Below are 273,490 nucleotides of genomic sequence, written 5' to 3'. Positions count from 1 at the left end.
AAGTGCTAAATTCTTACACAATGGGAGGGCGTTGTAGAAAATTACGAGTCCTTTGGTGCAGCAGGAAGCCGTGTTAAGGTAGTGTATAGAATATATGCCTTGTTCTATGCATTATTGCTTTTGTTTGTGGCTTATATAACGGTCTAAATATTGCTGTAATTGGTACTTCTGTTATTGAGTATTACCATAAATAATATTTAGAAATCATTGTTCCACATCACTGAGACCTGTGGGTGCATACAGCACCAGCAGATTAGAGGTGGATTTTTTAGGCTTTTTCATTTTCTGTGTTGTGACACACCAAACAGTTGGAATCATGCTGTCCTTCTCCACCGGGAAGATTAATATCCGCCCAAATGACTCGCACGGGTGCTAGAAAGTATAATACAAATGAGAATGTATTATCCTATTAACTACCAAGGGCCTACATGTTAATTATCTTGGCCTGTGGTAGTCCAGAAACTGGGTTAAGTGAGACCTTATTACGAATGAAACACAGGCTGCATGAGCAGCGTGCTCAAAGGAATATGAGAAAAGATTATGATGAATAATCTTCACACCCAACAAAACAACGCACATTTCTATCAGTGCACAATCTGTAGTTGAAATCCATCCAACGAATGGAGATACTGATGTTGTGACGTACTTGTGGCATTATTTTTGGGTTGACCCAATAACCTGAGACATATACCCAAATTCAGGACTTAACAAGTCAGTCAGTTGTTTTCCGGTTGCAAAGGTATTCTATTTACATCAAACAACCCGAGATGCCCACCCTGAATCGCTGCCTCCCCTTGACTGCAGGATTTGAAGGATTCTCATCTACGACGACAGATGAGTGATAAGAATAATAACACGGAGGGCAGACCTTCATTGTTATTATGCAAATCTCTAGAGAGTGGCTCATGAAATGAAATAAATGATTAGGCTGGTGGAATCAAACCACTCTCAGAGTGTGGCTTCTGCTGAGCACAGTGAAATGCTATCAGTACATCTCTCCCATTAGAATCACAGAAATTAGACACTAAAGCAAAACCAAATCACCCTCTTTGTCCAGGCTGCACCTCGGCCCATCTAAAAGTACCATCTGTGTTCTGAAGTGAAGAAAATCATGGCACGCTGCTCCCTCTAGTGGATCGTGTCAGGAATTAGACACAACCTATTACATGTCCAGGTCTCTTACTTTAATGTGTGAGTGCACGGTCCTTCATGAACTCGTTCAAATGAACCCAAAAGACTGTAAAACTTTTATACAATAATATTTCATGTTGATGCAAATAAGACAGAGATTCAACATGAAAAAAGGACGCTTTTTGACGTGCGCTTTAATTCCCAGGTTACTGCATTAAAGAGGACTCACAATAAACAGCCTTAAAGGTGAGCTGCAGACATGTTCATTTCCATATGATTGGAATATGTGAGGAGGAATTAAAGGTTCTTACAAGTTTCCACTTTCTGCTACCTTTTATCAAATGAATATTGTGATTTTCACTTCACTACAGTTATTTATTAGGGGGTGTTACAGTACAGCACAGTTACTAATGACTCAAACCCTTTCATTCTGAGCCCTTTCACGTTTCAAGGTTATATTATCGGCAAATCTTAATTCCTATCACGTGGCTCTGTTTAATTTAAATCAATACCTGAGAGGTCAGTCAAAAAGTTACAGATAAGAGAAATCTTTAAAAGTGCAAGAAAATAAGTGAAACCAGCTACAATAACAGTGCATCAATGTCAACCTAATAACATCATACAGTCTATGTTATTACATACCACACATGTGACCTTTGAACTATTGCATTTTTTTGTTAAATACATTTATAGTTTTATTCTGTAGAATATCAGTAAAGGATGCAAGTAGTACATTTATTTTGAAAATGATCTGCAACAGTCAAAAAAATTGGAAACGTATGGGGACAGAGCCAATCTTTCATTTGATTTCTGCGAGGAGTTAAAGTGTCCACATTCGTGAAAAGCGTCTCATCACTCTGCTCATTACTGTAACTTACTAACTCAGTAAGCACAGAGCTGCCTCATGCTCTGTGAGTTTGTGTAGGAAATAAAAGTGGGTTCAGTTGAGCCACTAGAGGGAGCGTGACGCCATGTTTTACCTCAAAAGTGCTCTGAAGTGACAATAAATATACTTTTTTGCCCAGTTAAACTGCACTGTGTGGTTTTTCAGGAAGCCTGATGATGATCATTTGGGAGTGCTCACACTTTCCACAAACACTACGAGTAAACTCTGAAAGGGGCAAAGCGAGCTTGTTCGACTGTTGTCTAGCACTGCTCGTTTATGGGAAAAAAGATAAACCAACAACAACAGAAAATCCACAACCTGGCATCAGCTGCTCCATCAATCATGCACACATTTAGAAGCGCAGAGATACAGCATATTTACACTGACCATCAATCTGTTGCTGACTGGCTCCTCGTTGGTACATGGATGGTCTGTGGGGGTTCTTATTGTTGTTTTTTTATGAGGAGATGCATTTTGTAGCCTGTTGTGGCAAACAGAGAGGAATGGGGAGAGCATGAGAGCAGAGACCAACGGGGAGGTAATGACGGCAAAGTCAATTTCACACTTGACTGCATTTAGGAGAGGTGAGTGGCGCCGGGCATCTTGATCTGTCCATCAGCCCGCGTGATTCTCGTTGCAGTGGCAGCATCATAACTCCTGTTAGACTAACCGAGGGCCAACAACCATGACTACATGGATGATATGGCTGTTAGAGCAAGAAACTAGGCACCTACTACATCACGACCCCCCCCCCCCCCCCCCCCCCCACACGCACACACTCACACACACCCTGTACATATGACATCTTTATCTGCAGGAGTGACGCTGAGCTCATCCGCCAACTGTTTAACCTCCAGTTTCTCCAACAAGAAGAAAAATAGGCCAAAAAGAACCATACATATATCTATCACGTGAGATTTTTCTGCTTCTTTTATGGAAATATAAAATGAGATCTTGTACATTATAATTATAGACTCTTCAAGATGAGTCAGTTCTGTTCCTTCCTATTATGACGCTAACCTACACATTATTTATTTGCAAAAAGAATCTGCTAAAGCGCTTAATTATGGACGATAACTGTAATTTTCTGATATTTTCTAGACTTCTTCTGTGCACTTTTTAGCAACGTCATCGCCGAATGTCAGTTTTGTCCAGACGAGGCGTTCAATGACAAAACATCCCCTGCTTCACCTCTATCAGCCAGTTAGGGAACAGCAACAGCCGACAGCAGGGAGGACAATCTTCTGCTGTGGTGCTGTGTGTTATCAAGATAATGGTGTCCTTTGTCTATTCAAGGATTCAATTACCGGCAGATTCATCACCTCTAAAGGTCAGCAGAGGCTGAAACTGCACCAAGGTCCTGATCACACTGGAAGCACACTGGATTTCCTCTGTTCCTTTAACATGTTTGAAAGTTGCTTTCATGCATTAGAATGAAAATTCACTATGTGGGGAAAAAGTGTCAGACTGTTAGTGACTGAAATCAGACACTTCTATGCCAAACATGAATGTCCTCCCAGAGGGGCCACTTGATTTTGGTTAAAACAGCTGTGCAGTGGTGTATAGTGAATTTTCTCGAAGCTCAACCATTTGAAGACTGAGAAGATTTAAAGTTAAGAGAACAGCGTTTTTCATAGACTATGCAGGTGTAAGCCTGCAGCCAGTTAGTGACTGTTAGGCTTCATCTTTGATAATCCAAGTCACTAAACTGCACATCGACACTTTTTGATGGAATTTTATGACACATAATATAACTTGCTGTGTGGTCCAGACCATCCAGTAAGTTTCAGGTTTATTTTGTAATTTTTTTTTATATTATCATTTATATTATCTGTTTCTTGGGACTATCCATACTTTCTGCCACGTATCTGGATCTGCGGCTCCCTGCCCACTCCCCCAGTCGTGCTGTGCAACACTGCAAGTTTTGGTACTGATCCAATTACAAGTAATTAAAAAAAATATTTATTTAACACAAATCAGTGGACTGAACTTAGAGGATAGAAACAAATTATCGATCCTATTGAACTAGTATCAGTTCAATACCAGCAATAGTATCGATACTATTGATATTTGGATTGATAGTCCACCTCTATCCCTCTTCTCTTCTGAGGGTCACCAAGACTTTCCAAATCCAGCCGAGAGATGTAATCTCTTAAGCTTGTTGTGAATCTGCTCCATGGTCTTACGCTGCTGTGACAAAACCTCACCTAGGAGCTGCACAGTAGGCATCCTGGTCAGATGTTGAAGCACCTCAGCTGGCTCCTTTAGATTAGGAGCTCTACTCTGACCTCTTTCCAAATGACCAAGCTTCTCTTTATCAGCATGCTTGGATTAATGGTAGCTGACAACTTAGACCTCAATTCCTCCAAATATGATTATTACTTGTACAAAAACAGTACAAAAATGTGTCAGCACTAATACTAATATTGAGGGTTCAAAATGTCTAAAAAGAAAAAATTAGCACATATATATCATGTGTAGAAGCTAATAGCTGAGTTTAAACATTTCTGACTTGTGGAAATAAAGTTTTTTCATCACTTACCAAAGAGTTGAAAGTGATTATAGACACATAAAGTGTAAATATGAAGACGCTGCCAGCAGTTGATTAGCCTAGCACAATAACCAGACAGAGCTGGAAGCAGCTAGCCTGGCTAACGGACCTCCTAGCTTCTGTTTAGAGTAATTTAAAGAGTAGGTGCGAGGAAGTAGCAGCGTTTGGTTACCTTTTGGGGCCTTTCTACACATACTGTTGGGATTTATGTTTATATGTACGGCTAATATCTCATAAGTAGCGTCACTTATTTGTGTGTTGTCTTTGACGGCCCACAGTGTAACATAGTAAGACCCCCTTCACAAGAACAAGGTCATAAATCTGCTCTTATGGAACGCACCCTAGCTCCGTCTTTATGCAGGTCTGACCGGAGGATAAGAGGTGGTTGTCATGGTAACGGTAGTGTTGCTAGCAGAAGGCTGAAGTGCACAGAAAGCTGCAGAAGAAGAAACGTAAGTACTGGATCTCAGTCACACAAGGAGAACTTTTGACCTTTCACCTTAGTGTCCTGTTTATCACACATAATAAAAAGCATTCACTGTCTGGGTGTGGGGCTCTTTGTTCGTTTGGGTCTCCTGAGCGAGCAGAGAGACACTGCAGCCATTTTTTTTTTAAACTTGAACCCTTAATTGCTAAATAAATTTAAGAAAATGCACTTTGAGCATATTTGTCTTCTCTCTCTCTCAAAATGAACCCAACACAGTTGTTTTGATAACTAGCCTTTTCTGTCCATTTTGGCCTTTTGTCCACATTTTATGTCACTGAAAACCGAGTTTTCTGAAACTTGGTGTTTGCCTTTTATTAACTCTTACATCAGACTGTGTGCTGTGTTGCTTGCATGACAAAATATTATTGCTTTATCTTTTTATGCACGTTTAGATGCTAACACATGCAAAGGACTCACGCTCCTGTGTTTTTAGAAAGACAGAGATTTCTACATTCCACATTCAGTTAAAACATTTCTGTTATGCCCATCTTTGTTCACCTAATAAAGTTGTTCCATTAAAGATTCTGATTGGCCAGTATTTGTTATTGTTTTCAGCATTTTCATGTAGATGGACAATATTTTCAAATCAATGCTTGTATGCACAGATTTTTTTAAATGAAAGCAGAAAATCTCTATTTTAAAAAACAATACTTAAGCAAGTGTTGAAGTAGCCAGCGTGTAGATTAAGATGGGCTCAAGTTCTGAGTTAAGGCCATTACGCCTCGAGCGCGTTGCAAAGAAGCAAGTTTGGATCAGAAAACAGAATTTTTCTGATCCAAACTTGTCGTGTTACACAGATACACACCAAAAGCATTTTTGCAGAAAATGAATTTTTTTAAAAACTTGAAGATGACATCATCAAGCCGTTGCATGTTTTAAACTACGAGCACGCTTGTTGTTTATTTGGATCTGAAAAATTTAGCTCGGTTTAAAAAAAAAAGCCCCAAATTTGTCATGCAAAATCGGTCAGTGCGAATGGCTGCATTAAAAATAGATGAGCCCGAAAAATATTTTCAAGGCACGAAATATTAGCTTGAATTTTACATGTCCGGTGTGTAAAGGGCTTCACTCCTCGCTATTATGACCACTGTTTTCAAAGTGTTTATTTGTCAGCACATCTAATTCTGAATTTATAAATGAATCCCAACAGCCTCTGCTGACTTGAAGCATCTTTGACTTTTTGATACTGCAGTGTTTTTACAGGATCACTTCAAAACATCTGGTTTCAGGATATGAGATGAAGCGACTAAAATAAATTTCAGCCTGAGTACATGGGGGCTCTACACGAAGATGCCAGCATCTCAAAGCATTTAAGACCTGAACTGAAATAAAAACCGAGTAGAGGCCAATATTACTCATGAAAATAATCTTAAGTAAGATTCTTTACACATTTTCCCATTAATTCAGAACGACAGGAGAATGTATTAAGACCCTCCCCATACAATGTGAAAACTGCTCTAAAACCCACTCTTCTCTATGGCTCGCACACACCACAGCACAAGCGCACCTATGTGAAAAGGCCTTTACACTTCCAAAGATATGCACTCTGATTTTCAGTACAATCGTTTTCTGGTTGGTAATAAACTGCAGCTGAAGTAAATTAGGTGCAAACTGATTACCCCCTATGGAAAATGACTCGTCATTATCTTTAAACATTAACTGATCTGACACAACAGATAAATATCAACCACATCCATAACTTAATGTGGTTGTAGCAATTGTAGCAATTATCAGTGCAAACACTAATAAATTCCATAACCTACTAATAGCTGTCAACTTAGTGACCAACAGCCCTGCGTCAGCTGACACTGGGGTTACCAAACAGGAGAGAAAAAGTTATTTCAACCTTCAAAATGTGCTCAACGTGTTGTGTATCTGCTGTAGTTTTGATAGCAAGTGAGTGTGCTCCATAGACACACACGAGAGATCTTTCCCATGAAGAGTAATTAAATAATGTTTTATGCCCAAAATCAAAGTGCACGGAAACACATTTAAGAATGTGGATGACAGCAGTTAGATGTTGTGTTTCTCCCCTGGAGCTGCTGTTGAGTCACATTCTTTTGTTGAGCACGCCGAAATGTCTCGAAACAAACATCCAGCTCATTATTTTATTGCCACAGTGGTCTACGAGCAAATGGCTTTGTGTTCTGCTCCCTGTGTTTGTTCATGCTATGGCTCTTTTTTAATCACTTACACAATCTTTGTCTGCTATTCGCAATCTGTTACGGCTGGAAAGAAGCTTAAAGCCTACTGTTACATGAATTCATAACTTGTCTTTACTATTTTCTGCCCGACTTATCCACAAATTTCATATTCGCTATTTCAGATTAGTTAATCCTTCTTGTATGTGAAAGATGCTTTGCAGTAGGTCATGGTTGATCAGGTCCTGGCCAAAGCTCCACTCAGCCTGGTTTGAGGACTTTCATTCTGGCCAAATCCATTTTACTTTCAAACCCTTTTGGCCAACATTCAACAATTTTCCATTCTGAAATCCCTCGTTTTAATTTTGCAACCTCTAACCTGCTGGCACCAAAAGCAACACGTCTTAATTATTCAAAAGGAAGTAAACTGTATTCATTAAATATAAATCTGTTTATCCTAATAAATTTATATATTTACAGTGTTGGTGCAGTTGAGTTCAGAACAATGGCACACACGTCCACGCATCTTGCCAGGTGCAGGGTACAAAAATAGGAAAATGAATAAAATCCATGCTTTATCTTGACTGCAGGCCAGAAGAGATCAGTTGAAGCTGATGAGGACCTTTTCAGTCAAATGAAGCATGATGTAATAGAAAGAGGACAGTAGCATACTCCAGTGTGCAGGTGTTCCTTCTTATGTTGAGTCAGGTTTTTCTAATTTTGCTCGCTTGTTCCCATGCTTGCAGTTTCAGGACTCAGGAAGAAAAAAATAAATATATTCTTAAGTGCTTTATGGGCACATTTTGTTCATCTGTTTGGCAAAAACAACACGTTCTACATAATGTTCACAAACTCCAGTAATCCCATGTGTTAAAAGACACGTCTAGCCACCTTTAGCCACCATCATGTCCTTTGATAAGTAAACCACCCAGTAGACCATGTTAAATGCGCCAAACGACACGGGGAAGAGGATCCGTGCATACTTGTCAATTTTACTGGTTCCGCCCATACCAGCAGTGGTGGGCTGGGAGCACGGCGTCTGCTTCGGCTCCAGTTTGTTCCCCATCATCTGGATGCGCTCCAGCTTCGGGCCCAGCAGATGCTGCAGAGAGGAAGTGCTGGCGTTCTGCTTGCACGGTGTCCCCGCCATTACGTCTGGCGTAGAAGCTGCACCCTGAGGCGTACTCTTCACCAGCTGCGCTGAGGAAGACGCAACGCTGAGCAGGCTCTCAGACTTTGGGCTGGAGCGGGAGAGGGTGGAGGAGCTGCCATTGGTTCCACCGGCTAAAGGTCGCAGCGGCCTTCCTCGCCCTACTCCTGCAATGTTGGTGGTGGACTGGGCTCTCTGTTGACTGCTCGACTCTTGGTGGGAGATATAATTCATGCGCTTCCTCAGATTACCGTTCGTATCAGGATTTTGCTGCGAGAGAGGAGAATAACCATATTTGAGTCAGGCTGATAAGAAAGTGAAACTGACACTGACATTTAAATTTGTTCCTCGTGTTTTAGTTCAGTTTAACAGCTTGAAATACATTTCATTGTGACATTACCAATAAGTTTGATGTGTCACATGGCCCTCTTCCTATTGAAAAAACAAAAGTTGTATCCAGGATGGCCGACTTCTAAATGGCCACCATGGTCACCACCCATCTTGCCCACTCACATATACTAATGTGCCACAAACAGGACTTTAATATCACCAACCATTCCCATTTTATTACGGTGTATCCATATAAATGGCCCACTCAGTATACAAATCTATCGCCAACTGCTGCACCTGTAAGAAAAAACGAACATACAACACCTGGAACACAAAAATTTGAAAATGCGCAGGCACATAAATCAACAATCTTCTTGTGGGGGGGTGGTGAGAGAGAGAGAAAGAACCGTGCCATCCGCAGCCCTCAAGAGTTCTGAAGACCTAAGTCCACACATCTCTGCAATATCTGCACGCTCATTCCAGCAGGAGAATGAGGAAGGCCCAAATGGGGTCCGCATGGCCAAGGGGTGGGAGTCCCAAAGGACCAGTGGCGACGGGCAGCCGACCCCACTGGAGCTGCCCACCCTAGTGTGAGTCGAGATCAAGGCTCCAGGTGCCCAAGAACCGCTTGGTACCTTTGCCTGGGAAGTTCTTGGCACCACGGAAGAAGTCCAAGCGACAGAAGGAGTTCCAAGACCACCGAGTGAGTGGGTCAGTGACGACACCGGAACATCCAGCCACAGTCCCCGGAACCAACAAAAACCTGCATCCCAGCGGGGAGTGATGGGGATGGTGAACTCCTCCCTCCGTGCCCATGTCCAACAGAGGCCAAGGCTTATTTGTTGTGTATTATTGTAAATAATGTTCCCAGTCCTTTCTAGAATAAATTGTTTTTTTCTGTATTTAGCTTGAAGTGGTTAGCAAGGAATTTTCCAGATTTATCACCATGTTCAAAGTTTTCCAAATGCAGCCCCCAAAGCCCTCTGCACAACAGGCCAGATTTAATAATACAATGATGCACTACTTTATTCTATGCACTTTAAGCATTTTATCCACCTCTACCTTTATATTTAGAATTACCATTTATCCTACGATATGTCTTTACTGAGGAAACCCAACCAGTTTGAACCAAAAGCCATCTGACAGACAATAGTTTTAACCCCTGTAACACCATGCCACCACTTATTGATAACACTGGACAAATCCAACTGGAATTCTTGATTGAGTTTGTTATTGAAACCAGCTCTCAGTTTGGATTCGGGAGATTATTTCTCTGTATTACTGTAGAAGCTTAATCTTAAAATATAAACCATTGAATTGATGTTAGCAAAAAAAAGGAGTGTTAAAAAAAATAAACATATTTTGTGCAAAGAATTTTTTCGTCTCTCCTTTCTTCTTCCTGTTTGAAGGAGTTTGCAGGATAGGTGAAGTTTACTTCCTCCCCACAAACTTTGTCATATTGATCTGATCACAGTCCCCCGACACAGATGGCCTTGATTTGTGAAGGCAGACGCCAGACTGTGCGTAATACAGGTGTCACTTACCATGGCTTTCACTCACTTCACACAAGCTTAAGACAGAAAGTAGGTAGCACCGCATCGGGGTAATGCACTGTAGCGTCAAAGGAGCTTATCCTTTGAAAGTTGATGTTTTCAAGCAGAGTGTGATGCTGGTACTAAGGCATTCGCAGGAATAATCCACCAACACCACCCCCACCCCTTGAATTAGAAAGGATCCAATGTTATTGTGTCCCGTGTGCAGCAGAGGAGGAGTGTGTGCGTGTGCGTGGAGTTTGTGTCTCAACATGGAGGAGGTAAAATGCTGAGGAGTTGGAACCATCAACACACTGTGACCCATGCGCCAAGCCCTCTGGTAACAGGACCTGCTCCTGAGGAAGAGAGTATTAATTTCCCCCCCTGTTGCCAGAGCTATCCTGAAACCTATACAGATGTATTCGGACTGCGTTGCCATGGCAACCCCCTAATCCACTGAAGCGCTGTTGTCACTATACTGCATTCAGGCATGATTACGCCACACTGGGATTTAGGCAGAAGGGAACAACTTAAAGTAGTTACTGTAAAACGGGCATATCCGCTGGTGGGTTACGTCAACTTCAATGATCGGTTAACAGATGACCTATGATTTCCACTCTTCAGAAGATTATGCAGGCTGAGACAAATACATCGCACGTGTTTATCTGGCGCCATGAACACATTCCTACAGTTACATAAACAGCACTGCAACACATTCATCATATCTGACTTACAGCTTTAAAATAGCTTCATGGTATATTCATGAATCCTCGTTGAATCCATGTAACTTGCCATGGTGTCGATGCAATTTGCTTAAACTTCGTCACACAGAAATAGACGCTTATGTCAGTTCATGCACGTATAATTTCAAAAGAAAGGTTGCACACCTCGTGACTACTCCCAAACATCTGTGCTGTGAAGCTGTTTTCAGACCCGTCTTATTTTCTCTCTCACACACATTTTTTTCTGTCTTTTAACAAGCAGTTGTTTTTAATTTGACAAGCAAGATTTCATTTGTAAAGTTCTGGGACCAGGTTTCGCTAGCTTTCCTTAACACCCTGTAAGCAGGAGCTCAGCTGACTACTCTCACATGCAGGAACCACTTCTGATGATTCAAACGTGTAGGCTAAAGGCAGTAAGCACATAATAAGGGACATGCTCTGTGAGTGCTCCTTGAAATAAAGTGTGATCAGATTATTGAGCCACTTTGAGAGAAACAGAAGTCACCTGCAGCACTTCCTCTGCGTCCTTGACCTTGACAGGCGTGGATTGGGGCACCGGGGGACATTTGGCCGGCTTCTTTTTGGCGCGCTCAATCTGTGCATTGGTGAAGTAGTTGACAGCGGCAAACTCAATGAGGGCGGAGAAGACAAAGGCGAAGCAGACGGCGATGAACCAGTCCATCGCAGTAGCGTACGAGACCTTGGGGAGGGAATGGCGAGCACTGATACTGAGCGTTGTCATGGTCAGGACGGTGGTGATGCCTTGGTTTGTGGGAAAATAAAAACAAAAGAACACATGAGCCTGTGTCAAAGAGGGAGTTGACATAAATTCTTTCATATTTGATCAAAGCACATAATTAGTCTGAATTTGACTCAATTTGAATGTAAGTAGAGTTGCAAAAATATCCATCTCACTGGGAAAACTGAGGCTTCACCACAGACCGGTATGAATTTTAACACTGCAGATCGGAATAGAAAACCAGATGTGTTCAATAACCCATATATTATGTTCTTCTCATCAGGAGATTTCATTAACTGAAGGCAGAAGGATAATGAACCATATACAGTATACAGTATAGCTTTGCAATAGAAACATGTACAATAGAACCACAAAAAGCATTTGTCCACTTGAGCTACTCTGAGAGTTTCACTCGACTCTGTACTCTGAGGACTGATGTTGCCTGTCTGCACCAGCACAGTGGATTTTCAATCAAACAATCAAGGTGTGATTGAATGCAGACTTTCAGCTTTAAACAAACAAACATTACAAACATTTTTATACATAGAAACAAATTTTCAGAGGCTCAGCAGTAATTGGACAAGCCAGCATAACTTTAACATAAGGTTTGTGGTTAATACTTAGGTGAATATCCTTTGTAATCAATGACTGTCTGAAGTCTACCATTCATGAATATCACCGACTACTGTTTCCTCCCTCGAGCTGCTCTGCTACGCCTTTATTGCAGCTGCTTTCAGTTGCTCCACTCTCGAGTTTGTCTTCAGTATCTGTAAAGCTGCTCTATTTTGTTGAGATCTGGTAACTAATCTGAACATTTCTTTGCCTTGAAAAACTCTTGGGCTTCTTTTGTACTTTCTTTGGGTCATTTGGACTGTGGAGCGCTGTATGATCAGTTTCTTGATTGTAACCAGTGGTTGTTGCTGTAAACCTTCTTTGTTGTCACTCACTCTACCTCCTCAACGATGTTTTTGACTCGGCTAGATGTTGTGAAATTTTTTTCGTAACCTAGGAAAGAACAGTTTTTATCCATTGTCTTCTGTGGAGTTTCTTCTTTGATGTCGCTGATGTACCTTTATTTTGATTTTTCAGCCTCCTCTTCTTGCATCTGGGCATCTCTGTGGACCTCAGATTAAGAGCTCCAGCTAAAAGCTGCCAAATACAAGTTCAATACTTGGAATCAACTCTAGATCTTTTAACTTCTTAATCAGTCTGTCTGGAAAAACAAAGGAACAGGCCTCATCTGATCGTGAAACTGCTTGTCAGTCAATTGTCCAATTACTTTTGAGGCCCTGAAAAACACTGCTGCCTTCTGGCAAAAGGTACTAGAGCATTCGGGCCGTCACTGCCAGACTGTGAAACAGCTTCTTCCCCCAAGCCGTCAGACTCCTGAACACTCAGTGACTCGACTCATTCACCCGCTTAAAGACCCATTTTTACTCTTTGGCTTTTAGTTCTGTATGAGTCTGTCATTATTTTATTCTTATTATTTTCTTACCTTTTATTTTACTTTCCTTTTAAATTTTATCTGATTATTTTATTGTACAGTAATATGGTCAAAAAAATTTGTTTTTAAAAGTGCTATATAAATAAAATTGATTGATTGATTGATTGATTGATTGACAAAGTTACTTTACAGTGCTCAACGCACTGAGCTGAACCGGTGCCCATACGGCTCAGTCTTCTGCACATTTCTATTGCACTGCTGTGTCTGTATCGTTCTTTCTGTCTGGTGTTGTTGTCTTTGTCTTCAGGGGGGGTTGCAATTTTTGCAAATTGCACTTTATGTAGTCCTGTGTTGATTGTCTGTTATATGCCATATGCAGCACCACGGTCTTGGAGGAACATTGTCTTGTTTCACTATGTATGTACCACTGCACATGGTTGGAATGACAATAAAGCCACTTAACTTAACTTGAATTGACTTGACTTGAAAATGGGGGACTGTGTATAAAAGTATGTGTAATGGCCAACCACTTGCGGTACGATCGTGGCTCAAGAGTTGGCAGTTCATCTCGTAATTGGAAGGTTGCTGGTTCGAGCCCCGGCTCGGACAGTCTCAGTCGTTGTGTCCTTGGGCAAGACACTTTACCTACCGTCTACTGGTGTTGGCCAGAAGGGCCGATGGCAGCCTCGCTTCTGTCAGTCTGCCCCAGGGCAGCTGTGGCTACAACTGTAGCTTGCCTCCACCAGTGTGTGAATGTGAGAGTGACTGAATAGTGGAATTGTAAAGTGCTATATAAATGCAATTCATTATTATTATTATTGCTTGCACAATTAAAAAGTAAGTAAAAGTAAAAATTGTACTAAGTGACAAATTAAACCTAAAACGTCACATCTTGACCGTCTGATTTAGAATCCATAAGATGATGTAAAGACTAAATTAAGTCTAAATTATAAACATTTTGTCACTGTCTATAAACTTGTCGACCTAACTGTATATGCCCCTTCCTGTGAATTGTCTGTCAGCACTACAGGGAGTGCAGAATTATTAGGCAAGTTGTATTTTTGAGGAATAATTTTATTATTGAACAACAACCATGTTCTCAATGAACCCAAAAAACTCATTAATATCAAAGCTGAATGTTTTTGGAAGTAGTTTTTAGTTTGTTTTTAGTTTTAGCTATTTTAGGGGGATATCTGTGTGTGCAGGTGACTATTACTGTGCAGAATTATTAGGCAACTTAACAAAAAACAAATATATACCCATTTCAATTATTTATTTTTACCAGTGAAACCAATATAACATCTCCACATTCACAAATATACATTTCTGACATTCAAAAACAAAACAAAAACAAATCAGCGACCAATATAGCCACCTTTCTTTGCAAGGACACTCAAAAGCCTGCCATCCATGGATTCTGTCAGTGTTTTGATCTGTTCACCATCAACATTGCGTGCAGCAGCAACCACAGCCTCCCAGACACTGTTCAGAGAGGTGTACTGTTTTCCCTCCTTGTAAATCTCACATTTGATGATGGACCACAGGTTCTCAATGGGGTTCAGATCAGGTGAACAAGGAGGCCATGTCATTAGTTTTTCTTCTTTTATACCCTTTCTTGCCAGCCACGCTGTGGAGTACTTGGACGCGTGTGATGGAGCATTGTCCTGCATGAAAATCATGTTTTTCTTGAAGGATGCAGACTTCTTCCTGTACCACTGCTTGAAGAAGGTGTCTTCCAGAAACTGGAAGTAGGACTGTGAGTTGAGCTTGACTCCATCCTCAACCCGAAAAGGCCCCACAAGCTCATCTTTGATGATACCAGCCCAAACCAGTACTCCACCTCCACCTTACTGGCGTCTGAGTCGGACTGGAGCTCTCTGCCCTTTACCAATCCAGCCACGGGCCCATCCATCTGGCCCATCAAGACTCACTCTCATTTCATCAGTCCATAAAACCTTAGAAAAACCAGTCTTGAGATATTTCTTGGCCCAGTCTTGACGTTTCAGCTTGTGTGTCTTGTTCAGTGGTGGTCGTCTTTCAGCCTTTCTTACCTTGGCCATGTCTCTGAGTATTGCACACCTTGTGCTTTTGGGCACTCCAGTGACGTTGCAGCTCTGAAATATGGCCAAACTGGTGGCAAGTGGCACCTTGGCAGCTGCACGCTTGACTTTTCTCAGTTCATGGGCAGGTATTTTGCGCCTTGGTTTTTCCACACGCTTCTTGCGACCCTGTTGACTATTTTGAATGAAACGCTTGATTGTTCGATGATCACGCTTCAGAAGCTTTGCAATTTTGAGACTGCTGCATCCCTCTGCAAGATATCTCACTATTTTTGACTTTTCTGAGCCTGTCAAGTCCTTCTTTTGACCCATTTTGCCAAAGGAAAGGACGTTGCCTAATAATTATGCACACCTGATATAGGGTGTTGATGTCATTAGACCACACCCCTTCTCATTACAGAGATGCACATCACCTAATATGCTTAATTGGTAGTAGGCTTTCGAGCCTATACAGCTTGGAGTAAGACAACATGCATGAAGAGGATGATGTGGACAAAATACTCATTTGCCTAATAATTCTGCACTCCCTGTATTCTCCAGTCTCATTGGCAATCACTTCCATCAATAATTTGGTACCAACCCACTTAATTTCTTATATCATAGTCCTGCTAAAGATAGTCAAGGTCTTTATACAGCAGATGAATTAAGACATCTAAGCAATGGTCAGCATGCTCTACCTCCAAATACTGTTTATATAACTAAGCATTAACTTATATTATGCCACTGTGAGCTTGCAGTTTCCTAACTACAGGGTGGGCCATTTATATGGATACATTGTAATAAAATGGAATTGTATCCATATAAATGGCCCACCCTGTATATCACATTAACACTGGTAACTCTCAAATTGTGGAAATAATTCAAATAAAGAAAGGTTATACATCACAGAGCTAGAGGACACATTGACTGAGGTTCATGCAGACACCGGGACTGAATGTCATGTGTTCTCATTTATTTGTCGCTGCACTACCCAGCGAGGGACCATAAAAATAAAACAAGACACCTGTCTGACCAGCACCCAAGGTTATGCGGGGCTTCTACAATAACAGAAGGTCACCGTATAAGCCTGACGCTCGTCACTCGCCCTTGGTACTATTAACCAATAGCAATAATGTGATTTGGAGAAAATCCCCTTTATGCCAAAGATCTGGAACAATCTGTGCGTCACAGCCCTTACCCAACATAAACGCATGTCTCCTTTGCCCGGACGTGACCGCCATATAATTACCTGTCAGTCAAAAGCAGCTGGATGACATTGATAGGTGAACTGCAGCTCAAGGCCACAGACTGAGGACGTTACCCTCTAATAGAGAGCTTTTCTTAACATAGCCAAAAGAATGAAACAGTGGGTGTTTTCTATTAAAATTAAAATTAAAGCTTTCGTGGAAACATTTCACTGACTCTGGAACTGATTATGTATATAATGCAAAGTATGGTGTGGGTCGCTGAAATCAGAGAAATTATCCGGAAGCCATTCTTTCACCATAATTATGCTTGGTTTGGATACTTGATTGTTCCAAGCGCTGCATAGAGAGATGTTTTTTTCATGTTGGTACTTCAGGAACATAAAGCTTTGAGGTTATTAGCTTATAGCAGGAAGCAGAAAGAGTGAAAGCAGCTGTGCAACAACAAGTGCAGCATATATCTGAATATACTGTATAGACTGTTACTTATGTAGCTAAATAAGAAGATACAGTAAATTGCATGAATTAGTATGCTTCATAGGATAGTCGGGCAAGGTGTTGTGATTGCTAATGTTTGCTTTTCCCTCATTTTGGACATGTGACCATGTAGGGTCGAATTAATAAGCCTTCAGTTACATAGTCCTACTATTTGACAACCATTGCTCACTGGGAAAAAATGCGACAGGGCTTTTACTTTGAAGGTGAATGGTCTGCATTTCCAGATTATGTTGAACTTGTTGTTACTGCTGCTTGACTACTATTTGGTGAGAGTTTGCAGAGAAGTTGGTATGTTCTATGCAAAATACAAAAGACCGCAGCAATCTGTGTTTGGGTTCTTTTCTAGTCTGTCATGTGCTTTAGGTCTGTTAAGCTTGTGTTGTCATGTCTAGTCTCCATGTTTCCTGTTTTACTTTTACCTTGTGTTTCTTGTTACTACATGTTTAGTCTTACTCGCCCTTTGTCATTATGTCTCATTCTAGTCAGCTGTGTCCTCATGTGTCTCCTCATCACCTCATGTGTGTAGTTAAGTCCTCCGTCTTCCTGTGTTCAGCGTCGCGTTGTTTGTGTTACCTTCCCTACCCCTTCTCACAGTTTCCCAGTCAAGTCATAGTCATAGTTTCCCAGTTTATGTTCAGGTTTTCCCGCAGTTTAGCCTTGCTGTATTTTCGTGAGTTTCAGCCCTAAATAAAGGCTCGCTTTTCGTTAAGTCCACTTTTGTCTCCTCGCCTCTGTCTGCACTTGGGTCTTCTACTCTTGCAATCAACACAATCACAGGGTAGTTTTTGGTGTAGCACCTTCTTTGCAATTAGTTTCTCCCAGAAGCAGCCACCAACCTCATGGCACGACTCCCCAACTCGTCGAGGAACGCATAGTTTTCTCTCGTGACCAGTTATTGTGTCTAAGGAAACATGCGCCTGATGTCACAAGAGTAACCTCTTAATCGAAACTCATGGTCCTTTGTCTTCACTTTCACAGAGAAGATGTACTGTAGGATCATAAATGTGTGCCTCTTCATAGACCAAAGGACAATTACACTTTGGGACTTCTAGAACGATTACTGGCCATAAACTCTGATTTGAGACAATCACTGGAGTTGTTAAATGTCAAAAGTCTAGAAAGTTATAATTTGAGGCTTTAAGAAACACTCGTTTTACTTTAAGTGTACTTTTTATCTTGACTCTATTTGAAACCATGAAGCTTGAGCTCTAATCCTCACTCCACTCCTGTTTGTCTTCTTGACAAACCGCTTCTTTTAGGCTTAAAACAGGTCACTGCAGTGGAGTCATAGAGGCAGGAAGTCAAAACAGAGGGTGTAGGGAAGAAGAGGAGAAATCCAAACACAGACCACCTTCCAACCCAAACAGTCACACACGCGCCGGCTGAAAAGCAGCGGATAACAGCAGAACTCCACTGTCTCAAAGGCTCGACTCATGCGTCAATAGTCGGGCTGCTGTGATGCCTCTGTCATGCCGGACAGTTTGGGGCGGGGGAGGCAGGGGTAGAGCAGCAGGACTGTCAGATACATTGTCCGCTGAAGAAGAGCAGCAGTGATTCGCTCGTGCTATATTACACTGAGCGACACTCAGAGAGAGAGAGCCACACAGCATCATTTTTCACTAAGCAACTCAACAGCTGACGGCAAAAGCATTCACTATACCAAATGAATGCTTAGAGGTGATGTTGCAGTGTGCGTGACACCTTTATTAAAACCAAATGGTGGGGTGGGTTGTTGGTTGTGTTGGTGTCTGAGTATGTTATGATGATTTGACAGAGTGCTAGCTAACAAAATGCCAGTCAATAGAGGAGATGTGTGGATTTCATACATGGGGTCAGTACTACTGTATAAACCCACGTGTGGTTTTATGCAGACGTCTGTGCAGCATCATGAACGGTCAGCATATTAAATCAGAATCATTAATCACCACTGACACTTGTTTGTTTTTCTCTTAGTTAGCTTGTCATTAGTCATGGTGATGAGTTAATGCTAATTCTCTTGAAAGCAATGCAGGAATACTTTCAAACAGCGGCAAGCATCAGTGCCACTATCATTCAATAGACAACATGTCTATTGTCACACACTAATTAGTCTATTCTAGGGCAAACCCAAACAGTGTAGCAAGGGAGTATGGATAGCACGCAACTGGGTTACAGGCTAAAAACTGAAAGCAGGTTTTGCAGCACATCTATGAGCAGCCAGCATGCAGGGAGGCTATTGTTTGTAATGTTCATCTCGCCCACTTCGCTTTTAGGAAGACAGATGGATTTTGTGCTAATTTCATCCAACTTTCCCTTCCATTGGGTCTGGCTTTTGATCAATGCACCTTCATTTTAGCAAGAACTGTAGCAGTTCTGTGAAGTCTGACGAACATCTGCTCATTTTTACTGTTACAGCAAGATATTAGTATGGGTAGCAAACTAATTATTTATAATTTACTCAAACATATACTATATACACTATATATTTGGGTGTAATCTCAATTCATATTCATAAATCAAATATAGTGATCAATAAAGTAACTGGTTTGCTTGATGGCTGACCTGTGACTACCTTACTGTAACCAACAAAAACCTCTATGATCACATTGATTCTGTTTGTTTTAACCAGTGCAGTTTTGCATATTACAGGGGAGGGGGAGGGGGGGGCGGAGTAACAGATACAAAAGATGCACTCACTGACTGAAAATATAACTTGTTAAAGACTTTTTTCTTCAACACTTTAGAGCAGGGGTGCCCAATCCCAGCCCTCGAGAGCTACCGTCCTGCAGCTTTTAGATGCATCCTTGTTCCAACAAACCTGAATCAAATGAATGGCTTGTTATCAGGCCTTTGCCAAACTTGATGGCATGCTGAAGAGGTAATCAAACCATTTGATTCAGCTGTGTTGGAGTAGGGATGCATCTAAAAGCTGCAGGACGGTAGCTCTCGAGGGCTGGGATTGGGCACCCCTGCTTTAGAGCACTTTAATGATAGAGTAGCTCTGGTGTGAAAATGCAATATTTTAATGACTGTACTACAGGCAGAACGTGATCTGGGATTGTCCATCCATTTTCTTCTGCTTATCTGAGTTCAGGTCGCGGGGGCAGCAGTCAAAGCAGACTCGCCATGGCCACCTCTTCCAACTCATCTGGGGGACACAGAGTCGTTCTCAACCCATCCAAGTTTTAGTGAGGGAGAAACGTATTTAATCCCCTTTTGACCAGCAAGAATTTGGATCAAGTATATTATCGAACGAAAGTTTCATTGGCAAGTATTTAAGGATTAGGACTGCACAATTAATCAGAGTTTAATCTCAATCACGATTTTGGCTTCCCACAGTTACTGAGCGATACTGAAAATGGAAAGCAAAAGTAAATCGAGTGCTCCCTACATCAGCGCCTCACCTCAAGTCTGCATGTGCCAATCACAGCTGTTCCCTGCACTGCACTGCTTGTTTTCTGTCTGGAGGAGTACCACTGTATTCAAAGACAGATTATGCAACAAAATTCAAATGTCTGCCACAAAAGAAGGCAAAGAGCTGGACCCTAGAAGGCTTCAGAAAAATGGTCAACATACTGGAAAAAGATGTTATTCCCTCCCCAACTAAGTGACAAAACATGTGCAGTACACAAAGCAGGGGTAGATAGGTCAGGTACTTTACTTTGAGTTTTATTTACATCAACAATGAATTTAGTATGGCCTTTATTTTATTTGTTTGCTTTTAGATGTACTTAGGCCAATTGAAGAAATGCAGTGTCGCCTGCAAAGACGTTTTAATTAACAGAAATGCAGCACACTGCAAAACTGAAAGCACTCCCCTGTCAATTTCATTTTGTGTTACGTTTTGGTACAATTCTTTTTATTTATGTTTCTTATTTTCCTTCTAAGGGATGCACTGAATTTAGGAGACTGAGGAGAAGTAATTTTATTTTTGTCAGGGGGATTTTGGGTTATGTTTGAATTGTTGATTTCTTATGTTAATATCATGTGCTATTGTCAAGTTAAGGGTTGTATTATTTAGGAGATAACACTAAGTCCTAGTATTATTATTAGTTTGTATTAGTTAGTTATCCATGTCCCCTGGTTTATGTGTCATGTTCACTGTTGGGAAGGTTACTTTTCAAATGTATTCCACTACAGATTACAGATTACATGCCCCAAAATGTATTTTGTAACGTATACAGGTAAGTTACTCAATGAGAGTAACATATTCTGAATACTTTGGATTACTTAATATATTATCATGCTTTTTACAACTACATGAATGTCCTATTGCTGTGTGATTTATTACCATTATTGAAGGTTACTCTTCATACCAATACCGACTAGATTTTTAAATCTTAATATAAAATGAGTAACAGTCGGATGGACATTAGGTAAGGCTGCACTTTATTTTATTTTTATTTTTTTTAATCAAATTTAAATAATAGACTGTTCACTTCTTTACAAACCGTTTAAATTATGAATTCAGGAGTTTCTTATTTTGCTGACTGTAAGCAAATAAAATTAGCTATAAATTAAGTTACAGAACAAATGAAAAGATAACAGAAGTTTGTTGATCATGTCGAGTTTGACAGTGGAGGTTTTTAACGTGACCGCTAACAGGGCCGGTAGTCTTAGCGCTGACTGTGAAATTCATCAACAAGCCATATGACCTTAGACAACACAGAACAAATACAAACAAACAAACAAATGGCCGACCCATGACTCACAATAGGAAATCAGATTAAAGCTCACAGCACTGAAAAAGAGAGCTTAAGACAAGAAAAGCTCATTGGAAATCCCACAGAGTGTAAAGGACTTAGTCACACTAGAGACAAAACTGGACGGCATCTAGGAAAAATTCATGGTTACCCGGTGACTGCATGGCATTTTTTGCAAGTAGTACACTCAATCTGTGGAAGACCACTTTTGGTCACAATGTGATTGCACGGGTAGTTGTTGGAAGGCAACCTGTCTCCACAAAATTAAAGTCCCCCTTGGACTCAAACATTTGCAAATAATTTCTGTCCAACACATAAACGCAGATTGACAACTTTTTCAGTCAGTCTGAGTCGGTCTGTGTCCATCAGTCCATCAACTCAGCTGGTTGTATTTTGGTTATGTTCCTATATAAAAGCAAGGTTGCTGTGTGTAATTCTGCAGTTAAATCTGCATTTTGCCGAGAACGCGAGTACGTACTCGCGTACTTGAGAATTGAGAAAGGGCCTCAGATTAGCCCCAGCTGTGCTTTCTTCCTGTTTTCCATTCCCTCGTTACTCCCTGGTGTGTTTTCCTCTGTGTTTTCAGCCATTTCCTAGTTACTGGTCCTGGTTTGTTTCCAGTTTAGTTTTGTATTTGAAGTAAGTTATTTATGGCCAAAATGAAGCTTGTCATTAGCAACTACAATAAGGAGGACATCTTTCCCCATCTGATTAAAAATGTTTATTTCAACCACACGTGCAGTATTACTGCTTGTAAATGCTTTTTGAGCCAAACATATTTTAGAGAATTACTGTAAGAGGTGAAAATAAAATAGAATGGGAAACTTTTTGTTTCCCGTAATCACCGCGTGCTGAAGCATCGCCTTGTTGTGTTGACTGAATAGATACTCCAGCTCTGATTGCTCCATTGGCATGCAGGCACCAAATAAACAGAGAGAGAGAGGAGCAGAAAGGCAGTGCAGCATGAATGCTGTGTGAAGTCTACATACCGAAAACTGTGCGCGCTGGGACTGATTCTTTATTTATCCAGAAGGACACTTGGGAGAGGATTACTGTCATTATGCAGGGGATATACGTCTGAATCATGAAGTAGCCCATTTTACGTTTCAAGTGGAAGTAGACCGTCATGACCACATATTCACCTGGGGGATCAACAGAAATGAATTAGTTTCATTAACAAAGAATTTGAAGTTGCAGGCTGACAGATTTCATTAATGCAGCTCCAGACAGATGTCACATTTGATCTGGTTTTCTCCCCTCACTTCTACATTGTGTCCATTTGCACTCTGCTGTAGTTTTCTGCTGCTAAAATCTTTTTTTTTTGGTGTGGTGTGTGGGGCTTTCAGTATTTTTGCGAGCCAACTGGCTCTGAAATGTCTCAACGCATGATGTTTGAGGGTTTCATTTCACAAGACTGTGTGCTAGCCATGGTCCAGTAGACCCACTGTCATGTCTGTGCAAGTGTCAAAACTCTATATCCCCCCAATATGCGACGCCCAAATCTGTCTTGTGGAAACACAGTGTAGACTTGGCAAATCTTCCAAGTATGATTCAATATAATGCGCTCAGACAGATGTGGATCTTTTCTTTTCATAAAAAAGCAGACTCTTTTGTAAAAGTGATAAATGAACAGCAGTGTCCCATTATTCCTCGAGCGTTCACTGTAACTCGGTTGATAAAGCAGGACGGTGAAAGGATGAGCAAATCTCACCTGTGATGGATTTAATCGTTTCACTGGAGACCGTCTGGCCAATGAGATCATACTGAACGAGGCTGGAGGACTCTGGAGGGACCTCCACTGAATGCTCAGGCCCTTTGGTCCAAGTATAGATCATCTCCGTTTTAGGATAGGCATCTGTGGGCAGACAGCAAAGCCACACCGACATGAGTCACTGACTGTAAGCTGTGAGCAGTGCAGCAGAAAAACAAGATGCTCAGAAGAAAGCAGCTCTTTGTATACTGTAAACTGTCCATATGTGTGCAGGATTTTACTTTGATATAATTGAAACATTATCATCACTGTAGATTTCTTCTTGTCACCAACCAGCTGTTAATAGCACCTTTTTCCCTTTACCACTTTTCTCCTGTTTTCCTTTGGATTGCCATTCTTCACACTGTTTGTATATGTGATAAATGCTACATCCTCTAGCACTTCTGCTTTTGCTTCTCAGATAATGGGGTTGCTATTCCTGGAACAAATTCTGCATATTGTTATGTAAAAGTGCATTAAACCAGAAACCATTAGGAACGAGCTACACATTAGTTATTTTGTCTGTTGTCAACTGTTGTGGAAATTGCTGCTAAACTTCTGCATTTATTGGGCCGGTGCAACAACACAAGTTTTCATTTACTAGCCAGCTTTTACCCGGACTTCATTTTCCTGGTGACGTGGCTGCTTACGGTTAGGTTCATACGTTTTTGGAGGGATTATGTATAAAAATGCCATCATTCCAAAGTAATGAATCCAGTTATTTTGTTTGAACTTGAACTCAAAAATCCAAGATGAATTTGTTGCAGACTTTCAGCTTTTAATTCCACTGTGTTGATGTACAGAGGCAAAATTATTATTGTGTCATTATCCACAAACCTGTGGATCTAACTGTATGTAGCACTTTTTTACTCAGAGCGTTTTTATTCCAAGCCTTTTATTCTGAAAGATGCTTGGGCAGGTTGGGAGTTTGTTATCTTGCTCAAAAGCACATCAGTATGCTTACTGGAAGAACTGGGAAGTGAACCAACCTTCCCATTAAAAGACAAGCTCTACTTCCTTGGTGGGTTGGTGTAGTGAAACTAAGTTGAATTAATATATTTTATATGCAGCATGTATTATATTGCCTTTATTTTATTGCCTAAATTTAAAGAAAAGACAACTAACTCAAATTGATAATAACCTTTATCTCTACAGTTGTTGCTTTGTCTGTTGATAAAGGTTCAACGGTAACTTTATTGTCCCCAATGGGAAATTGATTTGCATGTCCACCCATGAAGCAACACAAAAAGCAAACAAACACACACACAAAAAAAGATCAACGTTAATGTTAATGCTTAAATATATTATAATAAACTAATAATTGATTAATATAATAATTTTTTTTTTGCTTTAAGTAGGATATGTTATAGATAATTCAATTAATTAAGTTGTGTCCAATATTCCTACATTTGAGGTCTTTAAAGGTTCCTGTTAATAAAGTTGATATTCTTATTATTAGATTCTACTAGAGTAGCTTTGCATGACTCATAATTAAAATCAATCCCTATTTGTCTTACACTGGGCCTTAGTGCTGCCCCTCAGTTCATCCTGTGTCTGAAATGAAAATTTGGAGGAACTGATTGGCTGATTGGTTGCCCCTCTCAAAACAGAAAAGAGCAGTTGGGTGGGGCCTCAAATGTCCCTGTTACACTCAAAATATGTTTCTTCACCCTTAATAAACATGAGACAATCATTTTGAGTAAAATGCAACTAAAATATGCAGCGTATTAGATCACCATCCTGTGTGAGGTTTATGCCTCATCTGCGCTACAGTAACAGTAGTAAATTGGTAATTACCAAAGTAAATTTTTATGTTTTGTATGTACTGTTTTACAAAAAAGCAGAAAAATGAATTTTTGCAATTATTTGCTTGTATTTCTGAACAGAAAAACATTTTAGTGGCTGAATGTTATGCTCGATTTATTTAGTCTCAGAGAAGTTCAGTGTGCCAGCTCAAATTTACATATGAAAATGTAAAGTTTGTCAAAAACATATCTTTTTGTTTCAAACAGGTTTTATAGGTGTAAAAATGTAGACAGTCCCCTCTAAGTGAATCACAACAAAAACAGACAAGAAGTCTCCACCAAAAACTTTTCATGAATAATTTTTTATTGGTTCTACCAGATTGACTCATCATCTCACCTCCACTCAAGCATGAATAATTCACTAATCTGCATAAAGAAAATGATTCCAGTGCAGGTTTTACAATCTATTTTGGTAATTGTGGACCACACCATGACATCAGAACAAATGAAAGTAAAAATATATGATAACAGTAAAACTGTCCAATTAGTAAAGACTCAAGCTGCCACTTTGTGTCTAATTAAAGTTGTAACAGTCACACATTATATTACAAGTTTGTTTATTCCCCGTTGTTGCTTCCTCTCTGTTTTATTTTGTTTTTTGTGCGTTTTTTTTTCTGTATTCTGTATTCTCACTGGCGAGGTTGACCAGAGTGCGAATGCAAAACAAAATGCCAGTTGTCTTGGCCTGCCACTCCCTATGGGACTCCGTATCGGCAGGATACCAACTGTGCTGCCAAAATGAAATGACTCTGGTGTGTCATGGAGTGGAACGCAGTGCCTGTGCACACAAGTCCAGATGGAGAAACAGAAAAAGGAGACGGTGAGAGGAGAGAGAGGGGGAGAGATGGAGGAAAAATGAAGGCAGGGCAGACAGCGAGAAAATTAGCACGCAGGCACACATCGACACATGCACCGGCTATGGAAAATAGCTGCATAGGTCTGCGCTATCCTGAGGCAGAGGAAGGGATTCTGACCTTTCCCTCGCTTCAGGCCACATCAGATCCATGGTTGCTTCCTCCTGACTGGAGGCTAGCAGCAGCAGCACAGGATGGTGAAAGGACGGGAGGAGGGGGGATGACAATAACCGAGGAATGTGAATTTGTCCTCCGCAATGTCACCAGATTGGGTAATTGACAGCGGGTGTAGAGGCAAACTCGTTGTCTTTTTTCCTCTCCTTTCTCTTGCAGATGTAATCTTCAAATCGCTGCTGCTCTCTGATAAGACGCAGCTGCTCGTTTTTTGAGAAGCTCCTTTATTTGAAATAAGTCATTTCTGCTGACCAGTGGGCCCACTGTGAACACTGGTGCTGAGTTGGGCGTTTATTGTTCACGATGAAGAATGAAACGTTTCATTATTAACTATAGCATTTAGTCGCTTTCTGCTCAGCTCTTTAGCGCTCCTTTTCAGCACAGCATCCATTTCAGTACCAAGAGGAGGAAAGTGGCTTCATGAACTGAGCTAGGACAATATTTTCTTTGTCTTAGCCTTCCACTGGTGTTTTCTCTTTTTTTACCCACTCTGCTTAGTTTAGATTCAGATTCAGTCTAAACGCTCTTATTTGGTTGTTTATAAAGTGGTCACGCTATCCTAACCGACTGCTACACAGCAGCTGTCCGGCCGAGGAAGCATGGCGTCCTGAAATAGAATCACACTATTCATCTTAGAATCCAGCTTTTTTTGTCCTTTCAATAAAGTCACTTCAATTGTGTAAGAGTGGAATACAACTGATTTACAAAATAATCATCCAGGTAACTCACATCAGATCTTTGCGTATTACACGCTCATTACACTGCCACCTGTTTTAATGTGCAAGTTTATCTGAGTTACAAGAAGTAAAGAACCAGAAGTGGGTTATTTGCTTACACTTCTACTGTACTCTTGTATGTTTAGCTCAAAAATTAATTTAACTGAATTGACTTACTCCAGTATTTTACATTGCTGTGACATTTTCTTCCTTTTTGAGGTGATGAAACTGATTATTTTTTAATTAACTGGAAGTATTTTGATGGTTCACTTTCCATTTAGAAATGATCATTTCAGAGTGCTTTTTCTTTTGTGTACATCTGCCATAGTGTGCAGCTGTTCTTTGGTATTGCAAAGTCCTAAGTGGGAGTGCTGGTGAAATTCCAGGATTTCAGCTTTAGATTAAAAATCTTAACTGAGATTTTCTACACTCTCTGTCACACTGAGTTACTCTGTGTCGAGTTGCTCAGGCAGCGTTTTGTTTATTTTTATGTTAGACTCTCAAACATGCAACAGAGTGAGAATACACAATGACTGGATATTGATTGTGTTTACAAATCACTAATTGTTGTATTTAATTTTAAAAATTATACTTACATTACTCGCGTCTTCCCAAACTAACAGACTTACAATGCTACAATGCTGTTACGTTATGTTATTACTCAGGTACAAATTTTCACTGTGATAATGACTTATTAATAAAATCATTTGACAAAACATTGAGGACGAACAGAATTCACATTCTGATAAAATGATAGATTTTTTAAAACTTTGAGTCCTTTTCCTCATTCAAAGGCACTGCAGGAATATTAGAGGTTAACAGTAATCTTACATGCATGTTTGGATCACTTTGTCCTGTCAGACCTAATCAGCAGCCTCTTCCTGTTTTCTCTCTTGTAGCACAGCCAGAACATTGAAAGGAGGCTCACTAAAATGGTACCGTTTATTTCCTGTCATGATGTAGCTATATAAAAAGAAAATAAATCATCATGTCTTTCTCCTCATCTCAGCTTCTGTCCATTTAGTTTATATTTAAATAATACCATTAATATTAATAATAAATCCTATTGGATGGATGGATAAAATACTGACTTTGTACATATACCGAATTTCCCGGAGGAACCCACCCGAGGGATTAATAAAGTTTCATCTAATCTATCTACATTAGTACTCTACACTAAACTCCTGGTGTTGTAAGTGTTGTTCATCTGTTTGCATATTTTTGCATGTTTTCAATAAGTTTATGTTTGAAAAATGCTTTTTTTATATGTCATATTGTTACTATTACTTCCACTTAATTTCCCCCTTTTATAAACTATATATGTTGCAGTTGTAACAAAGCAACTGTGCAAACTGTGTGTCAATAAAGTTTTCTGATGCTGACGTCACCAACTCACACATAAAGAACTTACAGCTGCCAAACTTGAGGGGGCATGCATGTGCATCCATGGGGAAGTCCACGAGCTTCATGGGACACTCGGCGCTAATCGTCAGCCTGTTGCAGAACAGAGGAGAAGCGTTTGACTTAGAACCAATAACAAGGCAATAAGGGCTTTCTTTTAAAGGTACACCAAAAACTACTGCCTACATGGTTCTATTTGTTCAGGTATTTTAAAACAAACAAAGGTGGTTTTTCAATTGTTGCTATGCAATCATTGATTCTGCTGATCTTTATATAAAAAAGGCCAATTACTATCAAACAATCAACTGCTCTCCTGAATGAATGTGAAAGTTTGGCATGTGCACTGCCTCCACACAGCTCTCTACTGTGTACACAGCGAGAGCGGGTTTTTGATTTCACAGGAAATCTCTTTCATTGCTTTATAACAAACAAAGTCTGTCATCCCTCCTATCCCATTTTAATGAGCAAAAAACACTAAAAAGAGAAAACAAATACATGAAGTGTAACTAACACAAGCAGGCTTTTTAGATGGATGCAAAATTAGAGCTGGCTGCAATCTGTAGATTGGCATATTATTCGAGTTAATATATAAGTACCTCATGGTGTAGAGGATGGTGCCGTTCTTCATGATGCGGAACAGCCTGTTGGGCGCCGTCATGTTGTGAGCGACGGACCTCTTGCCGTTCCTGAAGAAGGTGTCCGGTGTCCACACCTTTGTTACCATCAGGTTGTTCAGCCTGAGAATCTCTATCGGGCCCTCGTACATCAACCTCCGGTCTACCCACATCTGGCGAAAAAATACGTCCATTGTGTATTCCTACGTTGGGAAAAAAGGACCAAAAATAAGACCAGCTGGAAGAAATTGCTTCGGTTTTTCATCCAAACATAAAGCAGGCTTGGTTGAGTGGCTCTTGGTTGAGCAAGATAGTCATTATCTTCAAGTATTGATCTCTGTGTCTTCTGTAGTTTGACACTCAATTTAGAATAAACAAAAAGAAAGTCATAAACAAACATGAGATAGGATAGGTACCATTTCAACGTCTGAGACAGGCCCAAAACTTGTCACATAAATGTCAGTCTTGACCTCAGTCACAGGACCTGTTGAGATAATGAAACAGACAAGTGTCACGTTTAATGACCGTTTACTGGTGTAAATCCTTCAGTGTCGCGGTCATAAAAAGACAGGAGTCCTATTCATACTTGTTTAGCCAATCTAAAAGCCTTGCAGTAACTTATCTCTTCCAGAGCTGTAGCACCTTTGTTGCTGTTTCCATTCTGTTCACTTTAAAGCGAAGCTGGTACGCCTGCATGTCTGAACATCTCTGCTGACAGGCTGCTTTACAACCAGCAGTGAGGCATCTCTTTGAGAAATATGGCCGTAGAAACCCAGAACTGTACTTTTAGAACTTGAACTGTGCATTAGGACGTTTGTGTGCTGACATACACACAATTATGTAACCACACTCACTCAAACGTGCCAGCTCAGAGGCCCATCTTCAGTGGGCACAACTACCAGGCTTGTGCACAACTCAGCAGCGCTCGTGTTGTGATACACTAAACCACAAAGCAGTATGTTGCGTATGCAAATCACATAAAACATTGTAGAGAAAAAGGTCATTAAAATGTTGCCATAATGTTCCCATGAAAACATGTCATGCATGTCGTTGGCTTTCTACTTCCCCCATGCTGTTAAAGAGTTTCACTAAGGCGTTCATGCTCATTTCACAGTCTTAACCCTGCAATGCCAAGTGCATCATATTTGACAGATGAGTTTTAGAAACCTGTCATTTTTCCCCCCAAAAAAACCTAAAACAGCTGCATAGAAATGGCAGTCTGATGCAAATCTGATGCAAATTACTGGGCTGAGCTGTCTACTAAGGTTGGTGGGTCAACCCCTGGCTTCTTCACTCTTGGGCAGTTTCTTCATGGGCAAGAAACTGAACCTCAAGTTGCTCTCTGAGTGTTAACTGGTAAATGGTTACTGGACTAGTTCTTGTATAGCACTTTTCTACTCTACCTGAGCACTTAGAGCACTTTATACAACTTGCCTCACCCATTCATACCCAAGCACATGCGAGCACTGTTTTTTCTTTGGTTAAGTGCTTTTTGTCTAACATTCATAGACAGACTCTATTGGATCCATCAAAGAGCAACTTGGGGTTAGCATCTTTCCCATGAAGACCGGAGCAGCCAGGGATCAAACCACCAACCTTCCTATTATTAGATTACCTCATTAGAGTGTGAATGTGTATGGATGTTAAAAAGAAAACACTTTGCCATAGAAAAAGAAAGGTGTTGGCATGAATGGGTATGAATGGATTAATAAGGCATGTTGTGTAAAGTGCTCTGAGTGCTCAAGTAGCCGTCCATTTAACATAAAATTTCTCAGCTTCAATAAAAACCAGTTTCAAAAACTTGGAATTTTCTGGCAATTATTTCATGGTTCAGGCTGTAGACTGTTAGGCTGTGCAAATAAAAGTGCACTTTTTTTTAAATTATGGCATATTTGATGGTCATTTTATGTTTTTTTCTTAGAAACGTGTTCTTCCTCCCCACCATCACCAAGTGCTTGTTCACAGATCAATGACATTCTCTCTCCACCCCTGCAGGAGCTTTACTTTACAGTATCAAGTGCCTTGAGATGACTGCAGCTGTGAGCTATATAAATAGAATACACCAAAATTGAAATCTTTAGCCTCCCTCAGCAAGTGGATTGTTCCCTCTGCTCATTTAGAGCGCTTCAGGGGTGTAGTATGATTACTATGGGTGGAACTGACTTGATTTAAACCACACTAATGGGGTGTTTTGTTGCTCAGCAGTGAGTTTGCAGCTATCTTTAGAGTACATTTTACGTTCTCTTACATTAAAAAGTCCAATAACAAGCGAAGCTCCCTTTTTAGTGGTTTAAAGATGTCACCGGATGCTTTTATTACTCGATAATGTGGTTAGAGCTACGAGGTATGGCTTTTAAAAATAAATTTTTAAAAAGTAGCATAAATTACAGAAGAAATAAAATTTCACCTGGTGGTTTGAAGATTCTGGATATTTCCGAGTGGTTACATAGCTGATATGACTACTTTTATTGCAGAACACTCTCAATAGTGCGCAAAAATAGTGCGCATTTTTCTAAAATACCTCCGAATCCAGGTCGCAGCCTGTTGTCATAGCCGTCCAGAAGTCGGTCCAAAATGCGAGTGAAATTCTCCGGATAGATCCTTTCATCCTTTTTTGTCTGCGCAGAGATTTTCTTCATACTATGAAGAAGAAGAAGAAGAAAATCGGGATACTTGTAAGTTGAGGGCTGAAAACACAGCTCGGCGGCAGGTTTCAGCACCGCGGACAGAGACTCACCAAGTCAGCAAACAGAAAAAGTAGAAGAGGGTCCGAGTAAACGCGGGGCGCATCGCTGTCACCATCTCCTTCTTCTTGGCAGAAACCATCCTTGCATGCCATACTTCAAGCCTCTTCACATCTCACCACCACCAGCACCAGCAGCAGCAGCACCACTACCAGCGGCAGCAGCTGCCTGTGTCCCGGAGTAAAAAAAAAGGGAAAGAGGAGCAGTAGGCAGGGAGCGACACAGGGCAGAGCGGCGCAGAGAGGAAGAGGGAAGTTGAGAGCCCTTTTCCTCCCGATCCTGCAGTCTCTCTGCCAGGCGCGCAACACAAACTCACACGTGCACACGCGCGCACACACACAAACACGCACACACACATACGCGCACACACCTTCACCCCGAGCCCTGGTCACCTCTGGTCCGCATCTAAGCTGCTCTGCTGCTGCTCAGCACCCAGGCACACAAACAGTCCTTCCCCTCTCTCCCTCTCTTCTTCACTCTGTTTGCTTCAGTGTCTCACTTCTTTCTCTCCCTCCTCTCCCGCTTTCTCTCTCTCTCTCTCTCTCTCTCTCTCTCTCTCTCTCTCTCTCTCAGACACACACGCGCGCACCTCCTTTGGTCAGGACACAGATTAGACGTGCGCTGCTTTGAAATAGCTTAAGCTCACAAGAGTCACATCTCTGACTTCACCCTGCTGTCAAAACTGGAGAAGCAGGAAGCAGAGGCTTTCTCCATCTCCTCAAAGCCCATCTCAGCCCCTCCGCCTCCACCCATCAACATCTTTTTGCATTCAGTTTCCAGCTCTAAGAAAAAAGTGTACTTTTTTTAGTCACCAAATCTCCAACAAATGAAGATCTTCTCACTCTGACCTCAGCATCGCTGCTCTGTGACAGCGTCGCACGCAGCCTATAGCCTACATGTTGAACTAGTTTCAGGAATGCAATGGTGAGCGCCTGTATTAAGATTCAAATGGGTCAGTCTTGTCGCAATACGCAATCACACACACACACACACAAAGGCACACAGGTACTGTAGAGGAACTGGGACAAGCCACATGCTGCTTCACAGATTTCTCTGCACCTGGGACAAGCACAAGACCTTCACTTGTGTGTGTGTGGTGTGTAAACTGAGAGCGTGTGTGTGTGTGTGTGTGTGTGTGTGTGTGTGTGTGTGTGTGTGTGTGTGTGTGTGTGTGTGTGGAGCTGAAGGTGAAGTGCGGGTAAATCTCAGGATAAACAAGATGTCTGGGTTCCACCACACTGGCTTTCCTGATTAGTTTTGAAGTGAACACACACACACGCACACATGCACATTTTACTTTTTTTAATTTTAGCTGAAACAGAAGCCACTTAGTGCAATGCAAAGCTGAAAAAACATCATGTAGATATATTACATGCAGGCTGAAGTCATGCAGTCTTATACCGCAGCTCCCAATCCCCCTCACAGCCGCCCACCCCAGCCCTCCCACAATACACTAAAGCAAGGCGGCTCTGTGGGGGATGAGTAATACGTGTGTTCTTTGTGGGGCCCGGCTTTCGTCCAGCGTGTGTGTGTGTTTTTTCCTTCTTTCTTTTTAGACATTTTATTGCAGTTTGCTCTTTTAATGGAAGCACTTTGGACATAGGGTAAAAAAAGAGGGTGTAACAATATTCATTCAGCAAATGCCTCGAAATATCAGATGTAGAGTTGTAGGAAAAGTAACGTTTGCCTTATTATGCAATGATGACCTTTTCCTGTGAGTATGGCCAGTGTTTAAATTACTGTGCCTGGTGCATCATTGTGTTAACATTTGTGCCCTTAACGTACACACACACACACACACACCCTAAGAAAATTGCAAGAGGTCTCTAATTTAGTTTTGGTTATTGGACTCTCCTGTGGGTTGTGTTTTGTGCACGTGTGTTTGCCTCGGAAACTGTTTGCCCTGTGATTCCTTGAAACTGTTTCTTCTGCTTTGTAAGCTATATGCCCTGCAGCAGCAAAAAACTGCGACGATAACCCAGTTTTTTAACAGTGTGAGCGCATGTGTGTGTGTGTGTGTGTGTGTGTGTGTGTGTGTGTGTGTGTGTGTGTGTGTGAGAAGGAGGAGGGTAGAGGAGGAGCAATGAGGCTCTGATTGTTGGTCAGTGTGTGTGTGTTGAAAGCGGGTTGAGGGGCATGCCAACAGAGGGTCATTACATTACCTCCTGTAGGAGCCGTGCAGGGCCTGCTGGCAGCCATCAGAGAGTCCCAGCCCGATGACACGCGCGCGCACACACACACACATGCACACACACACCTACAGCTGCTGCGGCAGGGCTTGTTAACTCAAGCTCAGCACATGTGAAAGACTGCTGTCTTCACTGTGTTTCACTTAATCTGCCAGAGTGGTGAGATCATACAGTAATTCTGTGCTCTTTTCTTACAGTGGAAAGTGACATTTACTTACTTAGCACGTCACTGTTACATGGTATCAACATGTAAAGCACCACAAAAAAATCACTTTCACTCCATAAGAACTTATATGACCATTATTACTCATATCATGTTCTCTGCATTACAGAGAACATGATCGGTTAGACAGTTATTACCTCGTTTCTTCTCCTTGATTTGCTTTCCTTTCTCCTCTTTACTGTCTCAATTTCACTTCCTGTTTTATTTTGAAGGCTCCTCACATGGCTTTTACTTTCCTGTTTTGTTCTTTTCCCACCCTCCCTAGCGTCTGAGTCTACCTGTCCCTTATTGGCCTTCACTCTCTGGTGTGTATCGAGTATTTTGTCGTTTCTCTGCCTTGTACCTCCTTGGCTCCTCTGTCCCCCCATCCTCATGCCTGTGCTCCAGACAGCAATTTCTCTGCACCATGCTGAAGCATGTTTCAATTCATAAAATGGATCTGGAGGACAGTCGATTGAGAATAGAGGAGCTGTATTTGAGTTGTATTCTCCGTGGAAGTGCTTTTATACGTCATAGATAAAAGAGGCATTGTACACAATGTTTCCGTGTATTCATAATTTATTTCAGTTATTTAAAATGATTCTGCTTTTTGCTGTGCGTGTGTGTGTGTGTGTGTGTGTGTGTGTGTGTGTGTGTGTGTGTGTGTGTGTGTGTGTGTGTGAGAGAGAGAGAGAGAGAGAGAGAGAGAACGAGAGACTGAGTTTCATTGTGAATTTAATTAAAGTACTTCTAAAAATAAAAGTTGTCATGAGGACTGTTATGCTCTTCTGGCATCTGAAATCATAACATACAGCAGTCGGCTGTAACAAAACAACTGACAGATGATGCAGCTGTGCCAAACGTCATATTTAATTGACTTTGCTTTAAAATGAACGCTGCGAGGCAAGGATGTCTAATTTTTGTGTGTCTCTTCCTCACCTCCTCAGCTCGCTCTCATCTCTGGTTGGATTTCAGCTGACTTCATGTGTGGAAATCAAGCGGGAGCATCAGCCACTGAAAAATGAAGCCTGACCACATGAGCTGAAAACTGCAGTTTCACAAATGGCTACTTGAGGCCAGAGCCACAAGCGAGGTAGTCCCCACAGACTCCTTGGTTAAAAGGAACAAATTAACAGCAGAAATATCCATGTTTGCAGCCTGTTACTAAGACACTTGTCTCTATAACTAATTTCCCCTTTGGTGAAAACCGCATGATTGATAGACATTTTTACAGTTTCTTTTTGATGTAGCAGCTTTCCAGTTTCAGTGGGAAGGGCTAATAGTTGAGACCGAGAGGCGGGGCTTCACAGGTACTACCTACTAGCGGCCATCTTAACTCAGCAACTCAACAACAATGTTTCAAGTTCAGATCCAACTAAACAGCGTCGTAAACTCCTAAACAGCATGTAAAGATTTTTCGTCCTTTCCTCTTGTCACTTGCTTCACTCTTAACTAGCTAGAGAGGAAATGTTAGCTAGGTTGCATTAGCTAGCTGACGTCCTTGCGATGCACTCCCCCTATGAGCCAGAAGCTGGGGGTAGCCTAGTGTTTTCATTGGTGCAGTAAAATTATTCTAATGGAAAAGGCCTGGGGCAATGACAGGAAGTCCCGCTGTCCTTTCATCTGAAGCTTCTAGAGAAAAATGCGTAAGTGTAAAAAAGACCTTTTTAAATTGAAAAGCAGTGGCATCGAAAAGAAACTGAAGAACCCCCCCCACACACACACACACACACACACACACACACTGTAAACAAAAAAGGTCAGTCAGTGTAAACAAATCTCTTTATTAAGGTTGTTAAACGCTTTTTTTAATGTTGGTATTTTAGCTTTCAGTGGAGCTTTTTATGTCTTTTTATATAATCATAAAAGCGACATAAGCTTTCATGCCACTGTTTCCATTTTTGGGTTTCAGATTTCAAAGATTGGCATCTATTCTGGTGGCATGAAATGTAATTTGATATCTTAATAAAAAATGAATAAATAATGTGATTTTCTTTTTCAGCTTTTTTCTTAACAATGATTTTGATTATTATCAACACTGTTAATTTATCACATCTGTGACAAAACCCTAACACTGGGACATGGTCTGATTCATTTGTTGAGCACTGTACATCACTCTATCTCTGACTGTATTTATATTAAAAACTCCTTTCTGAGTTATTTATATCCCTTTATGCATTTACGTCCTAGAAAAGCCGCACAGCTTCCTGGTTGTGTTACTGAGCAAAGAGAACCATAAAGGCCAGGTAGAGAGAAAGCAGCTCTTTTGCGCTGGGGGTTACGATTGATGAGGCTCATTGTGGCAGTGCAGGAAGCTAATGAGTCAGAACCACGAGTCAAGCTGTTGGGAAATCACGCCGCCACCAACCCTCCCTGTAAAAACCCAACGTGAGATCTTCAACTCCAAACAAATGCTACTGGAGAGACACAGGCTGACTGAAAATGAGACACCGGAGAACGAGCGCTTATGTCACTGCTTTACTTCAACAGTAATTCATTTCTACAACAGTTATTTCAGCTTAACGATCCACAAATTACCAATAATCTGAAAGCGAATCACCACTTACAGTACAGTACTATACACACACACATACAGAATACACACCTTTAAAAATAAAAGCAAAGAAATTAAATAGTGCCTCATAATTTAACATGTCTTCTTGACTCTGATCAGTACTGAATAATATAAACATGTGTGGCTACTTTACTTTTAAGTTTATCTATTGACATAACCCTGATTCCTTTGTTTGTAGTGTTATTCAGAGTCTCTGAGCTGTGGGTGTTAAGTGGGCTACAGTTTCTCTTCAAATCATCTTCTTTAATCAACACCAACACAGCAGGAGAGAATACTCTCAACTTTACTTTCTACTCGTCAGCCACACATGTTAAACAGAGACTGTCACTCACATCTGTCCCACCGAACAATGGAAGATCAAATTGTTATGTTGAACATCTTTCTATTTAGACATCCAGCATCCACGGGCACTTTAAATCCTAATTTATATTCACATGTTTCTTGGTTAGTCTGCTGTTTGGTGCTGTGCACCTACCAGGAAAAAAAATGAAGAGTGGCTAAGATTGCTGATTATATTGTTACATTTAGCATAATTAGCAGCTGTCAACAGGGAATATTGATTAATACAGCTTTGAAAATGTGAATATTCGTTACAGAAAGGAACTGTAGAAAGAGTGGTGAATACTTTCTTTTTAAACTCGAGGTTTTGGTGCCAAATCTAGCCGTTAATTTGTGATTTATTGGATTACATACATCTATTTTCACACTAGAGGGCTAGAATATATTGCGCCTTTATATAGTACATAATCCAAAATCTTTTAATTTTACTTTTATTGAAATTTCCCACAATTATTGAGTTGAGTCATGTTCAAAAAATACAGATTGATTATCTTGAGTTTACATAAGAATGTGTTTTGTTACCTTTGCACTAACTGTTGTGCGCATAAGAAAAGAAAGCTCATGTCAGAACTGTGTAAAACTAGAGACACCCTTCCCATGTCCATGGAATTAAGAGCATATGTGCTAATCAAATGCACTTGACTCACTGATCATCAGTAAGTGTGAGCACCTATATAAAGACAGGGCTTTTGTCAGTGCTCTGGTCTGAAGCATTCAGGGGGTTGTTAATACAATGCCACAACCTGCCATGTGGAGTCCTGTGAAGACTTTCTTTTTCACATGAATGTAGTGAATGAGTGTAGCACCAAATGGTACAGCTGTTTACATACATGGGTAACGAATGTCATGGTAATTTGGGGCTTTGAGTAGCTAATATCCGCCGAAGGGATGTTCGGATAATGCCACTCTCCAGTGACATGCGGCGACCGCTACGCTGTGGGCTCTTGCTGAAAGAAGCTAGGACAGCCCCTGATGTTTCTTCATTTGTGACAGTTTTCTTGCATCCACATTTTGGCAAATCCAACACTGAACCAGTTTCACGAAACTTAGCAAACAGTTTGCTTTTTTTTTTTTTTTTTGCCTGTCCCGTTTGGCTCTTTTGCCATCAGAATTATTGTCTAAAGGCGAAGAAAGATGCCCAACGGATTTACTTTACCAAATTGACCATCCCAGCCTTGCCGTAATGGTCTATTTGATTCATCTTTTATTGTTTATTTTTTTTATTTATTTATTTTATTTTCACTTGCTAGATACGGGACAGACTTGAATGAGGAAAAGAAAAGGGAGAAAGGAAGAGGTGGAGAAGAGTGATGGGGATAAAGGGAAAAAAAACCCCAAAAACCAACTAAATAAGCAGACAAAAAAAAAATGCATATATCAATCACCTGGATCACCTGTTGAGAAAGAAAAAAGAAAACAAGCAGAAGAAAATGAGAGCAATACAATAAACAACATCACGATGATATATGGGAATATGACAGTAAATACTAAATATTAAACATTATTGTGCAGCACATAAGATCAACAGAACACAGTGTGCTTTGAGGTAGGAGCCAAAAAGGGTGTAGTTTGTGGGTGTGATCACCCGTGTGTACACCTGTGAGCATGGACGCGCTTGTTTTTAAAAGGTTCCTTCATGTAATGATCTGCTAGAGGGTGTGGGGGAGCCACTGCCCCGTCCACCAGGGCATGAAGCAGGTATGGAGGAGATCAAGACTCCAGACATCCAGAGGCCCCCAGAACACAAGAGACCAAGGAAGACCAACAGAGGGGCAGCCACGCCACTGTCCCAGAAAGAGCTGAGGAGATTCCCAGATGAGGGGTCACTCAGCAGCCGCGGAGCAGAAGCCAGGGGGGGTTGCAGTGACGCGCCCGTGAGCTCCGCCGGCAGCCAGCTGCGCCAGAGTGACCGAGCCCCAGGCCGAGAGGCCGAGGGCACCCCACCCCCGAGGTGGCCTGAGTGAGCAGCAAGCTCCAGGCCCCGATAAGCAGCCACCAAGGAGTGAGCCGGTGTGTACCCGGGCGCCCACCCCCGGACACAAAGAACCACCAACGCACCGATGTCTGAGGGCGTCTGCCACCGGCAGGGGAAGTGGTGGTGGGGGGAGATAAGCCTCCAAACCTTGGAGGGCCTGAGATGTCCCCAGAGAGGTGGAGCCTGATACCCAACCTGACATATAGACACAGACATACAGGCACACACAGATACAAACATCCATTCCCACCCTCATGCTCTCATATGCACTTACTCCACACTCAACCAACGTGGAGACAGACACAGAGAGACACTGTACACACAATCACACTCCCCAAGCGTACTCTAAGAACCGGGTCTAGATACCCTTGCCCCTGGAGGGGGAAACTGCACCCAGACCCAGGTGGTGTTACCCTTTTCCCTGCGGTGGGGAGAAGCAGACCGCCCCGACTCCGCAGCAGCAGGGAGGCCCCACACTCCAGACCCCAGTTTGCTAACTGTAGCATGGGAGATGGGTGGTCTCGTAGGGTGTCTTGCATTGAAATATGCTGCAATGACCCGATTACTGCGTTCACCAGATATCAACACAATTTCGATCCACCCATCTTGAGGAGTTTGCCCCCTCACAAATACTAATGTGCCACAAACAGGACTTTAATATCACCAACCATTCCCATTTTATTACGGTGTATCCATATAAATGGCCCACCCTGTATACATACAGATATATACACTTACTTAAATCTATTAATAAAAGTTGTGCTGGAGGTTCTACAATGTATTTAAAGATGAAAAGTCCAAGGCCTTTTTACTTCTCATTAGTAATGGTAGTTTCTCTTTGCCAACATAGAAAGGATTTATTTGACAGCACTCATTGAATTGACCATTACTCAGAAGAATGGGGAAGTCCAAAGGAGGTCTCTTGGAGCAGTTTCTGAACAATCGTCAATTCCAAGATCATGAGTTCAAGCATGTATGCAAGTTATTCAGATCTCGTAACGGAGGTCTGGCGAGGGAGGAGCAGCTAGCAGGTCTAGCAGGTGTGCAGCTGGCAATTTAACCGGACAACTCGTTAGTCAGGTAGGTAGAACAATAGGCATTTATTTGGCAATAATAAGCCAGGTCTCCTTGGCTCTACACTATCTGGTCATACAAGTCCTGGGAACGAGAAGTTGACTGCGTCAGCCTGTTACAAGCGTAAGGTTTTCATCACAAGGAGGAGAGAATACAGCAGCACATTCTTGGGATGGAAAGACTCCGCCTACTGAAGCTATGCCATAATAACGATTGTTGCAATGCGTCAAAAATTACATACACTCGTCATACCCATGTTGAGTGTATGTAAATGTCTGAGCGCAACTGTATATCAGCTACACAAGTTCCATTTTTGTCTATTTTCTTGACCCTTTTATGTTGACAAAATTATATGTACTGAGGTCACATGGGACATTCAACAATGCTATCAAAGCTGTTAAACTTTTGGGGGGTTAATTTAAGGCTGTAAATAAACTACTTGCAGCCCTGATGTGAACCTAAATTCCCAGTGTGGCCATTAGTAAAATTAAGTTTGACATCCTTGTTTTAATTATTCCATTACTTTTGGACAGCTTGTTGTCCATGATTGGGATGCAAGTTGCCTGCCAAGTGATGGAATAATTAAAGCTCTAGTTTGTGCACAGGACAAAAAGTAAAACCAATCTCACAGCGCACTTGTATCAAAAATGGAAACTTTGACATGCATGTAACAATATTCAAACTGTGGGGTGTGGGGCTTATTGTATTTAGTGGGGGCTCTGCCACCTAAGTTCCATCTACTGAAGACCGATTCTCCAGATTATTAGGCTACATCTTGTTCCATGATCCAGCTGTGGCACAATAAAAGTCAGTAACTCGGCTCAGAAATCCACATACAATGAGGCTGTGCTGCTGTCTAAGTCTAATTTACACTGCAGATTGAGAAAAGGGGGTGGAATAAATCTGAAGTTGTTTTGGAAAATGGCCCACTGCTCACTCCAGTTTTACTTAACGTAGGGATGTGAACACTAATTGTATTCCATGGAGCACATACAGCACAATTTAATTCAAAATGGGATGGACTGGTGGAAAACATTGCATTAAAAACTACGTAAAAAAAAAAAAAGGTAATTCTTTGAGTGTAAAGAAGTACAACTACAGTCTGAAAATGATCACATTTAATGAACCAACACTTTACAAAACAATTAATTATAAGGTACAGTTTTTCTAAACTGCTTTGGTTTTAAGGCTTAACCACCTTACTTAGTGCCTGTGATATAAAGTCCTGAATTATTTTTTTCTTGATAAACTGATACAGATTCAGACCCTAGTTTGGATAAAGTGTGGACAAGCCCCTCCCACCGTGTGATCTGTCCGTCACGTCTCCTGACACAGAGCTTCCTGGTGCAAAAGTCATGAAGTTAGGCTCCAGTGCAGCTCTCCTTCTAAGATACATTTATGCAACTTAATGTCCAAACTGCTTCGCACTCCATTTGTCTCATGTTAAACTCTCACAGCTCACACTGATCACGGGTGAATTTATCCACTCAGACTGTAGCTTGAAGCTCCGCACACTGCTTGGAAACCCCAGTTTGATTTTGTATGCGCTCAAGCAAACATCAGTGAAGATGCTCGCTCTTCATCTGGAGGATGCGGATGCCGTTACGGTAGCCGTCAATGATCTCTGACCTCCCTGCAGAGGCGGAGGTGGAGCCAAAAAGAGAGTCTGCCCTCAGGGTTCAAACAGCATGGTATGACATCTTCACTGACATGCAAGCCTGTAAAAATAAACTGCATTTTCCACTCATCCATTTTTAAGAAAGAATATTGACATAAATTCTTACTTTCAAGGTTCAAGTTCCCACCTCACAGCTCATATTGCTCTTGGGCAGTTCCTATCTTTATTAACACTTTGTAGAAATGAACAGTAAAGCTGCATAAAGAAAAAAAAAGATCCTGAGGCACTAAATCGTCCGGCAAGAACAAGATATATTCAGAGAAGCACTCAGAATACAGCGGCCCAATGTTTCATGTCTTATGAAGTGCTCTTTCTTCTGTCATTGCTGTCCACAATCATGACAAATGAAGTCGTCCCATCCAAATGCAAAGGAGGCATCATCCTGAGCCATTATCCACTTGTGACTCTGAGTGATTGGGAGTCATTTTTTGCTCTGCACTGCCCCGGCGTCCTCTTATCTACTTCAGTAAGCCTGCCCACACATTACATACAAGTACTTGACAACACTTGAGTGCCCTGTGATATACAGATGGCAAATTTCCCTCTTTTTCAACACTTCGCTGCTCTGACACACTTACGTGAAGTTTATGTCTGCGCTATTCAAGCAAGTGAAAGTCAGACAGAGAGGCGAGCAGTAAGGCTATCTTTATTTTCAAGTCAAAAGTGTTTCATGAAACATCTCTTTTTATTTTGTTGGTTTTGTTTCTGTCTATCATCAAATAATCAATAAGTGTTGCCCAGATGATTATAACCTGATGTCGCACACTGTCGCACACTTGCATGCCTATTTCTGCTATAAAGTTTGGAATTTAACATGGGACTGTTTGAGGTTTGCCTCACGTTTGGAGGCAGCCTTGTGGGCTTCAAGGATCCCCAGTATTTAGCAGTTTTGAGTTGGCTTCATTTTTCTGCCCTGTAGGTTGCTGCTTGATTCACACTACTTTCACACCAATGACTACAAAACACTAACATTTTTATAGTTTTTGGTCCACAGGTATTTTTCAAACTATAGTGCGATGGTGAGGGATGGTTTTGATTCAGCTGCAGTGAAGGGGTGGAGCAGAGGTTTCAGGGGGCAGTGCCAGGAGAGGCTGGCTGGCACAGCTGTCAGGCATTGTCTAATTATGTCTCTCCTCTTTATGCAGTAGTGCGCTGGGACCAGGAGAATGATGCGATGAACTGAGTGAGCTGACATTGTCTGGAAAAACACCTTTAACAAAACAAAATGAGTAATAAAGAAAGTAAGCACAGTAAAGGTGGTGTACTGACTGTATGTGTGTTGGGGCCACAGTGGCAGAGACACAGAAGTTTTCAACCTTTTTTTAAGGCCACATCAAAATACAAAAAATATTAAGTCAAGGGCTGTTGAAAAGCTAGCCAATCAGAAACCATGCAAATATTCTGCACAGTCTAATAATAAAGAAGGAGCTAAAGAAGCAGGTCTTTAACGCTGCAAAACAAAATCTTTGCTATTTCTTCCCCATGTAAAAGCAGTCTCTGAAATTGTTAACCCTGGAAAGAGTTTTTAAAAAGCTCAGTTTTCAGTCTTAAATTATCTCTCACTAAAATGCCTTATGTCATCTCTGTCATAACATTTTTTGGCACTATCCCAACAAGTGCTGAAGAATCTGTAGTATTTCGTGTTTGTTTTTCTTTGCTGTGAATTTCTTATCTCGGGCCAACAGTTGCTCCTTTTCCTCTGCTTGAGCCACAGTGGGTGTCTCAGGGCAAATGATATTCAGCAACCAATTATTTTTACCCAAGTGTCACTTTTTGTTTATTTTATTCATATAATTATGTGATTGGCTATCACATCTGTGGAATTGCTATGGAGAGCTGCCTCTTTTCTGGCTTCATCCTTGGACATTATTACTTAAGTTTCTCTAGTTGGACTTTCTTGTTCTCTTTTGCCTTAGTGGTGCAGGCCTCTCTCTTACAACATTATCACTTATCTCCCTACTTTACCTCCAGGTATGCATGTTGCCTTGTATAGCGAATTGGAGGTGTAGCTGTATTGCGACAGCATGCAGACTGCAGGCAAAGAGAGGAGCCTGTTGATTTTGAATGAGCATTAAAAACAGCATTAAAAACAAAACTGGATGTTTGGCTGGCCTAGGTCCATATTAAATGCCTTTGCCTAAATACAATCTGGAAACCATATGTAGTGGATGAATGAATAATGGGATAAAGACAGTGACACTGTAATGTGGAGATGAAGCTAGCTGTGGAGGTGTGCAGATGGATAGGGAATGAGCAACAGCTTCTAACTTTCCACAAGAACTCATTTATTTAAAATATCAAAAATTTAAGTGTTACCTCTACCACACATTACTTGAGAGCACACTAGTCCTTGTACACATGGAAGAACCCATTACAGAGATGGTGCGAAGAAGAACAAAAAGGGGGTAGTACACCAGTCATGAGACAGGAGGCGCCACCATGCGGCGGTACACTGCATTACAACAGCAACTGTTACAACACGTTTCCAGAACTGCCAAAAATCCATAAAAACTCGCAGGTAACAAACGTACAATGCTCTAGGTGTATTTAGGCTCAATTTTTTGTTAGACTTGAACTGAACAAACATTAAAATCCTACTGAAATGTACCTCTCTTCACATCTGATGATAAAGATATGGCCCTCCCTTCTCCCAACAACAAATTGGCTAAACAACAACAGCTTCTGGTTATAAGCTAACAATATAGTTGCTAATGTTAGCCATGAGTGTCCTGAAAGTCACACTTTTACTCTGATTAACAGTTTGATTACATTCAAGGTTTCACTAACAGCAGCTAACAGAGGCTAACAGCAACAAAAACAGTACCACTTACCAACAGAAAAGATCAGGATATCTTCAACAACTCACCTCATTATCGCTTTTGTCAGACAGGAGTGAACTTTCCTCAGTCAACAACCTTTACTGGACTCCTTTCACAAAGTTTTACAGCTTCCTCTGGAATAAAGAGATTTGAAGACAGCTGAGGTAAACAGTAGACTGATGGCCTACATTCACTACAGATAAATGGCAGCCAGAGCTTTTGAGTTGACTCAAAGGTAAAAACATAAAATGCTGCAAAATATTTATTTAACACATATCTGTTTTTTGTGATTTATTGCCAGGTGCTGATATTTAGATATGTTAAAATATAGTTTTATACACAAACAGACAAAGAAACAAGCTCAACTTTGGTCATTATGGAGGATACTCTGTTTTTGATCTGTCATCTGATTAAAAGCTGATCTGTCCTACAGCAGCTACCAAAAAAACATTTTGCACTTGGAAGGGGTAAGAAAGCAGAATTCAGTTGCAATCTACTGACATTGCCACTAAAATTTGACCTGGCTTAACTCAAAGGGGACAGACCTGTCATTAAATTGCAAACCAGAAAGGAGGATATATATGAATCATTCCAGGTTAAAACTTGAAGCTTAGCAGAAGCATCCTTTAAAGAGGCAGGTTTGATTTCTGCTTTGCTTTACCCGACACAGGTGCATGTAAAAAATGCAAATGTCAAGTGACGTTAGTTGTTATTAGCCAGGTTTTATGATAACTGCCATCTGTACACTCTATCCAAACAAGCAGTCTTATAGTCTGAATGCGTCTGAAGCAGACTACTTCCTGTTGTGTATGACAATTAAAGCAAAGCACAAATGTGGAAAATATCACCACCTGATTCTCTTAAAAATGTTCAAAATCCATTCTGCTAAATAGAACTGAAGATAGCACAGTTACATAAACTTCTCTTTTTTCAATTTTTAACACACTTTATCCCTTTTTTTAAATTGAAATATTTTTTTAAATATTTAATATATAAACAGACACATAAACATACTGTATCTAGCAAGCAAAGGAGAAACGCTGTTGTGGGTGGAGGAATTTTTATTTTTTTATAAACAGATGGAAATGAGGCGATCACACATTTATAGAAAATTCCTGGTGATGACTGGATCTGTCTGCAGGGGGATGTGGCCGGGGGGAGATACAAAAAGAGCATAAATGTTGGTGGGAGAATGTTTGCCCTACAGCGAGTGATGTTTGAGTGCGTGTGTGAGCGCATGTTTCTGTGCATGTATGCAAGTGTGGTTTTCCTGAATAAATTACTGGTGCTGCACGCAAAAAAAGCAAGTAAACAGTTAAGATGTGAACATTTCATCGAAAATCACATCGGAATCGCAAATTTCATACACTTGTATTGGGCTGACTCTCTTTAATGACAATTTATTCTTTGAAAAATGAACAGTGCCTAGTTGTCTGGATGGGGCTCACAGCACATCCTCGTGGAGGAAATAATGGAAAACACGGTCCCAGTCTGCTCATGCTTCGCTTCCTCAGTCGTCTCCGCAGCAGCCAAAGCCCCCTACCACCAGCAGCAGATGTAGCCACAACACTTTACTGAGCCATTTTGCTGAGCTATGATAACTGCGACAGAAACAGGGTGACAACACATAACCTTGCTATCATTGAAACAACACGCATGCACACACACACAAGGACAAACTTAGCATGTCACTATGGTAACCGTGTCATCATTTTAATCTCGGCAGGCAGCGTGTCATGGGAGCAGTTTGGTGCCAGTTTGGGGGGGTGTTTCATTAGCTTGATACCAACATTATGGGCCTTTCCAAAAGTCTAAAAATACAGCCAATGAATGATACTATGTGCAAGTCCTACCAATAGCTTTGCTGGATTTCTTGTAATTTGTCTTTTCCTTGTAGAAAGACATTCACACCTAAACTAAGCCGAGTTTGTTTGAAAACTTACCAAACAGACCGCTTCAGCACCCTCCAGGAATTTTAGCCGGAGTAGCCTGAAGCAGCCTGTTAGAGACTTCAGCTGCAGGGAAAAAAGACTGCTCCTGAGCCAGGACATCGATGACTTCAGTTTCTGTAAAAGGATCCTTCTTCTAATGTGCAAGTGTCATCTCTAAGCCAGAAACTCTTTCTATTAAGTTTTCCTCAGAAAGTAGATAGCAGCTAATTTTGACTGGATGCCTGTATAAAATAATTCTCAGGTAATTCTCAAGTCTCAGGTTCGAACCTGAGACTTTTTTCAGTTTTTCTGATTTAAATTTAAAAAGTACCGTGTGATATGATATTTGTAATAAAGCAGATAACTGTATTGCCCGCTCTCTCTTCCTCTCCTCCATCTCTGAGTATTACAGTGCTACTACTAATTTTTTTTCAACTGCAAATCAACTTTTTCAACTTTATTGTTGTGTCCCAGTATTTTTTTCCATATTTATGGGCATTTACGGTGCTCAATGATATAAAAACATTTTATAAAATGAAGAAAATATGGTTGGGATCATTTAGAAAAGCTCTTATTACTTAGTTTGTTGTTGAAACGGAAGTAGTGTACTGTTTAGTTTAGAACTGTCTCCAGCACATGCATCACCTGGTTCTGTAAAATAGACCCTAATGAGTTACAGTGTTTGGAATTTACGCTTAAGGGCGCTTAAGATATAGTCCTCTGGTGACCAAGGCAGAAAGTGCTCTTTTTACCATGTTCACCTGAGTCTGTGCACATCAGTGTGTCCCTGCTATTCTCTTGCTAGTGCTCTGTTTATCCTGACATCCTGACTACATGCTAATTGTCACTTGTGCAGGCGTTTACAGACAACACTGCTTGGCATTTAGTTTAGATTTTTCTATGGTTAGATAAATAAGAGAAGGGATGCTGCATTGATTAGGTGACTCTGGGAACTGTTGCAATGCTGCTGAGTTTAAAAAGCTGTTTTCCCACCAAGCCTTCACTTTCCTGGCCTGATTGCTAGGAAGATTTTTCTTCATTTTGCCTCTCTTTTGAGACAGGCACTGTAAAAATAGGCACACTGGAAATAGACCTTCACTCTCAGAGGAGCCTCTCAGGAGGGGGGGCCTGGACCAGCGACCAGATTTCCAACACTGAGATATAGGCCAGAACACGACAGACATCTGGATCGTAATGATGTTTTGTGGAATCCCTGTTAAAAAGTAGCTGTGAGCAGAAGTTTCAAATCTTTTAACATCATGGGGGGGGGGGGGGGGGGGGGGGGGGGGGGGGTGTTCAAATATGAAACTTTGCAACCAGTTTTAATGCACTAAAGTTGTTTCAAAAATATTTCCTCCTGCAGCCAAAACATTTATTCATTTACTACCCATTTGCTCTTCTATGCCTCATTTGCTGTGTGCCATGACATCCATTGCTGTTATCTTCAACAGTCTACACAGGTCTGTTTATTTGTTCATCACGAACCCTGTTCTGAGTAATGTTGTTGCAATTATGTTGTGCACGAACAGACATGTTTTTCCCCTGAAGACATCAATGCTATTTACAAGGCTTTAATGAATGATGATCTCACAGAATCTAATTATATCTGTCATACTGTATATCTGATGACTGTGCAGTTCCTTGTTATAACATTTTCAAAATGCAGGTTTCTTGATGTTTTTTGATGGTTTTAACAAACTGCCTGCAAAATGTTGCACAGTGAATGGTAAATAACTAAACAGCTGCCAATGCTAACCCTCATCTTTCTCCAGTTAGCATGTGCATAAGATTTTCAGAAACTTAACCTCAAAGTCATCGAGATTCAAACTCGTCCAAGATTTTTAGTAGATACTTACGATATCATTTGAAAATCCTACGCCACCTCATTCTCCAGTTATTTGTGCAGCAGGGTGACTATACAGTACCCTAAAAACATTTTACAACTGAGGGGGGAAAACTCTATCAGCAATAACTTCTTTGTTTGCTAGCATCTCAGGTTGTACCTGGACATGTTCTCATGATTTCCCCTAAACAATATATCCTATACAGTAGATTTGAAAATACTTCATGTGCCATGCCTCTTTCATATGATGTATTTTTGGAGTTATTAGCTAATGCTAATAACTAGCTAATGCTAATAACTAGTAATTAATAGCATCAACCAATCCTTCCTAACAAAGCCATTATGCCTTGTCAGGAAGGATTACCAGAGAGACTTTACGACTTCATACCAAGCATGGTGGTGGAGGTGTGATGATATAGGCTTGTTTTACACCCACAGCACCTCGTTACCTTGCAGTCATCAAGTCGACCATGTTCGCCATCTGTCCGAGAAATAAAGCTTGGGGCAAACTGGGTCATGCAACAGCACAATGATCCTAGGAACTACAGTTTATACGGTTCTATGTTTTGTTTTGCGAATGTAAATAATGAATTTTTCGTTTTCAATTTGTTTTTCTTTTTTTTAAACTCCTGACAGATTATCCTTCTAATGACATCACTTTTCCTCATCTCCAAACCAGTTTCATCAGATGGTAAATGGACTGATTCTTAAATAGCGCTTTTCTAGTCTCCCAGAGCACTCACTTTATACAACATGCTGCATTCACACATTCACACAAGCATGCTTTTTAAGTGCTTCCTATCATTCACACACATTCATACTCCAATGGATGCATCGGACAGCAACTTGGGGTTAGTATCTCACCCAGGGATATTTGGCATGCAGACTGGGGCAGCCAGGGATTGAACCACCAACCAGTAGATGACCTGCTCTACCTCCAGAGCTGCAGCCACTCCTGGCTGCTCCTCACTGGATCTGGTTCTGCTGGAAGTTTCTTCCTGTCAAAGAGGAGTTCTTCCCTCACCATCACTAAGCGCTGCTAACAAAGGATCTTTTGATCAATGGGTTTCTCACTGTAATGCTGTAGAGTAAATAAATAAAACTAAATAAAATACAGTGAATTCATTGGAGAGGTTTTCCTGATAAAGCAATGCTTATAAGAGCAGTGACAGCAGACAATAAATCAAAAGTTGCAGGTTGGAAGTCCAACTCAGCAGCGATGAGAGGCACTTGCTGGCAAAATTTTAATTTCCAGAAGAATTCTTGTAATTCTCAAGATGTTCAAATTTCCCATGCTCTACTTTGTTGAATGAAGAATGTTTATAGTTATAAGCAGCCATGTGTGCAGCATTTCAAAATAATGGTCCAGTTTGGAGGGAAAAAAAGATCTTTCAACTGAAGGCCGCAGAGTAACCATGACAGTACTGACCACATTTCCACAGTGCTTCATCATGTCAAACTGATTTATACTGCTCCACTAATACAGCCCCCACACAAATGTGCATCTTTAACAGTAATGATATTCTACAGGTACAGGCCCACTGGGCTTTTCATGTGTGCCTCAACTTTCAGTAATACAACCTCGAAACCTTTGGAACACTGATTTTACACCACACTGAGTCGTACATTTGTTTTTAACAATGAATGGGGTCATTTTAAGCAGTGAATGGAGTTGCTGTAGTTTTGTGTGTGGCAGAAAGAGAAAAAGACAGGGAAAAAAACGGGAAAATCTCAGAGGAGTGAAATGCCCGCCATAAGGAATCTAACCCAAATCTCCTTCATTTTCAGTCCCTTGAGTGGCAAAGCACTTCAAGGGAAAATGATTTGCATGCAGTTGTCTTCTGATTAAATCCTAATCTATTTTTACACTTCAGTGATGAGAAATTCTTTGCCATAAGTCGACTTTTAAACTGTGCACTTAGAGCACCAGTCCGTATAGCTGGAGGATGATGGACATTAGCAAGCGGCCTCATGCTGCAAACCATGCAGCTATTAGAGGCGGAAAAACCTTTCTTGACATTTAAATTCTAAGTGTTAAAGTGCCTGGCTTTGAACTGCATCACTGGTGGTTTAATGCAAAAGCAGCTCCACGTGTTGAGCTTTTCTCGAAGCACTGAACTCCCCAAATATGGACCGTTATCCGTCTTCACACTGTCCTGTGGTGTCCAAACAAAACTCTGGACACCAAACGATCAAAGTCAATCACATTATCTCTTTAATCCCCCCCAGATGAATAACAAGTATCAAAGACTATTATTATCCTCACAGAGCAAACGATTCCAGATTTGGAACGATTACTGGTTTTAAATGAAGGAAATTTGTGGGCCAAGGTGAAAGAGCTCATTATCCTTCGTCATTAGAGGTTTGGTCCAAGAGGTGGATCCAGTAATTCTCTGCAATCTCTGTGGCAATTATCTTTCCTGAGGTACAAGCGACTACACATTTACAACTATTAAAGTCTTTTCATAGTATATTAAACTAAAGTTGTGAATAGTCCGCTGTTCATCAGGCAGAGACGCACAAGGCAACGCTGTACAGGGATAGGTTACATCTGCCACAAGAGTGGTCCCCACAAAGCTGCCAGAAGGAATAAAAAAAACATCCATGTCTTTTTCATTTCAGCTAACCAGTTAATCGTTTCCTTTTAAGATGTCCTTTTGCTGCCAAACTGACACCGCGACTATCGAAATACAAATAGCCTTTCCTCCAGACAAGACCAGACGTCTGTCTGCTAACGAGTTTTTAATTACGTGAGGATTAATTCTGCTGGGATCAAAGCTGACAGGCATGGACGAATCCCCCGAATATTTAGTTGTACATTCCCGCTGACAGAGGTACATTTCATTTACAAGTTTTAAAATTTGCAAATGCAAAAAAATATATATATAAATAAAAACATGTCAATTCATTAGAACTTCTGGGACTAATGTAACATATATGGACAGGCTGAAATTGGGGTAAAGGTGCAATGTCTGTGCAATGTCGGGGGCGATCGTGGCTCAAGAGTTGGCAGTTCGTCTCGTAATTGGAAGGTTGCCGGTTCGAGCCCCAGCTTGGACAGTCTCGGTCGTTGTGTCCTTGGGCAAGACACTTCACCCACCCCCTACTGGTGATGGCCAGAGGGGCCGATGGCGCGATATGGCAGCCTCGCTTCTGTCAGTCTGCTCCAGGCAGCTGTGGCTACAACTGTAGCTGCCTCCACCAGTGTGTGAATGCGAGAGTGAATGAATAGTGGAATTGTACAGTGCTTTGAGGTTCTCGAAAAGCACTATATAAATGCAATCCATTATTAATAATCTTTAAAATCTTTTCAATCAGAGTAGTATTTTCTTGCACCAATCAGGTGTTTTGCTTTTTTGTCCTCTAATTAATTTTTGTTATCCACAAAAGGGCAGAAAGGCTGCAAACAAGGTGACAGGGACAAAGGATTAACATACTGTATCTATTCCTTGTACAGTCATTCATCACATATATCCATCCATAAAGTTACGCTGAAAAATGTACTCAGTTTGTCATCCATCCATTTGTATTCATGTATAAGAAACATCCACCTGGGGGATGTAACACCCAACCTATCCCAGAATTCGTAGCGCGGCCCAGCCAATTACAGTTTTCAACAATGGCGGCAGCTACTAAGTTTGAATATTACTCTTATTACTCTTTCTGGATCACAAAATAAATTTCTAACATATTTTCAGGTGAGAATGTAGCTGTGTAAACTTCAAATATCTGCTCGGTTTACCCAGACACCACATATTTACAAAACTACTCCGACGTTTTCGGAGACGTCTGTTACCCACCAGCTCGAAGCTGACAGGGAGGTTGAGGCTCACAAGAGCCGGGGAGAATAGCGAATTCCCGTCACATCGTTTTCAGACCTCCCGCAGTCTTTCGCTACTCAGGTTAAACACAATATTTAAGTCACTTAGATAACTTAAAAAATGTTGTGTTTGGCTTTTTTCAGTGTTTTATTTGTTCATGAGTAAATCAGTTTGGCTGAGATTAAAGTTATAGTTTTCACTCAACTGAATAAACGTCAAACAGAAAACAGATTAAACAGAAGCGTGAGATGGTCGAGAATTTACTTCAATGTCCTTTATATTTTAGTGAGCGAGGAGCAGATGGCTGAGTTTATTCAACTCCACCGAGACAGCTGGTGACGCAAATCTGAAGGCCTCGTACCTCCGGTGCTCTCGGTCTTCGAAGGACCTGCCCTAAAAGTCGCTAGAAGTCGTCATCGCCTAATTGGCATAGTTGGTCATGCCTATGTAATTGTAATAGACGGTGTAGGAGAGAGAAATAACATTGTGGAAGAAACATAACGTGAGTAAAAAAACACCCTAAAAGCATTCAGAATATATTTAGAACTACAAATTAAATTTCTTTTAGCAATTATTGTTTTTTTAATCTCACAATTCCAACCATCCTCCTTTGTCTGGATAAAATAGGCACTCTGGCAGTACGTGCTTTCAGGTCAAAAAGTCGTCTCCAGTAACACCAGAAAAAGTCACCAGATTTGTCACTAGTCAATTTTAGAAAAAAGTCGCTAAGGGGATCCAAAAACTCACTAAATATAGCGACAAAGTAGCTAAGTTGGCAACACTGGGACCCGGCCCACGTAGACCGCGAGGGCCGGGTCCTCCAAAGGATGGTGCCTATGAATTCGGACATACCTAATGAGACAGGGAGGAAGCAAAACTGAACACACTAACATATGATGTGAGACAGTCAAAGTAAAACAGGAAATACACGAACATAGAGACAATGGAGACCAGAAGGAACACATGGAACACAGGGGAGGCACTGAGACACAAAGCAAGAGACTAGAAACTATAAATAACAATGAAATCAAGGAATATTAACACTTAGACCCCCGGAGAGCAGTCATTTTGGTTTTCTACCTTAGACCCCTGCGGAGTCATCATTTTGCGTTTCTACCTTTAAAAGCCGGAGAGCAGTCAGTCAAATGCTGGAGTCGTTCATATGTATATTAGGTCATTACCTAGGAATTCTGGAGGGAGGGGAGTGGGGGTGAGTGATTGAGGGGGTGGGGGAGTGGAGTGTTGCATGATGTCTTGGAAGCGGTTTCGTGCCATAGTTCCAATTATCTGTGGGTTTCCCAGGTTTGCTGACCAGCAGTCATTTACCGATGGAACCCTGTAAACCCCCCGCAAGATGACAATTGCAATAAATGCCATTAGTTCAGGGAGGTCCATGAACCAATGAACATGCTCCATGCACCACTCAGCAGGCCATTTGTAAATATGTGTACAAATGGTTGGTTTTTTGTACTGTTTTCATCAATAAATGTCAGCAACAAAGGACATACACCCATGTGTGTTGATTTCTCCCTAAGATGGCAAACTGAAACACTCCAAGTTGGTGACTTTTGGAGATTTGTTTCCCTGGATGATTGAGAATGCATCAAGATGAAACACAAAAGGAAGCTCACCGCTTTTGTTGCTGCCATAAATGCCATTAGTTCAGGGAGGTCCATGAACCAATGAACATGCTCCATGCACCACTCAGCAGGCCATTTGTAAATATGTGTACAAATGGTTGGTTTTTTGTACTGTTTTTATCAATAAATGTCAGCAACAAAGGACATACACCCATGTGTGTTGATTTCTCCCTAAGATGGCAAACTGAAACACTGAAACACTCCACTCCCCCCCTCAATCACTCAGTGAGTGATTGAGGGGGTGGGGGAGCTGCTAAAAGCGGTGAGCTTCCTTTTGTGTTTCATCTTGATGCATTCTCAATCATCCAGGGAAACAAATCTCCAAAAGTCACCAACTTGGAGTGTTTCAGTTTGCCATCTTAGGGAGAAATCAACACACATGGGTGTATGTCCTTTGTTGCTGACATTTATTGATAAAAACAGTACAAAAAACCAACCATTTGTACACATATTTACAAATGGCCTGCTGAGTGGTGCATGGAGCAAGTTTTGGGTGGCTTGCGACCTAAAATCCAAGTACACAGATGCAAAAAAAATCAGGCCACTGTGCGATGTGTTCACTGCTACAGGTACACATGTGGTAAATGCAGACGACAGATACCGTGGCAGTGCCAGGATTGTGAGTGATTGCTGAAAATGTTGAAATGTACTCACTCACTTTTTATCATTATTTGTAAATATGTGTACAAATGGTTGGTTTTTTGTACTGTTTTCATCAATAAATGTCAGCAACAAAGGACATACAAAGGACATGTGTTGATTTCTCCCTAAGATGGCAAACTGAAACACTCCACTCCCCCACCCCCTCAATCACTCACCCCCACTCCCCTCCCTCCAGAATTCCTAGGTAACGACCTAATATACATATGAACGACTCCAGCATTTGACTGACTGCTCTCCGGCTTTTAAAGGTAGAAACGCAAAATGATGACTCCGCGGTCAATTTAGCCAATTTAGCTTCCACTTCCACCATTTGACTGCTCTCGGGTTTTATAGGTAGAAAGGTAGAAGCCTGGGGATGCTAGTGTTAATAATTCAAAAACACAAAACACTGGATCACAGACTCATGACCATGACAGAGCCAGAGGGGGCATGGATCTCAGAAACAAAGGTAACTAAAAGAGAAATGTGGAACACAGGGAATTCACAGAGACAGAGCGCTAAGGCCATCAAACTATAAGTATAACATAAGCAGAAAACAATAAACCAAAACTATGAATAACAATAAATCAAAGAATATTAACTTTAACTAGGATTTACACATACTGGGTCACCGTGACAATTCAGATCCACACCGAGGCATTCCCAAGCCAGCCAAGCAATATAATCTCCCTATTATAAGCTCAATCAGTCTCCTCCCGGTATACTATGCCGGTGTAACCAGAAAGCGCTTCAACAGCCTCAACAAACCAGTTTATAATCTGTGATAAAGTATTTGCCCAGTGAAGTATATTCAGGCTAATGTAGATACATGTAAGTAAACAAATAAATTGTCAAAAATACAGGCCGGTTACAGTACTGAGGTGAGCATCTCCAATGTATCTATTAACTTCCTAATTGTTACCTCATATCTGCATACGCACACGGCTGTGAATGCTGACAGCATGGAAAGCATGAACCACATTGCATGGCTCATGCTTGTGGTTGTGCAGGCCTGGCTCTGCTAAGCTTTTGATGGGATACTTGTCACTCAAAGCAACTGGACTCGTAATTCACAACTAAAGTTGTTGTAAACACTTTTTAGTGACAGGCTGTAAGATTTTTTCTTTTTTACCCTTCAAAGTTTACAATTTGAGTTTACAATGAACTCTACAGGGACTCTACACTCTCCAAGCTTCAAGTGGCCATCCAGTTTTTAGCACTTCTGCCTTGACGTCTCACGTTGAGGTTGGAGGTCACTGATATCTGAACACATCTGTGATTTTTAATAGATACACCTACAGTATCAATTTCAAAATAATACGTCGCTTCATTCACAAGTTATCATACACAAACTTAGGCATCCATGCTGGCCTATCAGCCCTTTATGGGCAATGAACTTCTCCATCTTCTACATGGGCTGTGACGGATGACAACCAGGAGGAAGGAATCCAGGAACAGATTCAGATCCAACATAAGTTTCCGATCATCACACAAACACACATAACACACACACACGGGAAAGAGAGAGAGAACAAAAAGAAAATGTGGGGTCATGACAATCTAAGCAGCTTCACAATAAAATACTTACGTTTGAGCAACCATCTCCAAGAAATTAAAAGACGTTCAGTTCCTTTCTTTCCAAGATGCTTAGACTACATTGACCTAAGTTGTTACACAATCTCAGAAGAGGAGAGCCATTTAGGCACCACCTTCCACCACCTGACACCCCCTCCATGACCACCACTTATGATGGAAATTGCCTACAGATGAAGTATGGACTGTGCCTGAGCGGACATACAAAACTCACAGGTTCCCCACTCTCAGGGCTTTCCAAAAGGTGGGGTCTGGCAGGGGGTGCTGGGGGGACAGGGGCGGTGCCTCACAGCCCTCCCCCTCTTGGAGTGACAGTTTCTATGAAGGAGGTGAGAGGTGGCAACGACTTCATCGATGAGTTCTGCATGTCTTGATGAGCCTCCACCTGTTTGACAGGTGGGTGCAGCCTGGTCTATCTCAAGAAAGTCCAGACCAGCGGTCCCCAACCCCTGGGCCACGGACCGGTACTTGCGAGTGTGCAAGCAAGAAGAGGAGTGTGTCAAGTGTGTAGATACCCTTCCTGTCCCTGAAGCCCTTGACCCTCTGCCCCACACCTTGTATATATATTGCACTGTGGATTTTGTAAATAAACTTCTGAACTCTTTTTTTCCAAAAGCCTGAGTGTGCATGATGATGGATAGTTTACTGCTCTGTGAATTGTATAATGATGATGCTGTTATATTTTGTCTCTCTGTGCAGGCCACGGCCTACTATATCCCCCTGACTAAAGACAGAGTTGGGTTGCTGAGGTCGGAGTGATTACTGTCCTTCTACTTACAGGTGGTGGGTCTTGGAGGACAACTGCTTACCCTCTTGAGGATACTTGAGGGTGCATGGGAGTTTGCCCAACCAGTCTACATGTGTTTTGTAGACTTGGAGAAGGCATTTGACCGTGTCCCTCGAGGTGTCCTGTGGGAGTATAGGGTGTCTGGCCCATTGCTATGGGCATATGGGCCATCCTTATACAACCGTTGCAAGAGTTTGGTCCGCATAGCTGGCAATAAATCTGAATCATTTCCGGTGGGTGATGGGCTCACCCAGTGCTGCCCTTTGTCACCGGTTCTGGTGGGAACAAGAATCAGCACCTCCAAATCTGAGGCCATGGTCCTCAGCTGGAAAAGGGTGGAGTGTCCTCTCTGGTTCAGGGATGAGTTCCTGCCTCAAGGGGAGGAGTTTATGTATCTGGGGGTCTTGTTCATGAGTGATGGGAGAAGGGAGCGGCAGATCGACAGACGGATTGGTGCTGCAGCTGCAGTGATGCGGATGCTGTCGTGATGAAGAGAGAGCTGATAAGTCTGTTGTGGCCAGTCCCAGCCTCTATGCTGTTGCATGCTGGGGCATCAGGTTGAGGATCGCAGATGCCAACAAACTTAATAAACTGATCCACAAGGCCAATAATGTTGTGGGGATGGAGCTGGATTCCCTTAAGGTGGTGTCAGAGAGGCAGATGTTGTCCAAGATACGGTCAATGCTGGACAACACCTCCCACCCACTCCATGATGTGCTGGCCAGTAACAGGAGCACTTTCAGTGAGAGGCTGAGATTACACAAATGCACCACTGAACGACACAGGAAATCATTCCTGCCTGTACAACTCCTCTAATGCAAAATGCACAATACACAGTGCAATAGTTATAGCCTTTGCATATCCTCTGCAGTGAAAATAACAAATAACCAAGTTTTACAGATTAGAGTAAATCATATATATTTAATCTCAGTAATATTCTGGATTTTTATAATTGAGTTATTTGTATATATTTGAGCTATGTCTTATATTTATAACTATGTAATATATTGTATTATTTAATTTAGTCCAGTCAGTTACTGTCCTTACTGTCTTGGAGCATTCATTGATCTTTTTTTTTTTCACAAATAGAGGAAAATTAAAATGTTAATGCTGTTACCATCTTTGCATGAAAGACAAGTGTATAAACACAGCGAGGTCTGGTGATAGATATATGGAGAATTTGAATAATGTCTCAATTTCTTTCTGTGCTTTATGTCAAGTTGAAGCTTTGCTCATTTCCCACTTAATTATTACTCTGTGTAAACTAGCATTAGACATGCTTTGGAGTGTCCTATATTTAGAAAGTGCCTTTCTGAATTCCCAGTTCACACAGCAATAATTAATTCAATTAACCAGATTGTTTTTAGATACAGACAATCAATGCCAAATAAGTGACTTATGTATGTATGTATATATATGTATATATTGTACTATTCTTAGTTAGCGTATTGTCTGTCTTGTCTTAATGTTGGTTTAAAATGGAGCACTGTAACAAAAAATAATTTCCCCCAGGGATCAATAAAGTATTCTGATTCTGATTCTGATTCTGATTCTGATATAATCAATTGAGCATTTTCATTTGAGGCTCTGCCAATCTCAGCCTTGATTTATTTAATATTTAAATGACATGAGTATTATTTGAAATGCTTCTACAGTGTGTAAGAGTGAAAAAGTGAGACTTCTCATTGGACTTTATAGTCCTACAGCTTTTTCCCAATGACACAACACAACACACTACACACACTGCAGACAAATGCATGCAGAAAATGATTTTGAAGCAAAGGGTGATATCTTGGTAACAGTGCATTTAGTGTTTTAAGGTTATGACTGAAAGCTCTGACACTTGTCTAATCCAAAATCATGCAAATGAACATTAATGTTAATTTGATTTTTTTTAAGCATCGAAATCCACAAAGAAGACAAGGAGAGGCTTTTGTACCCTAGAACACTTTTTCATGTGTTTTCTTTAAACCACAATTACTGCTATCAAGAATGCATTAAAAAACAAGAAGCACTGTCAAAGCACAAACCTCCCATCAAGGCAGCTCTCTGGAGTATTTACTTTGAAGGGAATAGTGTTGTATTTTTTATAGATTTGTTTTGTTTTGTTTGCTCTTTTTAAATGGACTTTAAGAAGTTTGTAGTGCAGTAAAAAATTAGATGAGGGTAGCATGGGAGATGTCTATTTTGACTACACCAACATTAGGATAATATGTATTGATTTGTAAATAACTGAATATGAATGACTGCAATAAGTGCAATTTTGGCAAGACTCCCAACAACACTGTCTGAAAAGCAGCCCTCGATTGTCTGCACCCACTCCCCTCTCTCCTGAACTCCTCCATTAATGATGATAACGTGAACCAAAGGTTCGCTCCTTGTTTCCCTTCCTTAAGAATGGTTTCTTGACAGCCACCACTGAGAACATTTCTGATGAGGCCTCGGGGAACAGTAGATGGATCAGCTTAACGGTCAGATTGACTGTCAGCTCCTGTGTCAGGTCTTTGTTGGGCTTTTGGTTCTTCGTTAAGAATGTGACTATCAGACACTCTTCATCTGCCGTAGATCGTTTTTAAGGTCTGCCTCTTCTTTTATGCTCCTTCAGATGTCCTGGAGAAACACTAATCAAATACAGGAAAGTCGAGCTCTTTGGAAGCAAAATATAAAGAAATGGAATGACGCTCAAGATTTGTACTGTGCTGTACATCTGTATGAAAATATGTCACTTTCACGGGTCATTAGCAGACCTCCTTACTGATACTTACAGCAGTATGCACAGATATCACTAAACCATTTAACTGTTAATATGAATGATGATGAAATGCTATAGGAAAGCATTTATATATGTGTGAATAATTTGATCAGAAGTGGATTTATAATATATTATAATGCTTAGGCACGCTTACAAACCAGCCACACACTATAAAATGTTGGCTGCGTTTGAAACCCCGCTGTTCAGTCGTATGGACATAAGCACAGTCTGCATCTCTGAACAGCTGCTCGACAGTGTGGCAGCTCCAACTCTGCTGTAACGTTTGCTTCATGACAGGAGTCCAGTTTTTTGTTTTGTTTTTTACTCAACCAACTCAGTTAAACTGTAAGAGATGGGGGTGGGACTCAGTTCTTACAGTATTCAAATCATTATATGTTCTGTGTGTAATCATTTCTCAGGTTAGATAGTTTGGGTTAATTGAAGGTGGCTGCATGGACTCTGATTGAAGGAAAGCTGTTGGTCTTGCCTTGCACAGAAGGCTGAATGTTCACCTCTTATATAATAGCAAATATCCACTGTCTTTGGGCTGCATAAGCGGGGGAGTTAGAAGTAATCTGTACTGTTCCATAAGATACTCTAATGCACTTATAGCATTATATGGTAGTCTTATGTACAGTACAAATCATGTTTCTGTGCAGCTGTACACTTCAGAAAGTTTTTCCCCCTCTCTACTGGAGAGTTGAGGAATTCTGGAAGGGAAACATTGGGAATTTGGAGAAAAGCCTTGAGCCTCTGCTTCTTTCTGATTTCCAATCTATCCCTGCTCTTGAAGCCATTCCTTCAAATGTGAATAAGACGCCATTTCTGTTTTCTTACACAACATGCCCCCTTCTGTTGTGTGAGCCAACACTCCCCCATGTGTTTGCATTACTTTAACCTGACAATCTGACACTGGGATTTCCTACAAGCAAGCATAGTGTGTGGGCTGCTTTGTTGAGCGGAGATGTGCAGGGTCATGTGTGGATGCGTGGGAAGAAAATATACAGTATCTGATTCTAAGTATATTCACTGATTCACATGATGAAGTGAAAGATAAAGTGGTGGGGAGTTAAATAAGGACGAAACAGGTTCTAGCTACAAACATTTATTTCTTTTCTTTAATCTTGGAACCTGGGTCCCTCATAAGAAGGCAATCCAGTGCAGAGAGGCCTGAGATGGATTTTGTGATATGTTCATGCCATCTAGTGGAGAACAAACATGGTCCACAGAACTGAAGAGCCAGCTTGAAAACCATTTCCTGTAATATGCTTATAGTGTTTCAGAATAACAAGTAACTGTTCTCTTAAATTAGTTTGTTTTTCATCACATTTACTAAACTAGCAATACAAATATAGACATCCTCCCTATTTATTTATACAAAAGACTAAATAATAAGGGAGAAATAACAAGGAGGCCCTGAAGGCAACATTCACCATGACAACGGTATACAGAGCCAGCGGGGCGGCTAGCTGCGATCTATACTGTTTACCTACAGCATTATAAGACGGTGAGTTAGCTTTATTATGAATACCAATAAAAATATGTCCTTAAATCTGTCTTTTGCAGCAGCTTGACCTTTTTTATTTATCACTAACTTCGTTTATTTATCTGTAGTTTGGCAGGGTTTGCTTGCGTTTGCTTGCTGCTGGTGTAATCACAGGAGGACGGTCACATTTCAACAGCAAAGACGAGCCCTTACTTAGGGGTAAAGTTATTAAAAAAAAGTGTATTTTTTAAATTAATTTATTAATTATTTACACTGTTTCTGTAGGATTTGACTCACTTACTCACTGTCTTTATGACACATTGAACATACTTTACTTTTGAAAAGCGTCTTTAACACATTACCAGAAACTCCTAAAAAAAAAAGGTCAGAAACAGAAATGTTTTATAGCAAAACATTATTAGTGTGCCAAGTACTATAATACTATAATTACTTCTCTAATCTCTGGCGTCAACAAGACACTTTTTTGCCCAGAACCTGCGGTGAGAAGAAAAGCACATCAGCCCATTTGGCACTAACACATACCAACTGACACCTTCAACGTCACTTAAACATATATACAGAATACATGTTTAAGAATACTTATTTAACATATAAAAAATATAGAGAAAACAAGAATAACATCCTTTAAGTAATCATCTAATCATCTAAGCCCCTCACCCACACACAGATGTTTGATTGGGCCTCTTCCCCTGACCTTTATATTTGTATCATTACACAGAGCCTGATGACATTATAGAGATCACGCCACGTTTCCAACCAAAATAGATCCAATTAGTATGAAAACACACACAATGCCTTTAATGATAGTAAATGTATTTTGAAAATAAAACTGTCGGTTATAAGAGGCGTTTTAAGATTTAGGAAAGAATGTAAAACAAATAAATACGATTAAGGAATCTTGTAGGTGGAAATTGCCAGGACGCCTTCACCAGAGGACATCCGTCTGGCTTTTACGGTGTGAAACGTTCAGAAATGTAACTTCCTGTTCTGCCAAGAATAACTTTTTCTTTTCCCAGCCTGCAGCCACATTAAATGCTAAGCTAGTTCAACCCCTGATGTCAGAAGCACCTCAGATATGTCATCGCCGCAGCTTAGTAAGCTTCTTTTATAAAGTCGTGCTTTACACATTACAGTGTGTGTACTGTCAGCGCATCATGATTGGTTTGTGCTGCTTTTCAAATATGTTTTCATCAGAGAGAAGAGAGATTTGTAAAATAAAACTGAGTTGTAGAATAAAAAGAAATAACAGAAAGTGTTGCAACTTTTGTTGTTTTTATCTTTTATTCCCAACGTGTGTAGGGACAAGGAGGAAGAGAGGTACTCAGCTGAGCCCGTTCAAAGTGCCAGACGGCAACAGCATTTTTCTGCTGCGTGTAAACGAAAGAGAGGACCGTAAAGAGGTTTGTGAGCGTGCTTTTGCACATTTATGTATGTCCAAATGACAGATTTTCTCTCCACGCATTATACTGGCATGGCAGCATTTTCTAAAAGTGAAAAATGGATCTTTGTTGTGTTAAAGTCATGCTGCTGTTCGCCCTTTGTGCTCAGGAGATGCGTAAATTCCTCGCTCTGCCAATTGATGAGAAGACAACCCACGCTGCAAGAGTGACGGCCAAGCTGAAGAATGAGCTGGTGGGAGAAGTGGAGGACGAGGCGGAGGAGGAGAAGAAGGGGGGAAATGAGAAGATGACGAATCTAAAACCAATCAAGAGTAGGACAGTTCCCCCTAAGCAAACATCTGGTGGACGAATGAAACAAGGTAAGTGGAAGAGGAGTAGAAAATTCAAAATATATGTGAACAGATACGATCAATTTAACATGTTGTTTGTCCTCTGTCCCCAGAAAAAGTAACAAAAGACAACAAGCATGCCTTAATCTCCCTGGAACGACAGAAAGCTGTGTTGGAGGTAAATGATTTCAACAGTTGCTAATATGCTGTCATGTTTTTTGAATCAGCGCTCTGTCTAGTATTAATGGAGGATAACTATCATCCAAACTCAGCTACTGAACTAAAACAGGTTGTTCTAGTTAAATAAAAACTTTTCCTCTGATGTAGCCTTATAGATCCAGCCGAATGAGACAAAGTCAAGTTAATGCAGAAAAGGTTAATAAATCCTCTTTAGGTCTTCATTTTGGGTCAGGCCTACTGTTCTAACCTCACCTGGTGAATGTTCACGTCATTTAAACTCAGCGCCACCAGCTTTTAATGTTTTCAACATGAGTTATGAAAATTATGACAATAGAATTGAACACACATGTGTATCTTCTTCTGTGTATGTGCTTTTGAATGTTCCCCATGAGTTAGATCAAGCAGATGACTGCTTGAATGAATGATCCACTTCTGTTCTCTTACTAAAGTCATCTCAGATAGACAGACAGATAGGGAAATTATTATTAATTACTATTACAATAATATGCATCATGTAAGATTATAGAAGTCTGGCTTCATCTTCTTCTCGTCCTCCTTTCCTCAGTTATCCGTGATGACAAAGAGGTCTGAGATTTTGAGGATGGACGAGGCCATAGCAAAGGAAGAGAAGTTGCTGAAACACCTGGAGCGGAGCATTAAGAGAGACAATGTCAGATTTGAAGAGTTTCTCAGGGAGAATGAGAAGAAGTCTGTGGAGGCCAGAACACTGTAAGGATTAAACAGTGGCTATCCTGTTAGCGTCTCTGTTCAATTTAAAATCACATTTTCATAAAATAGTGTTTTAGGGATGCACCACTGTGATGTACATAAATCATGCTGACTGATGTCGATGTTTATACCAGCAGTACTCATAGATTTTAAAATAAGTATTTTTTTTATAATAAGAATGTTTGGTTGTTGTTTCTCAGCTCATAAAAGGAGAATAAAGAACAATGTGCAAGAGTATGCAAAAAAATATGCAAAGAATCCTGAACACGCTTATTTCTGCCATACCTGTACTGATGATTAAAAGGTTCCTTTGCAAATAGTTGTGTTTGTCTCTGCTGCCAGGTATGAACAGGAGGCCAGGTCAACACAGGAGAAGAACAATGAAATCAGGAGGCTAACTGCTGAAATACTCACCATAAAAAGGTAGCATTCAGATCATCTTGAAAAAAATCAAATGTATGTGGGCATCACCCCTGTCTCAGTCCGTCAGCATGTTTATCCAGAAGGTGAACACAGAGGCGCTAAAGGTGGTTTCCCTCGAAGATACAGTTTTTATGTTGTGTAGATTTTAATGTAGTCTTTCTTCTGCACAGTGAACTTGCCAGCTTTGAAGAAATCCTGGTAGACTACAAGAGTTATAAGGACCTTCTATTCAAGCTGTCTCCTCCAGAGTGGCAGGAGGCCCAGAGGTCAAAGGTTATGTCTTGTAAAGGCACCAAGGAGGACCAGAACAGGGAGCTTAAAGACACTGCTATTAGGAATGGCAAGTAATGCCCAGTAAATCACCATAAAATAGGCAACAGAGACCAGCATGGCGGTACTCTGCTTAATGTCCTGCAATTGACTTAAATGATTCTTTCATTTATTAACATGCACGCAGGTTTGGAGACTCCAGGCAGACAGCTGACGTCCATCCAGGAGACCAGGCTGTCCCCAGCCCACAGTGACAGTCTGTAAGGGAGCACCAGCACTCTCGTTTCACTCATGGCTTTGTTTAATATTTCTGCACATCCACTGTTTGTGTCATAGTTTTGATGTAGTGCTGAATGTGGTAGTTAAGCACTTAGGAGCACCCTCAATTCACCCTCTGTCTGAAACAAGCCACCCTCGTTGTAAGCCTTCACAACCTGTACAGGAAAAACGTGAAAATGAAAGACCAGCAGTGACTGGCAACAATATATGAGCTACATGAGCACAGTCGCAACAATTCTGCCAGAAAGAGGTTTTGTATTTCAAACAACAACCGCAAAATAAAGAAAAACTAGAAGATCACATTTAAAATCCTCTCCAGTGTTGCTGTAACTTCTCTCACAGGTGTAAAACTCTTACATTGCAGAGTCACAGATCCTAAATTGGACAGTGACAGCTCAGATTATGAGGTCAGTTTTTCCCGATCCTATCTTACGTTAACTAAAGGAGCAGCTTGAATATTTCTTCCCAGTACTGACAGTGGTATGTCTTACCCACCTCTCTGTAGGATGAGCCAGAGCTGTATTTCACTGATCCCCAGCAGCTGCTGGATCTGATGACAGAGCTGACGGAGCAGAACCTGTCCCTGATTCAGAACTCTACGAGGGTGGAGGAGACTCTGGAGCAGCTCCAACAGTCCTTGAAAACAACCAAGAAGAATCAGTAAGCATGTCACATGGCTCTGTTACATTACGCAGTGGCTAAATCTCTTTTTGCTTGCAGCTTCAGAGCTCTTATAACACTCAGGGTTTTACTGTTTTCTGGTTATTCCAGCTGCCCTCTTTTCTCATTGCTGCTTTCTTTCTGTCAAGTGAAAAGGATGAAAAACAAATTACAATGCAGATAAATGAAATGAAGGAGAGAATCGAGAAGGAGAAGGCGAGAGGAGCCAGGCTTGAGCGGAAGGTCCTTCTCCACGTGTCCCTGAATACACAGGACCAGGTAACACAGAATACACCGCTGCACCAAGCTGCACTTGGTGACTTTTACAGGCCTCGTAATCACTTCGCTTACCCACAGGATGTGTTACTGGATGCTCTGAGCGAGAAGGTGGCAGAGGTGCACCGCAGCTGCATGGATGACAGGATGACCAAACTAAACACTTTGGAGAAGCTGACCAACATTGAGAAGCGGCTGTCTTTACTACTGCAGAGCCTTGAGAGCATCCCTGAAGAAAAACTGGAGTTAATGAAGAAGATCAAGGACAGCGAGAGGAGGACCAGGTACTGTGTGCCTCAGTGGCTCAATGTTCCACCCTCAGCCCACTTGGCTATTGAATTTTTCACCTGTAAAAAAAAAACTTGAAATATTTTCAGTAACAGCTGCAGAACTGTGAGGCTCTATGGTAAAAACAGAATTCCTTGATTAGAAACTAGCTTTTGTTTTTTTTTCTTCTTGAATGTATTATTTCCAGTCTTAGCATAAATTACAGTGCAGTGTTATATAAACACCCTCCCACTCTCTCTACAACATGTTGCAGGGAGCGTGAAGACAAGCTGAGAGAGCAGAGAGAAAAACAGAAAGAAAGGATGAGGAGGTACTCGGCGAGATCGCTGGCTGACTCCAAGAAAATCGTGGGTCTTTTTCCATTAACACTATTCTCCAGTTTAGTTTTTCTGACTTACAACTTTTAAAGAAACTGATTCAGTTGCACACTTTCGGGATTTTCTTTCAGAGTGGGAAAAAGCTCATGCCCAGATATATGCCTGTTACCCAGAGAGTCAAAGTCAGCAACATGGACAGCATCCCAGCTCAAGATGAGATTCACGAACACCTCTTTGGCCCTGAGAACACGGACTGATAAAAAAAAAATACAAAGAAAATAACTGAAAGTGCTATCATGCCTCAGACGCACAGGCTGATGAGTGATCATGTATTATCACACAGATGCCACAATCATGACATGTCAGTAAGTCAATATGAGCTGAGATACTACAAATTTAGCGTTGGAGTGCAGAATAAAGCCATCTAACTGTGGTAAACGTTTTGGTTTTGTTGCCTTTTATTCTTAAACTCGCTGATATTTTGCTAATCTTATGCAATTAAGATCATTTAGAAAGCTGAGCTTTGAATATTTCAAACATGTTTAAGCATTTTTTAAGCTTTTTCTAGTTTCTTTATACAATTGTTTAAAGGTGCTTTATGTGAAGACCATGTGATATTAGAGTTTGAAGCTAATGTCACATGGACAATCCCATATGAGCAGCACTTCAGTGGTGGGAAGGAAGAGCTCCCTTTTAACAGGATGAGACCCCCAGCAAGGGCCTCCCATATTGCTGGAAGGGGGAAAAAGCAGAACTGCATACAGTAAATGCTATTAAAAATATGGGAGAAAATAGTAGTTATTCACTCTAGCCAATAAACACAAAGTTAACCTTCAAAAAAAAAACAATTTGTCAAGTGAATACCCCTACCACACTGGTAGGTTTTCTCAGGTGTGTGACATTTAATTGCTTCGCTCATGTATGAAAACACATGTGTAAATTTCTCATGTTAGTTTTTAATCTCCATTATACCACTGTATATTTTCAGATGAAAAAAAATGTCTGTTCACACATAGCAAACAAATTAATGAATCATGAATGAATCAAATATATTCCCAAAAGCTATATATATGTTGATGATACTGGTACCCTCAGCAGTCTATATAAAGTAGGTTTGATTCAGACTGATTGATGCATCTTGGAGGAGTGGGAGAACATAAAATACATACCCTATGATCATTATAGTAAGATATTATTTGCATTATTTTCTAGCACATTTATTTTCTCACTGAGTCATTTCTTTATTTTTTTATTTGGATTTTATTTTGGCCCTTCACAAAACTTCACGTAGAGGACAGCAGGTGGTGATGTTTCACTTTCATCTGAGCTCTGTCACCAGCCGGAGAGGAAGAAAGGAGGATGAGGAAGTGGCTGGAGCGAGAGGAGTACGTTTGGAGATGTAGCTGCCAACGCTAATGCTCCAGCAGCTGTCAGGCGATAGGCAGCCGGATCATAGGAACATTTGACAATGCGATGGGTAACTGCTGGGCATACTGTGTGGGGCTCTTCAGGAGAGAAACCAACAGGATCCAGCGAGGAGGGGGGTGAGTCAACTGTGAGCTTTAGCTGCCTGAGCTAGCTAGCATGCAAGCATCACCCGAAGCGGCGTTATCTGCTTGCTGATAAGGTTGGCCGGTAGTTTGACACGGCAGTCTGCCTGTGAGCACTTGGGCAGCTGTGTAGGGATGCTGTTATTACAGACGGTGATGTTGTAAATCAGAGATACGGGCCAGCTAGTTTAGCCTCTAGCTGTACGGTACCTGCAGTCAGCCAGTGCCAGTGGGAATCAAGACCCCACCCCTAGTGTCAGGAGCCTGTAGTTTAGCTGTAGACTTGTAGTTTAGCTAAGGTCTGATAATGACAGCACAGCTGACAGAGCTTCTGGAGAGCTCACACACAATCATGTAAACTAATATATGGACAGTTTGGCTGCTTGGCTAGCTGCTGGGATTAATTGCCTGTTTTTTGCCTTAGCTTCAGGCTGTTGTGTCACCCAGTTGAATGTAAATAATTGATGCTTTTTAGTCTGACTTTACCTTGTGCTTTGTTAAGGTGAGAGAAGGCTTTCACTCTACCAGCAACGAGCCTTTTCACACTTTCATCCATAGATTTATATAATGGAGCTGACAGTAGCTAACACTTCGTACCACAGTAGTAGTTGTAACTTAGCCCAAAGTGGCATTACAACAAAGGTGTCCTCTTCAGTGAGGTATCTGAAAATCCCCCAATATGTAAATGCAGTCAACAAAACATTTATTGTATCATTATCTGTTCTAAGATAATTTTTAGGTATAAACTAAAATGGTTGAGCGTGGTGATTTTTGAAGTAGAAAAACTTTGCTCACACTCTGCAGTGCTCACTGGACAAACGATAGCAATCCTGCAAAGGCGAAAAATATTTTAGGAACATAGAAGTTGGGGCGAGGCTCTACAGCAGGGGGGCAGTTGCCCCCCTTCCGCTTGCCCCCCTGTAGATCTGCCCCTGGTTTTAAGTTTTTAAGTCACACTCTCACTGACAGTCATTAAAATGAAGGGAAAAAAACAGCTTTTTTTTCTCTCTTAGGTTTGACTGTTGTAGATCCTAAAGGTCACAGCTCAAATCAATAATGTTAATTGGCAGTATTTGATGCAGGGCAGGTGAGGCTGTCAGGGCTCCTGGTACAGATGTCATTTAGCACGCTGCTTTAGTGGAAGTTACATCTGTGTAATATAGCTTTCTCATGTACAGTTTGTTCCACATAAAGCATTCAACTAGCCTCAAGTCCTTATGTGGAAGGCCATCCAGCTCTGCCAAATCAAACACGTGGAGCTGCTTGCTGTGGTGACTCAGCTTGCTGTGGTGACTCAGCAGCACCCAAAAGTCACACAAAATAATGGATTCAGACTACATTTGAACACAAACTGAACAGCCAACAGTGACGCATCAATAATTATGTGGGAAATTTCACAATACAAAGTTCATAGAGTTTGCTTATGCTAATATCTGTTTACCTACATACAGCTGAGACTTCTTTCATGAAACTGGTGGAACAGCCTGTAGAGCTTTGAGATTTGGCTATAGGTTCATGCTTCTTTTTTTTTTTTAGTTCATTTCCTTTATGAAGCCACTGCTCCTGGTTTATGATGCAATAACTCTGGCATTGTGAATTCAAACATCAAATTAATACCACACAAATGAGTCCCTAGCATTATTTTAAGACCTTCACAAGGCTTTGTGTCAGACTAAGGAGGTTTCAAGAAATGAGTATTTAGTTTACACTGGGCCTTTTATTTTGAAGATTTTAATTGTATTTTGAAAATTAAGCATCAGGAATAGACCTGGTGTATATTTTTAACAATATGAAGAAGAGACAGGAAAGTGAAAAGTGCTGATGCTAATTTATATTTGTCTCATTCATTATACTCTAGATCAGGGATGTCAAAGTAATTTTACATCGTGGGCCAAACCAGTGAAACAGCCCTTTCTGTCAGTGTAAAGGTGTTTAACTACTAAATTAATCCCATTTAATATAAGAAGAAAGTTGCAGTTTTAGTAGTACGTCTAGCATGTCTCTGTTTTTCTACATGATAACGAAATGCTGCTGTAGTAAATGACAGAAATGTTTAATTTTGATTAAATCTATAAAATTAAAGAAAATAAAGTTATTGTAGTAATTGCAACTAAAACAGAACAATTCACAGTAATTCACAAAAATGTTTTGGTTTTTTTTGAGTTTGTCAGAAATAAAAATTTAAAGTACATAGTGGAAAAAAAACTGGAACTTGGAAGTGGGCCGATTCTGGTCCGCAGGCCTTATGTTTGGTACCCCTGCTGTTTGAAATTAATTTTTTTTCTCTTCATTTTTCCTGCAGGTCAAAATACTTCCGCAGCAGCACCACAGGGGAGCACTACACAATCGAGGTGTGTACATTATTTATTTATTTGAACCTTTCTTAAGAATGACTATTTAAGCTAATGCAATGAGTCTAACTGTGCTTTTTATTTATTTCTTTTTTCAGTTTGAGAATCTGGTAGAAAGTGATGAGGTAAGTTTAGATTTTATGAGCTAAATAAGTCTGTGAAAAAATGCTGTTTTCTGATTAAAAGCTGGATTATGCTCCTTGGATCAGACCGTCCATTATTGCCGTGCTCGGCTCATGATGGATAGAAAACGATGTGATGTGGCCATCCCTGCGATATGGGAGTCATCCATTTTTCCTCCCAGAGAGTAACTCGATTACTCTCCGCTCAGTCCCAGAGTAGCACTTCTTGAGTCAGTGCAGCAGGGTAGATGCATTTCTTAGTGGATTTCAGAGCTATTTGCTAAAAAGTATGTTGTGTATGTTGCATTGCAGGCTGAGAGCCCCCAGCCCTGCCCGAGGTAAGAGATCCTGCTCAGATGTAAAGAAAAAGCTAATAATCTCTGGCATGAAAAAAGAAAACAAAAAGAGTAATATGTGTTCTTGTTTTTCCACCAGGCCCATCAGTGATGATGAGATCAAGAACCTCAAAGAGCACCGCTACGCTGCCATCTCAGACAAACAGATCGTCATAGACCAAAAGCTGCGAGCCGAGGTGAGGCCACCTGTCCACGTCAAGATTAAACAGCCCTCATTGTTTCATTTTGTGTTTAACTTATGTTGGCTTACCTTTAATTTGCTGCATTGTTTTTTCTGTTTTTGTAATTTTCTGTTCTGTTTTTTTATTTATTTATTTTTTCCTTGTTTGTTTCATTTCATTATTTCTGCTCAGTTAGAGGCACAAGAGGAGAAGTTGAGGCTAGAAGAGGAGGCTAGAAATGCCGCCCAGCGTGAGGCCGCCAGGCTGGCACGTGAACGAAAATTGAAGGAGGTGAGGCGGTACTGAGCGCTGCCTTCTTTACCTTACTGCTCGGCTAAAGCTCCTCCTCCTCCTCTAAGCTGCTGGCCCCTCTGTGCAGAGACCTCCCAGGATTTCAATTTTCTGTTTTGTTTTTTTAATGTATTTTTAAAGGGGACTATGATAATCATTTCCAGCTCCATTTTTCTTCTTGACCAGAAATATAATAAGTTTATATAAGTCACAATATTTGTCTTTCACTGGGCCTTAGTGAAATAAGCCCTTCTGGCTCTCTTTCCCCTAAATTCAATACTTCTTATTGTGGACTGGTGGGTGGGGTTTGTGTCCTTGATATAACCACAGTAGGAATGCAGATGGCATCGTAATCTATGAAGAGAGTCTGGAGAGGTGGAGGTATGAAGCGAGACAGAATACATGTTTATGAATGAGAGGGAGGCAGATACAAAGCTGAAGATGCAAGAAGCAGAGGAAGTGAAGGTGGATGAGTTCTAATACCTGGGGTCAACCATTCAAAGCACACGAGAGGTGAAGAAGGGTGGAGCAGGTAGAGACGAGTGTCAGAGGTGATTTGTGACAGACGTATAGCAGCAAGAGTGAAAGGGAATCTTTACAAGGTGGTGAGACCTGCTGTGATGTACGGTTTGGAAACGTGGCACTGACAAAGTGACAAGAGGCCGAGCTGGAGGTGTTGAGGTTTCTGCCAGGATCAGGATGGACAAAATTAGAAATGAGTACATCAGAGGGACAGCTCAGGTGCAGGTGCAAGGCTGAGATGGTTTGGAAATGTGCAGAGGAGGGACAGTGGATGTTTTGGACAAAAGATGTTGAAGATGGAGCAGCCAGGCAGGAGGAAAAGAAGAAGTAGCCAATCTTAATTTCAGCTCACAGTGATTATTTTTGCACAAGTCCACCTTTCTCTGTTCAGCCTTCATCACTGTTGTCTGCTCATGGAAGTATACTGTTTGTCTTTGCTTGAGATTGTTGATTTCCCGTGGATCAATGAAGTCCTTGAAGAATCTGACATTAAAACCAAGGAAACCTAGGTCTTATGTTTCCCTAACTTTGCTGCAGGTCGGCTGTTAAATTTGGAGAAGGCTTGTTCAAGACTCGTACGAAAAAAAGAAAAGCCTGTAAGTTTAGTTGCCACTTGTTGTTATCCTTTTGCTTTTGCATGGATTTACAGGGCGTGAAACACTAGGGGGCACTAAGGTCACAGCATAATGTGGCCATTTCTCCGTGTCAAGTCAAGTGGCTTTATAGTCATGTCAACTAAGTGCAGTGGTACAGTGAAGTGAGACAACGTTCCTCCAAGACCGTGGCGCTACATATGACATATAACAGACAATCAACACAGGACTACATAAAGAGCCCAAGAAAAGTGTGCAAAATGGCAAAAAACAAAACAAAACATAGACACTGCAACACCAGACAGAACAGAGCGATACAGACTGTGCAATAGAAAAGTGCAACAATGACAATGGGTTGTGCCAAAAAGTAGCTTGAGGTAGTGGTGTGTGTGTGTGTGTGTGTGTGTGTGTGTGTGTGTGTGTGTGTGTGTGTCAGTCCAGTTACTGAGTGTTGAAGAGTCTGACGGCTCCGGGGGAGAAATTAGCACAACCAGATACATTAGAGTAGAAAAAGTTGAAAAAATGCCAAATATATATTTATTGCATAGTAGATCTCAACTACATATAATGTAGCAGCAAGAAGACTAAACCTAAAATTACTAACTGCAGTAAATAAATGAGCTTGCTTTGGTTGCTGGGTGGGTGGGGGTCATTTAATAATGGTGGGACCGTGGGGGCTTGCTGTCAGCTGTTGTCAGGCAGAAACCCTGTACAGGAAATGTACATGTGTGAATCAGGTTGTTTTCTCTGACACACTTCAGGCTGCTGGAAGCAGATGTACTTCTGTACTTTTACTTCAGTGTTTTGTACCTGTAAATAAAGGTTCATTTTATTTTCATGTGCAGCAATGAAAAGCTTTTAATTCTTGAGGTAGTGACGTGCTGAATAGTATGGCAACTAGTAGTTATTGCATGTATAACAAAGTCAAAGCGTATCTTTTCAGCATTGTTTGCTCTTATTTGTCATTAGTTGAGGCTGGGTTTTGAAATGGTGCAGGAACCTTGTTGGCAAAGCAAGCAAAACAAACTAGGAGGAGTTTATTTGCGTTACAGTAGAAAGGCAAAGGTGCCAGTGGATATAAATCTGGATATGGGCTTTATTTCTAAGGTCAAGCAGGGAAATAAGAAAAAAGGTCCATAAAAGGGCTGATATTTACAGTCCCTGCATGCACGTTTTTACAAAGACAAACTAGACTGTTGGCATGTAGCAATAATCAAGCAGGAATTTTCATCACTATGGTGGTTTCATATGTACTCTTCTGCTCATGTGATCTAAAGCAGCGGTCCCCAACCCCCGGACCACGGACCAGTACCGGTCCGTGAGTCGTTTGGTACCGGGCCTTAAGAGGCTCGGGTGGGAAATTTATGGTTTTTATCGCTAACTCGGTTTCCCGGGGTCTTTTCCCGTGTGGTATGAATAAATCTTCTTTTTTTGGTACCATTACTGGTTTTATTTTGTTGTATTTATCTGCGACACCTTAAAGGCCGGTCCATAAAAATATTGCCGGACATAAACCGGTCCGTGGTGCAAAAAAGGCTGGGGACCAATGATCTAAAGAAAAAAAGGACAACTAGCAGGACTGCCATTTGTCTGTGGTCACATTCCACTGCTCCTTTGGTGTTGCTTATTTTTCTTTTTCTTCTTCATCTGTTCAAAAATGTCTGATCACATTTTTCCTTGATAATGCCAAAATTGTTAAAGGCTTTCAAATGAATCCAGTGTGTATTTCAATCCTGTGAAATTTCTAATGAGATTATCTTTTTACTTGATCTGTGGTGTTTTTGTCAGCAGCTGTCTGCCCAGAGGACACGGGGGAAAGCAGATGGCTCCGGCGGTGAAACCCAGCAAAGAAAGTGAGTCAGTTAAGTTCATTAGACAACGGCGTAGTTGTTGAGCTGAGGACAAACTCGGGTCATGGGACTCTGCAGGAGGATTTAAGTAACGATGTGTTTGTTGAAGAAAGACTGGAAAACCAGAACTTGCAGCTTCTAGCTAATCGACTGTTTAGTCATTAACATTTATGGCTGAATTTGCCTGGAAAAGTCTTATACCATGTCTGTTTTGTTTTTTTGTGGAGGTTCAAAACACACATCTGTGTGATGAAGTGCACATTATATTTGCGGCTGCAGCCAGACAGTGTGTAGACTGCAGAGCAGATTTTAGTGCTCCAAGCTGTCCAGTCCGTCTTCATTTGTTTTCACTGCACATGAAAGCAGCAGAAATAATGAAAGTACGCTGGACTGGAGGGATTCCTGTGCTTTACTGCTGCTAAACACGTCTTATTCTCTTTGGTTTCAGACAAACCTCTGGGGAAGATTTTGATGCCTACCTCCAAAATGTTAAAGCCCAGTCTGAAGCTTTCAGGAGCAACAGTGAGTGAACCATCTATATGAAATTTAAGGCTTTTGTCAACCTCTTCCCAGGTGCTTTTTTTTTTTTTTTTTAAACAGGGCAGAGAAACATAGCGTATCTAAACATACTAGTTTTCTTTAGAAAGCATTAGTTATTTCTGTTTGCACACAATGTACGAAATATTTCAGAGAAACAAAAGTGACCGGGGTTGTGACCTTGTTATTCTGCCTTAATTGCGACTTTAATGCTCAAAGCTTGTACAATTAAGTTAAAACTGAGCGCTAGCTTCGATTTATACACAGTATGAAAACCTGATGGAGGGTTCAAGCTGTTACTTGAGAAAGCATCATACAAAAAAAAGCCTACAAAACAAATCAGCTTAGAGAGAATTGGCAGAAGAAGAAAGAAAGAAAACAGAAGAACGATATACAAAGTTGTCACAGTGTTTCCAAGTGTCAAGAACTGGAGTGGGGAGTATCATCAAGAAATGTAAAGACAGACACACCTGGCAGCAGTGGGAAGCAAAAGACTCTAGAAAGAAAAATGGTGAGAGAACAACTGCCAAGACACCCGTGAATGACTTAGTCAAGTTTGAAATTGTAGTCTGAAGGAGACAATCACTATAGACCTGCACAGGAATGAGCTGCGAGGTTAGAGACCAGGAAAAACTTCTGCAGAAGAAACGCCTTCAAGCCAGACTGAGGTGTGCTAAGAACGACCTGGAGACAAATAATCCAGACTAGAAGAGCGTCCTTCGGTCAGAGGAGATAAAACTACAGCTCTTTAGCTGCAGACACTTTGCTGATGTTTGGAGAAAAAAGTGAGAGTTCTACAACTCAGAGGACAGCGTCCCCACAGGGGAACACAGTGGTGGGAGGCTTATGAAGAAAGGAGGATACGTGAAGATTTTAAAAGAAAACCTCGAGCAGTCAGAAACAAACCTGGGTCTGGGTCGTCTCTTTATCTTCAAACACAACAACGACCCAAAACGTGTGTCGCTCCTGGTGAAGACCTACCTCCAGTGAGCCAGTCAGTAAGTGAACGTTACTGACTGGGCTGCACAAAAGCATTGCCTTAAAAATCTGTCAGGTGAACTGAACACCAGGGTCCACGCTAGAAGACCATCAAATCTGGAGGATCTTGAGAGATTTTCCAAAGAAGAATGAGCTGCGGTTGCTCTGAGGACCTCTGCAACTTGTTGAAAACTGCAAAAACCGACTGCCGGCTGTATCGGCATCGAGAAGATAATCGTTTTGTTGTACATTGCGAGTATATATTCATGAGAGGTCAGGTTTACATGCTTTCTGTTTGTTCCCAGGACTCCCGTCTGACACAAATGTGGTGACTCCAAACACAGAGTGCAGCTGGGATTTCACCACCAAGACCCGCTCCACCAACGATGACGGTACCTCACTAGATCTGGAGTGGGAGGATGAGGAAGGTAAGAACATTCTGACTGAAGTTGAAAAGTTTGATTAGGATAGTGATGATGTGATGAGCCCTCTTTTTCATAGAATTCCAAGAGTATTTTAATTTATTTGAAAACATATTTTGCTCTTTTGTTTTCATTTCTCTGCTGCTACATCTGTCATTTATTTTCAGTCTTTTCCTGTGTACGTTTCAAGGCAGCACACTTATGTAATACATGCGGTTTGTGACTTCCACCGTGGACCTTCTGCTGTTTGACATCAGTTACTGCTCTTCTGTCAGAATCAAACCTCATGTCTCTGCATTGTAGGAATCAATCGCGCGCTTCCAGTGTGGGAGAGGTCTCGAACAGAGGAGGACATCTTGCGCGCAGCCCTGAGGCCAGGCGGCAAGCAAATGAACAGCGGGCCGACCTCAGCCTCCGAGGACTCCACCGCACTGGAGTGGGAGAATGATTTTGTGAGCACCCACCCAGAGGACACTGCAGAATTCGAAGGGTTTGTCAATCCTGTCCTAGACACTCCCTCTGAGGATTCCTCGGACTGCGGCCTCAGGTCAGACAACCAAGACAGATAGTGTCCAGCACCAAAGGAGACATTGGCGGCCCGCCTCCTCACGTCAAGGCTCACCAGCTTTTTTGCCTCATGAAGTGGAAATGTCGTTCCTTACATGCTCTTCATACTGTCATGAAACTGTGATGCTGCAGGAACATGTATGTACCTCTGCACTACAGAACAGTGTGGTGACGTTTATCAGACTCATTTTTTCAGTGCCTTCATTTGCTAAACGACCATTTAATGAATTGTAACTGATCAGTTGTATCCACGACCGTCTTACACATTGTACAACAAGTGCTTTTTATCTAACGCACCCAGGTGATCGTATACAAACCAATTTATCACCAACCAACTGGGTGTGAAATGTTATTATATTAGCAGATTGACCCTCCAGTATACTGACTGGTGTAACTGGACACATTTCAGTGCTTGTGAGTGAAGTAATTGTGCAGGAAAATCTACACATTGGAGTGAAAAATGACCAATGTGTAGATTTTTCACAGTTTGTGGGTAAAGTAGTCATTCTGGATCATTTAGGTACTTTTAAAATCCCAGCGGGCTAATTTGTTCTTTGCATTTGACCTATGCTAACTATTTAGCAGCAGCGAACAGTCAAACAGTACCTGGGGACCAAGTGCAGTGCTGAGGCCAACACCTCACTCAGCACCTCTGTGGGGAAAAGGCTGGTTTATTCTTGGATCTCTTTACATGTAGAGAGAAAAAATCCACAGAAGCACAAAAGCAGTTTAAATTAGGGAAAAAAGAAAATCCGTCTGTTCTTTACTTTGATGCGTGATCGGGAGGTGAATTCCACTGGAAGGTTGCTGAAGGAAAAATGAAACCATCTCTCAGTGAATCAGTGGAGCAAGCTATACGAGACAGCACAGGTGAACACTGCATGTCAGCCATGAGCGCTCACAAAAAAAAGGCACGCACAAATATGAAGTCAGTGCATGCACTCTGACAAAAAGCTGAGCTCATGGCGGTGACCCTCAGCTGAAGTCATAAGCCTCCTTTCTTGTAATTGAGAGCCCTCATATGAAACTGTGTCATGATGCTGATCAAATACAGAAAAAAACTTCTCAAACTGTAACTTTGTAACAACATTCAGGCTTTTTCAAGTATCGTGTGAATATTTGCTCAGAAGCACAGTGAAATCATTACAGAGTATAACAGGAGGCATCATTCACCTAAACCTACTGGAGGAGACAAATCAGTTCCGAGTGTTTAACTAACTTTTTAGTGATATCTGAGAAGAAATCATTAAAAGCAATATTTTGAAATTGAACTAAAAAGATCAAACCTGTGGTGTTAGCGTCGGTGATCCAGTGCTGCTTTGATTAAGGAAGGGGCTTTTAATTCTTCTTCGTTACTTTTTCTTCTTATCTTAACCTGTCACATGTTGTTGAACTGGAGTCGGGAAAATAGCTTTTCACATTAATCAATTTTAATTAGTTTAAATCTGCCTACTGCGTGCACCTGCAATGTGTTGATTTTTGTCGATTCAGATCTTAGAAGATTTTACCAAAATGAACCCGATCCACTGACTTGCACTGCTGTCAAAGTGTGTACACGAGACACTGGTAATTTTCCTTCCTAATATTTGAGTGTGGTATAATATATTGTTTCCTTTTGTTTCCCCAGTGTTATGTTTTGTTGTGAGTATAGCATATTTGACTCATCACTGTAATTTTCTGTTTAAAAAGAACAAAACTTCATTCTTTGTCACTCTGAGTATAAAGGGACAAAATAAAATCATGGAGGGGGAAGAAAGTCCCGAGCTTCAGGTACATTAACTACAGACCAACTGAGTGTGTAATCTGTAATTTTTAAAGTAATCTTGACACTTGACTCTGGCAGAATGTTTAAATGTTTCTGGCAAAAAAAAATCAAAAGTACAAACCAAAGTAGTAAGTGAGAGGCTACACAGAAGTAGTTTGCAAAATTTAAAGGGGACCTTTTATGCTCTAAATTTTTACTTTTGCCTCTCCCTTTATGGCCGCTGTCTCATTAAGCACACTATCTTCTGACTGGCTGACTCTCATAAATGGAAGATTTGAACAGTGTGTCGGCCAGACCTGTTTAAATGACCTAACCATATTAGGGCGATCCACTTCTGACATTATACATAATTAAGAGAACAGGGTGTATCAAAAGAGTCATCTGATTTCCAAAAGCTATATTTTTAAAAGTAAAGGACATGAAGAAAATTAAATCTTTAAAGTGCATGGCTGAATGTAAAATTGATCACACAATGCTCACAACTGCTCAATGCATCCCTACACCTGACACATACTTTATATCCATAAGAAAGTCAAACTTGAGCCCTACTTTTGTGGGTATGTCTGCAGTCTCTGCAGCCACTGTTGTTGTTATGCTACCAACCAGGAACCAAGTGAAACTCACGAATGCCCTCTTTCTAAATGGTACATGTTTAGATTGTTTCCTGTGAACATTGAATGAAAGCACTTTAAAATGGGATTATTCTTTTTGATACATCCTGTACAATAGCATTGTGCATTTGTAACATTTAGAGCACTGACGTTTTTGGCTCATAGTGATTACCTGCACAGATGGCCTCGTTATTTGCAACACACGCATATAAAAGCATAAAAGATCCCCTTTAACATAGACCGTACGTGGAGGCTGAATGGATGTACCATAAGACCTGGATTGGGGCTTTGTCTCTCTTTAATGCTGCACTGTTTAGCCACCACTGTCAGTGGCTTGATTGATACCTAAACTCACCCACAAAACAGCAAATCATTTTTATAAAAGTTGGTATCCATTTAAGGACGAACAACGAATAAACCTACTCATTTTATGGTGAATGTATTTGTATCTCTTTGTTGCACAACTGAGTTTTACTTTCTTCAAAAAAATAAATAAAGTAGATTTAAAAAGAGCAATTTGAAGTAGCTGGCTGAAACATAACCTAGCATTTTTACTATGTGCATGGAGAAATTGATGATAGTGATGGCTTCACAGTATTTTTTTTTTTTTCCTTGAATGGTTGCTCCCAGCAATCCGCAGGCGGCATTCTTTCTAGCTCTCTAATATTGCAGCAACCGACTCTTCAGATCTCAATCGTCTTGCGTGTGACTAAATTCAGGACGGGTTAATTTCTCCAACCAATCAAAAATCGCCTTGGTGTCTTGAGGCCGACCACCAAGTTTACTGCTGTGTGTTTTCAAACACAGCTGTGATTCAGCTTCCCGCCAGTTCATGAATATGTTACTCACTTGCTGTTCTAAACACGATGTGCCTGACGTTGGCTTGGTTTTTAAAACAAAAAACAAAAAACCTTTGAACAGGAAGTGATGCATTGTGCAGTTTTATTTTTGAAGAAGGTGGAAGAGGATTTGTGTAGCTGACTGTGACGGGCAGAATAGGCAGACAGTCAAAGAGAACAGTGTGACACATAAGGGTTCAGCTCAAAACTATGTCAACACTACATGCTTGTTCAGTTCAAAAGACTGGCTCATCACCTACAGATATTGAACAAATGCATACTACCTGAACAGTGTATACTTAACCTGTTTGATCACCTGTCAATCAAACTGCTTGCACTGGCAGCTGACCTGTGAGTGAACCACACGGATGATGGCTTAGCAAAACCTACAAAAGTTTTTATAACCACAAAAGGAGTGGAAAGCCAGTTAACTGAACAGTGAGACTTCCTATTGATAAGAAAAATACAACTTGTATATCTGTAATCTCCTGTCTGTCCATGAAGCTGATCTATTGTGCTCCATTTATTTATTTATTTTTATCTATTGATTGGAGACTACTAGAATGACTTTGCATGATTCCCAGTTTCAAAAAAATCATCATTATTTCAGTTGGTGCAGCCCATCAGTTTAGCTGCTATCACAAGCCCGCTTTCTTATGATTGGCTGCCCCTCACAAAAAGGTTTAAACAGCACTCGCACCAACTGCAAAGCAAAGTTTAGGTTTAATTGCTCCTGTGAAGTCTGCTTTGTTGGAAACCTGAAAATATTTGCCCCTGACAGCCACCAGGACAAAAAGGGAGTACAACTGGTAACTGTCTAGTTACCTTGACATTTTGGCTGTTGGTGGCGTCAGAAGAGAATCTGCAGCCCATAGGAAAATCCCAGCTGATGGTTTTTCGTAACACAGGCCAGAGAGAATTTTTCACCAGAGCTAAATGTGTTTTAACTTGTGCTATCCTAGAGTTACCTGTATGGCCAACAGCTGTGCAAATTTATTTCAGTTTGCCTCGTTGTATAGACTTTTTCATATAGTCACGCCAAGCTAAAACTGCTTGGCGTGACCGCACCATTAGGAACATCTCTCTATTACATCACAAAGGGCTGAGAAACTGTCTGAAGCCTGAACCTTTGCCCTGAAGGGAATACTTCAATTTAATCTGACCTAATTGTTTCAAGCTTTGACCATGTCTAATAGACCATCATAGTCAAACATGGTCAAGAGAACCTTCTGAAGTTCAAATGGAACATCAGAACAGGGAAGAAAAAAGTGTCTTTGAGCATGCCATTATTGTTGGTGCCACATGGGCTGCTCTGAGTATTTCAGAAACTGCTGGGAAAATCCAGTGAGCAGCAGTTCTCTGGGTGAAAATGTCTTGTTGACATCAGAGGAGAATGGCCGGCAACTCAAATTACCACCAAGGTATACAGAAGAGCATCTCTGAACACACAACATGTCCAGCTTTGAAGCAGATGGGCTACAGCAGCAGAAGACCACAACTGGTGCTACTCCTGTCACCTAGGAACAAGGAACTGAGGTTATAATTCACACAGTCTCGCTAAAATTGGACAATAGATGTTGCCTGGTCTGATGAGTCACAATTTCTGCTGTAATATTTGGATGGCAAGTTCAGACGCCAACTACATGAAACTACATGAAATCACGGCTCCATCCTGCCTCGTATCAACGCTTCAGACTGGTGGGTCTAATGGTGTGGAGGAAACTTTCTTGACACACTTTTTGCCGTGAGGTGGTACAACGTACCTGAGTATAGTTCCCGACCATATTCATTCCTTTATGACCACAGTGTACCCATCTTCTGATGGCTCCTTCCAGTAGGACAGTGCATCATGTCACAAAACTCCAATCTGGTTTCACATGACAATGAGTTCACTGTGCTCAAATGGCCTCCACAGTCAACAACAACAACAACAACCTTTATTTATAGAGCACATTAAAAGCCTTAGGCATACCAAAGTGCTTTACAAAAAAACAATAAAATAATACAGTTAAGAGCATTAATATCAAATATAATAAGAACAGCAGACAATGTTCACAGTAGAAAGCCACTAATAAAATGGACTGCAGCACATAGATTATAGCAGACCCAGTGCCGCATGATAGAGAACACCAAGAATGAAGGAATAGTAAAAAGTTAATGCAATAGGTCGCAGTTAACAGTCAGCATTTAACGGGTAGAGAAGGCAAGTTCAAAAAGATAAGTTTTAAGGCGTGCTTTAAAAGAAAAAATAGAATCAGACTCCCGAATGCCAATCGGGAGGCTGTTCCATAACTCAGGTGCAGCAAAGGCAAACGATCGATCGCCTCTAGATTTCAACCGAGATCTGGGCTGAACTAACAATAACTGCGAGGATGACCTTAAAGCCCTGGCAGGGACATAAGGGTTTAAAAGTTCCTTAAGATAGGTTGGTGCAGTATTATTGATAATTTTAAACGTAAGCAGCAAAATTTTAAATTGAATATGGTATTTGATAGGCAGCCAATGCAGCTCAGCAAGAACCGGAGTAATATGGTCAAACTTCTTGGTTTTAGTTAGAATACGTGCCGCAGCATTCTGAACTGTCTGTAATCTATGTAGAAGGGTAACATGGAGACCAGAATAGAGTGAGTTACAGTAATCTAGTCTTGACGTTACAAAAGCATGAATGAGCTTTTCTAAGTCATTATACGGGATATAGTGTCTGGCCCTGGAGATGAGACGAAGCTGATAAAAACTAGATCTGACAACAGCAGACACCTGTTTATCAAGTTTAAAGGATTCCTGACAGTATCAGAGAAAGAACTAGTAAGAAAGCCAAAGGCATCTTGAAGTTTGGCGCGAAGGGCATTACTGCCAAAAATCACCAGAACTCTTTCCAGTAGAGCACCTTTGGGATGTAACAGAACGGGAGCTTCTAGTTATAAACGTGCAGGCAATCAAGCTCCACTAACTTTGATGTCAATATGCCAGTATGGACCAAAATCTCTGAAAAGTGTATATTTATAAGAAAATAGAAAAAAACTGAATATATCCCCTTTGATAGAAAAAAGAAAGCTTTGTACACCTGAATGACATGAACTGTAATAGTGTCAGTAGTAGTTTTCCTCCTGCAAAGCATCAATAGCATTACACAATGATGATTTGCAGGTGGAATTTGAAGAAGTTGCCTTGAAAGCATTAAGGGAATACATACATAATAATGCATTTGATTCTTGAATATCTTGCATTTTGATACACAAGCTTAAGTGTAAGTGTGATTTCCAGACTGAGCTCACGTCACCATCCGCTGTGAATATTTAATTAGACCAATGTAAACTCCAAGCTGCATTGCGGCAACCGTTCGACAGTGGGGTTACCATTTGTTATAAAAACAAATATGATAGTTCCACTGGTCACGTTTGAACGCATAACTTACAGCCAGAAGGGACACGTTCACAGAGCCCGGAGAAGGAAGGAGTGTGTCATTTTTCCTCATGCAAAGGATTACAGAGTCAATGCATGACGGATTCTTAGGGGCAGCCTGTAATCTTGTCTGGATGGTATGTAGCATGTTGTGTTTTGTCTGAGAGCAGTGATGTCAGCAACAAAATAAAGTGGTCCCCAAACCCACTGCTATAGTGTTTCCTGTAACACTTTGATACAACTCATAGACAGGTGACTTCAGACTTGGCTGCCCACGCTGGCCCACTGAAGGTCACTGATGCTCACTGTTGAGTCTTATAAAAAAAAAAATCTCAGAAACTACTGTGGTTGATTTCCCATTAAAGCTCAGCCTGACAATCAGCAAACGATCAAGTTATTTTAGTTTGTGAAGAAAAGTATTAATCCACCTTTAAAAAATACATATATCTTACGTTTTTATTTACAAAGGCTGTAGGTCTGGTTAACTCACTTGAACACTTCTTTGTTGAAGTGACTATCCCAATGGGATGGGAGGAAGGAATCGGGAGAATCCCACTTTATAAAGCAAACCAGTAGGCTGTGATATTCCTCGTGAGGTTGTCGGGTGCTCGCTAGTGGCAGAGCACGCGCACTGCATTTCATTCGGAGTCCGCAGACTGAATGAAGAATCCGCAGCTTCGACACTGTCCTGTGAGAAAGTAGCGGTTCGTCTACGGGAATCGTCGTGGAATATTTAGTTCTGTTTTGATTCCTCAGGTTCAAAGGGTTAACATCGCGAGGGCTGGCGAAGTGTCGAACAAGTGACTATAAAGGACAACAATACACAACAAACCGCAGCCCTCCAGACTGAGTGGAGCCAGCAACTTGTGAGACGTTCCAGAGCCGCAGCACGACCACCGTAAGACGTCCAGCTTCAATCACTTAAACATCAAAAGCAGAAAAGAATAAATGGAAACGTTTCACTTTCATTTCTTATACGTTTTTAGCTGCCGGCGTATCATTTAACGTTATATTTTCGATATTCGGGTCGCAAATGTCAAGATGGAGAAAAGTTAGCTCACTTGGAACAATCTGACCTATACTCAAGAAAAGTGACCTGATTTTTTTTTTTTTTTTTAGAAAAGTAAGCGATTGTGGGTCATGCTTAGTGGTACATTAAAAGCTGTTTAAAACTAGTGTTAATGTTTAGTGTCTTCGCAGTAAGAAACTAAATCCTCACGGACATTAACGCCAAAGCGAGCACTAGTTTGTTGGGACAGCGGAGCGATATTTACTCCGCCTTCCCAGACTATTTCACTCCAGAATCTGGAGGACATGGCACGGAGAGACGGAACGAAGGGGCTCTGAAAACGAAAGAAATGTATACAAAAGTTGGGATTACGGGCTAAATGTTTGCAAGAAAGATCACTGGCATGATTCGTACGCATTGTTGAAAGGTATGTGGTTATTTAACGGTTGAAATAAGAGAGTAGACTTGAACTCCAGGGAGCTACATCAGCAGGACACAGAGAGGCTCGGCGCTCCGTTCCCCTCGGAGAGCTTGGCTAACAGCTAACATAGCTTAGCTTCAGTTGTGAGAAGTTCAAAAAGTTTCTGGAATGGAGGAAGAGGAGGAAGGCTGAAGTAAACGTTGTCAAACTACTAAGAGGCTGAATACGATGACTCCCCAAGTTATACTTGATGATAAAACGATTATGGTAGACTCTTATGTAGATGGTTGTTATGAGGTGTTTAATTAAAAACTTCACGCTAAACAAGATGTGTTCTGTGAAAGCAAGCTAAGCTAGTTAGCAAAATCTCGATGCTACTTACATCAAGTTGCTACATACCAGAGTTAGCTAATGCCAGTGGGATATTATATTATATTGTGACCGTGTGTATTTTCGTGGAGCACTTGGAGCAGTACTAAAAGCTATTTTTATTGCTGTTTCTGGGGTCTGTGTATAATTAGATGCGTCTTTCTGAATGCCTTTTCTCTCTTTCTCTGGTTGGGGGGGGTACTGAATCGTCCTTCCATATTGTCTGTTCCGTGTTACTTCATGTTTGACAAGCGTTAAAGACGGATTACACGCTGTTAAACAAAGTAGTGTTGTCAGGTTTTCCAGTTTTTTGGAAGTTTTTTTTTTGTCTTTTTGTTTTGCTTGCTGTGTGCGTTTTATGTAGACATCTTTTAAACGGGATTAAAGGAATTTCTCAGGCGTGTAATCCAGAGCAGCCCAAACTGATGAATATCTATCAACGATTTGAGAAGCTTCTGGGGTGCACTTCCTATTATTAAAGTACATCTCATTGTTTCCCGCCATGCTTGGAGATGGTATTTTTTAAAATGTTGTATCCATGTACATATGTGTATATGCATTTTCTTAATGCATCTATGACCTATATATTTTCTGTGATTCATAAAGAGTTTTCCCTGGGTCATAGTGGGATTTTGACGATTTTACTACCGGTTTAAACACGACTGATCCACAAGTCTTAACCTTTGGTTGTTATATTAGGCTATTTAAAAAAGGTATTTTATGCTTGGGGAAATGAAACTCGACTTGGGAACAACTAGTTAAGAAATCCCAGTGGTGTGGTGTTGTAGTGTTTTGTTTTGTGTTTTTGCCCTTTAATAGTTTTTATATATCTGGCAAGCAATCCCTGTCATACTAAATTGGTTCCACAAAGAGTAAACTCATGGTCATTTTTGTAAGAATGTAAGCCACCTTTACTGAGGGTTAACAAATAAGTACTTGTCAAAATGCGATGTTGTAAAATACATAGCACCCTAACTGATAGTGGGTAGTATTTTTAGGGTGTTTAAAAAAAAGGGGGGGGGGGGGATCTTGGCGTAGATGTATTTGTTGCTATTCTTCTCACGCACGCACATGGAACTAGTTGTAATAAAAATGGAAACCGATGGTGTTGTTATTAACATGCCAGTACTGTAAACTACAGATAAATCTGTGATAGGCCAATATCAGCCCACTAATATCTGTCTGGATCTGGTTAAACATACTTTAGTCGAGACTGATTTGACACAGAGAATAAGCTATCGTCGTGAACTGTTTGTCTTTTGAAAAGCTCAGCTTTATCTGAAGGATTGGCATGAGAAATCTTATTTAATGTAGTCTTTGTAGCTACAGTGTGTTTATCCACAAGTTTGGATGTGTAAATTGATTACTTGTCTTTACCAACTGAACCATGAACTTGTGTGTCACTTGGAATCTGAAAAAGGCCTATCCACATGTAGGAAGAACTGCTTTAATGTGGCCTGGTGACTTCCAGAAAAGCTCCCAACATTTACATGTTGATATGGGGTTTTTTTCGGTGTGTGTGTGTCCTGCTTTAGGATGTTTCTCTCTGCTTTCATGTGTGTGGAGAACAATGAGTAATGGGAGTGAGTGCAGTGCTGTTGGACAGCTGTTAGCTGGAAGGGAGGGATTGGGCAGAGATGGGATGAGGGAGGAAGCAGCTCTTTGTGGTTACATCCTTTTTGACTAAGGCCAGTTTCACAGCCCAAACAGCTGCTGCTGCAGGCTGCATGTGTTGACCCTCTGTCTGCTCTGTCTGTATGAAGGGGATTGAAGTGTTATATGTCATAATTGCCCGAACTCCCCAACATCTCTAGAGCAGTCTGAGACAAAGGTATCTTGGTGCAGTGCATCAGTAGTGAGGGGTAATCAGCAACTCTTAGTTTTACTTTTTTTTTTTTTTTTCCTTTCCCAGTGCAAATACTGAAGAGAGAGGTCAGTATTTTGTCTCAACTGTCATGTTATTTATTTGAAAAGTAGTTCAAAAATTGGCTGAGACTTCACTAGGCAAAAAACAGATTTTCTTTTATTTATTTTTTTAAAGTAGATTCTCCACATGCTGCCTTAAGAGTTTTTCCCTTATGTGGCATAACTTGTACCAGTCAGTTCAGCAATCATTGTTAGTCCGACTGTAGCATCTATTCTGCTCTTTCCTCTGCCAGTGTGATCACAGCTGTGTGTCTGCCTCTAAGCATGAGTCCACCAAAAGCAGAATGTCCTGAAACTTGAAGAGGTGGCACTTTAAAAAGAGCTCATTAAATTTTGGTCCCGATCCAAACTGCTTTCCTTATTTTGTTTAAATGGGGAGTTGGCCTTGAGCACTCTGTAGCTGCCTTTCTGCAGAATTGCTTGTTGTGTGACAAATGATCATGTTAGATGCATTTTAGGCCATATGGCTGTTAAGTGTTTTCCATGTGCATGATTGATCTCGAGTTTGAGATGGAACGCGTTTCACATAACTGAGTCATCTAAGTAGTGATGGTGGCGTTTCTGTGGAAATGTGTCAGATCAAAAATAGCACAAAGGGTTTTCTTGAATTCCCAAACCCCCACCCCATGGATCGAGAATAGTGCTTCTCTAAGTGGGTTGCCATAAAGACTGTTTCATGTCATTAAACAAAAAACTGTAACAGTTGCTATAAAAATGTTTAGAAAGGCTTGCTTGTTCATCTAGATAACAGTAATTTCAAACTTTACATGTGTTCTTGATCTTTCTCTGATCTTTTGTGTTTTGCAGAAGGCTGACAGAGGAAACCCTGACTGTGGGCGATTTGAATGAAGTTAGCCAAAAGAGCATTGGTAGTTCTCAAGAAATGAGCACGTCCTTATAAGACGTGTGTCAGACTTGCACCAGTGAGGCCTGCTGCAGTGTATCAGTTCAACATAAGTCCTGATTTGAGCTCCTACAGACTACACCCCCCCTCTCCATCAGTGGTAGTGACCCAACTCCGGACAGCTTGCTGGAGGGCCCTTCCTGAGCAGCAGCAGCTGCGTCCTGCTTGCTCACTCCTGGCCCTCCCCTGCTTCCTGTCCTTGGTCAGACAAGGCTAAAATCTCCTCTCCCCTCACCCCACCCCTCATCGGTGTTGGCTTTTCATACTTGCACACTTATATTACCCTCTCAAGCAACTTCTTTTGTTGATCACACGCTCACAGACTGTGTTGGGTTAATAACGTTCTTTGGAGATTACCTGCTGACTGATTTTTGGCCCCCTTGCATAGGCCCAGTGTCATCGCGAAGGAAAGTTCCTCTCTTTTACCTGCACTACAACTTGCAGAATGACTTCCATGTCTAGTTTGTTCTCCTTCACAAGTCCGACAGTCAGGCGCCTGCTCGGCTGGAAACAGGGAGACGAGGAAGAGAAATGGGCAGAAAAGGCAGTTGATGCACTTGTGAAAAAGTTGAAGAAGAAGAAGGGTGCCATGGAAGACCTGGAGAAAGCGCTGAGCTGCCCTGGACAGCCCAGCAAGTGTGTTACCATTCCAAGATCACTGGACGGCCGGCTGCAGGTTTCCCACAGGAAGGGTCTTCCTCATGTTATCTACTGCAGAGTGTGGCGCTGGCCGGATCTACAGTCCCACCATGAGCTCAAGCCTCTGGACATTTGCGAGTATCCGTTTGGCTCCAAACAGAAGGAGGTGTGCATAAACCCATATCACTACAAGAGAGTGGAGAGCCCTGGTATGTAATTTTTCTCACCTTAAACAGGTTCTGTTTAATCAACCTTAGCTTTTATATTTAAACAGACATGTAATGTTAATGGTTGTTGTATATACGATTAAACCTGTGTTCTGTGAGGCATAGTCATCACATAATTGGTTTATTTGCAGTGTTTCTAACATTTCTAGCCTATTGTTTCGTTTTGCTTTTTGCCTTTTAACTTTCAAATACAAGATGGATTAAAGCAATTTAGAACTGTGCACATCTCTCAGTAAACTGTAGAGCTGGTAAACAAATCTACAAAGGTCAGGAGGCTGTCATCACACAGGCCTTTTCTGCCCGCCCCCTCCATTTCACAGAAAATCAATATCACTAGCTCTGGGAGTCTTATTAGATTATATGCCTCAGGCATTCCAGATTGGGTGTGGCATCAGAAAGCAGTGTACTAAACGCATAAACCACTCAGACTAAACTCCCAGCACTTTCACATCACTTAACCCCCCCTTCCCCCTTTTCTCCCACACCCCATCATATACACTTACACACCCATGGATGACCCTAAAGATACAGGCTTTCTGATACTACACTGGTTCAGGATTGCAAGGTCTGTATTGACCGGTTCAAAGATGCAGATCACTTGTCGGTGAGAAGACTATATTTCAGCCTTGGAGCCTGGACTCTTAAAGTCAGAGTAATATCTTGCAAAGGGAAACCTTCAATCCTTTTTAAGGGTAAAATTAGATGTGAAGAACATCTTGTTCTTATGTATCAAGAGCTAAAAATAACATTTCAAGACTCACTGTTGTTGTTCAGTCATCTCTATTTCAACATACAGGTTGGAATTCCTTCAGTTATTTTTGATAGTAGCATTATTAAAATCATATTAAAATACTGTAATAACGATCTCAGCATATACAGTGTTCTACACATTAGGTATTTTCAGCCTCTACAAGATTAATCTATGCTGCTTTCTGGTTTTAATTATTTTCATGTAAATTTTAATTGTTTTGGGCTTGCCCTACTCCTTAAAAACTTAGTTTTCATGAATTGTGAATTCCACATGGTGATACATCATGTGTGCAGTTTCTCACTTGTTTAATTCATTTTTCTTCTTCCATCCAGTGCTTCCTCCTGTCCTGGTACCACGGCACAGCGAGTTCAACCCACAGCACAGCTTGCTGGTACAGTTCCGTAACCTCACCCACAACGAGCCACACATGCCCCTGAATGCCACCTATCCAGAGTCCTTCCAACAGCCGCACAATGGGGGTGGCAGCAGTGGAGGAGGTGGAGGTGGCGGCAGCTCTTTTTCCATTTCTCCCAACTCTCCATATCCTCCTTCTCCAGCCAGCTCTGGTACTTATCCAAACTCTCCTGCCAGTTCGGGGCCCTCAAGTCCATTCCAACTCCCAGGTACACCAAATACACTCCTCCACCTAACCCTGGGAAAGTTGCCAAACCATTGTTTTTTCTGAATTGTCACTGTCATGTAGCCAACAAATGTCTGACTTTTGATAAACACTGGTCTCTCAGGATTTCTGTTTTTCAAGTTGCATAATGCAAGGGGGGGGGGGGGAGTCTGTTTACAGTTGTATGGTGAAAAAACAAATGATGTAGCCAGGCGAATCCAGTTCCATCCACCAGCACTGATGCTCTTAGTCTAGACCAGTGGTTCTTAACCTGGGTTCGATCGAACCCTAGGGGTTCGGTGAGTCGGTCTCAGGGGTTCGGCAGACCCTCCACCGTGACATGCACCGCTCATTTTGTGCACCAATAAAAAACATATCTATGTCTTGAATTTGAAAAAAATCATATTTTATTTTTCACTAAAGAGGGGTTCAGTGAATGCGCATATGAAACTGGTGGGGTTCGGTACCTCCAACAAGGTTAAGAACCACTGGTCTAGACTCTGCTTCACTCCAGATCTGCTGACACATCCAGTGATTTAAGGCAGTCTGGCAAAAAGGGGTGGTTTTTGTTTTGTTTTTAAATTGTTTGTTTTTTGTTTTTAACAGCAATTTAGGATTTAAGTTATTTATCCTGCAAAGCTTTGGTTGGCTTTTTGAATGCTGACAAGCATCATGATCCACTGAAATGTCCTTGTTGCAGTTTTAAGTAGATGTTTTGTTTCCTGTATGCCTCACTAAGGGCTTGAAAAGCTCATGTTGCATCTGTCGGGAATGGGTTAGCATGTGGCTTAGCAAATGAGGGATGTGTGTAATCTGACACCATTTCCGGGGTACAGATCTTGTCATGATTGTTCTAAGGAGTGTCTAAGGGGATTTTGTGTGCGTAAGAGAGAGAGAGTACATTTGTCAGCAGCAGCAACTGGTCCCACTAACGTCTCTCTTAATGTCTCAGCTGACACCCCACCACCAGCCTACATGCCCCCTGATGAGCCGATCGGCCAGGAGCCCCAGTCCATGGAAACGAACAGCAGCCTGGTACCGCAGAGCATTGCCAGAGGTGGTGAGATGTGCTCACAGTTATACTGACAGTAGCAAAAATATACCAAACCTGTTGGTATATCTCAGCTTCATGTATAAGTTTCCTTTCCTCTTTAACTAGCTGTTAAATTATGAACAGAGTTTAATTTACAAAGGTCTTGTTTCTTCCTCATTTTTTTTTTTTCTCTTCAAATCCAAGTAGTGCTGTCTCCGTTTTAGTTTATGGGACACTTTTTACACAATCTTCCATTAAACCTGGTTTATATCTTTCAGTTGTAGTGGTTAAGTTAACCCATTTGTCAAATGTGTGAAAGTTCTCGTGTTTGAGACCCAGATAAGTCTCTAGGAGGGTTATGTGAGGTTGGGCAGCTGCGGTACGACTCTACTAAATCAAACGTTTTGTCCAATGTGCTGTCATGACCCCCTATTTATAAGCTATTATGCTTAAACCTAAACATAACAGTTTCAAGTCCTTTGACTCATTTAACAGAACACTCTTACTGGATAAGTGCGAAGCAGCTCTCTGTTACATTCATGGTTATATTTAGGAAAAGATGTTTTAATATCACTTGGACTATTGACTCTGTCAGTGTTTTGCTGTGCCCACATTTAAAAGGTGTTTTGACAACCTTTTTAAGCTGATATGCAGGGCTTTGACATTTTTCAGGCCCTTGCCAAAAACAGTTCACACATTACTGAGATTTACCTGGTGCTTGTAAATCTCTGTATAACAACATTTTACTGAAGCACAAGTATCGCTACACTTCATGTCTACCAGCAGTATTTGGTTTATGAGAGCTGAAGTCGGGAGTGAGTCTATGTAGGTTGACTAAATTAGAGCCTCTATGGAGCATCACATCATTGTACTACAGAAATAAGAAAGATGTGACAGCTTTGGATTTATTTAAACTTGCATGATCTCTGACCAGACTGTTGGTGTAGACCATATGTTAGGACTGGTCTTTTAGAGCTAGTTGAGGTAACCTCATTGAATGTAGTTTTACATGAGTTGGGTTAACAGAGCTTTGCTCCTGGTTACACTTTTCCTCTTTAACCGTAATAATTAATAAATCTCGTTTATTTAACCACGCAGTCGTGTACTGTCTGGATTGTCTGAATTCATTTCAAATCCATGTTCAACATCTGTTGATCTTACCTATTGTTTGCAGATGTGCAGCCAGTGGAGTATGAGGAGCCCAGTCACTGGTGCTCTATTGTCTACTATGAACTTAACAATCGTGTCGGAGAGGCTTACCACGCTTCATCCACCAGTGTGCTCGTGGATGGCTTCACTGACCCCTCAAACAACAAAAACCGCTTCTGCCTCGGACTGCTGTCCAACGTCAACCGCAACTCCACAATCGAGAACACCCGCAGACACATTGGCAAAGGTATGACTAATAACCCCAGTAAGAGTAGGAAATAAGGAAATGATGGTGATTAAATGTTCTTACACTTTTGTTTGTTGTCCAGGAGTGCACCTGTACTATGTGGGAGGGGAGGTGTATGCAGAGTGCCTCAGCGACACCAGCATTTTTGTTCAGAGTCGTAACTGTAATTACCACCACGGCTTCCACCCTACCACTGTGTGCAAGATCCCCAGTGGATGTAGCCTGAAGATTTTCAACAACCAAGAGTTTGCTCAACTTCTGGCTCAGTCGGTTAACCATGGCTTTGAGGCCGTCTATGAGCTTACCAAGATGTGTACAATTAGGATGAGCTTTGTCAAGGTAAGGGTTTCATGCTGTACACAAGTCGAATGAAGACGTTCTCGGTAATTTCTTGATTCCTCACTAATTGTGAGTCAGACCACAAGCACTTCAAAACCTGACTTTCTTTTTGCTATAAGAAAGTCAGAAAAACAGCCTACCAAAGTACTCCAAGAAGTACACCTATTTGGTAGTTTCTGTTACAGTAGATTTCTCTAGTCATGATGAGACACACACACACACACGGTGAAAACAATACCAGCCACACTTTTGCTTGATTTAATAAGTGCAAACATCATCAGTCACTGTCATTGTGTAATATGGCGTACCTTTAGTTTTTTTTTTTGTGTTTTCCCTCCACAGGGCTGGGGAGCAGAGTATCATCGACAGGATGTCACCAGCACCCCCTGCTGGATCGAAGTGCACCTGCACGGGCCGCTTCAGTGGCTAGACAAAGTGCTAACACAAATGGGTTCTCCTCTCAACCCAATCTCTTCTGTGTCCTAATACTGGACTTGTGAGAGCCTGGGAGACCCGTTATGAAAATCACCCCCCTCGCCCCCAAAACCCCTCAATGATTTCTAATTTAAAACAGTCTTAATGGCTGAACTGTTTACACTTACTTTGGGAAGGGATTGGCTAATAATTCAACAGCACCTGCAGCCAGCATCCAGTTGTTGAAATGGCATCAATGTTGCAAGAAAATACCTGGAGAAAGATGAGAATATGCCCAAGTAGCAGTGACGACATGGACACACTACTGCTTGACAATGCTACAATACCTACAAGAACTGAGGGCTCTATTGTCAAGCTTGAATCTGTCAAATGTTAATTTTTTTTTGCATCAAGTTTTATTGTTTGACGAATAACTTTTTGTTTCTCCATATGTGTAGTTTTTAATGAAGCGGAACTGTTTCACTACTCTGCCTTGTGTCTGACAATTTGAAATTTTACAAAACACTTTTCTTACATTGTTGTCTCAATGTCAAATATTTACAATAAAGATATAGACATGACTATGTTTACCATTAGACTCAGATATAACATGCTTTCTTTTTATAGTCTCTACTGCTAGAATTGAACACTGAGCTACTGCCTTTTAAGAAAGTTATGTATGCCAACCTGATAGTTTTTGATATGGGAGATCAATCACTGAACAAGTTTAACATGCCATAAGCTAACAACATTGTGAATGTTACATCTATCGTAATAGAAGTAGTCATATATGATATAATCAGAAAGTGGACGCCATCATTATTGATTCTTGTTTGTACTCTCGTGTTCAAGTAAGAGTGGCTGTATTTTCCATACTCACTGTATTAACAATATTGTGCACTCATGAATTTTATGGAGGCATGTTGGATGGGTTTGGCGTGGGTACCAAGGCATTATGTTGATAAATAATTTGACCTCCTTTGCTCAATGAAATAAAGGGGTTGTCTGGTAACGGAATAATTTTAGTTTTGTACTTTTAAGTGTTTTTGTTTTTAAATTTTTGACTTTTGGCTCAGTCGCATAGAGACGATAACCTCAGTGTGCAACAATCTCCTGCTTGTGTTGGACAAAGGCATTTCCTGTGAATTTTTATTTTATTTTCCTCTTGTTTTTCTTTTTGTTTTAAGTAAAAATACTGTTTCTATTTCTTTCTTTTTTTCTAAAGTCAAGTTTTTATTTTTACTTCAGGTAACAAAAATGTCTTTAAGTTACCAGTTGATAACAGCGATAGCTTATTGTTCTGTGCTTACGTCTGGTCTTGGCAAATTGGCGACAATCAGTCAAAACATACGTGAGCAGATGGATTCACCGTACACAGTGGTTTGTTCTGATAATGAAAACTGATGACACACCATCCAGCTTTCTCCATGGAATCATTCTATCTATGGCTGATTGCTTTGAATAGCCTTTATTAGATGTAAAGGGTTGTGAAAATACACTGTCACCGTGGTAAACTCATAAAGGACAGTGAATTGTAATGACTGAAAGATTAAGTACACAAAGTCCACAGCTTATTTCTGTTTACAGTACGGCTTAGTGTCAATAAATCTGTTATACAAGAATAGCATTCTTTTTGCTTTCCATGAGGTTAAAGCACTTGTTGGCTGAAATGGAGAACTTAAAAAATGTTGAAATGTTTGTTGATATTTCTGTATTTCATGCAGCATGTCTCAATAAGGACAGCATGCAGGATTCCTTCATATTCATGAGGTAGGTACACGCAGAACCTTTAGAAACAATTCAAGTTAAAGGAAATTTTTCAATAAATCTTTCAGGAAGCTTTATTCAAATCTATAATCAGCTCTGAATAACAACATAGCACAAATATTTTTCACCTATGTGTGTGTGTGTGTATACGTGTCTACCTGAGCTTATAAATAAACAAAAATAGGCACAACGAGTACAGGAGGTTACAGAATAGCAAGTTGCCCTTTTTACAGTTTTTCACCGCCAGACCTGAAGCGTTAACCAATGACGCATCAGCCAGTCAACTTCCTATTGGTCCACGTTTCTATTTACCGTAAATATCCTAAAAGGTGCGTCGCTTAACAATACAGTAGAGTGAAACAAACCGCACCTACAAACACTGTTACGCGATATAGGGGTCAAACACTAATATTAAGTCGTGACTAAATACTGTAAATTAAGCGTCCCTCTATCTGCTTTTTATAGCGATTACCGGACATAAGAACACAAGCATGTCGTGAGACACACAAATTGGTCTTGCGTCAAAATAATTTTACCAACCGGATGTGAGGTGGCTTCTAGTGAGCAAGCCAAAGATAAACACGTATACAGGCAGAAAGGGGTGAGGATAATAAATATTACAGGGAGGGTGTTGTGAAAGAGCTGAAATGGAGTAGTTGCTCATAATATACAGTTCAAGTAGGCAGGGATACATCCGACAAAGGTACTAAGGAGAAAGTCTACCACAGACATCGAGTAGGTGAGTCCCGCAGAATAGTGACAGCTGCAACGGTAGCAGCTAGCAGGCTAACGCTAGCTAAAACTGGCTAACTAACACAGTTAACTGTTTGACAGTCTGTGGAGCAGATAACATTATTAACCCAGACAATCGTATCTTCGGGTATTTGGATAATGTGTAGCTTCTTTATATTTGTGGTTTTAGCATTTAATATTTCTTGAAAACCTAGCAGGTCAGTCGGCTTTCAGACTTCATTGGCCCATTAGCTTTAAAAACAGTAAGCTACTTAGCATCTGTATACGTGGTTTTGTTTGATTTTTCTGAAGAGGGAGTGTAGCTGTTGTTTAACTAGCTTTACTATAAGTTATTCCTGATAATTGTAGTGGTCAGCTTCAAAACTTCAAAAGGAAGCATCATTGATGTTTAAATATAAAACGTTTCTGTATTTTTTTGGTTTAACAGCACAACTATATTTCACTATGAGTGCCAAAACCTTTTGACCATATACCCTCATAAAGTCTACCTAATACATTTTATTTTAAAAGTCGTTATCTAAGTAAAACGAACATGGCATAAAGACGCCCCTCCCCCCCCAAGCATATCACTTTTATTTGCGTTCTGCTTTAGTGTATTTGTCAACTTTCACAAGCATTAACCTGTTCTTCCATTCCTTCTCCATCTGTTTTCCCTCCACAGCATCCAAGGCCAAAATGGTGCGAGCAGCCTTAGTGACTATCACCAGTCTGGCGTTGACTGGGGCCGTTGTGGCACATGCTTATTTACTCAAACACCAGTTTTACCCGACTGTAGTTTACCTCACCAAGAGCAGTCCCAGCATGGCGGTAAGATTGGAAATGAAGTCAAATGTTCCATGTTTTGTTTTGTTTTTTCTGTAAATTCTTTAAATTTTCCTTTCTCTCCTGGTATCAGGTGTTGTACATCCAGGCATTTGTGCTTGTGTTTCTGCTGGGAAAGTTTATGAGGAAGGTCTTTTTTGGTCAGTTGAGAGCTGCAGAAATGGAGGTAGAGATATCTTTTACGTTCAGTTGATTCATCGTGACGTATTTAATTTAGAATTTATTGCACGGTCTTTATAATACTGCTGAGACTCTTTTGTTCATATGCATTTGAACATTCTTTTCTGGCTACCCCCAGCATCTCATCGAACGCTCGTGGTACGCTGTGACCGAGACGTGCCTGGCTTTCACTGTGTTCAGGGATGATTTCTCTCCTCGCTTCGTCGCCCTCTTTACCCTCCTCCTGTTCCTTAAGTGCTTTCACTGGCTGGCTGAGGATCGAGTGGACTTTGTGAGTGATGAATGAGAAAGCGCTTCCTTGTCTCACACAATGCACATAAAACACACTCCAGTGCATCTGTGTACAGGACATTGCTCAAAGGTAGAAAGGAAGTGTGGGACACCGGGTGGAACAGATGGTGTGTGGTTAAGGGTGTGGAGTATTGATGTCATTGTTATTGGAGATTTTATAACTGATGATTTTATTAGAAATTAAACATAAAGAGCCTTTAGCATGTTGTAAATTAGATGACTTGTAATTATATTAAAACTGCCATTTCAAAAAGACCTGTAAGTTGCAGAATGTAAAGCATACAGATTTATACGATACTCTGAATCTTATGTAGCATTTGAGTGTATTTAGCTTTGCATGTGCTAACGGGTCTTTTCAATCCTTTTTCTGTCAGATGGAGCGGAGTCCCAACATATCATGGGTTTTTCACATGAGGGTTTTATGTAAGTAGACATCAGCACAGTGGAATATCATTCATACCTCACTTCTGTGCCGGCTTTCTTTTTGTCTTTCATTTCTCCTTTTGGGCAACTCTGTCTCTTCCACCAATTGAAGTCATAAATCTTTAGCTAAGTGAAACTATATGCAAATGTTTGTACTTGCACTACAGGCCACCTGCACTGGTTTATTTGTAAGGCCAGAACATTACAGTGGATAACAGTAACAAGCCACAGCAGTTTCCTGAACACTGCAAGGGAAGCTGGTCTGTTACAAAAAACCTGCTGTGTTCGTTTCCACCTCTATGTATTTAGTCTCAGATTATATTAAAGTATAACATAAAGAAAATTGATCATATACTGACCTTCATGATGTTTTAGTGCTCAAACGAACTGTTTAGCTTCTTTCCCCTCATCCCTAATTCAGCTTTCTTATTGGCTGGTTAGAGTTGCTGTGTGTCACAGCCACAGTTAACCAGAGTTTTGTGCCTCAGATGACTGTAGGGATTTCTGCTCTCTGTGACATCATGCAGAGTCAAGAGCAGGGGAAAAACTGTCTAATTTAATTAATTAATTTTCATCAGCCTCTAGTATCTGAGCTTTTGCCTCAAAAAAAACTTTTATTTACTCTGACCACCTCTTTAAGCCATGCAGTCTGCCTTAGTCTTGGTGTTGTAATAGGATGCCTTGATATTAATAAGTGGATTTAACTGCAGGTGGCATCATTGCAAAGTGAAATTCTTTAGGAATAAGGGAATATGTATAAGCTAATGACTTATTTGTATTTACAAACTGTTGTAAGTGAACAGCGGACAGTTTGTGGCTCTGTCAGCGTGATAGGTTTCCTTAATCAAATCCAACACATTCAAATTTTGCAACATCATTTTTGTTTAGACTTCCAACCGTCTGCATGCAAACTTCGAGCTGAGAAACTGGTTAGAAAAATACTGATATGTGCTCCTTTACTTTCTGCAGCTCTCATGGGACTGCTGGGCGTCATGGACTTCCTGTTCGTCAACCATGCCTGTCACAGCATCATTACCCGAGGCGCTTCGGTCCAGCTTGTGTTTGGATTTGAGGTTTGTCGTGAGCTGAAGCTGAATTGAAACTGTTGTGCATGCAAACAATAAGCTAGCTTGACTGACACGTCTTTGGCTGTTTGAATGTCATATATAGATAGATATATATAGATAGATAGATAGATAGATAGATAGAGATATATATAGATGGATCTCACAATCACAGCAGCCATTTTTGATATGAAATAGTAGGTAAACACATGTATTATACTGACATTTAAAACATTCTGTTCAATTAAGGATCAGAGCTTTAATAAATGGGATTAGTGTTTTTTCTCTGTGTCATAATGGTTGCTGTGAAATGCGTCTGCTCTTTAGATTTGAACCAGTTGCTGTGAACCTCTCACTCTTTCCTTCTGCTGGCTCATGTGGGGAAATGATGGATACTCATCGGTTGATACGTGCACATAACAACCAAAACGAATGTTTGCATTTGTTCTTCTCAGTATGCCATCCTGCTGACCATGGTCCTGACAACCTTTATCAAGTATCTTCTGCATACTATTGACCTGCAGAGTGAGAACCCCTGGGATAACAAGGCTGTCTATATGCTTTACACTGACCTCTTCACAGGTGCTGTATTCAGTTGGGGTTCAAAGTATGAAATGCTGAAATTGTTCTGGGATTGTGGTGGCAGGTGTTCTTAAATGTTATCTGACATCTTTATTCCAGGTGTGGTCAAAGTGTTCCTGTACATTGCTTTCATGACCATCATGATAAAGGTGCACACCTTCCCTCTGTTTGCCATTCGGCCCATGTATTTGGCTATGAGGTGAGCGATTCCTTTACTACTTATGATCAAAATCTTCATGATGTTTTTACCATTGGTCTGTGGTGTTGGGCTTTATACACAGTTCAGTTTAAGGATTTTCATTTAGTTATTTAAAACACATGAGACACAGTTATTGAATTACATAAAATATACTTTTATGTTAGACCAAATTTGTTTTAAACATGCCCAAAATTTCAAATAAGGACGACTGTGTCAACAAGTGTCCCTGAGCAAGAAGCTTAGGCTTCAAAGCTCCCATTATGTTTAAATTCATTGGAAAACATTAAAGTTTTTGTGCTACCGGAGAAAAGAGCAGCACCAGAGAGGCAGTGGAAATGTGGAGAAAGAGAAACTAGAAAGAAAAAATTATCACGAGTGACCAGAATTCCTGCTTGTGCTTCATTAGTCCTGTTATCTTTGTAAAAATGGGACTGCGAGGACTGTCGTCACCGTTAATTTCAGCCTTTTGAATGAATGAAATAAAGCCAGATGTATATCTGTTCGGCACATTTGCCTACAGTGCTAATAATTATTAGAGTGGAGACAAAGTGTAATTTCTCCTTCGTGTTCAACAAAGATGATTCCTGAGAAAAGAAAAATGCTTATTTAAAAGGACCCATGATGCTTTTATTTTATGTTGTATTTGTATAACATTCTAATTTGTTAAATATGGTTTTGATTCTCGAGTCATTTAGAGCAAAAAAAGAGGCTTTTTTTCCTTCCCTTGTGTCGTTGTCATTTAGTGTCCAGATCAGGGTAGAGGGTGTGTTCACAGCAGCCCCACCCACCTGCTGTTCTAAAGTCCTGTCTGTGAGGGGCAGTTGAGAAGAAAGCTGCTGTGAAAGGATGGGAGCTTTATTCATTTCAGTTCAATAACGCATCAAATCACAACAGCAGTCGCCTCAAGATGCTTTATATTGCAAAGTAAAGACCCTATAGTAATATAGGGAAAACCCCAACAATCAAATGACCCCCTTTGAGCAAGCACTCAGTGACAGTGGGAATGAAAAACTCCCTTTTAACAGGAAGAAACCTCAGGAAAAACCAGAGTCGGGGAGAAGCATCTGCCTCCACCGTTTGGAAATGAGGGGCAGCACCAAAGCCCAGTATAAGATATATCTTTATCGAAACCAGTTAGATAACTACAGTGGGGCAAAAAAGTATTTAGTCAGCCACCGATTGTGCAAGTTCCCCCACTTAAAATGATGACAGAGGTCAGTAATTTGCACCAGAGGTACACTTCAACTGTGAGAGACAGAATGTGAAAAAACAATCCATGAATCCACATGGTAGGATTTGTAAAGAATTTATTCGTAAATCAGGGTGGAAAATAAGTATTTGGTCACCTCAAACAAGGAAAATCTCTGGCTCTCACAGACCTGTAAGGTCTTCTGTAAGACGCTTTTCTGTCCCCCACTCATTACCTGTATGAATGGCACCTGTTTGAACTCATCATCTGTATAAAAGACACCTGTCCACAGCCTCAAACAGTCAGACTCCAAACTCCGCCATGGCCAAGACCAAAGAGCTTTCGAAGGACACCAGGAAAAGTATTGTAGACCTGCACCAGACTGGGAAGAGTGAATCTACAATAGGCAAGCAGCTTGGTGTGAAAAAATCAACTGTGGGAGCAATCATCAGAAAATGGAAGACATACAAGACCACTGATAATCTCCCTCGATCTGGGGCTCCACGCAAGATCTCATCCCGTGGGGTCAAAATGATCATGAGAACGGTGAGCAAAGATCCCAGAACCACACGGGGGGACCTGGTGAATGACCTGCAGAGAGCTGGGACCAAAGTAACAAAGGTCACCATCAGTAACACACTACAACGGCAGGGAATCAAATCCCGCAGTGCCAGACGTGTTCCGCTGCTGAAGCCAGTGCATGTCCAGGCCCGTCTGAAGTTTGCCAGAGAGCACATGGATGATACAGCAGAGGATTGGGAGAATGTCATGTGGTCAGATGAAACCAAAGTAGAACTTTTTGGTATAAACTCAACTCGTCGTGTTTGGAGGAAGGAGAATACTGAGTTGCATCCCAAGAACACCATACCTACTGTGAAGCATGGGGGTGGAAACATCATGCTATGGGGCTGTTTTTCTGCCAAGGGGACAGGACGACTGATCCGTGTTAAGGACAGAATGAATGGGGCCATGTATCGTGAGATTTTGAGCCAAAACCACCTTCCATCAGTGAGAACTTTGAAGATGAAACGAGGCTGGGTCTTCCAACATGACAATGATCCAAAACACACCGCCCGGGCAACAAAGGAGTGGCTCCGTAAGAAGCATTTGAAAGTCCTGGAGTGGTCTAGCCAGTCTCCAGACCTCAACCCCATAGAAAATCTGTGGCGGGAGTTGAAAGTCCGTGTTGCTCGGCGACAGCCCCAAAACATCACTGCTCTCGAGAAGATCTGCATGGAGGAATGGGCCAAAATACCAGCTACTGTGTGTGCAAACCTGGTAAAGACCTATAGTAAACGTTTGACCTCTGTTATTGCCAACAAAGGTTATGTTACAAAGTATTGAGTTGTATTTTTGTTATTGACCAAATACTTATTTTCCACCCTGATTTACGAATAAATTCTTTACAAATCCTACCATGTGGATTCATGGATTTTTTTTTTTCACATTCTGTCTCTCACAGTTGAAGTGTACCTCTGGTGCAAATTACTGACCTCTGTCATCATTTTAGGTGGGGGAACTTGCACAATCGGTGGCTGACTAAATACTTTTTTGCCCCACTGTAGTAACTAACTAGATAAGTAAGTTAACTAATAGAGGAGACTTGAGTGCTTTGTCCTTAATTAAAATGACATTTTTCATAATGAGACTCTTTTGTATACTACTGAATATGTTGTGATTATTGCTTCTCTTTTCTTGTATCTTGCAGGCAGTTCAAAAAAGCTGTAACAGATGCTGTGATGTCCCGGAGAGCCATCCGCAACATGAATACGCTGTATGTACACGTCTGGTTTGTAGATGTGAAATCAAGGCCCAGAATAATGGAGTGACTAATGTGTCCTCTGGCCAGAAACATTGTTCACTTCCGCCTCTCTCTTCTGTCTGTGATCAGATACCCCGACGCTACTCCTGAAGATCTGCAGGCCTCAGACAACGTCTGCATCATCTGTCGAGAAGAAATGGTGACTGGAGCCAAGAAATTGCCTTGTAATCACATTTTTCACTCCAGGTAAGTTCTGTGGTAAAAGGTCTGAATCAGCAAGGAAAGATTGTAGCCTGCAAAGAAAAACAAACAGTTCCATGTCAGAGGTGGTCAGCATTAAACACAGGACCTGCGTTTAAACAGAAAAGGAGTGAGTGTGGCAGACTGAACATGACTTTGTGTTTGAAAGGTTTGTGTTTTTGTCCTGTCCTCCTTCCAGCTGCCTGCGCTCTTGGTTCCAGAGACAGCAGACCTGTCCCACCTGCCGCATGGACGTACTCCGTGCTACGAATAACAACCAGACTCCGGCTCCAGCCCAAGCTCCGCCTCCAGCCCCGGCAGCCCCTGCCAACGCCCCTGCAAACGCCCCCGCAGGCCAACCACCAAATGGTGAGAGTAAAAACAAGACCAGGTGATCGCAACCCCCGTGTTTGTGTTGCTTTCAGTGGTACATGAAGGTCATCCACATTATATTGCAGAGCATCAGTAATGTGGGTTCTCCCAGCTTGAAAGCAGCCATTGGATAAAAGTAAACTGAAGTGGGAACGTGGTTTTAAAGCAGCTTATGCAATAGGAATATTCCACTATGTGAGAATTTAACTGTTCTTTTGTCCTTGTATTTTCTCCAGTGGCTCTAGGCATGTTACCAGGGTTTCCTCCCGGCATCTTCCCCTTCTGGGGTCCCTTCCCTGCAGTGCCTCCTCCTGCTGGAGCAGCTGTACCTCCAGCTCCAGGTGCTACTGATGCTCCACAAAGCAGCACAGAGTCCACTCAGACAGCTAGTAAGGATGCCTCCTGTAGCTCCTGAATGTAAAATGAAAGAGACACCTCTGAGTGATTGGGCTTTTGTTGCTTTTGTTTTTCCCTTCAGGCACCACCCAGCCCACAACATCTACTGCAGATTCTGCTGCTACGGCAGCAGGTCCAGGATCAGCAGTGCCAGGCTTCCCATTCTCTTTCCCCCCTCCTCCCTTCCCTGCTGCACCATGGCTCCCCATGCCACCACCTCCTCCCTTTGGTAAGGGTTAGCAGTTTTCCAAATATTGTGGTCTATCCTTAAATTCACATTTAGAGTTTTTGCCTGAGCAGGCTGCTGTTCAAGGATACTGGCGATGATAATATCTGTATGAGTGACTTTTTTTCTGCACAAACGCATCTTTTCTGTTCCTTATGATCTAAACTTTGGGTAGGTTGGTTCATTTGTCACACCAAGGTGCCTCGGTCCTGTCAGACCTCTCATAGCCTGACTGTTTTGTCTTTTCAAACATGTATTTGGATTCTGGCAGTTTTGTGTAAAGCATCAGTTTTCATGAGCATTCTTAACTTCTGGGGCGCCTCTGTCAGTGCGCCCCAGGGTGGCTGTGGCTACAATGTAGCTTTCCATCACCAGTGTGTGAATGGGTGGGTGACTGGTTGTGTAAAGCGCTTTGGGGGCCTTAGGGACTAGTAAAAGCGATATACAAGTACAGGCCATTTACCATTTTATTCAAGCTACAGGGTAAATAAATGATGCAAACTGGATACATCGCCATACTTACAGTTCTGAGAATGACACAAATATTAGTTTTCACAAAGTTTGCTGCTTCAGTTTTTATGATGGCAATTTGCATATACTCCAGAATGTTATGAAGAGTAATCAGATGAAGGGCAAAGTCCTTTGCCTTGAAAATGAACTTAATCCCAACAAAAACAGTTTCCACTGCATTTCATCACTGCCATAAAAGGACCTGCTGAGATCATTTCAATAATCTTCTTGTTAACTCAGGTTAGAATGTTGGTGAACACAAGGCTGGAGATCTTTGTGTCATGATGACTGAGTCAGAATAGCAGACTGGATGTGTTAAAGCAGCATGATGCGTGAAATCTTTGTTCTTCCTATTAACCGTGGTTACCTGCAAGGAAACTCATGCAGCCATCATTGTGTTGCATAAAAAGGGCTTCACAGGCAAGGATGCTGTTGCTAGTATGATCGCACCTAAATCAACCATGAATACTTCAGGGTGCCCAAGAAAGTCCAGCAAGTGCCAGGACGTCTCCTAAAGATGATCCAGCTGCAGGATCGGTGGTGCCACCAGTGCTGAGCTTGCTCAGGAATGGCAGCAGACAGGTGTGAGTGCATCTGCACACACAGTGAGGCGAAGACTTGGAGGATGGCAGCAAAGAAGCCACTTTTCTCCAAAATAACCATCAGGGACAAACTGATATTCTGCAAAAAGTACAGCGAGTGGACTGCTGAGGACTGGGGTAAAGTCATTTTCTCTGATGAAGCCCCTTTCTGATTGTTTGGGGCATCTGGAAAAAGGATTGTCCGCTTTACTGTCTCATGCCAACAGTAAAGCATCCTGAGACAATTCATCTGTGGGGCTGCTTCTCACCCAAGGAAGTGGGCTCAATGCGTCATAAGGCCAAAGTAATAACTAAGTGGCTCCCAGGCCTTAATCCAATTGAGAACTTGTCGTCAGTCCTCAAGAGGTGGGTGGACAAACACAACAAAAATTGTGATAAACTCCAAGCACTGGTTATGAAAGAATGGGTTGAGAGCATGCCAGGGTGAATTGTAGAGGTCTTGTGAAAACCAATATTTGTGTCATTCTCAAATGTTTTGGCCACGACGGCTGTAGGAACATCTTGAATTTAACTGAGTGTCTGCAAATGTGTCCCAAAGCTCTGGCAGCTCTTGGTTAAGCGTGTTTGTTAGCGTGTCAGTGCTGTTACAGTTCAGTTTATTTTGTCTTCTCTCCTACAGTGTCCTCGATGCCTCCTCCCCCTCCCTCCTTGTCCCGGCTGTCAGAAGAGGAGCTGAGGGAGCTGGAGGCAGAGGGTCGGCGGGGCCTTGAGGCCCGACTCCAGTGTCTTCAAAACATCCACACCTTGCTAGACGCTGCCATGCTCAACATCCACCACTACCTCAGCACCGTCGCAACACTCACGTAATGGATAGATTCTCTTACTTTTGATTAGATATGAGGAATCTGTAACTATTTAACTCAGTTCAGTGCTTCAAGAGATACAGTGATGTGCCAGGTTTGGTCCTCTATGCTGTTTCCTACATAGAATTTTGAGCTTATTGCTTGTTTGACCGTTTGTGCCTCTGCTGATTTCTCCAGTCCTCCTCGGGCTGGCAGCACTGGAGAAGCCAGCGGGACGAATCGCACTGCCTCATCTTCCACAGCTGGCAGTAACACAGAGAGTCCCAGCACGGACAGGGACTCGTCCCTCTGTAAGGAACTGGTTATCGCCTTTCAAGTCTTGTTTTTCATAGGATTTAACAGTGGAGAGAAGTAAAGTAACCGTGACGATTCTGTTTCCAGCCGATCAGGTGAACGGGGCAACGCTTTCCTCTCAGTCCGCTGACTCCACTGAAAGAAAAGAGAAGATGGACGAAGGAGTGGAGGACGGAGAGGATGGAGAGCCAAATGCTGCTGAGCTGAGACGCCGCCGCCTTCGTAAGCTAGAGACAACACCATCGTCGTCGTCATCGCCTCCCTCTCCTCCTCCAGACAACTGATCCACTTGTCCCGACTCAGACATATCACTCTGGACCAACAGGAACTCTGAGCTGGTGTTCAGTTGCTTTGGTTCTCCATTAGCTTTCTTCCACAGGTTCAGGTTTCTAACTGTGTCGAGCTGGACTGTCAGAAAATCCTTGTGGACTGTTTCTGCGTCAGAAAGCAATAGCACCTGCTTTTTGTTTGTTTTGATTTGCATCATCAGGGACTGCTGCAGTAGTTGTACTGCAGGCATTTGTCAGCTTACTGAGACAGAAGAAGAAATGTCCTTTCAAACCAAGCTGTGGTTGATCAGTGTGGGAGAGGCCATGCTGGGTTTGTGTTTGGTAGTTTTACTGTCAGTGACGTCTTTGCTTGAACTTCCTATTTTAATTCGTCTGACATTAGGTCCCGCGCTCCTCATCGATGTGTTACAGAGGACATGGATCATCAACCAATCCAGTGAATTCAAATCAAATGAAACCAATCAGCTTCCTCTGCTGTCTTTTCATTTAACATGCATCATTCTTCTGTTTCCTGCATTCTCAACATGTTACCACTGCAGACACTGTAACATACTGATTTATTTGAATGTGTACATACTGTATAAAGTTTTAATAGGATGATCTGTACATAATGCAGAATAAACTGACTGAAATTGCAGCGGTACAGAAGTTGTTTGCAAACTGTTGTCATAGAGGTGGGATTGTTACAGTGAAGCTCAGTGAGTGTGAGCACCTCTCATCAGGGTTTCTGTTTAAGTGCGTCATTGTTGCCTCTGAGCTAGAGATTGGGGTGTTTAATTAAAACTTAATGCTGATCTAAATGACATCACGTCTTTATGAGTGAGCACCTTTAGCATTTGATTCCAGCGTCTCTCATTTGCTACACTTAAGTAATAAAGATTGACAGAACTAGGGCTGGGTATCGTTTAGGTTTTATCCAATACCGGTGCCAAACCGGTACTTTTGAAACGGTGCTGGTGCTTAAACGGTGCTCGAACCGGTGCTTAAAGAATGGAGAACACAAAATTGGTCCTAAAACCTCTCATGTTCAGGTGTTGTTGTTTTTTTTGCTTTTGTTTTTTTTATGTAAAAAGATAACAATGTTAGCCTTTTCTGCAGCTTTTGGGACATATATGGCATCACTCTTGGCTGGAAGCAGTGCTTAAACAATGGGGGGAAAAAATCAAACTTTGTCCAAAAACCTCTCATGTTTAACTGTTTTCTACTTTTTCTTTGGTCATTTTAGCCTTTTTGGCCAGGGTGAAGGGAGTATCTGCCATCAAACAAGAAGACAGCCGCATGTAGCTATGATGATGTTTGCTAGTTCACCTTACATGCATTAATGTAATAACGTGGTTAGCCTACTCAACGTAAATTACACACGAACAACATTAAGCTACTCACGCAGAGAAGAACGGCTGCTGCTGCCATCATCATCCGTCATCATTTCTGTTACACTGGCAGGGCTAGGGGCCAGTGTTGCCAACTCCTCAATCGCTATTGGCTGTCCTAAAAGTCGCTAGAAGTCGCTAAATGACGTCATCGCCTAATTTGCATAATTGGTCATGCTAATCTAATTGTAACCTATGTTGTTGGAGAGAGAAATAACATCGTGGAAGAGACATAAAGTGAGTAAAAAAACGTCCTAAATGCATTTAGACTTTATTTAGAACTACAAATTAAATTTCTTTTAGCAATTATTGTTTTTTCTTAATGTCACAATTCCAACCCTGCTCCTTTATCCGGGCTTGGACCAACAAGTGACCCGAAATAGGCACTCTGGTGGAGTTACTTTGTGTGTGTGTGTTTATAAGTAGTTTTAAACCTTGTGATCCACAAAACAGCATAAGAGTAAAAGAAGAACTGACTGTGTTACAGCACCCGCTGCTTGTTGAGAGTAAAAGAGATAAGCGCTTTCACTCTTTTTTTTTTTAGCGACTTTTTTTTTTTTTTTTTTAGCAAAAAAGTCGCTTTAGCAAAAAAGCGACTGTTTTTTTTTTTTGTTTTTTTTTTTAGCAAAAAAGCGACTGTTTTTTTGTTTGTTTTTTTAGCGAAAAAGTCGCTAAGGGGTCTGAAAACTCGCTAAGTCGCTAAGTTGGCAACGCTGCTAGGGGCCAGGGCCCGTATCCCTAAAGATTCTGAGAATCCTCTCAGAGAGCTCCTAACTTAACCTAAAAATTCCTTGCCAGGAGTTTTAGCTTAGAAGTGATTCCAGAACATTTTCAGTGAACTCTGAGCAAGGAATGGATGGAAAATCCTATCTTAGTGAGGAGGTGTGGTTGACCCCGTTGCTAGGTATGAGTCATCATTTCAAAAGCCGTGATTGGTTGATCCTACAAGTTTGATGGAAATGAGCTTTTGGTGATAATGAGCAAAGGATGTACCCTCAAATCAATAAACATATTATATACTCTAATCTTATGCTGACTGTAATTGTAAATAATATTTCACATTCAAGAAAATATCTGGAAAATGAATAGTAAGCTGTAGGGGTTATAGCCATTAGAATCTAAAATATGTGAAAACTTAAACTCATTACACCCTGTTCAAATAATGATTCGTGTCTTATTTGCTCATATTAATATCCTAGCTGGCATATTTTGTACTTTCACTCCCATATGGACCCCGTTGAAAACAAGATGGCCTATCTCAAGGGGCTGTCCTTAATGAAGTAGAAATCACAACGTTACAAGTCCAGTGTGGTCTTAACGAGGGTAACACGGCTCAGCTTTTAGCAATGTCTGTGATTGCAGACCCAAGTCATCACTGCTGCATTGTTGCATTTTCCCGGTTGCCAAATACCTCGGGGTTGTGATTACTTTCGTCTCCGGTGTAATAGCGTTGTGGCGTCGAGTTGGTGAAGTAATTGCATCTCTAAGGAGATCCACCACAAACATGATTCCTGCACGATCCAATCTGTAGCATCTCAATAATTCCCTGTCATCCAGTGTTTGCAGGACATCTCTCCTGCCTCTTCTGTTGGCCATTTTGTGCAGCTGCTTAGGGGAACTCCTAAGCCACTAAAAGTCCTCTTCCCTGCTCTTAGCAGATCTCGCCTTAGGAGCCCTTTTAAGCGCTAGGAATCTTGAGGAATAGCTTTTATATTAACTGGGATTGTCGTGTCACTTTTAGGGGAAATTCTAAGAAAACGTCACGACTCTGAGAATTTTCTTAGAATTTGGCCGCTAGGAGCCACTTTTTGCACAAAGATTCTTTAGGGATACGGGCCCAGGACTCTACTCTTCGGGTTTTTGGGGGATGTTGCTAACTCCGGGTCGATAACAGGCACCACACCCACAGTAGATGTGCTTGGTGTGAGGTCTTGCAGCAAGCATTTCTCGGCTTTTAAAAAAACGTTATGCGTCGCCACGTGTTTCATCGGATTTGAGGTGTTACCTCCTTTGACAATATCACAGTATCAGCTTAAAGCACTTGTTACAGGCTGCTGAGTTTGCATCTTTTGCTGTGAAGTACAGCCAGACTTTTGACCGCTTTGCCTTGGGCATTTTTAATCTGTAGCTCTGCTCTAAAAGAACGTACGTACCTGGACCCGCCTACTATCCTCGGAAACGTAAAATGATTGGCTAGAATCTAAAGTGTATCACAGCTCAGGAAAAAAAAAGCACCGAAATGTGCGCTGCTTTTCGGTCTGGTTACTGCCGTTTATGTCAGAACCGGTGCCATCATGGCACCGGATACCGGTACCCATCCCTAGACAGAACTACTGCACAACATTTCTTTTAACGCTGAGTTCAATCAGGCTAAAATGTTTTCGTGTTTCTGGTATCTGAAAGTCGGGCATTAGCCAGAATCATTGAGGAAAAACTCGGATGTCAGCACTGCATCTTAAGGTTCACTTGTCCTTTATGTGCAGTTGGTGTGTTGTACAACTGCAAACTCTTGTCAGGCATTTATTCTTTTCCCACCATGTACGATATAACAGTGACTGAAGGTTTAACAACACTGGTATTGTGTCCAGTCATTATCTATAGATGTTAGGCACAGACTGTATACGAAAGATGGCTGCTGTACTATCACACATCAGCTTGTAAAGTGCTGCTTGAAGCGTTTGGTTTCACGTCTTGGTGGTTTGAAACCAGAGGCCTGCACTACAAAGCAGAATTTTGGCTTATCCAGATAAATTTGGGGTTAACCCTGGTTTTACTTTGTACTGGGAAACATCTGCATCATTGCAAACCCAGTCTGCTCCAGTGCAGGTCAAATGGTTCCATTTATTAAGGGAATAAGATTATAACATTTTTTAAAACAGCAACCCATCATGCCATGATGACACATGTCAGTGACATTACTCGAGGTTCTGGGACTCTAGAAATAAAGTATTGATCCTATTGTGCTAGTATCAATCCAATAACCATATCAGCACTGGTATTAATAGTATAGATATTTGGATTGATCCATCCAGCTCTACTACTAGGACCAATAATTTACTAAATTAATTTCATGTTTTAGTCTATTAGCTGAAACTAGTCACTGAGCCCAAAAATGATCAGAGGGCCATTTTCCAAGACTTCAGAACATCTTTTTGACAGCCATTGTCATCGCCCCCTGCTGGCCATTAAAAAGAATGCAGGTTTTAAAACACTTTAATGCTGACTCCACTTTCCAAACTCATCTGCAGCTTTGTTTTCTTTTTCATACAGTCCATGGTCAATATTCATCCAGATAATTAATGGAAGAATTATTTAACATGCATCTTTAGTTAGGTGTTGGTCATGTTTTCAGACTTAGTGCACTTGATATTTGTGATGAAAACCCCAAAGCAGTTGCGGACCCTTACACTGAAGCACTAAGTAATGCATGTGGCACAGTGAGTCTTTTTAGATTATTATTTTTTATCAGTCAACAATTACATAAAAGACAAAAGGAGTCCTGAATTTCAAAGAGCGAGTCACATACCCTTCACAGTAACAGGGCTAAAATGCATAACAGCACCACTGTAGATACAGAATTTCTACCACATAGATTTTCTGCTCAGCAACATGCCCAGCAGGTTTATTCTGATGTTGTTATTGGTCCGTAGCATGGACAGTACATACCTGTCACGTGGATAAGTCCAAACCACAGGTGAGTGACAGACTATGAGGAAGTTATTTTTTTTGCATAAAAGTCGCAAAGGGTGAGTCGCGTTTGATTTCCAACTCTAATTACAGGTAGACCCACAGTTATAAAATAAGTTAAACTTAGAGATCCAATAAGGACTTCAGTCAACTTAGAAATATTTAAACGATGCAACTTTTTACAGACATGGGAGCAAACACTGGCCTTTAAAAAAGATGAAAGAAAACTATACCAGCAGCAGTGTACAGGCCAAGGACATCCCTGGTCTTAAAACAGTACTTAGCTGCAAACACCAAAAAGAAACAGTCTGTCTACAAGACAAACGATCACATGTGAGCCTGTAAAAAAAAAAAAGTCGCTGTTTAACTTCACTGAACTTAGCATCGACATCACACCGACAGGAATGCAAATGAGGCCGCGTGTGCCATCCTCTTCTTTGGAAATGGCAAGGGTCTCTCCAAAATTGAACAATGGCATGTGTGTGAAGTCAACCTGTGGCTGTAGCTCAGTATGATCTTCATGAGAGAGCAGTACTGGCCAGTTTAAGTCAGTTTGGTCTGTTTCTACATAGCTTGTTCCCTTTAAATGAGGAAGAACTTTTTAAATACAGTCTCTTTAGAAAAATAGAAGGTGCATATTCACTGTTTGGTGATGATTTCCTGAGACTTTTCAGTGCAAATTTGCTCACACAGTGAGGGACTACTGGCTGTGAGTGTGTCTAGGAGAGAGAGCGGCTTGTCTTTGAGATAAATGTCATCAAGGAAACAAGAACTCGGGGAGGGGAGGGGGGGTCAGTTTTGAGGAGTGGAATACAGAGTGTGGTGCTGGTGGTTCTGGTCTGGAGGATTGTTGGCAAATAGGAGCGGCGCGGTCTCTGATCCGTACCAGCTGTGGGGAAAAAGCAAGAAAAGAAGAAGATGAGAGCTCTTCTCACACTTCTGAAACCCTGTGATCAGCTTTAAGGTAATGACCTGCGTGTATCAGATTTTGTGGTGCTTGTACCTTATGTTTGAATTTGAACCATTGGCCCATGGAGCGGGTATGTCCTCATCGCTGCCTTGAGGGTCGTCAAAGAAGTACGGCCGAGGCAGGACCCTGTTGTTTATAGCCATGATGCTGTTCTGTGAGAATGAGATGAAATAATGTTTCGAATTAAAAATCCTTTTCCCTACACACAAGGTCTTGAATAATCGGGCCCTATGTTATCTTAAAAACCTCAGTGTACCATATCACCCCATTAGAGCACTTCGCTCTCAGTCTGCGGGCTTACTTTTAGGTTCTGTGGTTACTTAAAAGTAGAATGGGAGGAAGAGCATTAGTTATAATTAATCTCTGGATCTCTTCCACAGCGTGTCTTCTGTTCTGTCTCCCACTTTTGAACCCAACCGGTCACAGCAGATGGCTGCCACTCTGAGCCCGGTCTACCAGAGGGTTCTTCCTGTTAAAAGGGAGTTTTTCCTTCCCACTGTTGCCAAGTTCTTGCTCACAGGGGGTCATATGATTGTTGGCGGTTTCTCTATATTACTGTAGGGTCTTTACCTTCCAATATAAAGCACCTTGAGGCGACTGCTGTTGTGATTTTGCACTATTTTTTTGAGTAATAAAGCAGTAAATAATTGTATTTAATACAGTCTCAGGTGTCATTAGTAGATTTTTAGTTCGGGACATTACTTTCACATCCACTAGATTTACCTCTTGAGCAGGCCGGCGAACTCTGAAGATAAGGATGAGGAGACCAGTTGGAAGCAGCTCCCACATGAAGAGAATGGCACCGAAGACCAGGTAGTCCCTGTCGCCGAGTTCACTCTCCAAGTCCGCCTTAAAACAAGTAAGTGCAGAAAGTGCTCTTTAGGGGCACCTTAATTGTCCAAAGTTGTTAAGCAGACATGAAGGCTTTGGTACTGGATCCTTACCTGGTCAGAGACATTATACCAATCATAGTTAAAGGACTCCACCCGATACTTCTGGGACAGAAACAGGACGGTCAGGTTGTAGCAGGCTCTGCTGGCAAACAGGAAGATCACTGCTCCTCCCAGTGCTGCTGTACGCCACACTGTGGTCCCCTGGTCAGGTTAAAAAATAAAAACAAAGTTAGCCTGGAGTACTGTCAAAATACAGACATCCCCATCGCTCTTTATGGTAGTATCCTGGCTTTTCTGTGTCCAGCATCACATTTTTTTTCTGGCTATGCTCAACATTGCTTTCATCCATTATATCACTCAAGTAATGTTGGATCCTACAGTTCCCATAATGCATCTCAGTGCTTATTACACAGATCTGTTACAGACATTGGTGCAGGTTGTCTGTGATCCAGGTTCTGGTAGTTTTAAGCACTTGAGCTGAAGGTAACTGGACTTCTTTGTAGGCTCTCGTGAAGACGTCTCACCTCTCACCTGAGGAAATGTCTTTTGTGTAGCTAAAAAGGAGCCTCGCTGCCTTTAACGCAACACCTAAAACGATCTGTTGGAGATATGTAGTGTAGCAGCTCAAGCTGAGATAACCCCGATGATGTCAAAGTGATGTCAGTCCCGTGATCTTCTCAGACTGGAGACATGACACGCATTGTTTTTCCAAGCAGCTCAGGACTAAACATGAGTTTAATCATGCGTGTGCTGCTGTTAAACTTGGCTCGGTTCATCAGGGCTGGCTCAGTACCACTTCTTCATGTTTGATGCTGATACTGACATACTTTGAGTAGATACCACGAGATTTCCTTTCTTAAACAGCTAGCTTGTCTAGACACATCTGAGCTGCAGATGCATCGTTCGTTGAGTATAAACTTCAGTGCAGTGAAGTCAATAGTGAGTGCAAGATTAGCATATCCCTATTTTTCTCTCTGGGGAACAACGTTGAACACACCCTGCTGATCAGGTGGATGCTGGCGGACCGCGAGTGTCGGGTCAGGAGCAACAGCGTGGAGGCCAGCAGCACTGCTTCCAGGATGAAGAGCAAGTCGTTGACCACAACTCGAACCAGGACTAGATTCCAGGTGCGCTCTCCCCTCTCGCCATCGCTGGTTCGTTCCCCGAGTGCAGCGCACACCACGTTGACGCAGAAGAAGATGGCGTTCAGCGCACCGTACAAACACCTTGCTGCCCACCTGAGGAACATACATACAGGGGGTCCAATCGGGACGATTAGGGCTCATAACAATAACGTAACGAGGCGCTTTTCTAGATTTAACAACAGGAAAATGATGTAAAACTTACAGCCCTCTGTCCACTTCTCTCACTTTCACTAATACCTGCACAAAGACACAAAGACACCCACATAAACATAAAGACACAAAGAATGCATCCTGCTCAAAACACAACAGGCTTGATTAAGATCTGATGGGGGCAGAACTGCAGGTAACACAGCCGAGTAGTCAGTCCTGTTATACTTCTTTGAAGTCTGTGGCACGAGCATAATAGTCACAAGAGCTGTTAGCCTTTTTTTTAATACGATCAATTAGAAGGAAGTTGCGTGAAAGGGAAAGGAGCTACAACATCATGTTTCACAGTAGATTACTTGAACGGCTGCACCAGGCTCCAGTTTAAAATGAACAGTGGTTATTTTGAATTGTGAATCATGTAAAGACCAAGAATAAAAATGTGGCGCTGAGATAGAGCAGCTTCGAACATTTTGAGATTAAATCAGTCTTTTTATGAACAAGGAGAGAAACCTGGAAAAATATTGGCATGGCAAATTAAACAATTGGAAGTGCAGAAAAATATAACGTCGATTATAAACAACAAAGGGGAAATGATAATGGATCCGACTGAAATAAACAAGGAGTTTAGAAACTATTATGAAAAACTTTATGAATCCCAGGATAGATCAGATCAAAACTCCAGAAATGCGTTTCTGGATAAAATAAATATTCCTACTATCGCTGACGATGTAAAACAACAATTAGATGCAGAAATCATCGAAGAGGAAATAAGCAGGGCAATTAACAATATGAGATCAGGTAAAAAAGCTGGACCAGATGGATTCCCAATTGATTTTTATAAAAAATTTAAAAGTAAATTAATGAAACCGCTATTGGAAATGTATCAGGAATCATTAAGCAAAGGAAGTCTCCCTAAATCAGTAACAGGATCACTAATCATTTTGTTACCTAAACCAGGAAAACCGAGTAATGAATGTGAAAATTTGAGGCCGATAAGCTTACTTAATTCTGATTTTAAGGTGTTAGGTAAAATATTAGCAACACGTCTGCAAGATATTCTCCCCTCAGTAATTCAAAGAGATCAAAACGGTTTCATATTGGGGCGCCAAGGTCTACATAATGTAAGAAAAGTCTTTAACATTATAAACGGACTAAACAATTCTTCAGAGAGGGCCTTACTCTCACTGGATGCTGAAAAAGCATTCAGTAGGGTCGAGTGGCCTTATCTTTTTGATGTTCTGACTAGATTTGGTTATGGAGATGTGTTTCGAAGATGGATACAATTATTACACTCAAATCCAACTGCTGAAATCTTGACAAACAAAAATATCTCTAAACTAATAAGGGTGAAACGGGGATGTCCACAAGGCTCACCGATAAGCCCACTGTTGTTTATATTAGCTATAGCCGTACGTTCGAGTTTATCATTGACAGGAATTATGGTAAATGAAGTAGAACATAGGATTTCGTTGTACGCAGACGATGTAATAGTATATCTCTCTAAAATAACAGAATCTATACCTGCTCTGCTTAGATTGATAGGGGAGTTTGGTCAAATATCAGGTATGTCATTAACAAATCTAAATCATCCGTTTTATTACTAAATGAAGAAGAAAGGAAAAACCCACCCATAGTAACATCTCATTTTAAGACAGTAAAGGACTTTATGTACTTAGGAATAATGATTTCGCCCAAATTAAGTGAGATCGTGGAAAATGACTATGAAAGACTTTCTAAAGAAATAACAGAGATAGTGGACAGATGTATCCACCTTTACCTTTATATTTTTTCTCAGACACAGCAATAAACTTGATTAAAAAGGCAAAAAATCCAATGGTAAAGAACATGGTCCAAGTGTTGTATGGTGTAAAAAGATATATGAAGGAACCTGTTGTATTGTCACAGTTTACACCGATGTGGGGAAACCAGGATTTCAGACCAGGAAGAGAGGATAAAGTTTTTAGACAATGGTCAATTAAAGGACTACAAAAAATCCAAGATTTGTATGCAACAGATTCTCAAGATATTTCCTTTGATATGCTTAGACATAAATATAATATAGATAGAAAGCAATTTTTCAAATATCTCCAAATTAGAAGTTACATTCGAGCAAATCAAAATAATACCTGCACCAAACCACCAAAATCAGAATTGGAAGACATAATTAGCAAAAGCAGTTCAAAAAAAGGGGCAATATCAGAAATATATAAATTGATTAGGTCCAAAACATCTGACAATTCGTTGGGAAGGTTGAACGCCTGGAAAAATGATTTAAAGAAGGACATATCCACGGAACAATGGGCATTGGTTTGCGCAAAAGCTCATAAACAAACTATTAATTCTAGACTAAGGTTGTTGCAATACAAATGGTTAATGCGAATATATGTTACTCCGGAAAAATTAAATAAGTACAACTCTAATATTCCAGACACTTATAATAAATGTAATGAAGATAAAGGTAACTTTTGGCATTGTATTTGGGATTGCAGGAAGATAGGATCCTTTTGGGCTGCAGTAACACAAACTATCAAACAAATATTATCCAAAGAGGTTGTTTTGGATCCTGGCTTCCTTATTCTGGGATTGTACCCAGAAAACATGAGGTACACAAAAAGTGACAGAATGTTTATTGATATGGGTTTGTTACAAGCAAAAAGATTAATCACACTAAAATGGAAAAAAACAAGGGAACCGAGTATCACACAGTGGATAAAACAAATGATGGTGGCTTTGCCATTGGAGCGGATAACATGTATACTGAAAAGGAAATTGGATGTTTTTGAGAAGGTGTGGAGACCATTTGTAAATTTTGTAGAAGGATTTGTATTATCTGAGGAGGACGAGGACTGAGGGCAATGACATTTGATTTGGGATAATGACAAATTTAGGCCTTTAACGGAGTGACAAATCTGACGACTTTGTTGCTTTCTTTTTGCTGTCTGAGAGGAGTGTATGTTCATGTAGTATTTAGAATGTTGGACTGTTTGCAAGTCATTAAAATGTAAAAAATAATAAAGATATTGTTGGAAAAAAATGTGGCGCTGTAGCTGAGGACACATGATCCACTGTAAGGGGCTCTTGTGTTTTCCTCTGACTAGTTTTATTTGTGCTTTTATCACCACGGCTGTACCAGAGCAACTCTTTTTACATTCTGAGCAACATTTTCTAAATGACACAAGATTTTTAAGAACGTTTCCCCATCCACATCCCTTCAACCTTACCTGAGTGAAGTACAGGTTAATGAGGCTGAGAGTGAAAAACTGCAGGCAAACGGGGAAGCAGTAGAGGAGCCAGAACACTGCAACGGGGAGGTGGTTGGCTTGCAGGGCATCATGGAAGTAAAAAGAGAACAAGGTGGTGCGAAGGGCAGCCCACAGCAGACAGAGGTACAGGAAGCCGCTCTGGTAGCTCCATCGCTTGTGTCCATAGATGTAGAGGAGCCACAGCTGCACGTACACCACCACAAAGAGCCCGGCGTACAAAGTGGTGTAGAGGACGGTAAAGCTAAGCTGGACCGAGGGGGCGACAGCAGGACGCAGGGGGGCCGGGGATGGCGAATTGGAGGAGTTGGCAGGAGGGGTGGCTGTAACTGGGGCTTCCATTGGACTACTGATGTGATTAAATAGCTGGCATTGTCATCATCATCATCATTAGAGAACCAAAGCTTATCTTCTCTGTCAGAGGGGATTACATGAGACCTGAATGAAAAAACAAGAAGTTAGAAGATGGGGAAAAAAACAATCTTGATAACACAAATGTGATCAGAGAACCTATCCTCAGTGTCACCCCTGTGTACCTTGATCATATCCCTTCACACAGTAGGACAGTGGCCTAAAATACACCTCCATCCTTTTGTGTGGGCTGTTTGATCAAGAAGAATGATGAGAACACTGCATGTTATCACACGCAGCGTTCTCGTGTGATAACAGGCCCTCTCCAAATCACTTGCCTCAGGTGACATGCAGGCACGTTTACAACTACTGTGCTTGTAACAGAAATCATTACGAGGAAAAAGAAATAAATATATCCTCCTGAGAACTAGCTTATTCATTTATGTCCTCTGTAATAGACATTTGTTTTTGGTCTACATCTTTTGATTATTTGAGCTACCCTACTAAGTCCTGATGTACTTAATAGAGGACATCCTGGGCTTTCCATTAATATCTCATGTGTTTTCCTGCCTACAGGGCAGGGATAGCTCAGTAGGTAGAGTGGTGGCCCCATGATCGGAAGGTCGGGGGTTCGATTCCCCTGAACAACTACCCTGAGGTACCCCTGAGCAAGGTACCGTCCCTACACACTGCTCCCCGGGCGCCCAGTGGCTGCCCACTGCTTCACTGAGTGAATGGGTTAAATGCAGAGAGGGATTTTCCCCACGGGGACCAATAAAGTACACTTTCTTTCTATTTTAGCTTCAAAGAGGCAGAAAAACACAAAAAAGTTCAATGGGAAGATGATTTTTTCCTCGGTTTTCAGAACAACATACTGCAAAGTAGATCAGTCGACCAAGTAGTGGCCTGTGTGGTCAGTAGTGTCCAAGCCTTTGATTCATATTGTAGTACTGTGATATAAAATATCTAACCTCGAACGAAAAATCGAATCCGATTTCCACAAAACTATATCTTTTCAATCAGTCATGCAGTTGTTATTAATGATAACAGCAGAACATTAAAGCAGCATAACACAGTAACAGCAACAATCGGCCACATTCTGTCACACTTCCGTTATGTAATTGATTTGCTTTTATGCTCTTGAGGTTCCTTTGAGCTTTACAAAAGCATAAACAACCGGCTGTTCCGCTCAGGGTCTTCAGCCACAGCCAGGCTAACTGAAAGTAACTGTGAGCCAGCGCTAATGTGAAGTGTTGCTACTGCCAGCGGTCAGAGGCCGTCTGCTTCCTCATTAGAACCATAAAACACGCAAGACACCCGCAATAATTTATTAACAACAAAGACAGCGCTTACCTTTCGCGAGCAAGGACTCCTGGGATGTGCAGCCGACGACGGTAATCCCTTTTTGGTTTCCGCATTGTGTGACGTGAGTCAAGACTTGTGGGAGGAGCCACAGTTTTGATTTCAACCGCCAATCAGCGAAGACAGGAAATCGCGGTTTTTTCAATTTGTTGTTTACGTATGGCGTGAAGGTAGGTGCATTCAAATCAATTTAAAGATTGTTTACACGACCCAATCGATTTGTTTTTAATAAATGTGAGTATATCCCAAAAAATCAACTGAAGCGTAGCTTTAGCGGGTGTGTCGCTGAGCTCTCCTCGGCACCGCAGACAAACGAGCCCGCTGTTAACGCTCCGCAGCGTCCGTTAAGCCTCGAGTCACGAAGGTGCTGCATTATTAAAAAAAAAAAAGTGCTCCAGGATGCCCATGGTACTGCGAACCAGAAAGTCCCTCCGCCCCGGCGAGGTACAGTTGCCGACGTCGACACCGACAGCCAGGAGAAGCTCCAGGAGCAGGCAGGAGAGAGCTACGTACGAGGTGGGATTTCTATTACTCAGCCTTTCCTTTCCGCCTCCTCTTCCTCCGCTGCTGCAAACTTCATCGTGGGCCACGTAGCTCACTGGCTAACGTCAACGGCGAAGACGTTAGTTGGCTAATACGTGTAGAATACTTAAGCGAGGATTATAAAGAGGCCGTACTGCTCTTAAGTCATCCAACTTTACTGCTTTAGTTTTTTTTTTTTTTTACCGCAATAAATATTTGCTTAAGCGGCTAGCATTGTTTTAGCTAACTCCGCGTGCGAGCCAAAACTTAGTTAAAGGTCTCTAATCATGGTAAGTTTTTTTAACTAGCTTAGGATGTTTATATGTGGTTAATAACAAAAAAATACCTTTCATATTATTTCCTTCCCCTTTTCTGTTACTTTAATGGTTAACACACTTAATGCAGAGTGCACGCAGCAACTAGTGCTTTATTCCATCGCTTGTTAACGTTAACGGTGTTACCGATATCTCCTGTCAGGAGTCAGACGAGTCAGACTCTGAGCTTGTCCTGCTCCAGGAGGAGATGGAGAGACGTGAGGCTGAGCTGGAGGAGGAAGCTGCTGAGGAGGCAGATCTGACGGTAGGCTATAATTCACCTACAAACACCCCCCTTTCTCTCACTTTCAGATATTGTTCTGTGCACGCATGATGTGGGGGGAGGGAGCAAAGCAGAGCCACCTGTGAGGCCTCCTGGGTGTGGCAGAGCTCCTATTTGCACAGCCCTGCAGTATAAATATCCTGCTTTGTGTCATTGCAGCTGCATAAAACCGCTTCCGGGAAATACTGGCAGGCCAGTGCGGAAATGTCTCAACCTCCTTTGCCCTGCTGGCAGAGAAGAGAGCTGTTGCTTATTTAGTAATAAACAGAAGATTGAATAGTCACAATCAATACTGGCTTATATCTATTTTCATCTCTCTCTTAAATATCTCATATCACCCCAAAAGAGCACTTTGTTCTCAGACAGCTGGCATTCTTGTGGTTCCTTAAAACTCTATAAAACATTCCCTCTGATAAAGCTAATAGTTATGCCTGGATCAGGTGACCCCCGAACCCTCCCTTAGTTACACTGCAATGGGCGTCCGCTGCTGGGGGCCACGGTGCACCAAGTGTTTTTTCTTCACTCAACCTGTGTTTATAAACCATTCTGCATTTAATCTTTAGTTATTATTAGTCTCTGGCTCTCTTCAGCAGCATGCCTATTGTCTCGTCTTTTTCCCCTTACCACCAACCAGAGAAGCTGCCCCTCCCTGAGCCTGGGTCTGCTGGAATTTTCATCCTGTTAAAAGGGAGTTTTTCCTTCCCACTGTTGCCAAGTGCTTGCTCATAGGGGGTCGACTAATTGTTGGGGTTCTCCCTGTATTATTGTAGAGAGAAGACCCCAGTATAATGCACCTTGAGGTGACTGTTGCTGTGATGATTATATGAATACAGTTGAATTTAAAGTAAATGAATATTGCAGAATAGTAGAGTATTTCTGTAATTAAAATAAAGGCAACTGTAAAACATGAAACTTGCTGGGTTCAAATATATCTGCAAAAGCTGAAGCCTGGGGTCTCTCTGGATACTCGGACATGCATGTTGGGTTAATTGGCCGTAGTTGCAAATATGAGTGCAAATCTGTTCTGTCTCTGTGTGTGAGCCTTGCCACATAGACTGGCAACCAGTCCAGGGTGTACCCTGTCTCTCACCCTTTCACAGTTGGGATTGGCTCCTACCCAACTGTGACCCTAAACTGGATTAGCAGAACAAAACTCATCTGTTCAAATCTGCATATTCACTGTGAATCCACTGTTTGTTCATTTTATCTTGTGCTTTATTTTATTGTTCTTATTCTGCCATTGTTTTACTAAGTGTTTTATCCTATTGTAAAGTGTCCTTGGGTGACTTGAAAGGCGCTCATAAATAAAATTTATTATTATTATTATCATTAAAATGCATGATGATGCTGATGCCAGCAGCACATTTTAAAAACGTGTCTTTACCACTTGTGCATCGTCAGCTCTTTTGATAAAAGGGAGGAGACAAATTGCTGTTTGTTTAAGACAGAAACGTTCTTCCAGGCGTGATTGTTTTACAGTTTCTGTTCTCAACAGTTTGGGGAGGTTGTTTTGTTTCATAATGTGCCAGTTTTCATGAAATGGGTGACACTGATTAACTACAGCTGGGTCACTTTAGCACCAGGTCTCACTTACTATACGGGAATGCATATATGGTTTGACATTGTCTTCATTGTCTTTAATAAGTGAGGATCTTTCTGGAAGTGTAGATCTGGGGAGCCTGGCGGCTGTTCCTGAACATGTTTTGCAAATGTGCTTGGCTTTCAACAGTGTATCAAAGTATCGTTTACATTAATGCAATGACCCAGTGCAATGAAGTGACCCATTAAAATCAGTGCAGGGGTTTCAATGTTGTGGCTGACGGGTGTAATATGAAGTATGTTTGGAAACGCAGGTACGTATCTAAGTGTTTGTTTGTTTGTAGGGGGCACTGCTATATATTTTACTGGCAAGTTAATGTAGCATCCATAAAATGTGACCTGTAGAGTGGCCACGCCCACTTTTGGACCACTGGGCTGTCAGTGTATTTATGAAAATGAGCAGGCAGAGGTGGAGCAGAGCAAGGCTAATGTTGAGCACTGACTGCCATGAGAATATCAGGTCAAACAATGCTGTAGCCACGGTAAGGCTCGTGTCATGCAGGTAAACAAATATTAACAAGTCAACAGCAGCCACGCACCAGTCAGGAGAGCTGCTTTAAATGGGTGTAGCTAGTCAGTGTGGGAGCTTTGATGTTGACGGGAGCCAGCGGGAGCAGGAAGACTAAGACTGGAAAAGTCTCTCAGTGATTCACTGCTAGCTTTTTAGATAGCCGTAGGTGTTACGTTTCCTTTGGTGTGTGCCATGAAGCTATTCAGAATCCCTGCTTCATGTGTGTGTGTGTGTGTGTGTGTGTGTGTGTGTGCTACATGATTACACAGATTTATAACAGATATTTCATCTTCCTCAGGATCTGAAGGATTGCAGTGTTGTGCTGGACCGTCTCCAAGCTGACGAAAAGAGTTTGAAAAAAGACCTCGAGGAGAAAGAAGACATGAACCGCAAAGGTGGGAAACCAGTCTCCAGAATCCCAACTTTCCAGAAGCGACCCGCTGGAGCCAGTCAGAGCACGGAGCTGCCGGTTCCCAGAAAGGACACTCCAGTCCATGCTCAGCCTCCTGAGAAACTTGGAAGTCTGGAAACTTCAAAGTCCAAGCCGCCTGATCCCAGAGAAACAGCGCTCCCCGCGCCATTGTTCCACACCCCCAAAATTGGCTTCGAGGCTCCTTCTACATTCAGCAGGACAGAAGTGGCTCTTGCGACAGCTCACGGCCCTCTGATTGCTGCTCAACCTGTTCACTCCCCTCTTCTGACTGCAAGCCCCCGGCCTGCTCTCAGATCAGAGCAAGTCAAGAGCAAAACCTCAGAAACCACCCCAGATGGGCCTACAACACATCTGCCACGCGAGAGCTTCCCCAGCAAGATACCCTGGGAGGAGCCAGCGGAGACGTACGACCCCGCAGTTAAAGACAGGATTCTCCTCACTCCATCTGGAGACTCTGAAAAGTCTGCAGAGATCTTTCAAGCACCTGAGGACAGCCAAGTGGAAGCTATAATGGACGAAGAACCTCCATGGGAGACAGAGCCACTGAACACAGCTGGTTTGAGGGACAGTATATCTTCATCAGAAGCTGAATGTGAGGATGAGTTGGCTGGTGAGAGATCAGAGGAAGTGAAGGAGGATCGTAAACCACTCATAAGCCAGTCAAAGTTCCCAAAGCTCGAAGAGAAAAAAGCAGATCCTGACTCAGACGCTGCTGCAGCACCAAAGACGCCCGCTAAAGTGAAAGCAACCAAGTCAGCCAAGGTGAGTTATGTCACTGTTTGAGACTGAGAGCTTCCACTGGCGTCTGTTTCCTTGATCGTCTCAGCTGAGGCATATTTAGGAATTCTTCAGAATTCTACCACTCCCTGCAGTAGCAGCTTTGGTATGCATCACAGTATGCTATGCTATGCTTAAGCTGTGAGTGTGATGTAGCCTGTTGGAGTGTATAAATTCTCCCCTTATCATCCTTCAGAGGTCAGGATGTCCCAGTTTTACCCTCTTCTGCTTCCTGAGCACCACCTTGCTGCTTCTCGGAGGGTTCTCTCACCACGTGTGGCACTACGGGCTTCCCATGTCCGTGTCCCAGCTCACGGCTCAGCTGGAGCTGCACTGGCTGGAGGGCTTTGGATTGTTACCAGAGCCCTGTAGCACTGACTGTCGGTAAATGATATCAGCAACTGGATATTTTTGAGTTATTTATGTCAGAAATATTATATTCACCTGTCAGGATTAACTAATGTACTGCTGAATGTGGTCCTTGTTGTTCAGAGTGCACCTGGTGGAAAGCATTCCTGTCGGTCTCTACCAGTCTTCCCCCTCGTCCAGAAAGAGCATCGCAGACAGCTGGCTGCACCTGCTGGACAGAGCCAACAGCTCAGTCCACATCGCCGCTTTTTATTTCACACTGCGGGACAGCGATCTGGGCTCGCACGAATCCTCAGACTCTCAGGTGAGCACAACCACCTGCACACTCAGGTCTCACAATGCGGCACATCAGATGGTTGTACCTGAAGCTTTAAGCCTCTGAGCTAATGGCCTCGCATGATTCTCAGGGAAGAAAGGTCTTTGAGCAGCTGATGAAACTTGAATCCAAAGGTGTAAAGCTCCAGATCGCTGTCAACGCCCCCCAACAGTCAAATCACGACACAGCCGACCTGGCTGGGACAGGTAAGAGTGCCAGGTTTGTGTTTCAGAATAGGACGTTTAAGGAATTTCAGCATTAATTTCCCATGCTATTTTGTTTTTCCGTTGCAGGTGCAGAGGTCAGAGAGGTGGACCTCAAAGCCGTTACTGGAGGCATCGTCCACACCAAGCTGTGGGTGGTTGACCAAAAGCACTTCTATGTGGGCAGTGCTAACATGGACTGGCGCTCTCTAAGCCAGGTATGGTGCAAACTCCTAAACTATTATATATAGGTTGTATAAGAGATGGATATCCTCACTAATCCCCCTGTTTTTAGTCGGGTAATGTCAAGTAAGAAGTCTCCACACAACATTTTTAAGTGGGGCAGGGAGACAGATCCGTCCCAGCTTAAGTACATTAGTGTCAACAGAGTGCAGGACTGATGTCTCATGGTTTTTGTTTCCTCTGTGCTGTCATAGAGAAGAAATATTTCTAATATGGTCAGCTCTGTCAATGGGCACAGAAGCCCCGCTCAGCTGCTGATTTAAACCCTCTGTTGGTGAGGGGGGCAGCCAGTTAGACGTAAACTGGGAGAGGCCCTAAAAGAGCAGCTACACCAAAGCCCAGCATGAACTGTGCAAAGCTGCTTTACTGGAGTCCATGAATAAAAATACAGAGTCCAGCTTTAAAACCTGAAAATGATACATTTCCCTTTAGAAGAAGTAATTACATCCCTGTATCAGCCCACACATCGTGCATACTAGCACAGTGGCTGTGCTGTGTCAGAGCTAATGCAGACTGTGGACTCTCTTGAACAAAGGTGAAGGAGGTGGGTCTGTCAGTGGAGGACTGCAGCTGCCTGGCTCAGGATGCCTTTCGGATCTTTGGGGTGTATTGGAGCATCGGCGGTGTGATAAACGGTTCCCTGCCTCCGTACTGGCCCGCTCGCCTCTCTGCCCTGTCGAGTTCCCAGAAGCCCCTGCATCTGAAGTTCAACGGGGTCCCTGCTCAGGTCTACCTCTCTGTGAGTATCCTTTCAGGAGGAATCCTTTTGAGTTCTGCTGTCATTTTACAGGAACTGTGTTGCATCGATTGCTATTTGTTTTATAGACACAGGCAGATGAGTCTATGTTACGTCATCATACTAAATGCTCAATGACAAACAGATTTATTCCCAACACTGAACGAATGGGAATATCCTAACATTTGATCAGGAATAAACAAAAAAGACAGACAGCTGCTGTCTGTGGTTTGTTTGGAGTCTTTTAGTCAGTGAGAGAAACATTAAAACCAACATCTTTGTTCATTATTATTTTAATTTGCTGTTCTTTTCTAAATCTGTACAGATGGTGCGTCTTTAACTGCCTTCTTTTACATCATGAATACACATTAGTGGCCCAGTGCCACGGGAAGCCATCCCTGTTCATGCCATCATACTTCAGATCATAAACCATTCCAAGCCTTCTCTGTGGTTTTATCTTCTCTTCCAGTTTCTTTTCTTTTGTCCTTCGGTTGCAGGCTGATCTGAGCTTCCCTCGTCCAGAGAATGCTGGACCAGGATTTCTGGGGCTCGTTCAGATTTTTGTAGATGTTTGTGTCTAATCTCCCCTTTCTGTCTTTGTTACGATAGCTGGTTTGCATGGTGTACTGAACTCTCTGCAAGATTCCTCTTATGTTCGACTTGGATAATGATATGCTTACTTCTGTGCTTACCCCTCTAAGACTGATGTGCTTTCGGGTTTTCTTTACCATGAAAAAGGAGTCTGCAATCACCAGGGCACTATTTTTTTTGTAAGAATGTAAAAAAAAGTGTAGGTTTCATAGAGCTCTTGTATCCAGAGCTCCTTTAGCTGCATGTTGTGGGTTCACAGAAACACCAATTGCACTCTGGGACTTTTACTTTGGTTTAGCCCCCTGAAATAAAATCATCTTCATAATGTAACTATGCCCTGAATATGTTTTGGTGTAAAGCTAAAAAACAACATTTGTATGTTTGTCTGAAACTGCTTTTGCACCATTCCAATCTCAAGATAAGGACATCACTCAGCTGTCACAGGCTTTTCTTCCTCCTGTGTTGGCTCTGTTGATCATCATTGCTTCTGCTGTGTCTGTTTTCTGCAGAGCGCCCCTCCACAAATCTCAGCCCGTGGCCGCTCTGACGATCTGTCCACTATTCTGTCTGTCATCAACGATGCTCAGGGATTCGTTTACATCTCTGTCATGGACTTCCTTCCACTGTCTCAGTTCACGGAGCCACTCAGGTACACTCCACTCACACAGCTGCACTGTTCATGTCATTTAATAGCGATTCTTAAGTCAGTCAACCTTAATGCAAGACACAATCAGAAATTACTGTTATGCTGTTAAAAAATGTTATGTCGACTTACTAAAAAGGTAAAAGATTGGCTTACAAAGCAGCCTCTCATTAAGATCAAGTACACACGCTCAGAGAGCATTTCAGGAGGAAGAAATTTGCTCATTCTGCTTCTACCTGCCTGCATCAAACAGTAAAAGTGCTGATGTGTCTTGTGGAAGCTGTAGAGCTTTAAAGTATGTCCTGGTCTCTCATTTTCAGGTTCTGGCCCGCCATCGACACGGCCCTGCGTGCTGCGGCGTGCACCAGAGGCGTGCGAGTCCAACTGCTGGTCAGCTGCTGGGAGCATTCTTCTCCTGACATGTTCATCTTCCTGCAGTCCCTGCAGGTGCTCAGGAGGCATCCACTGACGTGCGACATTGACGTGGTACGTTTGAAGATTTGATTTTTCTTTTCATGAAACGTTTTAAGTCACCGATGACATGGCGGATTCTAAAGCAACGTTTTTTGTATGATCTGTAGAAAATCTTTACAGTGCCTTCAACAGCAGAGCAGAAGAAGATTCCCTTTGCACGAGTCAACCATGCCAAGTACATGGTTACAGACAGAGTGGTCTATATAGGTATGCTGCCAGCACTGGCTACATTTTAACACTTTTTAGCTCCTTTGAACTGTGAAAGGCAAAATTTAACAGCATAAGGTGTCCAGCTTTTAACATTTAGTAGGTAATGTCTGTAAAGTGGAACGATTATACTCAATTTCAGCTCTGTTTCTGTTCTTGAACTTTCCAAAAGTAGCTTTGCATTCATCACCAGTGTTGGGACTAACGCGTTATTAAGTAACGCGTTACAGTAACTACGTTATTATTGTGGTAACGAGCACGGTAACTAGTTATTATGCCAAAACCAGGAACGCGTTACTGGGATTTAGATAGGGTCGTTACTCGTTACTTCGTGTGGTGGCTATCGCGGAGTTTCCACAGATTCAATAACATTAGCAAGTGGTGGAGGGCAGCAGGTGGATGAAGGAAAGGGGAGGCAAGAGGAGAGACCCGAAGCGGCCGCTGGTCCGAGAGTGTCAGGTGAACTGAACTTCAGGTAAGAAGTTATGACCTGCAGTCATTCTGGGTCAGATATGAACCAAGTTTAGTTGGAGTTTATTTTCGTTGTGCTGACTTTTTCGTACTGCGTGCTAGCTAGCATGACGGAGTTTCTATACAGCTGGGTGGTGCTATGTTACTGATGTTGAACTTTATTTTGTTCATAAGGTTAATTATTAGAGTTGCCAACCGTCCTGTAAAAAACGGAATCGTCTCGTATTCAGAGAAAATATTACGCGTTTCGTATTTAGGTGAAAAGAAACACAGTTTGTCCCGGACTTCAGCTACAATGAAAAAGACACAAAGCTGGATTTATTCTGTCTTTGCTGCACAGCTGCCTCTTCTTCTCTCATTCTCTCACCCTCCCTCTCCTGTTTCTACTTCAATCATGAAATTGATCAATGATCAGCTGATCGGCTTTTGTCTCTTGTTTATTTATCGCCCACTTTGCGCCAGAAAGAGGAAACCATGTCGCGCTAAACAACAGCAGCACGTTTAAGCTTGATCAGCTGTTGTTAGAATTTATTTAATATTAATTTCTAGTATCAGCTGATGTTTGCTGGAGCCACAGCTGTAAATCTGCTGGTCATGATATGGTTTGGTTATGTGGTGAGAGGGAAACATGAAGATGAAACCAGGAGATGTCCTTACTGAATCACATCAGAGCTGTGATGGAGAAACAGGTTTACCTTTTAGGTGACATGAATGAGTTGAAGGGAAGTTATGAACTGTTTCTGAGAGACAAATAACACCAGGATCCTTTTCTAAGTAGCTGACAGCTGGTAACTGTGCAGGGGCGGGTCTAGCAAAGTGTTGCCTGGGGTCCATGTAGGGCATTAAAAGGGAGAGGGGAAATACTTTTTTTTCTTATTCTCATTTAAAATGTCTAGCTTTTAAAAAAAATAATTATCTGAGTCTTACAACAAACGATTGATAGATTGATACATATATACCATCAGAACAGTGTACATCACTGTCACAACAGTGTTTATTTTCATTCAAAGGCTTTATGATTTTTCCTATAATGGTCAAATTCCCCGGGACGATTTTTTTTTGTCCCAGTCCAGCTCTGTAAGCAGCTCATCTGCAGTCTGTTGTTACCTACATCTTCCTATTCAGAAGGCAGAATTTCCGAGTTCTGAGTACAATCGAAAGCACCACGACTGCAGTTTTTGTGTTGGATGTAAAAAGCGAGGATAGAATGGCTAGGATAGAATCAGGCGTGGGATTTCTCTCGTGGAAGTGTGCACATTATTTTTTTCCTTTCTATTGGTAGGTGGCACAGTGCACTTGTGGCAAGTAAGCAAGCTAGAAGACTGGCAGTCTGGCTGGGTATCCAGTTACGGAAGCAACACATTAACAAGAGAATTCTGAGTTAAACCAAAGTTACTTTCCCTAGTAACTAGTTACTCTGAAAGTAACTTGAAGTAACTGAGTTACTTTTGATAGAAGTAACTAGTAATGTAACTAAGTTACTAATTTAAAGTTACTTACTCAACACTGTTCATCACATATTGAGTCTTAGTGCAGCGCTTCATCCTCTAATTGTTTTAGCTGCTCTCCTTGTAAAGCCATCCTCCACGGTTTAAACACCAGGTGGGCGGGGCTTCTAAAATGACCATATTAGGTATTTCCAATCTCTGTCACAACATACAGATCTAAGAGTAAAAAACTGTCTGATCACATTGTTTTAAACTTGTGTACGTGTGACAGAAAGTATAGAAAAGCATTCGATAAATGGAGACTGTAGCTCTCACCCAGAGTCTCCTGTGGTCCAGCTTGTTAAACTGCTTCTCTTCACAGGGACGTCCAACTGGTCAGAAAACTACTTTGCGTTCACGGCTGGCGTGGGCTTGGTGGTGAACCAGACGGGCTCTGCTGTTAAACCGGGCCAGCAGACTCTGCAGAGCCAAGCAGAGGAGCTGTTCCTCAGAGACTGGGGGTCTGAGTACGCCTCCACGCTCCCCGTTGAAGACGTGGACGTGTGCCCGCGCCATTGAGGGAATCAAAAGCGCATCGCATTTAGAAGAGCTGTATGCTTTCTTGCTGCTACTACTTGAACTTTATTGCATCTATGCAGAATCCGCTGGCTGTTTGTTTTATTGCAGTTTACCAACTGGCTGCCTTTTTTCTGTATATAGTTGCGTTTTCAGAGCACATTATTTTGTTTTTTTTAATTTCTCTGTGGTGTTTTTAATATTCTGTCAGCAGCTGAAATATGCTGACAGATGTGACAAGTGTGTTACATTATAAATAAAACAACATTCTGGAGACCTTTAAGACGTCTTTTCTCTGGATTTTCTTACAAAATCTGAACTTTTACAACAGAAAAAGTCTGAATACTACATAACCAACACGTGTTATTTTATAAACTGAGAGCTGTCAGCACAGCAGTAATATTCCAACTCGTTGCACACTTTTAAGCCATCAACATAGAATCATTTTATTATAATGATGATTGTGTGAAATCAGCTACAAAATCATAATGGTGTTCCACAAAGTTAAAGGTGACCTATTGCAGTTTCAAAACAATTAGCTTGGTATTACGTACAAGCTTTCACCTGCAGCCATTTCAAACAAAGAGCTTCAGGCTGCTTTAAACACTTTCAAGCAGGCTTTTCTACTCTTGGCTCTGTATGATGTCAGAGAGGGGACACACCTAATATGGTAATCTTTCTGGATTCCTCAAGAGCCCTTTCTCTTTCTTATGACATCACACCTCTGGCTGTGAGCGCCAAAGCGCCATCCTCATGCTGTTTTTAGTTTATGAGGGGCAGCCAATCGGATGAAAGCTAGCAGAGAGAGTTTATTTCAGTGGATGAACTGAGGAGCTGTACCAACAGCCTGTTTCAGACAAACGACTCATTTGACCCGAGAATCGTGTTACTTTTTTTTTTTTTTTTAACAGGACTTTCCACAGTGAATCTGTGCTGTCTTAAGCTCAATGCTAGAAGGAAAAATCTTTATATACGTGAACTGAAGCAGCTATTTCAAAACAAAACCCACAGAGATCCAGATGATGCATTTACAAATAATCTAACTACTAACTTCAGGTTTATGTGCCTTCATCTTCACATTTAAGAATCTTTTCTCTGCACACATCTGGGAAAAAAGAAGAAATGGGATGAACCATGTACAGCCTGTGTCAGTGTCGAACGCTGCAGTTCCAGCTTTAGCTCGTCACACCTGCTTAGTGTCACTGTTGTGTGAGACAGCACACCTGCTAGCTGCCAGCTGTACAAAAGCATCCACAGCTTTGTTTTGTAGCTGTGGAGCAGCTCCACGTGCACAAATGAAACGTCAGACGGTGAATGAAGCAGCAAGGATGGGTGCAGATTCTTTTTACACAAACTCTGCAACCATCCCAGTCCTTTCATATCCACGGGCAGGAGAAGCTTGAAGACGGGCTCTCACTCCATGGAGAGCTGCACACTGTCTGACTGGCCCTGCTGATGTTGTTGCTGCTGCTGCTGCTCAAACTTCCTGGCTAGAAGGCGAGACATGAGACAGACGGAGAGTTACTACAATAAGCAGAAGATCTACAGGTCGTCCAGCAGGCTTTCCACACTCTTGTGAATGTTTTATGCACCATTTTGAAATGTTGAATTAATGTCTTTATTAATGTGAAGGAAAACATTACACAAAAGAGCCACCAGATAACTCAGTTTAAAAAAAAAAAATCCCCACTTTTCCCCATCTAACGCAGCCCACACTGAGCCAGCACACACAGGCTCGACTACGTTAGTATCTGGTTTCACACTACAGTGATTTCAGGTTACTTTTTTGCTCTTTGTTTGGTAAATACGACTTAAGGGGAACAGATTTCTTTAAAAAACAACAACAAAAAAAAAAAACATAAGGACAAAGATAAAGCAGAGTGTTTCTGTTAGAGGAGTTAACTGGTGGAACAGGTGCAGTTTATTTTCGTTGTTTAAAAATAGAGTATTAGAAAAATTATAAATCAAGAATGAAAAGAGCAAAATAATAACACTGAAACTCTTGGTTGTTTTGCTTTGATTATATTAATGACATTTAATTTAATATAGTTACTTATCTAAGGTGGAAAGTTTTTGTTTTGTACATGAGCTGCATGCTGAAAGATCTTTTGTTAAAAGGGTTGGCGTAATAAGCATATTCAGCCAATACCTTTTGATTAGCCTTGTCTCGTGCTTTCTTGCTTTGTGGTAGATCTTTATTCTGTATTCAGTGAGATATTTGAATGCTAATCAATAAATCAATAAAATGAGTCTGCTCAGCTCAATAGAATCTAAACTCTGGGGTGTGTTTTAGAATTACGCACGTGCTACAGAGGCTCACTGTAGACAAGTAGGGGAGGCATGATCGCAGAGGTTTTACCTGGAAAACAAAACCTCTAAGGCTGAAAAACAGTCACACACACACACACACACACACACAAAAAAAAAACCAAAAAAAAACAACAACTCAATATCAAACCTCCGTCTGGCTTCGTCCAGCCATAGCCTCACCAGCAAGCACAACCCAGTGTAATGTTGTGTAGTGTACACACACACTGGACTTTCTGGACTTTGGTTTTGCACAACACTGGTCACTATATTCTTCATTTCCGGTTAATACTTGTACAGCTGCTGTTATTGTGTATATATTTATTTATATTTAGATTTCTTCATACATTCTTATATAGTTCTATATTGTGTATTGTGTATTTTGTTGTACAGTTATTTTATTTTCAACTTTAATTTATATATTTATCTTTATCTTATTCTTCCCAGTTAAATTTACCCTTCATTCTAATTTGTGTTGTACAGTTATTTCATTTTTAACCTTAATTTATATTTTATTCCTTCCTAGTTAAATTTACCCTTTTTAATTTTTCATATTTATTTCCTTTCTTATTCATAGCCTTTTCCTTTTTTGTTTTCTTTAGGTCACGAGCAGTTGTCCAAGCATTTCACTACATATCGTACTGTGTATGACTGTGTACGTGACAAATAAAAATTTGAATTTGAATTTAATGTTAAAGGCTTTGCCACACAATATTCACTGACTTGCTGTGCAACCTTATTTTAGTTCAATAAAGGCAGCATCTACAGTACTGTGCAAAAGTCTTGAGCCACCTACCGTTTTGCTTCAATGGAGACAATTTCTTGTAATTTCTTAAAGTTGTTTTGACCAATTAAAACACTATTCCTTGGACATCACTTGCATTGGTCCAGTCTTTGTACCATATCGTGTATTTATTTATTCATTTTTTTGTTAAGCGACTTAACACTGACCTACGAATGATCCAAGCATATAAAAAGGCATCTTACTCATGGATGACTCCACTTGGCAAAGAACCAAATTTTAATTGTATCTGTTTTAGGAGCATCCTTGTTTTCATTTCTTTAGCTGAATCTAAGGGGGAAAAAAGGTTACAAATAACAGTGTGGTCGGCATAAAATAGTATTTTTGCAACAACAAGGCGATTCCCACAGAGAGGTTAGCTGAAAACATGGCGTATCTCGGCGTGGTGTGGAGTGGGTCCTTGAATCTTGACAAGTAGAAGAGGGAGAGAAAAGTATGAAGAGTATGTAAAAGAAAAGGGGAAAACCCAGACCCGACCCTTATTTCCCATCTTCCTGGTAAAGTAAGAGGAAATTAGAAGCGGGTCAAGACTTTTGCACAGTACTGTAGCGTCAAATCGAGTTTCACTGCAATCCACATCAGCCCACATGCATCCTCACCCAGAGAGTACATCTCCAGCTGCTGTCGCAGGCGGACCTTCTGCAGGCTGTCGTAGAAGTTGGGCTCCGGGCTGCTGCCCGCGGTGGGAGGCAGAGTGAAGATGCGCATGATCTTCCTCTTGTTTCTAAAGCGTACGTAAACAAACAGCGTCAGTCTGTGCTCGTTATCCGCAAACAACTAGGGGAACATCATCAACGAGCACACGGTTTGACCTGTAACATGTTAACCTGCCAAACCAGTTATTTACAGTCGTTATGAGGTAAGGTTAAGAAACGCGTCCTTACTTTCTGGCGTACATGAGCAGGCCGAAGCTGACCAGGATCACCAGCAGGTAGACATTCGTGGCCTCGTTCCACGCTTCGTGCACAGAGTAGTCTATGGAGTCGGGCTCGTTTCCCAAAACTCCGTGAGCGCCCATGGAAAATGCGGAAACTGCCACCAAACTACACGGAGAAACATCCAATTTTGAAGCAAAACCCTCTAAATTAGCCCCGTTAGCCTACACGTCCTCGCGAATCCACTGTGTAGCGTAAACACTACGTCACATCAGTTCTCTTTTCTTCGTTGCTCCTCTTCCGGTTTAGACGCACTGCTGCCCCCTACAGTCCCAAATCTTATCAACCCAGTAAAAAAAAAATCAATTCTGAAATTAATTCATTGATGCAGGTTTGATTGGAGAATTAAATTAATTATTACAGCACAAAATGTTTTATTTTATTCTGTGTTGTTTTTTGGGTCCTTTCCTGTTATTTGTCCTTCCTGAAGGGAACTTTACAAGCGTGTATTTGTTTTTACTTGTAAGATAAGATAAGACTTTATTGATCCCACAACGGGGAAATTTTTGCGTCACCTCAGCTCAGGTACAGATATGAAGGAAATACAAAAATACAATTAAGTACAATCAATGAAAAATAGTAAGATAATACTATATACAATGGTAGCATACACAGTATGTGATTATGGATATAGTTGGAAATATGGAAGACAAACTATATAGCTTGGAAGGTCATGGAAGGTCCATTATGCATGATTGTTCTATATATTCAGATTCATTTTGGTGAAAATCAGGTCAGCATCACCCCAAATGTGCAAATCAGTAAAAGCTATATCTTACCCACATATGTTATTTTACTCATGAGCACAACTGCAACAGGAGGAAGCAAATAATGAATGAGAACTACTAAAGGTAAAAGCACACCGATTTCCAACCTCCAATCTGTTCATCCATTTATGTGATGTCACAGGTTGGGTTTTTTATTTTTTCAGCCCTGCCTTCTCTCTTTTCTGAATCTTGAGACCAAATAAGTATGTCAGTTTGCCATCTTACAGAATGCCGTTTCATAAAATATATCTGGAGGACAGAAGAGACACACAGGTGTATGTTTCTGTAGTGGTTGTTACCTTTGCTGTATAGAGGGAAACAAAAAGCAAAAAGATCAGGATGGTGATCCAACTTTCTGGTCTTCACCGTTTGAAAGTGTGGCAAAAATCCAAAGGATATCGTTCCATTTTACAGAATGGTAAACTTTTCAAAAGGAACAATGAGAGATACCAGGTGCCGCACTTCTTTTAACTGACACGCGTTGAAATGAGGCTCCAAAGTAAACATCTCTCATCACTACAGTGATGCTGACTGACCTCCTTCCTCACCTCCTCTGCTCCTATCTTTGGTGGGAGAGACTCAGACTGGCCGGAGGGGAGGCAAGGAAAAGAACTGAGGATATACAGACTGACAAATAACAATGGCAACAATGTTAGCAGACCTGTTCAGCCTCTGGAAAAAGCTGCTCAGCAGCATTAAGTGAGTTAAACAAATGCAAAGTAAACTGGGATGATTAATATGTCTCACATGTATAAAATCTAACTGAATCATGTAAAATCAGTTATCCATTTGTAATTAAACCAATCTGCTGCACGGCACCAACTCAGTAAAATTTAATTTTAGCATCATAAACATGGCTCAATCAGCATAAAAGCACTTTAGGGCATACGGATCTGTAGATGACAGTGTGACAAAGTGGAGGAGCAGTTGCAATGCTCTCCATTTGTCCCATATGTGTTTACCTTTTTTTTTTTTTTTTGCACATTGTACACATTGTACACATTATTCCGTTTCTATGTATTTACTATGTTTTGCCATTTGTCAAGTAACATTGCTTCACTCACTATCCCGGGTTTGTTTGTGTAAGCGTTTTGTTGCCGGCAAATCAAACATTCTGCAAATTAAGCTAAATACTCAGTTACATGTTTCTTTATATTTTATTATGTTACAGATTAAGTCATTTGTTCATATTTACTTTGCTTGTCTTTTCAGTCTTCATGAGGGTCAGGTGTGAGGAAACGCCTGCCTGGCATTTCCTCATTTTAAAGTCCTGATGATGTCACATATGACATCAGCAGGTCAAACCAAGTGGAGGGGTTTCTTTTTCCATAGAGATGCTTCCTTTTGTTTGTGTTATGGTTTAAAGGGATTTGTTGAATGTTTTTCCTTTCGTTAATACTGCCATTTAGTTGTGTAAATGTGCATGTTAGAAGTGTGTAGAGGTTTTGTGTTTTTAGATCATCTGTGTAGTTTTAGATGCCTCAGTTGAGTGAGTGGTACTGGCTGGGCAATTGGAGGGAAATTGATGGCCCTATTTAAAGCCAGTCTCTACCAGATGCAGGAGAGGTGAGCTGTGTTACCAGAGCCATGTTAATTTGCAGTTTGTTAATAGAGTTTATTTGGGGAGGAAGTTTTGTTAAGTTACATTAAATTAAGTTCACTGTAAATAAATTGCTCACCTTGGAAACCTGAAATGTCTGCTTCCCTACCACCTTCCTTGACGTTCGAGTCTGACTACTTCACAGACAGAATGTATGTGACGTCGCATTGGCATCTTCAGAAAACCTGACCTCTGACCTTGACCTGACATCACTGACATTTGAAGTCATTGGAGTTTTTTTTTTATTTTTTTTAGTAGATACATGTATGGTATTAATTTCAAACGCCTCATTTGCAATTTATCACAAACTTAAGTGTCCACGCCTCCCACACACCCACCTCACCGGCGGAGTGACAACATGAGCCTTTCATGGCTGAGGGGTAAAAAATTTGTTGCTTGTATGAAATCCAGTCTGAGTGTACAATATTTGAAAGACACTAGTTTTCATTTTTAACTTTTCATAGGTTGACTTTGTACCATGATCAGAATAATGAAATTTTGTTTATTTGGAATAACCTAATTAAAAGGTATTTATTACAAATATGCACTAAAATTTAATGCAGAGGTTTTCCTCCAGTGAGCTCTGGGGCCGGGCAAAACAGGGAAGTCCATTGATCCCTCTTCTTGATGGGATTCCCTCCAAAAGATCTCAATCTCCACCCTGAACTTACTACACAAAAGAGCAGCTGATGAGCTGTGAAAAGCCAAAGTGTTCTTTCCTTTGTTAATTATTGTGGAAAATAAAATTCACAGTGATTTAGCGCTCAATAAAAAGTGCTTGGAATTTGCAAACTGATGAATAACTTGATGAGTCATGCTCTCCTCTACAGAAGTTGCAAGTCAAAATAAGCACACGTGTAGAAAAGATGCAACACTGAATGTTTATTTGTCGAGTTCACAATAAACAGGAAGCGTCGAGTGAACTGCTCAGTCTCCCTTCAACCCTGTTATTCAAACACAACACTGTTCCAGAATCATTTGTTAATCAGGAGTTAACGCATGTAAATCCACTCTTTGCTTTAGTAGCCAATGAAAACATTTTCACTTGCGTAATATAATATAACACCTCCACAGTGGGCTTCCCTTTCAAAACATCCTGTGTAGGTTTGTAAGTTTAATATCATTCATTTTCAGCAGTTAATGGCATTTTATCTGCTGAAGTTACTCTGTTGCATCACTTATTTTTATTTCAAAATTATGTCATTTTTCAAAATAGAGTTTTACTAATTCATTGCTACAGAATACACAAAGCTGTTTTTCCTCCGACTGCTGTAATTATTTTATACACAAGACAGAAACAAGAGCCACGGCTCAGTCCACATCAAGTATCAGAAACGGCAGCTTTTAGGCCGACAGTTGTAGTGGTTCATCAGGTTACAGCAGAGAAGCTGTGGAAAAAAAATCTTTTCTACAAGTTAACAAGAAAAAACTGAGCAAAACGAAAACATCCCGGTAGTTCCACAGAACGCTGTCCTGCTTCATCAGCACTTTGTCTGGGATTTGAATCTTCAGAGCAAAGTGAGCACATCTCTGGAAACGACGTTGACGGCTCAAATAAGAAGCTGAAGAATAGCTCCAAAACCATACCAGCCACTGAGCAAAGTGTGGTCTTTAAAATCCTATAAAACGTCCACAATTCCCAAAATCACTCAAACAAACAATGAGGGTCAAACATTCAAGTAGGAGTTCAAGAAAACAAAAAAAAAAAGACCAAATAAAAGTGATGAAAACAACAAAACACATCAAAATATGACTGAAAATATCTGAAGGGATCGGCAGCAACCTAGCAACGCATTCAAGCCCCAATGACCAGTTAGTTTGCCATGTCCATCATTTACATACACTCCCAAAAGGAAAGAAACGTTATCACAGAGGAAACCTTGAAAACAAGCACTAAATATGATGGTACCGATCGCTTATTTACAACACAGGTAAGCTATTTCAACAGGTGTTTGCGAACGATGATGCAAGTTGTTAGTTTCTGGTCCACACGGGGATTCGCTGTGGGTAACGATTGAAACATGCAGTGTTTCAGTGCTCCCTCTAAGCCTTAAAAGTGAAATGGGACCACAAAGCTCAGCAGAGAGAAAGACAGACCAGCTCGCTGCATTTTCCACACCTAAACCATCGTAGTTTGGATTCATGTTTTCCCCTAAAGGCAACAATGGGTGCATCGATGTGCAGTTCATTCAGCATCAAGAATGTGTCGACACAGTGTGAGAGGTATTATATTTACAGTAAGTTTACAGACATGTTAAACTGCCCATAATATGCTTAAAGGATCTCTGCGTCTTTTAGCCTGTTATCTGCCTTCTTTTATTCAAACCTATAAAAGATCAAAGTCCAGGAAAAATGCTGCTCAGCTGCCTTAAAGGATTAGTTTATAGTCCAATCTTCACTCCAGTTACACAACGATATAATGCTCCACCAAGCAGCATTAAATACAACCAAAAAAAAAATCCATCGAGCACATTAAAGTCTAATGTGAACCAGCCGAATCGTTCAGCTGAGCACTGCTGAAAATCCTGATGTTCCAGTAGCAAACATATCTGACTTATTTCACACAAGACTGCAGCTGTTCCAGGATTTGGGCCATATTTCTATTTAAGAGGAACTTAAAAGTGAAAGAATGTGTCGCATACATGGCTAACTTTAACATTAGCTTCAAAGGAGGCTGTTAAGGAGAAAAGTATGAGCACTTTAAATCTGACGAGACCAATTCATCCTGCTGATTATGAACATATTTGTATGCAGATCAAATTACATCATCCTCCAAAGCTTGGATCCAGCTCCCTGTGGGGAATAAAGCCTTTGCCATCACTCCCACTGAAGCAAATGTAGCCAAAGTCCACCTCTCTCGTCTGATCTGTCCTTCTGCCAGGTAGTAGTGAATATATCCTCTTACAGCATCTATAAGCAAACCTCTTATTACCTGCATTAAGATGCCATAATCATCATTAGTAGTGTGAATTCAATTGCAATCTTCTAAGGAGCTGCAGCGCTAACCTCTGGCTGTAAGCAGGAGAGACTGTGGCTATTAAAGCATTAGCAGTGCTTTATCACTGCTACATTAACTAGAGCAGTAGTGACTGCAGCACTTAGCAATTTACACACCAGCAGGTAACACTAGTATTAGCAAACAATATGTCGAGCTAAGTTATATGCTGCAAGAAGCTATTACTGGCCATCACATTGTTCTTACAAAAAGCATTCTAAGCATGTTAGCATATGCGGAGCTAACGCATGCAGCGATGTGGATTAGCACGTTCTATAAGCTCTATGCTAGTGACTAGGTGGAGTGAAAGCAGGCGTAGAGGGAGCACTGATTGATTCACTGGTGTCACATCAGTATGTCCAGGTCGTCTCCGTGATCGTCCTCCTCTGTCACCCGTAGCGACAGGACCTCCTCGTTCAGAAACAGCCCGCTCAGTCGCTCCTTTCGGGCCTGCCGCTGCTCTTTGAGCTGTCGCTTGCGGAGGGCTTTCTGCTGAAGCTTTCGCTGCTTTGAACGTTTCTGGAAGAGACGGTGTGTGGAGAGAGGAGTTAATAATAACAATAAATAAATCGTGGGTCTAAATGCTCTGATATGAGCAGACGTCAGCAGTGTGACAGCATTTTGTAGAAACGGATACAAGTCAACTTCAACCCTTTCAGTAATTTGCATTTCACAGCTCAACAATCCATCAGAGCATTTCATCTAAAACTGTGTAAGCACATTCTCACAGCTGTTGTTGTGAACATCCAGCCACTGCTTCACCAGCTCCACCATCTGTCAGCTACAACCTGCTCTCTCATATGTCCCCAAAAAAGGCTGATTTCTGTTTTATGATTGCAGTTTACTTTTTTTTTTAATTTATATATTTTTTATTAAGGTTTCAAAAGCAGGCATTCACAGTATGTACATCATGTAAGCATACTTCTTGCTTAGGTTATCTGCCTTAGATACCGAAATAGTATTTTAATTTACATCCGAATCATAAAGAAAGAATATTTACAACTATAGAAACAATTGAAACAATCACATAATCCGAAATAAGAAAAACAAACAAAACCAACAAACCTACAAACAAAACAAAAACAAACAAACAAACAAAATGGATGTGTTGGTAGGGGGTGATCCTATAAATATATACTCTCATACATCACAGTTATTGGTTTGTGAAAATAAAATCTGGCCTATGAGGCGTGATATATTTGACCCAGTTTTCCCAGTATGATGTAAATTTCTCCAGCTTGTGGTTGGCAGAAGCTGTTATCTTTTCCATGTTATAGATTTCCATTGTGATTTCCATCCATGTACTTATGTTTGGGCTCTCCGGGGATAACCATTTTCTGGTGATACTCTTTTTACAGGCCATCAGTAGAATAATGATTGCAGTTTACAAATAGTTTTCTTGTTAGCTGAACCTTATTCTACAATTTGTTAATCCTGAAAAGGCTCACGTGTACTCCACAAACAATGAAAGAGATATTTAAGCTAGAGACAAAGCACATACCAATGATCTGAACTGAGACTTTCTTTGGTTGAGAACAACTGTGGGAATCATAGTATGGCAACAGAACTGGCACTGGAAAATATTATCAGTTACACAACGCAAGACAAAACACACAATTCACCTCAGGATCAAAGCTTAGAGACAAGGCTGCAAAGACATTCTTGTTGGTCTTGTGATGCTTTCCTACATCTTGTGACTTAACAGATCCTAACGAGCCAACTTACAGCTGATCCAGGCTAAAATCTAACCATTGAGAATCTATTCTCTCTTTACTGTGTGATCTCCATCATGCTGCCCCCTGATTACACTCAGACTGCACTCTGAGACTTCCTGTGTTTGTGTCTGAAGAAAAAACAATCAAAGATCACTCAAGCGATGAGCTCTATTCTAACACAGCACAGCAAAGTTCACCAAACTGATTAAATCACTGAATCAATTATTTTTCCTCAGCAGTTCACATTAGATCATAATTATTTTAGATCACAGTGGATGTCAATATTTAAAGTCGCAATTAACAGCAGTTTAAAGAAATGTAAACTCTGCTGTCTGACAAAGTTCATGAAAAGGAAAAAAAAAAAGTCTAGTTCTGAAATGCTGAGTAGGGCTGGGCCATATTATACCGTTCACGGTAATACCGGTATAATGTTAGGCAATGATAGGAAAATGAAATTTCGCGATAGAATGGGAGTAAAACGCGCATGCGCAGTGCCTTTGTTTTCATACGCACATGGCCGATTGTTGAGTGAAACAGATGAACCAGAATTGGTTTGTAAAAATGGTGCAACTTCAGTGATGTGGAACTGGTTTGGTGTTTGTCCGTCAGATACACAACAAAGCACATTTTTTTGCAGAACATGCAAGCGGCCGTTGTTATTGTCGTATTTGTCGGACTAAGATGCTCTTAAATCTGGGAGTAATCTGGGTCCTAAACTCCGTATGCTTCTGGTCAAACAACACTGCAGCATCACTTAGAGTTAAAAACTGTCTAAATTCTTTCATCTTTAATAAAACGATCAGCATTGCTGCTTTACGAGGTGTAACTATGAAGTTTAACTTCCAGGCATCCATGAAAACAAAAGTTATTACATTTAACGGAGTTAGAAGTTAGCAGGAAGCTAGCGGAAGTTAGCTCGCTAGTTTCGCTAGTTACCTAAGCATGATATAGCATGTTCTGACTGAGAGATTTCTGAAAAAAAAAATCAAACGTACAGCTCTGCTATCACTTCCAACATAAATGAAGACAGGAAACTAAACAGCAGTGACGTTTGTAGGGTTACTGAAGTTGGGCTAGCTGGTATACAATGATGTGCTACGTGATCGCTAGCGACACAGCTATGTTAGCATAACATAAACAGTGAAGCTGGAGGATGAACGCTAACTTTTTTCCACTTATAAAAGTTAACGTGAAGGTTCTTCATGGTTAGAGACAAATGCAATCGCATGGCAGGATGCTGTAAACGGACCAAACTTCAGTCAGGAGAACAACTGAGATAATCCATCCACAATACGAGGTTAGTCATTAATATACTGCAACAACATGGGAATAGCTCAGCTGCCAGAGAATTCAACATTAATGAATCAATGGTACAGAAGTGGAGGAAGCAAGAAGAATGAGTTTAATAAAGTTTGATTTATCTGACTGCTTTGTTTCGCTTAATGTGCCTTATAATCCCGTGCACCTTATGGTCCGAAAAATGCGTACTGCACACTGCAGTTTAATGTTGCAAAGCACCTCTTTTTAACTTCAGTGGATATTATACATGGTTATGCTCAGGATATGTCAGCCCATTTCTACTGGAAATGCCTTTTGGTTAAACTTTCAGCAAGGAATTTGCATTTGCACTGTTGCATTTTTATAAAGCTTTAATGTACATAAAAACCAGCTTCTTGTTTAAGTGAATATAAATGGAAGGTTGTCTTTTTGCGCTAGTAATGTTGTGGAGTTGTATTTTGTCTCGCATCCATTATATCGTCAGTTATATCGTTATCGCAAATTTTCAAATATATATCGTGATAAATATTTTTGGCCATATCGCCCTGCTCTAATGCTGAGTGGTTTCTCGTAATCACACCAACCACAGTCCTCACTTCCTTAGATTCAGTGAGAGTCTCCACACTCATACGCCTGTAGTGATCCTCCACAAGAGTCCCAGTTTCTCACGTGGGCCCTTGGGTAAATTAATTGCCCACCTCTGCGCTCAGGTATTACAGTCACACAGTCTCCTCTGCTGCTACACCACAGTGTGAGGGTGAGGGGAGGAGCGGTGCTGATAACAACTTGGTCATCTGTTATAAGTCCAAGAAAGGCTTCCAAGCAAGCGTTCGTCAATAGAAAACTCTCACTCAAGTTTCAAGGGCAGAAAATGTGTAACAATTATTAACACAACGCCAAATGTCCTTCTGTATAGAACAATCAAGATCTGCAACTGTTCTTCCAGTGTTTCAGAGATATATATTATAACCACTGGCCCGGACTCTGCAGAGCAAAATATTTACCAAGAAAACAAAAACTGTTTTTCATTTTTCAACATTCATCTTTCTTACTTTAGAGTCTCGTATGCGTTCTGCAGCACTGGAAAGATTTCCATCACTGTGAGCTCTGCTAATATTAGCAACACTGCTCCCACTACAGGCAGAGGCTGTACCCCCTGGAACACAAGGCACAGACACTGTTAGAAACATCAAGACCAGAATGCAGGGGAGCAATTTTATCTTGGCAAAAGCTGGAAGTACCAACATAAGCACAGACTCCTGTGGCGGTGTCAAACCAGGCAGCATCGTACCTGCTACAGAGTTGGAGGCAGTAGATCCAGTGGAGGAGCTGGCAGAGCTGACCATGCTGGCGTTACTGCTGCTGGCTCCGCTGACGCCGCCTGTACTGGCACTGCTGTGGCTGCTCCTCTTCCAGCCCTCCCTGGTGCTGCTGGCTCGCTGCCTGGGGCTGTGCTCCCTGATGTAGTTACGCACCTAATGACGTCACACAGATCCATTAAAAGGGGAGTTTCTGAACAACTCTCGACAGCGCTGCTCCTCAATATGCAGCAGCTACAAAGCTGTTGTTGCTGCTCACCTGTTTGAGCTTCTCATCGGTGAGACAGTTGAGCTCGATGATGAACTCGCTGTCAGTGGGAGAGATCTGAGCACAGGGGTCAATGATCTTGATGATGTCGAGCTGCTCTCTCAGGCCCATCTCTGTGCTGACCTTCCGGCTCAGATACTCAATGTACTCCACCTAGAAGGGGAAATTCAATTCAATTCAGCTCTATTTAAATGGCATCAAATCACAACGATGGCTGCTTCAAGGCACTTTACATTGTAAGGTAAAGATGCTACAATAATACAAAGAAAACCCCAACTATCATACGACTCTGCATGAGCAAGCGCTTTGGCAACAGTGAGAAGGAAAAACTCCCTTTTAACAGGAAGAAACCTTCAGCAGAACCAGGCTCAGGGAGGGGCGGGGCCATCTGCACGACCGGTTGGGGGAATAACACACCAGTTCAACTGACTGTATATCGAAATGTATTACAGGTTTAAAAAAATAGACAAACAAATGAAAAAATAATAGACGACACACTGCAACAAACAAAACCACGCAAGACAGAAAACACCTGGCTCATTAGCTTTAATGCTAATTCTGAGCACTCAGCACAAAACGAGCTTGTTTTGTTTACTTGTTCATCGTTGGTCATGGCACTCCAAGGCAGCTCATCCAGGTTGCGATGAGGGTGGGGCTTCGGCTTCCTCTTGGAAAACAAACATGGTGAACTTGGCACACTTGGAATTATGTCAGAGAGGACATCACTGCCACTTGCAATGTCACTTCCTGGTAACTGGGAAAACAACAATGGAAACAATTAGATTAGGACATGACAAGATAGGATTGTTTAGGAAAGCCATTTTCCACATTCATACAGATAAAGCAACAAGTGCAAATGACTTACAACTCCTAAACATGAGCACCTACAGAATATTAAAAATCAGACCGACTAATAAGCTACCTGCCACTCAAATTCACTGTCAGACCAGTCCCAGTATGTGCTGATAGAGGAGGAGACGTCACTGCAAACACTGCCTTCAGGAAACAAATCCAGCGATGTGAGTTCTTGGTCGTCCAGAAGGGAGTAGCAGTCGTCTTGATCCCCCACAGAGACGGAGGAGAAGAGCTCCTCGCTACACTCAGAGCTGGCAACACTGGTACCACAGGAAGTAAGGTTCCACCTGAGGAGAACAGAGTGGACATCAAAATTAATCTTTTAAGTGACTTCTAGAAGTTGTTCTCTTCTCTCTTTTTAGACCAGTAAGGTAAAAGAAAAGCACAGATGAAGGATTTGGGGAGGATTACAGAACAGCTGGACCTTTGTTCGCCTGTGCCTTCAAATTAAGATAATAAAACGTTGCTCCAACAGTTGTTCACTTGGCAGCCACTGTTAGGTGATAATTAAACTATTTTGCACAGTTTCAGGCTGTAACACTTGGCAACAATGTTTCAGCTACTGTCTGATTTGGAGATAAAACACTTTTATTTCTTATGTTTGTGTTTAATTTGCTAAATCCTAATATGACAGTTCAAATAATTGATTGGCTACAATTTCCAAGATATTTATGTTTAACATTTTATACCTATGCACACTGTTAACATAAGTTTTAATCATGAACTGTTAGCTTATGTCTTTTCATCTGTTTATGGTCACTTCATATGATATTTCACCTTTCTTCATTATAGAGAAGACTTAACGTGAAAGTCAAAGCAGCCCCACCAGCCCCGAACTAACCATCCAAGCAGTGGACAGCAGTAAAACTTTAGATGTGTCTCGTCACTGTTGTGCATTTGCGACTCACTAAATAAACCATACAAAGAGCAATGAACATGCTGCTGCTGTGTTCTTAAGCACAAAAAAATTACAAGTACCCTGTTTTTCGTGCTTTTCCAACTTTAGTACTAGAACACACTAACACATGAATCAGTTTTGACATGGAGCACAGGTCATGATATGTAGACATTCTGCTTTTAAGACATGTCTACATGTCTGACTATTGACTTATTCCATCATTTAACAATTCAGGACAGCAGTAGAGGAAATGTAAAGGTTATACTAGGGCTGGGCGATATATCAAGTTTTTTAAAGATATCGATATATTTTCATACGAGATATAAGATGTGACAATATCGTTTATATCGATATAGTCTATGTTACGTTATAATTATACTTGTGGAGCCGCAGGTTTGCCTCTCTTTCGTCCACTTTTGTCTCTACGCAACGTTACTCGGCCTCGCCTCTCCTTCACTGAACCCAACTCCCCCTCCCCCATAGCTTCACCTGCAGGCAATGACAAGATGAAAGCGGAAAATCTCCGTTAGCGAGTTACCGTGCGTGGGGCTGGACGGCGTCAACATGTTAGCGAGCTAACCGCACTAACGAGCTAACCGCGCTAACGACATGCAGCCCGGAGGGGCTGCACGGCCTAAAATCCTTTCCTTTTCTCAAAAATCGACAGTGCGCCTTATGTATGAATTCTGGTTGTGCTTACTGACCGCGAACCGATTTTATGTGGTGCACAGCGCTCAGCAATCTGTCAAAAAATGTTTTAATATGACTTTGCTAAACTACGGAGCTGCACCGCTTGATGGATTGTCGGAGGATTACGGCTACCGAGGAGGAGCCTCGCGGAGTGATACGTACTGTGTGTGTATAAGGACCACAAATGGCACCTGTTCAGAGACGTGGTGCAGCTGTGAAATCTGTCTCTTTGTTATTATGCTCAGCGTCTATTAGTTTACATTTTGACTGCACAATTGTGAGCTTTTTGTTATGCACAAAAACAACATTGTTTTCTTTTATTTATGGACCATGATTATTTAATAAATGCTGATAATTTATTTTTGAGTAATATCTACGCTGTATGTAAATAAAAGTGCCCGTGTGACATCTGGGACACAGTGTGACTAAGAACTCTCTTTTTGTTCTTAACTTATGGCTTTAAAAAAAAAAATCGAGATATATATCTTATATCGCCATGCAGCTAAAAAATATCGAGATATGAATTTTGGGTCATATCGCCCAGCCCTAGGTTATACACATTTTACTGGTGCACATTATGAGTCACAGTACTTTCAATGGCATATTCCGAATGAAATGCAAATTAAAAAAAATATATTACTTGTGTGAATTTTTAATATGCATAAAAAAGATTTAACTTTACTTTGCAGCATTATAGAATTCCTGTTACTGGGAATGTGTCTAATCCAAGAGAACATCATATGATGTGAAATCTGAAAATTGCATTTTATGCTTCATATCAGCAAATTTCATAAAAAATATGTGAACTCTGTAGTTTATGAAGAGGTGCTGTCAGAAAATTAGCAGCTACTCCAAATTAAACAATTAGAATAATTTAAACAAGTTTAGCATTAGTAAATGAGTCAAGTTTGACTGCATTTATGTGGAAGCATTTTGGCTGCAGAGGAGTATAATCTGTAACTTTCCACATACGGTTACAAAACTCTTCCAATTTGCCAAGCAGACTGGAAACAGGCAACAGGATGTTCCAATTTAAAGTTCTTCTGCATTTACAGGGCATACCACTCATGCACATCTGTGGCACACAGAGTTTATCTGATGCATTTACTTCCTTTAGAAAAGAATCTGGATAGTCCCAAAAGAGTGACAACTAACAGATACTTTATCTATCAGCCAAGGATTAATTTGCACCACCAAGAGTGGTAATTTGCCGGTTCAGATAGAGGGGGAGGAGGTGGAGGTGGTCAACAAGTACAAGTACCTCGGGCTGTGGGTGGACAATAAACTGGACTGGTCATGCAACACAGAGCACCTGTATAAAAAAGCCCAAAGCCGACTGTACTTCCTCAGGAGGCTGAGGTCTTTTAACATCTGCAGGAAGCTCCTGAGGATGTTTTACCAGTCAGTGGTTGCTGGAGTACTTTTCTATGCTGTGGTGTGCTGGGGGAGCAGCACAGCAAAGAAGGACTCATCCAGGCTGGAGAAACTGATCAGGAGGGCTAGCTCTGTGGTCGGCATGAAGCTGGACACTCTGGTGACAGTGGCAGAGAAAAGGACATTAAAGAAACTGATGGACATTATGGACAATGCCAGGCATCCTCTGCACACGGCCATTAACAACCAGAAGAGTCTGTTCAGTGACAGGTTGCTTCTCCCAAAGACAAGAACTAACAGACTTAAAAACTCCTTTGTCCCACACGCCATCAGACTGTTTAACTCCTCTCTGGAGGGGAGAGGGAGGGGAAACAGGAGGACAAAGGAGGGGGGAACAACTAAGCTGTAGTGCCTCTTCACCTCACTGTGCAATACTTTTGTAAATAGTCAACGGTGCAATAGACCTCAATACCTGAAATGTGCAATTCACTTGTATTTTTATTTTTATTCCTATTTATTCTATTCATCCCCTTCGTATATTTTATTTATATTGTCTCTGTATTTATATATGTGTGTGTGTGTGTGTGTGTGTGTGTATATATATATATATATAATATTCTGTAACTCTGTAACTTCTGTCGGTGCTGTGCTTTTTTGGAAATCGAATTTCCCAGAGGAACCCACCCGAGGGATTAATAAAGTTCTATCTAATCTAATCTAATCTGAAATCCCATCATTGTTACACAGTAACATTAAAGATCCTGTGTCTACTCTTTAAGGGTTTTTGTAGTTTTTTAAAAAAAAAACCTGAGGTGTAAATATGAGCTGTGAAAATCTGAAACCTCTCACTGCTGGGATTCCTCCAGTCCCCCAGCAACAAGACTGGCTGCTAGCTTAGCAAGCCACTTAGAATTTCCTCTTCTTACACAGATAGAGGGCTAACAATAGACACTTTACAGTAGCAGCACTTTGAGGGGACTGTTGTTGTGATTTGGTGTTGTATAAATAAAACTGAATCGAATTGAACTCAAGAGTGTTAAAGGCAACAGGGATGTCATTCAGGTCTGTATCCTCAGCACTGTAGGCTCCACACCACTACAGAGCTCCAAAATAGGGGTATACAGGCACAGTAGATACATGTACAAACACAAATACAGTCATTCTGTACTTGCCTGTTACTGTGAAAGCGATGCAGAGGATCCGTTCGATGACACGATGATAGCTGACAGCCAAAATCGCTGACATCCAGAGTTCCCACATCACTCAGGTTGGCCCTTTGGGAGAGGAGAGGGAAAGGCTCCTCCGGGGCCAAAAACTTCTCATACAAAGATTCAGACATGGTAAATCTGTATCTGAAATAAAGGAGGAGGGTAATAAATAGGCAGGGCTATGTTTCAATACACCTTCAAATAAATACATTATGCAAGGTCGTTATGCTGGACTGTACATGTGTTAACCTTCATAAGGCTTGTTTGTGAACACAACTGTTGATGCCACTGTTTATTAGGGGTGCAACTAGGGCTGCTCGAGTATGGCAAAAATGATAATCACGATTATTTTCACTGAAATTGAGATCTCGATTATTTGACAATACTTTGGTGTCACGGTTCGATATTTATCAAAAATACACAAGGTGGAAGGTGTATACAATTCAGAATAACAGCTAATATTAATAAACTAAGAGACAGTGTAGTTACTCCTGTTTAATGTTTTATTATCGTATTTTACTCATTAGCTAACAAAACTGAAATGGTGTTGGCTTCACAAGAATTATTCTTAGAAGCTTCCGACAGGTAAGCTAACTTGTTTTGCGGATCGCAGCTACGTTCTTCTTCGTTAGTATTGCGTGCAGTCTGGCCAGACCATATAAGCGATACTGCCCCCATAACTTCCTGTAGTGTATTGCAGTTACAAAAACACGTTTACATCGTTTTCGCATATGACGCGTCGACGATAAAATTCCGCGTCAACATATTTTTATTAATGACGTCTTCAACGAATCAGGGGAAAGGGGGGCACAAAGAAATACCTTTCTTTCTTATTCTCATTTTAAATGTCTAGCTTTTAATAAATAATTATCTTAATCTTACACCCAAAGTTAATCTGATGTAAAATGTATAGAAGTCCACTATTTATATAGTAACTATTAAATCTCTTTTTTTTCTTTTTTTTTTGCTGGGAGTTGGCAACCCTGTTAGTTAGGTTGTTTAATATTTCTGCTAAGTACTCGTTAAAATACCAGAATAGGAAGGATGGAGGATTTAAGTTTATTAAATTGATCAGTACTGCTGAACTATGAAATATTTTGGGTGCAGTGTATTTTTTGCATACAAGTATAACAAAATAGCTTTAGTATGAACTTGAGTATGAACTCATACAAAATGCAGCAAGATATTAAAAAACTGCTTTATTGATTAAAAAGCACACTATATCGGATTCATATCGGTATCGTCAGATATCCAAATTTATGATATCGGTATCGGACATTAAAAAAAAGTGGTATCGTGCCATCTCTACTTAAAACACTGTGAGATATGCCAGGTTTTTGACTAGCGTTCTGCTCATGTTTTTGTAACAGGCTGCTAGTAACAAAGTGCCTGAAGATACAATTTAAAATTGTCTGTGAAGGTTCTCAGTCATCCAGGTCATCGTAGTCAAAGGAGCTTGCAAAGAAAAGTGTCTGGACTTCTTTAAGTTACTTGAAGACGTTTCACCTCTCATTCGAGAAGCTTCTTCAGTTCTAAGGCCAAATGGTGGGGAGTCCCAGATTAAAACCTAGTGGGAGTGTCCCCCCGCAGAGGGACAAAAGGACCCCCTGATGATTCTCTAATCGTCTGAGCCAAGGTGTGGGTCCCAATCAGCCAGAGTTTCGGGTGAGCTTTTCTTTGCAAGCTCCTTTGACTACAATTTAAAATTGTTTCTTTGCCAAATTGTGATGTGATACTGGTTCATCTCTCGAGTTAATAAATTATTATATAATTTATTCTAACATATTTGCTCCACTGCACACGTTTTTTATTGTTTGTACTGTGCATGTCTAATCTGTTTATACTGGGATCAAAGAAAAAAAAAAAACGGACTTCTGTCCCTTGTATGTGTACATGTACTTGGTCAATAAATCTAACTCTGATTGTTCAGATACTAAAAAAAAGTCACTAATGGTGAAAACCTGTTTTTCGTCCAAGCATCAGTAAGAAGAAACATCTACCGATTTACTTTAATGGAAAAACTAGTTGGGCTACCTACTATGAATGCTTTTTACTTAGCAACTGTGCTAATAATAAAGCTCATAATCAACTGCTGGCTCTGTTATTTGGCCCAGCTTAGACTCAAAGTAACTGGTAAACAGCCTGAATACTTCAAGTTACGGTAAACATAACCCCACGCGTTAAAAGCGCGCGCGCGCTCGCACACATATATATATAAAGGCTTTGATAAAGCCAGCTCCATTAGCTTGAGTAGAACTTACATAAACAGTATCGTGTTTAGAAAACGCGAGCATAAGCCTCTGACATCACAACACAAGCTAACATCCTTAGCTTGCTGCTAATCCTCCGAAATATCTATGTAGCGTTTGCTAATACACAAAACGATCTGAAACTCCCATTTCCCAACAAATGCCATGTGTGAACGCTATGTGAACAGGTCTAAGCTGTAACTAAGAAGCTATCGATATTAAAAATCCTACCTTTTGGTTGTTCAAAAAGAGACCACTTCTATCGCCTCCATTTGCAAATCCGTTTTCCTCTAAACGACGAGCTGAGCTCTCACCGCGAGACTCCGCGGAATGAGAGTCATGTGACATGAAGGCGGAAGCTGTCGCACAAATACAAAACTAGCTAGACAAACCCCTCTCTAACACCAATTTCTCATCTTTTTATCTGTTAATTCTGTATGTTAGTGAACACCGAGGCATGTCTTCCAGCCATTCAAAGGACTCTTTGAGCTTTCTGGGAGGCAGAATACCACCGGAAGTCGAGTCATTGTCAAAAAACTTGAAGGATGTGGACCAAGAGTTGTTCCGAAAAATACTGAAAGGTAAATAAAGTCTAAAACAGAAAAAAATAGCAAGAACTAAATAATCGTATTATATTGTGTCTATTCGAATACGTACCCTGAAACAATAAAACTGAACGCCTTTTGGTGAAGTTTATTGTGAAACTGGACCAATAACAGTATCCACAGTAGAGTTGTGACCTCCTCAGCCTCCCAGGATGTTTATGTCGTGATAAGATCTTCTGCTGATATTCGGACCAAGTGTTAGCAGTTGAAGATGCCGGATAAGTGCATTTAATGTGACTGTGAATGATTCCCTGTCCAGCTGTGGTCAGTGCCCTGGAGGGAAAGGACTGCACAGAGGGGATGAAGTCCATAGCAGAGAGCAGTGTCATCCCGCAGGAGAGGCTCTGTCACATCGTAGCTGGGATCCACAGACTGCTGTCTGAGGCCATCCGCATCCCCACAGCGTTACTTAAACAGGAGGTGAGCTGATGCTAAAGCACTAGAAATTATATTCACTGAAACAGACTTCTTAACTAACATCTTCATTCCTCTTCTGTGGTGCCTGATGGGGCATTGATTAGATCTTTAAGGAAGATTTGAAGGAGCTAAGGTGAGGGAATCATTTTTTTTCCACACCTCTCTTTGTTTCCATTTATTATCTCCACAACCCCACCCCCCAGATTCTGAAGAGGTTATTTCTATTGTGTTTTTTCTTCTTTTATTAGAATACCCGAAGACTTCATCACAGATTTCTCCAGTGTGGTTTTTGGAAATCAGTATGTTGATTTTACAACCTCAGGCATGTCCAGGATTGGTATCTCAGAGCAGTGCTACAATCAGGTTCTATTTCCTGTGCTGTTTGTGTTTTCAGCCGTGCAGCTCTAGAAGCGGCCGCCTCTCAGAAGGATCCTCATCTCCCCACACTTGAAGAATTGAAATGGAGAGTGGATGTTGCCATTTCTACAAGGTAACATACTAAACGAACTGCAAAAACAATATGGCAATATGTGCAAGAAATCTTTGTTAATGGTTAACTGCCTACTAACACAGTGTTTTAAAGCTTTCCTGGAACAATACCATCTCTTACCACCGTCTCTTACTTGCAATATAGAAATAAGTCAGGAAGAAGGGTTTAGTGAAAGATTACAAAAGATTCTACTGCACTCATTTTAAAGTCCTACTCTTTAGACTTTGTGATGATGTTTTTGCTTTTCTGTGTCGAAACAGCTCTTTAGCCCGAGCGCTGCAGCCTTCTGTTCTCATGCAGATGAAACTTTCAGATGGGAGGTTTCAACGCTTTGAGGTATTTAAACAAGTAACCTGTTCCTGATTGTACACACAATACATTCTGACCCACAGTCCCCTTCTTATTCTCATTTTATTTACTTTTAATGACGATACCAGTACCACAGTATAGATCTACATGCCAAATTTCTGTGCATAAAACCACAGTTCAGAGGGGTTTTTTCTCTTGGTCTTTTGGCTTTTAAGAGTCTTGTTGAAAGTAATAGTTGTTCAGAAGACGTTGACGGTTTCCTCGCCTCTTTGTCTTCCCAACATGACAAAGTGCCTGCATGGATTCTCTCTTAGCACTGACATGCTTGTTAGGTTAATTGGTAGTACTAATTTCGCTGTAGGGATAATTATGAGTGGTTGTCTTTAAGTATTTACGAAAATGGATGGATTTAACAATACCTTTTAAATTCCTGAAAATGTCTTATGCATTAGCAAATCTCTAACAGAACAACTACAAAGAAACGAGTCAAGGTGTTGCAATCCCGAGGGTGAATCATGGGATGTACTTAGTTTTTCAAGGACCTGCATAGAGCCTTGTAAAAACTGTTGGCTCTTAATGTCAGTGAGCGAAGATATCCTTAATATGGTCATCTCAGACACAGTTCTGGCTGTGAGCATAACAGCCCCACACACCTGCTGCTAAAGGTGGATGAAGGTGAAGCCAGAATATCAGTTAAACAAGAGGGTGGCCTGAAACGGGGGAGACCCTGTGCCAGACAGTGGAAGGGAACTGGGTTGCATAAAGTCCTAGTACACAGATAAATAAAGATTACCTTTAAATGTAAATCATGCAAAGCTACACTTAAAGTATGCATTGGAAATGAGTTCATTCTCATGAGCTAACCATTGAATGATTTTCTTTTGAGAAACCTGTTAACATCATATGGATTTTTTTCTCCACATGACTGATGATGGTTGTGCACTATAGTAGTTATTCCTGGATTAACACAGAGTGTTAAACATGTTGGTTGTAAGCCAGTGGGCTAATGTAGGTCTGTTTCAGTTATTGCATAACAGGATTACAGAGGAAGTAACGTTTATTAACGGCAGCCTAACCTACAAGCCGTCCTTGACCAAGTGCCCCTGATACGTTTGCAGTGTTGTTTCTGTGCTAGTCAGCTTGCTTGTGCTTATTACAAATATTGTTTTGTTAGATGCTAAAAAAAACTGTTGCATTTCTGAGTCTTATTTTTTTCTTTTATCAGCTTACAGAAAAAAAAACTACAGTAAAAAAAAAGCCTGATATCCATTCACATAAATGCAAAAGTGTCAGTTTTAAAACAGGAAAAAATGAAGAATAAATAGATGCACTCCACCAGGATGTGCGGCAGCCTCACTGCCACGGCGTAATGCTATAGTACGTCTTATTCAGCAGGGGGCGCCATACTCCGCATCAGCCTCAAAATGACAAACTAGAATCCACAACTGCTTTCAAAGCTGACTACCAGTGTGGTCGGAGCAGAAGCAGGGACGAGGACGCCTACTACGGATGTGCAGCGATTACGTAATCAGATTAAAGCAGAATTAGAAGATAAGCAGCAGCAACATTCGATGTGCAGTTTTTCTTTATGGGTGCAGCTCATCTCCACCTGACGCATGCTTCTCTGGAAGTGAAGGGAGGATGAATAGCAAACAGACGAGATGACTTCTTCCTTCTTCAGCACACTCTTCTTAATTAGCACTTGTGTCTGTTTGCAGTCTGACCGCTGCAAACAGATGGTGACTCACACGCAGCTTGAGACTTAAACACAGGGATGACAGGGACAGAAATTAGGGAGGCAGCAAATGAAACTCTGGGCTTAAGTATTAGAGCACAGCATTTTGCAAGGAGTCCATCTACATCCTTTAGGTAGAAATCCAGGTTTTTAATGACTTTAATGACTATTTCTTGCATTTTTAGACATTCAGACACACAGTAAACAGCTGTGGAATGTGGCTGTGTGCTTATTTTTAATGCTGAACACTTTGTGGGTGTGCTAAATGTTCTGTGGTCTTTTCCAGGTACCTGTGTCTAAATTCCAGGAGCTTCGTTACAACGTTGCTTTGATTCTCAAAGAGATGAATGATCTGGAGAAGAGGAGCATTCTTAAGATCCAAAACTAATACACCATCCGGAGCTGATGTTTATGCTAACTCATCTCTGCTCAGTTTTTAAAACTCAGTGGAGCTTTTCTACATTTTTTCATACGATGTTATGCAAGATAACGCTCTGCACGTCATTATCTTATGCTCTGATGGTGTTGGCATCCAACATACTCGAGACAAGCACTTCACCTCCTACCGTGTATTTAAAAATCTATAAAGTTTTTTGTTCTCGTTGTGCATTAGTCTTTGATGTTTGTGTCACATTTGAAAGTCCTGCAATCCCACACCTGTGCCAAAATACAAAAAAAGTCAAGTGGGCGCTCGTGCACGCTGGTCATGTGATACACGCTCCTCTTTGAAGCAGAACGTTTTGTTCCCTCACCTCTGGGACTCCATGTGACAAGAGGTCGAAAAAATTATTTAGAAGTCTTTTGGCTAAAAGCGCAACCATAAGTGTAAAAAGTAACTTTCTTTTAACTAAAAGTTTGTCTTGTTATGTGTTTGTTTTCCAAAATAACATTGAGATTTTTTTTTCTCACTGTTGAACCACATTTCTGTAATAACATCTGTCGGTCACTAAATTTGTAAGGAATGTTTGATCTGTTCAGATTCAAACTGTGTCACAGAAATAAGAGTTAGATGATAAACTGTAAACTTCAAATGCTGAAAGTCATTGAAATGTATTACAAAGAAATCTTATGTGTTCTTGTGACATCTTTTTACATGAATGAAACTGATGTTTTTGATTAACTGCAGCTATTTTGTAGATTAAATGGAACTCGGTATCATTTCACTCTACTTATTTCTATTCTTTCAATGACAACATGAATGTAAGTGAACGAATGTATGGTGAGGGAATAATAGGATAGTCCCAATTTGAAAGTATTATAAAAGCAAACAAAATATTACTAACCACAATCAAGAAACACAGAAGGAAGGAAAGTACAGCTTTAGTCTGTGCTTTTCTGTTAATTTGGTGTTGTTCTGAGTGGGCGTGTCTTTAAAGTTTGCTGCAGGCAGCAAAGCATTTAGGCTAAAATATTATGCGTGATGTAACATATGAAGTTGCTTTAGCTTTGTAAGTTTGATCATTTAACTTCATATTAGACTATAAAACGAATGAGTTGCTGGATTGATCGGGATCACGATGCTAACACAAAGTTTAGCGTGATGCTCTGCTTAACAGACCTACAGACTGAACTTCATGCTGTCTCCTCAGGGCAACATTAAAACAGATGTTAAGTCTAAGCAACATAAAGAAAAAATGCTTTGTAATGTACTATTTTTCAGTTGGGATAAACTAATCCCATTGGTGAGCTAAATGAAAACTTGTACGTTTAAGCTCATCTCCTTGAATGCCTCTGTATCATTTTCAGTGCAGATGCTATTTTTAGGTCTTTTGTTGGAAGTCCTGTTGGGTTTCCCTGTAGTTGCAAAGGCAACTACAGGGAAACCCAGTAGTTGCTCGCCTGCTCGATCTCCTCCAGTGAGTGAAAACTTAAAACAGACAAAGTTGAATGAAGGCAAATATGCTGAGTAGTGGAACTGGTGAGTAACCGTTACACTCACTCTGAGCCCTAACACCATGTAGACGGTTACACCCTGTGGGAATGAACTCACACTGTGATGAATGTTAAAAATTGAGATTTAATTTCCCTTTCACCCCGTATACATATATACTAATAAGATGGTGGATGCTAATATTGAATTATATTGAAGTTTGAGATAATGAAGTCAGCATGTGCACAACTAATTAACTTTTAAAAAATCTTTTGGCTCTGTATGACATCACTGAGGGCAGATATCCTCAGTCAGACAGCTCTGACTTTGAGCACAGTAGCCCCATCAACCCTTCTGGTTGTGAGGGGCTGCCAATCAGAAGAAAGCATGGCTTAAAGTGGGAGGAGCTAGAGTGGCTTGTTTCAAAGAGTGGATGAACTGAATAAAAATGTGGAGTTGACAATGAGCATAACAGGTCCCATTAAAAGATCTACACAGAGCATCTTTAATAATTACAGTTAATAATAAATACTATGCAGATGTTATGTTTTTAGTATTTTGATGGGAATATTCTTTATAACAAGGCTGTTCTTAACAATCCCATCTGATTTCTAATAAAAAAGACCACAAATTCATCCTTACAAACACAATTCTATCTTTAACCAACAAACAGACCCACTGAAAAGTCATTTCTCTTCTTAGGAAAACATTTTGAGAAGAAAAAAAAATCAAAAATGTTATTTTCATAGTCACAAGTCTCAGTACATCCAGTACCTCAACTTCACATTTCCAAGATCAAATCAGATTAAAGACGTTTGCTACAAGCGGTCCTCTCATGCCTACAGTATCATTAGTCTGTGTTTATGCATTCTTTCCCAAATGATCCAATACCTCATAATATATTTTCACTGTCAACAAATGAACAGTGACTCTTTTAGAAACTCTCAAAGTGCAGACTTGGCAGCCATCATGCAAATATCCAGCTATCTCTCTATCCGAGCAAGACGTTGTTTAAAAGTCTGAAGAGGTGACTTTGAGGATAACTGTGTGTCCTAAATGAGCAGGCTATCCAACGTCCAGACGGTCTGCACTGGGGTTGACTATTGGCCTATTTAGAGGCACCCAATGACAGTTCAAGGTGAGAAGGAGCAAGAGAATCTCCCACTACTGTGTGTGCGTGTGCGTGTGTGTCCGGGCAAAGTAAGCATATGGCCACGTGCTTGCATAATATTCTGCCCGTGTCCTGGTTTGCATATATGTCAGAACGTCTGTTTCTGCATGTGTGTCAGCGTGTCTGTGTCTGCTGCGGTGTGCAGGCTCACGTCAGCCTGCGTTTCTGTCTGTGTGCGGGATTGAGTTCACATGCCAGACTGGCCGACCTACTGAGATCGACACCGACTGGCTTGCTCGCCGCTAATCCCTGCTCACACACACTCTAAACGCCTTTTAGCACACAAGTTTTATTTCAACCCTACAGGAAATACGGCTGATAGGCTTCAGGTGAGGCTAATAATACCACGTAGGCTTGTATCCAAAAACATGCAGAAGGCAATCCCTTAACTACAGTCCTTACATTCAAGCCTTAACCTACTTCTAATTATGGTTAACTCTGAACACCACCCACACTGGCCAGAAGTCATAATTAGAGGATGATGACAAATGCCCCTTAGTAGACCGAAATAACCAAAGGTGTCTTTTATTCCTCCATCAGAAGTTATGTAGTCTGTCATTAAGAGTGAGCTGATATAATACTACACACCTGCAGTCACAAAGAACCTGCCATACTCTTCAGACCGATACCGTAGTAGAATATTATCTGCTAACATGTCATTTTAATAATGTGCATCAGTACAAAAACACTTTAAGGTGCTACTGAGCCTTGTTTTTGTCCTTGTGCAAACACTTTTATGCAACAATCTCTGGCTAATCTTCAAAGCTTTGGCGAGCTGTCACAGTTATCAAAGCAACCCATCTTGGCCGTGTCACAGTTTGATATCTTAACATCTGCTCTTTTACGCCTTGTGTCACCATCTGAGGATCAATGACAGGATGTGACGGGGTTGTAATAATAATTAACAGCTTTGTCATCCGATGTCAGAGCCGAGCGGTTTCCCCGCAGTAATTATTGTGCTGTGAGCTTCACATCTGTGCCAGCCAACAGAGTCCACTCACATAGTCAAAGTGCTTCTCAGCAAAAGCATTCATTTCCCAGTCTCCCTGAGATCCGTGTGTTGGACATGTAGAGGATACATATTTCTCAGACTGCCTTCTGTCAGAACTCTGTGTATAGTTAAAATTACTCCAACTCCTCCAGATCAGTGACAGAAGTCATGAATATCTTGATTTTACAATTAAATATTATACAAATACCACGTGTTAGGGAATAAAAACATTCTAAATACACGTCTAAATATGTGGGTACACCTATCTAAAGGTGCTTAATAAAGATTCAGGTCAGAGGTCACAGTAGGGATCCAATTTCCAATCTGTATGGAGCATTATCAAGTTTAAGATAAGAAAAATTAGAAGAGGAGATGGAATTACAACTTAGTATAAAGTGACAGGGCCTTCAATGCAAATCTGTGGTAACAGTGTCCAGTGGGGTCAGACCATCTCCAAAACTGCAGCTCTCATTCTGCAGCAGTCAGTATTTATCGAAACAGGTGAACCAGCGACAGGGTCATGGAATGCCAAAGCTCACAGATGCCCATGTGGACATTCTACTGTAGCTCAAATTGCTGAAAACGTTGATGCTGGTTCTGACAGAAAGATGTCAGAATACACAGTGGGTATGGGGTTGCATAGCCACAGACCATTCAAGGATCCCATACTGACCCCTATCCACCAACAATGGGGACTTGAGCATCAGAACTGGACAATGGGCAATGTTCTGCTGGGAAACCTCGGCCCTTCCATCAATGTGGTTGTAAATTTCACACGTACAACTTACATAAGGTTGTACATGTCATTTCTAAAGACCATGCAAGCAGGATTTCCTGATGGCTGTGGTCTCTTTCAGCAAGATAATGTGTCCTGCCACAAAACAGAAATGGTTCAGGAATGCTTTGAGGAGCACAACAATGTGTTTGGGGTTTTGACGCAGTCTCCAAATTCCCAGGATCGTAGTCTAATTGAGCATCTGTGGGATGTACTGGACAAAGAAGTCTGATTCATTGAGTCCCCACCTCGCAGCTTATAGGACTAAAAAGATCTGTGGATGACATTTTGATGCCAGATACCACGGCACAGTTTCAGGGACCAAGTGGAGTCCATGTTTCAATGGATCAGGGCTGTTTTGGCAGAAAAGGGGGACCGGCACAAGAACAGGCAGGTGGTTCTGATGTTATGCTGCTTCTAGAATCAATTTTCAGGAAACACAATATTCCCTTTCATTGTTTTGCTGATGACATCCAAATATATTTCCCTATTAGATTTGATGCCTCTATCCCACTGACGCTTCTGTTTGATTGTCTATAAGATAGCAAACACTGGTTAACACTAATTTTTCCCCCCTTAATGTCAACAAGACCAAAATGATTGTATCTGGAAATTGTCCCTCATCTGGACTGGTTAATGGATATCCCTGCCCCCCTTGTTTCTTATTGCTCCTCGGTGTTGGTAGTTTTTAAAAAAATGGCTTTTACATTCGAAATACAACCGACCACAGTTGTTAAGACCAGTTTTGATCATTTACATCAAATTTACAAAGAAAAATCCTACCTTCCTCCACAAAAAATACATTCACCGTCTGCATTTCTTGCAAAATATGGAGGTCAGTACCTTTTAGTTACGATTCCATGACCAATGGTTACCTTGAAGCTGGTAACACGTGGGAAACCTCCATATCTTATCTGTTTTATGGTGGCGGTGTGTGGGATGGGTAATTGCAGCCACTAAAATCACGCAGTAAGGAGGTGATGGCTAAGATATTGTGTTTTCTTTTGTTCTCTTTTTTAATATTTTGGATTTTGTTTTTCCTTTATTTTTGTAATGGGAAAAAAAGGAATATGTGAATTTCTTTTTTCTTTTTTTTTGCCCAGAAGTTAAATAAAAGAATATTTATGTAACTCAGTTTTGTTAGACACATAACAAGATGCTGACAACAGCTGTTAGCAGGGCATGCATTTGACAGTTTCTTGTGTAAGCTCAACTGGAACAGGAAGTAATGTTCTATAAAATTCCGCACACATGGGTTATTTACTTTGGAATGCCTAAATGAAGAAATCTTTTCTATAAGAAAATGTTACTGAAAACTTGAACAAATTAAAGCACATTTTAAAAACAGCCTGACATGCTCTCTTTTCAGATTGTCACTAGTATGAGATAGTATGAGACACACTAAAATACATGCTGAACCATGTCAAATCTGTGACACTACAACAAATTTTCATACTCTTGGTCAATTGAGATCGATTACATGTCGTCCCACTAAATGGTGTCATTCTTTGGGAACCCTGGTCACTGTTTACAAGAAACCAGCATGCAGGTCAGACATCCCGCCCCATGGCCCCGACACTGAAACTGTTACATGGCAGATTGTTTTGTAACAGTTTTCCAAACTCATCCAATGAGAACAGCTGGCCGGCGTCACGTGACACAACTTTTACATAACATTTTTTTTTTTCACCTCCTCGCCATGGTCCATTGAGAATAATATCGGTCCTTCCTGGACTAGGGCATGAACGTGCAGAGTTGTCAGTCGTTTGCAGCGGAGGGGACAGACGTGAATGGCAGCAGCTGGGGTGCAGACATGCACCACGTAGATGAGCTGATACGCTTCGGACAGCCTGCTCTGTATGGGGACGGAGAGTGAGAGCATGCTGCATCTCGCAGCAGAGGCTTTCAAGTCGAAAAACTTCGACCTGGCCGCGGACATCTACGAGTGCCAGCTGGCGTGTCTCGGAGATCCGCAGAGCCGGCGGGAGCTGATGGTGAAGCGGGCTGACGCGCTCGCGTTCGGGGGGAAATTCACGGAAGCGTTTGATGTGTACCGGCAAGCCTCGGAGATAGAGAGGCTGAGACCCACTCACCTGGCCAACCTCATAGAGTACCTGTCGGGTACTATACGGAGGCAAGACGAGGGTGAGAGGCAACGGGGCAACCCGTGTAGGGCAAAGGAGGCAGGTGCAACTGTATGCCCGAGAGCGGGTGCCACAGGTTGCGGGTATGAAGACTTCTCCTGCCGGATATGCCTGAGCTTTCTGTTCGAGCCGGTGACTCTGACGTGCGGTCACTGCTTTTGTAAAAAGTGTCTGGAGAGGGAGAGGAAAGAGAAAGAGCGACCGGTGGTGTGTAAGGAGTGTAAGAATGTCTCAGCAGTGAGCGACAGCCTAGGTCTCAGGGTGAATGTGGTCCTCAGCAACCTGCTGGCCAAGTGGTTCCCCACCCAGTACCAGGCCGGCCAGCTGAGGCGGGAGGGCAACGCACTGTACGCCGAGAAAAAGATGGAAGCTGCCCTGGAGAAGTATAACCAAGCAATACTCGCAGGTAAGACACCGAGCTGCTGCTTCTTATTCTTATTATTACTAAGAAGCAAAAAGAAAGGGTGTGTGTGTGACAGGGCTGCTGTAGCCTACTTCTGTAACTTTCCTATTATTCCATAACAGCATGTCAGGTGTGTTTATGTAAAAAGTACAGTAAAATAACAAGGTCGAGCTGTTCCACATTTATTAGTCATAATCGTGGCGGTGACACAGTAGCTAGCCACCTCTCTGCTGGCATCTAAGAGTCACATCGCCATGTGTTGGATAACAGGGTAATGTGGGCTGGGCCAGTGGACCAAACATTGCGTAAGCACGTAACCCCCCCCCCCCGCTCCCTCATTGTGTAACGTCAAACAATGGATCAGGCAAATGTAGGTCAAGGGTATTATTGCAGGTCACCGCTGGGCACACCAGCGCTCAGTTTCTGTTTTTGTGTTTTGTTTTGTTTTTAATTGGGAAGAGCTTGGATGGTGATAACATAGGTGAACTGTGACCTTCAGACAGGAATCACTGGCAGTGAGCTAGGGGCAATCCCTAATTTAACATTTTGCTGACATGCATTAATTTAAGTAGCATTTAAAGAGCCATATGCCCCTTCGTTGTTTTCCTATTTCATCAGTTAAATGTAGTGATTAACACAGAGATCAAACTACAGCCCTCTGCGTCTTGGATCCTTAGCCTGTCCTCATTAGACTTTACAACCGCGGTAAAGTGAGCCGTCATTTGTGAGCCGCGGTCAAGCCAGCCGCCTCCTATCCGCCGCATAAATTTCCTTGCGCTTTTACACCAGTCTTTACGGTAGCGCCTTTTCGCTTTATGTGCCGATTGAAAGCCTATACCCGCGCACACGTGCACGCGCGCGCACAAATTACAATGTAACGGCCCGATACAGTCAATACAATTATGGAAATGTCAGAAATTCATTAAAAATCATCCTGAGTAGTTGATGTACAACTTTCAACACATCCCCCCTCTGGGACACCTACTGTACCTGTGTGCCAGGTTTCAGCCAGATTTACTGTAGAATTCCTCAGAAATTAAAGGGTACTTGTATCCAATGCAGTCGGCCAATACAGTAGAATTATGTCAATTTTCAAAAATTCATTAAAAATCATCCTGGGTAGTTGATGTCCAACTTTCAACACATCTCCCCTCTGGGACACCTACTGTACCTGTGTGCCACGTTTCATCCAAATTTACTGTAGAATTCCTCAGAAATTAAAGGAAACTTATATTCAATTCAATACAGTCAATACAATAGAATTATGTCAATTTTCAGAAATTCATTAAAAATCATCCTGGGTAGTTGATGTCCAACTTTCAACACATCTCCCCTCTGGGACACCTACTGTACCTGTGTGCCACGTTTCATCCAAATTTACTGTAGAATTCCTCAGAAATTAAAGGAAACTTATATTCAATTCAATACAGTCAATACAGTAGAATTATGTCAATTTTCAAAAATTCATTAAAAATCATCCTGAGTAGTTGATGTCCAACTTTCAACACATCCCCCCTCTGGGACACCTACTGTACCTGTGTGCCAGGTTTCAGCCAGATTTACTGTAGAATTCCTCAGAAATTAAAGGGTACTTGTATCCAATGCAGTCGGCCAATAAACTACAATTATGTCAATTTTCCAAAATTCATTAAAAATCATCCTGAGTAGTTGATGTCCAACTTTCAACACATCCCCCCTCTGGGACACCTACTGTACCTGTGTGCCAATTTTCATCCAGATTTACTGTAGAATTCCTCAGAAATTAAAGGGTACTTGTATCCAATGCAGTCGGCCAATACAGTAGAATTATGTCAATTTTCAAAAATTCATTAAAAATCATCCTGAGTAGTTGATGTCCAACTTTCAACACATCCCCCCTCTGGGACACCTACTGTACCTGTGTGCCAGGTTTCAGCCCGATTTACTGTAGAATTCCTCAGAAATTAAAGGGTACTTGTATTCAATGCAGTCGGCCAATAAACTACAATTATGTCAATTTTCAGAAATTCATTAAAAATCATCCTGAGTAGTTGATGTCCAACTTTCAACACATCCCCCCTCTGGGACACCTACTGTACCTGTGTGCCAAGTTTCATCCAGATTTACTGTAGAATTCCTCAGAAATTAAAGGGTACTTGTATTCAATGCAGTCAGCCAATACAATTTAATTATGTCAATTTTCAAAAATTCATGAAAAATCATCCTGAGTAGTTGATGTCCAACTTTCAACACATCCCCCCTCTGGGACACCTACTGTACCTGTGTGCCAATTTTCATCCAGATTTACTGTAGAATTCCTCAGAAATTAAAGGGTACTTGTATCCAATGCAGTCGGCCAATACAGTAGAATTATGTCAATTTTCAAAAATTCATTAAAAATCATCCTGAGTAGTTGATGTACAACTTTCAACACATCCCCCCTCTGGGACACCTACTGTACCTGTGTGCCAAGTTTCAGCCAGATTTACTGTAGAATTCCTCAGAAATTAAAGGGTACTTGTATTCAATGCAGTCGGCCAATACACTACAATTATGTCAATTTTCAGAAATTCATTAAAAATCATCCTGAGTAGTTGAGGTCCAACTTTCAACACATCCCTCCTCCGGGAAACCTGCTGTACGTCTGGGCCAAGTTTCAGCCAGATTTACTGTAATATTCTTCAGAAATTGCAGGGAACTTATGTTCAGTGCAAGAAAGGCTGAAAGACGACCACCACTGAACAAGACACACAAGCTGAAACGTCAAGACTGGGCCAAGAAATATCTCAAGACTGAGAACACCTAGAACAGCGGCAGAGCTACGCCAGAATGCTCTTTGTGGACTACAGCTCACCCTTCCACCACTCGCCCATTGAGAGCCTACTAACTTACTGCATCACAGTATGGTACAGCAGCTGCACTAAGGCGGATAGAGCCACCCTCCCAGCATGTTTGCAATGAGTAGGAGATGCTCTGTATCTCACTGTACAACTGTATAGTGACAAAGGTATTGGGTTCTTTTCTAAAAATTGCTATAAACAGAGGAACCCAAACTGATGAAAAGTGGCGAATATTTTTTTTCAAATGACTATTTTTAGTGGATTTTTGATATAGAAGCAGAATGACAGAATGTTAAAAGAAGTTACTTTTAGTCATTCTAAGCTGGGCATTGCGTTCTCTGGCTGTTCAAAGCCATGGAACTTTAGACTTTCCAAGCAAATAATGATGGCCATACTGATGTTCTTTTCAGTACATTTTACTTTATGTTCATTTTCATTTTTATGATGTTTCTATTTTTACATAATTCCTCCCACATAGCAAAATTGGTATGGCCTGGATCTGTCCCACACAATGTGCTTACACATGGCCTGCGTACCGCAAAGAATGACGGCCCTATGGTGGCCCAGATCTGGTTTACCAGAGGTGGCCCACACATGAGCCAGCACAAGGCCAGTTGCAGACACACTGCTGGCCCTGTGCTGGCCCAGAACAGTTTCAGCTCTGGCCCCAGATGTCAGCCTAATGTGTACCTTAGCCATGTAAGCCATGTAATAACAACATGTGCTGGAACATAATAGTGCAAAAGTAACATGACGAAACTCTGTTCAGACAGTGAATGGACTGATTCTTATACAGCACTTTTTTACTCACCCATATTACTCAAAGTGCTCTATACAACATGTCACATTCACCCAATCAGGCCAAATGTGGCATGCCATCACATAAACAGTGCCATCTTACCATGCCAGAAGTCAGCCAGCAGTGCCGGCTTGACACCAGATCCAGGCAAGACCCGTCTGCTATGTGGGATGACTTGTTCTTTTGGCATTTTAGTTGTGGATTGTGTTTGGACTGTGTCTCTTGCCCTTTCAGTATTGTTTCCTTGTGCTTCTAAGTGTCCCTTTGTTTCTTTTTAGGTTATGTAGTATGGGTTAGAGATATTTTGTATGTTGTTTTTGTTTAATAAATCCGCCTTTTGGATTATTCCCTGATGTGCCTGAGTTCTGTTATTTAGTGTCACTTTGAAAGGACACACAGCCAGCATTTACATAGAATTGTTCTTTCAATTTTTGATAAAGATTACAGTGAATTGAGATGTAACTTGGCCCAGAGGTACGGTAGGACGCCCAGAGTAAGAAAGTGTTGAAAGTTGGACCTCAACTATTATGGGTGATTTTTAATGAATTTTTGAAATTTCCATAATTGTAGTGTATTGACTGTATTGAATTGAATAAATGTTTCCATTAATTTCTGAGGAGTTCTACAGTAAATCTGGATGAAAATTGGCACACAGGTACAGTAGGTGTCCCAGAGGGGGGATGTGTTGAAAGTTGGACATCAACTACTCAGGATGATTTTTAATGAATTTCTGAAAATTGACATAATTCTATTGTATTGACTGTATTGAATTGAATATAAGTTTCCTTTAATTTCTGAGGAATTCTACAGTAAATCTGGATGAAAATTGGCACACAGGTACAGTAGGTGTCCCAGAGGGGGGATGTGTTGAAAGTTGGACCTCAACTATTCAGGATGACTTTTAATGAATTTTTGAAATAAACATAATTGTAGTGCATTGACTGTATTGCACTGAATATGAGTTTACTGTGATTTCTGAGTAATATTACAGTAAATCTGGGTAAAAACTGGCCCAGAGGTAAAGTAGGTGTCCGAGAAGAGGATTGTGTTGAAAGCTTGGCATCAACTTTTAAGAATGATTTTTAATGAATTTTTGAATATGCAACCAGACTGTCACGATGGCTGTATTGGGCTGTTCCATTGTAATTTGTGTGCGCGCGTGCGTGTGACTGTTCACGCGCGTGCATGTGTGCGCGAGTCTAGGCTTTCAATCAGGATATAAAGCGAAAAGGCGCTACCGTAAAGACTGGTGTAAAAGCGCAAGGAAATTTATGCGGCGGATAGGAGGCGGCTGGCTTGACCGCGGCTCACAAATGACGGCTCACTTTACCGCAGTACTTTACAGCAGTGTGCAGCTGTAGCTCAGTCACTTAATAGGCTAGTTGTGTAAGTTTGGAGCTAGTGTTTCTCCTTTAAAAAGTGTGCCATATTTTCCATTGCTGACTATCTGACAGCTGACAGGCAGAGTATTTTTACGTTGCATAAGGACCGAACATTTCTGACTACTGGGTTCCCACATTTATCTCAAAGCAGGAGTTTAGCTGGAGAGCACCCACAGTTGTCAACTGGGCTTTTTGATGATTCAACGTGGTTCTAACATGTTTTCCTCAAGGTGTTCTGACAGATCACAATTAACAAAGGTTTTCACAGTTGCAGAAACTGAGTTCCACATCACCTTATTCATAGACAGATGGATGTATGCTGGGTTTTCCTGGATCCTGGATGACTTCTGTGCATTTTCCTGTTGTTATTTTTGGCTTTCTGTCAAAATTAAACCCCACCCCTTAAAAAAAAAATAGAAGAATATTCCTTTTGGGTGGAAGGCCAAAATCCTCCGTGGTGGGGGTCAAAGTTTTCAAGCACTGGTTTTTTTGTTTTTGTTTTTGTTTTTAAAAAAAAGGAGTCCATTCCCAAAGGACTGACCTTTTTTTTTTTTTTTTTTTTTTTTTTAAGGGTTATGCTTTCAGAGTAATGTTGGCTCGAGGTGAAGATCAGGCCCAAAGTTGCATTTAGGCATGCTGCAGTTAAGCCTGGAGATGGTCTCCAAAGAGTGAATGCCAGTCTAAAGAGTTATAATTAGAGCAGGTCTGTGTGATATGTATCTTTGTGTGTATGCATCTATGTTCAGCAAGGCTGCCTGCAGTTAACCACAGTGCTAATCAATCTTCCTTCTGTGATGCTTGTGTTGTGCCTGACGCCTGTGCAGTTACAGGCCCTACTTTGGCTCGTTCTGTCATGTTTGGGGCTCCTGTGTTGGTTTCTTTGAGTGATTTGCTGCCTGTGCCCGTAGCGAAGCTGGGGAAATATCTTCTTCCGGTTCCCATAAGGCTATCAGTGGTATTTGCACAAGTTTTTCACGTTATGAAACCTACAATGTGGGTGACCTTGATAGTACTGCATGGTTTTATAAGGCAGTCTTTTTTTTTTTTTTAACACGTTTTGTAATGTCGAAACGAACCCATTTTAAACATTCACTCAGCGTTATAACATGCCAGCGGATACTGTTTAAGACATTTGAAAAGGGAAAATATAGTGGTCGTTATTTATTTGTATTCTATACTAGGCTCAGATCTTACAGGGAACAAGGGTATATTAATAAACAGTTAATTATTTATTATTATTATTTATTAAGCATGCTGGCTGCTCATATATGCGGTATGTGTCACCTCAGTGTAAATTGATATCAGTCAACAAGCAGTCTGAAGATGTTTGTGTGTTATGTTGTCATGTTAACATGTTTTTGTTTATGTTTTGTGTGTCTGAATGAAAAAATATCGGCTGATGTATCGGAATATCTGATTTTTAAACTGCCAAATATAGATATGGGTATTAAGAATAATCTATCGGTCGGGCTGTTGGTTTTAAAGGAAGAGATTAAAAGAATTAATTTTATTATTTTAGAAGCTAAAACTAGAATATATAGAGTTCTTGTCAGAAGAATTATTTAAATTATTGTATAACTGGTCAGTAGTCTGTTCCTTAAATGATTGCTCCTCCATATAACTGTCAAATAATCATTACTGTTTTTAATTGCTGGTTGAACAGAAAGGCCATTTAAATTCATAACTCTGGGCTCTGGAAACGTTTCCTTTTCTTTTATAGTTTAAAAAAATATTTTATTAGAAGAAGGGAAAAAATAAGTGGAAAACACGTAGCGCCATTCCTAAAATTTTACAACTAACGGTTGCTTGGGTTCTTCTCTCCAGCACCAACAGACCACATACTGTTTAGTAACCGCTCCCAGATCCACTCGAGCCTGAAACGACACGAAAAGGCTCTGATGGACGCTGAGATGGCCTGTAGACTGATGCCTCACTGGTCCAAGGTACAGCAGAGAAACTGTAGCTTTTAGTTCATTATATTAAACACTTGCCCTAGTGTAGTAGCAAAGTGAATAAGCTGCAACATGCTGCATGTTTCTTTTGTGTACAGGGTCACGTTCGCAAGGGCCAGGCCCTGGTGTCATTGGGCAGGAGTGAGGAGGCTCTAAGAGAGTACCTAGTGTGTCTGTCCATAGAGCCTGACTGTAAACTTGCTAAGACTGAGGCTTACAAGGTAAATATGACCACTGTTATCTTGTGACCTGCCCTACTGCACATTAAATACAACAAATCATTTAATGTTTTAAGGGAAAACATTAAGTGTGTATTTGCAGTGTCATCAAAATAATGACATAATGGCTTATTTTCCTCTTTCAGATCCTGAGTGATCTGCTGGCTCCAGTCAGAGATCAGGTCCCTGAACACATCTCTGACTACACCAATATACTGTCTTCCAGAGCACACATCAAAAACAGCATCGGTGCTCCCTTCCATGTAAGAGATGTTCCACGTCTGGAAGTCAGCCAATCCAAATCAAGTCCACATGAAGTTTCTCTTTAATTTATTTTCTTCTTCTCTGCATCTTTACTCTCCATCCTCAGACCCTTAGTCCCGGATCACTGTCTCCAGAGTCTTATCTTACCTCGACTCTCCCTGCACCAGAGAGGTCACCAAAGGAGAATCAAAGCAAATGTCAGGGGAGGACAGAGGTCGGGAGGTTTGACCAGTGCTTCCTTACCAAACGGAAACGAAGGATTTCAGAAGAGGAGGCAAAGGTGGAACTTCAGGGGAAGAACAACGATCACAAGAGATCCAAATCTGGTGATTATACAGCTTTGCACAATCATACGCTGTCATATACTATTAGCAACTTCAGCATTGTATTTATTGTTGATTACCTCTACATTTAGAGCCAAACGAGGAGCCGGAATATTTGAGCTCTGTGGATGACGACCTCTTTGACCCCGCAGATCTGGAGTGTCCTCTTTGTATGAGGTGAGAGCAGTTTGATTTACAGCTAGGTTTACGCAACTGACACTGGACAAGCAGGCTGTGTAGGGCCAGAATGCAAACACACTGAATCTTACGCTTTAAATAAGGCATTTTATTGCTGTTGTAGTGTAGCTTACCCTTGTTTGTCCGTGGTTTTTCACTGTTTGTGTGTTTCCCATCTAGACTGTTCTATGAACCAGTGACAACACCGTGTGGGCACACTTTCTGTCTTCAGTGTTTGGAGAGATGTCTGGACCATAACCCAAAGTGTCCCCTTTGTAAAGAGGATATGTCTGAGGTAGGTGGCATGGGAATTCAATAAACTTTTCAGACTGACCGTCCACATTCAATAAGGCCTAAGCAATGATTACCAACCAGGGGTATAATTATTCCTCTGCAGTAGCAAGGTGCTGTGTGGAAAGATAAATTACCTAATATAAAGAGAAAAAACAGTGAAATTATAGAGAATTTATGAGCTCTGAAAAGGTTTTGTGAAGAATTTAAAGTAACTGTATAGATAAGCAATAATGAAAAATTTAAAAAGCTTGTTATAGGTATGGCTAACAGTTAAAGTTTGCTAAAAGATATGCTTTGTGTGTGTGCGTGTGTGTGTGTGTGTGTGTGTGTGTGTGTGTGTGTGGGGGGGGGGTTAACAGTAGGCATAAACAAAAGTAATTATTAGCTACACATGATAAATAAAATGTGGCTTAAACTAGCTAGCTGAAATTCTGAAATAAAAAGTTGGAAAACTGGTAGACGTTTGGCTAGCTATTGAAATGGTTAGCTAGTAAATGAATGAATATATATATATTAGGGGTGCAACGATATTCGTATCGATATTGAACCGATATTGAACCGATATCGATATTGAATGTATATATATATATTACACACACATACACATATATATACATACACATACGTATATGAATAAAAAAAATAGAGGATGGATGCTTAAGGTATTTGGGTTAAAAAAAAAAAATGCTAATTGATAAACGGTCTACTAAACATAATTGCTAAGGATATTTGATGTTGGGGAAGGTGGTGTCAACTTATCCCACAAGTCTTTGGGGGTTATTGTAAGCTACTGATCTAAGGTGGATTCCAGAGTTGTTATAAATACAGAGTTGGTAACCTAGCATATTAATGAATGTTGAGTCTTTATAATATTGTTTATATTGTTGCAGAAACCATGTTTTATATAGTTTGGTTCATTTCTTATGCTCCAGTAATAATGTCATTGTCAGGGCTTTGAGCATATTTGATTTGTGGATCCCTTGAAACCAGTCAGACTAACAAGGTTGTGGGACAACAACCACAGGAGACATCCTTATTGTGTCATTCTGCTGCTGTTAACATATTCATTGTGTCTGTCTCCAGTATCTGGTCCAGAGGAAATACTGTAAGACGGTAATAACTGAGAACCTGATATCGAAGTATCTTCCCTCTGAGCTCATGGAAAGACAGAAAATCCACCTGGAGGAAATGGCTGAGCTCTCCAAGTAAGTTCATATTTCCCGCTCTTCTCCACTGTCTTATTATCAGGCTCTGCTTATATTTCTTTCTCCCAGCAAGTCTTTTGATGGATTGCAGCTTACGTGTGACATTAACATTTTGAGAATATCCTCGGCTGTTTGACCTACTGACCTACAACTGACGGCACACGTGTCCGACACAGTGATCTGAGTGTTGGTCATTCAGGCTTCATGTGTCACTTTCCTGACGGCCGATGCATAAATTAATTCACTCTCACGTTAACCAGTGTCTTTTACATTTGGCCTAAAGTTCACCTGGAGTTTAAGTTAACTTTTTTTGTTGTTTTTTTTACAAAAGATTTTCATTCATGTTGAATTTTTAATTGAAAGTTGTTGTTTTGTTTTGTTTTTGTTTTTTTTGGTTTTTTTACACGATATCTCCTCCTTAATGAAAATAAAAAAGACTTTTTTTTTTTTCCGTGTCTCCCCTTAGTCTTAACAAGAATGTGCCTATATTCGTGTGCACCATGGCCTTCCCTACTGTGCCATGCCCTCTCCATATCTTCGAGCCCTGCTACAGACTGATGATTCGCCGATGCATGGAGACTGGTACCAACTGCTTTGGCATGTGTCTGGGAGATGACCTCAAAGGGTTAGTACTTTGACTGCAGCTGTGTGGAGTTGGTGTCGGACTATGAATGCACATAATGTTAACTTGCTCCCTGCGCTTTCTCCTTCGGCCTCCAGGTTTGCCGACTACGGGTGCCTACTGGAGATCCGCGATGTCAAGTTCTTCTCCGACGGCCGCTCGGTTGTGGACACGATAGGCAAACGGAGGTTTAAAGTAATTCAGCACAGCGAGAGGGACGGCTACAACACAGCTGACATAGAGTACCTGGAAGATGTTAAGGTATGAGGTGGTGGGGGTTGTGAGCTGGGAGAGTGAGAGATGACAGGATGAGTTTAGACTTTATAAGGTGTTATTAACATCCTGGTCTGAAAACAAGTTGATGCACAAGTGTCTGAAACTAGCATTCTTTCTAATGGCCAGCAGGGGGCAACCCAACACCAACTGAAAAAGAAAAGCCAATTTCATAATTGATTTATAACCCGAGTAAACATTTTCCGATTATTTCAGAGCCCCAGTTGCAAGTTTCAAGTCTTGTTTAATCCAGTGTGATGCTCATTTATTAAAATATGGTTTCATTTAGAAGAAAAAAGAGATGATAAAGCAGGATACAGTATGCTGTGGCTACTTTGGGATTTTTCAAGCATGCAGTGTCCCTCCGTTACTCAGCCAGAAGCACAAGTCAAGCTTTGCATCTGTTTTCAAAAGATTTTATGGTTGTAAGAACTAGTCTATAGATGTATGCAGCAAAGGTGAAGTTTTCCACCTGGAGAGTTATTTAGAGAAGGATGGTGAGCTGTTGCTAAGATGTTAAAGCTCAGAGGTGTTGTTGTCTGCAGGTGGAGGGCGTAGCAGAGCGCGAGCTGCAGTGTCTGCATGACGTGGTGTACGAGCAGGCCGTGTATTGGGTCAACTCTCTGAAAGCTGAGCAGAAAGCTCGCATTGAAGGCCACTTCGGACCAATGCCTGACAAAGACTCTGAACTTCAGGTACACACAGTCTGTTTCTTTTATAGCTTCTATTTCTATATAGTGGGACTAAAGTATCCAAATTTTTCTTCTACTTCATTTTGCCCTTTAAAACCATCTCACTTGTGTGTTTTTTGCTTGCAGGCCAGCCCTAACGGTCCCTCGTGGTGTTGGTGGTTACTAGCAGTTCTTCCTTTAGAGGGCCGAGCTCAGCTACCGTTCCTCGCCCTCACGTCTCTGAGAAACCGTCTCAGCGGCATCCGCAAGGTGCTGCTCTTCATGTCGCAGAACAGGAGCCGGTGACGCGCGCGGCTGACCCTAAAGCAGCAGTTGACCTGCTGTTCTTCCTTTTTGATGCACAAAGAACTGACGCTGAAGGCGTCGCACCTTCCCCGTTCCCCGCCGATGTCATCCAAGCATCAACAGCAAACTTTAACTAAGCAACAGTTGAGATAACGTGGATCTGAATGAATAACAGACGCCTTCCGTCATCACTTTCACAGAGCAGCAGTCCTGGCAGACCCACAAACTCGAGCTGTGTTCAGACAGATCGGGGAGTCTGGCATCACAATTGTCTGTTTAAAACCATCAGTCGTCACGCTGTTACATCACTGTAGTTTGTTGATCATATGCACATGCTAGGTGTACTTTTTTGGTTTGTTTTTTTTGTGTATAAGAAAAAGCTGCTGTGCTGCGATCTCTTAATCTGCCCAGATTGCTACTCTCACCTTTCTGTCTGTCTGCCATGTTTGCAGTTCTCTGCTCTTCCTTTTGCCACACTTTGCAGTTTGGTCAGAGCGTCTTCTAAAAAGATTTGTCAGAAAAACCCAATACGAGTGTCATATATGTGCTTCCTGTCTGAACATCGCCTACAGAGCAAAGACAAATGATCCTCCCAACGAAACAGCCTGCAAATCAAATCATAGCTGGACATGGCGAGTCATTTAACCGACCATGTTTGTCTTTAAGTGTACAAATGAAGAAAGATAAAACCTTAATATGAATATGAAAAATGTACTCTCCCTACATAATATACTCTGTTTACTTCAACTACTCTCTTACCACCTTTAGTGTATCTTGCAATAATTAGTCCATCAGCTCTTCCGTCTTTCCTTCATGGCTCCTCCCTTCTTCTTCTCTCATTCAAACGAATAACAAGAGAATCAGCTTTTACGTTGGTGTGCTTTAAAAGCTTTTTGTTCTTGTTTTATTCATTTTTTTGTATGTTTTGACATTGATTTCCGTTATTTATTCATAGTTTTTATTTATGCATGCAGTGACGTTGTTTACATTTCACAAAAAGAGAGCTGCTCACGTTCCAAAGTCCTCCTCTTTTTTTTTTTTTTTAAATTACATTTTTTTTTAAACTCCACCTATACGCAGCTTTTACAATCAAAATGTGGCACCAACATGAAGCTGGCACGCCCTCAAACCAAACCTTTTTCTAGATGATGGCTGGTGATCCACATTGATTATGTGTGTTGACTTGAACATATTTGGATCCTCGTGCTGTGAGAAGCATCATTCAGCATCATGGACTCACTACCAACAATATTTGGAGTTTGATGCCATTATCTGCTAAATGTATTTATTCAGTATTTATTTGCACTTTTACATCAAATAAGGGAAACGAACATTGCAGGCAGAAAAAAGCAAAGTTCTCTGTTTTTGTTTTTTTAATTAATTTTTTCTTTGGTAAAGGGTGACGCAACAAAGCAAAACACAACTGATGTTTTTTGTAAAGGCCGGTGCCTTCCATCCGCACACAAAGACGATGGTGTGGATCCAGTTGTATACCATTTAAACCAGTTTTAATGGAAAGTTGTTGCTTCCAAATAATAAATTCACAGCAGCATAAAAAAAAAAAAAAAAAAAAACAAAGCAAAAAGCTTGTCTGGAAACCCGCCATCATATTTTTGAGAAAAAAAGTTGTTTGAAAAACAAACGAACATCGAGGCCTTGCTGATGTCTGTGACGCGACTGTTTTTACACGGCAAAAGCCGATCTCTGACAAACGCCGGAGACTGTTGGGCTTTGCCTTTAGGTTCTTTTGTTTTCTATACGTGTGTTTTGATTTCTACATGTTTTTACGTTAGTTGTATTTGATGATTTTCTTCACTCACCGATGTTTCTGCGTTTCATGTGTGAGAGCACTGGGAAGGCCTAAGCCCTGTCATGAGGCTAATACGACGTGGCTGATAAATAATTTGTCGATAAGGCGTTGATACACTTGCAATGTGACAGAGTCAAACAGCAATAATTGGCCGTGTATTGTGTCTGGCATTGTAATATCCATCCATCCATCCATCCATCCATCCGTCTTCATCCGCTTTATCCGGGGCCGGGTCGCGGGGGCAGCAGCCTAAGCAAAGAGGCCCAGACCTCCCTCTCCCCAGCCACCTTCTCCAGCTTATCCGGGGGAATACCAAGGCGTTCCCAGGCCAGCCGAGAGATATAATCTCTCCAGCGTGTCCTGGGTCTGCCCCGGGGCCTCCTCCCGGTGGGACATGCCTGGAACACCTCACCCAGGAGGCGCCCAGGGGGCATCCTTGTCAGATGCCCGAACCACCTCAGCTGGCTCCTTTCGATGTGGAGCAGCAGCTGCTCTACTCTGAGCCCCTCCCGGATGGCCGAACTTCTCACCCTATCTCTAAGGGAGAGGCCAGCCACCCTTCGGAGGAAGCTCATTTCTGCCGCTTGTATCCGCGATCTCGTTCTTTCGGTCACTACCCACAGCTCGTGGCCATAGGTGAGGGTAGGGATGTAGATCGACCGGTAAATTGAGAGCTTCGCTTTTACACTCAGCTCCCTCTTCACCACGACGGACCGGTGCAGCGTCCGCATTACTGCAGCTGCAGCCCCAATCCGTCTGTCGATCTCCGGCTCCCTTCTCCCATCACTCGCGAACAAGACCCCGAGATACTTGAACTCCTCCACTTGGGGCAGGAACTCGTCCCCGACCCGGAGTGGGCACTCCACCCTTTTCCGGCTAAGAACCATGGCCTCAGCCTCTGGCATTGTAATATGTTATGTTTAATTCTTACAGAAGACTGCCTGAACAGATATTTGTACAAACAGATATAACATATAGTCATGTTATATGACTGACCCTCTGTTATGAATGGTAACTACTAATAAAAATGATAGCTCAAACTGGACAGGAAAGGGAATAGTCATCATATAATCATGCATTTGTGTGAAGGTGTCATGCTTGAACCTTTTCACATTAATCAGTCTGGAATATTTAAATAAAGGGAAATTTGCCACATATTCTAAAACAGCACGAGGAGCCAGTTCTTTAAAAAACATTAAAACAAAAATCACAGAAACATAGACTTTGGTTTGATATCTCTGAACGGTCTTTCATTCTGGCAGCAGTTTTAGTGCCTTAACTTTGAATTCTTCCATTTTTACTTAAACGCAGTGGCAACTATGGTGATGTGTTGTGCAATAACTTGGGTCTCTCTTGATAACATAGCATATGTTGTTGCAAATATCACCCTGAAAACTGAAGTTTCACTTCGCAGTAAAACCTTCAACAGCTGGTGCATTTAACTTGAAATAACGCTATGCACTGTGCTAATTTATTCCCATACAAAGAACAAAGAAGAGTGGCCAAGGCAGTTTGTAGCATTACCTTGGGACGGTACACTGAGTAGGGCAAATCTCTGTTGGTGTTTTTGGTCACATAGCCTCTTCAGCAGGCTGCCCCACTGATGGTGGCTGGAGGTCAAAAGCTCTGCAAACCAACCACTGGCTCCACGGCTGATTTTTGGCATCTAGTAGAACTTAGTGTGACATAATACCAACATTTCTTGTCTGTCCATACAAAAACCAACCAACTAGCAATAACCACTAATGTGGGCTATGTTTCTATTTTCTTTACATACTTTGGCAAATGTATATTCTGGCTTTCTTGCTGAGTGTTCAGTGAAACCAGACAATTTCCTCTGGCAATCGGCTATTTATAAAGTTAACCGTTAGCTTAGCAGTACACCCCCCCACCCCTCCTGATATGCCTCACACTTTGTGTTAAACACACATTTTAACAATAAATTGAGCAGTCCCTGATTAATTTATTCCCACTATTTACTTTTTATTCAAATCTAAGATGACCTGTTGCTAGCTTTAACTTTTAACGCACAAACAACATCTCAAACGAGTCATGACAAGAAAGCAAATATAAGATATATTTAAAAAATGTCTAAATGAGGTTAACGTCAGTGATAGGGTAATTGTTGTGACTTAGCCAGTAGTAGCTAAATGCTACAGCCCAATTTATTATTTTTAAAGCACACAGCTTCCTCATGGCTACATTAACTTTAACTAGAGGTACTCAAATTATTACAAATTTTTGTGGGTTTTGAAATTGAATGATGGTTTTGTCACCATGGAGATTCTGTACGCTCAGTCATTCACAGAAGCGAAATGAGAAAAGATGGAACAGCACCGGTTACATTGTCCTGTTGTCAGGGATTGAATCCTTAAAGGTCAAGATGAGTTTAACTGTATCACTTTGATATATTGTAGCAATCCAAAAACTGTGATCATACCAGTCAAATAAAAACTTTTTTTTAAACTAGTTTAGCAGAGCAGACAGGCCTATCCTGTATGCTCAGAAATGGTTCTCAACATGTAGAAGAAAATACAAATTTGGATCTTCCAGCCATCCAGCTATGCAACAGCAACAGGATGTGTCTATTGCTCACTGATTTCCTGACCTTTCATAATTCAAACACTGACTTATTAAGGAAGTGTAACCGCCATCCTATTTGAGAACTTCCAGAAAGGCAGAAAAATGCTTCCTAGTTTCTTAACAATGTTGTTTCTTCCATGTACAGTTGTGAGACTTTAATCAGTAGTCTACTCTTTTTTTATTTGTGCCCATCAGTCTTCAGATCATGAAACATGTTAGCTTACAAAGCTGTAATATCAAAGGTTTCTGTGTGATGTATTTGAAAAGTGGTTCCAAATGTTTGGTCTGATTTAAGTAGCAACTAATTGGTCTTCCCTAATGGATCGAAAGCTTCTTGGAAAAATACCTGGCTACTGAGGCTGTTTGTGAACTAAAGCACAGACGGTGTCCAGAAAAAAAGGGCAGGAAGGAAATCATTGTCTTGGTATCCTGCCCTGTCTGTTGCTAACCTCAAGAAATGTTCAAGCCCTCCTTCGCTTTTCAAATGTACGAACAGACTTCAGTTACTTCATGGCCTGCTTCTTTCAAATGTTATCAAACTAGAACTTCATAACCTCTAAATTTGTCCAGGTGAAGCAAGATGAATGTATGTATGTCTTGACATTTCTTTGATGTTTTCTGTTCACATCAGTTACTGATAGTAAAAAAAGTATGTAATAATTTGCAGAGGTACAGTCTGAAGCAGGAAGTCATGAATAAACTAAAAAAGGTTTTGTTCTTTATTTTGAACAAACTCTGGTGAGGACAACAAGTCTGACATCTCTTTATTTTGTGTGTGTTTGTGTGTGTGTGTGTGTGCACGCGCATCTGTGATTCTTAGACAATGGCAGTTCAGTTTACTTGTTACATGGCAAGATTTGTTCTGAGGCTTGTCACCTTTAGTCAACAGTTCAGGAGGAAAGAGAGGGCGACAGAGCAGGAGCACACACAGCAAAGGCCTCGGGATCAAACTCAAGCTCAATTTTTACAATTTAGAAATTATAGGGAAAAGTTACTTTTTACAAAAAAAAAGAAGCTTTGCTTTAAAACCATGATCGTTTGGAAGGACATAAAACATACAATTCCAGCTTTCAGTCCCTCTAAAAGAATATGCTTTTTGAAAAAATAAGCTCCTCTGGTTTCTTTAGAGAGCTAAGTCTCGAGTATCTGTTAAGTATAAATGAGAGGTGAGTCTGGCTAGTGTGAAATAGTAACTTATAACAAGGCTTGGGAGCAGGAGCAACAGCTATCCTAACAAAGTAGCACTTCAACTAAATAAATTTCCATCTCTGTCTGGTTTACCTACTAGCTCACTCACACTACAGTAAAAACATGATTGCAACCTTCCTGCAACTGGGAAAAGTCACTGGTTGCCCAGTGGCTGCACTGAGTTGTTCCAATCAGTCACTTTGAACCAATGATCTCAACTCACCCGTGATACATCTCTTTTTAATAGCACACACACGAGAGAGCAGGTCACATGACAGCACAGCATTTTTTACCCACAGTTTAAACTGAATAACAAATAACTTGCAGACAATGAAAACAAACAGAAATAAGCGTAAAATTTAAAAACTTTTATTGAGGTTAACTTTTTTTCATCCATCCATTCGCTACCACTTATCCTTTTCAGGGTCGCGGGGGGTGCTGGAGCCAATCCCAGCTGTTAACTTTTTTTTTTAAAGTTATTTAAAAAAAAACAACCCAACAGGCAAACCCCTCTTAGCAAGAACTAGGCGACAGTGGGGAAGAAAAACTCCCTTTTAAGAGGGAGAAACTTCCGGCAGAACCAGGCTAAATGAAGGGCGGCCATCTGCCACATCTACCATTCCAAGGGATTTCAGAGGTTTTAAATTTTAAGAATAGCCAATTAAATTAAATTAAAGTCCAATTAAAGTCCCAATTAGTTTTCCAGGATTAACACAAACTACATCAAACCCAATGGGGGCTTTATCTGCAGGTTGTTTAAGATGTGTGTTTGATTAATACTGGCAGTAGTTTTATAGTGGGTGTGAATAGTGATACCAGTGGCATTTACAACCATGTTGTTCACATTCTGCAAGTTTTGTTGTGAAACAACACGTTTTGTGTCCTCTGTGTCAGAGTCGTCTGTACCCACACAGCACGGACACAAGCACCCAAGCAATTTTTTGCATTTTTGATTCTTGGGCTTGGATTCAGGTTCAGGAGCTGTCTCCTGTGTCCCTGACTGTGTGTTGGTGACGGTTGATGAATTATTGCCCATTTTAATATCTATTTGTTTGCTGATAAATTGTCTCTTTCTTAAAGCTAGCGTTTGAAAATCCGCTGTTACAGAGTGGTATTTATGGGCTCGGTTTTAACTTACCGGTAAATCCTTTTCCGTCTTTGACGTCTTCAGTGTCTTTGATCTTAACTCTGCCCACTAGAGATTTCTAAAATATCGTAATTTGGTTCCCAAGCATAAATGATATATTTAAAGCTATCTTGGACAGGAGAAAAGTATATATTTCTTAGACAATGTGAAATCTGCACAAAGATAACAGTTTCATGTCATAATATTCGTAAAGCTACCATAAAGCTATATTAACAATGGTGCTGTAAAGTTGTTAGCAGTGTGTCAGCTTGGCGACCTGCCACAGAGTACCTCTTCCCCACTGTTTGTATTTGGTCATAGGAGCTGGAGTGGGCAAGCTATTTACTTGGTCTTTCTTTCTTTTACCTTTTATTATTAGGTATGTTGGATTTCATGTTGTTGTTTTTTTAATCTTATGTCAAATATGTTACATGTAAATTCATACTTTATGTTTAATGTAAAAATAAATGCAGGCCCTTTTCTACAATTCCCCTGTGGGAGAGGAACTGGAGTGGGCAAGCTACTTACTTGGAGGTCTTTCTTTCTTTTACTTTTTATTATCAGACACAACGCAGGAACACACCGGTTAAACACACACATCACAAAATAATAATAATAATAATAATAATAATAATAATAATAATTATAGTCCACACTGCTCACGGACCCCGAGTCCCCGGAACCGGGTCCGTGACAGTTACTTCATTTAAAGATCAGAAATGAAGTAAGTAAAGCTTTTTACATATGTAAATGTCACTCAACCATCCCTTTTATTATGGATACCCAGGTGCTACAATTTTGCCTATGTCATACAAGATTAATATAGGGTTATAGAGTGTATAAAAGGCCCCAAAGTTCATAGAATAATGCTATTGTTGTTTATAAGTTTATATAAGTTTATCTACTGGTCATTTAATATTCAATCTTCTGTCAGTTTGGGCCAGCCCACCGTTTGGTGACATCATCCGGTTAGTAAGGTGGGCAGTGTTGGTCCGGTGGGGGTGCACTGATTCCTCTGGGATGTTATGTGTGCGTGAATGATAAGTGAGTATTAACCTGTGTTGCATTTTGCCTTTGTTTATGCTGATACAGTACTATGTTTACCATTTAGGAGCTAATGTTAGTTCACAGTTGGAGCGGGGTGCAACGCGGGAGGTCATCCCCTTTTCATATGCTAATTTATGTTTGTTAGCTTATCCTGGTTTAGCTTTACTTGACGCATGTACGGTCTGTCATGTCCATAACGTCATTCCTGTCTTATCAGAGCTTCTCTGTATGTTGTATGTGGTGCTTGTGATTGTTTACTTGATAATACAGAGTTTGTAGCGGACAATTTGTTATGAGGATCGTTAATTGCCGATCGTAGTTCGACCGGAAGTATCACGTTCCCGCTTGCCCTTCATAATAAGAGCATTACGGCGGATTATAATGGGAAAGCTCTTCTACAATGATTTTCATTTCAGAGAATGAAATGTCCATGTGTTTGCTGCTGCTGCATCATTTTATCCAACTCTACATATCAGTGTTTGATATGAACTCATTTAGAGCTACCATGGGGTAGCAGTGGAACACCTCGGATCCACATTTGTGCAGACTGCACTGTCAGTGGAAGAGTGAGAGAGATGCAGTTATATATTATCAGTTAGCTAACCAGTAACACAGTTAGTAAATTGAATCGCTCTTTAACAGCAGTTCAAGTTATCAGGTTAACTGAGTCAAACCTAAATGCCTGATCCAGTAAAGGAGCGTTAGGTAGACCCTACAATAATACATACTGAGAAAAACCCAACAATCATATGACCCCTTATGAGCAAGCACTTTGGTGACAGTGGGAAGGAAAAACTCCTTTTTAACAGGAAGAAACCTCCGGCAGAACCAGGCTCAGGAAGGGGCGGGGCCATCGCTGTGATTGGTTGGGGTGAGAGAAGGAAGACAGGATAAAGACATGCTGTGGAAGAGAGACAGAGATTAATAAAAAGTATGATTCGGTGCAGAGTAGGGCTGTGCGATATGACCAAAATCTCATATCCCGATATAAGACATCCATCGTCCCAATAACGATATAAATCACAAAAATTTAACATTTTCTGTGAATTTCGGGCAGCTCGACTTGCGTGAAGTGTTTCCAGCTGGGTGTCGTGTACCTGGAGTCGAGTGTTTTAACCGATGCATGAAACGATACATTTTTAGACATAAGTTGTAACGGCCGCCGTTTTCTTTGTGAGTATTTATTACACGGCGTGCTGCAGGGAAAAGCCTGTTCTAACGTTTGAGTCTAAGGTTTATTTTTTAGCACCTGACGGCTCTTTTTTACTTCTCATCCGTAAATACTCTGCATACTCTTTCACGTGATTCAGTTTATTTTGAAAAGTCTCAACAGGATCTTGAGCTTTATTGTGAAAGGTTTATATGGAAAATAAACAAGCGGACACGCGATGGTTTTACCGTCGTTGTTGCTAACCACAACGCATAAAAACAGGCGCTTGTCCGTCCGTAGTGTGGTTATATAAAATATAAGAGAAAGAGAGAACTTTAAGAAATGAATATAGCCACTACAGTGACCATCAAAACAGTGAAAAAATATTGTCATAAACAGTTTATTTTGCGACACCACGAAACAAACAATAGCATAAAATGAAGCGATAGACGTTTTTATATCGTCATCCGATATATATCGTTATATCGAACAGCCCTAGTGCAGAGATGTATGCAATATACATATACTGTATGTAAGAGACACTAGAGATTTTAGAGAGAAAAAAAAAGTCCAGATTTTTTGGTTTTGTAGCCAACACCTGTGAAAGTGACACCAAGTCTCCGATATGTTTGAATAATGCAAACTGCTAACACTGAGCTGAAAGATGGAGACAGAGGGGAAGCTGGGCAGACGCAACAACTGTTTATGCAAGCAAAGCAAATATACGTCAGACAGTCAAACTTAAAAAGAGATAGCTCTTCAATATAATTACACTGCAGACAGCTTAGTGCAATCACATAAGGAATGATTCCAATGTATTCTGGCATCAAGAACTCAGAGTCAAGAATTTCTCACAATAACCAGCTTAAATGGAAATCTAATTCCTCTAATAAATATTTACTGTGTTTTCATCATCGGAGTAAAGAACAGCAGGCCTTCCTCCGCAGTCTGAGAAAGTTATTAAATTTCTGTAAATGTGACCTTCTGTTAAAAGCTGCGCAACACTGTTAGCTACATCAGTACAATACTGGGGGGAGGATTGTGCGTCTGTTCCCGACATCAAACATAACTGGATGAAAGGCCACAGATTCAATTTGTTGCTTATATGTTACGGTGGCCCTGAGAGGTCAAACGAACAGACACTAAAGAAAACACAGACAAACAGAAAAACACTGCAAAAGCACACAAGATGTAGCAGGAGTTGAATAAAGTGCAAAAACAAAATCTTTGTAAATGAAATTAGCAGTGTATAAAAAAAGAAATCAATCTGTCGGACTAAGAGGTTAAATAGATCAAACAATTTGAATAAAAATTGTTATTTTTATTGAAAAAGATCCAAAATGAAGATCCCACTTGTCCCAGCACTTCCTACCTTGTTTGTGTCAAGTCCATTTAATTCGTTTGAAGATCTAAGTTATTTAAAAGTTGTTACACATAGAGATAAATATCAGTTACTATCAATGCAGGGTTTCAGTTTCCACTTCCATTCATAGATTTTGCCACTAACAGAGCATGACACAGACCTGAATAAATATAAGTAGCATCTTCTGAAGTCCACTAGAGTATGTAAAACTGCTCATTTAGCCCCTCTGGATAAATGACTGAGTAAGTGTTCCAGCTTTTTTGTGATGAAATATGATCAGAAAAAGAAAAAAAAAAAAGACAGAACCTGGAAGGAGGGGAGATAATTTAACCTCCTCGGTCCACGAGTGGAAACAAAGAGTTCACTGATAGGAGAACAGGTCAGCTTTCCCTGCAAGCGTAAACCAGCCAGGATTGTCATACTCGTGTTAATTGAAATTCAGAGTCACAGTGGTGATCAAATTCTCAGATATAAGGTCACTGGAAAAAATGACAGCTAGAGAATTTGACCTCATGCAAACTGGGCTCATTACAGTTTGCACACAAAAGTCTGAGCGAGGTCAGAGCGGTCTGACAAATCCAAACACACGTTGTAAATATGTATCAGCTTATATGTGACGATCTCAGAGTAATATCAGATTTATTTAAAACTGTAAACGGCAGTATTAATACGTCTGCAGTAGGGCTGAACGATTATGGAAAATAATCTAATTGCGATTTTTTGCCCCAATATTGCGATTGCGATGCGATATGCGATTATTTTTTAAGGTATTTGTCTTCTGTATTATTAAACAAAGACAAGCAATACATCATATAGTATGGCCAATACTATATTACATTAATTTTAAACTGTTCTTTCCTGGAAGACAGACCTCTGTTATGATGACATGAGGTGATGCATGAATTGATGACTGACATTTTTATTTAACTTCTTCAATCACAACAGTATATTTGAACATACACAATAGTTTATTTTTAGCTTACAAACATCTGAGCATAAAGTGCTGACAAGGAACCCTGGTGTAAACATTAAAATGAAAGTCAGTACAATGTGCAGATTGCAGAAATATACATAAAAAAAATCAGTGGCTTTACCACACTCAGTTTTTCGACATCTGTGAACTACTAGACAGTCATTCAATTAAAAAATAATATTAAATAAATAAAACTAATAAATAAAAAATACACACATCTTACTGATCTCTGTAGTCAGTAACATTACACATAAAGTGCAAACATAATAGCAACACACACACAAACACGCCTTTAAAGTTTAAAGGCGTGAAATTGGACGGTCTAGTTCTGATTAGCGTCACCGCTGTCTCGGTGGAGTTTAATAAACTCGGCCGTCTGCTTCTTGCTATCTAAAATATAACCAGACACTGGTGTAAATTCTCGACTGTCTCATACTTCTGTTTAATAAGTTTTCTGTTTGACGTTTAGTCAGCTGTGTGAAAACCAAGGAGGAACCCACCCGGGGGATTAATAAAGTTTTATTTTATCTAATCTAATAACTTTAATCTCAGCCAAACCGATTTACTCACGAACAAACAAAACACTGAAAAAAGCCCAACAATAACATTTTTAGGTTGTCTAAGTGACTTATATATTACGTTTAACCCGAGCAGCGAAACTCCGCGGTGATCTGAAAATGATGTGCCGGGAGTTGTGCCGTTCTCGGCCGCATCAGTAACCCTCGAGCTCCCGGCTAGCTGTCGAGCTGGTGGGTAGCAGACGCCTCTGAAAACGTCGAAGCACTTTTGCAAATATGGGATATCTTGATAAACCGAGCAGATATTTGATGTTTACACAACTACTTTCTCGCCTGAAAATATGTTAAAAGTTTATTTTGTGACCCAGAAAGATTAGTATGAGTAATTTTAAAACTTAGTAGCGGCCGCCATTGCTGGAAACTGGAGTTTGGCTGGGCCGCGCTATGAATTCTGGGATATGGTAGTAATTTGGACAGCCTTCGGCGCGTCGCTGTGACGTAATCGGTCTACAAATGCGGCCTCAGGAGGATGCAGCCCATGAATTGTATAATATAATCGCAGTATAATCGCAGCCTTTGCGGTTAGAAAATTGCACTTGATCATGTCGCGATATTATCGCAAATGCGATATATCGTTCAGCCCTAGTCTGCAGTCAGCAATCTTTAATATTTTTAGATAAACATTAAATTCAAAGCTCGTAAGTGCCTGTAGCAATGAATCTTCATAAAAGTTTTACTCAAAGGTTTGTATAGAACGCTGGAGGGTGTTTACACGTCTTTTCTGTAAATGTTTTCATTTTGGGTTAACATCACCACTTCCATTAGCATGATTTCACTGAAATCAGGCAGCTGTTAGCAATAGACATGATTTAATAGCATAGACTGTCCATTGTGATGTCACCCACTGGTCTGTGAACTAATTTTTTAAGTCTTTAGCCGGCAGTCTTAGTCTTTGTTATTTGGTTTATTTTAGCTAATGGTACTGTTAGCTAGCTTGCTTTGCAGGGTTCATCTGTAAAACTGTGACATTACCTGAGGTAGGGGCCGAGTGAAAAACAGGCTTAAACCAAAATTGCAATGGTAAACAGCTTTCGATCTGGTCGCAACAAAGAGGTTCCCAAACAGCTTGCCAGCTCCTCCTGCTGGTGGCAGCTGAGGCTGTGTGGGTAGGATGGTGCTAGAGGAGTCAACAGCTGGCTTCTCAGCATCTTTAGCATAACAGACACTAAAGGTAAGCAAACAGTATCTAACTGTCACTTAAAACAGCCATGTGACAATAGCACATATCATGATTAATTAAATTTAATTAAATTCAAATTTCAGTTACTAAGAAGAAAAAAAACAACAACAAAAACAGACTCCTGATCAGGAAAAACTAAAGAACTTGGCTGGTGGAGACCAAAACTGAGTGTTCTGGACCTGAAACTGTCACGGTGTTTTTGGTTTAATATTATTTGTTTATTATTGTTCTTGGTTTTGTTTATCCTTCTTCTTAAGCTCTCAGTAATCTTAGTTCTCCCTCCCTCAGTGTTCATCTTAGCCTGTGTTTCGTTTCTGTTCTCATGTCCCACTTTTCATGTCTAGTCGTCCCTGTCTCTATGTTTCCTGTCTCCCCAGTCAGCCACGCCTCCTTGACATGCCTGTGTCTCCATGCCCGTCTTGTGTTTTCCTGTTTTACTTTGATAGTTTCGTGTCCTGTGTTCAGTATTTTGCTTCCCCTATGTCTCATTATGTCTTATTAGCCCCAGCTGTGTTTCCCTCCTGTTTCCCCATTCCCTCGTTACTCGCTTGTGTATTTTAGCCCTGAGCGTTCCTCTGTCCATTGTTGCATTGTACACCCTCTTTGCTTTGTGTAACTTGTGGGCTCCTACTAAATTCCTAGTTCTCCATTTCCTTGTTTAGTTCCTTAGTTTTTTGCTTTTAGTTTCTTATTTCTAGTTCCTAGTTTTCAGTTTGGTTTCCTGTAAACGTGTAGAATTATTTTCAGCAATAAAGTTGCTGCTTTCAGTCAGCTTCCCCTGTTTGAGCCCTCCATGCTGCGACACAGCAGTACCTTGACAGAAACATTGTATTTGCAAATGTCATAAGATAATGACAGGGAAATCTTGTGTTCACAGGTTATTTCACTGCTTTGCAATATTGTAAAATGCCATCCATCCATTTTGAGCTCTTTTACCAGTGGTGTTCATTGGTGCAGCTGTCCAAACAGGGGCACCCAAACATCCCCTACCCAACTTCACCAGCTCTTCCAGATGAAAGTCAAGTCACCTGAAGGACGTTCTCTCTCTAGCTTGTCCTGGGTCCTCCTCCTGGTGGTACATGCCCACAGTGCCATACCTAGACGGTTCCCAGAAAACATCCTGATCTCAAACCCAAACAACCTCCACTGGCTCCTTTCAATGTGGGGAAGAAGCGGCTGCTCTTTGAGACCCTACCTAATCCCTACACATAATTTTCAGCATAGATGGGGACAGGAAGGTAGATCAACAGCTTCATTTCATTTCACGTTCAGCTTTCTCATCACTACAACAACAAGTACAACATCACCATCACTGGTTAACAGGAAAGGATGGTTTAGTAGTGGAAACCTCTGCCCACGGCTTGTCTGTCTACCTGCAGAGAGCATCTGCTGTCAGATCACTCTATCCACCAATCAGCATTGGATCGATGCACAATGACGCTCATGTCGAGGATCGTGCAGTCGGGATCATGGAGCACTGCATGGAAGCATGTTTACACTGGCTGAACATTTCTCTCTGTAGGCACATACACAAAAGAACAATCGCAGCACCAGATATTAACCATTATGCAACACCAGTCTGTCAGCCTCATGCTCCACTGTCCCCTCAGACCATGAGATACTTAAACTCTTCCACATGGAGCAGGAACTCAGAGTGGACGCTCCACCCTTTTCCTACTGAGAACTACGACGTGAGACTTTTAGTCAGAAAATATTTATGTTTAAATCTTTGCACATTTATAATATTTGAAGTAATTTTATGATCCAGTTCAACAGACCAACTTACATCACGCTCTGTTGCCCAGAGATCAACTTGGCCACACAATATAAAGTTACACTAGTCAATAAAACACTTTTAAAGGCTTTGTTGTGTTCTACTCATCACTCCTGTGTAAGTGAACGTCCAAATTTATGATGATATCTTTATAGCAGTAAGAGTTTCAGAGCAGGAGGATTTTTCGGTGACTTCTTAGAAACTGTAGTTCCCCGAGTCGACCTCAATACCACTGCCCCTCCACCCACCTCCTCACCTCTGTGCCTCTGACTCCTGCCAACTCCGTTGGTTATATAACCTGTAAATGAGAAGATCAGCACCCAGCTGTCATCACTATGGATACCTGGCATGGACTCACACACGCACTGTACATCTTGGCGGGTCCACTTTGCATGTGTGCTGTAGTGTGTGTATCAGAAGTAGGGCAGCCGCGGTGTTACCTAACTCGCCCAGAAAAGACATCTGGGGAGTTGATTACAGCTTCCTGTGCGCAAACAAAAGGCAACCATCAATCATACGCATGCAAGCGGCCCGCTCACACCCGTTCATGTGAGCAGGCGCGCACAAACATTTGGCTCACATTTTGGCCACACACAAGGAGAAAGGCACACAAACAAATAAAGGCCACATGTTTGCAGGCATGCGTACACGCCAAGACGGTCAAGTGAGTCCATGAGGCCGCGTTTGGGAGAAATTAAAGAAAAGTTTTTGCTTGAAAAATGAGCCTAAGTTTCACTTAAACAATGCAGGGAAAAAAAATATGTTACCCTACTGTACAGATCGACGTCTCGAGTGTTTGATCAGTCCACTCTGCCATAAATCACCCACAGTGGGATCGACTCGCTTGTGTTTTCTGGACTAATTTTCACATTAAGCTATTTTCCATCTGCAATAATTCCACTAGTTTAGAATCTAATCCCATTTCTTTGCTTGTTTGATGCTTACAGTAAGAGGATTGATAGTTAGGAAGGCATCAGTCTGTTACAAGAAGCACATCTGAGTCGTCTGTGTGCAAAAATTAACAATAACAACGGCATTAAAAGCAATTGAAAATAAAATGATTGTAAATATGTGAAACATGTTTTTAGCTGGCGTGCTGATGTAAACAGATGTGTTTTGAGCTTCTGATATGAGCCAACAAGTCTGAAGTGAGGCGCTGTCAGGAGAGCAGCTGAAGCTGAGCGGAGGAAAGATGACGTTGTGCCAAGTCAGAGAGCTTTCAAAGGCAGAGGAGCAAAATCTTGTATTGGATATGTTGAGAATGTGGAGCTGGATGAGAACTGGCTTAATATGGTCAGCAGACTATACCAGTGAGCACTCATTTTATCTCTGTTTTGTTGCCAATATTTTAAAACTCATACTTGGTTGGTTTTCATTCATATTTTAAACATTAAATGAAATTTCTTTTCACTTTTTTTAAATTTCTGTGATCTTGAGCCTTAAAGGGACACTGAGATAGTGCTCCTGATGCAGTTCAGTAAGGAAGCAGTCACTGTAAACATGCATCCCATCAAACAACCTGACAAAACACCGACTGTGAGCTTGATCTCAGTCAGTCCTGAGCAGCACTTACATCCCAGTTAAAGACTTTGAGTCCGGAGACCACACTGTCAGCTAACCCTGACCTTCATTGTGTGTTTTTTATCTTCGACTACAAACCTGTAAAGGTGTCGTTGGTGTGTATGCATCTGTCTACAAACACAAACCAGCCAAAGAAGTTAAAGCCTTCTTATGATTCACTTCCTGTTTTTGCTTGAAAAGGTTTAAATGTGATGACACATGGAGAGTGAAGAAGAAGAAGAAGAAGAAGAAGAAGAAGAAGAACTACCAAAACTACTACTGAAACTCACAAAGACGCCTCCTGCTTCCAGAACCATTAGGTGGTGTGGCTGATCCGCAACTATATGGCTGCCATAGTGAAATGTGAGGATGTGATGGATGTTAAGAAAATACACACAACCAAACTGAAGTTTTATTCTACAGGAAATAAAGAACAACAGGTCACACATCCTTTAAGATCAAATCTGCAAAGTTAAAGAGTTAGGGATTAGCAGTGGACCAAACCACTATTAGGCCTGTGGGGGTGGTAGGGTGTCTGTTTTAAAGCCTAAAACCATTATGTGAAGGTGAAAACACAACCAGGCCGTGGAAAGGAATCTCGATAATGTCAAAGTCCAGGGAATGAAAATGCTGTACCGGTGTGCCCAGCCTGCGAGCGTCGGACACACCGGTCATATTTGTTTTAAAGGGTTCAAATCAAACTAAAGTTTCACAGTTAAGACATCACATTTCCAACTGTGCTCCACTTCTGATGTACAAACAAACAAACACAGAAACATGCTTTATAATTTGTTCTTTACTGCGCATTATTATGTACAAGACAAATTCTCAAAAGGCAATACAAAACGAGTATCACATATCTGCATATGCTTACTGCCAGACACACTGAAACGACACAGACGACGCATCCAGCAGCAAACCCAGCTCTAAGTGCCTAAGTAGCTTTATACTTATGTTTCATTTACACTGGAAAAGGATTCATAGTCGACAACACTCTGCAACGCAGCGATGCATTAAACAATTTCAAACAGATGACTGAACGCAGCGGCAGCGCTCACTGATTATCAGCTTTTTGGGGGCGGGGTTTGGGAGATTTCTGCAGGATACTTGGAGTTGATCAAAATATCAAAAAGAATTCAAAAATATCAAAAGTGAAAATGAAAAATTATAATTTACACGGACGAGTGTCCACGGACCTGATTGGACGTGCTTCTCTTAAAGTAGATTTAAAAACAAAGAACAGCTCTGGATTTAATCCTCATCTCACTCTCAGACCACGGACTATTCCATTTTCCTCAAATATATCAGCATTTATACCTGCCTTATAATAAACACACACACACACACAGGCCGGCAGCATCGTGTAGGTCCATTCTTAAGAACGAACAGAAGATTTTTTCTGTTACTTTATCATCGTTCTGGGTAAATGAAGTGTTCTCATATAAAAAAACATCTCTGTGCTCCCTTTCCTGAAATGTTTAGTGATGTGAAGTGGATTCATCCGAGTTAAAGTTAAAACGTACTGGTGTGAGGCTGCAGGTGTCTCATTCCGGCACCTCATCCCAAACTACGAATCTTTAAAAGCAACCAAACAAACAAAGAAAAAAAAATATCCTCCTCGAGTAAGACGCGTTAACTTTCGGGGTCCTACCGTGTCATTTAGAAAACAGAAATGAAGGAGTAAAAAAAGAGCCTGCCTTCAGCTGTGGAGCTGGGCATTTTACACCAATCTAAAGCCTGAAGCTCAGGATTAAAAGATATTTGTGTGCAAACCGGTTCTGCTCCATCCTGGAGCCTTTCAGGTCCCACGGGGGGCGTGGTTTCTCTAAATCTGACCTGGCCTGTCACTGGACTATCTGGGGCATCTCGCTCCAGGCTTTGGCTTTCTTCTTGGCCAGCGCCATCCAGGGGGGCTCGTCCTGGGCCAGAGTTGTGGGAGGCAGGTTTCGCTGGGAGGGCGGCGTCTGTCCAGGAAGCCCCGGCGCTCTAAGGACGGGCTTTTCCGAGGCGGTCCTCGATGGAAATGGGGAGCAGGTGAGCGGAGTTTTAGAGGGAGATGACGGAGTAGCAGGAGATTTTGGAGCGTCTGGTGTTGACAGGCATCGCTGAGGGGGGTTAGGTTGTGGTGGATACTTTGCTTGGGGTGGTGGGACATAGGGTTTGGGGGCAACACAGGGGAGGGGCTGGGATTTTAAAGGCTGAGGCGGCACTGGAGTCGGAGGAGAGAAAGGCCTTCTGGCCTCCTTGTCTGGAGACACTGACGGCTTGCTCATCTCCAAATGAGCCCCTGCGAGAAAACACACACACACACACACACACATAAACAATAAACCCGAGGAGAGACTTTGACAGAAATGTATTTTAAAGTTAAAGCTCACAGACTATTTACTTCTGACCTCTGTAAATAGTCTGAAAGACTTCAATACTAACTTCAGGCTGTTGTGCAACACCACCTTTCACTGTACACCACCCACGTGAGGCCAAGATAGTGTCTAGTGTTTTCTACACTGTATTGTTTATGTGTGGATTTCCGCTAAGTTGTTATGTACAATCATTACAATCAGCCTCCAACACAAAGTGTTAATTATTTATCTACTGTAGCAGAGGCTGACCAGACGAGGGCAGCAGTGCATAGTGAAACAGACATTTGCTGAGGTACTGCACAAATGATGAAGGAGCCTAATGAATGGACTGCGTGTGTGTTTGCATGTGTGTGCATGCAGACCTTTGCCTTTGGTTTCAGCTGTTTTGGTGCCTTGCTCCTTGCTTGCAGCTGAGCAGACGTATGTTGGAAGTGAAGACTTTCTCTCTTGGTCCTCCTGAAAGAGCAGCAGCAGAACAGTCACATACAGATCACGTGGTGGCGGCGTACTCTGCACGCATGCATCCTGTTTTTGTGCATCTCTGTAGGTCTACCTTCTTGACAGTGATCTCCTCCAGTGAGTTTTCCTTATAGATCTTCTGCTTCTGTTTGGCCACAGAGATCCAGCTGGGAGGATCAGATCCAGTAGAAACAGCGCGGCCCGCAACTGAATCTAAATTAACAGCACACACAGTTGTTACGCCACAGGCTGGCTCGCGAGCTGCTTTCTTACACTTGTCGAGTTCAGGATTGTTACGCTCGAGCAGATTAATACGGCGAGGCTGCGCAGCGCTCCTGTGATCTTGTCCGTGAGCAGTTCGAGCGGTCTTTAGTCTGAGCTGTGGCCATGTTTAATATGAACATCCACCACTGACACAGTGTATACATGACAGAAGCAAAGAAGAAGCATGATAATTCCTCTTTAAGTAAAGATGAACGTGGACACACACCTGAGACGCGCTTCAGTTTCCCTCCACTTTCAGCTTGAACCTCTGGCTTCTTAGGCAGCGCAGGTTTGATGCTGACCGGTGGACAGATGGAGGGCTTAACACTGACTGGCTGCGGGGAGTCAACTTTAGAGCTGGGTGGCTGAGTTTGTGACTCAGTCGGAGGCTAAAGGATAATAAATAAAACACAAATAATACATTTGACATGAATTTAAGCTTAAAGTTTCAGGTTTCCTGCATCATGTTTGAGAGGTAAGAAGTTCAGAGTGTCCTAGAAACCCTTAAAAAGCTTTTCAATCACCTCTGTGTTTTCCTCCTCTGAGCTGAAGCGCAGCAGAGCTGAAGTCTTTCTCAGCCGAACTCCGAAGGGATTGTCCGGGTTTCCCTCTACAATCACTGAGCTCTCTGCAGGTGGCAGCGTAAGAAAAAGTGGTTATAATTTACCCTCCTGTGATACAGATTAGGACACTTCAGACAGCAAACATCCAGTGTTTGCAAGGTTCACTTTAAAGCATACACAGCATGCACGTGCTAGTCCAGTAAAATCAGCCTCGTCTAAACACAACCGAAGTGGATCCTGTCCCTGCAGAAAACGGCTTCATCATCTACCATCACACATGTTCAGCGCTCTTACCTTCAATGCTCGCAGAAGTAGAGATCTTGGGTGGAGCCGGTGTCACACTGCTTTGTGGTTTGGCGGTTTTCACCCTACTGGGGCTCAGCACCAACTCGACCTTTGGTGAAGTCGCCAGTTCTGCTTTCGTGACCGAATCCTCGGTCACAGTCTCCGGCTCCTCGCAGCTGGATGGTGCGACAGCGAAGGGGGAGGAGACAGAAGCAGGTGGGGAAGGAGGAGGGTTCAGACTTTGTGATCTCTGCCAGGCGGGAGCGATCGTGAAGCGGACTTTAGTATGATCGGGGCTGCAGGGCGGCTGGCTTGTCTTTTCCTCAGCCGGTGCAGGAGATGCAGCGTCTTGATGTGTTTCTTCTTCTTCTTCCTCCTCCACACCGTCAGCTTCCTCTTTATCTGCAGAGGTGGACTCTGTGTCATGTGAAGCCGCTTCACTGGCGCTGTCACTGGAATCTGCAGCAGCTGGAGGCAGCTGGAATAAAGACGCGGCTTTTTCTGAGCTGGGAGAAACTAGATTTATGTGGACGATCGCTGTGCTGGTCTTGGTGGGACTCCTGGCCTCGCTCTTTGGTGACTGCAGGGACAAAGGAGGAGGCTCGGGGGAGCCGTCGTCTTGTTCTGCGGCTTCACTCGGACACTCCTCCATCTGTTTAGTGTCTGACTGCGGCGTTGCTTCCTCGCTCTCCAGCTCCTGTTCGCTTTGATCTGCATCACTCTGGCTCCCTCCCACACCTTTCTCCGATTGGTCTAACCCCACGCTGAGGTCAGCCCCCTCCTCTACTGTGTCTTCTCCCTCTTCAGTCTCATCTCCAGAGTTTTGGTTGAAATCTTGCTCCTTCTGCTCCGTGGTGAGTCCTTGATCGCTCATCTCTGCTGGAATTTGATCATCATCATCTTTGAGTTTTACAGCGCACACTGCGTCACCTTCAAGCGCCACACCTTCATCCACCTCCTGCGCCACCACCTGAACTTCTTCACCCGGCGTATCCGGAAGCATCTCAGGCATCTCTTCTGCGCCTCTCTCCTCTCCTTCCACTGCTTCCTCTGCCTCCTCCACTTCTGTCCTTTCAGTCGTCTCGACTTCCTCATCCTCTTCCCTCATCTCCCGCCCTTCCTCCTCCATTTCAGACTTCTCCAGCTTGATTGCCTCCTCCTCATCCCCTCCCTCACTCTCCCCATCTTCTTGTTCCACGTTGTCGTCACCTGCCTGGCTGATAGTTTGGCATGAGAGCACGCTGTCGTCCTCTTCAGGCTTGACTTCTACTGCCTGCTCTTCTCCTTTCTCCTCATCCTAGCAAGTGAAAAAAAGGGAATGTGACTGTGGCTAAATGGCATGAATGAGATTTAAGAAAACATGATCACATCCATCCATTTGCTTCCGCTTATCCTTTTTAAGGGTCACGAGGGGCGCTGGAGCCTATCCCAGCTGCCTTAGGGTGAGAGGCAGGATACACCCTGGACAGGTCGCCAGTCTGTCGCAGGGCTAACACACAAACACAGACAGTGCTCTAGACTAACTTTTTGACATGGGTTGCAAAGTTAGGTTGTACGCCTAACTCTAAAAATTTAGGCGTACCGGCACAAAAGTTAGGCGCACTCAAATTTTTCAACCGCATCGCTTAACACCGCAGTTTTACATGTGCACTTTCTTTTGGGGGGGGGGGGGGAGTCCATACAGACAATATTCATTTCTAAATTATTAACTAACAAACGTGTGCTTAAAGTGCTTTGTCAATATTGTAGAAAATGTTAAACTTAATCATCATCTCGGCTCCTCTGACGACCTGTTTGCTGCTGTCTGTTGCTGAGAGGCAGTTGGGAGAGGGGACACTTGTGCATTTATTGCAGCATATGTGTTTTCTGGATACACTGTGCTTTTTCAAGATTGATGGCACTGTGTCAGAGCACTGGCTATGACGGTTCAGGCCTTAACTTAACAAAAAAGTTATCAATCGTTCTTTTCATCTTTTCTCATTACCCACAGCTACATCCACTTCTGTCGAGCGTAGGCTGCTCACTAGGGCTGGGTATCATTGCTGATTTCCATAATCCATTCGATTCCGGTTCTCAAAGTCCTGATTCGATTCAATTTAGCCTCAGACAGTCAGAAATATTATAATTCTGATCATTTATCAGTACTGGTACATGTGAGACTTCATCAGAATTGTGAACATCACAGCAGATGCCTTTATGTGAAAGTAACTGAGAATAAAACACAGAAAAACATGAAGGAGATTTTCCTGGTCTGGCTTTTTATAGCAGATAACCTTAAAAATATTCTGCAATTTTGCATAATTTTAAGAAATTTAAATTTCTTCAGTATTGAACAGCAGAAATTAGGCTTTCTTGTCCGAGGTCATTTAAGTGAAAAAAGAAAAAGACAGCGCTGTAAACAACGGTAGACTGGTGGGTAATAAGCAAATGAATAATGCAGAAAACAGATTTGAGACGGGACACTGTTCTTAAAGTACACACACACACACGTTCATTAACGGATTCCACACAAAGACGTAAACACAGAGCGGACCCGACGTATCAGAATCGCTAAGCTCCAACAGCGTGTCCGTGTAAAGGCTGTCGGGTGAGAAAGCCGAGAAAGACAAAGCTGATTCTGATGCGTCGGGTCCACTCTGTGTTTAAGTCTTTGTGTGGAATCCGTTAATGAATTGATATCACCTTATTCAAACTACTCACCTCTCTCTTCCACCTGCACTTTCAACTGGACCACAGCCAATCAGAGAGGTCCCGCCCCTGACTATCTCTGATTGGTTTAGTCCACGATAAAGTGTGTCTGTTGTTGACCACACGGAGAGTTGCAGAGATTTTTTTTTTTTTTTTGTTACCCGAACAGTTGGTCGCACAGGTGCCACCAAATTATTATTTTTTAGTCGCACCACTGAAAAATTTGGTCGCATTTGCAACCAAATTGGTCGCACTCTAGAGCCCTGACAGACAACCATTCACACTCACATTCATACCTATGGGCAATTTAGAATTTCCAATTAACCTATCCCAACTAATTGCATGTCTTTGGACTGTGGGAGGAAGCCAGAGGACCCAGAGAGAACGCACGCAAACACAGGGAGAACATGCACAGAAAGACCCCGGCCTGATGGTGGAATTGAACTCAGAACCTGTGAGGCAATAGTGCCTCCCCCCAAAAAAAACCATGATCATGTTAAATCTGTTTTCTTGCATTTACCTTTTTTTCCATTTCCTGAGAGAAACTAAACTGAATAAAAAGCAAAAGTTGTAATTAAATAAAAATGTTCTAAAAATGAGAAAATAATAACTCTACGCCTCTATCACATCTGAAAGAGCTTTTAGTGACAAATGTCTTTCTGATAAAGCTTTTAGTTAATGCTGGATTTAAAAATCGAAATTCAATTTAACCTTATTTAGATTTTTAAAAATAAAGTGGATGAACATTTTTTTAAAGTTCCCTTGCACTGGAATCTGTGTTCCCTCATTTTCTCCATGCGTGGAACATTCACATCTCATGCGAGTCTAATTCTAGTTTTGGGCCGTGTCTGCATTTGTAGCTTCACATCATATGCTTCCCTTTGTTCCTGCCACAGTGCGCGTTGGCTGACATATAAACTGCCTAATATATGAAGACACTCACGAAGCAGCGTCAGAGGAGTTTAGGGTAAGTGAGGAAGGCATGGGGCCTTTTATCTTCCACACAAAATCCATTTAAAATGTCAAATAACCAAAGATTCATACATCAGATCGAATAAATCTCTCCACAGCTGGTTCTTCCTCCTCTTCCTCCTCCTCCGTTTCTTCCTCAGCATCCACTCCTCCTTCTTCTTCTTCCTGCCACAAGGAAGTGACAACCTGCTCCTCTTCCTTCGTGGTCTGATCTGACAGCATGGAGCACGAGGGAGCAGCCTGAGAACTGAGGGACTCATCCACCTCTTCCTCTTCTTCCTTAACCTCCTCTTCTTCTTCCATTTCTACCTCTTCTTCCTCCTTTTCTTTGACCTCTTCCTCCTTCATCTCCAGGACGGCGCCCTCAGTTTTCATATCAAGCGAGGCAGATACGAGGGGCGTCTTCAAAGAGCTCAGCACCTCCTGTAAGAAGGAGTTCTCCTCCTCCCCGTGGTTCTGGAGCCCATCTTCTTCACTTTCAGATGCAGAGTCACTTACATCCTTACTCTCCGCTGCACTGGAAGCCATGCTTGTGTCCGTCAAGCCAGAAGGGGGCTCTGGTGTGGCCCTAGAAGCAGAAATCAAGAGATAAGATGAAACAAACCAAGCTACACTCCTGGGAGAGGAAAACCAAAAGGAAACCATTTCTATTCACCTGGGACTATCCAGAGAGGAGGCGCTTGAGCTGAGCTTGGAGGAGGGCAGGGGCTGGCTGTCGGAGTCTTCTTCCTCCGAGTGACTTGGCTCAGGAGGAGAGGAAGTGTCCGGGCCGTGAGAAACATCCTGTTCGGCATCGGACTCATCTTCTCCCTCCTCCTCATCTCCCAACAGGGATTGTATGGAATGTTGTGGTTGATCCGTCTCCTCTTCCTCATTTTCCTCCCTCTCAACTTCTGGTTTCAGCAGAACATCAGCCACTTCTGAATCAAACACACAAAAAAGTGTCATCTTATCATCAGACTTATAAGTAACAAGGATATGGAAGCTGATGGCAGCCAATATGAACCACTTCATTATTATTTGTGTGAATTATCTATAAAAAATAATAATTATTATGAATAAATAAATATAAATATAATGAATATTAAATAACTTTGTAAAGTTATATTCATGACTGATTTTCTATTATTCAACTGTTGCAATTAAAATTATTTACACTAAAATGTGTGTCTGGTTTCTTGTAAGGTTATGCAGCAGTTAAAATTACTCACAGTAGAATTATATCTTTGTTTCCTTTAAAAACCTGATTTGTTCTCCCCTTATTCTTGTGTTTAAGTGTATGTAAATATAATTGCATTGTAATTTCACATAAAATACAGTAATATTCCATTTAATTACAGTGTTACCAAAATAACTTAAACAAATACATATATGTATCTTTTGCACTCATGTGGACTATAACCCTTCTATTTGATTAAATACTTTTGTTTTAATATTGGCATTCACAGGCTTCCATACATGAAAACTAGGGGCTTTGCGCACACACCTTCTGCCTCCTGCTGGTCTTGCAGCGGTGTGGAGGTCGTCAGCTTCGCCTCCATCTCAGACTCTTGCCCTGCTTTCCCCTCTGTTCGCTGCACAGAAACAAGACATTTGTGGTGACATCAGCATCATCAATTGCCAATGAACAGTCAGCTAAGCAGTCCTAGAAAACTGTAGCAGCACACATGTGATAACATCCAATACAGCAACAGGTCTCATGAATTTGTATCAGTAAAATCACTTTTTTTCTCAGCGTAACTTCTTTGAAAAGTTTGAATGACTGAGAAGGACGAACGCCTGTGCAGACAGGACCACCTGACCCGTTCTCTGGCTGCTGTACTTTTCTGCACTCACTTTAAGTTTAACCTCCATATAAAAAGGTTTTTAGATAATGTGGGGAAACTATTGACTAATCACTTTGATTGTCCCACTGTTTAGGTTTCTTTTTTTATAGTTGGGGAATTACTTTGTTAGGTCCAGTTTTATCACAAAACAGAGACTCTATGCAATGAGAGCCACGCCATGAAAAGCTATAAAGATCCATTTAAAGTAATGGGAGTATTAGTGTTTATTCATGCTAGAGCTTTTGTTCCCCCTCTTACACTGGCAGGTCTCCTCCTGGCTTTTTGCCTCAGGGCCAGCTTGTGCTTGGCTGCAGAGTTATCCAGACAGACAAAAGGACTGGCCGGCTGGCTGAAGTCTCCTGGAACCACTAGGGGGCTCACTGCTCTGCTGGAGGCTGCGCAGGACAGCTGGGAAGACAGGAAACACTCATTTAGCATTTAGCAACACTCAACCAGGAGAGATCTCTGGGGACAGAATTTGACCATCCATCCAATTGTCCACCCCCACAAGTGGGACGGTTCCAAATAGAGGTGGTCAACTCTCAGACATCAGCCACACTTGTAAGAAGCTTAAAAGCACAAACATTGAAAAATCCCCCAAGGATGCAAACAAGTAGCCAGAGACTGAGCAGGAGAGGGGGAGTCCAGCTGTACAAACATGAGCAGTCCTTATCTGCAGAACCAACACTAGTCTGTCATCACAGAAACCTACCTCTCTCACCTCTCACAAACTTACCTTTTCACTTATTTCAACACGAAACCCACAAAAACACTGCTCTTCTTCCACTAAAGACACACACACACACACACACACACACACACACACACAGTTTAACACTGCAACACACACTACATGCTAATGTCTGTCTGCATCTGTTAGACTGTAAAATACCATTTCATAGTTTTCATTCTGCATGTAAACCAAAAAGTGTGTTGTGTTGTATGAACACATGGTTTGTTTTATGATCTAACTGAAATTACCCTTAAAACATATTCATGAAATATCGCATAACACAGTACTTCTTTAACAAAATATAGGTTTCCCTGTGTGTGTGTGTGTGTGTGTGTGTGTGTGTGTGTGTGTGTGTGTGTGTGTGTGTGTGTGTGTGTGAGAGTGAGTGAGTGAGAGAGAGAGAGGCAGACTCTTAATGCTTTAACTACAAGCAGACATGCTGACTGCCAAAGAAACCATTGGAATGCACTCTGAACACTCAACACACACACACACACACACACACACACACACGGTCAGTGGAATAACATGTACTGTGGCTGGAGAAAAGAAAAAGAAGGTCAGAGAGAAGGAAAGGGGGAAAGCAACATACAGAGGAAGAAGAGGTCAAGCTGCAGACTTCCATTTAAGGTTTGAAGAGAAGCTGGAGGATTGGTTATGACCACACCCAAACAGACACACACACACACACACACGCACACGCACGCCCATCTTCCACTATCACAGACGGCACATGACAACTATTTCCTGTGCTGCAGATATGTGTTGAACATAAGCCTCTCCATTTATGTCCGTACAGGATTTAAAAACACGACACTGAAAGAAGTAAACAGCCAATCACGTTCCAGTCTCCATGGTGAGAAAGGATGCTGAGCCAATGTTATGTCTGAAGCACCGTTTCATCACCGAGTCTCAAACAGTGACTCACAATTAAAAAACACTGATTCCTTAAACCTGCAATAAATGATACACTGTAACCTTATATGTTAGTATCCATTCGTTTCCAATTGGCCACCTGATGTTATATCCAGTATTGATTCTCCTTTTAATTCATCTAGATCTCATCTAATAACAATAAAGATTATGCTGTTAATCAGCTGGTTGCTAATGCTGTCAGTGTTCACTTACATAATAGGTGGCTTCATATACATGGCACTAATGGAACCTTTGAGGATGCTGGGAAACTTTGGGTCCTGCTTTGACACGTACCGCCTAACTAAGCACTGCTGCAGACCATGTGCAGCCTTTCATGCAAACAGTATAGATGGCTGTGAGCCCTTTCAGCGGGATAAAGGACCCTGTCACGAAGCAAATATAGTTCAGGAATGGTTTAAGAAGCACAACGACGAGTTTGAGGTGTTGATTTTGCCTCCAAATCCACTTAAGCATCTGTGGGATGTGCTGGCCAGACAAGTTCATCGTGGTGCCAGATACCACAGCACAGTTTCAGGGGTCTAGTGTTTCCTCGATGGGTTAGGACTGTTTTGGAAGAAAACAGGGGACCAAAACAATATTAGACAGGTGATTATGATGTTATGTCTGATCTATGGACAATCTGGCTTCTTTATGCAACTAGCAGAGTCGCTCCCTGCTGGGATCTGGAAGTATTACAGACATTTGTGTGCCGGCTTCACTTTACAACACAATGGAAACAATAAACTCAGGAGATGATTCTCAGATCATCTCATTCTCAAACGATGTTCTTTGTCTTACACACAGTTTGATCATCCACTGCTAATAGAAACAGGCAGTCTGAAATCCTCTAATGACCAACTTATATCCACAAACTACAGACAAGTATGTGTGAAAAGATGACAAAGTCTGCACTCTTTATATTTACTGTAAATGCATTTAACACTGGCTGACCTAGACCTAAGTCTCCACAGTGACGTATGCTGACAGCGATGGTGTGAGTCAAAGCCTGGATTGTTGCAAATAAATCAAATTCATTTTCTAAATAAAGCCTGGGGGGAAAAAAACAAAAAAGAAAACAAAAACAACAACAAAACCCACAATCAAGTAAACAATTGATGTCTTAGTGAATTCTCAGTGGATGGATAAACTGCACAAAGTGCCACTGTAAGTGCAGTCTATCCTTGACCACATTCCTGTGTGTGGAATTGACTTTAAAGGGGATATTTTCAGGGTTTTGTGTGCCTGTCATTGTAGCCAGCCATTTGTGGCTCTTTCCAGTGGGAGAATGACCAAAACCCGCCTGAAACTGCTAAAAGTACACTATCATTAAAGGCTCCTTTGTCATAGTTTGCTGACTGTGCTTCTAGGCCATATTATAGTCAGTGAGACTAATTGGATAGCTGATGTTCTCGGGACATTTGCCTTATTGTGAACTGGCACTGTGATTCTCTAGATCCATAAAAAGGACTCATTTGAAATTATTGTTAGGGAGAATATGAGGCATTCTGGGTAACACTGGTTAAACCGCAGATTTATACGCAGGGTCAGGAGGACGACAATTTAAGGATACAAAAAAGAGAAAGCTGAAACAAAAAGACTAAAAGCAACAGAGGGGGAAAAAGAGCGCCAAAGAGCGGGAACATAGGGAAAGATGTCACTTTGCATGAAGGGGCTTTTATTTAGAACCAAGAGCAGCGTTTTAGTGATTAGACGGGATCATGAGATTTGTTCTCCGCCACAGTCACATGAGGAGCAATCGCACACAGCTCCAACACATCCACAAAGATTCCTCCTGGCTTTAACAAATCACATCGATCTTACTTGAATCGCTGTTTTGGTTGCAATGCCACACGCAGGACACGGTGCAGATCGTAAAGCATCGCAGCGTGGAAGTTCACTCGTCTGTAAATGTGTCGGTTGTGAATGGAACAAAGCATGAAATAAACAATGCAGTATCTTAGTTTTCGTTGCGCTGACGCTTACCCGGTCCTCATCGCTGTCTATTCCCTCCAGACTGATGGAACTGTTCGCCTGAGCCTGATTCTGGGAGACGCACCAAGAACAAGGAGAAGAATGTTAGGAGCCAAACTCAGGGGCACTAACAGAAGGAAGGCATCATTGAAAGCATGTCTTTATCAAGACCGTGTGAACTGTTGTGTATTCTGGTGGGCTGCAGGGTAGGCCGTCATCCTCAGACATGGTCGCAGGATCTTCTGCCCTCTTCACACACATCAGAGACGGTGGAGAGCCCAGTTTGATGGCCTGCTTCAGCTGAAGCTGCAGAGGAGGGAAAAAAAAAAAAAGCACATTTATGACAGCAGGGTTAGTGTGTGCACGTTTCAGGCATGTGCTCACCTGTTTGTTTTATAAGGAAGTGAAGGTGTTTATCATTACTTACAGTTGGGGAAACACCATATCTGAGAGCCTGTTTAATAAACTACAGCTCTGTATGAAAGGCTAACAATGGCGTGTTTGAGTACATGTTTATTGAGCATTACAGCTGTTTGCAGGGGGAAAAGATCTTTACTGTGGTGGAATATGACTAACAGGGAATGACCAGTGAGGACTCATAGCTGGGCACTTGACAGAGAAGCGAAAGCCCTTTGAAAGTGATTGTGTATCTGTGTGTGTAGCTGGTATCGCAGAAACTCAAACAGTCTTTATCTGCGTGCTTCCCTGTAACAGTCAGTCAAGGACTCATTTACTCAGTTTCACAGCACAGGACAATACAGCTTTTCTGTAGCAGGGCTGGACACTGGCACGCACCAACACACACAGACACACACGGACACACAATACAAGTTTCTTGACAAAGTCACAAAGAATCTGCTGTTCTAAATGTTTCTATTTTAACATAATCAGCTTATATACTGGAAGCTGTTTGTGGGTGGAAGCTAAAATTAATCTGAAATGTAGTTTTTTAATTTAAATGTGCGTGAAAATGTGCTTAAAGGGAGGGTTCACCTCAAAAACCACATTCATGCATTTCTCCCTTTTAGCACTGGTTTGCCCATATCAGCTGTACACATGTCTGCTCTCTGTTGAATATAATGGAGCTAACTGACACTTGCACAAAGATTCTCGTGAGCATTTACCCTTCTATTAAACTGCACCTGCCAATCATATCACTCTGCTCATGATGCTAGCTGCGGTGTGACAGGGTGGACATCCTCAAATTCATCCTCCGCTCCGCTGTAATAGTGCACTGGTAGTCTATAGGTCCAACGCAGAGCACGGCAGAGCTCCACCTGTATGTAGTAGCTGTGTACTGTCACCAGGGGGCAGCATCAAAAATATGTTGAACCAGTGGTTAGTGTGTTACAGTTGTTAGTGCTTGCCCTTTAGCCACGGTCCCACAGAAGACAAAAGTCTTTGTAGTGGAGTGAAAATTGTCCACTTGTCGGGCCACAGACAGTGTAAAAGATGGAGACACTGTAGCCGCAAAGTTGCATTCTCTTTAACGGCCACCAGGGGGTGATAGCTGTGGTTGCTCCTGTATACACCAATGAGAAATCGGCTGTCAGCTGTGACCACAGTAAACGATTTCCTGATAGGTTTATGGACCAGGTTACTAGTTTTGGGTAAGAGTGAGCAAAATGTTAAACTCACTGACAGAAAGGAAGATGATCCAATGTTAATGACTTCTGATAGACATGTTACTAGCCTGTGAGCTTCCTGGTCAGATTTACCCCTCGACTGCAACATCCAGCTTCAAAACACCAAAGAAGGCAACGTTGAAACATAACACAACTTCATAAAGCAGTGGCTGACCTCACAGCAGCTACACCTGTCTTTTATATCATCTCAGTTGGCCGGTGTCCTGTTTTTGTGTGATTTTTCTGGTAGGACAGGATGCAATTGCATCTTTGTAGCTTCTGTATTGTCTGAATTCCTACGCTTAAAGAGCTATATTACTGGACAACAAACGCAGGCCCAAAAACGCCATCAAATGGAATTTTTTTCTATCTGAAGCTTTCTGGACCGGTCACAGTGGCAACACCCTTGTTTAGTGAGTTACTACATGACAGTCACTCTCCTGTGCATCATGTTAATGGCCTTGTAGTGTATCGATCCTTACATAATGTGTTTATTTTTGGCTCTGGAATGGCCTCATTCTGCTTATCAAACAGGCAGCACAGCTCACAGCGAGGATTAAGGTCAGGAAATCTCCATTAGATTGTTTTTCCACAGTAAATTCACTTTATGGAAATCAATCTATTAGCAACTTGCATCTCGCCAAACTATCTGTGGCTGTTTTGCCTGAAAACTCTTGGATTTGATTATCAGGCACTCTGCCCGTGTCCGTTACACACTTTCTGATCTACAAAGGAGCCCAAATCAAACACTTCCTCTGTTTTATTTTAGCTTACAGGAGAAAGTGTTTCTTTTTAGCAAAAATCGCTTAAAGGAGTTGTTTGAGTCTCACTCCTCTGTAGCTCAGCGGAGCCGTTTCATTGGAGGTCAGCGCGTCCATCTGGGTCTCATGTCTTCCCCTTTTAGCCCACTATTGTGACAGATACTCTTTCTATCTGTCTGCAGTTCTTCTCATCACGCGGTCCTTTCATTTTGCTTTGACAGAACTTTAATCTCTATTTGTGAAACACATCAGTTCCGCCTGTCCAAACCGCTGCGTTTATCACATTACACATGGATCAAAACTTGTGTGTAAAAAGTCAAAGCTTATTTAATGCCACTTATTACTCGTAATCCCACAGGCTTAATATATAGCAGATCTGCTGGCAGCACTTTGTTCAGTGCCCTGGGGCATAGAAGTGCTCACTCCCAAACACACTTAAATGTGTCAGACTGTGAATCTTTATTGTTTATTATTCCTTAATAACCCCTGTAGTCAAAGGTCAAGGGGTCGGGGGTCTCTGGTGTACTAGACCTGAGAGGACTTTAACTTTAACATGTTTATCTTTGATCCGGTAACTGCGTTTGTGTGTGCATACCTGGAGTGATTTCACCTTCCCATGAATGCTGTCCTGCGATGCCCCCAGAGCCTCGTTCGCCTCCGATGAGTCAGAAACAAACACGGAGTCATGTGACAAAGCCTTGCCTCCCAGACTGATCTTCGACCTTTGGGAAACAGGAAGACAAAGAAATAAACACAGCACAGAGTGATGTTTCACAGCTTCTATAACAAGACAGGTAGAAGAAAAAAAGAACCAGATGGCGGATCACGACATACAACAACATACCATAAACTACCCATGCAGAGTGTTTGGAATGTGTCGTATAAAAATATATATCAACTGAAAAGACACTTTTAGTTTTTTAAGTGATGGTTTGTTGTCTCCCAGTAATTAGGATGATGAGAGAAATCAGTAAAATGTAACTAGATATTTCCTGTGACAGACTGAGACAAAGCAGGAAGTGGCACCGCTTAGGAAAACAAAGAAATTCAGGACTTTTCCACAGGAAAACACACATTCTTCTAATTGTTACAAAACAGGAAGCGCCGAGCCTTCGCTGAGGTGAGTTTGACAGAACAGGAGATGGATGTTAAAACACAACCTTCCTTTTTTAAATGTGCTCATGACGTTATTGACCTGAATGGATGGATGAGCTCCAACAACGTGAGCAGAAATATATCATTTGGCTACAGAACGGTGCGGTTTCTTGATGAATCCCTTAAACATGGCAGTAAAGTAATGATATAATATTCTGGATTCATATTTTGCTGGGCTCAATTAAACCCCATAATAAGAGCTAGCATTTTAGATGCTTTACATCTGAAAGGGAAATGGGAGGAAAATGGTTCTGCTTAAAAACACACTGTTTATGTAGTTTTAGTTCCATTCCATTTCCTTCAAATTGATTTTTGTCATATTGTCCTGTCCCTCACAAACAGAAGCTTTGATCAACAGGTCGGTGGGCTAGTCACAGCCCGAGATGTGTGCTACAGATGACCAGTTTTTAGATATCTCTTCTCTCTGACATCAAACACAGCCAGGAGTAGAAAAAACTGTCTAAAACTGAGTGTTCGGAGCATTCTGAAGCCTTTCGGCTCACAGGGTTTACCTAAATGGTAAATGGCCTGTATTTGTATAGCGCTTTACTAGTCCCTAAGGACCCCAAAGCGCTTTACACAACCAGTCATCCACCCAGTCACACACACACACACACACACACACACTGGTGATGGCAGCTACATTGTAGCCACAGCCACCCTGGGGTGCACTGACAGAGGCAAGGCTGCCGGACACAGGCGCCACTGGGCCCTCTGACCACCACCAGTAGGCAACAGGTGAAGTTGTCTTCCCCAAGACTGAGACTCAGGTTGACCTAATTATTTGAAATGTTGGTCCATGCTTAAAGGTAAAGTGTGTAAAATCTCACCATTAGATGTCATTAGACTAAAAATCGCAATCAACTGAATTTTGTCTTTATCCTGTTTTCCTTCTCTCACCCCAACCAATCACAGCAGATGTGCACCTTCCTGAGCCTGGTTCTGTTGGAAGTTTCTTCCTGTTAAAAGGGAGTTTTTCCTTCCCACTGTCGCCACAGTGCTTGCTCATAGGGGGTCATATGATTGTTGGGTTTTTCTGTTTCTGCATGTATTATTGAAGGGTCTACCTTACAATACAAAGCGCCTTGAGCCGACTGCTGTGATTTGGCGCTGTATAAATAAAACTGAATTTTATTTTCCTACTCCTTCCAGTTCTCCCAGTTCATGGAGAGAAATTTGCCTCAAAAGGGTTGCAAATGATTATGATATGATCCACAAGCATAAAGTAAGATTTAGAAATGTGTACAATGATTTGTGTGTAAGGACTCACACCCACACACAAATATGAAGCAGTCTGAGGACACGTAAAACGATTTTACAAATGCGTCCATCCAAACCTGAAAAAACACCGAACATTTATGCACAATTTATCAAGTTCATGAATCTGGAACAGATTAATCCAAGTTTAGCGATTTGTTGGAAGATATATGATGCACACTACTCAATGTATATTTACGAGTATTTACAACCGACTGTAGCTTTAATACGAAGATATGACAAAATGAGCATATAATAAATAAGTAGAGGCGTGACAGGTCTTAGTTGAGCTCTGTGTACTTTCGTCAGATTGTAAATAAAAGCATTTCATTCAGCACACGTGTGCGATCTTACCCAGAGCCTTTATCCTTCTCTGCTCGAGTGAGTGTGTTGCTCTCTGATGCTTTGCTGACATTGTCACTCGACTGGCTGGCTTTAAGGCTCGCGTCCGCTCCTGCAGCTGATGGATCCTTTCTCTTCTTCCTGGCAAAGAACCTTTTAAACGTTTGGAACTTGGACTTCTTCTTTCCTGAGAAGACAGAATCATGAATCATTGCATGGTGGTGCACAGTTACATGCTGATGAGAACATTACACACACGGCATCTTTACACACTGCCCCAGTGTGAACTCGAGTTATAGAGCAATTAGTCCTGTGGTGGATGTAAAGACACAGGTAGGCAGCCCAGAGGGAACCACACAGAGCAAACGATGTGTGCGTGTGTTTGCAGAGGCCAACATGAAAACTGAAAATACACATATGCATAAACAGACACAAACTCAAGCTTGTAAACCTACCCCCACAGTGGGTCCGTGTCTATTAGCACCACAGTGGAAAAACTCAACAGCTCTTTTATAACTTCTTAAACAGCTGTCATCAAGAACCTGAAATGGTCCTCGCTCCATCTCACATGCAACAGGGATGTGGGCTGGCTCAGCACTTATACACTACGCATTTGTCTTCAAACCACATGATCAGTATAAAGAGTAGTGCAGAGTTGGTCTTTTTTTATTTTTATTTTTTTATTCATCTACATAGTAACAATGGTAACATGTATAGCACTTACAATGTTCACTATGTTCATTAGCTTAGCTAATATTTACTGGGTCAAACCATAGACTGTACATAAAAGATGAACACAGCCTGTGGTTTAGAAAAACAAAGCCATTATAGAAGTGCACATTGTTTCTAACGGCCAGCAGGGGGCAGCGCTTCTTGTTTCAAAAAGAAGCCAGAATGATAACGTGGTGTAAGACAGCAGTTCATAAACCAGTGTGCAATGCATTGATTGCAATGGTAGAGGTGTAGACCTGTATACAGCTGAGGATGATGGGGAAAAAACAAAAAACAAAATCTGAATGTAGCTAGGCTTTCCAAACTGTCAGTGGTTGAAGAGCATTGTGGGTAATGTAGGTTTTGTAAGGTGGGGAGAAAAAAAAAAGCAAAAAGCATTATTGTTGTATATTTTGAGTAAACTGAAGTAGCCATCAAATAGAAAGACTTGTAATCAGACAAAAGTCATCACAAAGTGCAACATGTTTCATTGTTTTCACAGCTAGACAGAAACGGGATTTTAGCAGCAGTGACAATATTTGGAGATTTAGATTTTCCAATATATTTCTTTCAGACACACTAAACATAAACAGATTTCTAACATTTAGTTTATGTAGTTTCTTTACTCGTCCACGTTCAGCCCGACTCTGCTCAATCAGCTGGCTGCTGTGTTTGTAGCATCCCAATCAGAGAAGAGTCCTCTGGCTGGCAAACTAAGTAAGACCTATAAAATGTTTGAACAGTGTTTTTTAATGTTTCTACTCTACTTTTTAAATTTTCATTTTGTGGCCTTTAAAATCCTGATGCCCATAGGAGTGGCAAATAGCTAATATCACCTGATAATATCGGCCAACCTATAAATTGGGCGGACTATTTGTTACACGCACCACAGGAGGCACTTAAAACATCCCCAGAGAAAGGAAACAGAAGCTGAGTTGCAAGAAAGAGAAACAACAATGAGTAAGAAGAAGTCGGGAGCAAACAGAACAACTGTAGTCAAACTATTTTGAGGACTCCTACCCCTGAGCCATCCACAGACATTCTTCAGTAGAGATTTCAAAATAAGATGCATTTTTGTTCCACGAGCTGTGTCATTTTCGTCCTCCTCCCTGTGGGGAATCCTTGAGCATTCCTTCTTTTCTAAAAATATACTTTCTGGTTGGAGCTAAGTCCCAACTGAAAAATGTTTGGAATCCAAACCTGGTGCTGAGGCCAAGATGCTTTAAATCTCTGGGTCACTCACTCAAGATCATGTTAAGCACATGTGGTGCATTTTCTTTTGGGATTTTTTGTGTAACACAGAAACCCAAAGACGTCACTAAAATAAAAGTCTGTCAAAATATAATGAAAACCAATTTTAGCGTCTTAATGAGATGCCATTAAACCGCACACAGAACAAGTTATTGTTGGATAACTGCAGTCCACAAAGTGCTGTCTTTACTTGAGGAGGTTCCAACCTGCTTTTTGATGAAGCTTCAGAGGCCTTTCTGCATGGCCAAGATGAACTATCAGGGGGAAGCACCACCCAACAGTACCATTTATTGTGCTATTTTAGGCACAATACTCTATTAAAGCCAAAAGGTCTGCCTAGAAAAAGGCAGCTGATTCAGTGGAAGGTCAGCGTAGAGCTGAGATATTATAGTTTCTCCATATGCATTCTGTTATGACTATCAGGACCTATACACAGTCCTGAGCTCAAAATTAGGGACAACTCAGCTGAACTGTGAGAGGATGGTGACCTTTGAAAGGGAGACAATATCAGGGCTGGGATCTCCATAAAAACAAAACTACCAGAAAAATTAGAGACTGTTCATTTCTTGTGAAAAGCAAGTGAGCAAACTTGAAAATTCAGCAGGATTATTGCACCAGCATTAGCCCAAGATTCAAAACTGAACCGAGAGCTTCCTGAAAACAAACTTCTGCCTGTTATTCACTCACATTATCTTGGACCTCAAGCCTGGGCACGAAAGACCAGTTTCATCACGTCTGCTTAAGTCACTGTGTTCACAAGAAGCTCACAACTTAACCTTTCCATGTCGACACACATCTACATCCTGGTTCCCACTCTGTTTGTTGTTAATCTGTGTGCACGTCTGTGTGCGACAGCCTTGTGTTTTCCTCCATTTCCTGCCACAACCTGCAAGGAGATATTTGTGTGCGATCGTTCGAGCTGATTGGATCTTTGCTGGGAATGAGTAGAAAATCTCATTGCTGATATCGCTGGCAAGTACCAGCATCCAACCATCTCTGAAACAACATTTATTATTGTCATCAGAGCTGAAAGCACCAGGAGTTTCTGCATGTGTTCCCACTAAATGAGACCTCAGAGATTTACAAAACATGCACTGATAAGATTCTACTGATTTGGAAAAAACATGTATTTTGTTTCAGTTGTTGCAAACTTTCAAAATAAAATTAAGCAAAAAAAAAAAAAAAGAAAGAAAAAAAAGTACAACGTTTGTATTAACACAATCTTCTCATGCAGAAGACTTTCATCTAGAAAACTGCCAAAGTGCCTGGATTATCTGGTTTTCACTGCTCTGTACTGTGAAATTAAAGCAAGGAAGCCTCGTTAGCTACAGCCTGAATGATTACAGGATGGACAGTAACTCATTAGCTGTGCAATCCACAGAAAGTATGAACCATCTGCCGAATAGAAACAGTTGAAAGGTCATTTTCACATTCTCCCTGTATGTCGATGACCTTGCAAACTCCAAGTTGAAGCGGAAAAGAAAAAAGGTCGAAATGATGCAAATTACAGACACGACCTTTTCATGTGATTACAGCGAAGACAGCCACTCAGCATACATTAATACTAAATATGCCTGGATTCCCAATCAAACATTTACAGAAAACATTTAATCAAACTGTTACCTGAGCACTCTTCCTGGACTTCAGCAGGCTCCTGATTGGTCGTCACGTCTGGAGTTCCTGATGCCATGGCAGCACTGTCACTGCTGGGAGGGAGACAGATGATGAGTTTGATGATTAATAATAATAATAATAATAATAATAGATACTTTATTGATCCCCATGGGGAAATTACTTGTTTTTCTCTGCATTTGACCCATTCACTCAGTGAAGCAGTGGGCAGCCCACTAAGCAGGCGCCCGGGGAGCAGTGTGTAGGGACGGTACCTTGCTCAGGGGTACCTCAGGGTAGCCGTTAAGTGGATTCGAACCGCCGACCTTCCGATCATGGGGCGACCACTTTACCTACTGAGCTATTACAAAGTCTTTCATAAGTTTCATGAACAAGACCAGAATCAGGCTGGCTGCTATAAATCAGTAGAAAAAAAAAAAATAGAAAAAAAATAAATGTCTGCATTTATCTAAACCTGCTTCTGCCTTCTTATTTGGCTGATATGGCAACTACCTAGTTGCAATGTGATCAGATTAAAAAGTGATTAAAGTCCTACTTAGAAGTGTCAAGACTGCTGGTAAAAGTGGCTTGGCGTGGTCGGACCGCATGGACAGGCGACTGTTGGGGCGGATTACATCCATAACACCTTATAAAATCCCCCCAAAGCTCATTATGCAACTCCTGGATGCATTAACGGTGATGTAGTTGTTCATTCATTAAACAGGTGGAAACGTGTGAAAAGTGCTTCTCTTTGCTATTTAAACTTTAATCTCCATCTGATGTGTCTCCACAATCCAAACAGTCCTAGCGGAGGCACGCCTGCTATGTTTCCAGTGTACTCCTGCGCCGTTAACTCAAGTGTTCATCACGTCAACAGCAGGTGCCCAGCAACCGCCGAACACAACCTTAAACAGATATGAAATCACATTATGAGCGGGTGCCTCGTTAAGGCTCTGTGTGCAGCAGGACTGAGGGCTTCACATTCGGGCTGCGAGTCAGCCTTCACTCTACAGTACAGTAGGTTCATTTGCAAGTCATCATTTTATCATTATTATTATTTTAAATCACTCTTTGCACTGCACAGAGCTCTCTCGAGCCCACAGGACGTCTGAGGCCACGTGAATGCAGTTCCAGCATGGTGAACCAGTTAGATGATCCTGTATAAATGTTTTACTCTAGTGTCAAATCTAATTAGCCGTGCACTGTGCTGTGTGTTGAGGATTTCCTGAGCCATTTGGCAGGAAGTTGACTCATTGCTGATATGGTTTTCAGCAAACATGTCTAATTGTAGCTGTGCCACCATTTATTTCAGGTCTGCGGAATCTGTGGAGGTTAGTTTGTCAATGCTTCACTGGGCTGAAAACAGAAACTCGATGATGTATCAGCATGAAATTTCATAAGGATGTTTGCAGTTTCCAGAGATGAATCCCAAAGATTCTGGAGGTCCCCTGGCTGTTTGACAGCTAACCCCGTGATCTGACTCAATACAGAATAAATTACATTAACATGGATGTATTCATTGTGAACAAGTGCAGGTTGTCTAACCAAAGTAAAATAACAATAAATGAACGAATCTCCTTTGGTTTAAAGGTTTCTATGGAAACTGTGATATGTTGTTTTGGTTGAACCCAAAATTGGTGGGAAACGGGCACTATTCAAAACCCCTTTTTGTTAATCACAATAGTTTTATTTATTATGCATATAAAACCTTAAACTTGATTTCTTGTGCATCCAGAACCTCCAAATTTTTAGTTTAGCAAAATCAAAAACAAGTCACATAGTTGGATTTTATCACGGATCAACTTTAACCTTTACCCCAAACTAATGTTATCTAAACGTGTGATTTCTGGCTTTTGAAATTAGTTTTCCCAAGTCCGTATTCCTCAAGCTCTTTCCAACTCAGATTCCCAGAAGTCCACGGCTCACACAAATATTTCTAAAACCAATCACTAACAATAAAAAAGATTCAAGTTTAATTTTGCACAAATAAAATAAAGGTCAGCATGATGTTTTCCCCCTGGTGATCCACACTCAAACTGCAGTCCCGATCGTGGCTTTACCACCTTTTTAAGTCTCGTCAATCAGCGAACAACAAACACTCAGAGCCTTTTTGTACTTTTCAAATGGTCCTTTTATGCTTCTCTAAAGCGTAGAGTTTACTTAGGGATTATGGTTACTGATGCCTGATCCCCGGTGTGATGACTCACAGTGTCAATGAAAAGCACCCATGAAATAAAAAATAAAAATAAATAACAGGAAATTAAAAAGACTGAATGTTTATTCATTTTAATTATGAGGCACACCCGTAAAACTGCTCATTAACACAGCTATCTAAATCAGCCAATCACATCGCAGCAACTCAGTGCAATTAGATTATATAGACATGACAACCTGCTGAAGTTCAAACCAGCAACAAAGTTGCTTCAAGGGACTTAACAATTACCATGGTTACAGCCAAAGGATACAGAACAGCATCTCTGAATGCACAGCGGCCTGAACCTTTAAGCTGAAAGGCTACAACATGCTAAGAACAGGAAATTAAGGCTACAGTTTGCACATGCTCACCAAAACCTGAGCATACAAGACAAGACAAATGCTGACTGGTCTGATGGTTTTTCATTTCTGTTGTGAAATAAGGATGGTAGGGTCCAAACTTTGCATAAACAACATGAAAGCATGGATCTATCCTGCTTTGTACCAACAGTTCAGGCTGCTGCTGACGTAACAGTGAAGAGGATATTTTGTGGCACACTGTGGGCTCCTTAGTTCCAACTGAGCATCATTTAATCACCACAGTGTACACACCTTCTGATGGAGGATACCTAGTTATGTCATAAAGCTCAATCATCTCAAACTGGTTTCTTGAACATGACAATTGAGTTCACTGTACTGAAATGGCCCCAAGAATCACAGGATCTCAACCCAATAGAACAGTGGCCTCAACCCACCAGTCCATGAGTCTGTTGGTACCAGGCCGCGGGAGCTGAGACTCGGGTGTGAAATTTATGGTTTTCAGGGTTTTTATCGGTTTTATCATTAACTCAGTTTCCCTGGGTCTATTCCCGTGTGTTATGAATAAATCTTCCCTTTTTTTGGTACCGGTACTGGTTTTATTTGTTGTATTTATCCGCGGCACCTTAAAGGCCAGTCCGTGAAAATATTGTTGAACATAAACCGGTCCGTAGCGAAAAAAAGGTTGGAGACTGCTGCAATAGAGCAGCTTTGGGATGTGGTGGAATGGGAGATTCTCGTCACAGTAGCTGACAAATCTGCAGAAACTATGTGATGATCTTTTGTCAGTATGGCCCCAAATCTCTGAAACAGTGCCTTGTTCTATGCACAAAGAATTAAGGCAGTTCTGAAGTCAAAAGGGAGTCAAAACTGGTACTAGAAAGGTCTACTTAGAATCTATATCCATAAATAATATTGCAGTTAATCTTAAACCTCACGTTATGTAAGCGAGGATCATGGGAAAAGTCAAACCATGAACACAGTTTACTTAACAGCAAGCCAACAAAGACGAGAAGTCCTTAAAGAACTAAACACAATCACAATAGGCATCAAGTTCTTTTTATCAGCACCCGTGTCCATGACTACAACTGACCGATGTCCATCTGCTTATGAAGGGTGTGTCGTGACTGCTCCAGGTAAGAGCTAACAGGTTAACACTGTGATAGAATCGTTTGTGCTAAAAAAAATTTAAGGTGGAGAAACCGCCACTGTTTTTTTCCCCCCAATCGTGTTGTTAGTGTGAGAAGACTCCCTCTCTGTTAAGGAAGCAGCTGGAGAACTTCTTGTCAACTGTGTTTACAGTGAGCTGTGTGTTAAAGAAACAGAGAACATTCCAGAGGGTCTATTGACGTACTGAGGGCCTTTCACCAGTATTACTATTATATAATCATAAGCTATTATTGGTTTGTTAAAGTCGTGTGAATCATCATCATCATCATCCTGTACAGACTCTGTAGTCTAACACCTTCTCTTATCAGAATTTATTTCAAAGCCACAAACGACTGAACCTCACCGATTTGTATTAAACACACGGTGGTTGTATTGTTTTGCTATATACATTATTTTTTATACTTGAAGTATTTTATTTAAATGCCATGGTTACAAACTGGTATATGCCAATGCTGTTATCAGGTGATCACAGTACAACCATGAGTTAACTGCATACACACTTACATAGACTCAAGCGTATCTAGAAAGCAGCTACACGAGCAGAAATGAGCATAGACACTCATACAGTGTTGTGATATGAATGAAATCAATACCAGGTAGAGGTAAGAAATAACATCAATGTTTACAGGTGAGGGCCAAAGTATTGATGTTTAAGAATTAAATTATGGGGTCCAAACTGCTGCTCTCATGTCTGGGTATTAAGCATTTAATAGAACTGAAGCCACCATGTAGTTAGCATAGAAAAAGCTAGCATTGTTTTCTGCAAAAGACAGTACCATCATGAATATTTAATGAATGCGTTCTTATGAATGCCCGTATTGTATCCTCCTGAGCAGAGTGTAGTCAAAAACACTCAGCTCAGGGCTTCATGACAGGACATTCTTAACCAGTGAATGACGTCATGGTGGCGGAAGCCATCTTTTTTATACAGTCTGTGTACTTAAAACATAGAAATTTATATAGGATCTTTGAATTCCTGGCAGGAGAGTAAAAAAAAAAGTATCTGCCAAAAATAATAAATCCTGATATGTTAAAGCTCAACTTTCATTTTAAAGAATGAGCAACAGAGCTTAAATCCTGAACCTCCAAGGGACGGATCCAACAAAGTAAAAAAAACAAAAACTCTTTTACAGTGACGCAGATGTGTTAGGATGAAGATCAGATGGTCAGGAGTCACAGTGACTGACCTGTGCCCATTTCCAAAGCCGGATCCCCATGGTGACATCCTCCGCTTCATTAGAAATACAGATAGACGAAGGCAGGCGAGACAGAAGGATGGATTTGCAAACTCAATGAAAAGTGCAGATGAGACGAACACAAAAAGCGAGAGGGAGTGAGAGAAAAGAGCGAGAAAACCAGAGGAAGGGACAAACACAAGAAAGCGGGAGGGGACGGGGTCAGAGAAAGGGGCTGTGGGAAAGAACAGCATGAAAGGAAAGATGAGTCTGTTAGATAAACACAAGAATATTGGGACGAAGAGAGAGACAAAAGGGAAAACAGACTTACAGTAAACACAGAGGCTTCGCAGTGGAAACAAAACACTGAGACTTGCAACCAAAGATGGTAAGACGACCCTGGACAAAGTTTTCCCTCACAGAGACATTTTAGTAAATAAACAAAGGGCCTTAAATTTTAAACAGATAATCTAGGAGATCACGACCTTAATGCAAAAACTTTTTATCCAACCATATTCAGAACAAACAGGACTTTTTCCATGGCTACTATGTCTGCACTGAAGCTTGCCTGTGTTCTTTATGTAACCTTAATTTGAGTTTACGATGAAGGACTTTTTTCAGTCTATGTTAAAGAGTTGTTGGGGTCAGCTTTGTGTTTGTAGTAAAACCACATGATTGTAACTGACTTATGGCATTTCACTTTGAAGCCAAGTCTGTGGCACACAGAGCCGAGGTGGCAATGGTGCAGCTAAGATCATCTCTGGGGCTTCAACCAGTGGATTCAGAATATAACCCAGTACTTCTTAATACACACCATACACCTAAAAAAAACAAACAAAAAAACAATAATGCAGGCTTCACATGTCCATCAAGATTCTTTCTCCACAACAGGCTGTTTCACTGTACACTGATTTAAATGAAAAGAGCTGCTTCTGCCCACTCTCCTTTTAACAAAGAGTGCTGTGGCTTTTCTTGTGTTGCCATGGATATCCTACTGGAAAATAAGGAAGGGAAAAGGATAGTGACTGGAGGTTCCTCCAGTAATATAAGTGGAAAAAAATATTCAAAAACAAAAAACCAACCAAACAAAGAAAAACTCCTGCTAAAGTTTTAACAGCAAACACAGTTACCATTTTTAAACTGACCATTTATTTAAAAAAAAACAATCTAGGTCCTGTCCTTGTTTATTGCTGTCAAAGTCCGTGTTAACATTTCCAGAGTTTCTGACTAGATTAGAACAGTTAGCTCTGGAAGCTAACGGTCATGTTAGCCACATTAGCCACATGGCATGCTAACGCTAAAGATTTTGGCATAACAACAAAAATGTGAGTGCTCCGCTGGGTCTTTCTCAGATGCCAGGAGAGCATCAAAACTCCTGTGCACGCAGAGAGGAACAAGCGGGCTCGTAGCAGGGACATGTAGAGCAAAAGATAAACAGGCTGTAGCGACGGGGTAATGCTGGACTGTTAGGCAGGTGCTTATTTGGAAGAAGTGGGCCGTGCTGGAGGTGGTAACTGTGTAGCTTTTATACTAAAGAGGGCATAAATACTGTTATGAGTATAAGCAGAGTGTAATCTCAGAACACAAAACTTATATTTCACAGCAATATTTACCCAGCAATGCCACAGGAGCCATCATAAAGCCTTAATTGCTACTTTTGGTTTACCGTATTTCAGGCTTTGTTTCTTTTCAGATTAGTTAGATGTTACGGGCTTTTTTCCCCCCAAGGTTGCACTGCTTCATGAGAATCTTCTGTCAGCTGTTCATTAACTTATTCTTGTTTCATACTTATCCTTCAGCAGCCTGACTTTCATGCAGTGCAAACACTCTCAAATATATAATTAGCTTTATTTGGAAGTGCATGACTCTATGGATGGTTGACAAGGACTGTGTGTGTGTGTGTGTGTGTGTGTGTACCTTATTACATAACAATGGATTAGCACGAAGAGGTATTCAGACCAGCAGGGAGTTTGCCTTTATTAGACACCTGAAATAACCTTATTAGCACCCACGTAGAGTGAGCACACACACAGTAAGCATGTCCACATTTGTCTGTCATTAGATTGTTTCTAAAAACACACAAAAGAATACTTTAAAGCCATACTGTAAACTGCTGGTGTGGACGAACCCTGACCAAATTCAGCTATGACAACGGGATTGAACAGAGCCCAGATTACACAGCAAAAACACTTCATCTAGGAGCTGTGTGGAGACCATAGTGTCACTGTAAGCTATACAGAAGTAACTAAATATAGATAACTGTGGAGAGCGGTGCCCACAGAGTTCAACAGTAAGCTCCGATGACTCCAGCCGGGTGTTGTCCATGTGGCTTCTGTCCTTCTGACGTAACGCAAATCCAATATCGCCCAGCTTTAATCTCTCAATGGATCCAGTGTTACGAGACTCATTACACTACAGGCTTATGGCGCTGACTAATTGGCTACTGTCAACAATGACATTCAATGGTACTGACTCAGAAAATAAGCTTCTGATGTGATTAATAACCCACTCATGATTCCGAAGTTGTTTGTCTGTGTTACAGCCTCTCATTTATCTGAAAGGACTAATCTAATCTGTAAGTTGCTGTAGGTCTTACATAAAACAAATCCACCCTGCTCTGGGCCCAGTTGTTGTGAATCAGCAGTTAAACTGGCGAATATCAGCCTGATTACATTACAAACAGCAATTAGGCTCTGCATAGTGAAGGGACGGAGCCTAGAAGCTTAGCAAAGTGTAGCGTTTCAAAGCTAAACACTACTGAAACCAGGCTTCTGTCATTGCAACTGTGTCTGTTCGAGGGACTCTTGTAATGGTCTGTCTCCACAGACTTAAAGCAGGGACTTCCATTAGCCTCAAACAGAACAACCCCCTTAGCTGTGCGGCTGTACGTAGCAAAAGCAGAGCTAAACCAGAGTCACGCGGCGGCTGTTAGAGCTGAATGAGTTAACAGTGTCTATGAATGAAAATTTGTTTTCTGCCTTACATTCCAGCCCCTGAAGTAGACGCGTTCATTCACAGAGCATCACCAGAGGGCTGGTATTTCCTCCTGAATTCAGCATTTCTGAATTCCTTTTATTTATTTTTTAAGGAAGGCAATATAGACCAACTCTTAAATAACAATTCAAATTGATAAAGAGACGACTCAAAATGATTGCAGTGATTTTTGGAGCAAGTTTCAATATCTGTGATCGATTCTTAGCATGATATTCAGGCTTCTGACTTGATGGCGGGGATAGCTCAGTAGGTAGAGTGGTTGCCCCATGATCGGAAGGTCGGGGGTTCGATTCCCCTTAACAGCTACCCTGAGGTACCCCTGAGCAAGGTACCGTCCCTACACACTGCTCCCCGGGCGCCCAATGGCTGCCCACTGCTTCACTGAGTGAATGGGTTAAATGCAGAGAGCAATTTCCCCACGGGGCTCAATAAAGTACAATAATGTACACACTTTCTTCTTCTTCTTCTTTCTTCTTGAGCAGGATCACCACCGACCCAACACAGCGTGGAATCCGTCACGAAAAGCTAAAGAGAAAAAAAAAGAAAGAAAAAAGCAAAAAAAAAAAAAAAGCTATTTTTAGGTGCTTAGCCAGCAAATCTAAAAAAAACGACATTCCCTATACTGTATGAGACACAAAGCGAGCCTTAGGAGAACATGAAAGGCTTGAGTGGAGGAAGCTGGCCGAGGGAATAAGATGTTAGTGGGTCTGTGACGAGCCGAAAGCCTTCAATTTCCACAAAGAGAAAAAAAAAAAAAAAAAAAAAAAAAGACAGATGCAGGAATGAATCAAGGCAGAACGGCGAGGGAAGAGAAGGAATTTTTTCTTTTCCAGGCAGCTGAAATGATAAACTTGGCCGAGTGGATGAAGCGCTCTGCGCAGATAAGTTGCAGACTGCCATGTTGTATACACAGATAGAAGCAGCATGGGAACTTCACTGTGTTTGCACAAAATAAAGCATGCAATCTGTGGTGGTGTACATTTACTGCTTTTTTAAAACTAGAATTACTGCCTTGTGGTTATACGCTAACCAACAAGATGCATATTACATCCCTGTCTGTCCTGACTTGACCTTTGACCTTTCTGATGTTTTCACTTAATCATGTTATGCTCATTTTATCCTAAACCTACAGCTAAAAATGTGGTTTTCTTGAGGTCATGGTGATCTTAACCTTTGACCACCAAAATCTAGTCAGTTCATTTTTGAGTCCTTGCAGCTTCTAAAGAGATAAATGGTCCATGGCAATGGTCATGGCTGTCATCAGCACGGCGTTATAATGACCTGTAATCGTGTTGACGTGGTTTAGACAGACATGCACATACTCACTGTGGAGAATTATAATATCTGAGGTTTAAATCAGGCTAATGCCTGTGGCTAAATCTGCCTTTTCCTTTATTTTTCTCTTCTGTGCACATGCAAGAAGAATCATAGCATTTTGCTTTAGATGAAAACTAATGATGAGGTCAAATTATAGAGACTGTAGTAAACAATGTTCTTTTATTGGAAACAGCTGGAGAGGGTTCCAGCATTGTGGAGAAAATACGTCGTTTTACACAGAACTCTGTACTCACAAAGCTTTGTCATTGAGCTCTATACACTCGTCACTAAGCAGAACCAGTTTCAACAATGCAAGTGTTTTCACTGAGGACAATGACTTGTAGAAGACAATGCAACTGAAACAAAATAGAAAATGAAACGCAAATTATGATGTTTAGCCTAATGCAAAAGTCTTGTGGAGCAAAACCGAAGTCAAGTCCACTGCTTACAACAGCAATTAATCTAAATACTTAAACGGAAGTGCTAAAGCAAAGGCCCAGCCACTCTGCTCATTGAACTGAGTGAATGTTTATATCTGCACAGTAAACACGAAGCAACAGCCAACACACGATAGCTCAGCTTAGTATGAAGACTGCAAAGATGGATGAACCGCTACAAAAAAGGTTAGAAAATGAGCCTGGCAGCACCTCTAAAGCTCAGGAAACATGCTGTATCTTGTCTTTTGGCAGGGACCACATGAAGTCATGTTTGTCAGTCTAGTCTTTATGCTTACAATAACCTTACTGTCTACAGGTTCTACAATTCTAGAGTTTTCTCATTTATCTTAAAGGACTCTCATTTATCAGAAAGGACTAAATTTATTAAGTGTCTGAAGGCCTGGTGTGTTTGTGCTGCTCAGACTTTAATATCTTTACGGGATAGATAAAGCAGTAGTTCTTCCTGGGTCTGATGCCCCATCCCACACTGCACAGGGTACAGTCTGGTTTGATCTGCCATCTTGTCACATGCCTTTGTCTGCATTATTTAATAAAAGATTAATAGGGGAACAGCATGGAAAAAAGGCAACGTCCTCGTAGGATAAACATCTTCCATTCTCCCACTGCTCTCTTCCCAGATGTTAAAGAGCTTTTACATGACTTTTGTTATTGTCTAACCCATCTCTGTTACATGAAGGCGCTCAATGCGAGCCAAAGGGCCATAAAAGGACATGAAAAATGTATAAAGAATGCATCCAGATAACACAGCTCCACATCATCAATGCATTACCCCTCCTTTCTCCTCATTCTTTTTACCTCTCGTCTCATTATCTCACCATCCCTTCCTTTCTCCATCTTTGTGCGATTCCCAGTCTCTTGTCTAGCTGCGCATACCTAACTGGGAACATGGCCTTTAAAACTTTGGTATTTCCTCTTGACCCATTCAGCCAGTCCACGCCTGCGCGATCAGCAGGAGAAGGTGACCGAGAAGGAAATTAGTCATGAATTTTTACTCCTGAACTCCAAAGAATGTGGCTGTGACCTACCCTTGCAATGCAAAACAATTTCTGGTTTAAAGGTGTTGGGCGACAGATGTTAAAACAAGTTTAGGAAAACCATTGAGAAAAAAATGTCAGAGTTATTCAGTACTCATTAAAGTCAAGCTCAAAACTGAACAACGTACCTACATTTTTTATGAAGAAGCTAGCATTAGCGCAAATGCTCGGCATGCTGTGAAAAGTAGCAAAACAAAATTCAACAAACTTGATTAAAATAAATTGCTCAAGAGTTTATCCGTCTCCAGCCCAACTGCACCTGCCGAGTGACTTGGCAGGACTGTTGTGAAAAGTGATTCTAGAAATAGATGCAGCTACTGTATAATGAATCCATTAGCCATTAAACATACAGATTGCTTTCAGTAGCATCTCAGTGAATGGGAAGAGAGCCACAATAACCATGCCTTTAACCATAGCGGTGTACCATTTACTATTCATCAAGTTCAAAACCAGTATACTGCAACACCTCTATGCATATGGTCTCAGGTTACAGTGCTGTTTAATACTGGAAATCCATGCCACATTAGCTAGCCAGTGCTAACACGCTGATATCGCCGTGTATTAGCCTGTCAGCTACTAAGAAAATAACAGCTTTAAATAGTATCTTGACTGGTCTCCAGCACAAAATAGACAAAAAAAAATAAAAATAAAATATTGCTGTTGGTTGGTTGTCAGTGGGAAACCCTATTAAAGATAATGAAAACAGTCTGTCTAACTTTATCTGCCCCCAAACACAAACCTTGAAATTCCCAGCAATGCATTTAGTATTCAAGTAGTCACGATTTAATCCCATCAAGCATTATAAGAAGCCGTCGAACTACAATGACCTTTAACACTCAATATGATGCTGCACTTCTCTGCGTGCTCATATCACAGAGGAGCACCAACATAATGTCTGATATTCCCAAGCCTTCAGTTTATGTAAACATAGAGCCTGAAAAATAAGCTACTGGGAGACAGTGCAGATGAAGTATGACGTGGCAGTTACAAAATGTGGTTTCATTTGAAATGACTGAAATAAAACAAGACACTGCTTGTTGCAAAGCAATTCAGAGTCCCAGATAAGTCAGAAGACAGCTTAGCTTTTTATTCCAAAATTGCATTCATCTGAAACAAAGTGATCAAGCAGAAAATAAACACTGGTGACAAGACATTGGTGTTTGAATCCATTCACCAGGCACTAAAAGGCAGCTGAATGTTGATCAGTTATTTATTGCTACAGAACATATATGCTCGTCCCTGCTTTGCTACTGCCACAACTGCAACACAAGTCTTTGTAAAAAAAATAAATAAACTGGACCTGCGATCACATCCAGGTCACTTCATAACTCTGAAAGTTACCAAATTAAAGGCTGGTGCATAAAATGTAGGGATATTGATTTTATGTAACTTGGAGTTTGAGTGGTTCAGACTTAAAAAAAACAAACAAAAAAAAAACAAAAAACTTTTAAACAACAAACTGCAAAATGTTTTTCACCCTGAGGTTTGGTTCAAATTGAGAAATCACTCCTTTGCATTTGGAGGTTCCTGTCAACATCCGGCTCTCGTTTTCTTTGCCACATTCTCTCCTCCATCTCCTTTCCTCATCTGTCAGTGCTCTTAGCAACAAGCCTTACATGGACTCAAGACAGCAACTGACCAAACACTTTCAGTCACTCTACACAGTCTACATTCATTTCCAGCTGCATCACCATTTCTTCTATACAAACTCAACCTGCAGTAGTTGCATAATCAGTCTTGGACCAGAAAATCCCAGTGGGGACTGGTGGGAAAATGAGAATATACCTTATCATCAGCTTTGATACTTTTATTGTGGAGTTCTACTCTACTGCTGAGCCAAACTGGAAAATGACATCAGATTTAAACAAAAAACTATCTGGGTTAGGGAGATTTAAACATTAGCTTTGCTTCACTTACTAACCGCAGAGATATATTAGCCACAAAAAGGTTTCTGGTTTGACAGACAGGGTGCTTCGCCTCCGTGCTAGGGCTCTGGCTGGGCCTTGGGGGCTTAGGTCCTTGTTGGTGTGTCGCCGAGGTTGTGGGCGGGTGGGGGCACAGGGGCTCAGCCCTGGTGCAGGGGGCCACTGGTGCATCGGCCTAACTAGGGGGCTCTTCAACTGACAGGGAGTTTGTTCCATCCTTGCAGGAGTCCACTCTGCAGGTGGGAGAGAGTCACAGGAGAGGTGGAGAATAAACTTAACCTGGGTGTCTACTGTCTTGTGCAGTCTGGGAGATGATTGAATGTTAGGGTAAAGTTTCCTCTGCAGTGGGGTCAGGTGGGCTGCCCCAGGTCCTGTGGGGGCTGGGCGGTCCTGCTGCCGTAGGCCCCGGTCTGGATGGGCCTGGGCTCCCTTGCCTTGGTGGGTGCCAAAGGACGGGGGTGCCTACTGGAGTCAGCGGGGGAGCTGAAAGCCCATAGAAGTCGGAAACATTTAAAAGGTTTAAAATATACAGGGCATCCAATAGTACTCCAACTATAATGCTGTTGTAGCCACTTAAATACCAAATGCTTCAATTTGCCCTGACTGAAATAATAATCTCATGACTTCAATTTAAATGCAGGCTCAGCCTTAATTTAGTGCATTCTGCCAAAATGCACTTGAATAAAATATAGTACAAAAGTCTTTTCTCATTTTCCCCCATTTCTAAGTTGTAAGTGATCTTTAAGAAAAGCTACAAATTCATCAATATGGATGAAGGAGGTCAGAAGAGAGACAAAGTGAGTATCTACAGTCATCTGTACAACACAATAGAGCCTCTGTCATGGTTTGGTGGTTCAGCCAGTGGTGGCGATATTGATGGGATTATAAACAGAAAATATTTAATCATCCTGTAATACAACCTAGAAAGTGTCTGATTGGCAACTGTTTCAGTTTTCAACATGACAAGAACTCCAAACACACGGCCAAGGGAGTAAAAGCATACCTGACAGCAAAAAGCTTCTCCCCAGAGCCCAGACCTCAACATTATTGAAGCAGCGTGGCATCATGTTAGCAAAGAACAGAACAAAAAGGCAGAAACATCCAAAGAAGAGCTTTAAATGTCCTTCAAGAAGCCTGGAGAACTATTTTCAAAGACTACTTAAAGAAATAACAAGAAACTTTGCCTAAGAGAGTTCAGGTTGTTGAAGAATAAAAAAAGGTACCCAGACTAAATATCGGCAAGCTTGTTAAAATTGCACAAACACTGTTTTTGCCTTTTAGACTGTTGTTACATGTAGTTTACCCGAGGCGGGAAGTAACAAAGTATTCCTACTTCGTTACTTTACTTCACTTGAGTAGTCATTTTTCTGACCAGTTTTTACCTGCTAAAAAACAAACTGAGGTAGACTGTGTTATTTGAAGTTTGCATGAAAACACTGTTTAGTACAGGATAAACAGGTTACTTTGCTGTACTGTGATGGATTTAAAGCATGTGAGTGATGCACAGAGGCTGTAGTGCTGATGGTCAGAGTTAGGTTACATAAAAGGGTTGCAGAGATGAATTTGAAGTTAAACTGATGATCCTTAGATTCATTTACTGAATTCCACCTTCATATGAACCCATCTAGAACAGGGGTGGGAACTCCAGGCCTCAAGGGCACAGCTGATTCAAATGGCTAAATGAGCTCCTCAAAATGTCTTGCAGTTCTCCAGAGGCCTGGTAATGAACTAATCATTTGATCCAGGTGTGTTGACCCAGGGTGAGATCTAAAACCTGCAGGACTCCTGCCCTCGAGGCCTGGAGTTTGACGCCTCTGGTGTAGAGGGTGGAAATCAGATGGAAATCAGCCAGGACAACTCATGAAACAGCTTTTGACACAAAGATAAGTAAAACTCAGCGCAGCAGTAGCAGCAGGTCAGCTGACCACAGCCTGTACATGAGAATCTAATGGCTCCCCATACTGAGCCAGTACAATTGATTTTAGGGTTCCTCCACCTGCTGAATCCACTGTAAACTCTTCCCTACACATTTTCATGTTGAGAGGCAAAGTCACCCTCTACAATGGAGACAACAGAAAATAGAGCTTTTTGTTCCGTTTCCCTTCTTTCTCCCTGCTCATGTTCTACTTACCCGAGTGACAATTTAGACTGAAATAAAGTTAGTTTCCCATCTACTTATTTTATTTAATAATTTAATATAGCCCAAGGTTCAGTTTGCTTTTCATAAAAATAAGAGGTAGAAACGTTCTTCGAGGAGCTACCTTTACTTTCTTTGAGTACGTTTCAGAGCCTGTGCTTTTTACTTTTACATGAAGTTGAATCTGTACTTCTACTTAATTACAGGATGCTTTTGCCACCTCTGATGTTTACACACCTTTCATCAAGCTGGATGCACTCATTTCCCATTTTCCTGGCAAAACAAGAAAAGAGGAGAGACTCAAGATTTTTGCTCAGTGTTGTATGTGTGTGACTGACACACACACACACACACACACACACACACACACACACTATTTGTTCAAGCTCCACTCAGGCGGCTGTAAAAGCTTTCACTGTTCAACTGTCATGAGGCTGGGAGGACAAAGACAAAGAAAGTTGAAGGGGGTATCAGTGTAACCAGCACCACATCTACACAGCTCTGTTACAAAAAAAGACACTTTACTGTAGTCAAAAAGCTAAAGGCACTCATTATGCTGAGCCTCTGTGGTCCAATCACACTGCCAAGCCCAGTGTCCTATATTTAGCCAATTCAAAGCATTAAAATCACAGAGGACTTCAATCAGCAAGAACAGAAACATGCATCCAAATTTAAATGAGGAAAAAACTCTTAACACGGCCACAGCTATGCAGCATCAAACCTTAATGAGCAACAACATGAACTGATCCTGTTCCAGGAAAACATACAGGAAATCATGCTCATCCACCTGATTGTAGTTTACAGCACACATGACAAAAGCGAGTTTGACTCAGATTTACGGACTAATCACTGACTTCCAGTCAAAACCCGTCTTGCGAGTTACTCAGTTGACCGTTTGTTCCCAAGCGAGTCACTAACTGTGGTGACAAAAAGAATACAGACTGATTTGACCACTGCATTAAAAGATGGTGTGCAGGATACAAATGCAGGTCAGTGCACTCTAAGAGTTTTTATTTTTCTTGCTGCATGCACTTGTAGTCATACCGTGGAAAGCAAAAAATGAGTGGAGCGCAACAAAGAAAACACATTTTGTGGTACTAGCAGCAGTCAGCGGTCTGCATTATGATAGAGTTTTACACTGAAAATGACAAATCCCGTGAAAAGGGCCGACACCACCCATATCCTGTGACACAGGTTTGCAGAGACTGTGTTGATGACCTGAGTGAGCAGTTTGATGAAGCAATATCTGTGAGCAATCCAGTTTTTTTTTTTTTTTTTCTTTCCTCGTGTGATGCAAGAACAAGGTGTTGCAATCTTCAGGTAATATTTTACAACTGAAACTTACTTGCGACCCTTAAAGCATCCGTACATCCCTGCCATGGTATAACGATGAGATGAAGCCAAAACGTGATTTGTGCGTTTTCCCGATGATGCCCAGTTTCTTCTGGTCTATGAATTTAAAGCTCTCAAACCCAAAAACTTGAGGTTTTTGTCTTCCTTTGCCCCTGTATAATGAAGACTTCTCGCTCTTCGCAGTAGAAAAGATGCCACTCCACAAGAGAAGATCGCCTTCCTCCAAGTCAAACCATCCTCTGAGGTTCCTCCCACTTTTGAGTTCCACTGAAGTCAAATTTCATACTGACCTCTCTCCTTTCATAAATCTGGCAGGAAAAGCACCAAAGCTAGCCAGTCTAAACCACTCCAAGACTCGCATTCAACTGCAGCCAAAGTGGGACGATCATAATATCGTGCAAGCAGCACAAAAATAGAGTTAGAAAAACTGAATCGCCCTTTAAAAATGAACAATTCACCAGAGAGAGAGGAAAACGTCTCTTCCCCCAACGACCACGTCCCACAAAAGAAGAACAAATTCTTTGAGTGGTACAATGCAGTGATGAAAACAATGAACTATAAATGACTGACTGGCTGCTGCATGCTTTGCTCCTCTCCTCCCAGTCACCACGACTGGTAATGCTGCTGAAGCACAGAGGGAGGAAAGATAAAGAGGGAGGAGAGAGGGAGGGAGGAGGCATGTGTGAACAAGATACTCCCCCCACGACCTTATCCTTCACCGTCTCTTTCTACTGTTTAGATATAATTAACCAGTGAGTGCCAAGTGGTTTATTGTTAATGTTTACTTTTACTAATATTACCTCAGATGTTTCCCCATAAAGACAGTGAGCAAAGTATAAAGTGTGTTGTTATTTGCAGTAACAGCACACTTTATATCCAATATAGCCTTCATAGTTAACCCTAAAGACAAATGATTACAAATCACTGTCAATTGTTATATTGATACAGCCGGTTAAGACCAAACCTAAAGAAATGTTTAAACTGGGCACAAACATGCCACTGTCCTGTCTGTCCAATATGAAGCTGGAGCCAGCTAGTTCTCGTAAAAAAGTAAGAAAATCTACTAGTCTTCACCGCTGAACCTCATTAGTCACCATGTAAATTCCAAGCAGCAAGCTCCAGGACTGGATAAAGAAAAACAGAAATCAATCTGAAGAGGAAGTGATGGAAACTGTGGTTTCGTAAATGGCCGATTTACTCCCTTTTTATAACAGTTTTGGTTCTTTTTGGTAATTATATCCACAAATAATAAAAAATATATTTAAAACAAGTAAGTGCCTTAACCTGCATTCTTTTTAATAGCCACCAACAGATGATAGCGGTGGTTGCAAAAAACACTTTGGCCCTCAAACTTGATTTCAGTAAACTCTTTCCTGGTGACCCATTCAATTTTACTAATTAAACTATTAAGTTGATTTTGTGTATTTTTTTTGTCATTTTGCATTTCAGAAAAGTAGACTTCCCTAGCTCAAGAAGTAGAGCATCTACGAATCAGAAGGTTGGTGGTTTGATCCCTGATCCATGCCAAAGTTTCTTGGGCAAGATACTGAAGTTAGTGTGTGCGCGAATGTTAGATAAAGACACTTAGAACAGAAAAAAGTGCTCCTATGAATAGTTGTAAATGAGGTATAAAGCGTCTTGAATATACTAGAGTAGAAAAGCGCTACATTTCCATTTACCATTTAGCTGTGACGGACAAATTGTTAGCTGGTGAGGATGCAGGTTCACAGTCTCTTATCAAGACAGCAATAATAAAAAAATGGTCATCTTTAAAACCGGACTTCCCGACTAAAACCTGTCACAGAAATTGCATCCATCTTTAATACCATCTAATAGATCAAGGCTCAGTGTTTTGAATTAGCAGGGTTTGGCTTCTTCAGCAGTAGCTTTAGCTGCTAGCTATCTACGGGGCTTCACCTATGCCAATTTCAACCATGTTTGCTACCTTTAGAGCCATTTAAATACAATAGTCAGACAAATAAGAAGACTTGGAGTACAGTTAATTTCAATAAAAAAAAACCGACCAATGCTTGCTTTAGTTTTCTTGCTTTAGTGAATGAAAATGCTGCTTAACCTTAAACACAGAGACATTGCTAATCCTAAAAAAGCCTTCAAAACAGAACTGTACCACCACAGTAGGTACACCCATGTTTAACACATCATCTGTGGTCATTTACACACAATGATGATGTCCTGACTTCATATCCTGGGCTACTTTAGTGCTGGTATGTTTACTAAGCTATTTGTTTCTATTTTTTATGCTAAGTTATGCTAGCAGTCTGGCATCACCTGGAATTAAACCATAAACTCTCCGTTACAATGCATTTGACCACATGTCAGGGTTTAAAAATTAGTGGAGCATTTCAGTGTCCTTCAAATACAAAAGGACAGAGCCCAATGTTCTCTGCATCTCAGTAGGAGGCCTAGCGGTCGCACAACAGCCTGTCGCAGCTAATCGCTATAAGTAGGAAGCTTAACCACTATCAGCCACTACAGCTCAGAGCGCTTACACTGTGTGTGAGTGGCTGTGAAGTGACTAGGGGCTGATCCTGAGATTTCCTGCTACAACACTGAGTCAATTTTAGCTAAGAGGCCAATTTTTTAAAATGATCATTAGAAGATCACTATATATCAAAACAACTAGGAGCTGTATGCCGTTATCTGTAACGGAGCATGTGTTTACATGTTTAAACAGTTAAAAATGTTGTCGGAGTGATAAGAGTGAAAGTATAAAGTCTTGCTTTTGTCACACTACAGACATTTTTATCCTAGTGATCTTATAGTGACACAAACACACAAATCACATGAATCATCATGGTGTTGACATAGTAATGCTGTTAGTGGAACAGATTTCTCAATCCCAACATGCCCAGACTGAATACTGTCTGTGTGATTCAGTATTCACTTCAGACATGTCAAAGCTTTAAAAGTCACTCTGTCTGTGTGTGTGTGTGGCAACGCTGTATCAGTTCCAGAGCTCAACAGCTCCATTTCAACACAATAATACACAAACACACAGATCAGTTTTAGCATGCTGGGATTGTTGGGAAATGTCTTTACTCATGCGTACACACCCCTAGCATAAAGTCCTACCAAGGACTGAAGTTGTGTAGACGGAGGATTTCCACCGATTTAATCTACGGGTTAATCGGCGTTTCCACCAATAAATTCACTGCTGAATTGGCTTTAGTTGAGATTGATGCCTGAAGCAGGCTCTTGGGATTTCCCATCCTGGTATAGTCTGTGCATTTATTCATTTCTAGTCAGTTTTCTTTTAATCGTGTCTCTCCCTGACACATTTGTTGTACAAAACATAATTTGTAGAACAATAATTCTATCACCTACATTTTTTCATATTTTAAGTCTTTCGAGGAACTTTAAAGTGCCGTTGGATGATTCCGTAGTGAAATAGAAAGAAAAGGCTCAAAATTTAAAGAAATCGAAAGTCTGCTTCCTGTCACAAAAAACTGGGTCAAACCAATTAGACAAGTTAAGTTGGTGCTCGGCTGCCAGGCAGCAGGAAAGGAAGTGATGTACAATTTTGATTAGGCAATACACCAAACGCTGCACAGACAGCACTGTAGTAATTAGGAGGCTATCAAGCTGTGTAGGGCCCCAATGTTTCTGTGTTTTCTTATTCATCGTCTCTTTTTCAGGCCATTCATACTCATAGCCCCTCAAACTAAACAGCAAAAGTTTAGAAAATAGCACGCTTATTGGTAATACTCTCCTGGTGTTTTTCACCAGTTTTCGTGACTGTACCTCGAGTCTCGCACCACCGAAAGGTCAAAGGTTAGAGATGCTATCGTTAGGCTTGGGTGCCGGACTCTGTGATTTTTAGGGTAACAACCAAATTATGTCCATACTGAGTGTCAACAACCATAAAACTACTAATCATCCAAGTTAACAATGAACAATTTGAGATTTGAACCTTCATAGTGCCCTAGTTGGAACAACCAGTGCATTACTTTTAGCTTTTATGAGTCATGTAATCCAAGGATGTCAAACTTAAGGTACAGGGGCCAAAATTGGCCCGACAAAGACTTCAATCAGGTCCACTGGAAGGCTTTGGAAAATGTAAACGAGTGAATCTTTATCTGTATTTTTAGAACTTTTACAGCTTTTCCTGCCAATAAAGACCTTTTTAAAAACTTTTTGAACAAACAAAAGCAAAAACAGTCAGTCCGTGGTTAGAAAGAAATTAAAAATTCTGTGAATAACCAAAAACATTATCTTTTACAAATACAGGACAGTCTGAACAATGAGCTGTCAGGACTTTTTCTGTAATTTTACACATTTATCATGCAGAAAAACTGAGATTTACTGTTGAAATTTGTTGTTTGCGTCTCAGGAATTCAATGTTTAGGTAACTCATTCAATGCCAGCCATTGGCAGTGAATGAGTTAAACCCATTGACTCATTCACTGCAATTGACGGCTATAGACGTCAATGGCAGTGAATGAGTTAAATGTCTTCACTCAACCCACTTAAGTCCAAAGTGGGCTGTATGTGGCCCATGAAGTTTTATAGCGGTCACAGAACAACATCAGCATTTATGACCTCCGCTAAAGTTTGGCAGCGTTTGCCTGTGTGTCATTCAGTCTGTAAACACAATAGGTCAAAAAGTTTTGAATGATTCTGATAAAACTTTGTCAAGGTGTAGAGTGGGGTCGTGTTAACGAGCCATTCAAATGTAGCTTTCTCCGCCGAGGTCTTCAAGTTCAACCTAATGATTTATTGGGTGAAAGCTGATCACAAGCCTTAAAACTTAGAAACTGTGATTCTTACAAATGGAATATAGATATAGAAAGTAACACATAAAGATTTGAAATATCATGTCACATTTGAGCTCCGACCTTTCTTCAAAGTCAGTGATAACAATACTATTTAAATCTATGTTACTTACTGCCATTGTGTTTATCGACAGCATATAGACATAATTATTTATACATTATCTAATTATCACATTACAGTTTGCATCCAAATATGATGCCATTGTGTCATTTACATTTCAAATCTGTCTTTCAAGTTAACTCCACAATGTGTTACATTTTTAAAGAAAGTACCATCAAGAGAAAGAGCTGCATTGTTAGTTATAATAATACTATATAATATTTCTAAGCTCAGGTTACTCACGTCCAGTTATTTACAAATCAACACCTGTTATGTGTAACCAGAGTAGACATCGGTCATGTTACCCTCATCTAATTTTTACTGCACTACAAACTTCTTAAAGTACCTTTAAGAAGAATAAAGAAAACAAACTTAATATATACAACATACATACATACTATTCCCTTCAAAGTAAATACTGCCCTGAGTGAGGCGCTTTGCTGGAGGTTTGCACTCTGAGTGCTTCTTGTTTAGAAATGCATCTCTGACTATTTGACGTATCCAAGTCCAATATTCACTCTTCCTTTAGCTCTGTGTTGTTTTCCACCAGGTCCTGAAAGTGATAACGTGTTCAGGTTTTGTGATGTATGAAGCTGCTGAGTTATTATTTAAAGTCTGGTGCTAAACTATTAGTATACAGTAAGTCTATAAGTTACATTAATATAAACAAAACTGGAATAAAGGCAATTAAAGTGATCAACAGGCCATAAAACCAAAATATTAATGAGAGCAGCTTTAACTCTACATGTGGGGTCTGTCTGTTTTCAGGTATCAGTAACACATCCAACTGAGGCAGCTTTTAAAATGAACTCAACTCACTAAATCTCTGAGGAAAAATAGACTCCAGCCAAAGGAGATTTATAACATCCATTTGAGTAGGTTTCCAGAGTCTCTGTGTACACAAATTTCTCAGTGCAACTCATCATGGCATGGCGAGTGCATGTTCGTATGTGAACAAGCATGTGTGAATCAGACAGCTTTCTGTTTATAGAGGCACAAGGAATGTCGGTCAGTTTCCCCTGGAAGAGGGGGGGAAAAAAGTGGATACTGGTATTTCCTGAAACGACCCCGAGTCTGGACCCACTGAGAGAGAGACTCAAACAGTGATGGAGAGAACGGACGACTCGCAAAGAAACAACTAAGAGATATGAAAATGTGTCATCTGGATCCATCGGGGATGAAATACATTGATAGAAGTGAGCAAATTATAAGTTCAGCATGTTTTCAAACAAGAGTCTAAAAATAAAACGAATCTTTTTTAATTTAATGAAACTTAATATAATCAGTGATGGACACCTCCATTCATTAAGCTGGAGCCACCCTCGGCACAGCTGTGGGGTCTTCACTGAAATGACTGATGGTTTTTCATGCAGTGCTTGTCCCTCCTACCTACCGTGATGCCAGAAAAGCCTCCACTCGGCTGAAATGCCCCAAGTTAGATCTCTGGACTTGTGGTCAACCCGGAGGCCTTGCTTCTCTTCTCTATTCTTTCCATCCCCTTCCTCATCTCCACCGCTCCTTTTCCCTCGGCTGGCTCCGGTTCTGCTTCCTCACTCACCCTCAGCACAATGCATTCTCCTTCCCCTCCGGTTTGTGGTTTCTGCGCGTCGCCTATTCTCTCCAACACAACGCACACAAGCTGATCTAGATATCTCTCCCTGTATAGAGGAAGAGGAGGGGAATCACATTGCTCTGAATTCCACCTCACATCTGGAAACCATCTTCTTCCTCTCCCTCTTTTTTTCCCTTTTCTTGCCAGTCTCTCTCCCCCCTTCTCCATTGCTCTATGCTGTAATGTAAATAGGCCTGTAATCATACTCCTGCCCTTAGCCTGCCGTGGTGGTGGTGTGTGTGAGAGAAATCTTACACAGAACACACTTCGCCAACAAGCGGAGATCCCCGTCTTCCTTCCCTCTATCTCAGGCCCCAGCTGAGCTTTATGGGGCGATAAAAACAAAACCCTATTCTTCAACTCTATTTGCATCAATTGCATGCGTGTGTCTTTGAGTACTAAAGCAACTGGAGGCCCCTTAGCCACTAATACAAAGTATATAACTGAATGCCGATGACCTAATGACCCGAGAGTGAAGATTTTAAGAGTGTCATCTCATTGCTCCATAAACTGAACTCAAGGAGAAGCAAAGGTACCTTTGTTTAACTGAAGCAGTGAGGGTTTATTCTTGGGGTACAACACACTGTTTTTCCCCTAAAACTGTTAAAGAAGGTTTTGTTTGGGTACAGTTGTCATGGCAAAGTGAAGTGCTTCTTGGTTTCCCAGCAAAACCTGGCAAGTCCATCATTAACACTACACGTTTTACTTTCTTAAAGGACCAAACCAAAGTTTGCTCATTACTGCCTGTATGTAACCAACACTTTGATTGAACACAGACTGCTAAATGCTGCCAAAGATATCAGTATTTAGCAACTACTGTGCTCATCAGCTAAAAACTTAATGAATCCCATTCGGTTTGAGAGACAAATTACATTGAACTTAGAAATTCTTCCACAATCTCAATAAGCTTTATGGGATAGCTGCTCATGTAGTCGCTCAATACTGTAGCGGTTCACACATTCGCCCAACAAGTTAGAGAAGCCGGTAAAATACCTACCAAATCCAACCGATGGAGCTATTTATAGTGTAGCTGTCCATTAATACAAAGTTTTGACTGATGACATTTAAATTTCCATCATTTCTATTCCCACCACACGACACCAGCCCAGTGTGCAGCGGCATTCAGTGCGAAAACAACCTGAAAGTTTCAACAACTATAGTTCCTCTAATGACCACTCGAGGTTGGCTTTAAAAGTGATTGATCCCCAACAGAGGCCTTCATCATTGATAAATGGAAGAGGTTTTGAACCACCAGGACTCTTCCTATAGCTAGCCGCTCAGCCAGTCTCAGTAATCGGGGATAGAAGGGCCTAACGCTGACACAGCTTCAGCACTGCTCTGTCGGCGTTAGACGAACATCCCAGAAGGACAACCATTATTGCACTGCTCCACCAATCAGGCCTGTATGGTGGAGTGGCCAGATGGAAGTCACTCTTCAGTCAATGCTGAGGAGACAGCCAGAAAATCTGCCTGGAGTTTGCAAAAAGATACCTGAATGTTGTTTCCCAGACCACGAGAAACAAAATTCTCCGGTCTGATAAAACAAATATTGAATTCTTTTGCCTGAATGCTAAGCATCATGTCTTTAGAACACCAGGCACTGCTCATCACCTGCCCAATGCTGTCCCTACAGTGAAGCATGGTGGTGGCAGCATCATGCTGCAGAGATGTTATGTGACAGGGAGATTAGTCAGGGTCCAAAGTTAAATGGAGCAATGTACAGAGACACCCCTGATGACATCCTGCTCTAGAGTGCTCTGGACCTCGGACTGGGTGAAGATTCATCTTCCAACAAGACAAACCCTAAACCCACAGCCAAGATAACAAAAGGACCGGCTTCAGGACAACTGAATGTCTCAGCCAGAGCCCAAAATTGAACCTGAACATCCCTGCAGAGATCTGAAAATGTCTGTGCACTGATGCTCTCTATCCAGCCTGATGGAGCTTAAAGGTTCTGCAAAGACAAATGGGAAAAAGTGCTCAAAAACAGGCGTGCTAACTCCTGCCACAATCGCTTCAGTCAAGTACTGAGTAAAGGCTGTGAATTCTTATGTGCATGTTATATATACATAATTTTTTTAATAGGTTTGCAAGAATTTTAAGCAAACCCTTATCCCATTAGCATTATGGGTATTATTTTGTGTGTAAAGTTTTGAGGTAAAAAGTGAATTTAATCAATTTTCGGAGGCTGTAACACAACGAAATGAGGAACAAGCAAAGTCCTGTGAATGCTTGATTGAATAGGCTGTCTCAATGCTAAAGAGGTTTTCCAGGACTTTAGCTGACACGGACTTGTTTTTCCTGACTTTGATGAGCAGGGTGGCAGATGAAACCATCCAAAAAGATTTCGTGCCTCCGAAGTATAATCGATATGAAAAGATAACGCTCACTCAGGCTGCACAGGAAGCAAGAAGTTAGGTTTTAAAGACCATCCAGTTACACTCCGAGTCAGACACACAGGAGCATGTTCTGTCAAATTATGAATGACTGAATTGTCATGACAGCACTCCCTCACAAAGAAAAACTGTTTTTTTTAAAGTGACCTAGTGATGGACGACCTAATCAGACCTTTAATAAAGAAGACTTTGACAGTTGACAGTTCACACACACTCTCACAGAAGCCTATTTCTCCAAGCTTCTCAATCCGACAACCAGCAGACAAACTCGTGCATCTTCATTCAGTGTGATAACTGGATTTACTGCAAAGTACTGAGTGATACCACGTCATTATTCATCAAGATCTCAGAGCGCTTTGACGTGTAATGGGAATCTGCTTTGTCGTCACTTCCAGAACAAAGAAATGACGCAGTCAGAAGTCAACATCGTTCTCAGATCAATAGTGTCATTTATTCAGTCACACTGACAGACAGCATGACTCTGTTCTGAATCACTCAGTGTCTGTGTTCAGAATTACGGTGGTGAAATGCAGCGAAAGAGAACTGTTTAATCTGGACCGTCCTTGACCTGCCTCCACCAAACACTGAGCTCACACGCATGCACTGTGTGTGTGTGTGTGTGTTCTCACTAAGTCTACAGGGTTGTAGAGAGTGACTGATCAGGACAATAGGCCTAATATGCCTTTAAAGGCTACAGTAAATGAATTATATGGAAACCTTGCATGAGAGGCGGTGCATGGATGAATCACAGGCACTGAGCTGCTGAAGGAGAAAAGATCAGCTGCTGCTTATAACCAGGGTCCTTTTGACAGGTTAGCCAATTAAAACTAGTTCACTGAAAACTTACTTGGAGAATAGATTAAAACCTCAAATGCATCTTAATGTTCCCAGAATGTTTCACAATAGATAACAACAAGTGGCAATCTTTGAAGAACCAGAACAGCTTTGCTGGTGTTAAATCATGTGATGGAAAAAGTGCCTGACCAAAGTTGATTTTTAGGGGGATTACCACCAACCTACTTCCAGTTTAGCCAACGTTATACACTAATCCAAAACAGAATGTAGTTGAAACACCAGCAAAAAACAAAAAATACATAAAAACTAAGTAAAAGGACTTCAGGAACTCCAAAGAATAATTACAGCCCACCTACAGTGCTGTCTGCAAATCAGAGCCCAAAGAGGAAAAACTAAAATAAAACGTTTTATCCCCTCAACTAATTCAGTTCACACACAAACAAGCACAGCAGCGTGTCCGGCACACTGTAACAAGCACATGTATCGATTACTACCAATCAGACATCTCCATCTCCGGGCAAAACAAAGCTGAAGAGTCCCAGAGATGACGCACAGTTGGCCGGGAAAGCTTGTAGCCGTTGCGGGGATACTCACTGTGTCTGCTGAATCTCAAACGGCCTCAGGGTGAAGTCATCCCTCAGATACTGAAACCAAGACATCTGCGCCGTCACTGGACTAATGATTGGATTATTTGTCTCAGTCGTGGGCTGGCGTCCTCAGGTCCGTGATGCTGCGTTCAGGAGACACCACGGAAACTCCGCAATCCCGTCTCACCAACAAATCATTAGTGTTTAGGTTTACACTCCAATCCTATTTTTTAATATATAAATATATATAAAGTTTAATAGCGACCCACACTACTGATATCTTCCTGCTAATGCTATCCTAGGTTGGGTTCAGGAAATAAAGAGGCGTTAACCGGTTCTCGGGGTATTTAATTAGCGGGTTTTGATGCCTTTGTGGAAGATTTCCTCTGGGTGTTCTCAATGTGGAAAATGCTCTAATTGCACTTACACAAAAGCAAAAACATGCACTCTACTGGATATGTCGTAATACGTCCATTCAGCAGCGATCCTTGTGCTTTTTCCAGGATAGGTGTTTACTGAACAAAACAAGAGTACACACAGTCCAGCGTGCCTGTGGTTAATAACGTTAAAACCAACTCAAGCATGTAACCCATGAATTCTATTAGTATACTTAAAAGAAAAAAACCTGGAAAAGCTTTCGAAACAGACAGTTAGACAATAATGAGAGGATTAGGATCAAGTTACATTAAACAGCTTCCCCGTCAAGTTTCTGTTAAACACAGGTTGTAACTTATTAAGGCTGAACAAACCACTAAATGGTCTTTGACGTGGGTCCCAGTAGACTGGTTGCTAGGCTAAGGAACAAATCACAGGACGGTGTAGTATCGTTGCTGTTGATCAATTCGCATTTTTCCAAGGGACACTTGAACGCACCTTAAGCACGAACTGAACACCGCCCAGCTGACTTTAGATCAGATAAGAAAATTATGTCTGCAAGAAATGATCTTTTAACAAAGTCACAGCAGCTCAGAGGCAAACTGAGGTGTGTGTGTACAAACTCGCATTATACAGCTCCGACTGTCAGCGGGGCTGAAGGGGAGACACAGGTGTAGCTACGAGGCACAGGTTCAAATGAGCGCAGTACTTCAGATCCAAAAGTATGTATGTGGTGTTAAGTTAAAGAGAACCTGCTATGCTTATTGCTAGCTCCATTTTTCATTGTGTGTGTATTATTTTTATTCTCGGAATGCTACAGCAGCTTTGTATGACAATTCGATATAATCTTTATTTGTCTCATACTGGGCCTTGGTAGACCCGCCCCCCCAGTTCATGGAGCCTCCTCTAACTGGCTGCTCCTCTCAAACAGAAGGTTCGGTCGCTTTAAACTGAGAGTTTCGAGCAGTCTGAAGCCTGACCTTCAGGATTACTTCTACTGTACATGCACTGACCTCACCACTTGAAACATTGTTTAATATGGACATCAACACTGTTAAAGTGTATATATGACAGAAAATGAACGAAGTGCAACTTCATTGCGTATTTTGGTTAAAAGTGGTTGTGTTTATATGCAAAAGGTGGTTTTATAATTTGCTTTCTTTTATGACAAAGTGAGAAAAAAGTGATACTCATGATATTACCCAGACTGGAGATTTAGTTTTACAGTCTAGCACATGCACAAGAATGTCTTATCATCGTAGGATTTATACTACCATCTAGTGCAGCAGCTGAGGAACTGTGGCTTTGGATTCTCTGCTGTTATACATGTATTCCAGTGATATGATAAAGAAGCATGTCCAAACACGCTGCCAACAGTGAAGCTATAGAATGCCCCCTGTTGGACAAAATGTGCAACATCAACCATCACAACATGCTTGCATGGGTTTCTTCAAAGGCTTCTTTGCATTTTAATTTTTGACATATCAGTCATTATAAATGCAGATACAGATGCAGCAGCTAAAAGCTAATTTTGGTTGTTGGTATTAGTTGGGCTCTTGGACTGTACCAGTTTAGCTTTCCATGATTCACAGTTTAAAATTGTCCGTATAGATCTTATCCCAGAGCTTGGTGTAACCCCCTCTGTTCATTATGTCAGAAAATAAGGCAAGAATAATAGGCCTGGTTATAATAAACCAATTATGTCTTTGAGGGATTATTGAAACCAACACTGCAAACTTAATACATTTTATTAAAGAGTTAGAAACCAAACGTACTTTAATTTAGTTGACAACATTCAGTCAAAAAGCACATCAAACACACTGATTAAAAAATGCTTCATCTACTGTTGTGTTTTTAATCACAACAAGACTAATAACAATTTCTGACACGACTACAAAAAAAACATCAGAAATATACAAATTACTTTTGAAAAAACAGAAAAGTCATAAAAACAGACTACAAACCGGATCAGAGTGTCAATAACGTTGTTCTACAACATAATGAACAGAGCTGTGAACTGGCATTAAAGGATGATCCAGTTTACAGAGACAATATTTGATATGGATTAAAAGTTATGGGCTGGAGTAGCGTGAACATTAGCATGTCAAGCCAACTGATAGCATTCAAAACAAAAAAAAAACCAGCTGTAAAGCTCACGGTTTGGATGGAGAGAGAGAGGCGGTGGATGGTGCTCTGAGTTTGGTTCATTACAGCCTCCCTGCCTCCTTGAACTTACTGAGCAGTCCATCATCTGCCCTCAGGGGGAAGTAGAGTGTCCGTGTTTTGTAATACTGGGGGTTTGACTGGAGGTTCTGGATGACATCAGCGATGAGATGGGCTCGCTCCACACCGCAGCCCGGCGCGTCATAGCCCAGCTTGGTGAAGTGGACGTGCAGGTGGTAATAGGAGGGCTGGTAGTGCAGGTAGACTCTCAGCTTACTGGCTGGAAGGTTGTAGCGCTGGAGGATGGCTTCCTAATTTACACAGATATCATCGCAGAGAATGAATGAAGCCACATTGAGTAAAGATGATTGATATGCATATAGCTCTCTTTAACTGAGACCTGAGGATCACTTTAATCCCACCTTTCCTTTCTGGAAGATGTTCTGCAGCAGCGGGACATGCTCTGATGTCAGATCTCGAAGGCTCTTGATGTCTCTCTGATGTGCTATTGCAATGAGGTACAAATCATCCACCTGAAAGAAGACAGATGTGCTGAGGCTGTTAAGTGGTCTAAAAATCCAAGAACTCGCCATCCAGTAAGCTTTTGAGTAAAAAGCTCCAGGGGCTGAAAAATGAAGCTTATAGTTCTTTGAATGGCTGCTTGAAGCTGGCTCACTAAAGAGTTAATCCACAGTGACCCCATGTTAGAGAATACAATTTCAGAGCAAGGGAGTGAATTTCTATATAGCTAACCAGTTTAAATTGCATTAAGGATTGTATTAAGTTATGCAGTATTGGTGCTGTGGCAACTTTAATTGACAGGCAGATGCTTTTTCTAGTATATTCGCTGAACTGTAACGTACGAGTACATTCTAGGGAAGTTTTTCACTAGCCAAAACTTGCCTTGCTAACCAAGCTAGCCAGTGCCATTGTTAGCAGAGTCCCATGGTTTAGTTACTATGACCTGAAAAAAGCGACTCCGCCCAAAAATGTCATTAGGAAGGTTTTTCTGACGTCACAGAAGTGGGAACTCAGGGCCATTTTTCCATAGATTTCTATGAAGTTGCCCTCTGCAGGCCAGTATATGTGCAGGTTTAATCACACCTGCACATATACTGTGTAAATTTACACTCTTAACATAAAGCCTTAAGCCAAAAGACTTACTATATCAGTTACACTGTATGTCCTCTTCATGAACCGTAACCAGCGTAGGGCAAGTTCATCATAAAACACAAATAAGTTACTTTCTCCAAAGTTTCATTTTCAAAAGACACATCAGGTTTGAGATATTACCATTTATCACAATCATTAAGGAAAACTGTAGATCGATCAGTCTAATTGTGTTAATCATACAAATAATGGCAGACTGTGATTTATTTACTTATTTTTCAATAAAAGGAATATTGCATGAAGGTGTTCCATAAGCACATTGGTGCACTCCATTTTGGGCTTTTGTGCTCAAGAACATTCTTTCCAATAATACCACTTTGCATCTAAATGTATATTATAATGTTAAAATGCTCCCGCCTGGAGTTGTCATGCAATGCTAAATGAAATATTACAGAGGTACAGAAGAATAGTGTTTGTGCCACTGTAAATGTAAATATATGATTGTCTGTATAGAAATGAGGTCTGCAAAACATGCCAGAGCTTTAGTGTAAAATCATGTTCTAGTTTATTCTGGTTGATCAAGAGGTTTTAAAGTCAGTGAAGCAGTGTCAACATTAGTGGCCTCTGACCTGTTTTTGGTCCCACTTGAAATCCGGAAGGAGGACAAAGCCGACGTCAGGATCTGGATCTTCATAAACGATCCTTTCAGCCTCTGCCTTCTTCTCCAAGATGTTGTAAACCCACTGCAAGGTAAAAAATCAGGGAAAAGTGAGCAATGTGCACTCCAAAGAGCAGACTGGAGCAGAAGAGGTACTCCAAAGAGACTGACCTGCACACTAAAACTCTGCTTCACAATGTGGGGTAGAGTAATATTCTTATAGTCTTCCTCCGTTTCCTCGACCAGGAAACTCTCCTTACGCTGGTATTTCTTTATATGCTTCTCAGTGGCTGGACACACCACTGTGGTCTTAATCTCTGTATAACAGAAACACGCAGGTTATCTGACTGACATCACATAACATTCAGACAGTTTACTAGTGGGGTAGCATACCATTGAGATGAGGGGGAGCCTGGAGCCGATATGTGCTGTAGATGTCGTTTTTCATCTCCAGTTTGAGTGTGGAACCACTAAAGAGCTCAGCCAGTGAGTCTTCTCTGATCGGGGTCTTTTCAAGGATAACCACAGCATCCTGATCTGCAACCTTAAGATCATAGTAAGATACCATAAGATCAAAGTTCCTATCAGGCCTGGTTTGCAAAAAACAAAAACAAAACAAATGACTATTATTTTGAAAGGTCAAACCGGAAGCTAGTGTCGTACAGTTCCTTACAAATCATTCAAAAGCCACTTTCAAAAACAGCTTCCTTTAAAACGCCGCTTGCAACTCTGTAACAATAGTTACAAGTAACAAATAGCTGCATATGGTCTGTACACTGAGCAACGGTAGCTAACTTTGCAACAACGCTACCTTTCCCTGGATAAAGATGTTTTTCTCTCGGGCGGAGTCACTCAACACGCTTGAGGTTTTGAACCCAGACAGAACATTTTCCTGGACCGACTCATTTCCATCTTCTCGCCCATTCTCATTGTCAGTTTTCCCCCTCTTGACGTCTGGAGCTGGTTCACCAGTTTTATCGCTGTCGAGTAGACGTTTGGCGCTCGTGTCCGCCATGTTCAGTGTCGCTGCTTCGAAGATTGTGTATTGTACACGATGTTTTCACCCCGACTCAAAAATAAATATTATTAAATAACAAATATGCTATTAAATGCATGTAAGATAACATTAAGAATGTATATTAACATTGTTTTCATTTCATTATCTGTAAAATTTAATAAATTGATATTTGTATTTGTACTTATTGACTTTAGTATTCATTCTCCTGTTTATATAGTTTCCAGTTGGTTTATTTATTTATTTATTTATTTATGTAGTTTTATTATTTTGGATTTATGATTATTATTACTTTATTATTACTTTTTATAGTAACTCTCATGTTTGTTTGTTTTTTGAGTTGTTTATTCAATAATTAAATAACTGTAACGGCAAAACAATGACTTTGGGCGTTTTTTTTCTCTCACACTTAGCAAACAGTAGCTTTCAGGGAATGTTCCCTATAGATTTTGCAAAATAAATAAATCAATATATTTGAAATTATTTTTTCCCGCAACACTCCAAACACTTCAGCTTTCGTTCTGTTTGTAGGCAGATCTTTCTTCTTTGGCTCTGGTACCATCAACAGCAGTTTCTTTCTTATTGTTGGTAATTCGGTTAATTTGCGGAAGTCAACAATGTGCGGAGTGAGACCTCTCACTCGCCTCCTATTCTTCAGTTACGTTAATGTAAATTTAACGGATAGAGATCATCGCCCCTATTTATTCTGTGAAAATGAAAGCTGAGAATTTCTTTTAACTCTTTTAGGGCTACTTACTCCTCAGTTGTTTTCACGGCTCTGTAATTAAACTGCATTTTCTTTATTCTGAGCCTGTTGTACAAATGAAGCTACACGCAGGCTGACTGGCAGATACTCGGGACGTAACTGATTTGTTACAACGCAAAAGTTTCATTAGACTGCGGCTATCATCTCATTTTAATTAGACTGGGTGCTGGTATTCAGCGGGACATTTACTATGACTGACACGTGACTGAACTCGTCAAATGAGCCGCGGGCGCCGAGGCCGTAGCTGAAATAGCCAATGAAGAGTGACAGCTGGTTAATCAGGAAGTAATTAAATCACTCAAACGGGCACGCTGTTTTGTTTTGACGGGAGTGCGCAGGACGGAAGTTTGAACAGCAGGAGGCTAACGTCAGGATATCACGCTATAGCCGTTTTTGGCTCCTCTAAAATGGACATATTTGTCCTGAGGTGTTTTTTCCTGCTGGTCCTTCACACGTCGGCGTATCCTGCTGCCGCGGGGAGAGGTAGGTGGGGTTTGGACTTCAGGTGTAATCTGATTGCTGCTAGCAAAACTTCATAGACTTTCTAATGACTGTAACTTGGTTAACTTATATTGGCTGTAATGAGTGCAGAATATTTATTGACTCAGTGGCTGGTGCTACTGTTGGCTGTTAGTTTAATTTAATTTACCAACTGAATGGCGCTTTGTTTGGTATGTTTTACGCGTCCAGCTTATTTTCAGGTTCAATTTTTAAGTTTCTGTTCTTGGATGTTTAAATGCGCTTACTTTAAGTTTACTAGAATAATGGTACACCCTCACATTAGTATGACTCTTCCTGGAAACTGTGCCATAGCGCTCCGTGGCTGATTTGAGGGCTTGGAGAGAAAGTGAGTAATCTGTGATTGTGTTTGCTTTCAGAGAGGAAAAATGTCCTTTTCATCATGGCAGATGATTTGCGGACATCTCTGGGGTGCTATGGGGATCCGGTGGCTAAATCGCCCAACATTGACCAGCTGGCATCCAGAGGCCAAGTCTTTCTCAATGCCTTTGCGCAGGTCTGTTGCATTGTTCGTGTTAGCTGTGGTGAATTGAACTGCATTGCTTAACCTCAATGGATCTCTCTTTTCCTCTCTCAGCAAGCTGTGTGCGGTCCCAGTCGGGTATCCATGTTAACCAGTCGGAGACCGGACACAACCAGGCTCTATGACTTCAACTCCTACTGGAGAGTCCATTCTGGAAACTACACGACTCTGCCACAGTACTTTAAATCTCAAGGGTACTTAACTATGTCTGTGGGCAAGGTGTTTCACCCAGGTAGGTTTAACCAGGTGCATTTTGAATAGAAATCCACAAAGAACTGCACATGCACCACTTTCCAGTAGAATAGCTGTGAAAATAATGGTTGTTTTTTTTCACTCTGTAGGCATTGCCTCCAACAATACTGACGACTATCCTTACAGCTGGTCCATCCCAGCCTATCACCCACCTTCATTCACATATGAGAAAAAAAAGGTACGACTTTCACCGTGTTGATTATAAAAGGAGCCTTTCAAATGGAGAGCCTGTTTCTCAATGTTAATGATCCTTTAGCACACCGTGATTCATCAGTTTCCGAGAGGTACCCCCTCAGGGAATAATTCACCTGTATCAGAATACACGCTACCAACCAGTTACCTCCTGGGCTACACATGCAGTGTCATGTCCCATTGTCCGGGCAGCTGGAGAAGTTTTAGCATTCCCAAGTGTGTTATTTACTTATTTTCAGTTGTCAACTTAAACCTGGAAATATCTAAAGTCTGTGTTGAGCACAGACCTTATTTCATCCATCTAACCAAAATTCCAGGGATCTAAATTGGTTTAGAAAAAAAGGAACTGGGAGTATAAAGTGCTAACTCATTTCCTTGTGACTCTTTTCTGTGGCAGAACTTTGATTCTATTTATGACTGAAAACTGTTTTCAACAAAACCTCTAAACGCATCATCTACACTGGGTATCAAACTGCTTCTAGCAGCTAAAGATGTTACTTAAAGTACAGCAGAGCCCAAAGACATTGGTACATAAGCAAGTCGATTCTGGAGTCTTTGTGGCCACAACACAACTTCAGATGTCACATAATTTTCATACAAACGTTGTTTCCAGATGTGTAAAGGGAAGGATGGGAAACTCCACGTCAACTTGCTCTGTGCTGTGAATGTGAGCGAGCAGCCTGGGGGAACCCTCCCTGACCTGGAGAGCACAGAGGAGGCGGTGAGGTTACTGAAGAGTCGAGTCAACGATGACGATCCTTTCTTCTTGGCTGTGGGTTTTCATAAGCCGCATATACCTTTTAGGATTCCACAGGTTTGTCACTTATTATCCATTCCTACTGTTCCTCTGGACTGCTTGAACTCTACTGTACATGTTGGTTAGCTACAGCAGTACAGTTACAAAGTATTGATATGACTTCCCGGTGACTCTCTTCTTCAGTCCAGTCACTTAATATTTGCAGGTTTCACATAACTCAGTTTCTGACTTGAACTAAGACTTTATAAGTCAGATGAATCCTCTTATATTAAGCACTGAGGAGTAGAGCTGCACCATTATGGCCAACATGATTATCCCCATTACTTTGATCTATATTGAGATCCTGAATATTTATTATGATTATTCTTATTATGATTATTCTGACAAATAGCACTTTTACAATGTTGCTGTGCTGCATTCCTGCTAATGTGCAAATGCTAAATTCAGTCAATCCCTGAAGGAAAATATAAATAAAAAAATTGCACAAAGTGAAATAAACAGGTCACTGCTTTCATTTTTGCACTGTGGTGCCGTCCTGGTGTTTAAACATGTTTCTAAATAAAGTTGCAAACGCACTCAGGCCGGGTGAAACAAATCTTTTGTTCTGTGAGTTGACAGCTTCCCTGAAGCCTTCAGATTCACCGTGTTTAGTGGACGTGATTGTGGCGGTGATTTCCGTTGGTCTTTGTGAGGTCGATGGAGTGACGAGCTGTGCGGCTTGTGTTTATGAACACAGCCATAAGCAACCACTGCACTGGTGGCAGTTTGATTGGTGTTTGTTGCTGTGTGTTACAGACGCAACTCTGCAGCTTTCTTTATGTGTGATTTGTTGTCTGTTAGTAACGCTTGCCCTAAATCTGAAGTATTTCCAAATGGTGGATAATGAGCCGCTGTGTGCAAGAATAGTCCCCGTCAGTGAACTCACTGAATGATGCGGTTTGATTGAAAGGCTCATTGTCCTTATAAAAACATGCACAATCATGTCAACTTTAATGTCAAGGATCAGATTTGAGTCTTTGCCTGCAGTCCACGGGTGAAACTGCAGTTCACTGAGCCTGAAGGAGATGCATCGGCTCAGGAGAAGCATGAAGCATGCCTGGTGTTTTTGACATTCACATGGTTGTGCACCATGAATTCGCCCTCGAGGGTCAGGCAATTCTGATCTAAGCTGTCAAAGGGAAAAGGTTTGTGCAGACGACCTGAACTGTAGCAACCTGCTGTTCAAACAAAGGCTCTCGCTGCTGTCCTTGACACAGTGAAGGAGCACGTCACAAATATGTTAGATATGGTCTGTAGCAGCAGGAGAGCTGGGAGTGCTGTATAGCTTCACGAGACGATAACCCTGAAGAAGATAAAGGGGACATCAGAAGCATTTTGAATAAGTGTGGAGCTTATTGATTGCACTTTATATCACTATTGTAGCTCTAACTTTGAATGAGTTGACAAAGATCAACATGATGTAGTGAACCTCGACTCAGAGCAGTGTTTTTAACAAGATAATACTAATTTTATTTCAGTTGCTTAATATTTTATTACTCTACTAGACTTGCTAAGTCTTGGAGTTTTGTAAGACCGGACTACAGAAAGCATTTAGTTGAATATTTCACTCATACTGACTGATTTATGAGTTTGCACAGTCCTGGAGTGAGCACTCAAAGTCTGATTGGCAGCACTGAAAAGAAACGTAACGACTGCTGATGGAATCTGGGTTATTCACACCACAAACAGTAACTCACTGATGGTATACTCTATGCAATTCAGTTAGTCCTCAGCCCCTCAGGGAACAGCCTGTCCTTAGCACAAAGGTGGCTCAGTGTGTGAAGAGTGGAAGATGTTGTTCTGCTGCTTAACAGTAATGTTCATTTGGACAAAAGAAGCCTATAAGAATATTGAAAACAATAAAGTACAACTGTAACGCAATAAAAACCAATGAGATCGATGTCTTGTGGTGGGTCAAAGGCCAGGGAGTGTCAGAAAACCCGAATCAGAAATAATTCTGAGATTTTTCCACAGGAATACCTGACCCTGTATCCTCTAGACCAAATGACTCTGGCCCCCGACCCAGATGTCCCTGAACGCCTTCCCACTGTGGCCTACAACCCCTGGACGGATATAAGGAAGAGAGAGGATGTGCAAAAACTCAACATTAGCTTCCCCTACGGCTCTATACCAAAAGACTTCCAGGTATGAACCAGCTGCTCTCAGCACCTCCAGTTTGGTTACCGTGGTTGTTCCTCCTGAAGCGAACAGCAACACTGTAGTGTTTTATATCCTGTGTTCCAGCTGCGTATCCGTCAGCACTACTATGCTGCAGTGTCATATATGGATGCTCAAGTTGGTCGGCTGCTCAGTGCACTGGAAGAGCTGGGGCTGGCAGACAACACTATGGTGGTGTTCACCTCTGATCATGGTGAGGAGACGCGTAGCTGGATGAGATGTAGGCAGCTAATGTTAATCAGTTTGGTTTGTTTCTTTCTTTTTAAGCATTTAGAAAAATAAGTTGCTAAAATATCTTATCAGGTGTTCTGTGCAAATTAAACAAATGGTTTATTGAGCTTGTCATGTTTATCTTGCACCACCAGATGGCACTGTTGTAACAGCAAATTGTGCCATGATTTGTTCCCATAGGTTTTTTGTTTTTTTTTTCTACTCTCTCTACCCTCAGCTCTTTCTCTGCACCACTTACCTTTTTTGGTTTTTGTTTTTTTCAGCTTTGTGACTGGAAAACTCTGTTCTCTTTTAATGTCTCATTCAGTTGAGAGCACTAGACTGAATCCTCTGTGTGACTGTTTGATGAATCACTGCGTAAAGCCCAGTCAAATGCCGTCATTTTCATGACTGGGACAAACATCAGTCAAATGTGTTGCCTTAAATGAAAAGTATTATTTGTATGACTGAGACTGATCAATTTCTTTGTCTCTGGTTTGCCCGAGTCTTAATGAACTGTGTGTTCCTGGGTTTCTGTTGCTGCAGGTTGGTCACTGGGTGAGCATGGTGAATGGGCTAAATACTCGAATTTTGATGTCGCAACACGCGTACCTCTGATCTTCTCTGTTCCTGGTGGCAATGAAGCTGGTACATCAACCTTCCCGTTTATAGACGTCTTAAGGGAATCTGTGCACAGCATCAAAAGTAAGACCCCCCCCCCAACAAAAGCATTTAATAATATGCTTGTTTAACATTAATACAGTCTTTGATTTCTATATAGAGCTTAAAAATGATTTACACAGGGATACACTTTGATATTTTGCCTCCAGAGAGCTTTTACTTCAAATGCAAGTGATGCAATAATCATGAAATTTAAGTGGAGGATGTTTAGTAAATGGTAGTGGAGATCTTGACTGGCTTCGTTTTTAAGGCGTCTGTAATTGGGTGACTTTTATCTGTCTTAGGTGGCAAAGTCAGAAGTAGGGTGGTGGAGCTGGTGGATGTCTTTCCTACTGTGTCCTACCTGGCCGGCCTCGAAGTTCCCGTGCAGTGCCCTGACATTTCTTTCCAGGTATCAGGATATGAACCTCCAATCTATGTTTCTAATCACAAGAACAAATTATAATCGGTCTGCAGCTTTGACCTGGTTACCTGCAAAACAGATGATATTCCCATCAGCCTCAAAGACCAGTGTGCTCGGGACAGCACCTTTGTGCTGTCAATGAGACTTTAGTTGGATATGAGCGCCTGCAGTGTTCATGTCGAGCTAGATTTTTCTTCAAAGTGGAGAATACCACAGCTGGTAGAAGTTCCTGATGTCTAGAAGTCTTTAAAAAAAAAAAAACCTCTGCGGTTTATTAAAACGGAAAATAAATTGATGCTGTGAATGTCTGCTTAATGCTAATATGTAGAGCAGGGCGATATGGCCAAAAATATTTATCACGATATATATTTGAAAATTTGCGATAACGATATAACCGACGATATAATTGATGCGAGACAAAATACAACTCCACAACATTACTAGCGCAAAAAGACAACCTTCCATTTATATTCACTTAAACAAGAAGCTGGTTTTTATGTACATTAAAGCTTTATAAAAATGTAACAGTACAAATGCAAATTGCTTGCTGAAAGTTTAACCAAAAGGCATTTCCAGTACAAATGGGCTGACATGTCCTGAGCATAACCATGTATAATATCCACTGAAGTTAAAAAGAGGTGCTTTGCAACATTAAACTGCAGTGTGCAGTACGCATTTTTCGGACCATAAGGTGCACGGGATTATAAGGCACATTAAGCGAAACAAAGCAGTCAGATAAATCAAACTTTATTAAACTCATTCTTCTTGCTTCCTCCATTTCTGTACCATTGATTCCTTAATGTTGAATTCTCTGGCAGCTGCTCTATTCCCATGTTGTTGCAGTATATTAATGACTAACCTCGTATTGTGGATGGATTATCTCAGTTGTTCTCCTGACTGAAGTTTGGTCCGTTTACAGCATCCTGCCATGCGATTGCATTTGTCTCTAACCATGAGGAACCTTCACGTTAACTTTTATAAGTGGAAAAGTGTTAGTGTTCGTCCTCCAGCTTCACTGTTTATGTTATGCTAACATAGCTGTGTCGCTAGCGATCACGTAGCACATCATTATATACCAGCTAGCCCAACTTCAGTAACCCTACAAACGTCACTGCTGTTTAGTTTCCTGTCTTCATTTATGTTGGAAGTGATAGCAGAGCTGTACGTTTGATTTTTTTTTTCAGAAATCTCTCAGTCAGAACATGCTATATCATGCTTAGGTAACTAGCGAAACTAGCGAGCTAACTTCCGCTAGCTTCCTGCTAACTTCTAACTCCGTTAAATGTAATAACTTTTGTTTTCATGGATGCCTGGAAGTTAAACTTTATAGTTACACCTGGTAAAGCAGCAATGCTGATCGTTTTATTAAAGATGAAAGAATTTAGACAGTTTTTAACTCTCAGTGATGCTGCAGTGTTGTTTGACCTGAAGCATACGGAGTTTAGGACCCAGATTACTCCCAGATTTAAGAGCATCTTAGTCCGACAAATATGACAATAACGACGGCTGCTTGCATGTTCTGCAAAAAAATGTGCTTTGTTGTGTATCTGACGGACAAACACCAAACCAGTTCCACATCACGGAAGTTGCACCATTTTTACAAACCAATTCTGGATCATCTGTTTCACTCAACAATCGGCCATGTGCGTATGAAAACAAAGGCACTGCGCATGCGCGTTTTACTCCCATTCTATCGCGATATTTCATTTTCCTATCGTTGCCTAACATTATACCGGTATTACCGTGAACGGTATAATATGGCCCAGCCCTACTAATATGTTACTATTGTTGGAGTAAGCGTGGCTGTAATCAGACAAACCTCTGCATCACTGCTGCAATAGAAAAACTCTGAACTCTGTTTTCTCCGGGTTGCAGCAGCTCCCTCTGCATAATCTGTAAATCTGTGCTTCTGCATTCATATCACTGAAATGGCCTCAGATTCTTCTCACCATTGTTGTTGCGCACTGCAAAAGTGACGGCGTTCCCACTCCCAGGCTGTACAGTTCGTCGGCACATATGCGAAACAGCTGAAATGGTTCACACGAGTCCATTAGCAGCCTCTCACTACGAACACGCCGGACTACTACAATCGGCTTTCATTGATCTTCAGACTGTGTTCATACTACACTCTCTGCCTAACGAGACCAGAAGAGAACTCCATCCATCTATCTTCTTAACTGCTTATCCACGCAGGGTTGCAGAAGCCTGGAGGCTTTCGGAGCTGACAGGGTGTGCCCTATCATTCGGATAGGTCGCCGTTCCATCTGGACTCTTAACACAGAGAGACAGATAATCAGGCAGCCAATTAAGAACCATGAGTGGGCCTAACATGCTCGTCTAAAGAGAAAGCACAGCACCTTCTCGGGACCTTCTAGTGGTGAAGCAGCTCTTTGCCTCCCACCGTACCTGAACTAATATCTGCAGCTTAAAGCATCATGTCATTGCGATCGGAGTTCAAATGATGTTGCGTTAATATGAGAAAGTAAACCAAACGAAGCCCAAAGATGGCAGGCATGAATGTGATCCAACTACACCCGACATCTACTCCCTTCACCTGTTTAGCCCGTTTTCTTGCCTTCAGGTGGAGTTGTGTACTGAAGGAGAAAACCGTGCCTACGCTGCGCCACAAGGGCGAAGCGAGAGGACTCCAGAAGATGTAGCTTTCAGCCAATATCCTCGCCCTGCTGATGCACCACAGGTAGGTAGTTTGTTTCAAAAAAAGGGGGGGAAAAAGCTCTCATTAGCCGGCTAAGGTTAACTCATTAGTTTTGTATCAATGTGGAAGTAATTGCAGAGCAGAAGGCAGGCATGTTATTAATACAGACGTGTCTTGATGCTGCTTTAATAAGTTGATTATGAATTTGTAGTTAAATGTCTGAATTTGCAGAGGTCAGCCACTGGTGTGTGTGTGTGTGTGTGTGCGCGTGTGTGTGCGCGTGCGCGCGCGCGCGTGCTGGAGCCGCCATCAAGCACAGTCGTTGTATTAAAGTATCCAGGCCAGTGCTGCTCCTGCTGTAGGTTAATCTCTGTATGCAGGAGTTTGGCAGTCTGTCTGCAGCTGGCTCGCCGTTTGAGCTGGCAGCTGCAGATCTGACAGCGCTGCATGAGATTTCTCCAGCTCAAAGATGCTTTAAACTCCAAATTCTTCCCTTAGGAGAACTCTGACCTCCCTGACCTCAAAGACATAAAGATCATGGGTTACTCTCTGCGCACCTGGGACTACAGGTACACTCTGTGGCTGGGCTTCAATCCCAAAACATTTCAGGTAGGTAACCACAAACTCATCCCGCATAACGGTCGTCTTCCTTTCATCAGCATCGGTCTCTGTATTCTCCCCCGAGTGAGCGCGTTAGGCTCAGCCTGGGGAGTTGAACGTGATGGATCCATCCATCTTGTCTCACAATATGTTGGAGACGGAGAGAAGCAGATTAAATTTGTCTGTATCATCCATCCCGCTCTCCATCCAGGTGAATGTGTCTGACGTCCATGCTGGGGAGTTGTACATGTCAGCAGATGACCCCGGTCAGGACAAGAACATCTTCAATAACTCTGATTACAGTGAGATAATGAGGAAGACTGCCAGCCTTCCTCAGGTAAGTTGGGTTTTATAGACGTTTCTCCTCTTAGACATTCATTTACTCACTTCCTGACCCGTGGTTGTCGTCCAGACTGTCGGTTTGCAGATGAGAATGAAGCTGGAGTTCCACTACCTCACAGCGGGGATGAAAACGAGCAGAGGGAAGCCATGAGGACAGGAACTAAGCACAACAGATGGGGACGAGTAAAAAGGGATGATGGAGTGAAAGGGGAAAAAGGCTTGAACATGTAATTTGTGTGCACTTGGTTCTTCAGACTGATGTTTGTGCTTGAGAAATCATTGGTAGGCAGGTCTCATGCTTTGACTTGGAAAACATTTCAGAGCAGAATAGTTTGACGCTAACAAAAAGAAACGCGCCTGTTTGCAGAAACTTGTAATTCATACATGATATGAATGCAGATACTTTATTTTAACCAAGCGCACCATATTTGTGTTACCAGTTAACGCCAGAGCTGGCTTGGTTAGTAAGGCACATCCTTACATGATTCACTGATACGTGTGGTTGGAGGAAAACTGGGCTTAGAACAAAATGTACTCTGTGGAGAAATGAACATTTGACTCAAAGCTGCAGTTTGAAGCCTTAATGAAATGTCACCGTGTGAGTCACGTTAGGATTGAACCACCATACTGTGGGCAGAAGCAGGGACACCGGTTACCAAACCTTTTTTTTTTTTCTTTTTTTTTTCTCTTTTTTGGTATCAGCGTGTGAACATGTTTTGTTTTATTTTTATTTAAAGTTGGGCATTTTAACACGAGAATCTGTGGCAACAGACACAACCTTTGGAGCCGGCCACAAGTGCATTTTTGGTATTTGCTTGTTTGCTTCATTTCCCCCCCATACAGTTGTGTAGAGGAATTGTAACCTTTGGAGCTCGAGCTGACTTATAGTCGCCATACTAAGAGTGTCCCGGTTATTCAATCCAACTCTATTTTCCCTGAAAAAACTAAAGCAAACCATCATTCCTTGAACACGTCCCATTAAACCCACAGGTGTCTGTGCAGGTGGACCACTGACGGGTTTCTGTGGAAATCTCCACCTCAGACTAGATAAACGTGGCATCTGGAAGTCTTTTCATTTAAAGGAATATTGAGGAAACTTGCAGAACTCCTTTTAATCAATGTTGACACCCATGTTTGACTTCAGTGTACTGGTAAACTGCTTTAAGGAGAAGTCTCTCAGAATAGCAGCCGATAGGGACTTTTGTACTGTAGTGTTAAACAATATGACATTTCTATTTGCACTTGATGTTACTTGCAGCTATTTGCCCCCCCCCCCTCGTAAACAGTCAGTTCAGATCAATTCAGAGACCTGGAATGAAGGGAGTAAAAGCCACCCATAATTAAATGCAAATGAAACAGACTGTAGCTACATTTACTGTGGTTCCAGTGCGTGAACACTCGGTGCCGTGATAATTTAGAAGAAAGCAATTTCAGCTTGAACTTCAGGTCCAACAATGAATGGAAGGGATTTGCTCTGTCGACTTGTATTGTTGGCTGCACCGGCGTCATGTTAATGAGATCTAAATGAATCTTTTATCATCAGCTGGCTTCTGACAGGAGTGAGGATGTGGAAGAAATCTTAAGGTGGTTGCAGTGATTCGTCTGTCCTGGTTTCCTGTGTGCAGTAACGCGCCAAATCTCAGGAACCGTAATAATCTGTCAGTCCAGACTCTCATTAGCATTAGAGCATCCTGAACAGTTCTTTCTGACGGGGGGGGCACAGGATTAACCAGATTTCAGGTTTTGCAAGAACACACTGTGTATATTTGTCTGTTTTGATTATTAAAAATAAGAATAAAAAAAATTTGTTTTGCATGAGAATTAAGTTTGTGATCACAGCTCCTGTGTGCGTTTGTCCTGCAGAAACACTTTGCTGCCTGTCCACGCGGCCCGCTGCTCTGTAATGCGTTTTGTGTTCACTCACAGCTGAAGTGTAAAGCTGCAGGGTAGTGAAGCAGCTCCTCGGGGACCTCGCCAGTCTATTCTGTGTGCTCGCTTTCTTTACAGAATGAACGCTGCTCTCTGGCACTGGGGTTTTGTTGTGGCTTTTTTTTTTCTTTTTTTTTTTTTGCTTGAGCCAAACATCTAACTTGTGTGTGATGCCACCGAGTCGATCTGTCTGCGTGACACAAACTGTTAAAAGCCTTGTAATTGTGTTTTGAGATATCGTGTGAATTCAGTCCCAGACTCTTTTCTTTTTTTTCCTTTTTTTCCCCTTTTTTTTCCCTGCAGTTTTCAATTTTCAAGCAATCATGCAGAACAATTTGTGGAACTCGATTTGAAGTGAAGTCTGTACGCCACACATGAAAATCAAAAAACTCTGCAAAGAAGGCCAGGAAGGCACTTCACATGTATCCCCTGCCAATTTCACACATGCTCTGATCATTTCCACTCCTTTTCATTTCATTTACTTCTCTTCATACCTGGTGAGTGTGTATTATTTTTTTTTTTTTTTTCCATTATATGCGCCTCCACCTGTTGAATGATAGTTAATTGTTGCACTCTGAGCACTTTTGTTTCCCATATCAATGAGTCTGATTTTTGGTGCCTCGCTCAGCAGCAGCTCACTATCCACTCTCCACTATGACGAGGTTCACGCTCATACTCGTAAGAATTAGGTGTGAGTGAGAGCAACTGCTCTCCTCCACTCTTTGTATTCATCACAGCTCATATTTCTGCCTCAGCGGTTTTATCAGATCAATATTTATCATCACAAGCAGTGATCTCTGACCACCATCAAATTGATCTAATGGCAGTTACACTGTTTACCTGGTGCTTTGTTTTGGTATTTTTCCTCTACCTCTCCCGCTGCCCTCATTCCCTCTCACTCCATCTTACCTGCTCCTTCTCTCCAATCCACTCAGTCTTTGTCTCGCTCTCATCGTCTATCATTATGTTTCATACGCTGGTAATCGCATCACCGCTACGGGCTCGTATTTTGGCAGGTCACACTGCCTTTCTGTTAACGGTGGCGACATGCACAATTACATTAGTGAGAGGGAGAGGTGTGCACGCGTGCAGAAAGCGCTTAGCTCAGCTGCATTAAGACAAGAGTTCGTCTCAAGGGTGTGTGAATGAATCCAGGAACGGTAAACAAACTGTACTGTACTCAATCTCCCAATTACATGATGAAGTGGGCCTGAAGAGTACTTTGTCAGAGGAGCTGTTTTTCAGAACTGCCTGCTAATTAGCTGCTCTGCTGCTGCATGCAATACTGCAATTAAAACTAACTGCAGAGTCACTTACATGTTGGTCCTTTAGTGGTCAGTACCACTGCTAATGACACTGTTCACCCGTCACCTGTACAGTAATGTGAAGCCATTAAATATGTGGAAAAGAAACAGGAGCAAAATGTTTTGCCTCTGTTCATATCGAAGATTAATTTTAAATAAATCACAACACCCTTTGTGGCACTTTAATATTTTTGATGTTGGATTGTTTGGTGTTTTAACACGTATAAGGTGCTGTATGTGTTAGTGTGTATATCTTCCAACAAATTTATGCATTCTCTTGTGCTTAATTTGTCCATTTAAAAACACACAGGAGCAGGTTTCCGATAGCTGCCACGCTGCGCCGCCATCTTGAATACAATGGCTGAGAAAGACGTCGCCTAATTGCATTTTATGTAATCTAGAGAACGACCACATCTGTAGCGTGGCTCATAAGTTACTTTTACATCAAAGATCACAAATAGATGAATACTCTGCTATAACCAGAGATGGGCAGTAACGGGCTACTGTAATCGGATTGCTTTTTTTCAAGTAATGAGTAATGTAAGGGATTACTATTGTAAAAGAAGTAATTGGATTACTGTTACGCTGCGTACTTAAAGTGTGGACGTAATCACATTACTTTGAGTTTGAATCTGTAAAAAGTGACAAAAACATTAGCGTCAGCTGTTCACTCTGCGTGGGAAGAAAACTTCTTTCTACAGCGAAAAGTTAAACTTCTAATCTGAGCGAGCACGCTGCCACGGGAACGTGACATTCACAGAGAAACCCCCGGATCTCTCCCCCCCCCACTGACATGACCGGTGTGGGCAAACCTCCACCCGTCCCACTCCTGCTAAACAGGTGACAATAGATTTAAGAGCTGCTGAGTCTTTGATTTTATTTATTTCTGCTGTTTTTTACTTTCATCTATTTGAAAGAGTTTAAACACAAAACATTATTTTATTTTATATGCTGGAATATGCAGAAAGTAGATTTAAGTGTTAAACAATTTCATCAAGTCAAAGACTTGCATATTATTTAATTTTTGCTTGATACAATGTGCATAAAGTTAAAAGATTAAAACTAAAAACTGTTTTAAAAGATACTTTTCCATTTGTTTCAATTTTATATGATGGGTTATGCATAAAAATTAGAATTGGGCTGAAAGGTGTTGCTTTATTATGTATTCAGGTTGTGCATCATGTTTTTGAAATTAACTCCTTAATTTTGAAAATAAGTCATCAGTAAAGTAATGGGATTACTTTTTGGAGAAGTAATTAGTTACTAATTACTTTTTTCAAATAACTTGACTAACACTGGCTATAATTTTATCATAATTATTATGTCTAATTATAATTTATTATACTCATATTGTATATAGCATTTGTATTCTATTTTATTCAATTGTGTGTGTATATAGTATTTTATTTTTATTTTATTCTATTCTGTTGTGTACAGTATCTTATGGATATATTATTCCAGTGTTTTTTTTTTTTCTCCTAATTTTTCTATGCAACTTTGCACTGTCCACTGTTGTAACAAAACAAATTTCCCACGTGTGGGACTAATAAAGGTTATCTTGTCTTATAACACACAAAAGTGTGTGCAAATAGCAGCTAGCTATATGCTAATGTTATGCTAGGCTAAAGTGTCCTAAAACCTTTCACGTCCCGCCTGATAAACGGCTTCATTACATATTCACTTTGTATGAGAGTTTGTTCACTAAGTGTAAAACAGTGTTAGATGCACTTCAAAGACTAATGTTGGCTTAGAGAAGCTAATAAAAACTAACAGAGACAGAAACGGCAGCGCCTACTGACAAGATATCTGCGACAACTCACCTCAGTATCACAAGTTTTACAGCCTGGTCCAGAGTAAGAGAGGCGGACACACAGTATATTGATAACTGAGGTAAATAGCAGACTGACGGCCTGCACTCACTACAGGTGAATGGTGGCCGGAGTTATTTGTCCCACAGCGGCCACTGTAGCTGGGATTATACACTTGAATTGGGTGCGGTAAGAAAACAGAATGCAGGTAACAGCAAACTCCAAAAAAACTGCAGTTTTTGGGCATCTACCATTAGGCAAACTTTTCAGCCCTGTTGAGCAAGCTAAAATTTGCATCAGGATAACTAAACAGAGCTGCACTACCTTTTAAATATGGCAGGGTTTATATAGACCAGCGGTCCCCAATCGCGGACCAGTACCGGGCCGCAAGATTTGAGGATTTGGTGTGAAATTTATGGTTTACAGGGTTTTGTTGTTTTTTTTGTCGGGTTTTTATAGTTAGTTTTTATCATTTTTATCGTTAACTCTGTTTCCCTGGGTATTTTCCCTGTGTGGTTTTTTTTGGTATCGGTACTTGTTTTATTTTGTTGTATTTATCCGCAACACCGTAAAGGCTACTACTTCTCTGTTTGTATTTCAGGGTTTAAAACATTTCTAACATGCAATGTGAGACTTTAACCGGTTTTCCGAAGATCTCTTCAGACCAGAGTAAGTAAACAGTTGCAATGTAACGAACACTTTCACCAAGGAAACTGGGGTCTGCAGGACAAGCACTTTAAATGTGGTTTCTTGTTCAGTTGTTCTTGAGATAAGTAACCTGAATGAATATTGCCTGAAATCTTATATTGTTGATTTTAGACTCACAAAATATTATAGCTGTGTAAAGTAATAAAGCGAAATTCTTTCTTGACATTCCACTTATTTGGGGCTTTTGGTCAATTAAAATGCACACTGTCGTCATTAAAATAAACAAAGCATTATCCTGGACCACAGCCTTTCCTGACCCTGAACGCAGACATCTGCATGGAGCATTGCGGAAGCAGCTGATTAGAAGTTGGACAAGATGCAATATGTTGCCTGTCAGTGTGAAACTAGTTTAATCAGGAGTCATTCAATTACAGCTGACGAGCTCTTACCTCGTTAGCGCCTCTGGAGCTGCGAACCACAGAGCTAAATAGAAAAACTCTCAGTTTTAACAAAATCACTTGGCAAAGAATGAGGGGGAGGGGCGGCCTATTAAAACTGCCACTCTGCAGATTGAGACGGAGGGAATGGATTAGTGAGTGGGTTTCTGTAATGAAACTGAATGGCTGTAATCAGCTCTTTGGTGGTGACTGGTTGGTGGCTTTAACAAAAAGGGAAAAATATATTTTGAGTAAGATGTTAGAGCAATGTCAGACTGTTGTTTGGAACATGAAATCAATAAATATGAGAGAACAAAAGAATTCAAGATGTTATATCAGTGATTCAGGAATGCAGCAGGAGTTTGTTCATTTATGGTATTGAAAAAGGTGAAACTTATGTTTTGATAGCACAAAAGCTACTTTCTTCTCTCTTGATTGGGGTTAGGGTGGGTGGGTAGGGCTGCCTTTTGTCACCGATTCTGTTCATAATTTTTATGAACAGCATTTCTAGGCATAGCCAAGTGGCGGAAGGCTTTCACTTGTTTGGTCTCAGAATCTCATCTCTGCTTTTCGCGGATGATGTGGCTCTGTTGGCTTCTTTGGGTGATGGCCTCCAGCTCACACTGGAACAGTTTGCAGCTGAGTGTGAAGTGGTGGGAGAATCAGCATCTTCAAATCGGAGGTCATGGTCCTCAGCGGGAAAAGGGTGGAGTGCCCACTCTGGTTCAGGGACCAGTTCATGCCCCAAGTGGAAGAGTTTAAGTATCTCGGAGTCTTGTTCTCCAGTGACGGGAGAAGGTCTGTTGTGGTGAAGAGAAAACTGAGTGTAAAAGCAAAGCTCTCAATTTAACGGTCTATCTACGTCCCTACCCTCACCTATGGTCACAAGTGATTGCGGATACAAGCGCCGGAAATAGGCTTCCTCCGAAGGGTGGGTCCCTTAGAGTTAGGGTGAGAAGTTCAACCATCCGGAAGGGGCTCGGATTACTGTGGAGAGTCCTCCACATCGAAAGGAGCCAGTTGAGGTGGTTCGGGCATCTGACATGGATGCCTCCTGGGTGAGGTGTCCGACCGGGAGGAGGCCCCAGGGCAGACCCAGGACACGCTGGAGAGGTTATATCTCTCAGCTGGCCTGCGAACGCCTTGGTGTTTCCCCGGATAAGCTGGAGGAGGTAGCTGGGGAGAGGGAGGGCTGGGCTTCTCTGCTTAGGCTGCTGCCCCTGCGACCCGGCCCCGGATAAGCGGAAGAAGATGGATATTAGGAAGACTAATCAGAATCAGAATACTTTATTGATCCCTGGGGGAAATTATTTAATGACGCAAACGTAAGACTCCGACCTTTTCTACATATAAAGTTGGTCACTAGTAGATGTTCTAGGCTCCAGTTGCATAGGTACCTGTTTGTATGTATGTCTTACCACCCTGCTATTTGCACAGTAATGTGAAGTTTCATCTGGACTCTGCAGTCCTGTGGAAAAGCCTTCCACATCATTTTGGAGGACTTTTTCATTTTATTGATTTATGTTGTTTTACAACGTTGTTTGAGGTTTCCAGGCGTTTGATTATGCACAGCTCCCTCACTGGTCCCACTGCAGCATTTTAATTGGTTGAAGTCTGGACTTTGGGCCATTTCAACGTGCTGCTGCTGTCCTTCGGATCAATGTTGGCCTCACATTTGAATCTAGAATCCAGTTTGTAGTCAATTCAATAACTGCAAGGTGCCCAAATCCTGTTGCTTCAAACCAAACCATCACCCCTGCACCAGTGGGCTTGTGAGCTGATATGCTGTGTTTGTTTTTCTCTACTTATGTAATCGTCTGTCCAAAGGACATTGTTTCAGGAGTCCTTCAGTCTGTTAGCCCTTTGAAACCTCAGCTGTGCTGCCAGGTTCTGTTTAGAGAGAGAAGAGGCTTTCTCCTGGTGACCCTTCCAAACAAGCTTGTTCAGTGTTTTTATAATTATGCATGAACTTTAGTATTTAACATGCTAACTGAGGCTGACTGTCTGACCTTGGGGTGAATGTGCTCAGACAGAAGATTGTGGTATTGTGTTAACACACACCTGAACTGGCGCTAACACTTATTGATGATCAGTTAGTCAAGTGCATGTCATCAGCAGCACCTGGCTGCTACCTAGCTCCTTAATCCCTATGGAAGTAGAAAGAAAGTGCTCAGTTTTTCAGAGTGCTGCAGAGTCCTGTGAAACATTTCCAGAAAATTTTCACTATAAATATCTGTATGTATGTCTTTACTATCCTGCCATCTCTCTATCAGGGGTATGCTTCACTGCCATTGGTACTTCATGGTTATTTCATGTGGGACATGCCCACATGAAATAACCATTGGTGACCTTGCTGTCACAGCAGGTCACTGACTTTCACTTTTTCTGGTGTCTGGTTGCTCAATTGTTGCTAGACTCTTCCTTGACTTGTTTAGCTGAAAGTTTCCTGTAAACACCAGTGTTGGGTAAGTTACTTTAAATTAGTAACTTAGTTACATTACTAGTTACTTATATCAAAAGTAACTCAGTTACTTCAAGTTACTCGTTACTTTCAGAGTAACTAGTTACTAGGGAAAGTAACTTTGATTTAACTCAGAATTCTCTTGTTAATGTGTTGCTTCCGTAACTGGACACCCAGCCAGACTGCCAGTCTTCTAGCTTGCTTACTTGCCACAAGTGCACTGTGCCACCTACCAATAGAAAGGAAAAAATAATGTGCACACTTCCACGAGAGAAATCCCACGCCTGATTCTATCCTAGCCATTCTATTCTCGCTTTTTACATCCAACACAAAAACTGCAGTCGTGGTGCTTTCGATTGTACTCAGAACTCGGAAATTCTGCCTTCTGAATAGGAAGATGTAGGTAACACCAGACTGCAGATGAGCTGCATACAGGGCTGGACTGGGACAAAAAAATCGTCCCGGGCATTTTGACTAGAGACCGGCCCACCATTATAGGAAAAACCATAAAGCCTTTGAATGAAAATAAACACTGTTGTGACAGTGATGTACACTGTTCTGATGGTATATATGTATCAATCTATCAATTCTTTGTTGTAAGACTCAGATAATTATTTTTTTAAAAGCTAGATATTTTAAATGAGAATAAGAAAGAAAAGTATTTCCTTGTGCCCCCCTCTCCCTGTTAATGCCCTACCTACGCCTTGGCAAAACTTTGCTAGACCCGCCCCTGCACAGTTACCAGCTGTCAGCTACTTAGAAAAGGATCCTGGTGTTATTTGTCTCTCAGAAACAGTTCATAACTTCCCTTCAACTCATTCATGTTAAATGGTAAATGGCCTGCATTTGTATAGCGCTTTTCTAGTCCCTAAGGACCCCAAAGCGCTTCACACTACATTCAGTCATTCACACATTCACACACAGGCGATGGCAAGCTACATTGTAGCCACAGCTGCCCTGGGGCGCACTGACAGAGGCGAGGCTGCCGGACACTGGCGCCACCGGGCCCTCTGACCACCACCAACTTAAAGGTAAACCTGTTTCCCCATCACAGCTCTGATGTGATTCAGTAAGGACATCTCCTGGTTTCATCTTCATGTTTCCCTCTCACCAGATAACCAAACCATATCATGACCAGCAGCTTTACAGCTGTGGCTCCAGCAAACATCAGCTGATACTAGAAATTAATATTAAATAAATTCTAACAACAGCTGATCAAGCTTAAACGTGCTGCTGTTGTTTACCGCGACATCCGCTGGTTTCCTCTTTCTGGCGCAAAGTGGGCGATAAACAAACAAGAGAGAAAAGCCGATCAGCTGATCATTGATCAGTTTCATGATTGAAGTAGAAACAGGAGAGGGAGGGAGAGAGAATGAGAGAAGAAGAGGCAGCTGTGCAGCGTAAAGACAGAATAAATCCAGCTTTGTGTCTTTTTCATTGTAGCTGAAGTCCGGGACAAACTGTGCTCCTTTTCACCTCAATATGAAACGCGTAATAATTTCTCTGAATACGAGACGATTCTGTTTTTTACGGGACGGTTGGCAACTCTAATAATTAACCTTATGAACAAAATAAAGTTCAACATGAGCTGTATAGAAACTCCGTCATGCTAGCTAGCACGCAGTACGAAAAAGTCAGCATAACAAAAATAAACTCAACCTAAACTTGGTTCATATCTGACCCAGAATGACTGCAGGTCATAACTTCTTACCTGAAGTTCAGTTCACCTGACACCCTCGGACCAGCGGCCGCTTCGGGTCTCTCCTCTTGCCTCCCTTTTCCTTCATCCACCTGCTGGCTTCCACCACTTGCTAATGTTATTGAATCTGTGGAAGCTCCGCGATAGCCACCACACGAAGTAACGAATAACGAGCCTATCTAAATCCCAGTAACGAGTAACGCGTTCCTGGTTTTGGCATAATAACTAGTTACCGTGCTCGTTACCACAATAATAACGTAGTTACTGTAACGCGTTACTTAATAACGCGTCAGTCCCAACACTGGTAAACACACAGAGCTGGCCTTTTACTGCTGTTAGAAACAGGAAAAAAAAAATTTCAGAAACGTACAGATCTAATATTTATTCTTCTCTCCACTTAAAATCTAGGCATTGTTTTTCAAAAAGCCTGCATTTGAATATACATTTAAAATGGGCCGTCTGCTTCTCAAAGTCAAGTCTAGCATTCTTTGATGCCAGGCTTTTATTCAGTCTGTAAGAATATAACATAAGAATGGATAATGAGCTTTCCCAACTCGTCTGTGCTTTGGGACCGCTCACAAAGGGGGTGGAGGCGGGTGGGTTTGCACATCGGCTATCTTGATCACAGCGCCAGTCCACATGTAAAAGTCGATAGCAGCAGCGCGCATCAAGGTTCCAGTGCTCATGCCCCATTAGCTGTGTTTCTAACAAACTGTCTCAACACCCTACGGAAACATCATAGAGAATAAATCCAAGGAGTTTTTGGTAAACACAGAGGTGGACTTGTGCTGCCTTCCATTACTTAAACTAATTAATAAATGATGTGTTAAAGATATCGTGATCCTTGGTGGTGCTCGTTCGATCGTGCATTTTTGTCTTCTATTCAAATCATGGATACTTCTTAAATGTAAGTCTGTTTCTAAGCCGTATCTGAGAGCCTATTTGACTGCATGGTTACCTGTGGCAATTAAAGCTATAAATCTAAGCTGTCAGTGTTTTGCCTCTGCACCAAGGACATGCACATGCACTGAGAGCAGGATATCTGAAGGCCTGAAAATAGTTTCCACCTCCTTATTCATTTATGGAAACACAGAATTAGACGGGATTTACGTTTCTGAGAAAATAGACTTTTTTTTGTCCTTGGTTCTTTTCATTTCTCTCTCACATTCTGAGGTCCATCTCTCTCTTCCGCCATCACGCACACGGCCCGCTTATTCCCTCTTGGATTCTAATGCGTGGCTACATTCAATGAATTAATCATGCATGGTGAAGTAGGCTAATAGTTGCTATGATGTAGAGTAAGAGTTCATTAGTGCTAATAAGAAGACTAGCTTGGCTCTTAAAATCTACGTCAGAGCCGCTCTTTTATTTATAAAAGAATCTTGAGTGTAAAATTTGGTTGATTTGGTTCATTAGGGAAAAAAAACACACTTGCTGGAACCTTTGGCAATGTCTCAGCCTTCTGCTGTTGCCTCTATGTGCAATGTCAAAGGGAGGTTCAGCACATCCTTGCAAGGCAACTTTGAAGACCTCAGCCCGAATGCAATAAAAAAGACAGAAAGAAAACAGTGAGTACGGCAGGATGGCTGCTTCAAACAGATTTTAATCCATATTTTAGAGACATTAAATATTTAAAAACAATGGAACTGCATCACAACTTTTGATCATCACATAGAACAACTTCATTATAAAAAGAACCATAGAAAAGGCCAAAAGATAGCACTGATAAAAACAGAAAAAAAACTGCAACACATTTAGAAATACAATGCAATCCGTGTTGGACAGAACTTTTATTTTGTTCTTTATGTTTCGTTATGCCAGTGATGTGCATCAGATTCACAGACAGATTAGTCAGGCTGGATCAGAGGCACTGTGCTGCTGCTGTACCACCAGTGTCAGGCTTCAGATACACAGTCTTAAACTTATTTGGTTGCCTAACTAACACGTCACAGTTTGGATTTAAGCAGTTTAACGTCACTGAATACCACACGTGGCGTACGCTGTATTCATGCGGCGGGAATTCAGCCATGTGCTTTATTGCACTAATCAGGAAGATGGCGCTATTCTTCCACCGCAACAAAGATGAAAGAGAAAAAGGCTAGACGAGCTGATGACAATTTTTCACCAATGAATCTTGAGCAATTACACTATTATAGTTTAAAAGCTGCTGCCCTTCTCGAGATTAATTTGGACATTATTAAGAGTCGCGGAGCAGAAACGAGCTTATTCGAGCAACAGTTTTTCACCGCAGGGAACAGAGCGACTGAAAACCTTAAAGAAACTTCCTGTTAAATGGGTCGGTTACACTTGGACCGTTTTGATTTCCCACATGATTTAACACTGTTATGTTCCAGGAAGAAAAGCAAAATAGCAATCACAGAAATGCTACACACAAGGCAGTGAAGGCTTCATGGTAGAAGGTCACGTGATCGTAGAAGGAATATCATGGACTATTTGGAAATATGATCTTGCTTTTTCTTTTTTCCACTTTTCCAATATACTGTAAAATAGAGAACATGATACAACTGAAGTGCTGATTATTAATAGAAATTTTATTTTAGAATAGTCAATATTTTATCTATCCTCGTCAATAGGCATTATAAGAAATGTTCTCGTTGCTTTTCTTTTCAGGACACTACTTTCATGCCAGATGTTTAATATGGGCTCAGAACCATAAGCTCATTAGCCTAGCCTAGCCTAGCTAAAATGTTAAAAGTGGGCTTAATCTTCTAAAATGGGCTAACGATACAGCCACTTAGAACTGCTGGACAGAGACTCTGCCCTCTCTCTTCTGGGGTGTCTCTACTTTCCACTATGAATACACTAATTTTAACTCAATTGCAGAGTGTCTCCAAGAGATGGCGCGTTCTTTACTTCTATATTTTTCAAATATTTTGCCATCAACAGAAAGCGGCTAAGTATCGTACTGCAGAGATATTATCTGAAATCGCAGCATGTTTGTGGCCGCCCATGTTTTTAAGGGCTCTGGTTCCAGAAATGACTTTCCCACTTCCACAAATTCAAGCCTTGAACAAAAGGCTTGAATGTTTATTCAAGCTTTGAACCAAGCAACACAGATATGAAGTGAATCATGACTATGCAGAAGTAGCAGACTGTGTACATAAATACTTTTATTGGTGAACTACCCATCCCATAACACAAGGCAGGCGACTTTAAGGCCCCTCAAATGTAATCCTTTTCTTTTAGTGTTGTATAATATTAATTGTGAATATTATGTTGTAGTTTATGTTGTATGTCGCTGTTAAGATTCTGGTGTAGTACCATTCTGAACCACAAGATGGTGCAGAATGTCAGTATTCGTATATGACTTAGAAATTGTACCAAGATATTAATTTATTGTATTTTTCGGACCATAAGGCGCACCGGTTTATAAGGCGCATTAAGCGAAACAAAACAGTCAGATATGTCAAACTTTACTCAACTCATTCTTTTGCTTCCTCCACTTCTGTACCATTGATTCATTAATGTCGAATTCTCTGGCAGCTGCTCTATTCCCATGTTGTTGCAGTATATTAATGACTAACCTCTCATTGCGGAGGGATTATCTCAGTTGTTCTGACTGAAGTTTGGTCCGTTTACAGCATCCTACCATGCGATTGCATTTGTCCCTAACCATCGGGAACCCTCATGTTAACTTTTATCCAGTGGAAAAATAAGTTAGCATTATGCTAACATAGCACATCATTATATACCAGCTAGCCCAACTCCAGTAACCTTACAAACGTCACTGCTGTTTAGTTTTCTGTCTTCATTTATGTTGGAAGTGATAGCAGAGCTGTATGTATTCGTTTTAGAGGCGCAGTTTTTAGACTTTGAATAGAGATAGGGATGTAGTTTTCCACTGCTTTCTAGCTTAATGCCAAGCTAGGCTAACTTACACTGACGTGAGAGTGGTGCTGATGTATTCATCACTTTGTAAGGCAAATCAGAACATTTCCAGAAATGCCAACTTTTCTTTACTAAAGAACAGTCAGAGAGATGCTTGTTGGTTATCTCTTGATTATCGATCATATTTCTTGTTTTTGTGAAGAGCATATTAACGTCTCCTTCCACTAACCTCAACAAATTCTTATTTATTGGATAATTCTTATTTGTAACACTGCTGCATGACTCTGACAGTAGAACGAATGAGGACGAACACAAAAGAAAAGAAAACATCTCTCTGGTAGATTACAGGAATTTGAGAAGAAAAAATCAAACCCTTTATTATCCTTTTAAATCCTGCTAGTTCATTTATTGTATGAGACAGTTTTGGCAATCAAAGCGAATCTGTGATTTTGTGAAATGCAAACAAATATTAGAGACACTCGTCACTACTGGAGAGATTATCAGTGTATTATCGGCTTGCTACCATCTGCTGTCAAAAAATAAATCAGTGTGTTTAGCTCTATTGTAATCACAACAGCAGTGATGATGTTTCTGCCTTCGATAAACAAGTTGACAACTGTGATAATGCAACAGGAGCTAATGAGATATTTAATAAGATGCCAGCAGAATAAAAGGCCATGCTGAGAAAAGTCTGTCTTCAAAATGTTTCAGAATATACCCACATATTGACATTGCATATAAATAAACTGTTGCATGAATTCAACATTTACCATAGCTGTCATGTGACATGTACCATAGTGAAATGAAACTGATATTTCCCATGTCACAAATGCAATGTTTCTGACTTTTTACAGCATATTATTGTATATTGTACCGCTGCATACAAGAAGAATAAGGGACCATTAAGTGAACTTAACAATAACCATATAGTAACATCACAGTTTCACCATAAAACAAAACAACACCAAACATCATTGAATTGGACTGAGCAACACTGCGGACCAACTATCGACTTGAAACGACTGAGGTCAGAGAGAAACTGTTTGCGGGTAGTGTTTACAGGTTGTTGTAGAAGTTCAGTGGCTCGCTGGGACAATCCTAATTTGGCTTCAAGACCTCAAATAAATACAAGAAACAACTGTAAAAAGCGTTATTGTTAAGCAACAGAAAGTGGAGCTTGGACAGCTGTCTAAATGGTGATTAGTAAGCATTTTAGTCGTTCAGATGAAGAACCATGAGTCCATTTTAAAGGAACAGTTTGACATTTTGGGAAATAGTCTTATTTCCAATGTTTAAACAGTAAAACGCTAGATGTAGCTAGCATCAGCATACACGTATAAAACATGAACGTAGCTTCTAGGTCAAAAAAATTAAGCCTTAACCTTGCATTGTCTCTGAAGGCCACCAGATGGCACTAGCTGTGGTTGCTGTTACCGTATGGTGCATTATGTAAGCAGTGTTGCCAACTTAGCGACTTTGTCGCTATATTTAGCAAGTTTTCAGACTCCCTTAGCAACTTTTTTTCTAAAAAGCGACTAGCAACAAATTTGGCGACTTTTTCTGGTATTATTGGAGACTTATTTATGACGACTTTTTGACGTTAAAAACGCGTATCGCTCTTATTCTCAACAAGCAGCGGTGCTGCCGTGGGCACCTCACCCATGCCAAAGCGCTCACAGGCGGAGGATAGTCCACCCCCCGCTGCTATCAGGGCAGCAGATGTTCACACCTGTGCGTCCAGACTGCAAATGAATCGCGCATGACCGAAGCCGCTATTCCCGCACTGACTGTAACGCAGTTAGTCTTTTACTGTTATGCTGTTTTGTGGATCACAAGGTTTAAAACTACTTATAAACACACACCCACTCACACAAAGTAACTCCACCAGAGTGCCATTTTCGGGTTACTTTTGCCGGTCCAAGCCCGGATAAAGGAGCAGGGTTGGAACTGTGACATTAAAAAAAACAATAATTGCTGAAAGAAATTTAATTTGTAGTTCTAAATGCAATTTTTACTCACTTTATGTCTCTTCCACGATGTTGTTTCTCTCTCCAACAACTTAGGTTACAATTACATTAGTATGACCAATTATGCAAATTAGGCGATGACGTCATTTAGGGACTTCTAGCGACTTTTAGGACAACCAATAGCGATTTTCCTTACTGAGGAGTTGGCAACACTGTAAGTCTTGGTTATACTACATTTGGATGTGTAGGATAACTTGGTTCCTTAGCTAACTTACTTAGCTAACTAATTTATGATTAACAAGTAGTTCACCAGTGAGCAAGTGGTTTCACGTTTAAACCCACCCGTCCTTGTGGCATCTGGTATTTTGAAACTAAAATTGTGAAAATGGTAATGTTTAGTATCTAAAATGGGATATCATGTTAGCTACGTCCATTTTTTATACCGTTTAAAAAACATAAATTTAGCGTACAACCAAAATAGAGATGCCTTTTATTCAAATGTAAACCATTTGAATTTTATTTGTTGTATTAAAGCAAGTTATGTATAGGGGGCATAACCGCTTGTTTGATATTGTTTTCGTCTACTTTGTTTTAAGCTAATAGCAATAGCTAGTATTAGCTTCCCAGTTATATCAGTGAATTGTGAATATGGCTCGCTAAAAAGGCTAGCTTGTAACTAGACAAGCTAGCTTAGCCTCTTCTTTTTTAAAACAGTCACATCTGATTCAAAAACAAAGAAAGATATAAAGCTTCAAAACTGTAGTTTTTGAAGACTGTTGGGTGGTTACGTCAATCTTTTATATACATTCACTGAGCTTAAATTTTTTACTAATTTACATAAACTAGCTGTTAGTTATAGGTTTTATATTTCATATACAAATATGAGTTTTTATTCTCAGAAAGAAGTAAGAAAAATATTCCCAAAATGTCCACTTATTTCTTTAAGGTTTAATGTTCTTGAGGTTTCAGACTGTTAGCTGTAGCGTTGTGCATTTAAATGGCTGTGTATTTTCATGAGACGTCGACCTTTGCAACACTGCATGTGACTTATGTAACAAGAAATATACTTTTTTTTTGTCAAAATGGACACAAGTAGTTCTTGGTCTGAAGCTATCATTTATTGCATGCGATGACTTAAAAATTTCAGGTATTTCAGACAAACCTATACTTGCTCAAACTGTCAAAAAGAGAAAACACAGCAACAGATGCTAATTTGGCACATTATCACGTTTGTTTGTTTGCTTTTTTCTTTTTTTTCTTTTAAAGCCAAACCCTGGTGTCTTCATAAACGCCAGTAAAAAGCTTATGGAAACATTTGATTTTACGAAAAACAATCTCATATTTATACCAATATGGTATGGAAAATCATTTAGATTCATTCTTTGTTTTAAATAAATAGAGCAATTCCCACCGGACACAAATAGAGGCACTTGAGTTTCCTTTTTTTTTTTTCCTTTTTTGTTTTTGTCAAAGTGAAAATTACATTTCACATCTGCATTGTCTTCCATACACATTCAGCGATGGTCAAATGATCCAAAACTTAAAAATTCATGCTTAATGTGCTGGATTTACAAAGACCATAATAAACTGATTTGGAGTCTTGATGGCGAACGTGAAAACGTAGAAACAGCGTGGTCTCTTGTTTTTAATGCGCCACGATGACTTCAAAATCACTTTGGCGCTTTGTAAATGCAGCTATAGCCTGCGCGCTGGCACACACACGTAGATGCCCCATTTACCTGCAGCACTTCCTCATTCGCTCACATTGAATCATTCACAAGACACAAGAAACACTGTTTTCAGGAGTCACAGTCTGTACATTATTGTACACAAACATCGTTATTGTTCGGTCAGGTAATGATTTTAAATAGACTTCACAATAAGCTGTACACGTATACACACTAACGACACAGCACAACAAATGTGGGGAAACGACTATAAGACACCCGGCAGTTGATTTGATCTCATTACGTGCTGTACAAAGTCACAGATAGTTTTTGTTTCTAACATCAGGGCAGAAAAGCCGATGTGACAGTTTCACCCTGTTTACTTGCTCTGCATGTGGGTGGGGGCTTAATTAGAGCCAAATCATACTGAATCTTGTAGTTTTTTCCCCCCAGTAAGTGTTTGACGCCTTAGTTGGTGGGTTACTATGGGAACTAGAACTGAGTGGAATTTCACAAAAGCTCATAACCAGCAAGAGAAGAACCAGACAGATGCTTTATGTGATGGAAGAAAGCCCTTATTTGTAGGTCCAGCAAACTGGATGTTTGTTCTGGTAGCCCACAAAACTGAAACTTCAACTTATACTACAAGACTTTAGATATTTTTGAAGCTTTGCCCTATTGTACCTGTAATGTAGTTTACAATTTTATTTGGTCAAAAGATCCTCATTTAAATACAAAAATCTCATTAGGAAGGATTCCCTTTTTGCTAGTGCTCGTTTGTTTAAACTGTGTGAATCTCGGGCTTTGCCGGGTGGGAGTGGGGTAGACTGTCTGTGTGATACTGAGGAGAAACACAAAACCCAACTGCACTGTGTACTTTTCAGAAATTAAATGTGGCATAAAGGTTCTTCCTGAACTGCCAATAAGTTAATTTTGCCATTGTTGAGAGTAACAGTTTAACTTCTTTACTCCCAAATTAAACCAGAGTAATAGATATTTTTACTAAACCGAAATGTCATCACGTCACACTACAGTCACACTAGGGAAACTCTGAAACGGTTGCTCTGAAAATGGCGACCAGGTGTCCGACTGCTCAGTCTCCTACTTTGGTGGAATACGATGGTGAAAAACAGGGAGTCACTTTGCGATTGTGAACTGGGTCAAGCTGGCAAATATGTGCAATCTGTTTGTGATAATACATGGATTAATGGCAATAAATCGGTGAAAATATCAAATCTGTTGCCATTTGTCACAAATTGCCGTCTACAGGCACACAAATTGACATGAACTGCAGAAGATCATAGACTGGAAACAGGAACTCAGAAATTCCTCCAGCAAAAGTCACGTAGCTCCTGATGCGGGGGCTCGGCAGTCTTGCTTTGATGTAGGAATATAAGCAGAACGCAACAACCATTTGAGCCGAGTTCCCTGTTGCAAATATGTCAAGTTGTGCTCATCTGTGCAGACTGATTGCAATAATCGAATCTGTCTGAGAGCGACTGCAGTCAGTCTGAGTTGCACTCTGTTTGGAGACAGGTTGCTGCTCGACAGGCAACCTGTCAACTTGTGCAACTGCCTTGCAACTAGAAGTGGTGAAGCAGAGGTTGAGTGCTGCTCAATCTCTGGGCAACCAGCTGATTGCACCGACTCACTGTAAGTGGAACAAGTTCAGTGCAGTCACCGATCAACAGGTGATCCTCCCCGTCACAAACAGATAGCTGTCCTGTTTTCTCTAGTGTGACTGAGGCTTTAAATGTAATAAAGTAACTCTATACTAACTAATAACTGCAGGTTCTAGCTTTTGGTTGGTTGTTGAGGATCCCTCTGTAAAGACTGAAGATGGAGTGAAATAAAAGAAGTGCAATGAATTTAGCCTCCATTAGTGGTTGTAGCTGAGCCTCTTTACCAGTGTGGTCCCTAACTAATAGATTGGACTGGTACTCTTCCACTTGGATCAATATCAGCCTAAAGCTTTAATTCTTTCCTAATCATTGACACATTTCTGGGCCACTGCTGGTGGAGGTGAGCCTCTGTTGAGGCTCTTTCCCTACATTCAGCCTCACACTTGTCTGTTGGAGAATGAACCCATCTCAGTGAAACTGGGAGATGAGGTTGGGAACATGTGCGTTCCCTTCAGGAGTTAAAGCTACAATCACTTGTATACTGTTGCTCCCCCCCAAAAAAGCAGCATCAGCCAAATTGTTAATATGATCATTTGTATTCTGTGGTTCACAGCTAAAATTCCCAAACTTAGTTACTGTTCACTCCTAATTAAAGGTGATTTCAGCCCAATTAATCCACCTGGTGTAAGCCATTATATTACCATGCATGGTGTAAAGACATTCAAAGGATCCCAGTGGGAACTGAAGCATCGTTCTGGGTCTCATCTCACTTGAGTTCTAGCTCCCAGCCCATTTCTTCTTTTTCTTAATGTTGGCTCTAGTCCAGTCTTCACAGCAGGTGAGCCTCTATGCGGAGCCAGTGCAGTCCCTGCCTTACGTAGCGAACCAGCTCTGTCATGCTGCTCTGCTGACTCAACGGCTCCATCACAGAGTCCAGCTCCTGGAAGAAATCTACGGGAGGGAAGGAGGGAGACAGACAGTGTTACTGAGAGCGCCTCTGTGCTTAAATGAAACACACAAAC

The 273,490-nt window shown here is 41.3% G+C and overlaps 15 protein-coding genes across 24 annotated transcripts in view; 8 read left to right on the top strand and 7 right to left on the bottom strand.

Moving 5' to 3' along the window:
* Positions 1-8,079: 8,079 nt before the first annotated feature.
* On the bottom strand, positions 8,080-31,677 carry gabra4 (gamma-aminobutyric acid type A receptor subunit alpha4). The gene is made up of 9 exons (XM_085368339.1): positions 31,589-31,677; positions 31,373-31,491; positions 29,268-29,335; positions 28,834-29,054; positions 28,248-28,330; positions 23,249-23,392; positions 22,527-22,679; positions 11,436-11,692; positions 8,080-8,616 (listed from the first exon to the last, which is right to left on the bottom strand). Exons 1-9 carry the CDS (start codon positions 31,675-31,677, stop codon positions 8,080-8,082), a joined length of 1,671 nt encoding a protein of 556 aa, XP_085224465.1.
* A 30,595-nt stretch (positions 31,678-62,272) lies between these two features.
* Positions 62,273-66,370, top strand: cfap100 (cilia and flagella associated protein 100). Of its 2 annotated transcripts, none has more exons than XM_085368328.1 (13): positions 62,273-62,362; positions 62,511-62,721; positions 62,805-62,869; positions 63,437-63,600; positions 63,943-64,023; positions 64,194-64,363; positions 64,481-64,553; positions 64,937-64,979; positions 65,078-65,232; positions 65,382-65,511; positions 65,590-65,792; positions 66,050-66,143; positions 66,245-66,370. In XM_085368328.1, exons 2-13 carry the CDS (start codon positions 62,514-62,516, stop codon positions 66,368-66,370), a joined length of 1,512 nt encoding a protein of 503 aa, XP_085224454.1. In that variant the 5' UTR covers positions 62,273-62,362; positions 62,511-62,513. The 2 variants fall into 2 exon arrangements, with proteins under 2 accessions (XP_085224454.1, XP_085224445.1); XM_085368319.1 differs by having other exon boundaries at positions 62,511-62,736.
* Positions 66,371-67,473: 1,103 nt separating this feature from the next.
* On the top strand, positions 67,474-79,206 carry ap1ar (adaptor related protein complex 1 associated regulatory protein). 3 transcript variants are annotated; one of them, XM_085368301.1, is made up of 10 exons: positions 67,474-67,657; positions 69,966-70,014; positions 70,113-70,139; positions 70,449-70,474; positions 70,572-70,668; positions 70,846-70,944; positions 73,851-73,912; positions 74,358-74,431; positions 75,730-75,852; positions 76,150-79,206. In XM_085368301.1, the coding sequence occupies exons 1-10, from the start codon at positions 67,587-67,589 to the stop codon at positions 76,413-76,415; spliced, it is 894 nt and encodes a 297-aa protein (XP_085224427.1). In that variant the 5' UTR covers positions 67,474-67,586; the 3' UTR covers positions 76,416-79,206. The 3 variants fall into 3 exon arrangements, with proteins under 3 accessions (XP_085224427.1, XP_085224419.1, XP_085224436.1); XM_085368293.1 differs by having other exon boundaries at positions 73,848-73,912; XM_085368310.1 differs by lacking the exon at positions 70,846-70,944.
* Positions 79,207-83,700: 4,494 nt separating this feature from the next.
* smad5 (SMAD family member 5) lies at positions 83,701-94,637 on the top strand. 3 transcript variants are annotated; one of them, XM_085361282.1, is made up of 7 exons: positions 83,701-83,928; positions 87,563-88,507; positions 89,609-89,899; positions 90,848-90,955; positions 92,103-92,324; positions 92,407-92,663; positions 93,006-94,637. In XM_085361282.1, exons 2-7 carry the CDS (start codon positions 88,105-88,107, stop codon positions 93,147-93,149), a joined length of 1,425 nt encoding a protein of 474 aa, XP_085217408.1. In that variant the 5' UTR covers positions 83,701-83,928; positions 87,563-88,104; the 3' UTR covers positions 93,150-94,637. The 3 variants fall into 3 exon arrangements, with proteins under 3 accessions (XP_085217408.1, XP_085217417.1, XP_085217399.1); XM_085361291.1 differs by lacking the exon at positions 83,701-83,928 and adding an exon at positions 84,341-84,466 and having other exon boundaries at positions 90,848-90,952; XM_085361273.1 differs by lacking the exon at positions 83,701-83,928 and adding an exon at positions 84,341-84,466.
* Positions 94,638-95,418: 781 nt separating this feature from the next.
* On the top strand, positions 95,419-106,605 carry syvn1 (synovial apoptosis inhibitor 1, synoviolin). The gene is made up of 16 exons (XM_085361261.1): positions 95,419-95,583; positions 96,259-96,404; positions 96,493-96,585; positions 96,718-96,870; positions 97,265-97,313; positions 98,283-98,386; positions 98,833-98,959; positions 99,059-99,158; positions 102,056-102,121; positions 102,239-102,355; positions 102,549-102,718; positions 102,958-103,110; positions 103,200-103,346; positions 105,075-105,258; positions 105,436-105,548; positions 105,640-106,605. The coding sequence occupies exons 2-16, from the start codon at positions 96,273-96,275 to the stop codon at positions 105,834-105,836; spliced, it is 1,905 nt and encodes a 634-aa protein (XP_085217387.1). The 5' UTR covers positions 95,419-95,583; positions 96,259-96,272; the 3' UTR covers positions 105,837-106,605.
* A 5,080-nt stretch (positions 106,606-111,685) lies between these two features.
* gpr137 (G protein-coupled receptor 137) lies at positions 111,686-117,656 on the bottom strand. Its single transcript, XM_085368281.1, has 7 exons — positions 117,276-117,656; positions 114,110-114,144; positions 113,760-114,000; positions 112,814-112,963; positions 112,593-112,718; positions 111,903-112,021; positions 111,686-111,788 (listed from the first exon to the last, which is right to left on the bottom strand). Exons 1-7 carry the CDS (start codon positions 117,654-117,656, stop codon positions 111,692-111,694), a joined length of 1,149 nt encoding a protein of 382 aa, XP_085224407.1. The 3' UTR covers positions 111,686-111,691.
* Positions 117,657-119,426: 1,770 nt separating this feature from the next.
* Positions 119,427-129,777, top strand: pld7 (phospholipase D family, member 7). Its single transcript, XM_085368268.1, has 12 exons — positions 119,427-119,543; positions 120,027-120,128; positions 122,555-123,451; positions 123,663-123,850; positions 123,959-124,139; positions 124,243-124,357; positions 124,445-124,572; positions 125,133-125,336; positions 126,434-126,573; positions 126,888-127,053; positions 127,149-127,248; positions 129,529-129,777. Exons 1-12 carry the CDS (start codon positions 119,427-119,429, stop codon positions 129,723-129,725), a joined length of 2,535 nt encoding a protein of 844 aa, XP_085224394.1. The 3' UTR covers positions 129,726-129,777.
* Positions 129,778-130,140: 363 nt separating this feature from the next.
* smim19 (small integral membrane protein 19) lies at positions 130,141-133,965 on the bottom strand. Of its 2 annotated transcripts, none has more exons than XM_085368256.1 (3): positions 133,716-133,965; positions 133,431-133,555; positions 130,141-131,212 (listed from the first exon to the last, which is right to left on the bottom strand). In XM_085368256.1, the coding sequence occupies exons 1-3, from the start codon at positions 133,847-133,849 to the stop codon at positions 131,136-131,138; spliced, it is 336 nt and encodes a 111-aa protein (XP_085224382.1). In that variant the 5' UTR covers positions 133,850-133,965; the 3' UTR covers positions 130,141-131,135. The 2 variants fall into 2 exon arrangements, with proteins under 2 accessions (XP_085224382.1, XP_085224374.1); XM_085368248.1 differs by lacking the exon at positions 130,141-131,212 and adding an exon at positions 133,119-133,237.
* A 3,042-nt stretch (positions 133,966-137,007) lies between these two features.
* fam199x (family with sequence similarity 199, X-linked) lies at positions 137,008-151,278 on the bottom strand. The gene is made up of 8 exons (XM_085361249.1): positions 151,214-151,278; positions 148,698-148,877; positions 144,631-144,850; positions 144,304-144,462; positions 143,700-143,861; positions 143,413-143,596; positions 143,174-143,277; positions 137,008-139,647 (listed from the first exon to the last, which is right to left on the bottom strand). The coding sequence occupies exons 2-8, from the start codon at positions 148,862-148,864 to the stop codon at positions 139,474-139,476; spliced, it is 1,170 nt and encodes a 389-aa protein (XP_085217375.1). The 5' UTR covers positions 148,865-148,877; positions 151,214-151,278; the 3' UTR covers positions 137,008-139,473.
* A 136-nt stretch (positions 151,279-151,414) lies between these two features.
* On the top strand, positions 151,415-154,935 carry commd5 (COMM domain containing 5). Its single transcript, XM_085368236.1, has 7 exons — positions 151,415-151,563; positions 151,847-152,007; positions 152,109-152,137; positions 152,253-152,303; positions 152,399-152,494; positions 152,755-152,830; positions 154,825-154,935. Exons 1-7 carry the CDS (start codon positions 151,440-151,442, stop codon positions 154,924-154,926), a joined length of 639 nt encoding a protein of 212 aa, XP_085224362.1. The 5' UTR covers positions 151,415-151,439; the 3' UTR covers positions 154,927-154,935.
* Positions 154,936-161,056: 6,121 nt separating this feature from the next.
* Positions 161,057-178,328, top strand: LOC146638403 (LON peptidase N-terminal domain and RING finger protein 3-like). The gene is made up of 12 exons (XM_085361235.1): positions 161,057-161,895; positions 168,717-168,835; positions 168,943-169,065; positions 169,209-169,325; positions 169,433-169,652; positions 169,742-169,826; positions 170,007-170,121; positions 171,204-171,325; positions 171,792-171,950; positions 172,046-172,208; positions 172,766-172,915; positions 173,039-178,328. Exons 1-12 carry the CDS (start codon positions 161,205-161,207, stop codon positions 173,195-173,197), a joined length of 2,223 nt encoding a protein of 740 aa, XP_085217361.1. The 5' UTR covers positions 161,057-161,204; the 3' UTR covers positions 173,198-178,328.
* Positions 178,329-189,975: 11,647 nt separating this feature from the next.
* LOC146638402 (uncharacterized) lies at positions 189,976-237,821 on the bottom strand. 4 transcript variants are annotated; one of them, XM_085361196.1, is made up of 16 exons: positions 237,646-237,821; positions 211,294-211,376; positions 207,721-207,895; positions 205,550-205,676; positions 202,740-202,874; positions 202,581-202,640; positions 199,208-199,357; positions 198,610-198,697; positions 197,779-198,043; positions 197,196-197,691; positions 193,473-194,760; positions 193,140-193,243; positions 192,842-193,004; positions 192,446-192,564; positions 192,255-192,348; positions 189,976-191,816 (listed from the first exon to the last, which is right to left on the bottom strand). In XM_085361196.1, the coding sequence occupies exons 1-16, from the start codon at positions 237,708-237,710 to the stop codon at positions 191,374-191,376; spliced, it is 3,855 nt and encodes a 1,284-aa protein (XP_085217322.1). In that variant the 5' UTR covers positions 237,711-237,821; the 3' UTR covers positions 189,976-191,373. The 4 variants fall into 4 exon arrangements, with proteins under 4 accessions (XP_085217322.1, XP_085217331.1, XP_085217340.1 ...); XM_085361205.1 differs by having other exon boundaries at positions 211,294-211,373; XM_085361214.1 differs by lacking the exon at positions 237,646-237,821 and adding an exon at positions 227,348-228,218.
* A 2,330-nt stretch (positions 237,822-240,151) lies between these two features.
* Positions 240,152-242,959, bottom strand: dcps (decapping enzyme, scavenger). The gene is made up of 6 exons (XM_085368225.1): positions 242,756-242,959; positions 242,338-242,488; positions 242,116-242,261; positions 241,916-242,029; positions 240,599-240,709; positions 240,152-240,487 (listed from the first exon to the last, which is right to left on the bottom strand). The coding sequence occupies exons 1-6, from the start codon at positions 242,957-242,959 to the stop codon at positions 240,221-240,223; spliced, it is 993 nt and encodes a 330-aa protein (XP_085224351.1). The 3' UTR covers positions 240,152-240,220.
* A 1,097-nt stretch (positions 242,960-244,056) lies between these two features.
* ids (iduronate 2-sulfatase) lies at positions 244,057-254,827 on the top strand. Its single transcript, XM_085368213.1, has 13 exons — positions 244,057-244,208; positions 244,604-244,740; positions 244,822-244,999; positions 245,109-245,197; positions 245,825-246,025; positions 247,982-248,152; positions 248,252-248,378; positions 248,942-249,100; positions 249,361-249,467; positions 252,061-252,177; positions 252,634-252,744; positions 252,947-253,072; positions 253,148-254,827. The coding sequence occupies exons 1-13, from the start codon at positions 244,133-244,135 to the stop codon at positions 253,226-253,228; spliced, it is 1,680 nt and encodes a 559-aa protein (XP_085224339.1). The 5' UTR covers positions 244,057-244,132; the 3' UTR covers positions 253,229-254,827.
* An 18,470-nt stretch (positions 254,828-273,297) lies between these two features.
* aff2 (AF4/FMR2 family, member 2) overlaps positions 273,298-273,490 on the bottom strand; it is a 199,978-nt gene continuing 199,785 nt past the window's right edge. Inside the window, exon 26 of the mRNA XM_085368200.1 lies at positions 273,298-273,419. Coding sequence (XP_085224326.1) covers positions 273,298-273,419 — 122 coding nt within the window. The remainder of the gene's footprint in view (positions 273,420-273,490) is intronic.

This window comes from Diplotaxodon limnothrissa, linkage group LG2 (assembly GCF_057381915.1).
Source record: "Diplotaxodon limnothrissa isolate DT_005_m linkage group LG2, D_limnothrissa_male_GT1.1, whole genome shotgun sequence".
In the NCBI taxonomy this organism is placed as follows: Eukaryota; Metazoa; Chordata; class Actinopteri; order Cichliformes; family Cichlidae; genus Diplotaxodon; species Diplotaxodon limnothrissa.
The sequence above is the reverse complement of the archived record's forward strand: the minus strand, read 5'-3'. Positions and strand labels throughout refer to the sequence as shown.

Excerpts from the sequence above, each read along its gene's own strand:
- smad5 (XM_085361282.1), top strand. The coding sequence starts at position 88,105 with ATGACTTCCATGTCTAGTTTGTTCTCCTTCACAAGTCCGACAGTCAGG. Across the intron at positions 88,508-89,608 it reads CAAGAGAGTGGAGAGCCCTG|TGCTTCCTCCTGTCCTGGTA; the intron begins GTATGTAATTTT and ends TCTTCCATCCAG. Across the intron at positions 89,900-90,847 it reads AAGTCCATTCCAACTCCCAG|CTGACACCCCACCACCAGCC; the intron begins GTACACCAAATA and ends TTAATGTCTCAG.
- syvn1 (XM_085361261.1), top strand. The coding sequence starts at position 96,273 with ATGGTGCGAGCAGCCTTAGTGACTATCACCAGTCTGGCGTTGACTGGG. Across the intron at positions 103,347-105,074 it reads GCCACCACCTCCTCCCTTTG|TGTCCTCGATGCCTCCTCCC; the intron begins GTAAGGGTTAGC and ends TCTCTCCTACAG. Across the intron at positions 105,259-105,435 it reads AGCACCGTCGCAACACTCAC|TCCTCCTCGGGCTGGCAGCA; the intron begins GTAATGGATAGA and ends TGATTTCTCCAG.
- commd5 (XM_085368236.1), top strand. The coding sequence starts at position 151,440 with ATGTCTTCCAGCCATTCAAAGGACTCTTTGAGCTTTCTGGGAGGCAGA. Across the intron at positions 152,138-152,252 it reads GAAGATTTGAAGGAGCTAAG|AATACCCGAAGACTTCATCA; the intron begins GTGAGGGAATCA and ends TTCTTTTATTAG. Across the intron at positions 152,495-152,754 it reads GATGTTGCCATTTCTACAAG|CTCTTTAGCCCGAGCGCTGC; the intron begins GTAACATACTAA and ends GTGTCGAAACAG.
- fam199x (XM_085361249.1), bottom strand. The coding sequence starts at position 148,864 with ATGTCTGAATCTTTGTATGAGAAGTTTTTGGCCCCGGAGGAGCCTTTC. Across the intron at positions 143,862-144,303 it reads CCATGACCAACGATGAACAA|GTGGAGTACATTGAGTATCT; the intron begins GTAAACAAAACA and ends TTCCCCTTCTAG. Across the intron at positions 143,278-143,412 it reads TGCCTCCAACTCTGTAGCAG|GGGGTACAGCCTCTGCCTGT; the intron begins GTACGATGCTGC and ends CTTGTGTTCCAG.
- LOC146638403 (XM_085361235.1), top strand. The coding sequence starts at position 161,205 with ATGGGGACGGAGAGTGAGAGCATGCTGCATCTCGCAGCAGAGGCTTTC. Across the intron at positions 168,836-168,942 it reads TGATGCCTCACTGGTCCAAG|GGTCACGTTCGCAAGGGCCA; the intron begins GTACAGCAGAGA and ends TTTTGTGTACAG. Across the intron at positions 169,066-169,208 it reads CTAAGACTGAGGCTTACAAG|ATCCTGAGTGATCTGCTGGC; the intron begins GTAAATATGACC and ends TTCCTCTTTCAG.
- pld7 (XM_085368268.1), top strand. The coding sequence starts at position 119,427 with ATGCCCATGGTACTGCGAACCAGAAAGTCCCTCCGCCCCGGCGAGGTA. Across the intron at positions 119,544-120,026 it reads AGGAGAGAGCTACGTACGAG|GAGTCAGACGAGTCAGACTC; the intron begins GTGGGATTTCTA and ends ATCTCCTGTCAG. Across the intron at positions 124,573-125,132 it reads ACTGGCGCTCTCTAAGCCAG|GTGAAGGAGGTGGGTCTGTC; the intron begins GTATGGTGCAAA and ends TCTTGAACAAAG.
- gpr137 (XM_085368281.1), bottom strand. The coding sequence starts at position 117,656 with ATGGAAGCCCCAGTTACAGCCACCCCTCCTGCCAACTCCTCCAATTCG. Across the intron at positions 114,145-117,275 it reads TTAACCTGTACTTCACTCAG|GTATTAGTGAAAGTGAGAGA; the intron begins GTAAGGTTGAAG and ends GTCTTTGTGCAG. Across the intron at positions 114,001-114,109 it reads AGAGAAGTGGACAGAGGGCT|GTGGGCAGCAAGGTGTTTGT; the intron begins GTAAGTTTTACA and ends TATGTTCCTCAG.
- gabra4 (XM_085368339.1), bottom strand. The coding sequence starts at position 31,677 with ATGGTTTCTGCCAAGAAGAAGGAGATGGTGACAGCGATGCGCCCCGCG. Across the intron at positions 23,393-28,247 it reads CCCCCTCAAGTTTGGCAGCT|ATGCCTATCCTAAAACGGAG; the intron begins GTAAGTTCTTTA and ends GTCTGCCCACAG. Across the intron at positions 8,617-11,435 it reads ACGCAGAGGAAGTGCTGCAG|CAAAATCCTGATACGAACGG; the intron begins GTGACTTCTGTT and ends CCTCTCTCGCAG.
- smim19 (XM_085368248.1), bottom strand. The coding sequence starts at position 133,849 with ATGGGCGCTCACGGAGTTTTGGGAAACGAGCCCGACTCCATAGACTAC. Across the intron at positions 133,556-133,715 it reads CTGCTCATGTACGCCAGAAA|AAACAAGAGGAAGATCATGC; the intron begins GTAAGGACGCGT and ends CGTACGCTTTAG. Across the intron at positions 133,238-133,430 it reads GCTGGAGATGTACTCTCTGG|ATTCAAGGACCCACTCCACA; the intron begins GTGAGGATGCAT and ends CTACTTGTCAAG.
- dcps (XM_085368225.1), bottom strand. The coding sequence starts at position 242,959 with ATGGCGGACACGAGCGCCAAACGTCTACTCGACAGCGATAAAACTGGT. Across the intron at positions 242,489-242,755 it reads ACATCTTTATCCAGGGAAAG|GTTGCAGATCAGGATGCTGT; the intron begins GTAGCGTTGTTG and ends TATGATCTTAAG. Across the intron at positions 240,488-240,598 it reads ACATCTTCCAGAAAGGAAAG|GAAGCCATCCTCCAGCGCTA; the intron begins GTGGGATTAAAG and ends TGTGTAAATTAG.
- ids (XM_085368213.1), top strand. The coding sequence starts at position 244,133 with ATGGACATATTTGTCCTGAGGTGTTTTTTCCTGCTGGTCCTTCACACG. Across the intron at positions 248,153-248,251 it reads CTATACCAAAAGACTTCCAG|CTGCGTATCCGTCAGCACTA; the intron begins GTATGAACCAGC and ends CCTGTGTTCCAG. Across the intron at positions 253,073-253,147 it reads AGACTGCCAGCCTTCCTCAG|ACTGTCGGTTTGCAGATGAG; the intron begins GTAAGTTGGGTT and ends GTTGTCGTCCAG.
- LOC146638402 (XM_085361196.1), bottom strand. The coding sequence starts at position 237,710 with ATGTCTTGGTTTCAGTATCTGAGGGATGACTTCACCCTGAGGCCGTTT. Across the intron at positions 193,005-193,139 it reads CAGAGGAGGAAAACACAGAG|CCTCCGACTGAGTCACAAAC; the intron begins GTGATTGAAAAG and ends ATTATCCTTTAG. Across the intron at positions 192,565-192,841 it reads GAAACTGAAGCGCGTCTCAG|ATTCAGTTGCGGGCCGCGCT; the intron begins GTGTGTGTCCAC and ends CTGTTAATTTAG.
- cfap100 (XM_085368319.1), top strand. The coding sequence starts at position 62,514 with ATGCGTAAATTCCTCGCTCTGCCAATTGATGAGAAGACAACCCACGCT. Across the intron at positions 64,980-65,077 it reads GTGACAGCTCAGATTATGAG|GATGAGCCAGAGCTGTATTT; the intron begins GTCAGTTTTTCC and ends ACCTCTCTGTAG. Across the intron at positions 65,233-65,381 it reads AAAACAACCAAGAAGAATCA|TGAAAAGGATGAAAAACAAA; the intron begins GTAAGCATGTCA and ends CTTTCTGTCAAG.
- ap1ar (XM_085368293.1), top strand. The coding sequence starts at position 67,587 with ATGGGTAACTGCTGGGCATACTGTGTGGGGCTCTTCAGGAGAGAAACC. Across the intron at positions 70,015-70,112 it reads GGGAGCACTACACAATCGAG|TTTGAGAATCTGGTAGAAAG; the intron begins GTGTGTACATTA and ends TTCTTTTTTCAG. Across the intron at positions 70,669-70,845 it reads ACCAAAAGCTGCGAGCCGAG|TTAGAGGCACAAGAGGAGAA; the intron begins GTGAGGCCACCT and ends ATTTCTGCTCAG.